The sequence below is a fragment of the Anguilla rostrata genome, chromosome 6, assembly GCF_018555375.3.
Source record: "Anguilla rostrata isolate EN2019 chromosome 6, ASM1855537v3, whole genome shotgun sequence".
Lineage (NCBI taxonomy): Eukaryota > Metazoa > Chordata > Actinopteri > Anguilliformes > Anguillidae > Anguilla > Anguilla rostrata.
In genome coordinates, this window is record NC_057938.1 from 22,136,906 (window position 1) to 22,425,263 (window position 288,358).

Here is a 288,358-nt window from a genome sequence, read left to right on the forward strand (position 1 = left end):
GGTTATATTGGTTTATTCCTATACATTTACTCTATTATTGCCACCACTTGCCTGATAGGCTACTGTGAAATCTTCCATGTATATAGTAAAGCAATCGCCATATACCGTAGGTCTACCAGCCAGGTAAACTGCAGAGGTACAACGCTCAGTTTGATCACATATTATGAAAGAAATGTCATCAATGATCGAAAGTATTTTTTTAAATCACGTTTAACTGGTCGAAGACGTTTAACACGTTTAACGGGAGACAGTGGGAAGCTATATTATGAAATCCCGTATGCAACGAAAAGACAGCATGTTCCTGAATTACTTAATTAATTCATTAAGGCCAGACTAATTAGAGCCTAAGTATCCATCATCCATGCATTATGTATATTATCCAGGGCAGGTCGCGGGGGTGCTGGAGCCTATCCCAGGGTGCATTGGGAGAGGTATCATTTCAGTAGGCCTAAATAAAAAAGGACGTAAATTGACTTAAATTGACACTTTTAGTTTCAAGCAACACCCATTCCCGAACAATTCATATTATCTGAGTCATTCATGCTTTTGTAGTGCTATAAAAGCGTGGAGCTAGCAAGTGTATAAACCATCTTGGGGTTTGTGTTTAATACACTCATCAATATCAGTTGGTAGAGACACAACAATGCGTAGCAGTAAACGGTTTTTTAAAATAGTGTTACTACTTTAGTAGTAACTTTTACAGGTTACCCTCAAAGACGTGTAGGATCCACGATCCAGGCTCCTACAAAAGTGACAAAAAGGCTAATAAAAATTTAAATAAAACAAATAAAACAATAGGCAACTGTTGCAGTCGATGTACGAACTTCGGTATATTAAAGGACTCAACGTTTAAACAAGTTGATAAAATCTCTGCTTAAATACGGTAAACAGTGTTATTAGCTGTTCAATCAACGCTGATCAATTGTCCAAGGCTATATATATCTCTGATGAGCACGCGCGGTTATTTTTTGTGGCACACGTCACATTGCCCCGACGTGGTAAATGCAAAATGTTTACGGTTTTAAGGGCTTGGCAGAAGAACCATGAAGCACTTTTCTGTATTTTAATCACACTGTGGACGCTCGCTCATTGCCGTGTGGTGCCAGGAACGAGAAAGGCGGCTGCAACAATTCATTTCAAGTCAACTTTTCAAAAAAGCGGAATCGATAGGCCAATAAATTTCGGAATGCTCCTAATTGGAAATGCGCCGTTGAATACGAGTTTTAGAGCTGGTCAAACGAGAGAAGACCTCGACAGGAACGGAAGAAAACCTACGACGAAATCGCTTGACTACGAGTTTGACTACCAGTCTGATTCGGGTGAGTAGTCCGTTAACACCTGTTGATTTTACTCTTATATTAATCCAGGGGTGTCGGCCTTTGTGATCAGAGTACCAAAATACACTAACTCCTACTGGAAGGATCACTGACTAGGGAAGGTGGTGTACCCTCTAGGACTGGGGTGGGCAAGTAGAGCTGTATCAGTTTCATACTGACTTCTGTCTTATTTAATTAGCCCTGTCATTTATGCTTTCTGACATCTTGGCTACATTTCTGGATAAGTACAAGAATGACAGCCATAGAATGTGTCCCTATGTGTAGTTTTACTGTGGTCCAATCTATGAACCAGTGTTTGTGTAGGCTACAGCCAGTTTGCTCATTTAGCCAGAGTAACTGGTGGAAAAACACCTGCAGGACCAGAATTGCCTACCCCTGCTGTAGGACTACACTATATGACCCAAAGTATCTGCACACCCTTTGGTCTGGGGCTGTTAGTGGTTTGGGCTAGGCCCCTTAGTTCCATCCATCCATCCATTATCTATAGGCCTACCTGCTTATCCTGGGCAGGGTTGCGAGAGGTGCTGGAGCCTATCCCAGCGTGCATTGGGTGAGAGGCCGAAATACACCGTGGACAGGCTGCCAATCTATTGCAGGGCACACTGATCACTCGCCGTTCATTCACACACTCGTATCTATGGACAATTTAGTTTCCAATTAGCCTATTTGCACGTCTTTAGACTGTGGGAGGAAACCGGAGTACACTGAGGAAACCCACACGGACATGGGGAGAACATGCAAACTCCACACACGGGCCCAGTACGGGATTCAAACCCTGGTCCTTCTTGCTGTGGGGCAGCATTGCACCACTGTGCTGCCCCCCTTCGTTCCAGTGAAGGCAAATCGTAATGCTACAACACACAATCACATTCTAGATGATTCTGTGCTTTCCTACAGTTTGGGAAAGGCCCTTTCCGGTTTCAACATGACGATGCCCCCAGGCACACTGAGGTCCATAAAGAAATTGTAGAATGGTGTGGAAGAATTTGGACTGCACAGAGCACTGACCTCAGATCCACCTAACTCCTTTGGGATCTATTGGAAAGTTAACTATGAGCCAGGCCTAATTGCTCAATCAATGCTAGAAGGCTTATGCTCTTCTGGCTGAAAGGAAGCAAATTCCTGCTGCGACGCACCAACATCTAGCATAAAGCCTTTCCAGTAGAGTAGAGGTTGTTATAGCAGCAATGGGTGGACCAACTCTGTAATAATGCCCATAATTTTGGATGATGTTTAATGTCTGGGGTCCACGTACTTTTGGCCATGTAGCATAGCTTGTAATTTTGAATTGGTCTGGACACTGCTTGTACATTTTCAGCATTTCTTTGTGGAGCTAAATGTTGTACTTGCACCTAGCCTGGAATGAAAACGCACAATGGAAGCCCCATGGTCGTTCTGGAGAAAACCCTCAATCTATTCAAAACCTACAACGTCTCAACCCATTAGTGGAGTGTGGGACTGACTCAATGGCGCTCATAATGCGAGGTGGACTCCCTCATCACCCCTTGTATTTTACGGTCGACAGAGGAGGTAAGTGTACGGTCATACATGCGTTTGTCTGGTTGTAAGACTGCATTTGTGCAGTTACCTGTAGAAGTTGTCAATGTGGTCTTGACCCCTTTCTAAAAGTAAGCATGTGTTTAGCATTTATACAGCTGGATATATAGAAACAACACTGGTTAAGTACCTTGCTCAAGGCTCTGACTGTTGGGTTACAAGACCAGTTGCTTACCCATTATACTACATTGGAATGCATGCATGTTTTAATTGCACAATAATTGACCTTTTTGATGTAGATGAGAAATACACTTCTGGTTAGTGTGGTCCTATAAATTGGGACCCATTTACTTTGCACATTGTATCAATGACCTAGCAGTATACATGAGAATTTGATTTGGAAAAGCTTGGCAGTTCTCATTTGAAATGTGCATCACTTCCTGTTCCTTCCAGTGCTGGTTCTCAATGATATATTTTGAGGTATTAAAGTGGAGGCCTTGGATGCATGTCTGAAATGGTTCATTTTGACCCCTTGCCCCCCCCCTCCCAAACCACAAGCACATTGACAAATAGTGATGTGTGATTTCTTTTGGCAGAGAACGCTGCCCCTCTACCCCTGAAGCAGCTTCCACCTCAGTGTGGTTACACTCTGACAACATCTCGAAACATGATCTTCACAGCACCCTACCTTGGTTGCTATGGCATACAAGACGTAAGGACTCTCCTGCCAGTATATTTTTTTCAATTAATCTTTGACTTCTCCAAGAGGCTGACTGATTTCTCTTAGGGGGGCAGTTATGTGCTGCCGTTGCTTTGGTCAGGGACTCCTGTGAAAATGTCCTGCCCAGTTACACCTGCCCTACTTCCTACTCCCTCTGTGTCCTGCTACCCTTTTGGCATGGTTGTGAAAGTTCCCCAAAGACTGACTGTGTCTGAGGATCTCAGAGTGAAGGGTGAGTCCAGTTTGCATTTCCCTTTAACTCCCCTTAAAAAAATTCTATAGCTGTCACAAGATTAGTGTTGGGCTGTGTTTAGTCTTTAACTAATAGAAGGTAGGTACAGTATGCAGTCAGTAGTTTGGAGGAAACTACAATCTGTAACTAGGGATAACTAAATTGACATTTTACAGACCTATAAAGTAAATTAAAGTCTAATAGGTGATATTAGAGAGGTAGACTTCCATGTCAAGTTAAAATTAATAAATCAGTTGGCATGGAAGTGGGCATACGATTTACACATGTGCGTACGCAGGGGAGATGTTCTGTAGCAATGGAAAGATTCTGAGGAGGTTTAACTCGCCTGCTGTGACTGCAGTGATTCTTGGTGTCCAAATGCTTTGCTGAAGTTATCTTAATACAGTGTGCTGTACTGTTTCTTTTTTTAGTCTCGGATGAGTGGAAGCCATTTTCCACGGTGGCACATTGTGACTACAATGTCATGAACTATCCCAGAGGACTAGTAATCACTGCTCCGTATGCCCCCTGTGGGGCTTTCAAGGTATGCCTATTCTCAACTAATCTTGGGTTCTATAAAATTATACTGGATTTATGTATGCTTTATACCAGGGATCAGCAACTTGCAGTCCTCGAGGGCTGAGAACTGCTGATTTTCCACCCTCCCTTTGCCTGGGAGTCAGGTGTGAAGACAGTCTGGCCAATCAGTAGCACTAATTACCTGGGAGAAAAGAAAACCAGGGCTGGATTTGGATTTGAGGGCCAGAGCTGATCCCTGCTTTAGGCCATTTAAATATTGGGTATGATGTGATTGTTTGTAAAATGTAGCATATTTATGTTGCCATGCCTCATGGAAATGTTGCTGTACTAATGCTATATTGGTGTTAAATGGTGATTTCACGTTATGGAGTTTTAGAATTCACTTTTATTGGCTTAGGTGGTTTGCTATTGGCATTTGGAATTGAGTATTCGGTGGTTTCACTACCCACCTGCTTTATGATGGGCTTTGAAGTTCATTATATAAAGCTTCAGTTAACTAAAGCAATGTGTAGAAACATTCTTTACCAGAGTCAGTATGTTGCCCTGTTATGCAAAGTTTATTTTTTTTACTATAGCCTATGGTGCATGCAACCTGAGATGGTTGCATTCAAGGAAAGCATAGTGCAGCTTACTATATCAACATTGCTCCCATGTCCATGGGAATGAACAACTAAATTTTGGAATTGAACCGGAATGTTCCAGCACAATAGACATGCACATTTATTGTGAATAAATGCAATAGAATTAATGTAGTCCTATGTGCAACCTCAAAATATTGCTGGCCATGTTGTAATTTGCTGTTACTAGGAAACTGGGGGTGAGTTGCTTCATATTTGCCAAACAAGTTATTTTGACAGTCACTTTGCATCCAGTTGTCTCAACCAACAATTCATGGATAAAAGTATGTGGACCCCTTGATGGTCACCATCTCATCCAAAATTATGGGCATTAATGTGATTGGTTTGCCCTTTGCTGCTGTAATAACCTCCACTCTTCTGGGAAGGCTTTATACTAGATGCCTGGTGTATTGCTACAGGGATTCAGCCGGAAGAGCATAAGTGAGGTCAGGCGCTGATTGGCCGATTAGGCCTGTCTCGCAGGTTGGCTTTCCAATTGATCCCAAAGGTGTTGGATGGGGTTGTGGCCCCTTGGTGGTGGAATGGGCTTCCCGTTGTAGTTATGATGCAGAGTGAAGACTTCAGATTGCAAAATGGTCTCCCTGCCCCCTTATTGATAACTTTGGATTTCTATTTGAATGTTAGTTATAGCTATTTAGAGAATGTCCTCTGGTGTTTTAGTTATGTAATGAATTGTTAGATTCTTTTTTTACTGATTAATGGGCCTCTGCCTTCCTGGTGATGCTGCATTTTTCAGTTGCTGTCCTCTACTTCTGCATGTTGCTCTGGATGGGTGTCTGCCAAGTGATTGTAATGCATATTTTGATGCATTTATAAGCATATTGACATGAATTTATGCATCAATAGTACAGTACTAGCAGTAGTTTAAGGTAGAACTGTCTACACTTCAACTGTTTTCCTTTGTTCCCTCTTCATTTGTGGACTGCAAGGACCACTTTCACCACATTGTCTTTGAACTGGGTTCTCCCTATATCCTAGCACATGATTTAATGTTAACTTTGATCAGTGGTTCCCAAACCTCTCCTGGGTTACCCCCAGCCAGATTCAGGCATTTCTGTCATCAAGTTATCAAGCACATGTTATACAACTAATCAAGCCCTTGATTGAACCATCAGGGGTGCTTGAAATGGAATGCATCAGATACCTGGATCAGGCTTGCGGTGTACTGGAGTGGTTTGGGAACCTAGCTTGGATTGTAACAAATTGTTTTTGAAAATATAAGATTAGCCCCCCCCCCAAATGAAATGATTAAAAATGTGTATTTTTTAACTTTTTGGGGGGTTTAACAACCTTTTTTATAATTTAAACTAAACATCATTTTAGACCATAGAGCTCCTTGTCTGGAGCGTTACCCAGTTGTACGTGCCATAGGAAATGGTTACAACTGAAAATTTAGTGGAATGTTCTTGTATAGTCATTCAAGTCCTGTACTGGAAATCCTTAGCTTTACATTCCATAATTATTTTACATATTGTGATCATTATCAATCCAAAAAACTTTAAAATGTATTGCCTCCATACCCACTCTTGTGAAGCTAGTTTGTCACTTGTATGTATCTAATGATTTGTTTTCATGATGGCAAAATGTTTACAGGATGGAAATCATACCCTCAACATCCTTTCAAGACATGGAGAGCTGGAACTGTCTTGTCCATTTCTTCGCCCTTCAGCTGCAGCTCATTTAAGCCATTCTGCCCAGACTCCTGCCCCTGCAAGTCGCCCACACTATCCAGCCCAGACTCTTGCCCCTGTAACTCGCCCACACTATCCAGCCCAGACTCCTGCCCCTGTGACTCGCCCGCACTATCCGGCCCAGACTCCTGCCCCTGTAACTCGCCCACACTATCCGGCCCAGACTCCTGCCCCTGTGACTCGCCCACACTATCCGGCCCAGACTCCTGCCCCTGTGACTCGCCCACACTATCCGGCCCAGACTCCTGCCCCTGTGACTCGCCCGCACTATCCGGCCCAGACTCCTGCCCCTGTGACTCGCCCGCACTATCCGGCCCAGACTCCTGCCCCGTGACTCGCCCACATATCCGGCCCAGACTCCTGCCCCTGTGACTCGCCCACACTATCCGGCCCAGACTCCTGCCCCTGTGACTCGCCCACACTATCCGGCCCAGACTCTTGCCCCTGTGACTCACCCACACTATCCGGCCCAGACTCCTGCCCCTGTGACTCGCCCACACTATCCGGCCCAGACTCCTGCCCCTGTGACTCGCCCACACTATCCGGCCCAGACTCCTGCCCCTGTGACTCGCCCACATTATCCGGCCCAGACTCTTGCCCCTGTGACTCGCCCGCACTATCCGGCCCAGACTCCTGCCCCTGTGACTCGCCCGCACTATCCGGCCCAGACTCCTGCCCCGGTGACTCGCCCCACTATCCAGCCCAGACTCCTGCCCCTGTGACTCGCCCACACTATCCGGCCCAGACTCCTGCCCCTGTGACGCGCCCGCACTATCCGGCCCAGACTCCTGCCCCTGTGACGCGCCGCACATCCGGCCCAGACTCCTGCCCCTTGAGCGCCCGCACTATCCGGCCCAGACTCCTGCCCCTGTGACGCGCCCGCACTATCCGGCCCAGACTCCTGCCCCTGTGACGCGCCCGCACTATCCGGCCCAGACTCCTGCCCCTGTGACTCACCCACACTATCCGGCCCAGACTCCTGCCCCTGTAACTCACCCTCAGTATCCGACCCAGACTCCTGCCGCTGTAACCCGCCCACACCATTCAGCCCAGACTCCTGCCCATTTAACATGCCCACACTATCCAGCCCATTGCTCCTGCCCCCACTGTTCTTCCCAGACTCCTGCCCCTGTGACTCGCCCGCACTATCCGGCCCAGACTCCTGCCCCTGTGACTCGCCCGCACTATCCGGCCCAGACTCCTGCCCCTGTGACTCGCCCACACTATCCGGCCCAGACTCCTGCCCCTGTGACTCGCCCACACTATCCGGCCCAGACTCCTGCCCCTGTGACTCGCCCACACTATCCGGCCCAGACTCCTGCCCCTGTAAGTCGCCCACACTATCCGGCCCAGACTCCTGCCCCTGTAAGTCGCCCACACTATCCGGCCCAGACTCCTGCCCCTGTGACTCGCCCACACTATCCGGCCCAGACTCCTGCCCCTGTAAGTCGCCCACACCATTCAGCCCAGACTCCTGCCCATTTAACATGCCCACACTATCCAGCCCATTGCTCCTGCCCCCACTGTTCTTCCCAGACTCCTGCCCCTGTGACTCGCCCACACTATCCGGCCCAGACTCCTGCCCCTGTGACTCGCCCACACTATCCGGCCCAGACTCCTGCCCCTGTAAGTCGCCCACACTATCCGGCCCAGACTCCTGCCCCTGTAAGTCGCCCACACTATCCGGCCCAGACTCCTGCCCCTGTAAGTCGCCCACACTATCCGGCCCAGACTCCTGCCCCTGTGACTCGCCCACACTATCCGGCCCAGACTCCTGCCCCTGTAAGTCGCCCACACTATCCGGCCCAGACTCCTGCCCCTGTAAGTGCCCCACACTATCCGGCCCAGACTCCTGCCCCTGTGCCTCGCCCACACTATCCGGCCAGACTCCTGCCCCTGTGACTCGCCCACACTATCCGGTCCAGACTCCTGCCCCTGTGACTCGCCCACACTATCCGGCCCAGACTCCTGCCCCTGTAAGTCGCCCACACTATCCGGCCCAGACTCTTGCCCCTGTGACACGGCCACGCTATCCGGCCCAGACTCCTGCCCCTGTAACACACCCACGCTATCCGGCCCAGACTCCTGCCCCTGTAACACACCCACACTACCCACACTGTCCTTTCCAGACTCCTGCCCCTGTAACACGCCCACACCAACCTGCCCAGACGCCTGCCCCTGTAATGCGCCCACACTATCCGGCTCAGACTCCTGCCCCTGTAACTCATCCACACTATCCAACTAAGACTCCTGCACCTGTAACTTCAACTGCTTCTGAAACCAACCCAAACCACCCTTCTCCAGCTTTTGCCCATGCTACTCCCATTTCCCCAGAAAATCCCAGTTCCTATGGTTGTGATTCCACTTGCCTTCAGTGCTGCATATACATTTCTCATCACCATTATTCCCATAGTATTGCTGCTTCAGCTGAAACTCAAGCACCTAGTGGAATTCACCCTTTTTTTCCTTCTGAATATGCCCAACACCCCTGTTCTGCTTATTGCCATCGTGCTCCCACTAGCTGTAGCTGTTTACCTTCAAACTCTCCAACTAAGCCACAGTACCTGGTCCCTGAAACTCACCCACAGTACCCTCCAGCTCCTGCCCCAGAAACTCACCCACAGCACCCTTCAGCTCCAGTCCCAGAAACTCGCCCACAGTACCCGCAAGCTCCTGCTCCTGAAACTCGCCCACAGTACCCTCCAGCTCCTGCTCCTGAAACTCACCCACAGTATCCTCCTGCTCCTGAAACTCGCCCACTGTACCCGCAAGCTCCTGCCCCTGAAACTCGCCCACAGTACCCTCCAGCTCCTGAAACTCACCCACTGTACCCTCCAGCTCCTGCCCCAGAAACTCGCCCACAGTACCCTCCAGCTCCTGCCCCAGAAACTCGCCCACAGTACCCTCCAGCTCCTGCCCCAGAAACTCACCCACAGTACCCCGAAGCTCCTGCTCCTGAAACTCACCCACAGTACCCTCCAGCTCCTGCCCCAGAAACTCGCCCACTGTGCCCGCAAGCTCCTGCCCCTGAAACTCGCCCACAGTACCCCGAAGCTCCTGCTCCTGAAACTCGCCCACAGTACCCCGAAGCTCCTGCTCCTGAAACTCGCCCACAGTACCCCGAAGCTCCTGCCCCAGAAACTCGCCCACAGTACCCCGAAGCTCCTGCCCCAGAAACTCGCCCACAGTACCCCGAAGCTCCTGCCCCAGAAACTCGCCCACAGTACCCTCCAGCTCCTGCCCCAGAAACTCGCCCACAGTACCCTCCAGCTCCTGAAACTCGCCCACTGTACCCGCAAGCTCCTGCCCCTGAAACTCGCCCACTGTACCCTCCAGCTCCTGCCCCTGAAACTCGCCCACAGTACCCTCCAGCTCCTGCCCCAGAAACTCGCCCACAGTACCCTCCAGCTCCTGCCCCAGAAACTCACCCACAGTACCCCGAAGCTCCTGCTCCTGAAACTCACCCACAGTACCCTCAGCTCCTGCCCCAGAAACTCGCCCACTGTGCCCGCAAGCTCCTGCCCCTGAAACTCGCCCACAGTACCCGAAGCTCCTGCTCCTGAAACTCGCCCACAGTACCCCGAAGCTCCTGCTCCTGAAACTCGCCCACAGTACCCCGAAGCTCCTGCCCCAGAAACTCGCCCACAGTACCCCGAAGCTCCTGCCCCAGAAACTCGCCCACAGTACCCTCCAGCTCCTGCCCCAGAAACTCGCCCACAGTACCCTCCAGCTCCTGCCCCAGAAACTCGCCCACAGTACCCTCCAGCTCCTGCTCCTGAAACTCACCCACAGTACCCACAAGCTCCTGCTCCTGAAACTCACCCACAGTACCCTCCTGCTCCTGAAACTCGCCCACAGTACCCTCCAGCTCCTGCCCCAGAAACTCACCCACAGTATCCTCCTGCTCCTGAAACTCGCCCACAGTACCCGCAAGCTCCTGCTCCTGAAACTCGCCCACAGTACCCGCAAGCTCCTGCTCCTGAAACTCGCCCACAGTACCCACAAGCTCCTGCTCCTGAAACTCGCCCACAGTACCCGCAGGCTCCTGCTCCTGAAACTCACCCACAGTATCCTCCGGCTCCTGCTCCTGAAACTCACCTACAGTACCCTCCTGCTCCTGAAACTCGCCCACTGTACCCACAAGCTCCTGCTCCTGAAACTCACCTACAGTACCCTCCTGCTCCTGAAACTCGCCCACTGTACCCACAAGCTCCTGCTTCTGAAACTCACCCACAGTATCCTCCTGCCCCTGAAACTCGCCCACTGTACCCACAAGCTCCTGCTCCTGAAACTCGCCCACAGTACCCTCCTGCTTCTGAAACTCACCCACAGTATCCTCCTGCCCCTGAAACTCGCCCACAGTACCCTCCTGCTCCTGAAACTCGCCCACAGTACCCGCAAGCTCCTGCTCCTGAAACTCACCCACAGTACCCTCCTGCTCCAGAAACTCACCCACAGTATCCTCCTGCTCCTGAAACTCACCCACAGTATCCTCCTGCTCCTGAAACTCGCCCACAGTACCCTCCAGCTCCTGCTCCAGAAACTCACCCACAGTATCCTCCTGCTCCTGAAACTCGCCCACAGTACCCGCAGGCTCCTGCTCCTGAAACTCACCCACAGTATCCTCCGGCTCCTGCTCCTGAAACTCACCTACAGTACCCTCCTGCTCCTGAAACTCGCCCACTGTACCCACAAGCTCCTGCTCCTGAAACTCACCTACAGTACCTCCTGCCCTGAAACTCGCCCACTGTACCCACAAGCTCCTGCTCTGAAACTCACCCACAGTATCCTCCTGCCCCTGAAACTCGCCCACTGTACCCACAAGCTCCTGCTCCTGAAACTCGCCCACAGTACCCTCCTGCTTCTGAAACTCACCCACAGTATCCTCCTGCCCCTGAAACTCGCCCACAGTACCCTCCTGCTCCTGAAACTCGCCCACAGTACCCGCAAGCTCCTGCTCCTGAAACTCACCCAGAGTACCCTCCAGCTCCTGCTCCAGAAACTCACCCACAGTATCCTCCTGCTCCTGAAACTCACCCACAGTATCCTCCTGCTCCTGAAACTCGCCCACAGTACCCTCCAGCTCCTGCCCCAGAAACTCACCCACAGTATCCTCCTACTCCTGAAACTCGCCCACAGTACCCTCCAGCTCCTGCTCCTGAAACTCACCCACGGTATCCTCCTGCTCCTGAAACTCGCCCACAGTACCCTCCAGCTCCTGCCCCAGAAACTCACCCACAGTATCCTCCTACTCCTGAAACTCGCCCACAGTACCCTCCAGCTCCTGCTCCTGAAACTCACCCACAGTATCCTCCTGCTCCTGAAACTCGCCCACAGTATCCTCCTGCTCCTGAAACTCGCCCACAGTATCCTCCTGCTCCTGAAACTCGCCCACAGTATCCTCCTGCTCCTGAAACTCACCCACAGTACCCTCCAGCTCCTGCTCCTGAAACTCGCCCACAGTACCCTCCAGCTCCTGCTCCTGAAACTCACCCACAGTACCCAGCCCCAGAAATGCAGCCAGAGCATCGTCCAGCTCCAGCCACAGAAATTCCCCCACAGTACCATGCAGCTCCAGCCCCTGAAGCTCATGCACAGTATCCTTCAGCTTCAGCCCCAGAAATTCACCCAGAGTACATGACTCCAGAAACTGACCCACTGAACCCAACACCTGAAATTCCCCTGCGGTACTCTCCTTCACCTCTAGTCCCTGAATCTTACCCACAGTACCTTCCAGCTCCTGTTCCAGAAACCCATCCGCATTACCCAGTCCCTGAAACTCCCTTGCAGTACTCTCCTCCAACTCCCTTTCCAGATACTCGCCTACAGTATCCATCTCTAGTCCGAGAAACTCACCCCCAAAAACCTAAATGCATTTTTTACCAACCAGGAACACATACTTGCCTTCAATACTCAAAACACCCCAATAAACCTGCCAGTCCCCCTCAACATTCAAACCAATATAATGCAGCAACTAGCAGCCGGCCGTTTCACAATGGTGAGTTTCATTTATGCTGAATTTAAGTTTTTTTTTTTTTTTTTTTTCCCTTTGTTAAATGAAATGACAACTTTGTTCTCCATGCAAACTGATTTTCATAGGGAAATTGACTTCCATTCACTAAATGGTTATAACTTTGGATTTTTTGGGTCCAACTAATCTTGTCTATGCAGGGGGGAACAACTACATCCAGCAGCTGTTTCAGTCTAACCCTCTGGAAAGTGATGTGCCATGAGGTGAAGATGAGCCAATGGAGATACGGGACTGCTGTTCAAGATCTTCCTCTGCTTAATGTGCCCATTACTGAGGACCTACAATTGCAATTGTAGACCATTTAAACTGTCATTAGCTGGTTATAATCTGACCAACTAGTTTTAGTCCTGGGGTACATTGCTGGATTTGAGCAGTTACGATTTCAGTCTTTCGAATAATGGTTTGATCTGATTTTTTTCCCCCCAATACTGTCATGAAATTTTGATGGCTATGCTAATAAATAAGTATTTATATCATTTTGGCTGTGTGAATAATCATGTCCCAGTTCTGTGAATGGATTACTGTGGTAGTGTGTATTACTATAACTAGTAAAACCATAGCTTTAAACGAAATGCTTCCTAAAAGAATATACCAGTTATTTTAGCAAATTCCAAATAAATCCGTAACCTTAAATTCCCACCCTGAATCAATTGTGGATCGTAAAAGGTTGTTCATTTGTCAATCCTATTTATTATAGCCTGTATGTTAGAGCAGTGTTCAAACTTGGACCAGGGGACACTTATACAGGTATATGCTGGTTCAAATCATGATTGCAATCCCAGAATTTCTTGATTGAAAGTTTATTTTTGGGTTATATTGGGATTATTTTACATGCATAGCCATAAGTGATATGACAAATGGCTATGCATGTCATTGTGCTTAGTGTCATGTTAATTGTATTAACCACTCAAATTGGACAATTTCAATAGGCTTTTAATTGGTGAAAGGGTGGATGCCTGGCCACTATAACCATTTGGTAGATTACTGTAACTTAATGAAATGTGAGAATTTTACCCAGCCCTGAACGGTTTCAACAACCTGAAAATTGACTTCACTGTTAACCCACTCCTTGTGGAGGACTTGGCTATCCCTCAAGTCAAGGTTTTATCCTACATGTCATCTGGGGAGTTTTTCCCCATTGCCATTGTCACATGTTGGCCTTGAGGATTTAAGTCTGGGTAAACTGAAGAGTTCTGACAAATTACTGATTGTGAATATAATTTGGCTTTCAGTCAACTGCCTGTGAAATCCTGAACTGCAGCATCTGTTTCAGTGTTTAGACTGGCTGTTCACAGCAGTGCCTGGTGTTCTGTTCAGAGATAATGCCTTTATTGCTGCTCATCACTTGCATCAAAGTGTGATCATGTTCTCTTCGGTAGATTTGGATGCAAGACCCTGGCCCACATTTTCTGATGACAAAATGATCCATTGATTACATGCGACTTGTCATTCAGTGTGCTGTATTGAAATATTGTGAATAAGAACCAAGAGATTGTGTGGACAAGGGCACCAATAACTAATCCCTGTGGACCTCTGCTAAAAGGCTCCATGAGGTTGGACTTGAGTTCCCTATGCTTTTGGTATGATTATGGGCAGTGGCAGTTATATTTAAATCACCAGAGTTAACCGCACTGAAGATAGATAGAGGAGGATGAGGGCCAATGGGCTATGTTGCAGAGTGGAGAGTTGGAGAACTGGTTTGGGTGAATTGCATAAAGTGGAACAATTGGTTGAAAGCTACATATTCAAAAGCTTTTTGGGGGAACTGGTCTTGGGACTAAGTATGGATTGCATTTTACAGCAGTTTTCCAGAGTGGGTTTCTTAAGCAGGCCTGTTTGAAGGCAGTAAAAGGTGGACTATGTAGTGCAGCCCATCAGAGATGGATGCATAACTGGTATAAGCAGGTGCAGTGCAAGGGTTGTTGGTATTCCCACCAATTTAAGCGCAGATTTCCAGCACTGCTTGGCTAAAAAAAATTTCTTAAGACTTTATGTGCCATGCTGACTTCTAAAATAACAAATAACCTGTTCCTCTAGAACCTTCATTCTACCTCATACCATGCTCTATTAGTTGAGATCTGAGGACTGTGCAGGCCATTAGAATAACCTGAAGTCACTCATGTTTGTGAAACTGAAATGGTGCATGCTTTGTGACATGGTGAATTATCTTCCTGGAAATATTGATTTGAAAAACCTTTTTAAAAATGAGGTGCCTTTAATGTTTAGAGGGATTACTGTATTTACCCTCTTAAACCACATTATCAGAAATAGCAATGCAGGCCATAAATAATAAAATTCATGTGTTTGTATTGTGCTTATTGTGTTCTGTTGCAAACAACTGCATGAAAAGAGGCAAAACAAATTAAAAACTGGTGAATAAATAGGCTCCTAATTGGTGAAAGTGATGGCACCTGGCCGCTAAATTGAACCATCTGGAAGATCATGCAGAATTCAAAGATGAAGCAAATGAGTCAAACCTGAATTGTGTAAAGTTTAAGAAAAAATATTTAAGAAATGAAACGTGTGTTCAACAACCTAATAATGAACCCATTGATTTAGGTCTTTCATTTTATCGAAATAGTTACCTCTTTATGTAGTTCTTTGCAATGTAGCACAATAAGCACATTATAGCACAATGTCAACATGGAAATTTTATTCTTTGTGGCATTCAAAGCTATTTCAGACATAATATGGTTTAAGAGCCCAAATAAGCCCTCATAAACATGAAAATTTAGCAGCTTGTTAGAATTATGGGATTGCAATTGCGGTTGTAATGAAAATCAGCACAGGGGCTCCCCAGGACCCCAGTAATTTCACAGATTTGCAATGTGTGAAAATCCCAGGAGGGCTGCTGTTACTGAGATGCTGGAACCACAACATCTGGTCCCAACAATATCACAAGTTGCACATCCAGGTCACACATCTTGTCCATTCTAATGTTTCGTCAAACAACAACTATACCTTTTCACCATGTCTGTATGCTTTATATATTGAGTTGCAGCCATATGATTCACTGTTTGGGGGAGCAGGCCATTTTATTAATAAGTTGGTGTACTTCATAAAATGGCTGTAATGGAATGGCAGGTATGCCATCCTGCCAATTTACGCCTTGGTGGGGCATGTCGCCCCATACCTATGCAGCACCAAGAGTTTGGCACTTTCCAGGGTTTCCCACAGAAATAACCACAATGACCACTGACTCTCAGCCCTTAAAAACATTCATTTCTGTACTTTCTGACCAGGGCCACTGACACGGGGGGAACACCGGGTCAGTTGTCCCGGGCCTTGGGTCAAGGGGGGGCCCAAAAGGGCCCTCTAATCTTTAAATAATCTGCTGGAATAATCTGTGAAATCTAAATCCATGGACAACTTCAAAGTATTTGGGGCCTTTTGAGATCATCTTGTCCCGGGTACGAGCAAGACACACAGCGGGCCTGCTTCTGACAATGGACAGAATTTACAAACAACTTCACACGTCCACGCAATAAAGTGCCAGTCCTTATCTTTTTTCCCTGTCAATTACATAATCACTAATGCTCGAGGCCCAAAAAAATACATCTTCCCATTGGACTTTTAGATACATCTGCTAATAAAAACATGGGAAATTCAAGCAAAATGGACATGTATAGAAGTCCATACCAGGGGCGTTTTTACATTAGGGGCACGTGGGGGCAGTGCCCCACCAAAGGTGGCGCTGTGGTGCATGATTATTGTAACATCCGAACGTTGTGGCATAATGTATTTTCTATTTAATACAAAATAGTGATTCAGTGGTGAAATTGGCGTGTATAAATACAATACACTTGACTCACAATCCTTATAGTGCTGTTTTGGAGTCTTTTCCTTTGTGTGTATGTGTAAGTGACAGACTGAGGTTCAAATCCCTCCTCAGACTCAAGCAAATTTGTTACCCTGGCTTGTTTGCTGAATAATTGCCTAAATACTTTAAACTATTGCTTTTTAAATGGTATAATCTTTTCAGGAACTCTTATATTTCTGAAATGCATTTCACATATCGACCCCACACTTCCAAACATGCTTTTGCCTCATTCTTTTGCTGTTATCACTCTTGAACAACTTGTCCCATTCTTTTGCTTGCTGAAACCTGTACAATGACTTGGGAGTGGAGCAGTTGTCAGTAAATTCTGTATACAAAGGCAAGGTCCCCAGCATTAAAATAATGTTGCATTGTACTTACTGTAGGGAGTGTAGTGCAGAGCTTACGTAACTGTCCCATGTCTCAAATGATTCACTCAGATTGTAAGTGAATGTTTCCAAATCCTTTAATGTCAGTTGCAATTTCTAGATTCAATTGAGGTTTGCTGAGAATATTAAATGGGAGTGATCCAGGAAAGATGGTCTAACAGGTGAAATGGTTCCTTGGCTATTCTTGGCAGTTGGCATCAGCCAGGTACACATACCTATTAATCAAGTAAATTCTGATTCTGTCATTGAGCTCTTTCAATTCATTCTTAGTTGTATTTTTATTTTTATTTTTGTAATATGATGCATTATATGGTACCAAATACAGGTCATGAATCAAGGTAGTACTTTTGTGCTCTTCACAATTAATTTTTCCACTTTAATATGATTTTGATTTGATATTTTGAAAATCGTCACTCTTCAATTTTTGGATGAGCTTGAATGAATTCAGAATATTTTATTTTTTTAAAATAGAGTTATATATTTTTTGTAACATAAAACGTAATATATAAGCTACAGCTGCTCCATAAAAGGAGTTCTCAAAGATTTTATGTCAGGAATATTTGTCCTATTTTGATGGTCATCCTACACATGACAACTCCTTTACTCCCACCCTCTGCCATCACAATTCCTGCTTTTTAATGTTAAAAATTGACGTTTTCAAGTTGATCATAAATTATATATTGACCATGGTACATTGACAAATCATTACCACACAAACATGATTTATTAGCCTACTTAGAATTTACCTAGGTGTCTTGGGTTGATAATGTAATATTAAAACTAATGGAAGGTAATGCTATTTCAGTGATAGCATAATAAAATGGCCCATTGCAGTTACATTTGCTTTTAGGGCTATTTGTTGCAGACTCTGACTACTATGAATTAATATAGTGAACCAAATGGATTTATTTGATTTCAGGTTGCTGCTGCGATTGCCAACATTCTCAAATGAAGATATTGATTGTGGGATGGGCTGTGGGGTTGGGGGTAGGCAGTGATCGATTCTCAAAGATAGAGAACAAAATGTGTCTCATTTGAGTTAAATACAGAACACGTTTATTACTTTCTATTTACGGGACAATTAAATATATTATGGGATGGTTGACAACCCTAGATGTGTTCATGGAATCTGCTCAGTTGCTAGAAATTGTTGCGTCAGACAGTCATCCTGCTGCCATATCTTGCTGTGAAAAGCTAGAACAATTGTTTGATATAAGGCATCCCTGTATTCATTACAATTTAAGGTACAGAGCACACACAAAAACAAAGGCTTCAAGTGTAAACTTCAAAAATCCAATCAGACCCGTTTTTAAAGTCTCAACTTTGTGGGCAGAGTGTTCACAGAATGTAGGCAGATCTTTTACAAAATGGGGTTCACGCTACAAAAGATACAATGAAAGGAATCCAATGGACTAAAGGTCGGTGTGTGGTCTGTTTGGCTTCCCCACCCATAGGATTTGTCAGTGTCCTTCTCATATGCTGAATGCCATTCATTCCCAGAGAGATGAATCACTTCAAGATTCGTGTCCCTTTCTCCAGAAGGAGTGTTCTTATTTGCCCAAAGTGGAACTAGGTGCGTCACAACTGGAGCTATTTTCCGTTTAGTCAGTGAAGGAGTGCTGGCTGGGATAAAAGGCAGCGCCTGTCAGTGGCTTCTCGCCGTTCTTCTCCCCGAAGCAACACCAGCCAGACATGTGCTCCAGCAGCTGTGCCAAGTGCCTTGGGGCCACCCTCATCCCTCTGGCTCTCTGCTCCATCGTGGCCAACATTTTGCTTTATTTCCCCAACGGCGAGACCAAATATGCTCAGGAAGACAGCCTCACTTTGTATGTGTGGTTTTTCACTGGGATAGCTGGAGGGGGAATAGTCGTAAGTAACTACTCTCGCTTTTTTGATTCAGTCCATTGTGTAGTGAACGTTTCCAGTTGACATCATGAGGCTTTTTAGGACAAATATTTTGCATAGGGGAACGGTTTTTAAAGACGTGGCATGTTTTCAGACTATTTGATGTCTTTGAATTATTGATCATCTCAGGATAGCCACAGTGAACGTGATGCTGATATGTGGCATACATGACCTTGTGCTTTAATTCTTGATCTTATTATCTGTGACCACAGTCAGTGATGTTGACTAGATTGAGCTCTTATTACTGCCAATATATTAAAGAGCATTGCATGACTATTACATGACTAGTCCAAAATGTTTTTGCTTTATTATTGAATGTACATCATAATTTCTGAGTAACATTGTCCTTCAAACAGCCTTCGCTTTCAGAAATAGAACATTTAAAAAATGTCCCCTGTGCTTACTTATGCATTCATTTAAAAAATCTTGGGGGTGCGTGATTTAGTGGGGAAACGGTACTGCTTTTAATTGAAAACCAAAAGAAAATGTATTTTAAGACATTGCTATTGGAACCTATTATAAATGGAAACATTACTTTCTAGTGGTGAATGCCAAACGCCAAAAAGCGTAAAATTGTAAAAATTTGAATTCTGTGTTTCCATTTTATCATTACTTTGAAAACCTGGTCAAAGGAACGTGCCGTACTTACAGTGGGAAATCTGAAATCTAAGTATAATTTTACAACGTTGAACTGCCAACAAATTCTCAGCTGGGAGAGGAGAGTACCAGTCCAAATTTATCCTGTTATAAGTCCGATATGACCAGGAAGTTCAAGAACCTTCTGTCTCTTCATGGTTGCAAAGTTACTGCCATAATTGGGCTCTCAAACATTTTTTTTGTGTTCTCTTTCTGTAGATGTTCCTGCCAGCAACTGTATTCATGACAGTTGGGGACTGTGACAAAGATGGCTGTGGGAGGAGCTGTGTGGTGAGGCCTGTTTTGTGGGGGTCTTGCCCCAAACTGGGAGGAAGTTGATGGGATAAGGGGGTGGGATGGGGGGAGGGTGGGAGCGGGGGATATTCAACAGCAGACGAGTAGGCTTGGGCACCAATGGCATGGAACCAGTTAGCAGATAATACCAGTTAGCTCAACAAAATGAAATATAATTCAAGAACCTTCCTGTAGGTATCTAAGTATTTGCAGAAATATATTTTGTATGTTAAATTATATTAAAGTAGAATTATGTTTCATTTGATGAAAAAATATTGAAAGTAGTTAGGTGGGTAATCTGTTGTCTTTATGACCAGTTGGCTTTGTGCACTTGAAAAGGCGGCTGTTTTGAGAAAGCATTATTATGTTATTGGGAATATTTGATCTGTTTGAGCTCAGTTTGGGAAGGCTTAGAGGAACTGGATACAGAAATGTAGCATCTTGTCCTGGTCCTTTCAGTCTCAATTTGAAACTTGTTTGACAATATTCAACTTAATTGGTGAAAAAAAGCTTCTGATGAGTAAAACATGTTTCTATAAAATTTCTGACACAGCTATCAAAAGTGTTTTGCTTTTGGCTCACTGTTGTTACTCTTGGTTCAATGTGTTTTATGTGACCCAAGTCTGCTCCAAGTACCTAAAAATGATAGCAGGCATCTAATGTAAGGAGTCTTGCAATTTAGACTGATTATACTTCACCCCAACTGGTTTATGGATTTATTCTTTATCTGCTTCATAGATACCTTTTTAATTTCATGATCAACCCATTCATACAATCTGAATATAAGCTAATAATTAGTCAATTAGAGCAAATACCTGACTGTAGCTGTTCAAGCCTATTTGCTTAGCTAGTACTTCCACATTCACTATCTATATATATTAACAGGTATTGGCATATTATTAAAGATATTGGGTGCTTTTGTGTTTAGATGTTTGGCTCAGTCCTGGCTGCTCTGATTGGTGTAGCTGGTTCTGGGTACTGCTTCATTGTCTCTGCACTGGCCTTGGCTAAAGGACCCTACTGCCTCACACTACTGGGCTGGATGTACCCTTTCCAAGATGGAAATGGAAGGTGTGTGCCCCTTTTGACCAGACAGTAAGGTACCAGACTGACAGGGCTGTCCTTATCGTAGAAGCATGTCTGTATGTACAAATGCTTTGATCTTCAAGAACTTTCTTTAGGTTTTTTTTGCTCCAAATTTTTTTCATTTTAAGCAACACAAACATGAAACATTTGAAATCCATCATCCAACATTGATGAAAGGGAGGGGGAGGGAATGGGAGAAGAATATTTTCCTTATATAAATAAGGTTAAAAAACAGAATCGTTGGGACACGTTGGGAATTAAATTTAGGGACAAAAATAATACTCAAATAATACACCATATGAATCTCGTGGGAAACAAAATGTAATGGTTCAGTGGGGCTATATGTACTCAGGTACCTGACAGACCCCGACTCCTGGTCCATCTGCCTGTCACCAGCCCATGTGGTGGAGTGGAACGTCACCCTCTTCTCCATCCTGCTGATCCTCAGTGGCCTGGAGGTCATCATCTGCGTCATCCAGGCCATCAATGGGCTTCTGAGCTGCTTGTGTGGGTCGTGCTGCAGCATGGAGAATTACAGCTTGAACGCCTGAGAGCCTCACCTGATGCACAACCTCTTCCGCAATGCGCTCCTCCTCAGCTCTGCGCAATCTACATGAACTCTGTAAGGGGTGGAGCTACAATGAGCAATTAAAAACTGACCTGTCTGTACCAGTCGCAAAGGTTGGCTGTCCGCAGCAAAATTGCATGTTTAAGTCAGGGAGTCATTAGTATATGATGGCTCCAGCCATTTGAGTATTCATGTAGCCTCACTCTCCCATGATTCCTGAGGTTTTCAGGGAAGGCTGCATATAAAGCATTTCATATTTGGACGTGAAAAGGTGTCACTTTAACAAAGCTTAGAGGGTCCTACATTTCCTAAGATATTTGTTTTGATCTTTACAATTTGCTAATATCTGTGTCTTAACATAATTAAGGTATGTCCTTTTAGGGAGGAAGTATTGTGTATATGATCCATGTCTGAAACTGTTTTTAATCTTTGTTTGAGGAAATGTCTTCTAAAATGTTTTATTTTTACAATGAGTATGCTACCTTTAATGAAGAACTCTTTTTATATCTACTCTTTTTATAACATCTGACATCAGCTCTGACTTTTTTGCACTTGGTTGGTTTGGCTTATGACAAAAATAACATCTCTTAACCTCCTTCAACTGGATATCTGTTGTGGTTTAAATACAATTCACATTTCTGGTACGATCTTTGAGCACAGCAAGAGGAACTGCGCCATCTTGCCATCAATCTATTGTCAAACCTTATATTCCTGCCAGACCTTTCTTCTATGCAACCTCTGGCCACCTCTCCATCCCTTCACGAAAGAGTCACATCTTTTCTCTACTCTTCAATTAGAGCCTAGCAACCTTACCTGCAACCTAGTCAGGTACTTTAAAGGAATGCAAATTAAATAATCTAAAATACAAACAGTAACATAAGTGTCCAAGTAACATTGTGAAACTGGCAATCCTTGTTGATGCAGTACAACCAGCAGAGGGTGCTGTAGCAGTCTCAGCACTCCCTCTTTCCACATCAGTGGATTCAACTAAGCAAGGTCGCCTAAGAGTTCATATCATATGTCCAAAACCATTTCCACTTGGACAGCCTTATGTTGAGCTGATTATGATATACTAAACACACAAATCTTTTCCAGTCTAAACAAAACTTCACTTTTAAAGAAAATTGTATTAGTAGTAGGTGGGGGGTGTAGATGTGGGTTAAAGTAAAACAGACAAAATTTACACAGGGAGCCTTAAAGCTGTCATCTACAAACCTAATACGCATATCCCTGTGCATAATGCATCAAGCAGGGCAGCCGGAGCCCCACTCTTGACTCTCATGCTGTATCTGGTGGTAGTTGCTCAAGATGGTGCAGGTTAAAGACACAGCCCTGCGTGCAGTCTTCATTGATATTGGTTAGCGCGTCCTTACAGAGCCTGCTCACACAAGCCAGGTTTCATTGAATCAGGGGGAATGCCTTCATGATGAAGCTCCAATTGCTTCTATCCTCATGCAGTTATGTTTGTTGAATAGTCCCTGCCTGCAGCTGTCCCATTCTATTGATCACTATTCCCTGCCACCAGGAATCAATAAAAGCTGACTCTCCCAGCCCATGACTGAACCTCTGATCTCTGCTGGTAGTACTAGTATCTCTGCTAGGTGCTTGCCAACAGTGGGAAATGTAAAAAAGACTTTGGCATTTGTTCTTTGGCATTTGACATTGGTGACAGTTTTTCTTCCTTATGCCATCCTTATTCAGATCCACCACAGCTTGTCCTCACAGAAAGCTAGCCTGTTGGGGATACCTTAAGAAATAAGTGCTTTGTTACAATGGACGTTGTAAAAATCAAGTGATTCATTTTGCAGGCATCAGAACTGTTTGTATGAAGAGTGATGAATGTGTGACCTACAAATACCACAATGTCACTCTTATCAGGCACATTCCTCGCAGAACAAAACAGGGAAGAATGAAGGAATTTAAGGTACAGTCAAAGTATTAATGTCTACTGTGGTTTGCTGTGCTTTTCACTGATCTGACCTTGTGATCCCTGAGACATTGTTCCTTAACTGCTTGTGAATTTTTTTGTTGTGTAGCACACATCAGTCAGCAGTTTTAATGTTTTTTTTTTCAATTTAACGTAATGTTTAAAGAGTTCATACTCACTTAATGTTTAAATGTAATCTCTCATTTCTCATTCTCAAAGCCATCAACTCCTCTTGTATGAGAGGTAATAAATGCACTTATAAATGCACTTATAAAAATCTAGCAGAATTACTTCATTCAAAGTATTTTTGCAGTATGCTTTGAGTTAAAGTATGCTGTTCCTCAGCTGCTACCCCCATAACAATACACACAAACTACACAACAGCATTAATGTATACACAAAACAGTTTTATTCCTGATTTCAGAGTGTGACATTTTGTATTTGCCTGGATACTGACTTGGGGCTGGTTCAGTGAGGGCAGTGATCAACGTTCGTTTTCAGATGTAGTTATTTCCATTTGTGTAGTGGTTGGAAAAAAGCAGCAGATTACTGCCAACAGTTTGCTTTTGTGGAAATGATTAAGCATTTATTAATGATTAACTTGTCCTTGAAAAGGGGCAGAGGATAGACGACTATGTATGTAAAATGAGGAAAAAATCCATGTCCCAGTTCAGCTACATCCCTTACTCTGTCCAAATGGGCAACCTTTTCCTCCCAACTTCTATCTCGCAGTTCCTGCAGGGTTGGAAGACTCCTTTACTGAAGCTTTACCTTGACATGACTGTGCTAGGGCCCTGAATGCCACAATCTGCCAAGTCATGAGGAATGCCGTGAAAACATTCAGAAAGTGGCATGGCTACAATTTCGTTTATCTTAACAGGCATTACAAGGTTGGGTTATTCACTTGGCCACTGTTTTCCACTTTTCTATAATGTGGCATTACGTATTACTGAAAAAACAGTGCATAGTTTATTAGTGGCAGCCACTTAACACAGTTACGCAGTAGATGGACTCAAATGTACACTACAGGCAAGATACAAATAAATGATTACCCAGGTGCTTATAAACACATAGAACAGAGCAGAAAAAAACACATTTAGATTGCCGCAGGACTACAGAAATTCTGCTGGAACTTCCAGTGAGGATGCTCCACACATTATGCTAGGAAAAGACCTGCAATGCTCAAAAAGTTGCCTCTATTCTGTTTTCATTTATTTATTATTTCTATTTAAATGCTTCTGCCCATTATTTCTTAGTTTTTTTGTGCTCATTTGCTGTGTAATTCCGTTACACATAAACACATTAACACTTGGCACTACTAATAAACTCCTCATTATTGCTTTCTGATATAGAAAAGATTACTTTTAATCAAAGATAGCAGGTAACTAAAAAGGAGATATGGTTTGTAAAGATGTTTAAAAGCATTTTTATTGAGAGCCCATTTAAAAATAAAGGAATAGTAATGTCAATGACAGTTGTTTATACTGTGATTTAATTCTAATGAAACAATTTCAATTACCACAGAAAACACAGTTTTTTGTTCTGAACAGTCTTGATTCCCTATGTTTTTATGTTTTGTAGGTTCTACTGTACATATGCTTATTTACTTATCTTGCACAATTTGGCTTGCACAGTGATGGTTGCTCTCTCTCAGCATCCAACCAGTTCTGTAATTGCTTTGGTTCATATGCAGGTTCCGCCTTCATATGCGCGCATTGGTAAAGCACAGCACAAAATAATTTTATTGACACACCCCCTATTTTGCCACCTAGCTCATGTTGATGTGAACACCTTTATGACCACAAAATTACCAAACCTGGCGGAGGCAAAAAATATATATATATTGTGCAAGACAAACTGAGCACTTTCACTCATGCCCAGACACATTTGCCTGACCACAGTAGGACCCTATATGTTCAAATTCCCTTCTGTTACAACACTATTCTGAAAAAAAGGCATATAATTTAGGGTGAACTGCTTTTGGAATAAGAATATTTGCACTGAGCAATGCCACTGTTAAATCACAAATAAAGTCATATCGCCTCTCACTGCCCTCTGTTCATTTATGCTTCTTGATTGCTGTTGCTGATTTGCCCTTTTCTGCCTGTCTCAGACCATTGTATTGTGTCATTTTGCAATGTACCAGTCGGACAGTGTTTTACATGCATCGGTCTTGATATTGCTTGGGCCTTTCACTTCCACCACACTTATCAATAACAGCATACCATTTTATTCAGTGCTGATAAGCACCTCATATTTAATACCTAATTGTGATTGGTTTCTGATGGTAATGTGCTCCAGATTATCTCCAGACCTTAATAATAAATGTGTGTTGTTATTACATAATTATTTAGTTCCGTAGTGTCTAGTCATATTTGTATTTATATTCTCCAAAATCACAAAACAAATGAGAAAAGAAACAGGTGTTGTGCAATTCTTTAATTTCCTAAAGTAGATATTATTTCTTGTAAAGAATACACACACTTACAGACACACTACTTGAATGTGAATAAATGCCACCATAGCACCATGCATCAAGTCATTTGTTGTCTTCCAATCACAACTGAATCCTGCATCTTCCAGAATCTGGCTAAACACATATTCAGTTCAGTCTTCAGTACATAAGTGAAATGGACTGAGAAAAGATGACGAATGCCAAGCACCCCATGAAAGAACCTGACACTGTGAGTTATCAAATGAAATTTTGTACACCCCATTCTGATGTCATCATAAAGGCATCAAACGTGACCTGGTCGAAAAATGTCACATTTAGAAGTATGTGGCTTAGAAGTGCCTGATTCTTCCAGGACAGATTTGCAAATGTGGCACAACGGGCATTTCTGCAACTGCTGGTATTTCTGGAGCAGCCGGCACCTCTGGCAGTTCAAGCAGCGTGTCCATTGGCGCTTGCCTCTTCACGACCGGCACTTCTTCTGACTCATTCGACTCAGACAGAAGGCCAGCAGTTGCCGGATCGCTGACGATACTGAGCTTGTGATGGTGCTTGAGGCCGTGGATGGTATGGAGTTTTGGGACAACAGGGGGCGCTACTGACCCTGTAAGATTTGCTGTTGGGTCCACTGGGGACTGCTAGATCACAAGAGAGACAACAAACAGCTTGAAAGTAAATGGAGGATCTATGAAAGACATACATCTCTACTAATAACAGGATTTCTTTTTGTTTTTATTATTTTTTTGCTAACATATCAATTCAGGATAAATTAATATACGCTATTACAATATGTATGGTATCTCATAAAATTTTAATTTCATATTATCCAATAGAGGTTTACCTATACAGTGAATCCAGTAGCTGAAGAAATGTATTTATATCATTTGGGACAGTTCTCACTAATTGCATTCATTCAGAATGTCCTCCCCATTACCCATCTCATAGATTAAAAAACAGGCTAAAATATTTATGATTGGTTCTTTTAAGGCATCTGTCGCAGCCTGTTGATTTGATTGTCAAAGACTAATGTTCAGCCTATCACTGAGTTCAAACCAAAAGGACAGAAATATTGTAGTTACAAATTGTGATTCAGAACATTCTAAAATAAATATGAATGTTAAAATGTTTCAGGTTATTTTGTTTAAGATAAGTTTTATCATTTACAATATGCATTTCTCAGATTGATTACCTGCACTAATGTAGCTAATTGTTGATGCAAGATATGGATAAGAACTTGGTAGAGCTAGGTCCTTAGCTCGCTAATTAAATAAAGTTAATATCAGTATACACAATTATTTTATTTTTGACATTAAGATCAGCATTATCACTGCAAAGATTTTTAATCATCTTAACAAACACATGAACTTTGGTAGGACACTAAGAAGGCATGATCTTTCCTAATGAACATATTATTAACTAATAGTTATTAGTCCTTCCCCACCCCCTCTTTTGACGAAGGAGGCTTTCAAATCTGCAGTGCACTTATCATTCCCCCTTCCCCAAAGCATTCAAAAATAAAAATACATTTAGTACAGACATAGCATTGAGAAATGGATAGAAGTTCTTTCTAATTTTGACATGACTGAATGACTCCACATGGCTCTGTTACATGTGTTTAATAACCATTTTCCACAGAATCTTTCTTCAGTGAAAATTGATGACTTAGTGATTTTAATGCATTCATAAGAAATAAGAATAAAGACTTACCACAGCGGGAAAGAGTGTGCAGTCTACAGTAATCGCAGAAAGGACACCTTTAGCCACACAGAAGCCTTTTCGCTTTAAGGGATGATATCAGATGAACTTTTGTTATGTAACACAGTGGTCTCTTTGGGCACAGATTCGTTATGAGAAACTTGAGAAGCCTCTGTGTTCCTTCTGTCCTCTCTGTGCCTTAATTACAGGGGGTTTTGCTGGTAACAGGAGATTCTGGTGCTATTTTCCATTGCCACATTCTACTTGTTCTGTCAATTGTACAAGATCCTTCAAATTGATGTTTTTGCTTCAATGATAGTGTGACAGAATTTGCAATGTTACAAATACAGAGCTGAGTATCAGTTATTTCAAAACAGAGATGGTTGTCTGACATGGCATTTGTCTTCTGTGTGGATAGTCACTTTAAGTTAACTTATTTAAGGCATCTTTAACAGACTGATATTTTCACTGTAGTTTGTGCCAAGCTTACAGTCAAATTGCCCAAACCTTGTCACCTGGGCTCAGCTAAATATGAAGTACTTACTGCTGGAGGCTGCAGCAGTGGAACACATGCATCATGGTCATCGACTGTGCAGTTCGTTTCTACAATGGCATATTCCACAAAATACTGGGGACCGCCAGTCACAACCTGCAAATATTAATCAAGCTATTTGAAAATGAACGGAACACATCAGAACAATGAGGCCTCCATTCTGTCGGATTGCCATTTTGTCATGTTAGGGGGAAAATGTACTGTAGTTGAATCTGGACATATTTTTAAGACTGGACCAAAAAAAAGGACCATTTTTAATTCAAATCACGTGCTTGTCTTTTAGTTAACAAATATTGTTTCCATTCCAATTTAGAAGCATAAATTTAACTGACTAGTTCTAGCTCTTTACATGGAGTTCTAATATTGCAAAAGGCTTGAAGTAATTACACAGATGACCAGCAACCCAGACCCAATTATGTTAAAGAGGATACATGAATATTCACCCACCTGTGATGACAACCTGCCAACCTCCAACATTGCAAATTGTGCAGTGTCGTTATTCAGTTTGCTGTTGAAGATGCCCAGAGAAGCATCGACGACCTGCAGCGCATCGGTGTGGGTCAGAGCTACAAGCTGAGGACACCCAAGGCACACATCCTCAGCGGAATCTGCGCAGGAAGCAGGGGAGATGGCTCTTTAGAAGCCAGCGGACTCATTCATAGAGTCTGTGTGCATTTCATACTGAATGTAACTGCATTACCAGTTCTTAAATTGCGCAAAAGCATGATATATGAAATGTGCATACAAAGGTATAAAAAACATCATGTTTCATTGTAAGCATCCCAACATGTGAATGAACTGTGCATATCTGCTTGATTAATGCCCTCGTGAAGCTTTACATGGTGGACAATTATTCTCTCACTCTGTAGTTCACTCAGGCATGATCAGTATTGTCTGTCTCATTGACATGAAATGAATGGCTTTCGCAAGGTCACCCAACAGTGCTAGCGTAGCCATATTCCCTCTCAACTTCATACATTTAAGCATTTAGACCACTCAAACAAGAGTGGCCATTAATTACAGTGTGTAAATGTAAATTGATTTGAAAATAACAGTAGTGTTTCTGTTCTCATGTCAGAGTGTAGGATAATACAGGATTTGTACAGAGAAATCCACTTTTATAATTCTTAATATTTGAAAATATATACATATACCAGGTTTAGATTTGCACTTGTAGGCCACCACAGACAGAACGCCTCCAGTCTTGGACAATACCACATCACAGTCTGCTTCAACTTTCTGAAAATGATGCAAAAGGTATACAAAGATATATTCCAATTAATTTTATTTTAATTAAGCCTTTCAGTATATGAAGCAATGCAATTGAGTTGTTATGTCAAAGGTACAGCAGTGACAATATAAAAAGGATTCAAGCCAGCAACTCTGTAACCTCAACTCCATACTGTTTATTCACCCATCAATCCTAGCATACGCAACAGACAGCATGTTTTTTAATCCAAGAATTATCAAGAATCCCCACGCTATTATGAATGCTATTTCAGGCATTAAAAACACATTGCCCCTAAATCCATTGTGATTTGAATTAATGTAACCATAACTAAAAAAAATAAAAAAATATGCAACTTCAAGCTGCATTTCAAAAGTCGACTCGGAATTATGTTGTTCAGTTTATCAAACCACATTGCCTAATCACCAGAGAGTCATGAATGACCGCTCAGAAAGAGCTGTTCTTTTTACACCAATGGAATGTATCAGAGTGGAGGGGTGGTGTGGTTAGGGTGCCACCTGCAGGCGGAGATGGAGCGGTTTAGCTGGTCTGCAACCACAGCTGTTGACAATTTCAGTAACTCTTTATCTGTTTCTGTCAGCAGTGAGACCGGGCGCTGGAATGAGATGTAGGCGGGAACTATATATCGTGTTCCCTTCGCCTATGGTGGGCGGTTTGTTTGTTTGTTTATTTGTACCTTTATCTGCATGCACAATAAAGCCTGTGTGTGTCGGAAACAGACTGTGTGGTTTGTGGGGAGAGGAACAACAGAACCTGTTATAATCAGCTTCAATAATTTCGGTTCTTAGGGGTAATGAGAGCTGTTCTCAGTATGAAACAATTATGAAAGATACTGAGCCTTTGCAGTAAACTGAGAGTAGCTTTACCGTTTCCTGAAGAGGTCTGACTGTGCAGTTGGCAACAGGTGTTGGATCCAGGACATGACACTTGGTCTGAAGCAGTTCCAGTTCCACAATATAGGTCTCTCCACCATCTGGCTACGGTGGAATACGGTTTGGGGGGCATGAGATGTGGTTAGTAGATGGTTACTAGGCTTCTCTTTCTGTTTTTAACCATAAGAACACAAAGAACTTAAGAGTTTATTGAAAGTTAATGAAGAAAAAAGGCCATTCCGTTTGTCAACAGGCTTGCTCATTTACTCATTTTTTGGTTAGAGAGCATCTGGAAATGTATTGTAAGACTGGTCTTGAACACCCCAAGGCTCTGCTTTAAAAACCTAAATCAGATCTCCCTTAGATCCCTTTTGCTGACCCTACTCATAATATGTGGACTTGTGAAATTTTAGTTGGAGGGGGTCTTGAACATTTTCTGTCTATGATATATGTCAAATATATCATAGACATCAGTCTATTCTGTGGTATTCTGTGGTAATGTAAATTCTACATTTCAATTCATGTCAATGCTTCTGATTTTGCACAATACACCTTGCATAAATATAAATGGCAGGTAGTAATTCTGAAACGCAAACTGTGCACTAGAAAAGTATATTCCATATATAAGCTTACACCTTTTCTTAGAATTGAAAATTGTATCCATTATTCATGCAAATGTAATAAGAAAGGAAAAAGCTTTGACATTTTTGTCTACATATTTTAAACTCCAAGGAAGAAAATGCATTTTTAAAATCTAGTGTGTTTGTCGAAAGCTCACCTTTGTAATTATCTTTATTTCTTCAATCTGGTTGAGGGCAAACTTGTAGCCATGACTGAACTGGGCATTAATGTACTCCTGGGCTACTAAAGCAGCTTCTTCTGCTTCCGGCGAATCACAGTTCGGCTTGAAAATACTTTGGAGCCCCTGTGCCCAGGCCCCTGCCAGCAGCCCCAAAATCACCACAGTGCCTACAGGTCTCATTTGAATGACTGAACCTTCCCAGTGGCAGACTGAAGCAATAGAACACAGAGAAGTGGTGACCAGACCGACCACCGCTGTTTTATTTATACTGTGAGCCTCTCTGACTGTTGTTCAGCCATTGCAAACACTGCATTAACGCTGGCTGAATGCCAAAGTAAATGATTAAATGCCAAAGTCAGCCGGTGATCAAGGATGACACATCTATACCCTCGTGGGGCATGGAGGAGATTCAGTTTAGTTTTAGGCTTTTGAGAAAATGAAAAACAGACAATTTAGCAATTTATTTGCAGAGACTAGCAAACTATTAGAAATAGGGAGGGAAACAAAATGATCTCACACATGAAGTATGTGAAGCTATATACAGTCCCCTCTACAGTATTAGAACAGCAAGGCCAATTCCTTTGTTTTTGCAATACACTGAATACATTTGGGGTTGAGATAAAAAGATGAACATGAGACAAGAGTTCAGAATTTCATCTTTTATTTCCTGGTATTTACACCTAGATGTGTTAAACTACTTAGAACATGGCACCTTTGGTATCAGACCACCCAATTATTAGGTGAGCAAAGGTATTGGAACAGAGAGTATTTAAGAAAATGAAAGCAAATAACACTTAATATTTGGTAGCATATCTCTTGCTTGCAATAACTGCATCAAGCCTACAACCCATTGACATCACCAAACTGTTGCATTCTTCTTTTGTGATGCTTTTCCAGGCTTTTACTGCAGCCTCTTTCAGTTGTTGTTTGTTTCGGGGGGGTTTTCCCTTCAATCTCCTCTTCAGGAGGTGAAATGCATGCTCAATTGGGTTAAGGTCTGGTGATTGACTTGGCCAGTCTAAAACCTTCCACTTTTTCTCCCTAATGAAATCCTTTGTTGTGTTGGCAGTGTGTTTTGGGTCATTGTCTTGCTGCATGATGAAGTTCCTCCAAATTAGTTTGGACGCATTTCTCCGCATTTTTCTGGGCTCACTAATAAAGATTAGTGAGCCCACTCCAGAAGCAGCCATGCAAGCCCAAGCCATGACACTTCCTCCACCATGCTTCACAGCTGAGCTTATATGTTTTGGATCATGAGCAGATCCCTTCTTTCTCTACACTTTGGCCTTTCCATCACTTAGAGGTAGAGGTTGATCTTGGTCTCATCAGTCCATAAAACTTTGTTCCAGAACTTTTGTGGCTCATCTCTGTACTTCTTTGCAAATTGTAATCTCGTCTTCCGATTCTTACTACTGATGAGTGGTTTGCATCTTGTGGTATAGCCTCTATATTGCTGCTCTCTAAGTCTTCTTCGAACAGTTGATTGAGATACCTTCACCCCTGTCCTGTGGAGATTGTTTGTGATGTCACTGACTGATGTTTTGAGGTTTTTCTTCACAGCTTTCACAATGTTTCATCAACTGCTGTTGTTTTTCTTGGTCGACCTGTTCGATATCTGTTGCTCAGTACGCCAGCGGTTTCTTTCTTTTTCAGGACATTCCAGGTTGTCGTACAAGCTATCCCTAATGCTTGTGCAATGGCTCTGATCGATTTCCCCTCTTTTCTAAGCTTGCTTTTCTCCCAAAGACAGCTCTCTGGTCTTCATGTTAGTTTATTTTTATAACACAAATGCAGTTTTCACAGGCAAAACCCAAGGCTAAAACCAAGAGTAGACATTCAGAACTATTTATTGTTTAACCAATCAATCTAACAGGACACATCTGGGCAACAAGAAACACCTGTCAGTCACATGTTCCAATACTTTTGCTCACCTAAAAATTGGGTTGTCTGGTACAAAAGGTGATATGTTCTAAGTTGTTTAACAAATCTAGATAAAAATACCAGGAAATAAAAGCTGAAATTCGGATCTGTCATCTCATGTACATCTTTTGACCTCAAACTCAATTGTCTTCAGTGTATAGCAAAAACAAAGGAATTGACCTTGCTGTTCCAATACTTTTGGAGGGGACTGTATATGATGTAAAATGAGGGGGAAAATGTGACCATACTAGGCTCATTTGAGTGTTTTGTTAGATATTTGCACTTTTATTATTATTATTAGTAGTAGTAGTAGTAGTAGTAGTAGCAGTAGTAGTAGCAGCAGCAGCAGCAGTAGTAGTAGTAGTAGTAGTAGTAGTAGTAGCAGCAGCAGTCGCAGCAGTACTAGCATTGAGTCAGTCAAAGTAAATCAGTTTGTGTTATTGATTATAAAGTTTAAATTGTGATCTTGCTGATAGCCTTTGTGTGAGTTTTGCATTCTAATGAAGCCACAGGCAGGTCTTCGTGGTTAATTTCAGATAAATGCATTCATCACTTGGCAGATCACTGTGATGGATGCCAGAGGATTCAACCAAATATAATGACACATAAACATTAATAGAACATAGATCAGAGATGTCTGCTGTACTATACAAATGAACCATTGCCTTCCCAGACCTGTATGAGTCCAGTATCTGACAGCTTAATAGATCTATTTAATGTGTCATTATTTAACACAGCTGTCCTATATCAGTTAGAAATCCTACATACAGACAGTGTGCCCCATGGCCAGGGTGGGCAATCATAGGCTGTATAGGACTCTCTGTTCAGAGTAAGAAATTATGTAACATGCTCAACTCATTGCCATGAACTCAAACCCATTTGTCACCCCATAGCACCCACCAAGTAGCACACACTGTCAGAAAATTTTCCTTTCCCTCTTTAACAACTCTTTGACAACTACCGTCATTTTAGACATTTGGACTGTAAATATTGACCATGTGAATATTTACCTTACTTTTTTGTGGAAGGAGATTCTCATTCCTGCGAACATCCACAATTTCCCCTCTGACCTGCTGAAGGGGACACAGATATTTTCCCGGAAATGTTTTCCGTATGTCTTGCCTTAAATGTGTGTTGTCAAAGAACGGATGTATATGTGACACATGGGGTCAGAACCTTTTAACGGCTTTCTCAATTCCCCTGCCGGGAACTGAGTTGAATATTGATTTTGTCAAAAAGTATTTTTGGGGGCTTCTAGGTAGCCCATTCTGTTAAGGTGCTGTTCGAGTGCATGGACAGTCCCAAACTCTGGAATGATCCAGTGCTGACTGTGGCCACTTGCAGTATTACGAGGGCATGCTTTTCAAAGAGGCATGACACTATATTGTCACTTAAAATTTTTTTTGCTGTCCTGCTGACTTATTTATAAAACATTTGACCAACCACAAAAATTAGACCAGCTTCCAAAGCAGGCTATGGCATGATATACTACTCATGGATATTCTGTAGTTTCATAAATTTTAGTTAAAATTCCATGCAGCCTACTTCCTCCCATTTCTTTATGTTGCAGGACTAATCTAGACTAATCGAGAAAATTCGTAAATAATATTTCAAATGTATTTTATTGAGCAAAACGTTAATCACATTTGTTTAATCGTGGAAGAAGACATTTAATAGCATTTCGCAGTTTTTATTGGTGCACTCATTATATACCGTTCATTGTATGTTAGCAAGTCAGTTCAAAAGAAATACCAGGGCTCATTTCACTCACAACCAGTAGTAGGAGACAAAGTTCCTTTTAATTTCAATGGAGCTTGACATTGGTTTTAAACCGGTAGTGGATGTATGACGTATTTAATGCCCGACAGATACATGTGTAGTTGTGTGTGAGCCGGGTTGTTAGGAGTAGGATTACTGAAAGCACTTTACTGTCCAGTGATGGCTGGATTTTGGTAACGTTTTGTGTGGTTATTGGTATGTCACTTGGTTGTAGACGGGAGAGGAATATACTCGCTTGACGCATAGGCTATTGTCATTTGTTGTTGTGTGCTGAAGGTTTTTTTTATTCAGTAAGGAAATGATGTATGTGATGCAGTAGTTTTCTAATGTTTTTTTTTTTTAGATAACATAAGCTAGCTAACATACCTTCCCGATTTACTTTTATGCACGAAACTAATCCTTGATTCTTTTATACCAGATGTGATTTTGAAGTGGTAACGGTAGCTATAGGCTACATTAGCTTGACAGATACGCTTTTGAATGTGATCAGAAACGCGTAGCTTGCTCTATTTTTACAGATCTGGGGTCGTGACGGGCCAATCTAATGTAAAATGGCTGCAAAAATCTTCGGCAATGAGGACCAATAGTTTCGCCAGGCTTCACCGCAACCGTTTTTGGTTGCAGGCACGTGGAATGTTATTCTCTAAATACCGGTCTTTGAGTCATATCAGACGAAAAGGAATCCTCTCTCACGTACATAAGACACGGCGGACTAATTTTCGGCTAAAGAAATTGTCTAGAACTAGAGTCAAGCCTCAGGGGTCTGCTCAAGTCGCAGGCCACCTGGGTGCTGAGGTGGTTAAGCATGACATAACGGAAGGACAATCACCCGGCTGCCCACTAAAGACAGACAACCCAGAGGAGGTTCATTCAGCAGATATGTCTGCAGCCATCTCAGGCTGTCCAGTTGTATTATCCGAGGAGTCTGCAGTACATGCTCCACCCCTGGAGCTGTCCAGCATCCACCTTTCCTTGAATGTCATTGGCCAGACTGTGGACAATGTTCACCCAAGCTGTGCTTCACCAGAGGAGGCAGGTCAGAGGACCAAGCAGACAGCAGACTGCAGAAGTGTAAAACGGTCTCTGTCAAAGAAGAGCTCAAGGCTATCCAGGAATGGCAGAAGAAGAGGTCTGCCTCTGTTGAAGTGGCACAGGAGATTGTCAAGGTTTGACTTCCAGTTCTGTCGGTACGGAGTCGAGAGCTCTTGGTTTGGCCACTGCAGGAAGGGTAGAAAATCCAGAAACATTCCCCACATTTCAAACCTTAGAGACAACTCCCAAAAAGCAAAGGTGCTTCCCTACTTGTCCAGCCCAAACACAGAGCCCAAGGACTTAATCAGGGAAGGCAGTGGCAATGATCTAAAGAAACTTGGGAAGATCGAGCGTGTGCCAGAAGAGGGTGGGTCAGAGCCAGCAGAGGGAACTCTGGCGCAAAACCAGTCTGCCCTCAGCGTGTGGTCGTCAGGGCTGGAGGCTGTCTGTGGGCCTGCCGGAGGAAATAAGCACACGTCCATGTCCTGTGACAGCAGTGGCCCAAAAACTCAACCACAGCTGGACAAACCTGAGGGGCCCGAAATATCCAGGGTGGACCATAGTCACAGTTCTGGAATTAGTGGTCTAGAAATAGACAAACAGACTCTACCTGCCAGCAGCCCTCCAGCTGGTGATGGTGAGGACAAGGAGGCAGCATTACCCCCACCTTGCCTGGTACAGGGCAGCGGGCCCCTTCGGGACCACCGCTACTGCAGGACCACAGTAGGGGCCCCCAACTCTGTTACACACAGCAAGAACCTACGCACTAAGGAGGTGGCGGGCACTAGCAGCCAGCTGTTATCCAAACAGGTCACCAATGAAGCGATAAAAGAACTCATTCACGGTAGATGTTTTCTGCAAAACATTTTCCCAGAGCAGTAGTAGCTGTATAGTTCTTGAAAATTATTGAATACTGGAAATCTGCATCCAGCAAAGTCATAAAAGTGATCATATAGGTCACTGTCCCTGGAAAAATCATATAAATTGGGCCAATATGCCACATTTTTGCTAACTAGGCTGATTACTATCTATTCTTGCAATATCTGTGTGTTGATAATACTAGCAAATCTGACAGCTCACTGAAGAGTGAAGTGTATGTCTTTGTGGACACAAAATACTTTAAAATATTTATACAAAAAATTCTTAAAACTTACTTTTAGCCTTATATTGTAATTGCGAGGTAATGGAATATTTTTAAAATGTTATACAAGTCCCTGATAAGCATATACATTTAAGAAAAGAGAGTTATTGGTAATCTTTTGTCTATCTGTCCTGTCTTCACAGAGTATCTTAAGCACTTTTATGGGAAGCATGGCAGCTTCATACCTTTGAGTAAGAGTGATGTACTGAAGCACCTTAACAATAAGCTCAACACAGACCTCAAGGACAGGTAACTTGGTCTTTTGGGCTGGTGTAACTGTGTGATGATTCTCTCTAGATCTAAAGTGGCCTAGGTGTTGAAATTATATACTTTATTCACAAGTGTTAGACTAGTTCCTGATATTGTACGTTGATAAACTGCCTACACCATGTACTCATACTTTCTTTTTCCTGTTCTTCTTTCCTTTTCTGCATCAGAAAGTCTTTAATCTATACAGAACTGACTAAATACCAAGCTGTTTTAGCCAGCTCTCCAATGCGCTGTTTCAAAGTGGTCTACAACAAGCACATGCTGACCCTGGAGGACCTTTCTACACTGGACAACCAGAACTGGGTCAATGATCAGGTTGACCTTCAAGAGCCATCTTCATACCTTAATAAAATAAAATAAAAAAATAGTCTCAGGATCTGATAACTAAATTCTTGTCTGTCTTTATGATGCTTAAAGATATATATATATACATATATAAATTCCAGTTTAATATTTTGTTTTTATTTGCACCAACACAAGTTAACTACACTAACTAAGAAACCTTAAAATACAAAGGAGATGTGAATGGTATAATAGCAGTTTTTTATTGGTTTATTTTATGAGGTCCTAATTAATTTATGTTTTATGACTCTTTAGGTTATAAACATGTATGGGGAATTAATCGAGGAGGCTGTCAATCACAAGGTCTGTTGACCATACAGTTCTGCATGCCTTTTCAAACTGCCATCGCCATCTGAACCCGTACTGTGAGAAAGAAAAGTGATAGTCGTTGATGCAGTCTTCAGCCGTCAGAGGCAGCTACTGAGGCATTTTTTTTGGCTAGTTGGCATTGATTATGCCAACTCATGCAACTCTTCATATAATGCTTGGCAGTGGAGGTTTGAGAAATAGCATCTGAGTGTGTCTCTGCTTTCTTTTATAGGTCCATTTCTTCAACAGTTTCTTTCACAGACAGCTGGTAACCAAGGGGTACGAAGGGGTCAAGAGGTGGACCAAAAAGGTAATGTCATTAAAGGTCATCTCTTGCATTGCTGAACAAAGAGCCAGATTGATGGATTTGGTGAGGTGAGGTGCAGACCAGTTATATACTTGAAATACTTTGCAAATGCTGGTGAAATTGTAATTTTTTGTAAGACAATGTTGAAGAGTAATGAGAATCTCTAAGAATTCTGAAACAGAAGAATGTTCAGCAAAACGTGTAACTAAAACATACACTTGTATGAAAAATACTTTTTCTCTAAATATTGTGTAAGTTATATGCTGGAACGTTTCTAGTATTTGAAGGGTGTAGGTATTTAAAATAATTATATAACACAGGTCTGTTGAAGTGTTCATAAAGATGGAATACAGTTTCAGAAATCCAAAAAAATCACAATAGACAGAGTATTGATGAGTTGATAAAGATGGTACATAGTTTCAGAAATCCAAAAAATCACAATAGACAGAGTATTGGTGCCAAGTCCTGTGTAGAGATATAAAGTGCGGTGTCTTGCTAATAGAGTCTGCATGGGAACATTTTCATGGGCTTTTTTATTTTGGGTCCTGTCTATTGCATGTTTGAATAATTTTGGATTTGCAGGTGGATCTCTTCACCAAAAAACTGCTGCTGATTCCCATTCACCTAGAGATCCACTGGTCTCTGATCACTGTGGACATTGCCACCCGGAACGTCTATTTCTACGACTCTCAAGGCATTGTGTTCAGGCATGCTATTGAGGTAACTGACAAGCCTACAGCCTAGCCCGTCCCAAACCACAGAAACATATTATATTTCTTTAGAACACTTCTTCACATCATTTAGGTTTAAATTAATCATTAAAGACTGTTATCATGCTACTGTGGTGTCAGAATAGTTACTTTGATGCGAACATGTAATGGCACTGGCCTCTCTCACCTTCAAGGAATTCTGGACTGTTCCAGTTATATATATATATATATATATATATATATATATATATAGATCCTATAATGTAAAAAGTACAATACTGTAACTGCTTTCACGTTGCCGTGTCCTAGTAAGCTTAAAAGGTGGTTTACACGTTTTTCTCTCACCCTTTTACCACAGAACATCTTAAAGTACATTATGGCTGAAGCGAAAGAAAAGGAGCAGATGGTTTATCAGAAAGGCTGGAAGATGATCATTAACAAGGTAAAGTAAGGTCGACTGTAATGCGCTAAAAACTCACTGCACATGAACTGACTTAATTAAAAGTAAATGGCTTGAATGCGGAGCAGACTTCACAGGTGGCCAGTTCGACCATTAACCATTTCAAAAATGCTATGAATCTTCCATTTTCATTCCCTCATACCTTGATTAAAAGTAGATGCATTTAGAGTTGTGCTGTGCGGCACATTCCCAAGTTGCTTATCTGTTTTTGCATGGCTCAGGTAGCAGTCTTATGCATACATCCTTCTTGAGCATATCCAACTCATTGATGCATATTTGATTTTCTTTCTTGGACAATGTTATAGCACTTTTACCACATGCTTTTTAAATAGCATCCATGCGGGATTCCTTTTTTCCACTGCCATATTTCCATTGACCAATAGCTGTATTAATGGCTTCATTACATTATACTTGAAATCATGCCGAACATTTTTTCAAACGCTAGTTTTTATCTTCGCTAACAGTTTGGCAAGTTCATCAACCACCATTAGTGACTTGATAAAAACATGTTTAATTTAAAGGATCCAGGCCATCATGTTTTCATGTTTTCCTGTTTTCCTCCAACAGAGGATACCACAGCAGAGGAACGACAATGACTGTGGGGTCTTTGTTTTGGAGGTAAAATCCATCAGTACCTTTGTGTTGATTCTGCAGATTAGTCAGTCGGTTGGGCTTCCTCAGTTTAGCAATTGAAGCTTCTGCATGCTATCAATCATTGAAAAAGTGGACTGCCAAACAAAATCTTTAGTTTAAATGAAAAATGCAGGCAGAGTGAAGCTTTGTGAGCCTTGTAATGAGTACAGCACTATGTATTTGTCAGTTGCTGAATTGTTTATTTCATCTGTCAGATTAAAAGGCTTAAATCCTTTTTGTTATTTCGTTTCAACAAGAAGCTTGTGTGCACTTTTGTTTCCTCCTTGCTTGACTACTACAATATGCTTTTAATCAGTGCTCCTACTAGGGTTTTTAATTAGCTTCAGTATGTACAGAACTCTTCATTGCTTTTGTTCTTAGTTTTACTATTGGCTGAAGTGTTCGCCCAAGTGCGGAGTTTGAAAATCAGACCCCTATATAAATGCACAGTTTGCATTTGTATGCAATGTATGCATTATTATTGACTCTATGATTGAGAGACTTCACTTGTTGCAAAACACTGTGTTTTGAACCAGTGAATCACTGATAATACATAATGGCTCCAGCCATTTTGTTTCATGAAGCCTCACTGTGCCATTGCTGCTGTGCACGGCTCATCCTGACATCAGCTGTTTCCTCTTGCTCCCTCAGTACTGTAAGTGCCTGGCACTGGGCAGACCGCTGCAGTTCTCTCAGGCAGACATGCCGAAGATCCGGAAGCGCATTTACAAGGAGCTCTGCGACTGCAAGCTCGCAGAGTGACGTAGAAACCTGCCGTTGTCTTGCCCTGGCCCAGAGAAGGCCGCAGTCACTGCAGAGTGCACACCTGATTTCAAAACGAACATACGGAGTGGAAACTGGCCCCTCCCTGCTTGGATAATGTGCTCCCTAACATGAGTTTAGAAAGGTGCGCTGTTCACAAGTCAGAGGAGACTGGTCCCTACAAGCCTTTGTGTTTAAGACTGGGGTTGAAGCAAATGAATGCCATCAGTGTCAGTGTTTCAGGTACTCTTCTGAGTTGCCTCCACTTCTTCTGTTGGTTCACCTATAATCCCTTTGAAAGGGTTTTGTTTAAGAAGACAAATTAAACTGCACTTGCAACTTTTGTTCTGCTCGGTTCTGTGTTGCTTGATTGTAGAAGGCAGATTGTAACTGGAAGAAGGCAAATTTCTTGTTACTGCCTTAAAGCTGGCTTTTCAAAGCATAAAAACTTTTTTTAACTTCGTAATTATTTTACTAATTATCATGTGATTTTAGTCGCCCCCATAGATTTTCACTGAATGATGTACTTGACTGATAAACATTAAACAGTATGTCCATTGTCTTGACATTTGTCTACTGGTAGATGATATGAACATTTACTGGAATTATTGTTGCACTAGTTGTTTGGCGACTGTTTTCACAAGGAGTTAATATTGTTTAAGAAATACATGTCTATTGTTATGTTTGCTTCCATTTACTTTTGGTTCTTCTATTTGTGCGGAAAGCAGTTAGTGTGAAGGCATGTGATGTGATTTTCATTTCATAATGGGCTACACTAGCAAAAAAGGAGGAACACGTTATTGCATAGTGTGATTAAGCAAATAGTGTGCTTTAATCCAGCACAGATTGATAAAAACGGCTACCGTCAGATTCATTTTGTGAATTATCACATGGAGTTCTGGGTTAAATCCTTAAACCAATGTATATGTATATAAGCAAACATTTGAAAATGTATGCATAACTGCAGAAAGCCCCATATTTATTTATTGCTGCCAGAACTGTTCAATGTATGGATATGTGTAGTCTATGAGCGAGTACTGTACAAAAATAATTGAAACATTGTACATTGAAAAATGTTTAATAAACAGTGAAGTCCTATTATGGATGTGGATGCCACAGAATTGTGTATGATTTTGGACCGTGGAAGCATGAGAATTGCAAAAGTTTGCTTTGAAAGCTTATTGTGATTATAGAAATGTCAAAAAGAGTGGTTCCACACAGCATCCTTGCCTGAGTAACTTCAAAAACAATTAACCTGAAGAATAAGGAGAGCTGGAGAACACTGAGCTTTTGCACTGTTTAGCACATTTAATGAACAGGGCAAGACTCAACATCCAAGATGTCTTCCTCAGTCAAAAATATATAGGAGCTACAGCAGGAGACCTGACCCATGATTTGTAGCCACACAGTGACATGCAGCTTTGTAACTGATAATCGTATTAGAATTTTTCTGGTCTGCTTTTCTCTGTTAAAGGGCACTCTTGGTCTGACCAATTTACATTTCTGAGCAGGAACATTTTAGCATGCAGTGTACATTGGTGTTCCTAAAACTGATTTTTTCCATATTCCTTTTCTGAGTGTGAATGGCTGTTAATGCACAGAACATTGGCCACAGTGGTAGAAATCTTTAGGTGACGCTGGTAGCCAGAAGGGTTCTGTCAGAGGACTTCACAAAACATGCAAGCACACCAGGGGTTGTCTGGAAGTGAACTCTTTGAGAAGGGACAAACATACTGTAATTGCTAGAACTCTTTGTTTTCTGCTCATTATCACAAAACATTACTCTGACACAAGACAAACTGCTTTTATTTATTGCCCATTCTGAAATTTGAATAATAAGGTGTAAATAACAAAGCCATAACCAATGCCAATGTTTTAACCTGCAACCTTCAGATAGTATTCACAATTCCTTAATCACTTTACAGCGTAGTTTCATGTACTGTTCAGGAGCAATAAGTGATGTAATGCGTTTATGAGTAAATGCTTTTCCTTGGCTCAGTTTTGACCCTGGGTCTTGAAATGGGTTTCTGTATTATAGGGGCCCAAGCCGCAAGAAACCCTATTGTTTATTTTAATATTGTTACTATTCAGTAGACTTTTGAAGACATAGCAAATAAATCCTCAGGAACATAAAAGTTTAAATGTGTTCTAAGAACACAGCAGGTGAATTACTACACTGGTGGACAAAGAGCCTGATAACAGTTTCTGCAATAGACAAAAGATAATGGTACAGTTTGGTAAACGTTTAGATTTAAGACAACCCAGGTGATCTCGCAGTCCTTAACCCTAATAGTGTAATTAAGTTGTAACCAGTCCTGTTCCTGGAGATCTACCATCCTGTTGGTTTTCACTCCAACCCTAACAAAGCACACCTCATGTAATAGCTAGAGATCTTGCTCAGCTACTAGTTAGTAGAGTCAGGTGTGGTTGAAATAAAAACCTACCAGATGGTAGATCTCCATGAACAGGGTAGGTTACCACAGGTGTAAGTGCTTTAAAAGAAGAACAACTGAGTGGTAAGTCCACATGCATTCACAGTAGAATGCCATCAAATCAGGTAACATTACACCGTATTCCCAACATACAACAAGAACAAATAAAAGTATAGAATTTAACAGGCAAGAGTTTGAGTTCTCTTGGAAGATGAACTTGAGAACTTTAACCTTTAACAGAACATAAAATACACACAAGACAGTCATTTTAAAAACATGGTTTATTAAAAAAAAAAGTGTGGTTCAATGAACTGAATACTATAGGCTAAGTAATGTGGAGACAAAACAAAATGTCACATCTCTGAACCTAACATAAGCAAACCCAGCTGGCCTGCTTCTAGATGACCGAAGCTTTCCAAAAATGGTCAGAGGTAAAATTGTAAGGATACATTTATTCCAGACTAAATACAATGGTCAATTCCAATCTAAAAAGACAGTCAAAAATAAACAGTCTATCATCTCACATGCAAGTTCACTCACATCTTGTTAAATTATATATCCTCAACTAAAACTTCTGTCGGACGTCAGGTGTTCTCTGAAGTTGAGTTAATTTTCCATATCCTCCTCGGGCAGGGTCATAATCCTGTCTGTATTCATCCCTCACCTGACAAAGGCACACACACCACAGAAAAGGCCCGTGTGAATAACTATAGATTTCTCTCAGTACCCTCTCGGCCTACCCATAGGTAGGATAGAAATGGAACTATTCATCCATGGCCTCAAGAGAAAGAGCTTTTTGTTCGTTCATATAGCCTATATACCAATTGCATCAATATCAGGTTCTGAAGGGCATATATAAGGAGAAGCAAAGAATAATTTAAGGATTTTTCACGAGGTAAAGCTTTGTTTATGTGAACTTACCTGGCCTCCTGATTTTCCCCGTCCATATTGCCTTCCTTCTTTGAAGCCAGCGTCCCAGTCCGTCCTGATAATTCGGTCATCCAATCTTGTCCCATTAATGAACCTCATAGCATTCTCGGCGTCTGCGCGAGTATAGTACCTTACAACAGCGTCAAGGCATTTCGTGTAGAAAGCAATCAAGACTAATTATGAGGTTACAAAACATGATGTTTAACAGCAGCACAAGCTACAAAACTACATTTCAAAAATCACAAATCAAAACTTTCCCTACACAAAAGACAAACATAATTTAGTACACGAAAAAATACACTTTCACAAACACTGGAAGATGGCGAAACATCAGTTAATTAGTAATGCAAATGTATAAAGCACATTAACATTTAATTAAGGATACTCCACAAAGCAGAATCCGCACGCTGTTTTCTTCACTTTGTCCAGACCTATGACGATCCTTTTCACATCTCCACTTTTGGAGAACAGCTCGTATACCTGCTCTTCTGTTGTGTAGAAGGACAAGTTTCCGACGTACAACGTGCCGCTCTGCTTCAGCAGTTTCTCCTGTTCGTATCGATTGCCCTAGTACGAATAGGAAAGTTGGTAAATAATTGTGATTTTACCTCGCCAATGATTCTGATTTAACACCCATCGTCAACCCTGTCTATCCAAACCAATGAACACACATGCTTCGTTTTGGACATTCTAGAACGTTCGCTAGGTAGCATTAGCCAAATCAACTAAGTTCCTTACCTTAAAGTGTTGATCTCTGTATTGACTTATATCCACGTAAGAATCACTAAAAAGGGCATTTAGCTGAATAGCCATGATGCGAAATAAGTAAAACTTTAAGAAATCAAATAAACACAGGACCACAATATCAACAAATGAATGGAGCTAGCAAGCATGAGCCATAAAGCCACAATAACCCGCAGTAAGACAACTACTTCCGGTACAACTGGGCGGGATATTTCAATGTAGAAGTTACTATACAAGTAACTTGTATTGAACCAAAATGAATAGTACCTGACTATATCCAGGAATTGTGGTATTATTTGTTTATTGGCCATGTCTGCAAGCCATCACAAATAATTATTATTGTTTTGTTAGCCATATTTGTTACTACCATATTTGTCTACAATCTGAATATGCAAATACAGTTGTATGTGCAGTAGTTAAACTCCAGGCACAATTCCTATAGGATGAATTTATTAACTTGAATGCATCTCATTTAGACAGTAGACATTCTGAGCAAAATTCCACCCTGTTTTTAGTTAGAGTTCTTTGCTCTTGCAACAGAGCAATACTTCTTATCCCTAATATCAGGGGTGCACAACAAGGGCCAATCCATTTCAGGATTTTGTGCGAACACTGGCCAACATTTATTTAATTGGCCCAATCATATCTTGATCTGACGTGTATAAGCACCAGCTACAGCCACAGACTGCAAGTGTGTCCTAGAGATTGTACTGTGCTCAAGTACAGGAATGAAGCAGTGTAGTTTATAGAGCTGTAAGAAATGGTAATCGGTTGGAACAAAAACCAGCACACAGATCGGCCCTCCAGGACTGGAGTTGTGCACCCCTGCCTAATATGCAAACAAGCATGGACATGCAGAGGTTAAACTCCAGCCACTATTTCTAGTGCAGTGTATTAACCCAAACTCATCTGAATTACCTAGAACCCCATTTATTTAATGAGAATCCTTTGCTTTGCAGGAGAGTAAGATTTGTACAGTGAATCCATAGCAAAATACAGCAGTAACCAATATGGCTGACAAAGAAGATGGGATTTATTTATGAAGGCCACATACTTCAATAACCAAATAATATTATAGTGCATGATGACATACCTTTAATTCTGGCTCAGCAGGAAGTATAAATCTGTCTTTTATTTTGAAAGTTCCGGCACCTGTGGGTTATCTAAGGTCATTTCCTTATGTTCGCAAGTGTTTTTGTAATCAGTTTCGTAGTTCTGTGATGTCGTCAGCTCCCATAACAAAACATAATGTTGGGGAAAATGATGATGCTGCTGGGGCAAAATAAGCAATAGTAGAGTATTTAGCTCTACTGACGCCTCGAAATTTATTCATTTATTTTTGCGAATTTGATTGTAGGTTGTAGGTTTGGCATATCGGTCAACTCAATCAACTGGAACGTTGCAAAATATAGTTCTGTTTTTCGGCGAACTATAATTCAAGGTGAACCCCTTAGGTTGAAGGTTCTCAAGCTTCAGACTACACTGAAATGACATCTGTGCCAGTAAACTGAGTAAGTGAATGCAATGTATTTCTGTGTTCATGTGTGGGGAAAACCCCGATAATTTGATGGCTAATGTGTTTTGTTGTTGTTCTCGTTGCTGTCTTTCACAGTTAGAAGAAACATGGTTCTAAAGCGTCTTTTGTTCAGCTTGCTTAATAACGCGCAAGTGATCGAGAAACTTTCGGAGTCTCGCCCGATCAGACGAGCGGCACAAATCACAGCTTTCGCCCTAATCAAGGCACGAATCGCTGGCAAGGATGCAACGACCAGACTACTGAAGTCGGACACCGTTCGCCAAATTCGCCAGGAAACTTCCGGGGTGTCAAAGGACATTGGAGAGATGGGAAGGAAAGCCGAAAGAGTTCGGCAGACATTTGTTAAAGAGGTTAAAGAAGGTGTGAGAGACGCTTCGCGACAGATAAAAAACAAGGACAAATGAAACCATCCAGTTTAGTTGTGTGAATTATGAAACCACCAAGAGTTCTATGAAATCTCACACTAGGCCTATTCAGAGTTGATCGCCATACGTTTGCTGATTAATCTGCCACCATGTGATGTCTACAACGTAGTGTTGTTTTTGTAATTGACAGCGAAATGAAATGGAATCTAATACTTCAAAATTCAATGTATTGACTCCACCAAGAATGGCCCTTTCTGTTTGAATGTAAGAATAAATGTATCTGTCGACGCACCAAGAGCCTTAAATTTGTTCACTTGCACAATATAGTCAAAAATGGGAGAATTATCGATTGAGAAATATTGCTGAACGCAACACATTGTAACTAGCTATCATGCCAAAACACTGGTTATTGGATATAAACATTCGAATCGGTAAATCTTGTCTTTCTGAAGCATATTTCTGTGGCTTGCCAAAAAAGACCAAAGTGTTTTGCGCACTTTTAATGAAGATTCAACCGCATCTGTGCTCTGTTGGTTAAGTACCACACTAAGAGAGGGCACACTGAAGTTGGACATTGTAAGACACTCTTACGAAGCACTTACATACAACATAACTCAGAAATGTACGCCCATTACAGTTTATCTCCTTTGTATTTATCAAGTGTGTAGCTGTTTTCCTGTAGAGAAATGGCAGAAATAATGTTGGTGGTCCAAGTTAAACCATTTGGGGCATCACCTTGAATTCAGACCATATATGTGATTATACTGCACGCTGCACATTTTGCATGATACCTATACCTGTGCTAAATATAAAACTCTACACCCTACTGATTTGCTTCCTAATAGTACTACACTCTATTTCCATCTTGCACCTACTATGGCATCCAATTATGTATTAACTACAGCTATATGTTGTGACCCTGATCACTTTGCATCGGCCCTGCACATTACCCAAATCTGTATGTAGGCACTCGTAGAATTTGTTCATGACAAAGAGCATCTACTGAATGTGTATGTATAGATCTATTTGGCAGTTAATAATTCACAATGAACTCTCAGGTGCTGTTAGAAAAATTCTACAAACATGGTGAGAATTCCACCAGAGGAGATTGCCACCTAACATAAAATAAGAGATACAAGAAAGCCATTTCTTCATTCCCAAAGGTTGTGGTTCTTTAATAACACTGAATGCTATGGGTGGTAATATAGCATAATGGGTAGGCACTGGACTTGCAGGTCCAAAGTTGAAAGTTTCAGACCAAGGTGGGGCACTGCCATTTAATCCTTGAGCAAGGTAATTAACCTGAATTGCTTCTGTAAATGTCCAGCTGTACTGCATGGATTGGATATTAAAATAATACATCTTGTGTGAGCTGGCCTGGGTAACAGCTTCTGATAAATTCCTAAAATGTAAAAATGTTTGGGAAATTATTTCAGTGCGTGCACAAGCATTAATGTGCTTTATACTTATTAGTTTAGGTCATTTCATTCAGTTAAATCATGGCTTTACTTTGCTGTGATGTGACGATATAGCACAATTATTATTTCCCACACTATGCATCTCAATTAGAAATTTGACACAGAAGTTGCAAGAATGATTAGTGTAATATCAAAATGACCCCATAAATACATAAGAACAATTGTTATACAACAGAACAATTAAGCTGTGACATCATTTGAGCTATATGGAAGGGATGAGATCTCCACATGTAGTGGTATTTTTATCTTATTGTTTTTCATAGGAAGTGAGCATGGTTTCACTGTGAGAGAGCTCAGAATTCCTAAATTTTATAAATTACTTATAGCTAGATTTGTTGGAATGCAGATTAGTTTGTGAAATGTAAACTGAAGATTAGATTATCCAACAAACAAGTTCTTTGCAAAAATTAATATTTTGTTGACACACTTTCCCCTAGCTATTGTACAATTAAGAGTAAATCACTTTCAGAAAAAGAAAACGACATTTTTGGAGGATGTGCATCAAGACCATCTTTACCACTGAAGGTCAACAATGCATGAGAGACAATGGGTTTCTACAGTGAACCATCAATTGAGTCTTCTGAAGGAAGATTGACAATGTACCCAGTTGTATGAGAAAGTTTTTTTTTATTAGCTGTTCTCCTCTTTTGACAAATGGAATGAATCAGATTGGTAAGTTATTTACATTTTCCAGTCCCGAAGTGAGTTATAAATCCTCCGTGAAGTGGTGAAGAGTAAGTCTTGCGGGAAACAATCATCTCCGAGAAACATGAGAACGTTATGGGGGAAACCAGGCAGGGCTTCCTTTGGTTCCTTACGGTTTAAAGGCTTGATTTGGAGAGCGGTTGTGGATCTTCTGGTCGAAAGGAGCCGTCATCTTCTGCGCGAGCAAAGCCTGTACAATCCCTCGTGGAGCCATGTTTCAAGCCAGGACATTTTACAAAGCCATGTGAAAACACAGATAAGTCAGTTCTCTCTCGTTAAATAAAAGATTTAGGCTTAAAAACCATGCATGTCACATGAAAGGACAAACAGGGATTCACACAGAGGGTGGGGATAAAGAGGAGAACTAGCTGCCATGGTTACTCAATTTCTGACTGCTTTGTACCAAATAATGTTACCCTACCACCAGGCCCCACTAGCCCTCTGAGGACTGTTCATTCCCCCATTTAAATGTGTTTGCATAAAAAGGAAAAGAAATGATGGAGGAGGTGGTGGCAACGTAAAGGAAATATATTCATATTTATAGGTTTATATTTGTTCATATTTATATGCTTTAGCAATGTAAAGAAAATAATTTCCATAGTTGTAGTGCTTAAGTAAAGCTCAATATAGACTTTATTATAACAAAATAGGAAGAGGGTTAAACATCTGTTAAAATCTCAGTGTACAATAAATCCTTAAGAGTTTTTGCATTGGCATTTTCCTCCCTACAAACATTTGGACATCTTTTCAGAAATGGCCATTTGTTTTTCTCATGGGCGTTAAGAGCTCTCCAAAGCACCTAAACTTAAAACTATCAAAGATTGTGGTCGTGAATGAAGTTCAACGATAAAAGGACAGACAACACTTTCAGAAACCCAACTTGCCAACACCCCAACACGTACCGCGTGAACACGTTTCTGTGTAGTTCAAAGTGATGAAAAAGAATGGCCGTTTTAACATGTACTCAATGACAAGGTTACAAGTAAAAAATAAACATGAATACAATATGCTGAAAAACAAGACTACGCCTAACTCGCTACAGGAACAAGACTATGAAAAAACTGGGAACAGTATAAATGAGAGAAATAAAGCTGCAAACAAAGAAATGTTGAAAACATGCTGTTAAAGCTATAACGTGCAAAGTTTTGCTTTCATTTTAGAATGACCCAAATGCGTGAGAATGCATTTCCTATTTCATGAAAAAAATCTAGAGAAGTTATAAATATACACAATGCATCTAAAATTTTTATTTTTTTGCAGAAAGTCACCTCCCTTAAACATTAAGGAATTGTACCGTCAAAACCCTATTTTTTTTTGTCGCTGGTTAGGTATTACCTCTTTCCTTGATCAGTGGTGATCCAACATCACTCCTGAAGAGACTGCTAATGTTAAATGTGGGAGAGTGTGTGGGGGCCTGGTGGAGGTTATGACCTCTGAACCCTGACCCCAGTCATGACAAAGGGAAGAGGGGCAATTTGACTCCAGACCTTTTGGTAGTGAAGCCAAATGCAGCAGGCTAAGTTGGCTAAAAGAAAATAAATTAAGTTGAAGAAAATCTTCAGCCTCCTTCATAATTTATCCTTGGCTGGTACCCATACACAGGGCCCAGACTGTTCCTCGATGATCTGTTTAACCTGTTCGTAGATCTCTTCCAAGGTGTCCCCTTGAACAATAGCTGAAAAAGCAGACCAAACAAATCCATCAGTTTGTTTTCCACATCAACCGTCATGCCCTGGCACGAGATTGGACGATGAACAGTTGAGATAGCAGAGCTCGTACTGGCAACAATAGTGTCCTGGGGATTAGTGTTACACTCCAGTACCAGAACATACTGCAGTACAGCAACATACACACAACATACATGACAGCATGTAAAGCGGGGCCAGTTTAGTACACAGTGTTTGTAAAATGTAGTTTAACATGTAGTCTGCATAATATGAGGCAGGTATAATATGCAGCGTTTATTATATGCAGCCTGCACAACACTGACTCTGAATTAGGCCACATTGACACTTGTCTTTTTGTTGCACTGATCTACAGCATGTGTAATATGCATTGTGTAATATGGAGGGTGTGGTACGGTATGTGAGTAAGAAGTATTCACCAGTGAAGTTCTCTGTGAACTCCTGCTCCAGCTTCATAGCTCTGTCGAAGGTCTTCCTGGCCTGCTCCTCCGTCAGCCTCTTGTTCATTTCCCTGGATGGAGGGGACACAGAAGACTCAGGCCCTGTTCAAAATAATATCCTGTTCCCAACACAGCACCGAATGCCAATGGTCAGGTGAAATTAGTGGCACTAATAAATATCAGGAAAAAAGGTGTGGGGGGAAAAAAGGCTTTTGATCCGATAGTATGAAATAATATAACCCAACCTGCGCTTCAATTAACCCAATCTGCCTGTCTTTGGACAGAGGAGGAAACCAGAGGAAACTCATGCAGACACGGAGATAACGTGCAAACTTCACACAGAAGTTTTTTAAATGGTTTCTTTGTAGTTTTAAATCGGAACATTCAAGGAATATTGTTAGTGTCTCCAACGATGCTAATCAAAAAGCAAATGCGAGTAAATTTGATGGACTGTATGTAAGGACGTTTTTATTTTGAAACTTTTTCCATACTTGTGTAATTCATTTACACTTTCACCAAAACATTTGTTTTTCAAATGTTTGGTAATATTTGCATTTCACGTTTTGTTTTTGAAAAAAATAATAAAAAATGTCATTTGCACTGAGCAACTCTGCTATGCGTCCTGACCATTTCCTTATTCAGACTTGACCACATCGGTAATGGATGCAATTCAGAACTCATTAGAAACCCAGTATTTTAGCTCCCAAGTGGCCTCACCAACTTTTGGGATTATCGAGAGAAGAGGGTGATGGGAGGCACTTCAGAATGTATAATTCCCCGATACAGAACTGTATGTCTGGTAAAATGTGCCTTTTGTTGTATCTGCACATAGATGTGTGCAATGTGGGTACAAAATACACACAATATATACAGTATGAAACTGAAAGACATCTCTTGAATGCTAATGCAATGCATTTATTTATGTACTAGATATGGAAGTTGGATTCTTTGAGGTAATGAATAGTGACAAAAAATGTGTTTCACTTACATTATATTTTCCACAGTTTTTGGTTTAATGAAAACTGCAATTGGATACAACTGTGCGATTTGGAGTCTCTTAATGGCGTTGCCTGACACATCCAGGATGCAGTGTTTCCCCTGAGGAGAGAAGACACGGGTTCAGATACAGTACAGAGCGGTGACAAATCCTTTCAGACGTACTGGTGCCATTCACACGGATGACGGTGACAGCTCCAGTGTGGATCCAAGCCTGGCGACAATCCTTCAACAGCAATCGACATTTGTGCTTAGCCTTGAATTACAAACAGATGCAAGTGTCAGTAGTTTTCCTCGCAAAGATTCGTTTTGGTTGACTGCTGAACTTTCCAAACTGCATTAGCGAAGAAAACAGTAGCACTCACATTTCATCATGAGTCTGCATTTAATTACGACTACGAAGAGTTGTTGAGACGACATGTTTGTAAACGGTGCAGCGAAGAACTACGACTGACTGACTGGTTGACAGAAACATCTCCGTGACAGAAGATGGCGGCTCTCACCTTCTCGGCCACCTCGCGCACGGACTGGACGCTCGTCCCGTACAGGTGGTTGTTGTACTGGCCGGCCTCGATGAACTTGTGGTCCTGGATGTCCTTCTCCATCTGCTCCCGCGACACCACAAAGTGGTAATCCCTGGAGTCCACCTCGTATTCTCGCTTCGGTCTGGTCGTGTCTGAAACACGAAGGTGCGCCGTGTCACCGGGCCGCTACGTTCACTAAAACCCCAAAAGCTGCGGCCCGCTCCGCGCCTCCCAGACGGGGCTGGCAAGAGGCAAGGCCAGGATTGGATAGTGGAGCACGGAGCACACTGCACACTGAAATGTAGCCATGTGTGACATGCTCCATTGTGCGATTGGGGACATGCTATTAGTGGCTGGAACCTGAATGGATGTCCATAGAGGTGTTACTCCGCTTAGGAGCAACAAATCGGCGAAGTGACCCAAAAAATACAATTTCACTCACGGGGTACGCAAGATCCAAATTTGTCAGGGAATTCCGAAATCAGATCGTCGTTTACTCGGTCTTTCATGGGTCCCAGGATGATTACTGGACGGCTGTAGCTCACTGGGAAAAATAATCAGACAAAAACTATGTAATTATAGCATCATTCCCACTTCCTGTGAGCGCTAGTTTCTACTCACGACTCATCAATACAGTACTCTACAGCAAAAAGACCAGACACAGGCTTCACTACCAGGAAAATAAACATCACACAATTTAAGTAGAACCAATCAAAAAGTAAAAAAAAAAAAAAATAAAAAGTTTTTATTAAAACTTTTAGTATAATTACTATGCTCTAGTCACTCCTTTGCATGAGCTCACTTCTCAAAGCGTGGACTGAAAGGTCTGCTGAAACGTACCTTCCTGCTGACTCACTGGCTCATAAGACAGCACATATTCCTCCTGGCCACCTGAATGCAAACAGGACACAGTGTGTGTTCAGGGAACAAGCATTAATATTAACATTAATATAATCTTCAGTGAATGGTCCAGGCTGATGGCGTATAGTTTGTGTGTCAACGTGTTGAACTGTGAGAAATGTGATGCTGGTACAACAATACCCCTGTGATACATACAGTCTGAATAGTGTGTAAACTGCAAGCAGTAATTTTTCTGTAGTTCACCTGCAGTACCCTAGCTACTATGTATTAACAGAGTGGGAACTGCTCACTAGACAGTCTGGATATTTCCTTTGCTTTAGCAGTTTTAACAATCTTATCACGTAAATGGAATGGAAATGTTTTTCCATACACACATGCACAAGCGCATAAGCAAAATTTTGTAGGAGTGCATCGGATTCATTTTTTAAAACATGCAGATTCAGGAACGCACAACCTCCCCGAAATTGCAGATACCTTTTCTGGAATAAGATCATGCACTAGTTAAGATTATTCACTGGTAGTCTTAGTCTTCAGAACTGTGCTGTACCAACAGGTTTGAAAGTTTTTTTAATAAGCCGATTAATAGGTTAACACGCAAAGAGCTACAGCCATGAAGCCAATGTAGACGGCTCTATTTTCAGCCTGTCATAACTGATAAATGCTAGCTCACACTAAAGCGTGTGCTGTACACACTACATGAGTTTTGAAAATCGGCACCAAGTGAGTGAAGGGGATGCTGCAATGGACTGGACAACAGCAGAATCGTAGGTGTTGCCATGACACACCCTACTAGTTTTCAATCAGGGAGTTGTGTCAGCACTGCAGGACTCAGCCATATCTGAGAAATACAATGGCAAACGCCGGAGGGCAATTAACGTAATTAAATTATGGCTAATATTATGTAGTGTGTACCTTGGATGACTGAGCAATATAAAAAAACTAATAATGCTAACATCTGAGTCATTACTCCATTCTTGGGCAGTGACTATCGCATTTCTCCTGGAAGCAAAGGCTTGAAAACGAATACTCAAATGACACAGCTGTGAAATGATGTGTATCATAAACTGCATTATATACTAATATTGTTTGGGGGCTTGGTGTAGCCAGGTTTAAAGTTTATGAAATAAAGGGCCAGTTTCATGGGTGCAGATTAAGCTTTGTCCTTCATGAAATTCAGTTTTGTATGGAGAATCTCCATTCAAAATTGAATTTTAGTCTACGGTTAATCTTTGCCTGCCGAACTGACCCACAGGCTACTTAATTCACCAGTAATACGAATGGTTCGTTCATATTCAGTAAAGAGGGAAATGGGAATACTCCACTGCAGCGAAGGGACGCATATGGGGAGTGTTGTCATTGAGACGTGCGCAACGATCAGTCCCAATGTTCTCAGTTTAACAAGACAAAAAATAGAATGATTTTTTTTTTTCCAGAAACAAATTTTCCCGAGCCAGCAGGAGTCACGTGCAGTTGTTTAGGAATGTATCCAAAAACAGCCGGAGAGCATCAAAGAGCCAACGGATGAATATGCTTCCGGCGCCGCACAGAGAAACGGAGCTGGAGAGGGCCTGCAAATGGCCGACCACGCGTCCGTGGCAACCGCTCGAATGTTAGTGCTGTCCGTACTGTGCAGAACGGTGAGAAAAGCAGGAGGCGGGAGCCCAGGCAGCGAAGAAAAGCAGGAGAGAGATGAAGAGACTGATGGAAGGAAACACAGACTTACGGTAGCTACTTTCACTATCGCTGGCATTAGAGGTTACATGCTCTGAAATCATAACAAAGGGGAACGTAAGCACCAACACAGAGACATCCACGAATCACAGCACAGGTGGTGACATCAACCAAGGGAAAAAAAATCAATTTGTCCCAACAAAGACCAGGAAATGGCAGGAGGTGGGGCCCTGATTTAAACAGCTGAAAGGCTTTTAGTTTACTGTGAGCAAAGACCAGGCCATCACATGGGCACAAATATCACAGTACAATTTCAACAGTGTGGTTCACGATGGAAGTTACGTGAAACACACATAAGGCAAAGCTGTTCAAAATACAATAACAATATGCATTGCCCTTTTGGGGGGTTTATTTTTAAAAAGTGAATAAAGTTCACATTAGGTGAAACATAAGTGTTATGCACACCCTGAAATGTGACTTGCTGAATGGACAGTTTATCACAGTTAACCAATTTGTTTCCCTCAACCTTTTCTTTGCCCACAAGCAACTTATTACACCCACAGAATAAACAGCAGTTACAGGACTTAGAGGCAAGGCTTCGAGGCACAGTTATCAAAGGACAGTGTAACCGCTGGAGGACACAATGTGGCCCCGTAACAGCTCCTCATTCCCCACACAGGCCAGAGCGCATTAAACATGACCCCAGAGGTTCTGCCCCGGCGCAGAGCGGATCTTTCCGGATGACAGCTGACACCATCTTCCTTCTGCAGCGTCAGGCGCGGAATACATTTCCGTATCGAGCGGCGCAACGCGAGAGAACACCGCGTTTATGCCGCAGCGCTGTGCTTCTCCGTCAGAAACGACAGATCTGTTTCGTCAACATAACACAGAAACCCAATGTCGCCAAGACAGAACAGCTACTAGTTACGTTGCCGCCCGTTTTCTAGATGCATATCCGGATATATTCAAGAACAAAATGTGCCTAGGGATTTCTACTGCTAGTACTCAGTCAATCAATTCATCTGTACTTTGTATAGGGCCATTTACGATCAATGCTGTAATACATGCTTCAGAACTTCACAGGGGACAATTTCCAAAGGGATAAAAACTCTGTGTGGGGAGAAAAAAACACACTAACAAAATAAATACAAACAGATAGTCAAAGCAAAGTGCACACACACACATGCTGCCTGTGTAATCTAATCTGGTTGTTGGTTCAGCAAGTGCTAGATCCCCTTCAGCAGAACATAGGGAAGCAGTAGCACATTCTCATGAGCTCCTGCATGTGGGGAGTGCGGCGTGTGTGGCACTTCCTTTCTGGAGCCTGTGAGTGCGCTACGCAGGTAGGATCTCTGGATCTCAGAGAAGGAGAGAGGACGATGACTGGACAGGTTCCTGAGGCTGATTGGATCTCAGAGGAAGAGAGGGACAGTGATTGGATGGAATCTGGAGGTTGGTTGGATTTCAACGAGAGAGGGGGACAGTGATTGGATGGAATCTGAAGATTGGTTGAATTTCAATGAGAGAGAGGGACAGTGATTGGACGGAATCTGGAGGTTCACTGGATTTCAGTGAGAGAGGGGGACAGTGATTGGATGGAATCTGAAGGTTGGTTGGATTTCAAAGATAGAGGAGGACAACGATTGGATGGAATCTGGAGGCCCAATGAGGTCGGAAGGTTGGAATGGAGAGCAGAGGGCGGGGGCCGAGGACAAATTGGGGAGGGGCTGAAGGACTTACTCAGGCCTTTCGATCCCATGTCGTCTGGGATCTCCTGTTGGGGGAGGGGAGCAGTCGGCAGAGAGAGCACAAGCAGGAGAAACAACCACAAAAGAACAACTGTTACTGGAATATAATGAGGGGTCCAACCAGACAGACACAAGGCCCCAAGCTGCAACAGACCTGGGGTTCTGACTCGGCCCGTCAACCTGAACAGAGCTCAACACGGAGGAGGGAGCGCCCTGAACACCTCCGGTCCTCCTATGGCCAAGGCAAGAGACCACCGGCCGCACCCTGTGTCCGTGTTACAGCGTCGGGCGGTCCTGCCTGGCGGCGCCAAGCTAACTCTGCCCTGACCTGCCGGCGACCGCTAGCGGTTCTGTCCGAGTCTACTTACGCTCGGCATCGCTCGTTTCCTGCTCGCTCTGGTCCTTGTTCTTGTGGAAAGAGAACTTTCGGGAAAAGAGGCTCTTTTTACGCTTGTCATTGAATGACTGTTGAGGAAGAAAAGGGGGGGGGGTAAAAGATAAAAGGGGAGAAGAAGGGGTGGGGGGGAAGTTCTAATGATGTGATTTCATGGAAACCAAAGGTATTCTACTGAACTGACTCTGTTGCCATGCACACTTGACTGCTCCTCTCACATGCAAAGGACCATCTATGGTAAAACCATATTTAAAACATTTTTTAATGAAGTGACTATAGGACAAAAATGTTTCAAAATGGCACATATGGCACCACTGAAGGTTTACATACAGGAGAGGTATCAATAAAGGGCCTCATTTATCTCATGAATGAGGGTCTGTGCACATGAAACTGTCATAAGGCCAATCAAACAGAAAGAAGGAGCCCAAAAAGCCACATTTATTAAGGTTGCCCAAATAACTTTGAACGAATTCCAAAATAAACTACAGATTATATTTGGTGCAGATATTTGGCATTTCACGCCAAAATTACCAAAGCTTCCTTTTGTAGGCTATTTGCAAAAAAGCAATCTTTGCTTTTCGGCTAAAAAAAAACACGTACATCGTTTAAAAAATGTACCGAATGTAATGCAGCTTTATCCATATACATATTGTGGCTTATCATTGAATGGGGAGCCATTTCACACTGTGAAATATTTTGACAACACTTATTAGTCTTATTAATAAATAAAGAAATAATACTTGGGTTTAGAAATGAATTACAGTATGATAATGTTGCGATTAGCCTGGGGATTTTTGAGGGAAAAAAAGTGTGTGTTGTCTGACTGATAGTTTCCTCAAAATAGCCAAGACATGGCAAGATTATTGAGAATCTTTTTTAATTTATTCTTGTTTTGACATTATTGCGTGTTCTGACTGTTCAAGTTTTCTACCACAACGAAAAGTGTGTATGCAAGGTCAACATCTTAGCTACAATCACGTTCATGCTGGTATATTCCTTACTCATCTGATAAATGAGGCCCACGTTTTCAGAACTTCACTCAAAAGGTCCCTTTCTTTTTTTGTCATGAATGGCAGCAAAATCAGTTCAGTGTGAGAACTTATGGAATGGATTCCAATTAAGAACAAAGAATCTCTTTAGCCATCTTGCCAAAGAAATGACAAACAGAAAACAAACACGCATAAGCCAGTGCAAAAGGAATGGGAAGAGGTACCATATCAGGCAGAGATGGAAAAGTCAAAGCCCTGAGCTTGTTACGAAGGTCAGAAAAGCCCCAGATAAAACAGTGGTACCCCATGCACTGCCAGAAATCAAAATTATTCGCATGCAGTGCAAGTTTAGGTTGTGGAATGTATGGATGGGGGAGGTGTGGGTGTAGTGCAATCATGCTTGAAATGTATCATGCAATGAAAAGTTTAATTCTAGTCATTTTAACCTGAGCCTACGCTGTGTCCAAGAGAACTGCAATCCTGTGGTTATTTTAATTTTGCAGTGTCTGTGCCTATTTAAAATGGCATGATGGGAAGGAAGCCTGGTTCAAGAGACCGGGATTCCCATAGCTTTTGACTGCAATAAGTCACAATACAGTCTGTGCATTTAATAATACTACATTTGGAAATAGATAGTTCCGTAATCAATTTCAGTCAAAGATAAAACGTCCTAAATATTCACATTCTAAACTGACATAGAAGCCAACAAGCCTTTTTCTGTATGCGTTACGGCATGATGATTTCTTATGTCTTAACAAATGAACCTGTAGCAAACGCAGCCAACCAATCTCATCAAGACCATCTACTGTGGTGTGTGCCTGGTATAGTGCACACCAAGCCTGGGTTTTACTTCAAATATGTGTTCACATTATTGTATAAATACTGCATGATGAATATATAGAATTTCTTTCACTGAATAAAATGACCGTGAGGTACGAAGATCTATATAATTTCATTAGTGGCAACCCAAGGACTGAGAGTGTGTCGTTGTTGCATGTTATAAAGAAAGCACAGGGAGCGGGTGAGGGAAGAAAGACTGGATTGGCAGAAATGCACCGGTTAGCGCCGAGGAGGGGGGGGGGGGGGTGAGCGTAGACGGCAGTCTCGCGTCAATGGCAAGCGTATTTGTCCTTCGCTTTCCACTCAACGTTTCATGCATACTTTTAGCGCCGTGTTAAGACACACTGGGCGGTGTGCACAGCTCAGGTTCCGGGTCGGTGTGCAGTTAATGGAGAAACGTTTGACGGACAGGAGCGTCTAGTCTTCAACACATGCTGTTACCTCGCCTTTCACAAGCAGATCTTTAGTCAGCGTAATAGATTAGTACATTAATTGTGGTCGAGGGTGCAACAACACATTTACTATGGTAACCATCAGAATAAAACACAACCACAACAAACATTTCACACACTTAATTACACGTTAACAGAATGAACAGTCTATACATTTATAATCTATTCATTTATTTATATTATAATGCAATGCACTTTTCACACTATAATTCAAATTCCCTTAAGAAATTTGCAATATCCATGGAGAAGATCAAAAAAGGAGCGAAAAGAACCTTTGTTCAAGGGAAGCAATGTTTGAACCAGTCAAATACTCCTATTTAGCCAGAACAGATTGTACTGCAGGTCTACGTTTTAATCTTTTACATGTATTTTAATTCATTCAAATGGGAAAAGGACTGGACAGTATTTTACATTCAAATGTCACACACTATAGTACTGCTCCCTCAATAAACTTATTAAGATTAATGTATATATCTGCCTTAAGCATACATAGCAGTGCTACCCCTCTACTACAGCACACATTTAAAATTCAGTCCATGTTATTAGAGATGGAGGCAGAACTACTTAACTGACAGGCAAATCAGGTCTAAGACCATGTTCCCAACGCCTTATTTTCTGTCAGTGCCCTTTCTGTATTTGCCCTTCCATCACAAGTACGAAAGAGAACGGTCTTTTTTGGTGCTTACCCCCTTCTCTCTGGACTTGGGGTTGAATTTGACCGTTTTTAACCTGGCTCTCTCTTTCTTCTCCACCCTGCAAGCGAGAAACAGGAGGTCAGTGATGTAGTATTCGCAATAAGCACATCTTAAAAGTAATTAGCCAGTCTGGGGTAACATTAATGGAGGTTGACTCCGGTTTCCACTCCAGGTAGGCAAAGCATTAAGACACCTACGCTGTTGCGAGTGCCTGCAGAATAACAAACTAAAAAAAAAATGTTTTTAATCAATTTAATACGTCATGACGTGATGTTCTCTTGATACAATTTCACATCTGGATTCAAATGCGCATAATCGCTGTGCTTTTTGCGATGGACGCAAAGAGAAAGTAGCCTCACTGCATTTATCCCCAGGCAAAATTTAATCACTGTATTCTTCTGCAAAATGTAAATTTACTAAATGAAAAGAAAGCAGCTTTAAGAGAACCGCACGAGGCATCCATGTTTAGGCTAAGGGCGCAGGCTTGTTTAGGGGCGTAAGGCAGTAGTTTCGGAGGGGCGAGCCGCTATCGAACGCGTTCGGACGGCACTGTAACAGAGCCCCGGCGCTGCGCGGAGAGCCACGGCTCACATTCCGATCGACAGCACAAAAACAGTAACACGAGGCGCCCCGTTAAATATTTCAGTACCGTCGGGGAGTAAGGTTCCTCTTCCTGGCAGAAGCCAAACCAATGGGTCTCGTGGGGAAATCTAATGCTAGCTATGCTCCCCGCCCACACCATGCATAAAAACGTCTTTGAATCTAATTTTCTGTCTCCAAATGCTCCTCCACTTTTCATCAGGGTATGCATGAAATTTGTTGTCTGAACATTCCAGTCTTGAGGGAGTAAGGGAAGGACTTTACAAAGTCATAGCACAGCAGCCATGTTCAGTAAGGTGCTGCAGTAATAACAACATCAACAAATGTATCAAGCATTTTTTATCAAGCACCTGTCATACAAATCTTTCAAAAAAAGAGTATTTTCCAAAGAGCAGCACAGATCTCAGTATGAGGAAGTTGGGAAATGTAGTTTTATCGAAATCGACTGAGGTCTATGAGGGAGGGTTCGGAAGGAAGAGGACTCGCCTCCGTTTGCTGGGAATGACGCCGACCTCCTCCACCTCCCCGTCCGCCGTGACCTGTCTCGCCTGCCACCACTCATCGTCCGAGGCGTTCACCACGTGCAGGACGTCCCCGAATTTGAAGTTCAGGCCCTGGCTGGGTAGCCCGGAGTCCTTCGCCTTGTCATAGTCAAACAGAGCTCTGAGACCAACCACAAAACACAGGCAGGTTAGTTCAATGCAGTCAATCAATCAATCAATCAGTCAATAAATTGAATTTTGATATAGTACTCAACATAATTATCAAGACAGCTTACATAGCACATTTCATATGAAAAATTCAAATATTACTGGATCAACCAACGGAATGAGACCAAACGACCAACAGGATGTCCAAATGAAGAGCCTTTAACTGTACATATTTAATGGAGGGACAATATGATCACAGTCCAAGGCCTTTGCTATCTTGTAATAATTGGTTCTCCACTATGTCCAAGTACAGTTACTGTTGTGAACAAATAAATGAGAACACCACAGTGAAGGGTTTGGGTGGTTCCATAATGCTGTGTGGAACACTTTCCTATGATTTGGATGTTTGGATCCATACCTTTAAAAATCAAACTCAATGTCAAACATTAACATGATGCTCGAGAGAAAACAGCATGCACATTTCTCACACAAGACGAAGAATAAACGTTTACTCTGGGCATAGAAACATAATGTTTCTGCATTATAGCCTATCGGGGTAAAAAAGGAAGGACAGTTGCTGCCACATCACACCACATCACTATATAGTATTATATCTTTATTAATATGATTTTGAGTCAGTGATTAAAGCCATAATCCATTTCCATGCAACAATTATATTTCCCTTTATTCTGGATCTACCTATTTCCTCTTGATCTTTACAGATTAAGTTTTATTTTAATTTAATCAGTCTGTTGTCACCAGTAAACACGGCAGAAATAAAAAACAACATTGCTAGTACAAACACACTGACAGTCATAGAAAGATGCCAAGCCTCATAGGATGTACTGGTAGCTACCTTCATTCAGCAGAACCTAGCCAAATGATGTCATGAGCATAATGAGTTATATAAAGTTTTCCAGGAAATACTCCTGAAAATATTTTATTTTTAATATGCATATTTATGAGATGAACATGGTAACCTAATTATATACAGAAGAGTCTGGGAAGGTTTTAAAGTGGTTCTTGTCCGTTTTAAAAATGTCACGAAAAACCAGAACATATTTGTGTATTCCTCCTGCAAATTCAACTGACCGTTTATGTATTCTTATGACAGATCAGATAACGGTCTCCTTGCCATTATAACTCCAATAACGGAAGGAGAAGCTCAATTATTTAAATCAAAGCTATTACTGCTTGACGTGCCCTGTCTGTAATAAGAGCATATTTAGTAGGCGGCGTGGCCCTTGAAGTTCACCAACACGGCGTAATGAAAAACTCATGGATAGTTCCCTCAACAGAACAACGGAAGATTTAGAGTATGCTTTACTGACGTGGTAGGACCCACCTGAGGAAATGATACCAGCCGAGGGAAGGCAAAATAATTTCCAACGGTGAGTTGGACCACAACATCAGCTCACACTGCTAAGTAGAGTCACACATAAAATGCTAAAGGTGTCGTGTTGTGTGAGGTGAAGACGGGATGATAACTCCAGGGTAATCCACAGAGATGGACACGGCCCACCTTAATTAAACAAAAGAGCCCTTAGAGGACTTTGGAGCCCTGGGGGGTAGCATGCTAGTCCAGAAAAGCACCTTTCATTTCTGTAAAGGTTAGGATGGCTTAATCTGAACCTTGGATTCATGATGGGGTGTCTTCTCTCTTTATCCACAGCTGAAGTGGATTTAGGATTCACAGTATTACTGCAGCCCTCCCATGAGTAATGTTCTTCTTTAAAAAGATTTAAAAAAAAAAAATATATGACTTTTAACTTTTCAACCAGGGTTAAAAATACCCCCCCTGTGTCTGCCAAATCGTGTGAAGCGCTCTGTGTAAACTGCATGGCAGCCGCTCATTTGAAAAGACAACATTCAACGAGCTATCGCCACCCACAGCGTACATCGCTGGCCGTGACCTCTCGCTGCCTGCCGTCCCTGTAATTCAAATTTGGGCACGGGTTCTCAAGTTGTCATTTAAAATGTAAATGTAGGAAGGGCAGGCCAGTAACGATCAGTCTCCGCAGAGCTGAGAGGAGTCAGTCAACTGTTTCGGGGGAACTGGAGCCATGGGAGGTGGCGAAGACGGTCAAGAGCATCCGCCGTTGATCCGTTTCATCTCTGAGAAATGACGAAGGCTAAAGAGGGGTTCAAACGTGACGGCGGGTAGATAGTGGAGGTTCGTGAACGATAAAACTGTGGTGGCGAGAGCTACACTTTCACTGCAGAATGCGATAATGTGCAGAGGCGTGCACTAGGACTGTCGACAAACTCCACGGGTTAAAACAGATTGTGAAGAGAGCGTATTCATGGGGAAAATGGTTGTTTGAACTGGGTGAGCGCAGAAAGGGGGAAAGTATTAGCTACGGGCAAAGCTATCCCTGAAAGGGGGGGGGGATAGTGATCCCGACATCAGCTGACAAAACTGGAGGATCGCTACAAAAAGGGCAAAGGTAGAGAGAAGAAGAAGGCGAGGCACTATTGAAAGCAGGGATTAATAGGGAAACAGAGGAGAGGAAAAAAGATCACAGAAGGAAGAGAAGAGTAGGTTTAAGGCGGGTGCTAAGGAGAAGACACACAGTTTTCCACTACCTCCGCAATCCAAATGACCCTTACCACCCTCCTCCGCAGGGAATGCCCAATAGACTGAAGATCAAAGTCAATGATATGGTAAAGCATATCATTCTCATGCATATCATGCATTCTCCTTTGAGAAACATCTTTAATCATCTACTGTACACACTGGCAGACAACATAAATGTCACAGTAAGGACTTATGGATGTGCCATCCTGCTAATATGGAATTATATCAAGAGATAATGAGTGTGATAGCATACCCAAAAGTTAAAAGGGATCTTTCCCGATGTATGGGTACCTCTGTAAAAAGGGAATCTTGCCGGATGTATGGATCTCAGATAGCGAGGCTCTTACCTGACATACAGAGATCTCTTCTGGTTGGTCCGCAGAGAGCCGGACCCAGAACTGATGCTGCTGTTCATCATTTGCTCCCGTAGGTCATGGATTTTGGCTTCGAATCGGCTGTATTCTGACAACACAGAGGAGAACAGCCACGCGTAACCACACACGAATAAGACAGTGGGACAGTGGGAAGAAAGAGCGGAAGAAAAGGACCCATAAGCACTCCCATAAAAGCAGCCCCCCCCCTCAAAGAGGACCGCTGCTCCACATGGAGGCCCCCCAAAAACGGATGTCTCGCCGACCTGAGCTTCTGTTCCTGTTCACATGGAAACGGTTAACCTAGCCGCACGCGCCCAGCCCCCAGCCCTCCAGAGGAACCCGATACACCTTCTAGAGAGGTACGAATGAACCCCAGACCACACAAAACCGGAACGGCACGCTCGTATTTTTATAAGTACCGCCGGGCAGAGCCCAAAGCCCAAAGACAGATCCGGAGGACCGATCCCGTTCTCTGGCTCGCGGCAAATTCGGATGTGGGGACCCGCACTCTACCGAAAACCAGACGAACGGAAGTACGGTAAACAAAAGAGGCTATCGAAAGACAAAAGCGGCGGTGGGGGGGAAAAGGCACTCAATTAATTATTAAAATGTTTCGACCTACATTGCGGAAATGGCCAATCCCTTTTAAGGCCACTGTGAAAGAAACCTTTACAAACGAGACAGCGGTAGCCGGCCGGAAAGCACCATCGTTAGTAATGCCGCCACAGTTTTCCCCGAGTCTGGAAACCTCCCTCAAGCCTGCACCGCGGTGGCACATTCATTACGGAACTCGTGTGCCAGACTCCTCTCTGTCCGCTCTGGCATGAAAAGGGCCTTTTGCTCCTAATGACCAAGATCAAATCGACAGGAAGACAGTACCGACGACAGCGTAGCCACACTAAAGGCATACATGATTACAAGTCCTTCAGTCATTCCTTCATTCAATATATAGAGTACTGATACACTCACATACCATTACCTAAAGAAATGTTGATAAAATTGTGATAATTAACATATTCAATTTGTTGTACAATAATAACAAGATTACAAATTACAACAAAAACAACTATTTGGCAAGTGAAACAGTGCTGAGTTTAAATACTCCATATATAGCAGTCAGCAACAAAGCAGTCCGGAAAAATATTTTCTGGACGTACAAATGAATGAAACTCCACATCTCCGTACTCACTTAGGACTTGAGCAACACACCGAGCAGCGTGGATTTTCACTGAACGGCGGCTAGGTTAACCCTTATCAGCACACGGACTGTATCTCTTCTTTCTCCGCACCACAGTTGTCAGTCCTGACAGCGTGTTCCTGTTCCCGTTGTGATCAGCGGCAGCTAGAGTTACTATGGCTGGGTTGCGTTAAGAGCATCTGCTCCTCTCTGAAGCGCGCGTGTGTGTGTGTGTGTGTGTGTGTGCGTGTGTGTGCGCGCATCCATCCGCTGAGCGGCTGGTCTCTCCACGGCCGCGGTAGGAGCGTCTGGCTCCTCAGTAATGCGCGCGCCTGTGGTTGGGTCCGCGCTGGCTGCCGCTCCGCGTGATTGGCTCGCGGGGTGACTGGGGAAGGGCAGTGAGTGTGTATGTGTGTGTGCGCGCGTGTGTGTGTGTGTGTGTGTAGCCCTTATCGGAGCACGCTTCCAGCAGAGCTGCACAGTGGAGGCAAATGCTCTCCACGATACACACAGCCTCTCTCCCGTCCTCTCCCCTCTACTGCCCTCCATTCGAACAAGTGCACCACAGGTCAACTGCCTCAACACAGCTGTCTGTCCTCACTCACTCACACGCCTGACTAGATGTCCCTTCCATTCTGTATCATACATTTAACTCCTTTTAAAGTAAAGGAATACACCAAATTACATAAATATACTAAATGTATAAGCTTTAATCTGGGCAAGAAGCTTTGAATCAACACTGAAAAAGTTCTCATTGTAAAATTGAAGATTTTAGAATTCAACATGCACACCACGTTTTCGCTCGTATTTAAACCACATTTTCATCTGCTTTGAAAGGTTCGAATGTAGAGTAGCGGCTCCCCCGCCGTCTTTTTGTTTGACGGGGGCGTGGCCGAAACCCGTGATGTTAGCAGGCGCGCAGCCGTTCCTCTGTAACCACGGCGGCGAGCACAGACCCGTCACTTTCCGTAGCGCGACGACGAGCTCGCTAAAGACTAAAGGCTGCCCACAGCGTAGACCGAGCCCCGAAACGCAGCTTAATGTTCAGATCCGACCTGCGGCCACGTACAGGGAACTCAACCGGCTGGAAGCCGCAAGCTTTCGCTTTGGCAGTGTGCGGAGCTACCCTCGAGGGAGTTATTTCCTGTGTCCCCACAGGAGAGCGCGCTCTGATGAAGACAGGCTTGTAAAAGCCCGTGACCATGGGACGAGGACAGACACCCAACCCTCCGACCCCCCCTTTCAGGAGAACCACAATGGTTGAAAAGAAACAGGGTGCGATGAAGGTGAGCTGTGATAAAACACACCAGTGCACTCGAAGGCTTTTGAACATTTTTCATTAAAAGAAGTTGGCTCTTTTTCTTAAGCGAATAATTGATTTTTTCAAATTTCAATGACCGCTGCGATCTCTTTTCGGCAAGCGTTTTTTCCTACTTTCCTACTTTTCCTGCGTTTTTCGAAAAGAGCGAAGAAACGTTACGGCAGTTCTTCCGGCTCACCCAGAGCCAGACCGCGACCTGGGTTTTCACACGAACGAGGACAAAGTGTGGAAAGACGCGGTGTGTCCCGAGAACGAATCGGCCGGCGACAGGCCCCCGGGCCGGGGGGAATTAAATAAACGGGGCGACTGTCTCGGAGGGAGAAAAACAAACTGATTTACCGTTTTTTTTTTTTCCCCAGGAAGGGAAGCGGCACACACGCCAGGGGCAGTCCAGACACGGTAATCACCGCACATTACACACTAAAGGATAGTGACCCGTGACAGACCGCACCGCCCGAGGAAACAGTGCAGCGGTAAGAACACAGAGTGCCGATGAGCACAGCGAATCCGGAAAGGGGAGGGAAAATGGCCGCCGTCGTCATCGGATGGTGTCACCAAGCTTGCAAATAATCAATTCGTTTTAGCGAGCAAGAGCTGCAAACCGTGCAAAATTTCTTTCATTATTCATGAATGAACATAGGGCCTTCGAAGAAGAAACCATGTCTTCCTTAAGTAAGTTTCAATATTCGTTTAACCAAATCAACACAGTGTATGCCGCATAAAAACACGATACAATAAAAATATCAATCAATATACGAGGACAGCTCAGTTTATAGATTTTGAATTAAACTGCCTGGAGACTGATCCACCCGCACAAAACACAACACAATCCCGAGGGGCAGGACTGATTATTAAGTGTGGGGTTTTATTGACACTTTGAAGATCGATACACTAAAACATGCGTGAGATATGCAATTCTGTCAAGCCATCGGACTCATCTGTCCTTGCAAATCAAGCAGGGATGGAGACTTAATCTTACAAACATGATGATGGTAAGAGTAGACAGTGCACATCAATAACGCCCCACCAGCATCATGGCCCCACCAGCATGGGCAGGAGCACACTTTGGGCACCTCACTGAATTCTGTGATGAAGCTGAAGATACTGGCGCTCCCGGGTGAAGTGGCAGCTCTCACACGGATTACACTTTGAGGAAGAGGAAGATGACGAAGAAAGTATACTGAAGCACCACCGAGAGAGCTCAAGTTTTTGAGTTCCGTTTCTCGCAGCACAAAAAGGAAGTAAACCGCCACTGAAAAGGTGGAGGAGCTGGTCAGCTGAAAAGCTGGCCAGGTATGAGCAGCGAGCTAAAAAGCAACCGCTCAGTTTTGCTTTCTTTTGCGTCTTTGTTATTTTAGTTTGTTCTAGTTCATTGGTTTTTTCCAGAACCCGTGAGGGGGGAAAGTGCAGGTGTTCGATTATTTATTTTTCGTGCTGGTGGGGTGCGCTCTCTCTCTCTCCAAGCGGCAACCAACGGTGTTTCCCGGAGCTGCCGCATCTCCCTCCCAGGGTTGTTACACTGGCGTGTGACATCCTCCCTCCCCAGGGTGGCGCTAGAACCAGTTGTGCTTGGAAATCGGCACTGGCAAGGTCCAGATTCAGCCCATCAACGCACTACAGATTCATAGCCAGAATGTGGGGCCCACTGAAGCACTACAACAGGGTCTTAACAAGATGAGCCACCCGGCAACCCCAGTGTTTCTCCATCTTAACTGGACCCGACTAGCATTTACATCACTGTTCTGTGGCACTTTCTCAAAAATATTGAAATGCGTGACCTGCACCTGACCTATCAGACTAATAGACATTTACAGAATTTGGGAACAGAGATGAACTGTACACTCATCTAAAAGTTCATACATTCAGTAGATTCCAGGGTGACAGGGTTATGTCTCAGCTGTGAGCCCTTGATGAAGTAGGATGGATGAAGGATGGAGTTCGCTCAGTCCTAGCCTTTGCCACAACTCAGCGCTGTCTTCAACCTGTTGCTATGAAACCCAGACAGACTAATCCACCTTTCCATCCCCTCTCACACAGCTGGTGATCTTCAGTACAACACAAAATGGACGGGCGAAATAAACAACACTACTACATTGCTTGCAGTATGAAATAAGTATTTAAAAAAATGTATAATGCTTCTGGATTGTTCAATTATTTATTTAAACCGTATTCTTTAATCTCCACACTCAAACTTTCGTATCTTTTTGATATTTAATGCTAATGCTAGGCTCTCTGATTGGCTCACATCTCATTAAAGTCTGTCCCTATATTTCAGGCTGCTGCAGTCACAGCTCTCTGCTGACCCTGAGATGTAGAATCCATTGTAAACACACAAATGAGGACCACTGCATAATACCCAGAAGATTATCAGAGCTCACAAAACGCACTCCTATGTACATCCACAATTAAAAATGAGTTCAAAACCTGGGTTAACAAATAATTAGGGGTGTAAGTGTTCTGCAAATCTCCGGTTCAAATTATACTTGAATCACTGAGTCATGGTTCAGTTCATATCTTGTTTTTCTTTTTTTTTCCGGAACAGCAACACAGTTCTTTATGAATGCGCTTCATTTAATCAATTATTACCTAGAACATGAAGAGCATTTAGTGGCTTTATTTAAATCTGATTAAAATACCTGGCTTCACCTCTGTTTTCATTACTCCAAGAAAAATAGTAATTAAATGGTAATGAAGAAAAACAAAAGGAACCGTTTTGTTTGTATGTTCAGTTTCTAAGCACACATTTGTGTCAATTAAGTTTGACGTCGTTTCTGAGGAAAGGTAGTCGCTGAACTTTATGTGACATCACTCAAAAGGTCAATTTGCATTATGAGTGATGTCACAAAAACTAAAAAAAAGACAACAGATATAGCAGTACAGTTGGAAAAACCGACCCAAGCCCATTGGTTCTTGTTCAGTAGCTTTAAACTGTGTTAGCCCCCCACCGACAGCGCCCACTCACCCTCCGGCCTGTACTGCGCCACGATGGTGACCGTCTGTCCCGCGTTCTTCAGCGCCGCCGCCGCCTGCTCGTGCGTGGAACTGTGGAGGTCCACCCCGTTCACCTGCGAAAGGACGCGTTAGCGCACAGGTGACGCACTTAATCACCACGACCGCTCAAGTTAAAACGCACAAACGACCATGACCGCTCATGTTCAAATGCACAAACGACCACGACCGCTCATGTTCAAATGCACAAATGACCACGACCACCCATGTTCAAATGCACAAACGACCACGACCGCTCATGTTCAAATGCACACACGACCACGACCGCTCATGTTCAAATGCACACACAACCGCTCATGTTCAAATGCACACACGACCGCTCATGTTCAAATGCACACACGACCACGACCACTCATGTTCAAATGCACAAACGACCACGACCGCTCATGTTCAAATGCACACACGACCGCTCATGTTCAAATGCACACACGACCGCTCATGTTCAAAGGCACACATGACCACGACCGCTCATGTTCAAATGCACGTTCAACATGGGGGCCACATACTTCCTCATCCCATTCACAACAGGAAAAACGTATGCAGCTGACCGCCCTGTTCACCCTCGAACACGCAGTCACACAGGCTACACGCTTAATCAAGTGAGAGTTGCGCTACCATTCTGATTTAGATAAATGTTGCAGCACAACTGTGATTTAGATAAATGAGAACAAATTCTATACACGGTAAAATTTCAAATGGCTGTAAACAGGCTCATTGTGTGTTTTTCTGTAGCATGTACGGAATTTGTTCACATTTATCTAAATCAGAGTTGTAGTACAAGTGGTTATAAAACCCAGTGCTGCAGAAGAACTGTCACACTCTCACTCAAACAAATGCTGAATGACACGCCACCTGACAAATAATCCTTAGCAGCATGAATCTATTAAACTTGAGGAAAAACATAATGCAGTACAGTATGACAACAGATTAGCTGGAACAGTGACAGTATCTCCAGACTGCACAAGTAATCATGATCTAGAATGAAGGGCCAATTTAAAAAAATTGTCCTGATGTTCCTCATCCACTGTGTTAGTAAATCCCATTATTGTCAGGGCTCTATAGTGCTCCCATTTTAGGAGCATTTGCACCTGAACATTGATGTTTGCTAACTGGAAAAAGGAGAACATCTACTAATTGGGATGCATTAGTGTGCACTTAATTTTTTCAACATAAGAGCGAAGAATATAAGAGCAAATATGCTTCTTGGAATGTTTTTTTTGCATAGAGCCCTGATTGTTATCATGGGTGGTATACTCATTTGTATATTGACTACAAAAAGAGGAACAAGGGATAATATCACAAAGCAAACTTTGTAAACTTTTGATGAGCAGTCGATATGAAACGAGACTGGCTGCCAGTGGTGTTGGACAGGAGTGAACATGTTTCTTACAGAGACGGCGGTATGAGACTGGGTTAGCATGTTTCTTACAGAGACCAGGCGGTATGAGACTGGGTTAACATGTTTCTTATAGAGGCGGTATGAGACTGGGTTAGCATGTTTCTTACAGAGACAGCGGTATGAGACTGGGTTAGCATGTTTCTTATAGAGGCGGTATGAGACTGGGTTAGCATGTTTCTTACAGAGGCGGTATGAGACTGGGTTAGCATGTTTCTTACAGAGAGGTGGTATGAGACTGGGTTAGCATGTTTCTTATAGAGACAGCGGTATGAGACTGGGTTAGCATGTTTCTTACAGAGACGGTGTGAGACTGGGTTAACATGTTTCTTATAGAGAGGCGGTGTGAGACTGGGTTAACATGTTTCTTATAGAGAGACGGTATGAGACTGGGTTAGCATGTTTCTTATAGAGACGGTATGAGACTGGGTTAGCATGTTTCTTATAGAGACAGCAGTATGAGACTGGGTTAGCATGTTTCTTATAGAGACGGTGTGAGACTGGGTTAACATGTTTCTTATAGAGGCGGTATGAGACTGGGTTAGCATGTTTCTTATAGAGACGGTGTGAGACTGGGTTAGCATGTTTCTTATAGAGACGGTATGAGACTGGGTTAGCATGTTTCTTATAGAGACGGTATGAGACTGGGTTAGCATGTTTCTTACAGAGACAGCAGTATGAGACTGGGTTAACATGTTTCTTATAGAGACGGTATGAGACTGGGTTAGCATGTTTCTTATAGAGACGGTGTGAGACTGGGTTAGCATGTTTCTTATAGAGACGGTATGAGACTGGGTTAACATGTTTCTTATAGAGAGGCGGTATGAGACTGGGTTAACATGTTTCTTATAGAGACAGCGGTATGAGACTGGGTTAACATGTTTCTTACAGAGACAGCGGTATGAGACTGGGTTAGCATGTTTCTTATAGAGGCGGTATGAGACTGGGTTAACATGTTTCTTATAGAGAAGCGGTATGAGACTGGGTTAGCATGTTTCTTATAGAGGCGGTATGAGACTGGGTTAACATGTTTCTTATAGAGACGGTATGAGACTGGGTTAACATGTTTCTTATAGAGAGACGGTATGAGACTGGGTTAGCATGTTTCTTATAGAGACAGCGGTATGAGACTGGGTTAGCATGTTTCTTATAGAGACGGTGTGAGACTGGGTTAGCATGTTTCTTATAGAGACAGCGGTATGAGACTGGGTTAGCATGTTTCTTATAGAGACAGCGGTATGAGACTGGGTTAACATGTTTCTTATAGAGACAGCGGTATGAGACTGGGTTAACATGTTTCTTATAGAGACGGTATGAGACTGGGTTAGCATGTTTCTTATAGAGACAGCGGTATGAGACTGGGTTAACATGTTTCTTATAGAGGCGGTATGAGACTGGGTTAACATGTTTCTTATAGAGACGGTATGAGACTGGGTTAACATGTTTCTTATAGAGACGGTATGAGACTGGGTTAACATGTTTCTTATAGAGGCGGTATGAGACTGGGTTAACATGTTTCTTATAGAGACGCGGTATGAGACTGGGTTAGCATGTTTCTTATAGAGAGCGGTATGAGACTGGGTTACATGTTTCTTACAGAGACAGCGGTATGAGACTGGGTTAGCATGTTTCTTACAGAGACGGTATGACACTGGGTTAGCATGTTTCTTACAGAGACGGTATGAGACTGGGTTAGCATGTTTCTTACAGAGACGGTATGAGACTGGGTTAACATGTTTCTTACAGAGACGGTATGAGACTGGGTTAGCATGTTTCTTATAGAGGCGGTATGAGACTGGGTTAGCATGTTTCTTATAGAGGCGGTATGAGACTGGGTTAACATGTTTCTTATAGTGAATGCGATTTTCTTTTAAAACGAGTGTGACGTCCGATTATTCGCCATGACAACGCCATAAAACCTTTCCATTAAAAGAGGATTTAATGCAGTGAGGCGCTTGGAAACATGTGTGCCACCCAGGACCACGCTCCCTCTCCCCAGACAAAATACGCCCTTCGCCAGACAGTTGCCATCTGCCCTCTGAGCCAATGCCCCACAAGCCGGCGGCATCGACAGGCCACCCTTAAGGGAATGAAAACGGAATCCATTAATCGCTGCAAGCCGCCATCTTGGCAAATTTGGCAAAGACAGCAGTGATTTTTTCCCCCTCCCCATTTACTTTTTTTTCCACAGCGATGGCTATCGGCATTGACCCACATTAACACGAGACACATTAAACCGATGGGAAAACTGGGGGGGGAGGGATAGCGTCCCCATTATGACTGTGGTGAGCGACTGAACATTATAGGAATTAAATAAATGTGATTAGGGGCATCAGCCAGGGAGGCTGGTTGTAGGGTCAGGGTTAAAGACTCCACTCCTTGCCCTGTGCCCCTGCTTTGCCCCTTAAATACCCCACTGCGCGCCCGGGGTGCGTGAAACACTGCGTTTAGTGCCACGCGTCCTCCGTCTGTCTCGTTTAACAGCGTAAGGGGGGGCTCACAAAAGCGTGAAATTACAAGGGAGATTAAAAAAGCCTGAATGGTTTTTGAAAAAGCGCAGGGATGAATAATAATGTTTCCCTTGCTTTAAACGTCCTGGGCGGAAATATACTGCGCGTTTCGTTTCCAGAATAATGATGCGTATTTTCCGGTTCTCTTAAAACAACCCACAGGTCATGTCAAACCGTGTATTTCGCAATGAGAGCGTGAACAGGGTCGAACGGTTTTTAGGGCCAGCAAGGGGTATGTCGCGGTTCCTCATGTCGGCCACTAGAGGCCGCCTGTTACCTTTCTTGTTTCCCAGTGCTTCAGTCTTCCCGTGCTCATTTACGTTGTTGTTATATTAGTAGTTCTGGTTTAGCCTGCACGTGTCCAGCTCGTTTATGTCATTGGTTTCAGGTGTGCACTGTGTATTTAAGTGCCTGGTTTCCCTCATGCCTCCGCTTGTGTTAACATCCCCAGTTAATAGCCAGCCCTGTGTGTCTTAAGATCTCCAGTCCCCTGTGCATTCTCTAGTGCGTAGTTTCGTTTCTCTTGTTTGTTAGTTTCTCCTATATTGCCTCCTGGATATTGTTTTGTACGCTTTACAGAGAAACAGAAGGGAAACTGGGCAGAAACCAAGCCTGAACCCCCAAAAAGCAAGCGAGGTAAAAAATAAAAATAAAATTAAAAAAAAACTCCCCTGTGGGGAGAAAAACACTCAAACACCGGGGAGAATAAACTCTCAGGAGAAACCGTGCTACACGGGGAGCCCATCTCCAGTGGCTGGCCCGGTGTAAAGCACAGGGAGAATGGCTGGTAAAAAAAATGTAATGAGGCATCTATCACAGTAAATAATGAAATGGGTTGAGCAGGTTACAGTCTGCAGAGGCAATGAACTAGCTGGTAGTAGGAAGTCCGAATGAAGATATATAATACGCAACATGTGAAATGAGATATTAATTGTGTAATAAAACAGGTGTGCATTTACCTGGTGATATCTTCATCACCCAGCATGGCTTTGGGGGTGGGGGAGTAGCGTCCTGTGGGTGAGGGGGCAGGTGGCTGGCCCAGGAAGGTAGGGGGGCTGAGGGGGCTGATATGATTCTCCGTGTGCTGGGAATAAGCTGGAAGAAAAACAGAATTCAGAGAATTGAGCACACGTAGCCAATGAACCTGTTTCGCTCCCAAATGTGTTTTTTCACAGGTAAGCTAAAGAGCTAACAAAAAAAGAGGAAGAAAACAAAATGATTTTACTGGCTATCATCGTTCATATTTATCATCACCATTCTTTCTTTGGGAGGGCCTGACTGATTTCCTTTCCCATGACACCTGGAACCCGCCTCCAATCCGACACAGCCAATGAGATCAAGAACTGAAAACTGATTGGCCAAACCTTGTACAGTTTTTGATTCCCTAAAAGCTAAAGCCAAAAATGTCACTGCAGGAGCCAAACAAAATGATCTCAATTGAAATTCACAAAGTATCACAGTATTGAGTTAACAATAATTAGCTGAACTGCTGTGTGACAACCCCAGTAGGAAGCTGCTCAATCAAGCCAGAAGCTTCTAAAAGGTTCTATGGTTTACCGTGTAATTAATGTTCTTTGACACACCCCAGGGATATATGTGAGAAGCAAAGCTTTATTCTGACTGTGTGTATCTTTAGTCATGTGCGTATGGTACTGTACCTCCTGAGGTTAATAAAGCTGTGCATATGGAACCTTGCCCTGCGTGGGTCCTGTTTGTTGAGCCAGTACAATTTTAGATTACCTCGACAGGCGCAAAGCTTAACATACCCCATACCAACCAAACCTGATGCTCGTTTCAGTTTAGTCATGTCGGAAACCCCAGATCCTGGTACTCTGGGGGTTTATCCAGACCCCTAATCCATGCAACACTGGAATAACTGTACATGACCAACATGTCTTTCCCTTGAAAAGAATCTGGTACCTACTCCCCCCAGGCCGGGTAAAACTCTGGGGTATGGGTATGGGTATAGGACAGGCCTTTGTCATCTAGCATACCCAAAAGTCACACCCTGCCACAGGCAACGACGAGCCATTCAACACAGGAGCAAAGCTCATGACATTCAAGGTCAATGGTATCTACCATAAGAGGTCGTTCCCAGAGCATGTGGTGTTACAGAGGACAAAGAGGAGGGACACTAAATCGTACTCCCTACCAATATCGCCCAAAGCCTTGTGCCTCTCAAGGTCCTCTCAGACCACTTCAATAACGGGAGCCACACGGTACGAGGTTCTAAATGCACAGCGTTATTAACCTTGACAGATACCTTCACGCATGAGACAGCAGATCACAGTAAAACAGTGCTGCACATATCCAGGGGGCGTGTCAAAGAACTTTCTTTAATTACATCATAAAACCGGAGAACTCTCGCAAAGCTTCTGGCATGATTGGACAGCTTTTCTTACGAGGGATGGGACATTCCCCGCTGCTGGCAACAATACGTTTGTTCTGTAGTATCTCACTGCTGACACCAATACAGCTATAGTAGGTAAACTGAGAACTGCTGCGTGAGAACAAAACAAACATCGTTATTTTTTCTCGGATTAACTGTGATACTTGTCATATATACTGTGCACGGTCTGGGGTTTGTGAACACATGGTGCAAATGTTATGCGTTTCCTTTTTTTGCAATGCACAGTTCTAGCTTAACAAGTTTAGGAGTGCTATGATTACGGATTCCATAACACTGCGCAACCTAAGAATTACTTTATAAAACATCTTTATAAAAAAGTTTCAGTCCAGCTGACTCAAGCAACACTACATCTGTTCAGCAATTCACACAGACAGATGTTTGCTAACACTAATTCTAATTAATTCTAATTAATTCTAACACTAATTCTAATTCAAGTTAAGTAACCATTTCTCATTTCTTAAAAACTATTTTTTTCAAAACTATTGGGAAAAGAACTTCTGCTGATTTTTTTACTTCCGAAACAAAGATTTATTCCAAACGTTATGATATATAAAGCTTATTTTTTATGCAGAATGTGATGCACAGTACTTAATGAACCAAGTGTCTTGCAGATGCAACAAAACTGTCATTATCAAAAAATATCGCCCCCCAACAGGAGGTGTGCTCTCCCAAAACTTCATATCAGACCCAGCAAGCCTCTATGAAAATAAATATCCAATCTATTTTTGCCATTTAGACCTTAAATTACAGACACCCGCGAGAAAAAAAATCACTCCATTCATGGGTTGGGACAAAGATTAACAAAAGGTGTGTGCCTGCAAAAAATATATCTCAAGTTCATATCAGGCACCATAACTAACCAACATTAATATATTTCATAAAATTTATAAATTACTCAACGAATCTCAACGAACCTTCACAAGTGTTCAGAAAGAACAAGGCCAATTGTTTGTAAATACGACATTTTACTACACAGCTTCACTCAAAATAAAAATAAAAACAATCAAAGTAAACCTTTTATTTTTTCTAGGGTTTAGGATAGGGTTTACAAAAGAAGATATCTATACTCCTGTCAGCTATTCACAGTATAGAACAGTAACTGGAGACACTTCTAGTGTTACTGTCAATATCATGATGAGTAATGCCCTAGATGACAAGATGAAGGGAGGAGAGCAAATTATACGAATAACAAATATGAGCATTTCTGCTCTTGAAATCAGACAGAGTCCTTTTTCAACTTAACAAAACTATCTTTTATTCACGAAGCGTTCGGCACTAGTCTGCACCCCGGTTCACTCTGCAGGGACGGCGGCTCGATCGGCCTTCGGGCCCCGGCGGCGGCGGCGTCCTCGCCCGGGACGCGCGGTGATATCGGGCGTTCGGAGAGAGCGTCCGACGCACCGCCGCTGCTGCTGCTGCTGCTGCTGCGCTACATCATCGACGGCTGTCGCTCCGGGGCGAGCGATCAATCGGCGCTCGCCGGAGAGAGGAGCGCGGCGGGCTGCTGACAGGCTGTTGCATCACACCACAAGCCTGATTTACTAAAGACCTTTTAGCACGTGCTAAACCTTTTAGCGCACGCATAACCAATAACGAGACCAATGATTGGTCATTGTATTTGTTTTGCTCCAATCACTGGTTGCGTTATTAGTTCCGCGTGCGCTAAAAGGTTCTGCACGTGCTAAAGGCCTTAGTAAAATCAGGCTCTATGCGTTCAGATGTCATTAGCGCACCTGGGTGTTGTCAGGAGTAGTTTTACACGGGCGCGTGGCTTCTACAACCGCTCTCAGGGTCAGGCGAGGATTTACTCAGCCAATAACTCCGTCTTATGCAAATATTGCGCGTGCTCATTAGAGCTGATATTCTATTAATTTTTCTTTCTACGGCCGCCCTATCACGGGAAGATAAAAGCTGAATTCGTGATTCGTTTTTAAAGTGCCCGCCGAGGGATCGGTGGAGCGCCGTCCTGGCTTTGACTTTGAAAGGCCGTAATCGGGGCTGGCTGGGGCTACGCGGCTTTTGAAGATTAAAATGAGCGACTTCTGTGTGAACCGCGGAGGCAAGGTCAACTGGAGAGCCGCAGAGGTGCTTTGTTTCCATTGACAGGTCTCCTGGTGATGGGTCCTGACATTTTATGAGCATTTCTCAAAGTGAGAACCAAGGGCGTCCCGGTCAAGGGTAATCCACATCACCCAAAATCAGACAGAGGCCTCCAGGTGTCAGTCACGCTTATTTAAATACCTGGTTCATCGCTAACAACTATTTACCCTTTCTTCCAATTACGTCGAAAGCCACTGACCTTTGTCACAGTGTTTCTCTCTTCTTTTTTTTTGCTCTCCTCATTACACCAGTACAACCACTACCAGGGAAACATGGGAAATTGCCCAGAAAACAGCTTGTATCCTGAAATTATTGAGCCAAGACTGTCAATGTTCAACTTCAAACAGAAGAGAGGTTCTGAGGGACAGTATAGTATGGTACACTACAGATATATATGGTATACATAATCTCCACTACAGATCTCTTTAATCATTTCATTTATAATTTATAATAGTGATGGTCAGAACAGCCCATGATTTAATGAGACAGCTTTGCCAAATTCTCTGAATGTAGGAAATGGCAGTGTGTGTGTCAATGTAAAGTATGCAAAGACCCGAGAGAGAGAGAGAGAGAGGGAGGGAGGGAAGGAGGGAGAGACAGGGAGAGAGTGAGAGAGAGTGGGGGGCAGGGGGGTTGGGGTTGTTGTCTAAACACTTTCCAATGGCCAGCAGTTGGCCAATGGCTGGTGACCCAGAGGGACGCGCAGCGCAGCTCGGCTCTGTCTCTAATGAGCGTTAATGGCCTCGCGCGCACCGAGGAGGGACGCATAATCATTAGAGCCCGAGACCTCTGATCTGTGCGCCATTAGCCGTCCTGCTAAAATGCCTGCCAGCCACTGCGGCTCAATACAGCTGAAGCCTCTCATCCGGCTCTCTGCTCACACAGGGCTCCCACACCGCGGGGCTGACACACATTCCCAATACCCGCTCTACACAGCCGTTTTCCACATTTCACTGCCTTTTCCTCCCTTTCATTTTGGGATGCGTCTTCATTCTGGTTCACATTGGTGCTGTGTCTCACACTAAAAACTGGGTACAGTGTGTCTGTTTTCATCAGCGCCCCAAGGCAAAATAACAGCTCCATCAAATATTCAACAAACTCCAAGTGAAGCAGGTTTTTACTAAGCACCAGGAATATATTGGGCCAGCACTTAAGTCTAATTGAACCACACTGTTTATCACAGCACTGCCATTTAAATGGCTGGAAATGGAGAGTTTCCCTAAAGCCGTTCAATGGCGGCGATGCCTTTGCAGCAGCAGCAGCATTGGAGCAGGTAGCACACAGTAGCGATATTGGAGCAGCTAGCACACAGTATCGATATTGGAGCAGGTAGCACACAGTATCGATACTGGAGCAGGCAGCACACAGTAGCGATACTGGAGCAGGCAGCACACAGTAGCGATATTGGAGCAGGTAGCACACAGTATCGATATTGGAGCAGGTAACACACAGTATCGATACTGGAGCAGGTAGCACACAGTATCGATATTGGAGCAGCTAGCACACAGTATCGATATTGGAGCAGGTAGCACACAGTAGCGATATTGGAGCAGGTAGCACACAGTATCGATATTGGAGCAGGTAGCACACAGTATCGATATTGGAGCAGGTAGCACACAGTAGCACTGGAGCAGGTAGCACACAGTAGCGATAGTGGAGCAGGTAGCACACAGTATCGATATTGGAGCAGGTAGCACACAGTAGCGATATGCGAGCAGGTAGCACACAGCAGCGATATTGGACAGGTAGCCACACAGATGAGAGTCAACGTATTGGGTAGCCCAGGTGGGTAAAAAACAAAGCACACATATTAGTAGCCACGTGTGAGCAGGTAGCACACAGTAGCGATATGGAGCAGGTAGCACACAGTACGATACTGGAGCAGGTAGCACCAGTACGATATGGAGCAGGTAGCACACAGTAGCGATATTGGAGCAGGTAGCACACAGTAGCGATATGGGCAGGTAGCACACAGTAGCGATATGGAGCAGGTAGCACAAGTAGCGATATTGGAGCAGGTAGCACACAGGGATATTGGAGCAGGTACACACAGTAGCGATATGAGCAGGTAGCACACAGAGCGAATTGAGCAGGTAGCACACAGTAGCGATATGGAGCAGTAGCACACAGTAGCGATATTGGAGCAGTAGCACACAGTAGCGATATTGGAGCAGGTAGCACACAGTAGCGATACTGGAGCAGGTAGCACACAGTAGCGATATTGGAGCAGACGTGTTGGAGCTAGCACACAGTAGCGATACTGGCGGTAGTCAATGGTAGCATACACACAGTAGCGATATTGGAGCAGGTAGCACACAGTAGCGATATTGGACAGGTAGCACACAGTACGATATGAGCAGTAGCACACAGTAGCGATATTGGAGCAGGTAGCACACAGTAGCGAATTGGGCAGTGACAGTACGTATGACAGGTAGCACACAGTAGCGATATTGGAGCAGGTAGCACACAGTAGCGATATTGGAGCAGGTAGCACACAGTACGATTGAGCAGGTAGCCACTATGGAGCAGGTAGCACACAGTAGCGATATTGGAGCAGGTAGCACACAGTAGCGATACTGGAGCAGGTAGCACACAGTAGCGATATTGGAGCAGGTAGCACACAGTAGCGATATTGGAGCAGGTAGCACACAGGGTATGCGAAATATTGGGCAGGTAGCACACTTGCAGCACGTGGAGCAGGTAGCACACAGTATGAAGAGCAATATTGGAGCAGGTAGCACACAGTAGCATTGGAGCAGGTAGCACACAGTGCGATATTGGAGCAGGGAGCACACAGTAGCGATACTGGAGCAGAGGTATAGCACACAGTAGCGATACTGGAGCAGGTAGCACACAGTAGCGATATTGGCAGCCCCGACAGGTAGCACACAGTAGCGATATTGGAGCAGGTAGCACACAGTAGCGATACTGGAGCAGGTAGCACACAGTAGCGATATTGGAGCAGGTAGCACACAGTAGCGATATTGGAGCAGGTAGCACACAGTAGCGATATTGGAGCAGGTAGCACACAGTAGCGATATTGGAGCAGGTAGCACACAGTAGCGATACTGGAGCAGGTAGCACACAGTAGCGATATTGGAGCAGGTAGCACACAGTAGCGATACTGGAGCAGGTAGCACACAGCAGCACTGGAGCAGGTAGCACACAGTAGCACTGGAGCAGGTAGCACACAGTAGCACTGGAGCAGGTAGCACACAGTAGCGATACTGGAGCAGGTAGCACACAGCAGATGGCTCATGCGCAGACACTCCCGGGCGGGGCGAGCGGGCCACTCACAGTTGGTGATATCGGGGGGAGCGAAGCTGTCGTTCATGAAGACACTGGTGGGTTTAGCCACTTTCAGGTACACCACGTCGGGGGTGTTTTTCAAGGCTGTCACGGCGTCCTCGTGACTCACCTCCTCAAGGCAAACACTGTTCACCTGCAAGAGACGCAGAGTAAGATATGTACACACACACACACACACGCACACGCACAGACACACACACACAAACACACGCGCACACTCACACGCACACGCACAGACACACATTGCATTGCATTTCAACATTATAATCGCTAGGCAGATGCTGTTATCCAGATTGTTGTACAGTAGCGTTACACCAGGGGCGTTACACCAGTGTTACTCTCAGGAGTACGAAGCTGTGCCAGTACATCTTTCATACATTTTCACAATTCAAAATCAAAAAACTTTGTTGCCATATCAGGAAACACTGAGAGGGATTTGTTGCAGTGCAGCTCAAAAGACAAGACAAATACAATCACACAATTCACATACAATACACATCACATAATAAAGTATCGTAAAGAATCAATGTAATACCAGGATTATCCCAAAAAATAAAAAAATAACTCATAGAAATGACATTGAACTTGCATATGAAATGCAAAACGCATATGGACATATGGAGTCATAACAGAGTAAAATATTAGCCACGCCAAAGAGTTTTTGTCCTCTACTTTCTTATAAAGAGAACATGTGCGTATCATTATCGTAGACCAAGCTCAACAGGACTGATCCCAACTGATACCTCTCCCTGGACAGGAAAGCTGAATGTGATTATATCATTGACCATATAATATGTAATCTCAGGTCCACAGTACAACCAATGTGCACTGGAGAGATTTGATTGAAGGTTTGAGGCAGAAGTAGCAACAGGTGAAATTCTCTAAAGAAAGAACACCAGCTTCTTCATGGCTTTTCCCTCAGTATCTCCACATCATGTGACCCCAGTAACTGCAGAGACCGTGTGGTAGACAACTCCCTGTTCTGTTGCGATAAAAAAACATTCTTTAATATAACTAGCAGTAGAAAAATACAATTCTGCACTCCATATTCCCAGAGAGTCCACTGGCTCTAAAGGGAGTCATTCTTGTGTACCAGTCAGCGTCTACAACCTGCCGAGACCCATTTATGAACACATTTATTTACCAGCGGATTAAGCCCTTTCCAGAGCCCAGAAAAGGACACCAGGTTTTATAGCAAGTTAATGGCAGATTCAGAGGACTTAATGACGGAGCCTCGTTAATCAGGAATTCAACAGATGGCCGCCTACCGCCAAAAGCTTGTCCCCTATTTGTAGCTTCCCGTCTTTGTGCGCCGCCCCGCCCTCGATGACTTTTGTGACGTAGATGCTGTTGTCGCCGGGGATGTGCTGATTTCCCACTCCCCCGGCTATGCTGAAACCAAGACCTGGGAACAGAGAGAAAGAAAACTTAGCCCGAAAAACACAGGGGTGACCTTAACTTGAGGACACAGAGAAGGAAAACTGGCCTTATAAACCCCTTACAGAGATAACCGAGACTGGGAGACAAAGGGAGAAAGACAGCTTTAAAAGCCTTAGAGATAACCAAGACTCAGCGGCACAGATAGATAGAACTTAGTCTTAAAACCCTTATAAAGATAACTAAGACCCCATCACCATAACCATTCACTGTAATTGTACGCTGCAAAGTGAAATATAGATACACTCCACAAACATGTATATGTAAATATGAGCTATGAGCTACTGACCTGACAACAGTACATGAGTAATTACATATGAGAACGTGTACATTGTCCAATGGCATTTATAGATGCAAAGGACATGTGACTGTACTGTCATGGGATTGGATAATACTCACTGATAGCCAGACACTCCCTAATGAACTGCGAGAAAAAAACAACTAATTTTAACTTTTATTTCAATAGCATAGTGTTCGCTCTATGTGACCTGCAAAATCTTATGTCCCAGCGTACATTAGGGTCAAGTCTGAAACCAGCTTTTCTATAATCCATAAAAATGTGGTTTTATCTTAATTGCTTCCTTTTCCATATTGAATTCTGGATTAATAGCATAGGACAAAAATATGTACAACTTTCATTTAGGAGAAGAACATGTGCTCTGCCAAAATAACTGTAGCTATCCAAAGCTGGTGAATACAATTTCTCAATTCCAAATTCAGAAAGGGTTAAGAGCATAGAAAAAAATATTAATAATACATATCATACATACACATATGTGATCAGTGAGTACTATTAAGTAACAGCACAATCAAAATATGCTAAATTACAGAACCACCAGGACCCTTAACTGTGGGAACTATTGCTGGGGGCAGCATGGTGATGATCTCACAGTGACCGCAGCACAGTGATGATGTCACAGCAACCCACCTTTGGGACCCTTGACAAGCTTGATTTCCATGATCTTCTCCGTCATGGGTTTTCTTCTTCTGACGTAGAGTCTGACGATGGAGCCGGCTTCTTTCAGGGCCTCCACAGCCTTGCTGTGGGTGACGTCTCTCACGTCAACATCGTTCACCCTCAGGATGCTGTCATTGACCCTACGGAGGCAAAGATTCATCTTTGTTTTACCTTCATGTATGCTAGTAGGCCAACTGAAAACTCAATGTTAATTTTCAGTAATGACCTGGGGCATCTCAGTGGCAAAGGAATGCAAGGGAATGTGTAGCCGATCTTATGTAGAGGATGATAAAACAGACAGCCGCAAGAGGCATTTTTTTACATTTTGAGTTCAAAGTTAACATAGTCAACGCCTAGGTTAAAGGAATGCACACGGTGCTCAGCAAGCACACTGAGCATACTGAGATACGCAACATTAACATCATTACGCAATCTGCGGAATCAGTAGCTATATACAATATATATACAAACCATATACAATATTTTCAACAGTCTCTGTGATGTAGTGTGAAGGTTTAAGAACACCCACTCTTCAATTTTGAAGCATCACAGTAAATTTGAAGCCAAGAGCACAAGTGCGAATTAACATATGCAAGTTATCCAGGGGGGATGTGTGCTATCAAAGTGCGTATTTTCTCACTTTTGCTAAAGAATGTAAGGTGGGAAAGTCAACAGGGTTTGTTATAAAGAAGGGTCAGGAGCGGTCAGAGAGGGCCACCACAGGCGTCCGGGCGCGCCGGAGACCTGGTGATGAGATGCTGGGTCCTCGCCATGGGGGTATCCGGCCCCCGCGATGCTGAACCCAGACAGTTTCTGGCGGCGACGCAGGGAGACAGCGTTACGTGCCGGCACGCACAGGTGCGTCACGCCAACATCCACATCATCCAACTGAGAGGCGACAGCGGAAATGACACAGCGGTTACGGTAAGCCGAGCACACTAGCTCAGAGCACAACTGCACATAAATAAACAATCCAAATGATATTAATATTGTAGGCCGTCTGCATTCAGCTAAAGGAAGAAATTAATTCAGGCAAGGAGAACAATCTCTTAAATCAATGCATTCCACCCCAGAAGTTACATATCATTCAGATTTTTTGTGGAAGTGCATATATTGAGTGCTCTTATATGACTGACTCTAAGATCCAAAGAGAACTTGACCTTTATTGCTTATGCCAAACTCTCTGGAAGAGGGCAGACTCTTAAAGTCAACAGACTGCAGCCACGCACCTGACCATGAGTCTACGGTTCAATCAGAAGTGTTTACCCACTCTGAAAATCAACTCAATCAACTACTCAGGCTTCTTTTGCAACGAGCTCAAGGCAATCGCTCTAGAGTCAAGTGCGTCTTAACAGGACCGGTCAATCTTGCACAGATAAAGACAGGACTGCTGCTTTAAAACCCAATGTGTCCCATGTACAGCTTGCTCTAAAAGTGGGCACACGCAAACAGTTTGCAATGGCATTTGAACTCAGGGGCTAAGCTGGAGGTTGACTCCACTGCAGTTAGCATCAGGCCATTGTTTATCAATGCACACTGTTAGCAATGCACACTGGGGAACGCTCAGCTGAATGAGGTCCCCACACACAAGTGGAAGAAACCCCCCTTAACAGGCACGTGCATGATGCAAGATGTGCATTTAAAACAACACATTATTTTTATCTTATTCTTGGATCGCACGGGGGTGTATTGATACATGTGTCCACTGTACATTATCAAAGAAAGCCAGCAGTCATTTGAATTAGCCTCTGATTGATTTGAATGCATAAGGTTTTTTATCACAGATGTGAAAGTAATTAATTTCATTATCACTGGTACTGAAAGGACACTGTGGTCTCACTCAGTATCTGCACAATAACAGCACAAATTTGATTGTTAGAATTTGTCTGGCATTATCACAAAGGTGTATTTGTATCTAATACAATGTTTTACATTCCTAATGAATCAGAGTTGGGGAAAAGCTCAAGATAGAACAGCTGTACAGCAGTTTAGATCATACAAGTAAAAAGCTCCCAATAATAATAGCAATGGGCTGAATTAACTCAAATAACAAGATTGTGACTAAGCACCTTCTGAAAATGAAGGGTAAGTGTTTGACTGGATGCACTGTAGATACTAAGCTCATTGCAAGAATATGGTTTCCACTTTCTTCACAATCTTTGGTCCTACAGTTGCAAAACAATGCTTTGGTGGCCTTGAACCTTGGAGACAATCAGCCGCTTCACTCAGAAGAGATGCAGTGACTAACTTCTCCACTGAAAGAGGAATCACACACGTAAGGCCTCACTGTTCACTGTTGTGGTGCCCTAACCAATGACCCAGGGGGACTGGATGGTCAACGTCTATGGCTTGAGCAGTACTTGGAATTCTATGGTGCCTGTCCTTACAAACACGGTATCAAAACGAAACGGTGACCTTACCCGTTCAAGTGTGATTTCCTCATATTCAAAATCGGCTTCTGTTCCGTTCACCTGAAAAGGCATGAAAATAGGACATTAGCAACCAGCAACTCCGAGCACTCTGCAAGAACATCGGCCCATCCCGCAAATGAACCATGCCGCAACTCAAGTTTTCTGACAAACCACCAGGAGGTTAAAAAGTGGGACATTAATCTTTTCATCCCTACAAGCATTCTTCTGCTGATAAAGCATGACCCGAAAAAAAAGCAGGACGGGTCTGTCCACTGTCCTTTAAAAGAAATGTAAAAAAACAACAAGCTGGATACGGTACATTGACTTGCAACACAAGCAGGTATTTTGGGCCTATTCTTAATTCTAATAGGACAACTGGAAAACCTAACCTTCATGGCATAGGCTTCTTGTAATCAGACTGGTGGTAGCAGATGTCTGATAATTGATTTGATTGGCTGGGTTGGCTTTTCACTTCGTACGCCCACCTGAGACTTTTCCCCCTGAGGTTTACTAGTGTTTACCTTTGGAACATCCTCCCCACTTTGCGCAGCTAGCATCAGCGGCTAATAATAACCTTGTGCTTCATTAATATGGAGATTTCAGAAGATGTTTCCAAGCCTACAGATTCAATGGTCTGCAATGTGTTGCATCCACTGCTGATGCCGCTGCATCATCTTTGTTGAAAAATGGTCTGTGTCCAATCAAGACATTCTGACCGCCTGTTCTGGGTTATGGGAAAAGGTCGCTTACGTAATATGATCCGCTGTGTACATTCACTGAAAATGGCATTCCTGCGACCAAAAAATTCCCATCTCCTTATTGCAATCCCTGTTCCTTGACTGGACTGCCTACACTAAAGCCTAGGAAAGAGGTTCTCAATCCTGTGCCTGAAGGTCTACTATCCTGGAGGTTTTCACTCAAAGCCTAACAAAGCACACCTCACTCAACAGCTAGTGATCTTGTCCAGGTGCTAATCAATAGAATCGGGAGTGTCAAATTAGGGTTGAAATGAAAACCTACAGGAGGTTAGATCTACAAGAACAGGGTTGGGAACCACTGGCCTATTGCTATTAACTGCAGGGGTTGACTGGACTTGTGGATTCTCGTGTGGCTCTAACACATTAAGGCCCTTCCTTGCATGTTTTCCCATTGCACAGTAAAGGCCTTTCTTCAGTGTAGTAGCAGGGCCAAAAGTAGTCCACCCTGGCCCCTGGCCCCTGGCCCCTGGGCTGAAGTGGCCTCCATCGCCCAGGCACACCCACCACCCGGATCCAGAAGCACATACCAGCGCACAACCGCTCCACAACACCTTTAGCCCGCGATGGATAAAAATCCCCCGAGTGATCACAGCGGCGCAAAAAATGTTAAGAACGCGTCTCTCTCAGGCAAAGCGTGATGCGTGGAGAGGACCGGCGCCACACAGCGACGGCATTTCGAGGACGAGCGTCTGATCGTTCCCAGACGCGACGCAGGCGCAGCTCGACGAGACGGTCCTCTTACGTTCCTAACGACCGCTTCACGCTCCTGCCCACCTGCTGAGGTTCTCTGGGGAGAACGGAAGGAACGCAGAGGGGGGAAAAACAGATTGGGAGCGCGACTCCGTTCAGCGGCCAGTCGGAAAGAGAGAGGGGGGACGTAAATCATCTGACGAAGCCCTCGTTTTCCGTTCGGAGGGTCGCGACCGCGCCTCGACGGGGCTGCCCGCGAGCTCGCTCCCGCCGACTCAGCACATGGCGGGAAGCGTTCCCGTCTCGGCGTAGCAGCAGGCCGTCTGCTCTCCGCCCAAACCGGGCCGTGACAACGGGGGGAGGGGCTCAGCAACCTGACAGTTATGAAACCCAATGACCTTTTCCCAGCGGGAGATATACAGCCAATCAGTCGTTTCTTACAGTCCTTTTCCCCCCAGTGCAAAGATTGTAGATTGTTATAAAAGAAAAGATAAATCACACGCATACTTTTGTGCGGCATACATAAAAGTGCCTTCATTAAACCATTACCACATTCAAGGCAGAGGCGTACATAATACTCAAGACACTTAATACGTCAATGAACACCCAAACCAATTACTCAATTCAGGGTGTCTGCAGTAAAACGACTGCAAAGCATGGAATGGCACTGTGTTATATACAAACGACGACAACCAGATTTTTCATCATTTGAATCTGGTCTCTAGGCTCTCAGACACACCGGAAATGCATGTGAATGCGGTTTACCACTGCTTCGGCAACGTAAAAATATCCGACCGTGCATAAGATTCTTCGAAGCAGCTAGTGAAAACAACAGCGTAATTTCAAGAAATTTATTAATTAATTAATAAACAGACGCTTCCTTGAAAATCCTGGAGGACGGGTGAAGATAAAACAGGCTTTTCTAATTTGCAGTCTTCCTGGAGACCGGGGCCATCGTCTCCGCGCGCTGCGGGGACGAGGCCGCGACGGCGACGCGGGGCGCGCTGCAGGGTGACGGCGGGAGTTCATTCGGGCTCTCCGCGCCCCCGCCACGGCCTCAGCCCTCGCAGCCGATTAAGCTTCCTTCCCCCCGCTGCTTCAGTGTCCTCAAGCGCACCCGCTGCTCTCTCGCGCTGCTCGAACCGCAAATGAGCAGCGCCTTAAGCGCTCGTGGTCTTACACACAGAGGAACGCGAGACCCCAAATTCAGCCCGACCGCTTTCTTTCTGAGAGGTCGCTGCATCTAAATTTCTAATGCTTAAGAGTGGGCAAAATTAGATAAAAACTGGATGTAAATCAATGGCAGTCAGACTATTGTAGTAATATGAAATGGACACAGGTGAGAAAAGTGAGCTGGTGGCAGCGATGTACCATAAGAGAGCCATTATCAGTCCTCCAAATCCACTTTAATCACATTTTATTCCTAGCCACTCCATTTGCGTTTGAATTTCCAGGAAACCTAACCTGAAGACGCAAGACACTGGACAGAACAATAACTCTTATGAGTGGCCAGCAGGGGGCGTGCTGGAGGGGACCGACAGAGTGCTGACTGAAGGGCCGTGTAAACAAACAGAAAAATGCATTTCCGGCCTGAGAGCACAGCAGGGTACAACAGCTCAAGGCCGAGGAGATCGCAAATAAGTTTCTAAAGAATTCCACTGAAACTGCAGCTTGGTGTGGTAATGCAACCGACAGAGAGGTACAGATACAGTGCATCAAAGTAGCCTAAACATGCTTCAGTGAAACATTATTACCTGAATACAGTGTATTGTCACACCCAAGAGGCCAGAACCTTCATTAATGTTAGCATTAGCCTGAGTTGGGATTGAGGGAAAACAACAACAGCTGATTAGCTGAAGGAGGTTGGATGGTATGAACCGGACCGACTTTGGTTACCAAACAATCACCTTTGAACAGGCCAGAATCATATACTGCAAACACAATAATTGAGGTGAGATCAACTCGTGTTCCCAAAACAGACATTTTTGTATGAATTTACAGGCATTTTAAGGACAAATGTATGATTTAAAAAAATTATATTTATTGTACTATAGTCAAAGCTAGTCTGCAAATCTTTATGAAGCACATTCTTAAACATGCAACTTTTATAATACTTTGGGTCTACAAAAGGTACGTACTTCACCTTACAGTGAGTGAAGAATTTTGGTGGGGAATTAATATTCAATGTTAAATCAAGGTCACGCTATAAACGTTCTCTCCAATTTGGACTATTTTCCCCGACTTTTTGAGGACAGTAGAATATTTAAATTCACCCTCCCTTGTCCTCTGCTGTCTCTTTCAGCAGGACCCACAAACTCAAACTCAGGAGAGATGCAGTGTAATCTTTACATAAATAAATTTTAAAAAATCGGAATTTTGCAACCCGCACCCTCTGCACAACCAGACGCTAGCCTGACATCCAAACAGAAAGCCAAAAATCCCTGCTGTGCAGCTGTTTGGCTCATTTGTGGCCTGATCCTTCACTCCCCCAAATGTAAGCTGGAAGCGGGCTGTCTAATGCCTTTAAATATGACTTTTTAAGGCCCTGTACAAAAAAACGCAGGCAAGCAAACACAAAAACATCTTGTGACGTGGGAAGCGCGTATTTTGCAGGCAGAGAGGAGCAGAGGCCAAAACAACAATGGGGGGTGGGGGGTCAGCCTGGCCCCATCAATATCGTCTCTGTTCAATAGTGAGCTTTTAGCCAGCAGACTAATCCAGACCCACAGCGACTCATCTGATGTTTCTCTGCTCCCAGGTTGGATGCAGCACACAGGCTATTTCCTGGCTGCGGTTCCCTAGAGATCTCAGCTCACTACTGCACAGAAAAACACCGTAGTACTACAGCGACTCCGTGGCACAAGCCATGACCTATTTGCAGATCCATCTGGACCCGACACCCGCGCTCTCTCCTTCAGGGCTGATCCCAGATCAGCGCTCCCTAGACACCCCACATCCAATGAACATCGGGGCAAATGCAAACGCAAATGTGGGTTCTGCAGAGCGGGTGTTTGAATACATTCAGGCACGTTCAGATGAAAAAGGGTGATGCTCTACATGGGTAATGAGCTGCAGGGTCGGTGTCTTATTCCTGTATTTTCGCAGTCTTTAATCGCAACACACGCTCTCTCTGCCACGTACAATTGTCCATTATGGCCTCAGTACGATAAAGGACATCCAAAGTGCTTCTGCTAATGAATTCCTTATCACAGGAAAGCTCAAATTAAAAGGGAAGAAAGAACACCTGAGATTCTAAGGGATTCTTGATTGAAAATGAGCACTGGTGCTAATTTCTTTACGCAGTGATATATCGGGTAATTTATTTTAATGTTCGAATGTGCAATATGTCGAGTTTAATTAACAATGTAAGCATTTCATTTGGCTTATGTAAACGGTACCCTTCTGTCAATGTGAAGGGCAGGAGTGGAGTGTAGAACTCACTGAAGTCTTTGTAATGTGCCTTCTCTAGCCACAAGCAGGTGCATGTCTTTATAAAGTGAGAGCTGTATTTTACTGTATGACATCACCCCATGATATGCGTCTCAACATACAAAGTGAAAAATTAATTTAGCAACACGGCAACACAGAGCCAATAAAATAACAAAATGCAGTTCTCGAGCTGTGAGCACAATGCGTCGTGACAGAAGAACAGAGCAGAAAACTCAAGAACTTTGGATGGTGAGTAGGCAGAGGTACAGTTTAGTCAGGAATATGGTGAGCATTGTTGGGCTGAATGGCCTGTTCTCTTCAGCATGTTGTGTTACGTCATGTTACTATTTCAGCCCACCAACTGTCATATTCCATGCGAGTGCATTTGCTGTCCTGGAGAGGACACACAGCAGTCAAACAGGTGAACTGCTTTTAGAATTTTCATCCCAACATTAGAAACTAACAACAGTTCTGGCCAAGTTAAAGTTACATGACAAAGTACTTAGTGAAATTATAGATATTTTTTTAAAATAAGTGTATTGTAAATCTTTCCCCATTAATAAGCACTCGTTGGGAAATTGGAGGACATGGCAAAGCAATTTGTAGGCTTTAAATGCAAATGACTGGCAGCTCTGCGCATCTGTATTCCCTGCGTGCAGCAGATTAATCCCACGGAGACAAAGACAGGTTCTGCTGACAGCGGTTAATATTTCCCATGCCGATTTTCCAATCCAGATTGGGCAGCCATTCCATCTGCCTCGCAGATTTAATTAAGGCTGATAAGCCGTGTGCACTTCCACGCTGACACAGAAAAGCTGACAAAGAGCACAACGGAAAGGACGGTCTCCTCCACAGAGTGAAAAAATGTACATTTAAAATAAAAAAATTTAAAAAACCACTATATATTTTAAAACAAAACCAGATAATGCTGAAACCAAAACCAGGTCTTAGTGAGCTGACCAGTGGCAGGTCATGTGACTTGCGACTGGCGAATCGGAGCTCGTTAAAACCTGACAATCGTGACGGTCAACACTAAAAAAAAAAAAAAAAAAAAAAAGGCATTTGAACGGATTCCTCTGTGACGACTGTGCGCTTACCCAAGGCTGACATCGGCAGCCCGGGGACCTGTTCTTTCTCGCGACTGGTTAATAGCCTGCGTTACCGGGGCAACCGTCCTCCGGGGAGGGCGGACGAAAGCGCTCACGGCGTGAAGCGGCACGCCGTTCGGTGGGGCGTGACGGCGGTGGCCTCTATAGGCCGGGCTTAGGGAGGGATAAAGGATTACTGGACGCTGCCGTGCCGTTTTAGGGATGGGGGGGAGGGAGGGAGGTGTCCCGAAACGCTATGCATTGACATTGCTCTAACGGAAGCAATGATTCGACAGAAGATGAAGACTCACTCGTAAGGAAGAGTCCCTTTGAAGAGAGGGAAGGAGTGGGCTGCACTAGCAGCTCAACATCTACAGCCAATCAGGAGCCAGGATTCCTGGCAACGTTGCCAACACAACGCCCCAGAGGAATTAACCCATACTGCACTGTGCTACTCTACTTGGTTGCACTGGTTCTTTTGCTTCTTGAAACATTTATTGGAGTAAGAACATATATATAAAATTAATTAAGTCAAATCCTAATTCCAGTCACCTTTAAACATATCTGATGTGCAGTTGTCTCTTGGGGCAGACAGTTATCAATACAATAAGAATATGCCTCCATATACTATCTCTATCACTTAAACCACATGAGTAACCAACAGCACAATTGCACTGGGCACTTGTCGTTTCATTCCGGATGTAATTCGCAGCTTGCCCTCGTATTATGTAAAGGGTCAACGAAGAAAGGCCAATCCAGTCATGACAGCATAATAACTGTTCACAGCAGGGACCAGATCAGTTTGACTTGAGCTTAAGACGTGCCAGTCAGTCACAATCCATCTCGCTGACCCCCTTGTCAGCCACGCCGCGGGTGACTTTCTCTGGGGACGGCTCTGAGAGACGGGCTGTGTTAAATTCAGGCGCATCGAGAGACAGGGGCTGACTGGCAAGGCCTTTGCTTTTCAGGACCGTGGACAGCGAAGGCCTCGTAACACAGTCTCGCCTGTGAAACCTTTGTGCACAGACACCCGTCCGACTGACACTCCTACCATTCAGCCTGGCTCCCACTCGCTGGAGCTGACATACAGGACCCCTCCCCCAAATCATCATCAGTGTGGGTCCAGATCCCAACAGAGCACTGCTGAAGTTGATTACTCTCCTGTAAACCTGGCCATCCTACTTCTACGCAATGGCTATATAAGTTTTTCTTGTGTTTTTCCGTGTCAACACGACATGGGACTCATTTAGATTCAGCCTTTCTCAAGGGCACCCTGCTTGCCTGACACGCATACACAGTCTGATTTCATTACGGACAGTTTTACTCATCATGAAGATGAGTGCATTTCATCTCGAAAGGATAAATCACCTTAGTAACATCCCAGCTTTGCGGTGCAAGCACAATAATGGCTAGTGGAAAAGTTCATTCACAAGATCGGTGCATTTTCATCAGCGATCAGAATCTGCTGTGCATATGACCTTACGTTGCACAAAAGCCCCTGTAGCAAACACTGAATTGACACGTCTCTGAAATCAAACAGGCTGGGAACATCAGTTTAAAGTTTCAGTTCAACTTCTTGTATTTCCAGCTCGCAATCCGCGGTGGCCTTTCTGTCTCTTTAACTTCTATGCTATGTCATCAGATCAGAATCTCTGCTATACATTTTCTAAATTATGCCCCCTTCACAAAATCTGAGCAACACCACCGGTTTAGAGACTCCCTTTTCCCTTGAATATTTCACTTTATATCCTGGCTAACTGTTTCAGGCTAACTGTACCTTATTAAAACATGTGCTGCTCTCCATTGGTACAAAAGGGAATGTGAGAAGGGACGCGAGTTGCAATGATATAACCAGTGCAATTTACATGAGAGCGCATTTATCCAGCATTTCACAGCAAATGCGTGTGTAAACACTTCTCCGTGCCTCGCGGCGAGCCGAGAACACGGAAGAGGCGCGAACCGCTAAGCGGCGTCCCAGCACGGAACGCGGTAAGCACGCGCACAGCTGGCCGCGCTGGCGCGGCGACGCGACCGCGTCTGGTGCAGCTTCACTGAGGGACATATGCTACGCTACGCTATGCTATGCTACGTGTGTGGCACGGACGAGCCTTCGTAATCACTCTCATGGCTAACCTACGGTACCAATGATCTTCTTGAACATAAAAAGTAAATCTTTGTTTGACCTGAAAAGCAATCTGGACATTGTGGCCAGATTCAAGATGCTTTACATGGCAAAGTGGTGGCTTCTAAGGAAGTACAGTTGTGAAAAATTAAAAGTGCAATCACTTGGACAAGCACATTACAAGCGACAAAAAAATATTAAGAAATAAGTGAACTTACATATGGAGGTGCATCCAGATTATCTGTATTCACCACTACGGGAGGAGGGTTTGCCTTGAAAAGAAAGGGTACAAGAAAACTTCCGTTAGGATGGACCTGTTTAACGCAGAATGCAGAGAAATCCCACAGTCGCAAAGCCTGCCGACGAACAGCGCAGTTCAACGAGCTCAAATCAGCGCTAGGGAAAAGCGCTAGGGCTCTTCTAAAATCTACGCGAGACAAAAATTTCCACTTACTCTATGCATGTTTCAAAAGACAAGAACTACACTCGCATTGGCTAGAGATTACCCGGGCGGAATGCCTACATACGTGGCATTTTACACTGCAGAACATGCAGTGCTGAAGCATGAAGGCTATCAGGCGTCCCAGCAAAGGAGAGCGATTTCGTCGGGCTCGCCTTTGGAATCCAGGCTCCTCTTGCCTTCGCGCGCAGACTTTCAGCAATGGACACAGCCTGGCATCCCCCCCCCCCCCTGTAATCTCTAACCCCATCAAAACAGCAATGCAATGGGAGGGGCTTAAACAACAACAACAACAACAAAAAAGCAAAAGGAAAGGAAAAAAAAAAAAAAGACCTGTGAGGCGGGTGGAGGGATGATGGGGGTGATGGGGGTCTCGGCTGGGACCGGCGAGATGGGAATCACGGGGATTATGGGAGCGGCATCTGTCTGCTTAAACAATAGCATGGGGGGGGGGGGGGGGGTCAGAGGTCAGGACACAAAACACAAACACCACAAACACAGAGAAGCATCGTGGACAGTTGCGTATGAAGCGGTGGGGGAGGGGGAGGGGGAGGGGGAGGGGGAGGTGGGGGAAGGGGGCGATGGCGTGCAGGATGTCGTCTTAGCGGTGAGGTACCGCCGGTCGCTAGGGTGCGCACATGTGCATGTCTGTGTGCGCACGCGTGGGTGCGTGTGTGTCCGCGCGCGGGTGCATGTGTGTACATGTGTTCCCGTGCATGCGTGTCCATGCTTGTGTGTGTGTGTGTGTGCCCTCCGTGCCGATGTCTGTGAGTGAGTGTGCGAACATATGCGCGTGTGCCTCTGCATGTGCGGTGATTATTAAACAGCGTGAATTAGACTGATCCTGGTAGAGCTGCGCGGGTACTGCACAGCTGAGAGGATAGAAGAGGAAAAGAAACCAAAACCACTGCCCTTCACCCCACTGATCCTGGATCAGTTCAGGATGAGGGAGCAGTAATTTTGGATACAGGCCTCCTGAGATATCCTAGGTGTGGAAAAAGAATGATTACAGTCTCACTCCAATGAAAAAATTTTTTTTTAAACCCACAAAAAACCACAAAAGCACAAAACATGCATAGCATACAAACGCGTTTTTGAAGAAAATACACTTTTTTTTCGTTCTAAACTAAACTCAGAACAGAAAAATTTTTCCGAGGGCAGAAGCACGACGTCCGCTGGGGTGGCGTGACGGCGCCCCGCCGGGCGGCAGCTTGTCGCCGAGTGGGCGGGGACGATTTCACCTCGCGCCAGCACGCGCCCACGCTCAACACGGAGGAGCGGCCCACACGGGTGCTCAGTCTCATCTCCGCTGCCGCTCGCCGCGCCTACACACGCCTGGGTACGTTCCGCACGCGTGCTACCGGTTTCATTTGTGTGTGGGGGGGGGGGGAGGAAGAAACGATGGGGTAGATGTTCTGCCGGAGTGTCTTCTTCACGTTGCTGGGAGAACACGTTTCACCATTCGCTACCTTAAGAGAGAGTTTTAAAGCAGACTGATTCGGTTTTTCATCCAGATAACCTTGTTTTTTTTTCGTTGTTATGTCTTTTTCACATGACATGAGCTTCCCGTTAAATGTCTTGCGTTTCCACATCAAAATGACCGCCTAGACAAACAAAAATTCTTTACAAACGCAATCGAGGACAACTGAAAAGGCGATGTTAAACCTTCGCGTGAGATTACTAGCCACGGACCCAGAATACTACGGTGTGCGTAAATGCTAATTGCAGAGCGCCGTGAGAAAGGAAAATTAGTAACACGCTGCACACGTCGCCTGAACTGAAACAATTATGAGACTGTGTCTATTTTGTCCCTCGATAGCAATCTCTTCCCACGTGTGAATGTGCTAAATGTGATCTAACAGTCATTCGACAGCGTGAGAGGTTATGCAGAAACATTGAAATGGCTCTGGCGCTATGTGACTAGCATCTCCAAATGACCGAATGATACAGCCACAGGCAGGGGGGTCCGGCGCGCTAATATGCAAGACTCTGCGCGCGGCTAAGTCTCTGTAAAACTGGAGAGCCTGCAGACGTCACCCCGCCTCTTCTGCAGCGTAGGCCGGGGGGGGAGGGGGGTGTGGGAACTGAGCACCCCGTACGGCGACGGAGTTATCGCTCCTGGGCTGTATTAAAGAGCCAAACCTCTCACCACCCAATGAAACGATCGTGAATACCAAACTTTAGGCCAATGAAAGACTGAACCTTGCGGACAGCAGCAGAGTTAGGCAGCCCAACTGTTACCCACTGGTGCTACATACAGCCTCTTGACCTGCCGTTTGTTTGCCTTTGTGAGTGTACGTTTATCCATCTACATTCAAACAAAACCCAGCAAGAGTTAAATCCGGACCAAACACGTTCAGCTGGACTACCACCCAAACCAAATACACCTAAATAGTTACAGCCACAACTAGCACACCCAGCTAGAGTTACACTCAGAACAAACACACCCAGCAAGAGTTACACCCAGAACAAACACACCCAGCTAGAGTTACACCCAGAACAAACACACCCAGCCAGTCACACCCAGAACAAACACACCCAGCTAGAGTTACACCCAGAACAAGCACACCCAGCTAGTTACAAACACACCCAGCTAGAGTTACACCTAGAACAAACACACCCAGCTAGAGCTACAAAAGCACTGAGTTGAAGTTACACCCAGACTGTACACGTCCAGGCCACCCAGATAAAACATTTCCATCTCCTCACAGACAGCTACTCATAAACTTTGAGACTGGGATCTACAGTTCTGCGATAGCGGCTTCAGTGAAGCCACACTCCATGTTGGGGCAAACTTGCATAAATGCAGCTGCGCTTTGAAGCTTTGCCGAGAGCCACTGGATGGGAGAGCTAAAATTAGCCCAGATCTATAGCATCGATCAGAGTCCCAGTTTCAGGCTGCTGTTTGAATCCTGCATAACAGCAGAATTAATCACTAATGAAAACTACTCAGTTCAAAAAAGCCCATTGTATCAGGAAGTCAGCACATTCTAATGAGATTTGAAAAAAGATTTGATCCCAAGATTTGACATTCCAGCTGACAGAATTTCTTCTTCGTCTGTGAACTCTAAAACATACAGAGCAAATATATATTGCATGACAACGGCTACAGAAATACTCAGATACACGTGTTTGTAAGTATGAGTCCAACAAAGTCCAACATTGCTATTATTGCTATCCAATTATACACTCACATTCATTAAAATCCTAAAGCAGACTTCAGCTAATCACACAAAGATGGTCACCAAAATGCCAAAATGTTGTCTAAACCACTGAGTATGGCTGTAATACTTGGCGCTCAATCTTAATTCAATTCCATACGATTCAAGTTTATTTGTACTGTACTGACAGAGAACTGTCACAAAGATGCTTTACAGAGCGGCAAGGCAAGAAACGTAAAAAATAAAGTAAAGCAAAAAGTAAACGGAGCAAACACCAGGCCTGAACCTCCAAAAAGCAAGCACATGAGGTGAAGAATCCCAGTGGGGAGAAAACCCTCAAACGGTGGCAAGAAAAAAAACCGGAAATCTGGACAGGAACCCGGCTATCTTAGCGCTAGCGATATTCTTTAAACCGCGACCCGCAAAACCCTGGCGAAGCAGCCGGCCTCCACGGTGGGGCCCGACCGTGGGAACGCACCTCATCCAGGGCCAGAGCGGCCCAGGAGCCCCAGTGGCGGACGCCGGTGGCGGTGGCGGTGGCCTTGGCCACGCTCTTGGTGGGGCTCTTCTTGACGCTGTCGCGGAGGTTGACGAACTTGCCGCGGGCCTTGGAGGAGGGGGCGGGGAGGGCGCAGGGGCAGCGGGGGGTCGGGGCCTGGGGCGGGAGCCTCGGCTCGGTCCCGGGGCCGACGGCGCTCTCCCCCGCGCCCCCGCAGCGGTGCTCGCGCCTCGGCTGGTACGCCGCCATTCGGGACCGACGCGGGCGGGGGCGGCTGCCGCCTTCCTCTCTTCTCCTTGTTTAAATTTTCAGGTGGCTTTTTCCCACGCGACGCGTCGCCAAAGTGGCCGGAGTGACGAGTCCGGTCCGATCCTCTGGCCCAAAGCCCCTCCCCTCTCACCTCCTCCTCTCTCTCTCTTTCTATCTCCCTCCCCGGGTTTCGAGCTGGTTCTCTCTCTCTCGCTGCCCTCTCTCGTCTCTCCTGTGTTCTCTTCCCAACTAATGAGTTTCACTGGGCACCGCACATGACAGCACGCAGCCCCTTTTCCCAGGCATGAATAATCAATGCGCTGCACCGAATACGGGCTAGCCAGCCCGGTGCGGACGCTCCTTTTTCTCTTCGGGTGGACGGGTGGGATTCGTGAAGAAGACCGGGTCCGGGTTCATCGGCACGATTTTGTCTGAACAGACTGGTCCAAACGCGCTTCTGGCAGCCGGCCCGAGACCAAGGAGCCGATGCCAGTTCAGACGGCGAGGCCGGGCGTCACAGCGGCTGTGACGGAAGGCTCCGGAAGAGGGGCGGGGACGTCATAACGGGAGGGGAAGTGGAGCGAAAGGGCCGTCTGCCGTGAGCCGCCGTCGAGGCGGTCCCCTTTTTTCCGCCGGGGCGCCTAGCATCGCGCGCTAAACCGCCGGATCCCGCTCCGGACTTCGGGCCTGCGTCCCGGCAGCGGGTCGGGTGACGGTCGGCGACCAGCGCCACCTCGAACGCGGCGTCGCACAGAGCGCCCGCGGGAACGCCGCGCGCGAAACCGATCCGAAGGGCGACGCCCCTCGGGTGTTGAAGCCGGGGGCTGCGATGTTTGCACTTTTACAACTACGTGAATTCCCATTTCCCCACTTACAGTCTGATAATCCCCAATCTCCCACCGTGTTACAGACTGGCAAACCTAAAAGCTTATCCATATGCAAAACAGGAGTCATTCACATTATATTGCGTTGAGAAGTTCTTATCATATGTATATGTCACTATACTAAATTAATGTATGTAATGAGATAAAGAGCAAATTACTTACTACAAGATTTAATTAGCATAGACTGTGTCAGCAAATGTTTAACACAAAGCAACACACTTGGGTCCCTGAGCAGAGGGTCGAGTAACTGCAGGAACTAAACTGAGGGAGCCCTTCCAACATTTTCCAGGAAGGTAAAAGTGAAGCGGTGCATACCGAGAAACGTTGAGAAACGGAATCCTTCTTTTCAGCATAAAGGATAAGCATTCCGACACAACAGATGACCACATTAACAATACAGCTCACTGCAGATCCCATTTCACAGATAACATATGTGGTACCACATTTTATACATACACACACACACACACACACACACGCACACACTTGCTTGGGAGTACAATGACAGTCACCCGTACTAAGCATTGACCCTTTCTGGACCAATCACAACATGTCAATAACCCACTAGCTCATAGTTTTGGTATGACCTTCAACAACACTTACATAGTAGTTTTGCAACAAAAATATAATTTTTCCCTTAATCAATAAACATGTAAGTTTTCAATGAGACATTTATGTGAAAATGCATTATCAGATGTAGGCTAAATATTTTAATGTGTATTTACTCATATAATATGGAACAAAAACTACTACTACTTATGATCAAAAACCTACTTCTATAGGATGTTTTTCATGATTGAGTATTTACCTCAAACTAACGCATGCACTGTTGGACATAATGTGAAATCCACAGCATCATCTTAGGATATCTGATATTAATAAGAGATCTATATTTGATCTTAGATGACAGAAACTAACATCATTTCTGTCATGGATGATAAGCAGAAGGCTTTCGTATTCCACATTGCATATGAACACTGCCATCTACAGGCTGCATGCAAGAACAACCATTATTGACTGAGTAAACTGTGTACTCAACAGAGCACTTTCTGAGTACACCAACCAGCTGGGGATGCACACAACAAACAGCATAAAAGAAACAGGCCCCACTATAGCCATAGCAACCTGACACAAAGTACTAATCTATAAAAATGCACAGTATTCCACAGGTCATCGTGCCAACTGGTGACTGGGTAAGAAGTACACAAATGAAGACAGAAATTAGCCACGTGTCTCACAGTAATCGAACTTAGGGTTAGGGAAGAGACTCAAGCACCATAAAACCATCGCTGTCCATGGAAGTATTTTCCCCCAAAGGCATGGGGCAGCACACCACGCCTTTGTAAAAGGACTGATGAGGCCAACACGCAACTCCGGGGATGATTTAGGGCTCAGCTGTGTCCGTGCCGGCCGTAGGCGAAGCTGTGCGAGGTCCTGAAGCGCTGCCAGGGCCTTGGGCGAGAGCAGGGAGCGCTAACAGAAGCTGAAGCGCAGATACAGCCCTCTCGGTTTCTCCCACACCCTCCCCGTATCACAGGCTATTTTAATAATGGAAAAACAATTCTGCCAACGTTCAAAGAATGACTTGGACTCCCGCTGGCCGGACGTAATTAAGACGGATTAACCGTGGGAGCTATTTTGTGGTCTGCTGTAAGTACAGGGGTCACAATATTTGAGCAACTCACACCACTTATTTGTATTCTGAGACATACTGAAGACATAGGATTTGTTGTTGTTATTATTATTACTATTATTATCATTGATTATAATTAAGAAGTAACAGCAGTGACGGTATGGGTCACAGGACACGGCTTATGATTTAAGCGCAGGCGGCCGTCGTGTTAGATTCCCTGCTCGTGTGGAGAGCTGCGCAGGCTTCTGCGGTGATTCATCCAGGGAGCCGAGGCTCCATCCCACACAGCAGATAGCTCTCTCTCCGGCCCCGCCCCCCCATCAGCGGAGAGAGAGAGAGAGAGAGTGATGCAATACTACGGATGCTCGCCAAAGGAAGGAATCTTAATCCGCTTCGACGCAGCGGGGGCCCACGAGAGCGGCGAACGACGCCGCGCGCGAACGCCTCGCTTCCGCCGTCGTTTTCGGCCGCTTCGTCAACGGGTTCGAGGGCTTCGCGAGGGCTCGGTGACGGACGACACGCAACCCGCCCCCCCCAGGTATTCCTTCTCCAACGAGACGCTAAAGCTTGCGGGTAAGGGGAACGCGAACAAGCCGACGGCGTAATGCGACCACGGCGCCTTTGCCGTTACTATTGCCATGGCAACGGCGTCTTACCGTTCACAGGAGCTGCGGGAGCTCGCGGCGTTCTCGGCTCCCACAGGGGAGCGCGGCCGGGCTGTGGGAATATGAACGATGAATCCCCCCCCCAGGTTTAAACCCTTCTCATCGATCGGCCACTCTGCTGTGTGATCCAGGAGACGGTCAGCTCAATCAATGAATGTATCACAAACAGAAAACACCTTTTCCCCGAATGTGTCACCCGCCTGATGGATTGGTAGGGCATACAGCATCCTGAGTTTTCTTAGAGAAACGACTACAATGGCCACAGACGCACGGTTCCCAAATATTAACTTCTGTGCAATATGACTTTATGCGACTAAACAGAATTAAAATACAACTTCACACAGACACACAAGAAAGCTCCAAAATTGGGGTAGTTACCAAATTACATACTCATCAAATTTACATTCTTAATCATCAGATTCTTCTGCTTCGCCTCATTTTCCTGCTGATAACATCAGAAACGCTCGCATAATATTTGCCATTGGCCAATATCCCCTTAAACCAAAGAAAATTTTTGTTCACTACTTTATAATCTACTTCACTCAATCACGACATCTATTCTATAAAGACAACATCTGTTTTAAATAGAAATGAATCACACTGCTATTTTAAGCCTTTGGGAGGTTCAGAAAACTTGTTAACTACGAGAAATTTGTTAACTACGTTCAGAAATGATCAGCATTCAAAATGTTTAGCACAGTTGAGATTTAAAAATTCAAATGTTCTGACATATTGCCTTCATTAATGAAATGTCGTATGCTGATAGCAATATCATAAGCGTAACTACAGTGTCATCATTGGTGTGGGACCAATAAGAGCTTCACCTCTATTTTAAGGTAAAATCCAAATCCCACCCTGTTGGATTGTATTTTTGTACACCACTGAAACTGTCCAAACACTGATGTCAGTATACCACTGCATTGCTGATATAACAAAACTCTTACAGGACAAATGGGACATTCCATGTGAATTTAAACAGAAAATTCCACTGACATCTCAAATGCAGACCCTTTAACAACAGGAAGAGTACACTCTATGTCAAAGGAAGACATGGAGAAAGCCTTAGCTGCCTTGCTCAATAACAAAACTTAAAAGGGACGCCTCGTTTCCCACCTAATACCCTTTAGGAAGAACTTGTAGCAAAATGAGATAAAGTAAGAGAAATCTCTTTTTCACTCTGTTATTTGCAAAAGAATAATAATTTTGTCTGTTACATTTAAAAAAGATTTTGTTGTTTGCATTACCCCTACCCACATAAAATGGGCTATAGCTGAAGTTCCACAGATCCAACTTGATTTTGCTGTGATTAATGAAGTTTATAGAGCAACATATTAAAAGATGAGAAATCAAAAATGGTACTTCTGAAATATTCATATTTTTCAAAATGTATAAATTGCTGCACAAAAATCTTCAAAAAATCTTAACTGCATTTACCCTCATTTGATGCTCTATAAGGATTAGGCTACATTGATCCCATATATGTACCATGCATGGTAAAAAAAAATATTAAACTAAATGATGCACCTATAGGGACAAATTCCACAAATGGGCACTTAAATTGCAATTTTCACACAAGATATTTGAGACACAATATGTGCATGCAGTACATGAAAAAAAAAAAATCCTTCCTCCATATTATTTCTTTGTGGAAATGAAAATCTGAGACCTCAAGGGAATATTTGTGTGCAAATGCCTCCTTGACTTACTCAGTAAATCCATTTTCCCATAATTGCCCTCATCAATTACACTGGTATTATTGGCACGCAACTGCATTTGCTCAAAGATCCGGTTTCTAGCTGTGGATTGTTCAGGTCGTTTAAATTTGTTAGAATGCCATTGCATTATGCCAACCATGCCCCCAAACAACTGATCCCGCCCCCTTACCCCAAACCAACGAGAGCACTGGGAAAAACAGAGATGCACACTCATCTCTGGGGAAATGCAATTTTATGTCCGTGCACTGCTCCGAAATACCAATATGAGCTTGCTAAAGCTGTACGGTATATGCCAGGCTTAATAAACTCCCAGATATTTAATATTTTGCATTTGCAATATGTGTGACACTGGCACATAATAAAGCTTGACAGTTCCCTATGATGTGACCAAGGAATTTCAGTAGGACTCTTCCCTTTATTACTATAGAAAGGAGCTTTCAGTCTGTTCTCTGAGTCCCTTCACTGTTAGGGGCAGAGGAATGGAGATTCAGATTCCTCCAAAATTGTACTTGTAAGCCAGTCCTGTCCCTGAAACATCTCCTGTTGGTAGGAAGGAGTACACAGAAGTGCACGGTGTCTCTTCAATTTCACTCGCACAGTGACAGAGAAGGACATTTGCAGCTAGAGCAGACCATATAACGTACAAAGGAACAGGAGAGGGAGGAGGGACCAGACTCCAGAGCGTACATAGGCACAGGAAAAGCTAGGAGGGGCCAGACCATAGAGTATACAAACAAACTGGAGAAGGTAGGAGAGGCCAGACAAACGAACTGGAGAGGGTAGGAGGGGCAAGAACATAGAGCGTACAAACAAACTGGAGAAGGTAGGAGAGGCCAGATCATAGAGTATACAAACAAACTGGAGAAGGTAGGAGAGGCCAGACCATACACCGTACAAACAAACTGGAGAGGGTAGGAGGGGCAAGACCATGGAGCGTACAAACGAACTGGAAAGGGTAGGAGGGGCAAGGAGTGGTGCCCTATCTAGTTAAATATGCATGTCTATAGTGCCCAAATGGCCAGAGCATCGTCCAACACAAAAACAATTCCACTGACCGAAAACCCTCCCTCCCCAGGTGGCACTACAGCAAATTAGATACTGTCTGGCGAGGCTGTCAAAGTACCAGCAGGGTCTGGTTGTGCATCCACAAGTTACAACAGAATCTTAATAGCATGAGCCACCCTTGTAGCCTGTAGAATTAGAAGAAATCCCAGTATTCAAGGTCACGGAAAGTCACACTGTGGCCATCCAATCTGCTTGGGAGGAGGGAAGAGCCATGGAAACAAAGCCATGGAAACAAAGCATTTCCTTTGAGATAAGCTCCTAGAGGGGACAGCCTTAGCTCATTGAGTAAGCCTGACCTATTTCCATCTTAAGTGCCAATCCAAAAAACCCTAGAGTGGAGAGAGGCAGACACAAAGCCTAGACTCGGAGACCTATCTCATCTCACGGTGAATTAGGCTATTTTCTCTCGGGCACATAAACGGGATACTTAATCACAGAGACTTTGGCTGAGCACACTTTAGTAATACATTTACATTCAGGCATTTGGTAGACACCCTTATCCACAGCAACCAATATTATTATTAATCATCATCATTATTATTGTCACAAACAATAGTAACAGCCATTACATCAAACTGCAATACAACTGACATATGATGTCAGCTGTCATATTAAGCACAAGCGGAGATTGTGGACATAGAGTTGTAAGTAGCCAAGTAATTAAACTGAGGTTTTGAAGTGAGGGTAGTGTTTAATGAACAATGTATAGTAGTGTAATAATGCTACATCCCTTTAAAAATAATGAATATTGTTGTATGCCCTTATAAGCATGCTTTGTTGACTGGTACCTCACTCCAAAGGAACTGTTACCACAGCAACACTTATCATAAGCTGATCGTTTTGTTACATACAATTACAATACAATACAATCTTTATGTCCGGCCCAGCTTGGAAAATTGTCTTCAGCCTCAATAAGAACACACAATAGCAACAGAATCACCATCCATTTAGGCATATAACACATAGGCATACATATATCATAATAGGTACATAGTACAAATACGTTTCATACAATTCACCTAGCTTTGATGAGGAGGTTGATATCGCTTCAGATAAAGGGTCTCTTATATAGGTTTCTTGAAGGCATGGGAATTCTAAAATGTCTGCCAGAGGGAAGTGGCTTGACAGTAATTTGGAGAGGAGAGGGTGACCGGGGTCATGGACCATGGCCAGATCCCTCCTGCGTACAGCCAAATCATAAGGGATATCCAGCTGCTTCTGCTGTCGACCTATCATATTGCCAGCTGTGCTAAGGATCCTGGCCAATTTAGTTTGCAGATGTCCAAACCGCATATTAAATGCTAGGATGCTCTCATCGAGACTGATGTAGACCCCTCTAAAATATCCTGGTTGACACCAAATGCCTTCAACTTCCCAATTAAAAACAACCTCCGGCCATTCTTTTCAGAAATGCAGTCAGTGTTAGCGCTGAAGCTCAGCTTGTCATCGATGTCTCCTGAGATACATAAAAAATTCCACAATTTCAACAGGTTGGTGACATAGAAAGAGAGGGAGAAAGGAGTTGGCACTATGAAGAATACATTCCTTGGTTTAGTTGGCATTAATTAATAAATCACGAGTGTTACACCACTGCTGAATTGTGGAAGCACACAAGCCTGTTTCACACTACAGGACTCAGGAACATCACCATGGAGTTTTCTGGGAGCGAATATGACACATCACAGCGGGCTACAGCAGATGTAAGAGAGTCGGGGTGACACCTCAGTTGGTGAATGTGGGGAATTGTACCACAAGGTGCTGCCTACTAATTACAAATGTTATATATGGTTATAAACAAGCTTAGAAATAGTCACACTTAGGTAAACATGGATAAATTAGGTCTCCAAGAACTCCAAGAAAAATAGCAAAATATCAGAGCCGATACTTCTTCGATTTCCTCACTTAAAGCGTATCCAGAGTTAGCATGGCAAAATACACTTTTCACTTTTACAGAAAGTACTTTTTTTTTTGTCGGGGACTACATTTTATTGAACCATCATTAGAAATTCACTAATGGAAAGTCCCTAATTGCTGGTGAAACCCTACCGGTGGCAATAATTGAAAAAAACACTACTGGCTTTTTATTGGATGATCATTCGTACATCCTGGCCCCTGAAATGTAAAAAAACAGAGGAAGGATTTCAAAATGGCTTGAACTCTACGAGCCACTTGAAAGCTGCTCATCCGACCAACCGTCATCGCAAATCTTTGCTTGAAGGATCAGACGCAACATGAGCTGACGTTACGTGCTTCAGAGGAGAGCACACGCTCATCTTCGCTCGCATGCGATAATGGATGCTGATGAGAGTTGCAGCATGAGCACAATGATTTGCTGTTTCAAACTGGAGAGAAAGGATAGGAAAGGCTTTCAAAATATATACAGTGGATGGTTTTACCCAGACAGCTTTATCAAAGTAATTTGATCTAAGATTCCTATTTGTACATTTTGGAGACCACTGAAGACCATCTGATGTTTGAGCATTTTGTTAGCGACAGCTTTCATTTTGGACTTCTTTAACATTACATTAGATTAGATTCAACTTTATTGTCATTGCACAGAGTACACGTACCGAGACAACGAAATGCAGTTAGCATCTAACCAGAAGTGCAAAAGAAGCAGTAAAGTGCAGTAAGGTGTATGTACATATGTATAATATAAACATGTAGTAACATGTAGTACCCACTGAAACCAAGCATTGCTGGTGTACTGTGGCTCTGCCTAAACTCACTGAAGGGAGGACCACTGCTGTATGCATGACCTGTCATGCTGAGAAACCCGGCTTGTTCATTTTGAGAACCATCCTCCCAGACCAAAGTGGACATGTTGCTTCATCTTAATTACAAACCTCAAACTCGTCTCAATTTTACATGAGAAAGGCCGTCAGCCAGTAATAACTTAAATCTTACTTACGCTTACTGTGGTTGTTTCAAATAAGCTAAATTGGATTTCTGACATCCCGCAGATTAATTTTACTGCTCAACATCAACATGGCAAGTCATGTAAGCGTGTGGTATTCATCTATTTCAGCTGGCATGTGACTTGCGTCAGTACGCCTAGATTGGATTTTGAGCAACCGAGGGTACTTTTCAACATCACTTTTCTTTGTCAGGAATATTACAGCACGGAAATTACATAATCAGCAGTATGAAGTATGTGGGGGGGATACTTCTGTACAGGCAAAATTATTACAAAGTTACCAAATCAAATTTATCTTTGAAACTTTTTGATGTACAGTCTTACTGCCATCTTGGCCAGGTCTCTCTCTAAGATTTAATTTAATTTTTTTAATCTCAACGAGACTGCCAGGTATACGAAAAGAACATATGAAAAATAAATTAATAAATTCGAGGACCTCCCCACCGGTATGATGGAGTGCGGTTATCTGAGGTCTTTCATCCAGCGGCAGAAAATAATTAAAAACCGGAAGGCCAAGTTAAAATGCTCGAGGTTCGTTTGTCATCGTCTGTTCTCGGCCTGTTGACAAATAGCACAGGTGTGCCCACTTGCGTCCTGTCAGAATGCAGCCCCACTCAAAATGGAATATGGGTCACATGAGAAAATGAGTGCAGACAGCAGATAAAATGGTAAATAGCTGCAGTCTAAACACAGCATCAGTTCCATTCCTTCTGTGCCTCAGTGTTCTCCCTTCCTACCAAATGTTGCTGATAAGAAGCAGTTTAGTTTGCATTTGCAAATGAGTTTCCTTAAAAGGCTCCCAGGCTAATAAATTATTCCAGACTCAAGCTAGAAGTAAGCGAGCAAAACATTACAGTGAGCAAACTTGCAGGTTGCCTCGGGAAAAGAGAAGTCGCAGAAATGCACGATTATTTGGTCGTAATGCTGTTCCAGTTTGTCCCTTTTTTCTTCCCAATCGGATATATGCATACGTGTATGTATATGTGCCTGTGTGTGTATGTGTATGGATGCATGTATGTGTATGTAAGTGCGTGCATGTGTGTGTGTGTGTGTGTGTGTACGGATGAGTGCATGTGTGTGTATGTGTATGGATGTACAGTATGTGTGCGCACGTGTGTGTGTGTATGGATGTATGTATGTGTATGTATGTGTGCATGTGTGTGTATGTGTATGTATGTGTGCGCACGTGTATGTGTGTATGCGTTTGTCCGCAATCATCATTGCAGCTTCCGCCACTGATCAAGGAGCGACCAGCAATGTCGATCATCGCATCTAAATGCGCTGCAGTACCCAACAAGAGCTTGGACAGACACTAAAAGTAAAGTTCAATGGGCGGACCTGTGACTGCCCCGATTGACCAGCAAGGGTCACTCGTTCGTGATGAGATGCGATCAACCCCAGCTAAATTACCCCCTCCCTTGTTTGGACAACACTAGAGCCAGTTGTGCATAGCCCTTCTTGCATACCAGCCAGTCGACAGTGACACAGTCTGGATTCGATACCAGGCTATGGGGCCCATCCATGGACCAGAAGAATGCCTTAAATGGACAGTTCATTGTCTGGAATTTCTTTATTTTTTCAATATAATTTCAGCTTTAGCTTGTTTTTGACTGGCCCAGATATATTTTTTGTTGTGTGATGAAGGATACTTTAGACACAGAAGTTTCTGCTGACCTGCTGACTTTAGAAACAATGGCTAGTACAGGGGCATCAAAGTATTTGCGGAGTAGAGCAAGAAAATGCACTTCGGCTAACTCCATAGCAGCTCGTACGGCAAAGTCGATCACCCCTTTAACAGGATGAGCGATGCGGCACCCTCGTGGCATTCGCGCATGCATCAGACGCCGCACTACAGTAGCTGTTCCTACTTCTGCCAAGTTCGATAAATTTTATAAATAAATACACGCTTTCGAACGGCTGAGGATTGCGATGATGATCCATGGTACAGATGGCCTAAGAGGCTCTTAAGTCTCCCATCAATTACACTATAATGCAGATAATGTAATGCAAGCTTTGGGCTTCAGCTAGCCGCCTTCTCAATCCATCATCAATCGATACCTTATTGTTCCTGTGGGTCATCCGTCGTGGAGCAGGAAATTGACTACGTCTCCTCCAAAAATATCAACTGCAGCATGCGTAGCTATCCTTCTGCATAGAGAATCTGGTTGGTAGACAAATCTAACACCTTCTATAGTAAGGCAGAATAGAATAGATATACTGGCACTTATATGTGAATACATCATTGTACGTAAGTCCAAATAGTCAGACAGGTGATTTTCTCAGGGTAGTTGGTGACGGGCTGCAATTTTCATTGCAGGTTTGAATTTCCCTCATGGATTTGGATTGGGTCATTAGCTCATTTTATGAGCAACGGTGAGACTTGTCACTGGATCAGCCTGGTAATACACTGATTTGAGTGAGGTTTCATTTCATCTGGAATACTGCCATCGCTGTCATATATATTCAAAAAGAAAATTCTGGTTTATTCCCAAATGTGACATAATAAAAATGGCCCCTCGTGCAAAAGAACAAACTAAATGTCCTTCATCATGTATAAAACAAAATCATCTAATCTTTTGTATCAATATTACCGGTTTCCTACATTGCCAGTCATTCTGGATGAGAGCATATATTAATTGACTGTAGCATAATGCAGTATTAGTGGTTTCAGCCTCTGACTTCAGGTCCAGGGTAAAGTGCAGCTGCAGAACATAACAGAATAGCACAGTACACTATCACTTCACAAGCAGCACTCCTGCCTCATATATACACTATACACAAATACACATCTGCATGCACTATAATATTATCGGTCTCTTCCAATCTTCATATTTTTGTCAATGTACGAAGTTCATCCTCTCCCTGTCGATACACAAGGGAATACCAAATTAGATTTTGCTTGATTTCACATGGCAACACTTGCAAATGAAGAGATCAAAATTCAATGACAACCATGTTCAGAAAGTCCCAATCATAACCACACAGAGCTCTAACATTATAAATAGTTTAAAAAATGCAATGAGTCATAGTTCTGCTCAAAACGTTCTGAAAAACATTCCAACAACAGCATAACAATTGCGCATCACAAGTCTTTCTAAAACGTTTTTTTAGGTCACTCCTTCCAGGCTGCATGGGAAAATCTGAGAGCTCATACAGTATCATCTACAGACATCCCTTGGGTTTGGTCCTCTGTCCAATCCTCCTCACTCTATACCAGGTCTCTTAGACGCGTCATTTCCACCCATGGCCAATTCCAGTGCTATTAAGCCGAAGGCATGCAACTTTTTCCCTCCTTCCCTCCCGCCGATACACTGATTAACACTGATTAACACTAAGCTTAACTTCGGCAAAACTGAGATGCTACACTTCCCAGTAAAGTCTAAGGCCTTCTTCACCTTTCATCACTCAGAATAGCACCACAGTGTTGACGTCCTCATCTGCCAGAGTGGTGCTGGACGACAAGCTGTCCCTCTCTGTGAACAGCCGTGATGTGTTGGGCGTGTAGGTTCTTCCTACGCACCATCCGGAGAACCCGCCTCTTCCTCACCACCTACTCCACCCAGCTCTTACAGGCGCTGGGTTACCGCCCATCCGGACGGCTGCAACCCTCTCCTTGCTGGCCTCTGTCTGCCATTAGACCTCTGCCGCTCGTTCAGATCGCCGCTCCCTGCCTGTTTTATCTCCAGAAGATCATCAGGCCAAACACACCAGCCAGCCCGATGGTGGAATGAGCTTCCCAGTGCAGTCAGGACAGCAGAAACCCTGTCCACCTTCAGGCCCAGACTAACAGTAAGACCCACCCCTTCTGACTGCACCATAGTTCCCCTGACCTCTTTTAAATATCCTCTTATTATTTTTGCATTATGTGCTGGAATAGTACCATTATGATACTATAATACTAACTGTTGGGTTGTTCTGCTAATACTTCACTTATCAATTAAAAATGGACTTCTTGTCGATATTGTTCTTTTGTAATCCTGAGACTGTAACACTGAAGTTTGTATAATGTCTTGACATGTAAATGCACATAAACTGCCACATATGATATATCAAGGTCAAATGTAATTCCAGATAATTTTACCACCTGGGGAAAGCAAGCCTTAACTCACATATAACACCACACTGGCATGACAGCTCAAGCTGTCCCTAAAAGCAGATTTCGAAGGCCTCCGAGATGACAAACTTTAATGGCACATATAGAGCTGAAGGCCAGGAACCATAAACCAGAACATTCTTTGGTGTTCAAAAGAACGGCACGACAAACCACGATTTCCGCATGATAAATATAATTTACAAATCAGATATCTTCCACCTGTGACATAACACGAACAAGCCAACGCAATTGCTGTGCATTTCAAAATGAGTTTTCTTCCACAAGCTGCCCCCTCAGTCCACGGTTTCTAGGATACCTCCCAACTTCATGCACGACCAGAGAGAACAATGAAAATGGCTAAGGTTGAAAAATTAAGCGTGCCAGTTATGAGTGGAATGCACACACAGGCAATAGCTACACAGCTGGGGAAAGCAATCTTATGTCTCCAAACAACTACACTAACAAAGAATAATATGTTTGTATTTTGGGCCCACAAAATCACATTAAAACTCCTGTCTGAGTTAAGTCTATACTTGCAAGGGGAGTGAAATCTTCTCAGTGCTCACAGTAATCTACAACAGTCACCAAATTTACCCATCTGCAAGGGGCTGTACAGATTTTCACAAATGTGTACATTTTTTATATAAGACTACCTTATAACACTCATACCTGAAAAAGATAATCACAGCACAAATCAAGATCTGGAGAATGACAGTGGAGACAAGACGTTGATTTGAGTCGACCATTTTAAAGCTCACAAAACATTAAAATACAGAATTTCTAACCGATCTGGAGGAAGAGAAGGTGGGCGTATGCCTGGGGCAGTTGACCAACACAGTCATACTGTATGCGCAACTAGCTTTTCTCTCTTTAAACATGCAGCATACTAATAAAACTGAGTTCCCACGGAGTTCCTACTGCTGCTGGTTCTATTTCAGCTGAGAAGGGTGGGGGGGGGGGGGGGGCATGTGCCTAGAGGCTTGCAAAAGACTGAATATGTAACATCCAGGTTTGGGAATATTTCTTATCTTTTCAGTCCCTGAGTTTACAGATTCGAGCATTCTGGCATAGGGCCAATGACATTAGTTTTCAGCGTTAGGAGAGAGTAAGGCGATGTTCGTCCCAGGTCAGGAGTCTAAACAAGCAAATAAATTAAAGAGCATAAAGCTATACTTTCATCCACGGAGGAGAGGCTTCACTGAGCCTTTTATTTTGAAGTTTTATGATTTCATTTCATCAGACATTGTTGCAGGCAACTGCCTCTTTAATCTTCAGTGTAATGGAGGCCACTAATCACTGGGGAACGTTCCGGTCAAACGTGCAGCTCGGCTATGGGTGATCTCATAAAGCGCAAGGACGTAACGCGTCCTGACCTTACTGAGGTAACTACTTCTGGCGCGGCGAGATCACAAAGGATATCAACTTTGACATTCTGTTAATGCATCCTCAAGCACAAGCACAAATGCCCAAAGTTTCTCATGTATATTATGAATACAATTTTCATGCACATCAAATGTTTTTCCAATGAAAGCAGCAATTGCTAACATTGCCGTATACACCAAGTCACCCCCTGCAACGCTACGGTAAACAGCTTCAAGGTTAAAGGCATGCTATCAAGCTATCAAATGACAAAGCTCCCGGAAAACTATTATCCTTAAAAAAAAACACACACAGCAGTCTGCTTCAGACGTCCACAAAACCCCTGAAATCACAAATCCAAAAATCACAATTAGTAAAACTCACTTCTGAGACTGAAAGAGGAAGGGGGGGGGGGGGAGCGGTTCACACTGCTGCTGCCTCTTAGCACAGGTGTGCAGGGCCGGGTCAAATACAGTTCAACTCAGTCAACTGAAGCGAAACTCAGCAACTGAAAAATACTCACGATGTGTCACAACTCACGAGTACGAGTTTGAACCGATTTCAGGAGCGACTGAGCGTAACGGGGAACGCGGACCCCAGGCCCGCAGGTGCGTGCGGGCGTGGGGGGGGGAGGGTTGGGGAGGAGGACGGTACCTGGCCGGCCCCGGCCGTGATGCAGTCGGTGAAGGCGTTGCGGCGGGTGAAGAACATGAGCAGCTGCTGCCAGCGGGAGGGCGGCTCCTCGGTGGAGCTGCGCTTGGGCCAGTGCTTGAGCTTGGGCCCCGCCGAGGTCAGGCCCTGCTGGCCCGAGCCCGCGTTCCCCCGGCTCCTGGGGTACAGGGTGCTGTTGCCGAAAATGTAGTTCATCTTCCCTCTTCCCTCTGGGGCTGCGGCGGCGGCGCTACGGCGTCCTGTCGAGCGGCGGAGGGGCTACGGGATGATGGGACGGGGGGGGGCGGAGGGGGGGTAGGGGGGCGCGTCACGCCATCTTCGCGCCGGTTCCACGTCTCCGGAAGACAGAAGGCAAATCCCAAAACCGAGGTGGTGGAGGTGGGGGGTAGGTGTGGGGGGGGGGTGGGTGGGTTGACACGGCCCCTTCTCCTCAGTGCGGAAGACACGCCGCCAGCGCCATTGGCTTCCGAAAGCGCTCTGCGGAGACCTCGTCTGTGCTTTCCTCTGCAAACCCTCCGCTCCTCGGCACCGCGATGAGAAGGAAAAACAGCGACTCGGGAGCTCGAGAGACAGGAAGTGATCTTAAATTATCTCCGAGGACGCCTCAGCCATTGGGCGGGCGGGCGGGCGGGAGTCTCCAGGGCTCGCTAATCTAATGGGGGAAGTCAACTAAGAATGCAAATCGCTGGGCTTCAATCACTGCTCCTCCTTAAAAACCGGAAGGAAGATCATCGCAAAGCATTAAATATGAATGTCCGGTCGAGGCTGGGGGAGCTTCTCTACAGGGACCTGCGCTATCTCGCGTTACCCTCCACCACGGCTCTCCTCTTGCAGACCACTGCCAGTCCCTCTTTCCTCCCAGCTTCAGTAGAAAACAACTTAGCCTTGCTTTAAATGAGATGATTGCAGGCACTGTTCAGGCCCTCTCTACCCCTCTCTAAAAAGGAGGGCTCCGAAACTTGATCCCCCGGCCTCACTGATACATGGAATCCATCAGCCAAAAAATGGCAAAGCAGCTCCTCGCGATGGGAAGAAGAGGTGATCCAGACAGCGGGGCTTTAAATCCAGGTGAAAGACGGCCCCGTCTCTCCGCAGCGAATTCTCCCGCTATGCGTTCGCTCTTTCAGACACTGCAGCATTTCCATCACCCACACACTGCCAATGCAGAGTGGGAAAACAACAGGCTGTGCCGTTTGGGTTTAAAAAAAAAGAAAAAGAGAGAGAGAGAGAGAAAGAGAGAGGGAGAGAGCGAGAGAAACATAAAAATATCTCCGCACATGCCTGCGAAAAATCGTTACGCGTTATGCCTTTCCGTTTCCATGGTGCGCCTGATGCTCGGGAGTCAAATCGGCGGCAGAGACGCGCCCCCCCTCTTTCTGGATGAACGCCGCGCGCACAGGTGTGCCACAGGTGTCAAATGAGTTGGCAGATATCGTCACAGCCTATCCCTGCCGACTCCCCCAGGGCCAAATCCATGGCAACTGCTCTCACATCAAATAACGCGGAGCAGGATTCCCTACCAAGTTCCCTACCCCCCCCCACCCCCCACGCACTAAATATAATCTGCGCATAAAAATAGGATTGACAGCTTAACTGCCACCCTGGTTTTTATATTAAAAAACACCTGCCTGAAATTACACAAAGAACCCCGAGGTGGGTTTGGATTAACGCAACGATAACGTTCGAGTAATTACTACGGCCGTAATAATTTACATAAATGTACAGAAAAAAGAACCCGTTTGTTGATGCAAACAGCGATAATTTTCTTTCGGTCGATAGCCAGGATGGGCTCACGCGATTCCAAATTCAATTGCGTGAAAAAAACACGAATCCCAAGGATTTACAATCTGCCGGGGGGAGCGATCTGCCGGAACAGATGCCGCTAACGCATCCCAATGAGATTTCCCTCAACCCTGATTCTCCACCAAGACAAAGGAAAGAGAGCCTGCTCTGGAGACCCTCTCCACCTAACGTCAAATATACCGAATAATGAGACACCTTATATTTCCCCCCCCAAAATCAACGCTATTTGGCTGTAATTATTCAGCCAAATTGTTGAATTTATTGGCCAGCGTTCTGGGCAAAAGCCCCAACTCTGCAGACGACGGTGGGCCTCATTTTGAAAAAAAAAACTGTGCTAATACATTCAACTGAATTCACATTACCAACTTGAGAATGCCATTTTATGGAATTTGGACATACCTGAAATGCTTTCCCGGTAACTGGCATGTACACTTTTTGGTTATTCCATAATGAAAATATTATGAAACACATGCACACGTCTGTATTAACTGTGCAATACCACCATCAAAAGAAAAGACCATATGTGCTTAATAGCATTATCATAATCACAGAGCTACAATAACAACCAAGAATTAGCCTAGTATAAGAGAGCAGGAACAAAATTGAAAATTGACAGATAATGCACTGCATTTTTTTCCCTTGAGTAAACCAATAATAGTCCGAATATTTCTTATCTTCTCACTCATTGGTAGGTTGAGGAAATCCCAGAGAATTACTTGTGATATGCACAAACAATTTGGAAATAACCTGAAACAAGCCACACTTTACAATGATAAAAAAACTGGAATGCATGTCTAGCTCTATAAATGTTGGGCCACAAGCAAAATATAAGCATATAAAAACACAAATTCAAATTTAGTTTCATTTTTTTTAAATAAAAAAATGGTTGACTTTCAAAAGCATGAAATATCCAGTGGTTAGTGTAGTGGTTAAGTATTGCAATGTTATCCCAACAGCTAGGGCTTAGGAAACCTTTGGACACCAGCTAAACCAAGTAATACCAATAATAACTATGAACTATTGCATCAAATGAAGGTTCTGTTTCATTTCTGCAATCTTACTGCTTATTACAATAAATGCAAGGCCAAAATATACAAACGTACAAGTGCTTTGACAAGCATAAAGATCATTAAATTCTAAACCGTTAAGTTCTAATTACATGCATTACATGCACATAAAATTCACAGCAACAATATTTCTCACGGCATCTGCACTGTCACAGATAGAAATGTGTATTTTAGACATATGATTGTTGATATTATTTGTTTGCAGATTTTGTGCAAATCTTTCCAACAGAAATGAGAGCTCGGATATCAATGTAATTGATTATCTTATGCCGGTAATGTTTTTTGAAGCAGCTGTTTTCTCTTCAGTTGGACTGTTCTACAGTATATGTGATGGAAAAAAGTGTTCACAGGAAAATGTGATTTTAAGCACTGCATGTACTAAAACGGTTTTAACCATTAACTAAATGGTTCCAGGTTCAATTAGCTCTAGTAGCATTTTTTAAAACACTGAACCATTCAAGTTTTGTCTTGCTTAGGAAGAGGGCCCCACCAATTTTCAGTATGGTTCAAGCCTACTGGCACCGATATAGGTTGATCTGACTGGCTCCAAATTGAGCCAACCTTCATTCGAGATATTTTCAGAGAAAATTCTGAGGTTTATGCTGAAAAAGCACAACTCCATCAGATCTACAGTTCATGATGAGTTGTTTTTTTTTTCAATGGTGAGAAATCACATAGGTTGCACTTTATGGGTCCTTGAAGCAAATGTGTTCATTATACACCAAGTTTCAAGGTTGTAGTCCAAATGAATTCCATAATCAAAGTACACATTTTCAATTGTTTGTTCTGTCTCCAAAAATTCGGCCAATTAAGGTCAGGGCATGTGCTTGACATAGTCGTCTAAAAACATGCCAAATTTGGGGGGTTTATTTCTCTGCATTCAATGTGAATTTTATAAACATAGAAAAAAAAACAAGCTTACAGCTTCTTGTATCACTAATGAAGCCTTTATTAAAAGCACAAAAAACTCTTCTTCGATAAAAATAGTAAGACAATTGCTACTGAAAAACAGTATTGAGAAAACAAAATTGCCTTGTTTTTTTGTAGTTATGCAGTAAATATGATTTTCAGTTGCGCAGGTCGCATTGTCCCAGCCTTTACAAGCGTAACTGAGGATGTGAGTCACGCCACTACCCGCAAAAGGACTGGCCTATTTATTTGTGTTTATTGAGCTTCTCTTTTCTGCGTCCTACAATTTTCTCAGCTGGATCCGTTAAAGAGCTGGGAAATAACATTCCTGCTTGACACTGGCACAGCTGCATTTTTTTCCCCCCCCTGGCAGTTCATTGTGAAGGAGTGTGTCAAACCAGTTTGTCAATGGTGGTATACCAACATTAAAAGACTTAATGATTCATTGATTCGTTCGTTGATCCGTAATAAATAAATATTTAAAAAATACCTGACCATCTAAAAATAAGTCCTAGAAAAGAGCGGGGCCTCAAAAACCAGGACAAGCACACCTTTCACGCACAGTAAAATGTCCAGTGTTAATTCAGCTCTGACATATATGTGTCCACTCTGGCCAAGAGTTGATTTAACTCTGAACATTATACCGTGTGACAGCTTGGTTCCCTACCAGTGAGTGTCCAATCACGGCTCTCCACAGCACCACAAGCCTCTAGCAAATCTCCCAACGAGCTGACACTCCTGTCCATACATAACCGATGGTGCACGGGTTCTTGAATCTATGATGCTATGCTGCCAAGAAAGGACTCATACATTCTGATCGAATGCACACGACTAGCACCCAATCTGCAGTTCACGCAGTAGACTGCGGAACGGGCTGATGTGGTTTTTATTCAACGTGCGTTCCAGTGCCGGAAGCACTGGGGTCACAGGAGCATACGGAGCCCTGCAACAATCTTTATTCCCACAGCCCATTATAAAGACAGGTCAGGCAACGGAGTCACAGCACAGACCTGAATGGATTTCGAAAGAATAAATCATGCATGTTCTCATGAGGGACGCCGTGGTCCATAAATCCCAGTCTACTTCAAATGTATTCAAAATCTGCTTCAGAGGACTGCTGGCTATCTCTTGTATGGAACAGCTCTAGTACATGGAAGGGCCCTACCAGACAGACAACTGGCAGGCTGGCAGGCCGTAGGGCAACGCACAGTTAGCGTTTCCCAGGGAAGAGAGGATTTCACTTGGCCAGGATTACTGCGTCTCACTGCACAACAGCGACCCCTGCTGGTCCATCTGCGCCGATGTCTGTCTGTTAAGCTGTGAATGAAGCACATTCCTCTGACTCATGTCTGTGCGAGCCTGACTTACAAACTGCGGTGCGACAACAAGCAGTGGCTGACATCACAGGCGCATGCTTTTCGGTGCCCTTCCGAATGTATGGCAGAGGCTGCGACAATGGCCCTGTTCACACTTGGTTTTAAAATGCGTTTCGGTGATCCGAACACAAGTGGACAGCCGAGACACATCGCCGTTCACACCCGTGTCTGTCATGCGTCTCCACGGTGTCCAGCTGACCACTTGTGTTCAGAGTTCGTTACTGCCTACGTTACCTCCGCCAGAAGGTCAAAAGTCTGTCGCCAGACAAGCGCCAGATTTGTTTCTCACGGGCTAGCTAAGAGAACAAAAATGTTTAAAGAACTAATATACATGTACGGGCTATTCCAACTGTTGAGACTGGCAGGACAAAGTCATTTGTGACTTGCAAAAGACGAAAGATTGCATCGATGGCGTTTTTTCCTGTTACGTCCTTGTCGGGGACGCATCAGGACGCGTTAGCGTTTACACTACAAAAGATACGTGGTCAAATGCGTCACAGACCACCTTGGCAAGTAGTTTGAGTCATCGGGTCACAATGCGTCTTGGTGGTCGTTTACACTTGTATTTAGCGCTGTCCACTTGTGATCCGATCACCCAAGACGCATTTTAAAACCAAGTGTAAACAGGGTCAATGAGAGCTGATACATACGAATGGGTATTCTACAATTGGGGAGGGAAAAAAAAAACCATAAAAAGGTACTTCCATCTGCACAATTTGTATGAGTATCCCGCAAATTTTAGACAAAGAACACAACCTTATTTCTGACATTTTTTCCAACAGCTGTGAAGTCATAAAGCAGTATAAATGCATTTATTACACAGCTTTGTTTAATTCTCGATTCTGATTGGCCACTTCAGGCATTTGGTGCTCAGATATTTCTGTATAATGACCGCTGCTATGGGTAACGGATCCTTTAACTTAGGACTATCAATCTGCAGAAAGAAAAGCCACAGCTGCCAATTTGACTGTTGTCGCTTTTACTTATAAAACCAATAAATCTGCTGTCATACGCACATGTTCTCGCTTAGTAAATCTAATCGGTAACACACTTATTACTGCATGACTTATGCTAGCTAGCTATACAGCATATTCAGTCAGATTTACAACGACAAAGCTAAAATGTACTTATTGTTAGCCACGTTACAAGAGATGTGAGTCTGAATTATGCGTCGAGGAGGAAATGAATGTCGATGACACTGGCAGCGTTGGGAGAGAGCGTGAGCCAGAGGCAGAGCAAAACATAAAAGTCGTCTTTCGGCTGTCGATGCAGCGGTTCTGTGTGCAGCCGCTCCAGTTAGTGTTATGCCATCGACGTCAGGAGGGAGCTCGTTATTAAATTTTATACGAACATGTATTACGGAGAGACCGTCAACTAAAGCAAGCTTCGGCATTTTTTCTATATTTGGATGCTCAATATAAAAAAGATTAAGAATTGGTCCAAATCACATTTTAATAGCAACCTAAATGTGGCAATATTATCACAGCTTAAGAAGTATGATCTCAATTTGAACGGCTGAGCCGTTATAGAATAAAGGCTTGAACTGGTCATCTCGAAAAAAAGGGCAAAAATCCGATACGGACACATCGCAAATTCACGAGCTTCCTGTTCAGTAAGGACAAGAGACACGACGGCACTGGGCACAGCATTACATCAGCGCTGTACAGGACGGATGAATCAGACGTTCAGATAGCTGCTCAATAAGCCAGATAGCTGCTCAATAAGCCAGTCGCCCTTCCTCCCACTCCAGCCGAGCACCATGTAAAGGCAGCGCATCCTGTGACTGCATCTCCGAGCCCAGTGAGCATGTCAGCAGTACCGCGTGTGCCGAGCCTCGCTCCTGGGCAGCTTCCTACAGACAGACGGGCTGGAGCGGGCACAACCGGCCGAGAGAACCACGCTTCTAATTAGCCCTTCGGTAGCCGCACTGCTCGCTACGTCGCTCTGCCTCCTACTCTTCCACGCGGAGCGACGCGAGGTAGAATCTCTCTTTCTCCGGCAGAATGAGTCAGGGACATTACCCCCCCCCCCCCTCTGCAGAGCGGGAAGCCGGCGCGGTACGCGGCGGCGACGACGCGGGAAAAAGGAACGCGCGCGACCGCGGAGGCTGCGGTTTTTAACGACGGCGGGGACGCCATGGAGAGAAGCGGCGCCACGTACCGCGGGCGCTAGCGTCGCCGACGGGGCTGCGTCTCTCCGGCTCCTCGACGCGAGCGCTCGGGTAACGCTCCTCCTCCCTCCCTCACCCCCCTCCCCCCCCCCCCCACCACCACCCCCCCTCCCAACACAGAGCTGCTTTCCCCGTCGATCACCTACCAACAAGTGCAGCCACAGTCTCTTGGTGCTCCGGATGGTCCTCATGAAGCGCCGGCCCATGTTTTTGGTGCGCCGCGCCGAGGCCAGCATGTCTCGCCGCCGGGGTACGTTCCGGCACTTTCCCCGGTTGTGGTGGGGAAGGTGGGGGGCAGGGGGGGCGTGCAGGTGAGGGCTGAAGCGCGACGGAGACGGACGCGTATCCGAGGGTCGAAACTTTTACCCGCTCTTCCCTCGCCCCCCCCGAGCGATTCGCCTCTTTGATCGCAGCCTGGCGGGCGAGCGCGGGTTTTTTCGGGGAGCCGACGGACCGGAGATGTGAGTGCGTCGTCGTCTGATTCACCGATACAGCTGGAGTGAGGGGGGGGGGGTGCACTGGGTCCCTGGGAGTCTGCTTTTATTCTCCCTCTGTTTTCTTCCCCCCCCCCCAACTCACTCGCTCGCTACCTCATATCCCCTCCTACCTCCCTCCCTCTCACCCACTCCCTCTCTCCCCGCCTCCTCTCTCTACCTCTCTCCCCCTCTCTCTCTCATCCCTGGTCTCTCTCTGGCTGTCTCTCTCCCTCTCTTTTTCGCCCCCCTCCCTCCCTCTCTCTCTCTTTCTCTCCCCCTCGCTCACCCCCTCTCCCCATTTCTCTTTCCCTCTCTCTCTCTCACCCCGTTTCTCTCTCTTTCTCTCTCTCCCCTCTCCCCATTTCTCTTCCTCTCTTTCTCTCTCTCTCTCCCCATTCTCTCACTCTCTTTCTCTCCCTCGCTCCCCATTTCTCTCCCTCTCTCCCTCTCTCTCTCTATCTCTCTCCGTTTTATGAGTCTGCAGGAGTGCTGGTGCCACAGCCCTCAGCAGGATGAACAGCTGGGGGGAGACCGTAAGGAGGGAGCAGCGGTGCGGGGGTGTCCGTACCCCTCTCCCCCGAACACTAAACCCCACCGCGCAGGGGCGTGGGGCGTGGGGCGTGGTCCGGCCCAACCCACAGGGGGAGAGAATTAGCGAGGAGGGCCCAGCGTGAGACCAGCCACCCCAAGGCCCACCTCCTCCTTTTAGCCTCTCCTCTCTAATTCCACAGCACATTCAGCACCTTTATGTCCTCCTTAGAAACCCCGTCCTTGAGCCCTGCTGGGGTTTTTTTTATGCGTGTCGCTACTCATCTCCCGTGGAGATGGAAGAGTGCGTGACAGAGATTGGAACAGAAAGAGAGAGCAAAAAAGAAATGACCTCCTCTATTCCTGCTCCTCCTTCCATTTGTCTTCTGTTAGCCTCTCTGTTCTTCCCAGTTCAGTGGCTGCCCCAGAGGGCACAAACTAGCCAAGCCACAGGTGACACTCATCCTCCAGCAGACTTCTGCATCTGCAGTGATAACAGCACTCCTCCCTTTCCAGGTTTAATTCATTTCTAATACAGGCCCACAGATGAGAGTCCTTGGAAGCTGTATAATAGATCATCTTGCAATGAAATGCTATTTCAGTACCTGTTAAATTAATTCGTAAATTAGAATTGCTGTCATAATCAAAAATGACTAAGGTGATTTGAGGGGAAAGGGCTGCAAAGAATGCAGGTGAAAGACAGGAAATGTACTACTCCCTAATGTACTGTTTCAGGAGCTGGGAATAATTCTAAAGGACCAGCGCTGTCATCAACACCAAAAATGACAACAGCAGTGATGAGCATCAAAACAAAAAAAAAAACAAAAGGGTCCAAAAATAAAACCATAAAAAAAGTTATTTCTGTTTTATTCCTGGCGTCTGTCATGTGTCAGCAGCTGTTTCCTTCCAAATAATCAGACGGATTCATTTATCCTACCACTGGAGAGTTTGAGGAGGACAGAATCTTTCAAACCTATGGAATGTGTGCATTCCAACAGAGAACGTGGTTACAACCGACACTACTCTTCCCTCCCAAAACACATGGGGAGAACAAATCCGACAGCATATCTTAGCAGCTTTTCCACAAAATTTATGAATGATCAAAAATAAGTTCCTAACATTCCAGGAACTACAGACTGTTTCTCTTCATCTGTAGCCAAAACTGTCTACCTCAGCGTCTCTCAAAGACAACCCAGAAGCAGCTTATTAACAACGTGACAAGATGCACAAAGATTAATAGATCTGCCATGTCTTCCAAAATGAAGATTACTGCAGGTGACCCCTTACACATCTTTCCAGCTTACTCACTGAAAGCTGCTGCACTTGCAACACTACAGTACGTCTGAGATACGCAATCGTAATGTCTTCTATGGTATCAGGCAATGAAACTACAATTAGAAAATGCAGACTACAAGTCCCAGAAAAAAGGCAGGATTCACGCTAATAAAAATGTTCAAAGTGCACTATGATGATAGGAAATGGCCCCAAACGTCATCACATGCACATGACTTCCCCGCTATTGTTTCTATGCTTATTCTACACTCCATACTAACACGTCTGTGGAACAATTTATTGTTACCGAGACAATTTTTGGTTTAAACAGCTTAACAAAATGGAGCAAAATAATAATGCTATTGAGAGCATGGTGCAGGTAGGTACACTTATCCATCCGTATCTGAGTAAAGCAGGTATAATCCTGTATGCATTAACACCTGTAAAAAAGAATATATTAAAATGCCACGGTATTACGATTACAATTACATTGTTTTTCATTAGTCTATTCTAATTGTTCATTAGTAATTAATGACCAGGTTAGTTAATTATACATCAGCTGTGTAGCAGTCATTTGTTACTACATTATCTCATTAACAAAATCGTTTGTTTGACTTGCCAATTCCAACTGAAAAAACCCTTTAGGTAAAAGTTTGTTTTTATAGACTGTGCAAACGTGGGGCGAAACCATTCCACTATCAGTAGATAGGATCAGTCCATCCAGAAATACCAGCCGGAGGAGATGGCAGAAGAGGAAATGAACAGATAACAGGCAAGGAAGTATGGGAAATCATCAGAGTAGCAAATGCATGGCTAGATGACGCATCATATCTTGTCGCATCATTAAAAATTCAGAGGCCATCCCAAAACATAATTTAGTTGCCTTGTGTCAAATCTGTATCCCTTGAACAAACTATAATATCGCGATTTCTTTTGCTGGATAACTTGACTGCAATATGACTTGCTATAAAAACAAACACTGGTTTGAACAATTGCCATTTCCTTGTTACGTACTTCAAAATATACATTCAACAGGCTTACTTCAAAGATAAAGCACAGGGAAGAATATGCCTGTTGCATATTAACTGGATACAAACTGTAACAAATTATTTCAAACAATATTCCACTGAACTGATTGGACAGTAGAAAGCTATCCTTAGAGCTGGACAATGCAGTCATCACAACATCTGTCGTTATCTACGTGGGCTAAATCATTCACAATAAATAACACCTTAAATAAAAGCTCCTTAGCCACAGAATTACCCGAAATAAAAATAATTTCAATAAAACTGTCTTAACTAAAAAACTTTCGATCAATTTTGATCATAGAGGCAACTGCAGTCTGCAACATTAGCTGGCAAATTTAGCAAGCACGGCAACACTGAAACAGTGAAAATGTTTTCCTACCACCAGAGCAAAAAAGGACCAATTCCTCAAACTAAAGACCCCAACTCCTCCTTCTGACTTATCCTATCACCCTCCCACAGCAGCAGTGAAGGACAGTGCGGGGGATGGTGATCAAGTAAACCACAACGAGGCTCCAAAAAACACGTAAGTCACCCAACTAAAAAATATCCCTTGCTTGTTAAACAAGGGCTAAGATATTCTCACTTGTCGGAAAGATCAAGCTAAAAACGGTCACAAAATGATAAGGGGGCATATGCAGTAACAACATCTGAGAATGTATTTGAGGCTAGCTATCGAGCAGCTGAAATTACACATTACATTACAGGCATTTAGCAGACTAGCTCTTATCCAGAGCGACTTACACAACTTTTTACATAGCATTTGTATCCATTTATACAGCTGGATATATACTGAAGCAATTCCGGTTAAGTACCTTGCTCAAGGGTACAACGGCAGTGTCCTTACCCGGGAATCGAACCTGCTACCTTTCGGTTACAGGCCCAGTTCCTTACCCACTGTGCTACACTCCGTCCCTAAACTTGGGCCCAGGACAGAAAATAAGCTACACGTGATCACAGATTCTGCGATATTACTGGCAGGCAAAGACATCGAAAGTAAGTTACAACCTGAGGTCCACGTGCAGCGAAGGAAACCACCTGTCTGACAAAACGGGCAGCAGTATTCGCCAGCAATCACACTCGACTCAAGTATTTACTGCTGTCAGCCATATCGAACTGCCATCAGAAATAGCAAATGGTTTGAAACTCGGTGGCTGAAAAAGTTGTTTTGTTGGCACCGAGTCATCGCATCCATTCACCGTCTCCCCTTCAACAGCGCTTTGATTGGATTGACGTCTCTCGTCCGGCGTCTTTTGCTTTTCCCGCTCTCTGCTACCCAGTCAAAATGGACGCTTCTGATCAGAAGTGCGTGCGGAGTGCACGACTAGCCTTGACTAGACCATAAAAGTCAAGCGTAGCTCTCCAACACACATAAACATCTCCATCCTTCTGCCTTTTTTTATCATGTGTTTTATTGACTGAGTGTAAAAAAATAAATAAATAAAAAAAAACCGCCAAAATTGAATTGCTTTGCCGCTGTGAAATCAGATCAATTGTTCAGTCCTATATTGCATCATGGTTTAACCAGAGATTTCAACCCCTATTAGTTACAATGTAGTATTTATACATTTGTGAGAATATATGATCTCCAACTCTATGCATTCATCGAACATTAGCTAGAAGCATTTCCAGATGAAGGCATTTTAATAGGCAACTAATGAAAATATTAGCAGCTTGACGGACTGTCTCTATATTCTTAATAGAACACCATAATCAAAATAAAAAATTTCACATTTTTATACCACATCATAGAGTGTGCATGCACATTCCAAAGCCATAAGACCTTTACCATTATCGAGAGTAGGAGCCATTCGTCATGCCACGGTTTGCACAAGTCGCTACAGTTGGGCTACAGTCACGTACTGTATCCAATCCAATCAGGCCAACCTGGGCTAGTACACTGCGCTTTTGATAAGGCAGACTAAGATGCTAACAGTCTGGGTTCCCACAATCACTCACGATCCACAACTTGAAAATGTGAACCACACATTAAGAAACTCATTTATTCACCACATTACATGAACCAGTCAGAGACGCAATAATTGTAGCCATGTTCCTTACCCTTGCATACAGACCTATATCAAGGCTTTGGACAGGGAGAGAAAGAAGTGAAACCATTCGACAAGTTTTATCGCACGATGACAGAACACATGAGGTGCATTCAGAATGCTCAGCCTGAGCACTTTGTGTTAGGCATAGCTCTAAAAACATCATGTCTTGCATGAAGTGTTTATCACCACCTCTTACAGGCATGTTACTAGAACGTTCCGGAACACTTGGGACAGCCACAGGTCAAACATGCACCTTGAAGGCGAGGGCGACGCCTGTGCAAGCCCGCATGCTATGCAGCAATGTTCAAATTGCCTCAGACTCTCCATGGGTGCGCTGCATTTGAACATTCAATACATTCGCCAAACGAAAAAAAAAGCAGAACGTCAACTGCCTGCGCATTCAAATGAGCTCGTTTTCAAACCAGACCACACAGGAGATTCCTTACGCACATCACAACTTAAAACAACATTCATAACGTAAAGGGGGGGTAACTGGCAATGAAACGGCCCGCAAGCTTTCATGCACGCTGGCAACACTGCCATCTGGTGCTTGCTTGGCGTACTGCAAGGCAAAAAGAAAGAAAAAAAAATCACAAAGCTCCCCCGGGAAATAATGGATGGCGCAGTCAGACGGCGATCTGCAGACCAGGGGAGCCGTGGCAGCGCGAGGCGGCAGCCGTCGACCATCAGGCAGGGCGAGGACAGGCGTTACCTGCAGCAGCGCGCTGCTCTGAGGGTACAGGGTGGAGAAGGCGGGGGCGGGGACCTCTTCGTGGCCCATAGGGGGCGGCCCGTCGAAGATGCATTCCAGGGACTCTACCTACAGAGGGGGGGCACGGAACTAAAGCAGTCACAGCACTGCCAGAGCGGTGGACACACACAGGAACAGTGCAGACACTAAAGAGCTAAAGAGACAGAGGGAAGGAGACAGAGAGAGGCAAGAGGACAGGATGGTAAAACACAAAGGGGGGAGGAGAAAGACCGAGAGAAATAGGGAGAAAAAGTGTCCTGACAGCTGAAGTACTATTCATATTGGAATAACGTCACCAGTGGATGTCTGGAAATATAATTGTACATCAGTGTTAGTTTGTTGTTGTATTTTTGTATACCAGTATAGCAACCATTTAAATGTACGGTTGGTTTGGGATTAGGTTTTTCATAATGTAATGTGCACAAATGGGCAATAAACTAAGTATACATGACCAATAGAGTTAACAATAGGGATACACGATCTAGGAATTTTTGGGGCGATATCAACAACCGATATTTGACTGGCCATATTGGGCAATGCTGATATCTCCTTGTCTCACATTATAGCACAAAAACTGCAATCAAGATTCCACGTTCACAGAAGAAGCAGAGGAGCACAGATGTCAACTTCTGAAGGCAAGATCGAACTTAAACTGTATTTGTAAGAAAATCACTGAAGTGACTATATGGCTTTGCTTGTGAGTTTGACTGGTAAATAATAAGGCTCAGATGACCGACAAGGCTACTTTTTCAGCATGACATTGTCTTTTAATTCACAATATCAGCGGTGCATCCAATGTGTCACTTCTCATGTAGATGTGTGTTGTGTAATCATAGCTGATGATTATCATGGCCATAATCTTATCTCATGGGCCAAATCTGTTTAGTTTATTTAGTATCTCCACTTAACAATATCTGATTTACTGCATCTATTTTTTTTGGCAAGAAAATACGCCATCTGACACTATATGTGCATAATATATGTGCATAACTCTAAAGCTAATATTGACAGTTGATGCAAACAAGTACAACTTCCAATGTCATTACAAGGTCGGCTGACATGAACAGTAGTTAGTGCAAGGCGATGTAAACGTGTAATTTCCTAAACTGCTGTTTTTTGTCACAGGATTCTATTGTTTTTGCCAGGTCTGATCTCACGGTATATTTTCATGTTTTTGTTTGGCTTATTTCATTATTTCAATTCAACTTGAAGTACGGATGTTAATAAGAACTTACGAGTAAACAAGGTTTGAGTAAACATTGTAATAAATTTCACCAAAAAAACTAACAAACAAACAAAAAAAAAGATTAGTTTTCTGGCCTGGAATTACATTTAAAAAGAACCTCATATTAGACACGGCTGATTCCCACTGGACTGAAATTACAGATGACCTTGGGTAACTGTTACATTTGCCAGACACTCTCTGGTGATACTAGTCCATTCCAAGCAGTACCTCTGATGTTCTTGCAGACTGTACCGACAAGGAGAAAGCAAGTTTGCTGCTCATGTTGGAACATGTGACCTCAAAAATTAACAGAGAGAACAAGGAGGAGCTGCAAGCCCCTGACGATGGCAGATACCAAAGCAACATTTAAAGAAACTCCCATTGTGTGCCTTGATGCTTGTGTGTTCAAACAGACAAAGAACAGAGTGATCATTTCCAGCATCTTACAAACTGAAGAATGTTGTGTTGGGCCTTATTTGTCTTGACTGCAGACACATCTACATTCTACAATGCTCCATGCTCTTCAAGGCTCCCTAGAGAATCTGGAAAAAGATGTTACATTTTTTCTAGATTGGCTTCCATTAATCTGATTGTTTCCTGAAAGCTTTAGCCAACACTGTGTTACAGGCCAATGACTGTGTTGCCTGAAAACGGCACCTTGGACTGGAGCTGGAGCCCAAATACACAAGACCATGATTGGTCAGAAGAAATAGAAATGGACCATTGGTCCATTAGCAAACCATATCCCAGGAAGGTGGATTACCCCATATCCCTCTCAACCTGGTGAGGCTCAGAGTAGCATGAGGCCGTGTGCCTGACAAATTAGTCTATATCTAATTAAACTGGCCATACGTGCAGGAAAATCCACCCTGCTCTGATTGGCAGCAAACATGCAAATGACCATGCCTGAACAAGTGCAAGACATAAGCTCTAAGCAGGTAAAGCTTCTCATTAGGTGAGCCCTCCAGTCTTCAGTTTGCACGCAGCTTCAGTGAAGACACTAATTTCACAGGCCCGGTGGTAACCACTGAGGACAGGTCACCATGCAGCCACCCATGTGATGTTCTCGACCAATCGGAGGCAGCCACCGCACTGACGTCGGTCTGTGAACATCTCGGCTAGTTCAGCCAGCATGCAGCGGTGGCCGAAGTCAACACAGAGTTTTGTTATCTCAAATCAATAATTTGTACTACAAACTAGCCGAAACTAGCCAAAGTGTTTCCGCAGCAAATTTACTACCCATTTTAAATTGCCCGCACGCAAAGACCGCAAGATACGTATTTAATGGCGGCAAGAGAGGAAAGGTTGAATACTTCTCTTTACAGTATATGCCTGGGCACTGCCAGTACAACATTCACAAAGGAAGCAATGCTTCAGTACAACAGGAGGCGGTGAAGAGTTTTTTTTTATTCTTCACTTACTACAGATGGTTTAAACCATAGGCTCTGTGCCAAATGGGGGAAATATTCGTGTTGTGCTGAATTGCCCAGAATCCTCATCACCAGTAGTTAGCACAGCTGTACCAAATTGCAACGCTGGGACCCTCGCTGAACTGAGGCAATCGTCAAATACAATATGATTTTGGCATGAACGCTCGTTTTAAAAGCCACGATAGTTTACGTATTTCAATGAGCTCAGGCACTAAAATGCCTGCTGGACCCTGGCAGGGAGAGTATTATGACGCCAACCCCTTTCACTGGCAATCAAAGCCGGGTCAGTTGTGAGGGGATCAAGGAGAAATGCAAGCCAAAGATGTAAATCCATGTAATATTTCTGTCAGATCTTAGAAGTAAAAGTAAGATGGAAGATTGAATTTCAGTGGCCTTCCAAAGTACTTTACAGGTGAGTTAACTCGCTTCAGCCATCAGCAATGTGTAGCACCCACCTGGGAGATATAATGCACAGCTTTTCATTTTTTATTTAACTTTCCTTTTAAATTACGACACAAATTTCCAGCATACCCACCCATAGCTCAAAGTTACATCAGTCATTCTGCCTGCAGAATATATCTGCGCTGACATCTTTTAGCCACTGGGTGGCGAAAGTGATCTACCTTCAAATGATGGCTGAGCTGCTCAGCTTATTCAAAAAAGCGTTAGACTTGCTCAAACAGTCTTACTACTGTTTGGCTGTTAAATGAAGTAAAATTAGCTTGTTGGTTAATTCCAGGAGTACAAATTTCCAAACTCAACAGTAGCTGGCACAAGCCACTGCCAATTGTTGAGGTTAGGTTGGTTTGGAGACCAACAGGGTATTGAGTCCGTGTGGATCATAACTCCCGAGATTCAGTGAGCGACAGCCTGCGCTCCCGAAGGTGTAAGAAAGCAGAGATGCTAAAAGACAGGCAGCCAACCCCGTCCCTGCCGGCCAGAATCCAGAAAGAGGCGGCAGAACTAAGTCTGGGCTGATTTAAGGAAACTAAAGCACAGCGACAGCCTACAGCACAGGGTTTGGGAGAGGGCTAACTATCTGTATTGCAGGTCATGTGCAACGACAGGCGTGATTTGTCAAACACCGTTCTGTTGCCGGGCAGCAGACGCTAACGAGGGTGTAAATCTCAGGTGGGCAGCGGGGGGGCAGGGGGTGGGGGGAGCTTTGCAGGTATTACCATGGCTGCAGTCTTACGCCTCCGCCTGCCGGGGCCCATGCGTGTAAATACTGCGGCTGTTGCTCTCGCTGCGATCCCGCAGAGACCTGCTGGTGGACTGAAAGTGAAACGCTCTCTTCTTCTAGTCTTTTGTGAAAGGGACCTTTTTCTCCTAAGAAGATGAGGCACCGCATCATTGAAGTATCACTGTATCTGTATAAGGGACATTCTCCTAAGCTGTGCATAGGCTAATTCTCCTTGGAACACTGGCTGCTGGATGGCTTGTTTGGTTAAGACACCACACCGCGGTGCACGGATTGGCCCGCAGGGACTCAGATCTAACCCGGACCCGGCCCATTCCCACTGTGGCCGCTAGCTCCACAGGACGAGGCTGCAATTGCCGACTGCATCGCCCAGGGAATGGGAGGGTTCAGAGTCAGTCCGGGGACCGTGTTCATCGCACCGTAGTGACCCCCGTTGGTCGAGCGGGCGCACGTAGACCGCACGCAAAAGCCGCATATAAAAGGCCTTCCTCCGACTCCGCCACATGTGAGATTAGCCGCAGTCCGCTTTCGGTTTTGGGAAAGCGCCAGACAACAGAAGGAATGCCACAGTGAGGACCAGAAATGTTGAGAAACAAGTGACAGTGGGGACACCGACACGGGTTAGGGGCGACCTCCAACGCGGCTCCAGTCACTGTTAAACGCACTGGGCTTTCTAACTCTACACATCAGCTACACTGCAGAGAGGACACACACTGCCATTCTACATCAAACACTCCTCTGCATCTTCACCTGTAAAGCACAAACTAATGCAGGGGTTCGATGAGCTCTTACATATCATAAGCTCTATTTTCTTAAGAGACAAAATCGCCTATTTGTACAATCTTTAGTTGCAAACATTGATGTTTATAAACAGAACACAAGGGTCAGGAAACTGTTCTTTCAAGAAGGAAGGTGTTTTTGTTGCTCTGATGAACAGTGTGGATCCTAGCATAGCCTCATCCGCGTTTCCATTTATATCAACACGCTGTGTGAGATTTCCGTCTGTGTGCGGGTATGTGCGAGTGCATGTGAGAATGAGGGTGTCTGTGTGTGTGTGTGTGTGTGTGTGTGTGTGTGTGTTTGAGCGCGCGTGTGCACGTACTCACACCATCCGGCATCATTTCACAGGAGGAAAACACTGGAGACGGGATGCACATTTGGCCTACGGCACGGGGCGACGGGGGGGGGAGGGGCGTACCTTCATGGGGGAGATGTGGGAGCGCGAGACGAAGCCGTGCACGTTCTCGATCTGGGACAGGCTCTTCTCCGAAACCTGCACCAGCTCCGGGCCCTGTGGGGCCTCGCCGGCGAGCTGCGGGGAGCTGTTCTCCGGGGGTGACGCGTCCTCATCTTGCTGTCTGTATTTCTGAGAGAGGAGAGAGAGGGAGACCAGGTGAATAAGAAAGGAGACGCGTCATTCTTGTTCTAACATAAAATGCTCTCTGTGCCTTCGAGCGGTTAAAAAAGATTTCTCTGCTCAAAATGCACACCCCTTGACCAAAACGGAACAGATATGAAAGGAGTTAGGAGAGTGGACAAGCAGCATGAACTCCAGAATGTCAGCGTACGCCAGCATGTAGGATGCCAACCAGCATACGCCTGTAATGTAATGTAATGCATATGGGACGTGAGTATTTGCCAGCATTAGCAGTACCAGCATATGTAACTTTGTTCAATACCCACGAATCCCAGCACATGGAAGGTTTATGGACTCCAGCATGGAATGTCAGTGAATACCAGCATGTGGAATGTCAGTGAATACCAGCATGTGGGATGTCAGTGAATACCAGCATGTGGAATGTCAGTGCGTACTTTCTGTAGCCTAGTCAGACATATCCCACGAGCATTTTGAAAAGGAAATACGAGCGTCCGATTGCTGGGAGAGATTTCCAGGTGATGAAGAAGCCCAGTTCCACTGGTCAGCCTTTAATTACACACAGCACTTCATTACAATGGACCAGCTCTCTTTAGCAGCAAGCCGGGAAATAAAAAAGAAGGTTCAATTGTACGTCTTGAAAAGCAATTAATCACCGGGTCTATAAAAGGCATGAAGTTGGAAGGTGAAGATTCAAATCTATGCCTTACAAAAGGCCACTTCCAGGAACGTGACTGTCCTCGTTCAGCGGGAGCAGGCTAAACAGACCACACAACACACCATCAAGGAAATGCAGTCACCGCTGGCCAGTACAGACTACTTGTGAAGAAATCAAAATGGAAATTCTCTTCCGCATCACAGTGTACACTGGTGTACCACATTCCGTGTTTGTCTAAGGAGCATAGGCACACAGACTATTTCCTCCTCAGAACCAGGTAGAAAAAAAAGTTCAAGTTTTTTGACAGTGATTTGGAGGACAAACATGTTGCAGTGAAAACATTATTTATTTTCATCGAACATCAGCTTAGTAGAAAATATGGTTCTTAAATTAAGAACAGGGGCAGGGTCACTGACAATGGACAAAAATGAATTGCCGGTTCTTGTGACACTTCTCTTTCCCGCCGCAGCTGGCCTTGCGCAGAGCTAGCAGTGCCAGCGGCCTGATCCAACCCACTCCGCTGGCCCAGGCGAACAGGCTATTGGCCCACATCCTTCACCTTGAATTCCTCCAGCCGCCAATGAGAGAGTGACATAGCTGGATAACTTTCACCTCGCTTTGCCACTAAATCTGTCAAGATGAATGACCCGCACTAAAACCCCTACTCGCAAGCAGGCTTGTCGTCAGGATGCCGCGTACTGAGATTGCATACTGATTAGCCTACATACAGCAGAGTACAGAAAAAGTACAGTTTTTTTGAAGTACAGAAGTGTATGATTATATATTTAGGTGCGTGTACCAAAGTGTCATAATGCATTAAGTCATTTGTTTCTATTCTAACCTTTATAATGGGGCTCTGGAGAAAAAAGGAAATCGTTTTATTGGACACCAAGCATTTTCATATTTGGAGAGGTTTTGGACAGGCTTTTGGACCACTAGAAATCCACCCCCCTATGCTGATGAAATAGTAATCCCCACTTGACAATGATGCAAAAGTCAAAACAATTGATTTGTATTGAAATCTATGATTATTTCATGATTTACAGAAATGCACAATTTATCCATTTTGGATAGATTTTGAGGCACTAACAACACTCTACGATCTCAAGTAATCTGATCACATTTCATTATGCTTCTTATGACCAACATGGCATGTTCTCTATAGTCACTACTTTGTGGGATGACCGAAGCAACTCCTCGGTCCCACGGCTGATTTGAGAATAATAAAACCGTTAATGGGAGAACCAGCATTCATATCTTATACTAAATTATGGCAAGGTATAAAAATCGGAAGCGTTCATCTTCTTTTCATAATAAAACGGAGCAGAATAAAGAATGGCATGGCCTTATTTCACTTAGCGAAACAGTCCTTCAGTCACTACACACCATGATGAACTCCAGGTTTGGTTCATATGAACAAAGTGCAGGCGAGAGGTCCTGAACTCCTTTCTGCATAGAACATCCATGAGATGTGTCACAGCTGCCAACAAACACACACGCACAAACACACAGACATACACACAGACATATACATACACACACACGCACAAACACACAGACATACACACAGACATGTACATACACACACACGCACAAACACACAGACATATCCACAGACATATACATACACATGTGCAAACCACACATGCAAGAAGGTTAAGAGACAAGACAAGACATCATACCGGTTACAAAGAACATTCTTTCCACTGATGAAGACAACTTTTAGTTTGTTTCTGGATATGTTGAATTTATTCATTAACACTGAAGCAGCTAAAGGAGAGAGAGAGAAGAGTGAACATTGGTCCTTTGGAGATAACATGCGTTTCCGCACACTCCCCATTAGACGGACCAGCCCATAAATAAACAGCCAGCCGCCGCTCCGGATAAGAAAACAACAACGCCGAGACATTAAAGCCAGTTAGCTGCCTAGCCGGTGACTAATGGAATACCAATAACGACCGCTGCTACACAACAAAGCGGACGATGCCAATCAAATTCAGCCAGCAACAACTGCCAAAAACAGGTGCGCAGGGAAAGCCATGCACTGAAGGTTAAAGCCTATGAGGGGTGCACTTGTGGTGTCTGGCCCGACTTTCGGAGTCTCGTCACAAGTTCTCTTCACCAGTGCAGCGGAGTCACGCCAGGGTTAGACAGAGAGTAGGACACAGGAGATAAAATGGGGTACTAGAGTGCCCTCGGGGACTAAACAGACACGCGCAGGAAGCCTCTTCTCTTTGCTGTACGACCGTATTGTGTGTTTACAGCCTCGCGTGATCCGGAAGGTTCTGCTACTGCTACTGCTACTGCTACTGCTACTGCTACTGCTACTGCTACTGCTACTCCCCCTCCCCCCTCCCCCCTCCCCCCTCCCCCCCGCCCATGCAGACTTCACAATATGACAAAGCGCCGCTGGCTCGCTCGCAACAGGCGCGGAGGGGTTGGCCGAATCGATGCTAAAGCGCTTCGCGCGGTCCATCCGCTGCAGACATAATTAATGAATGAGGCTGGACGCAAAACGATCGCGGCTGTCATTGAGGGAAAGGGCAGAGAAGCGAGGCGCTTCCAGACTGCCGGACGCAGATATTTAACATCGCGAAACCGTCGGCGTCCTCCATTTTCTGCACGAAGAGACGCGTCCTCGCAATTCCTTAACCTTTAACCTACGGCTAATAACGCATCGCTCCGCGAACAAGCCGCTGTCCTATCGCCCGCAGTTGACCGTGCTTAAAACTTACATTTAGAAAGACTGATGGGTCTCGTGTGTTGTCAGCTTGTTGTTCTACATCCCAAATACCAACAAATACAGGTGCAAGCTGCAAGAACAGAAATGAGACTCTCTGTTTGTTTGATTAACGAGCTCCCCTCAGGCAGAACACAACACAAAACGGATTGCGAACGCGCCGGAAAATAAATTAGCCCGAAATCCCGACGTCAAATGGGACCCAGCAGTTGATGAAACCCGGGCTGCAGTCGTCTGTAATTCTGCACTGCTACCATTGGAAGCACCGCTCGACAACACAGCCGGCGACTCCACTTTCAGATAATATTTATTTGCAAAGAGGGCCGACAAATAAATAAAATAAAAAAAGAGATCCGAGCCTCGGTGGCAGGGTGAGTAAACACAGAGCTAACACGGAGCTCAAAGACACAGCGAGCTTCAGACTCGCGTGAATCACCCACTTCCCCTGGAACGCATCTCTGCTGCGACAATAATGAATAACTGGTGTGATTAAGCAAAGACAAGCAACTGGGCCCCACTGGAAGTCTCGCGTTTCCTCTCCGTTCATTCATGCTGACCTCAGATGAGCCGGGGGACCGTCCCATACAACCTCACACCCAGCTCCGCAACTGATCCCAGATCAGCCACAGCGGGCCTTGAGGAGGACCAGCCTTCGATGACGGAACATTAAGGTTCAGGAGCACTGGAATGAGATTAGCCCCTTCAGTCTAAAATGCTTTGAGATAATGGGATGAAAGACAATGAACAGAATCCTGCCTCGTACCCTCAGGTGGAAAGGAAGAGGTTTTTTAATATGCCAGGGCACCTCATTCGTCTCACTTTAAGCTCTACCCCCCCCCCTTTCCACGCTCTCCCACTTTCAACAGACAGTGCTGCTGGAGGAAGAGGTGCCCTTAAAGAACATCCGTTTCAGATTTAATTGGCGCAGATTCATGCAGCTTTACCATTCCGCATTCACTTCGTTAGCCTATTACAAACAGAAATCTGACAACCTAAACGGTGCAAAATCTGCTAATCAGACTTATTCTGGCGGCTGCCGATTTTTATTCTTACAATGCAGGATTTATTAACGATTCTCTGAACCTGAAACGGGTTATTCAGTCATGTTACATGGAAACACTCATTGTAGACGACCGAACGTCTTCAGCGTAAATGGCATGCGCTTGCATTCAAGGTATGCAGAAGGGCATCTCTGAACGCACAACACGTCGAACCCTGAAGCAGATGGGCTACAGCAACAGAAGACAACCCGGTACTAGCAACGTGTACCTAACAAAGTGGCCGGTGAGTGTGTGTGTATATATATATATATAGTTGTGTTGTATAAACTCCACAACAAACAACATTTAATGCGTCCTGCCAGCTGTACACACCAAAATTTTGCTCAAGCTGTTAGAGAACAGTACGATGTGTCGACAATTCTTAAATTCACTCAGCGAAGGAAGTTTCCTTATCGACGCCGTCGACAAACCATCAAGCCCTGTGTGCCGAGCCCTGGCCAGACGCCAGCCCGTATCCGTGTAGGCAGGGAGGGCCTCTCAGACTCGCAGTCAATTTGTCATGCAACCGACGCGGTGGGCGCACTGCTAAGATGTAGTTAAATAAAAAGAATGAAGGATTTGTAGGGCGGAGCCGAACTGAATTACTCAGGGAATTATAGCCTCTTCACTCCATCTTTTAAATGTTACATTCATCTCAGTGCTAATCCTTGCAAGGTGCATGCACAGGAAACTAGTCACAATCTGTCATGAAGGAGAACATTTAAAGGGGAACCGCAGCTAAAAATTATATGACGGTCTTTACCTGTAATACAATACAAAAGTTGCATGGTCTTTCTATCCGAGGTATTGTGAACTTGTCTCATTGGTACTGCTTTGTAAAGAGTTAAAAAGTAACGAAGCAAAGCAAAACAATAGAAGGGATAGCTTCCGGAAAAGGTGCGCTGCCCCCAATGGTCAGTTTTGGAAATTCTCATTTTCTATAAATCCTTATTTTCATATATGATCTTGAAAAATGATAATATTTACATATGGTGTCCAGTTCTGGGCACAACACAAAAAGATAAGTCAGGCAAAAAAGACGTGGCACACATCTCTCCAGGCTCAGAAAGGAGGCAGCAAAAAAAGCACACGCTTTCACACCGATGTCCGGCCGTACTGTTTTCACACAGAGCTGTCAATGCACGGACTAACTCGTCAAGCCAGAAGCCTGTCGGGGGAATTAAAGGCCAGACTTGACGCTCAGACCCCCGCTCTGAAAATGCAAAGCGTTTGAAGTCGGAAACGGGCGCCACGCTCGAGAGCGTAAATCAGGACGCGGCGTTCGGGGGGTCCGCGCCGTAACTCACGGCACCCGCGACACGCAGCCTCAGCGCGCCGCGCCACCGAGTGAAATACGTTAGCGCTCGCGGGCCATCGAGTCGACGCGTTCGCCGCGCGCGCTCTCACAGTAAGAGTGGGGCTCGGGTCCGCGCTCGCTCCCGCTCCGGCCGACCGCTCGCCCACGGTGGCGCGTCCGGCCGGCGGAGGCGACACGCGCGGGGGCACGTGAGCGCTGCACGCGTGGGTGGTGCTCGTGGCTGGGGGGTGGGGGGTGGGTGTTGGGGGAGTGCACCCTGCAGCATTCGTACAGCGGAGTCACCTCCATGCGCGCACGCAGACACGCAACCGGGCGGCACGCTGTCAAACGAGGGAGGGAACGGCGACCAGGAACAAGAGACCGACGGGCCTGCGGAGTGAGCAGCACTTACATTTACACGCGAGTAAATAGTGTTTCTTCATAGGAAAAACTTTTAGGTGAAAAAAATGTAAGCCTTTATATAACAAAGTGTCACGTGAGAAACCTCAGCAGGCAGTGTGTTCTATGCCTGTGGCCTGCCGCTGCATTCTGACTATAAACACCGGTTATGAACGCTGTATGCAGTCCTACTGAACACGCTTATGTTCATCCAGTGGCTTCACGGCTGCGGACAGGAGTTTAAACACAGGTCAAGACCAAAAGGAGCAGATTACATTCTTCGTGCCCACTACTGGGCTGGTTCTTCAACATGGGGTCTGCTTTTAAGAGACCACAACTAAATTGCAACACATTTTACACTACTGGTGCCATGGCGTCTACAGATGCTAGGGGATTTCACGACGGTAACTTAGCCAATTCTAACAGACGCTGTTGCATTAAGTGTGGTTTCCCCAGAAACACATAAGTAATCTGCTGGAAGGTTTATGACGGAGGGTCATCAATCAGTACTGCATTCACCAGTCAAATAACTAAAATCTAAAGCAAGAACTCTGTTATGATCTACCCAGGAGGTGGAACATCAATCCATCGACTCGCCTTCACCGGTTTTACCTTGTAGTCCATTGGGAAACCGAGGCGGGTTTCATTGGCTTGCATGTGTCCCAGGAATGCACCTCTTCGCACTGTGACTGTACCCAGGTGCGCCTGGCGGGAGGTTGCTCGGTCAGCCTCGGGACACTGTAGAGGAACTTTCAGCGAGAGCTCAGACTGCATCGGGGGCAGACTTCAGCAGCGGGGGGCGGGCGCTCTCCAGCATCGAGGGGTTACAGAGACAGAGGGGGCAGGAGGTGGGCGCAGAGAACGAAGGCTTCCGGGGAGGTGTTGATGACATGGCTTTGCTGCCCTACTGTGATTGCTGTGGCAAATCCACTAATCTCCCTGTGCAGGAGTTTGTGTGGGCAGATTAACTTAAACAGATGGAGAACCGAGAGATCAGAGAAACAGCGCGGCCTTAGGTCGCAATGACAGACCTTGGACGTGAGGGTTCCAGGTCGTAGGGACCTTGGGACATGACAGTACAGGCTCTAGAGCGGAGGACACAGGGCCTTAGAGAAAACCATAGCCTGGCTACTTTTGGCTGATACTCGTGGCCGCGTTAATCGACAGCTGGAGCAACAGCTTCACTTGGATTCTAAGATTCTGTCTGGATTGTGAGCCTCAGAACCTCAAGCTAAACAAACAGGGGGACTCTGTTCGATGGCGTTGCGCAATCGATGACGATTTAAACAGTCCACGGTGACTTGCAGCGGACGAAAGCTAATAAGCTCAATTTTCTCAATGTTTGTTTGGAAAGCACCAGGAGAGTCTACTCCAGGCCACCATTTGCAGGAGGGCAGGAGCAGGTAGTAACCATATTGCACTGTGTAACTAATTGGCGAATGTTACCGATGCAAAAGATGCTTGCAAAAATTTGAAGCTTTTAAAAATGTGAATATTTAAAAATGAACTAAGAAATGAAAAGTGCTTCATAAAATTATTTTATGCACAAAAAATATATATTATAGCAATCTATAACCCTAACCCTAGCAATCTCCATCTCATTTCAGCAGTCGAACAAAGACTGATGCATTTCCTCATGGATCTGCCGGGTTATCAAGAAAGAGTGGGGGTTTTGGGGGGGGGCAGAGTAAAGTAAATGAGTTTGCCCTAGGCAGAGCTGGGATACACGGCCATTGTCTTCCCTGGTTTCTTTTTATCCAGCGCAGCTTGTTTACTGCAGGCCTCCCCTCCCCCCACCACAGCTTCTAGTTGGGAAAATTGATTAAATGGCAGATGTAAAATGGGGGGGGCACATTTGGCGCTCTTGGAATTTTAATGCATCGCAAAGACCGTATCGGTTATGTAAAGGAAATCTGCTGAGGAAGGAGCGCGCCCCTGTCAAATGAAGAGCGAGGCAGAGGACTCTGGGTAATGCCGTGGCACGCGCCGCTCAGGGTATGACCTCTGTTTCACATCAGCCTGCCGCACTTCTTCCTGCCATTATTAAATCAGTGTATCATCGCTGCAGAGCAGCGGGCTTTCCGGGGTGATTGTCAGCCTGGCAGCGTTCCTTTATTTTAACTGAGAAGATGCTATTATCAACAAGGATGACAACGCGCACACATGCACGCACGCACACACGCATACACACACACACATACACACAATCACACACATACACGCACACACACACACACACACCTATACACACACATACACGCACACACACAATCTCACACATACACACACACACACAATCACACACATACACGCACACCTATACACACATACACACAATCACACACAATCACACACATACACTCACACATACACACATACACACACACACAAACACACACACACATATACACACACACACGCACACACGCACGCACACACACAAACACACACACACATACACACAATCACACACATACACGCACACACAATCACATGCACACACACACACAATCATGCACATATATAGAGCAGACACTTTAGAATTCATTCTGCAGTTACTGTACATAATCAGTGAAGAAAAGTGAGCCAGTACCTGTGGCAGCCATACACAGCCAAACCATAACACCTCAACCTTTTCACAGATGATGGGGGGGGGGGGGTGCTTTGGATCTTGGGCAATTCCTTTTGGCCTCTACACTTTGCTCCTGCCATCACTCTGAAGCAAGTGAATCTTGGTCTCAGCTATCCAGAAGACCTTTGTCCAGCTCTGCAGGCTCTTTTAGGGAGTACTTAGCAAACTGTAACCTGGCCATCTTGTATTCGAGGCAAACCTAGTGGTTTGCATCTTGCAATGTCCCTGACTGTTTTTGTTTTCTTATTTCATAATGGCTTCCCTGTCTTTCACTGGCACAATTCTGGTCCTCATGCTGGCAAACACCAATAAGACTCCAACGGCAATCAAAAGCTTCAAATCAAGACTAGAAACTGAATGCTCTCTTATACCTGCACTACAGAAGCAAATGAACACACCTGACCAAACAGAAACACCTGTGAAGCCATCTGGCCCAAACATTTGTTGCCCTGAAATAGGGGGACTACGTATAAAAAGTTTTGAAAATGTCATTTCTAAATGGTGAAATTAAAATATATAAAAGTTTACCCACATGTGAACCGTTAATTACAAATCAGAAATTGTGGATTACAAAGCCAATTCGTTTTTATGTCTTTGTCCCAAGCATTATGGATCTCACTGTAACTACTGTTACTACAATTCACTTGTTCCATTTGATTCAACTGCTATTGGGCATGCTTAGTTTTTCACTTAATTCATTTGAGGTCATTAATCAACAAGAATGTAAGTGAAATTTACCTTTAACGCAAAAAAACACACCTCCGGCTGTTCTTTGAAAAAGATAACGGTTTATAACTGTGCTGGGTGCAATGGGAAGTGGAGTCTACCAGGGATTGTTGTTTTGAGCTCTGTCTTCCTTACTTAAATAAATTATGTTTTACAAAGTAGTTACATTTGCAAAGAACACTTGGGTTTACAAAACACTTTAGGAGCTACTAAAACAATTCAAGAAGAATTTGACAGAATCCAGAATTGGAGAGAAAAAACCTGGTCAATGAAGTTTACCAAGCCAAGTTCTGCACATGGGAAATAATATTTAATACAGGTAAATTTATTGGAATAGAAAAATGAGAATGTGCTTCATTTGAAAAGGACTCGGGTGTAATAGTTGACCCAAATCCATCTACATCTAGCCACTGCACTGAACAGAACACATCAAACAGGATGCTGGGATATAGCCTACAGCAAAGGCCAATGGGTATAAATCAGAGGAAGCTATAAAATGAACGGTAATCTAAAGCTTTCATCAGACCACATTTAGTGGAGTACGGTTCTGGTCAGTACATAATATATAGAAAGTGAGAACTTTCATATTGTACGTCTGAGACCAATTTGGTTTCCCTTCTATGTAAGTTTTCAAGGGCTACCACATCGTATACATTCAATTTTTTTTTTTTTTTTTTTGCTTGAATCTATGAACAAAAATGGCTTGAATCCAAGAGCAAAAATAGAAGGACCTGATTCTCAATAAATCTTGGGACTACTGGTAGACTCTACTTCCCATTCACAAACCCTATTCAACATTTCTTTTCATGCAAGATGAAAACTAGCACAGTGTCTGATGCTGGCACAAATCCTGTCATGGTTTCACACTGCAAACAGCATGTTTAACGGCAATAGTAGGGAAGTCAAAGTGGTGTTGGAGCTTTTCCTCATTCAGGTGAAATCAGTTTAATGCTTTAATTTCATGTCCTTTCTATAACAATTATTAAAGGCTAACAAACCAGGCTAACATCTGCTAACACTTCTATTAGAACGTGTATAATATACTTTCTGCAAATTTGTTTTGGTAGATTTTCAGTTATTGACATTTGATTCTTGCCAGCTTGAATTCTTCATCCAGCACCATTTCCTGCTCTCATTTCACGCATTCACAGTGTGATTCACACAGTGACAAATTCACACATGCACACCAGGAAGCAATATGAGCAGGAGTCTCACACATAGACACACATAAACATAAACATAAACACACACAAACACACACACACACACACACTCTTTCTGACCATGGTTGAAGCAAAGTTTCTACTGGTCAAACGGATTAACATGCACCGTCACAGCATGATTAATTGCTGTAACCAAAGACACAATCTCTGATGCGCTTGGTGTTAAGACGTTCTTTAAATCCCACTGAATTAAGCACACAGCACATGCACAAACACATGTAGAAACAAATGTCAGTGGACTGTTAAAGCATCAACCCGTTAACTTAAGAAATGCTACTGCTAAATCAGAAATTCAGTCCTCAACCTGCTTTGATAAAGCAATTTTAATGTCAGTCCAGAATAGGTAAAAACCAAGTATCTGTCCCTATCAAATAAACATTGCATAGATAAATGAAATTAACAGTAGTAATAATAATAATAATCATTAACAGAGAAATACAATTGAGGAATCCGACAATGAGAGTACAGGTGCTGTGATACCTGTCTGGGCTTTTAATTCACTAGGCTCAAAGCTCAATATGTGGTCCTATCAATCTCACATACTGATCACTGAGTGCTGACTCAGCTATAGACCCAGTCAAAGCTACCACACACTTTGCCAACACTTGTGAGTTTTGAACAGTGTGGCCCAATCCTGGCCTAATGTGCATGTACATAACTCAGAACTATGCAACTTCAGCACTTTTATCCCCTATGTGCATCTTGTGTTCCTTATGAAGGGAACTATCAGAGGCACACCAGGGGGTGGAGTTACAGGGAACAGAATGTGTGCCCTGTTGTATTAAAAGTTACATGAATCCTGGACACTTGGGCTGTTTTTCCTATTTCTATCTGCACATCATCTGATCATACAAAATGCTGGTATAAACACGGCAAACTATATCAGCCAGAATTAGGAGTTAGAGCTCAATGCATTTCAGTTTCTAAGTGGAAGACAACAGATTTACATAGCATACTAAAATTAAATTGACTCAATGTATTTTTATGACAATTTTTATGGCAACTCATGTCAAATTGAGTTAAACTGATATAAATGGTAAAATATTTTAACATAACCACTTTTGGCTGCCTTTTACTAAGGAATTATCATCATCATTAAAACAGAATCCAATCAGTGCATTCCTGGAATTTTTTTTTTTTGCTTTTTGGACATGGCCACCCTTATGCAAGCCAGCCCAAAGAGTTCAGTGTCTACATAAGCAACCCTTTGCGCAAACACTTCCAGCATTTCTAAACCTGTCTGTTGCCAATGTGTTGCTCACTACAGAACTGAACAGACGCCGGTTTTTTATACAGACAAAGCAACTGAATCAAGGTCGTGTTTATTGTTTAATTTTACCAACGTATAAAGAGGAGTCAACAACAGCTGTGCGCAGTAACATATTCTATAATTGTGACCACTACCGGCTTTGTGAGACAAACTGGTTCCTCAAATAATGTGCACAACATCCAAAATCAACACTGGCATTTCAGAAACTGAAATATGATTGGATGCAAGGATGCTGCTTGGTCATGCCAACCTCATTGGATATCAATTGGATGTTTTACCAACATCCATTTCCACCACTTTTTTGTGAATGCTCTTGCTCTTTAGAGCAGCTCAACATACTGTACCTATATTAATTAAAATACTCATGGTTTCCTGGCATTGAAATGTCTTCGGTTGGCCACCTGAGTGTTTTTTTTAACAGGAGGAATAATGCAAAAAAACCCCTGTAAAACAATTAAAATAGGTCCGTGCATTTTTTGGCACAATTTGGTCATGAATGATACTGTATTTCATAACCTATTAGTGTTGACTGCTTTCAACATTACATGCAACCTTAGACACACTATATAAACTGCAGATTCTGTTTTAATTGCATAAAAGAATGATACAGTAGACAGAGTGCTGCCAACCGCGTGTGCCAATCAGGCATCTGCTATAGACATGATTTCCTTCAATTAGGAATATTTTAAAATACATGAGATGAATATAAACATTAATAGCTGAGGCTGAATTTTGCCGTTTTTTTTCCTCGATTGACGAATATCAAAATGTTCTCCCATCAGTGGTGACCACTGTAATTTGTTAATTGTGTCTCACACAATAGTGTTTTCATTGTTCAAGTTGCATAATTAATTTTAAACAAAAGTGAGTAATATTAGTGTAATCGCTGCTTTGGCAGCACAGAAAAGAGAATCTTAACTGCATGATTAGCCACACTGACGTGTGGCTGGAAGAAATTCTAGATTTTCCTTTTCCAGCTAATGCTGCTCATTTTAGCTCACTTACCACAGCACAAATACCAAAATTAAATGTGTCTCCTAAGACGAATGTGTCAGGAAAATCCTATAACTGACAAACACGTCATTCAATTATATTACAAGGAGTCACAAGTCATTCATCTCTTCTCTCAGATTCACTTACTAGAGCAAGAAACCTCCTAGACATGCCCCTTACTTGCATTATTCTATTCACACAAGACATATGCAAACACATTAATGCAATTCAGCAACTGTTAACACTATACCCTGAACACAGAGAACAGTCAAAACCCCTTCAGAAAATTAAATAGAAGAGGCAGAAATCCCACAAGTTCAGTGTTCTATTGTGTTTGCAAAAGCCTCAGCTTTTCAAATGAACATTTAAAAAAATTATGCAATTTTGAACTGGGCACAAAATGAGAGACACACTTCATTCACCACTCTTTGCATTTTCAGGTTTTTTTCTCGTGGAAATCCCGTTAAATTTGTCAACAGCGTGTAGCACTGAATAATGCATTTTGAAAGGGGAAAAAAAAGCAACGGAATAAGAACTGCAGTAAAATTCACATTTTCCAGCGGTAGGACAGAGTGAATTTAATCTGTTGCGGGTGCAGTGAATTCAATCACAGTCAGCGCAACTCAAAACGGACCACCTTTCCCAGAGTTACGCGTCTGTATCTGAAGACAGAACAGGTGCGTTTCTGCCGGGCTCAAACCCTGACAGTGCCCGAGAAGCACTCTTCCTGAAGTCGGGGGTCAGGCCCTTTGTCTGAAGTACGAATTTCAATTTACCGTCCGCGGAAGTGATTCGCAACAGGGCCGTCAACCAAACGGGACCGCAACGCCGGTGACATGATCCCTACGGCACCCGGAGCTGGGGCGCATCGTCCTCGGTTAACGAACGAAATCTTCCGCCTTTCCTCAGGATGTGTTCGTGATCGGCACCGATTAACACCACGGCAGGACTCAATTTTTAGCCCACCGGATTTTATTTAACGGGGCTAGCCTACATTGAACAAAGTTCACAGATGGCTAAGGTTACATAAGCTGCCGTTTAGCGTCGGCTAATTGTTTAAATGACGCAAAATGTACGACGCAAAAAAAGAGAAGAAAAAAAAAGACTGGACTCCCTTCTGACCCTATTCACGTCCACACAACACCAGTCTGTATAGTAATGAGGATACCACCCCCACCCTCTGTTACATAACAACTTACTAAACAACTACTTGCCATCCTTTTCTTTACGCTCACTTACACACATTTGCTACTCAATTAAATCGAGACTCTCACAGACAAGTAGAATCAGGGATTAAAACCAGGATGCTGTCAAACTTTGATGACAAAATGGATCAGCTGGAATGACTTGCTTTTCCTGGCACCTTAAGCCTGAAGCCAATAGCTGCACAACAGACAGAGCCATATTTCAAAAGATTAATGGCAATATATACGTAGAAAAAGAACAATAATGCAGAAACCCAGGATTAAAGTTGAAGTGACAGATTAAATTTACACTGCAGATGCTCAAATTTCACAAACAGGCACAAAACTACAGTGGCTGAGGCTACCGGCTGCCAGAAAGTGCTGTAAATACCACCAATATGTCAGGATTTCAACCTCGCGTTTCAACAGAAACTTCTCAGCCGAACGAGCCAGCCGCACATCTCAAACATTCATTAATTAAGGACGGCGGCCCTTTAAATCTTAACGCGAATCAAACGCGTCCTCCGGAGTTATCTCGCATCGCTCAAACACGACAGAGGTCTTACACAAACGCGCGCTGGCACCGACACATCTCTCAGCCAATAATTAGCCACCTTCAGCGGAGAAAAAGTTCTGATGTCAGCAACACAGACCTGTCCCGTTTCTCCGGAACGAAAGGCGAACGCGAGCCAGCCCCCCCTGCGTCCGTGGCTTCGGTTTAACGGACCGCTCCAGGCGGGAGGAGGGCGGCGGGTACAAAAAAAAAAAAAACGCGCTCTCACCCACCTTGCATCCGAACATGAGCGAGATGGTGCTGTTGGTGCAGGCTACTTTGCAGTGGCACAGCATGGGCGAAAAGCAGTCCGAGTCCTTGAGGCCGGGAGACATGGTCTCGGAGCGCGAGCGCCGGGGACGCCCGGCGAGCGAGCCCCCGGACGAGCGGCTGCGGTCGCGGCTGCCGCCTGCTCGCGGCATCCGGCCCTCATTCCCCGGCTCGGAGCGCGGCGGCGGCGGCGGCGGGGGGCGGGGGAGGGCGGGCGGGGGGGGTCGGCGACGGAGCGCGCGCTGCCTTCATCCGGCGCGCCGGTCCCTGCTCCCGCTGGAGGAGACCTCCCGCGCCTCCTCCTCCTCCTCCTCTGCTGCTCTCCTCTGAAACACGGCGGGGCGAGGGGGGGGGGGGGGGCGGGGATCAGCGGCGGCCGGAGAGGCGTCTCCAGGGGAGCCCGGCGCTGCCATGCCGGCGGACGCGGGGGGGGGGGGGGACAGAGCGGCCCTGGCGTCAGAGGAGGGGGGGGGGGGTGGGGGGATAGAGGGTGCAGAGATGGCGCCTCTGGCCGTACGCGGGAGCGCCCGATCCGTCGCTGCTTCTCCGGTCTGAGGCGGACGCGCAGCCGTAGCATCCGTGGAGGGGAAGGCTCTGCGACGGCCGGCGAGCGCGCAAGCCTGCGACTGGGAAGGGGGGGGGCGGGGGCGGGGGCTAGGGGAGCCGAGGGGGAGGAGCCAGCGCGCCTCAGCGTGGGGCTTATCGCATGGAACCGCGAGAGACGAAGCGAATGCTTTCCCTGCGAGGGAACTCCACATCGCTGGGGACAGAAAAAAAAAAAAAGAAAAAAGGAGGAGGAACTACAGAGCCCCGGGGGAGGGGGGGAGGGGGATGCAGGATAGCGAATCAGAGGCAGGATTAGGAGGAATACAGAGAAGGCAGGGGATCATTTGAGGAGGATAGAGAAGCGGTAGAATACAAGACAGCAGAAAAGTAGGATCAGAGAGATGGTGAGATAATGACAGAGATGGGGAATAATGAGGGTGAATACAGAGATGGGGGAGATAATGAGGTGGAATACAGAGGCAGGAGGAATAACGATGCAGGATGGAATACAGAGGTGCAGGATGGAATACACAGATGCAGGATGGAATACAGAGATGCAGGATGAAAATGTAGGGTAGAATACAGATATGCTGAGTGGACTACAAAGATGGAAGATGAAATGGAGTGTTTTCCCCTGAACTCTGCAGCATGTCTACAAAGGAAGAGTAAGGGGGAGTGAGTGTGTGTGCGTATGTGTGTGTGTGGGGGGGGGGGGGGATCAGAGAAGGGAGGACAGAGAATGTCCAATCGACTAATGTGGCATCATATGGGGATCAGGTAGCCGCACTGGCTCGGAGAGAACGAACACGAGAGGTCCTTCACCACTTCATTAGCCGAGCGATGACGAGGGATCTGAAGGGACGGCTCGTCTCCGCACGGCGCTCAGGACCCAAACGAGCTCCTGAAAGGGCTCCGGCAGAGGAAACCGCCGAAAACGTTAGCGTGGCGCGCAGCGGTAACGCGAACCGACCAAGCTCGGCTGCGGGGCCTAGAGCCTGCCGTTTCTCGCCCGCTTAGAAGCGCCAGCGGGCAAGCAGAGCGGCGCGCGCGAGGTCAGAGAGAGGGTGGGCGGGAGCGGAACGTCCCATGTGACTCTTTGCTCAGCGGCCTTTCGCGCAAGACAACACGGCAAAAACCTAACCTACCGGTGGAGCTTCAGTCTGAACCATTCAGGACCAGAAAAAGCCCACTTCTCCATTACACGTCAGCGTTGCTGAAAAATCGACGAGAAAGAACTACAAACCCCACACTGATCTCAAAGACCCACAGAGTGGCTTTTTCTCCCCCCACGGATGGAATGTTCCGGATTCGTGGCTTTTTGAAGGTTTCGTGAACAAATCCCCAAAGCGGATCCCTGACCCTGGGGGAGGAGCCACGCGGAGGCGTAGAGACGAGGGTGAAACAGTTCGGCTGTCCCAGCTCCCCCCCCCCACCCCCCTCCCTCCCCCCTTCCTGCCACTGTAAATCACCCAAACGAGATCAGAGCGATTACGTCATCGGCGCGCTCTCCGCTCGGGCCGCCTGAGCGCAGAGGGACACGGACTCCTGCGGGGACGGCACGCGTGGGCGGGCTGTCGCCCCAGCGACGGCCCCCCCCCCACCCCACCCCAGCCACCCCTGCGTCCCCCGCATGCCAGGCTCGCGCCACTACGGCCCGCCCCCTCCGTTTGCCTCGGTCGCGTTCCCAAAAAAAAAAAAAAAAGAACAGTCCTGACCCGATTTACCCTCCTCCGTTCCACAGCACATATTCATTACCATAATGTGAACAGTCAGCGAGGGGAAACCCTGGCAGAGTGCAGAGCACACGCTCTAGCAGACTGCGTAGAGCCTTCGCCCCAGACGTTCGTCCCGGTAATTATCTAACCGAGACAGTGTTTTAGCGTCGCGTCATCGTGTGCAAACGCAGGTCTTCTATGCTAATAGCGCTGTGGTCTCAATGTTAAATCGCCTTTACCAAAGGTGCGGTGCTAAAGGGGATGAGAACCTGCTAATCTTCTACGCTGAGCTGTGTTCTTTTGCGCTCTCTCTTTCAAGGATGGCAGGATCTGCCGGCCTCTCCGGACCGGCATGTCGCAGCCTTGGTGGACTGCATTAGCCACTAGCCCCGACTGACTGAACTCACCAGACACCACTGGGGCGACATAGCTCAGGAGGTAAGACCAATTGTCTGGCAGTCGGCGGGTTGCTGGTTCAAACCCTGCCCTGGGCATGTCGAAGTGTCCTTGAGCAAGACACTTAACCCCTAACTGCTCTGGCGAATGAGAGGCATCAATTGTAAAGCGCTTTGGATAAAAGCGCTATATAAATGCAGTCCATTTACCATTTACCAAACGTGCTGTCCGCCACCTCTGACTGATGGTGTTAACCAGCAGTATCGACCAGCCTGACCGAGTTAACCTTTTGCGCTGACCGGTAGTCCGTCCCTGAACTTCCTGTGAGCGTCGAGACCAGGATGTGAGCCGTTTTGGCTGCAAGACTGAGCTTGGCGTAACTTTTTTTTATTTTATTTTAAACCGGTTACCGCTGTCGTCTTTGATTAAAAGAGCTCAGCAGGTGTCGCGTTCCTCGCAGCCTCCAATTAACAGACAGGAACAGAACGAGTCTGGGGTAACGAGTACGTGCGAGAGCGAGCTGACTTGACAGCGCTTCAGAGCCTGTCTGCAAAGGACAGGACGGAAGCAGCCCGAACATCGATCGCTCAAAACGAATCGGGCAGGCCCAGGACGAGGAGCGCCACAGAAACCCGAACCACGGACGTTTTTCCTCCGAGGCTAACTGGGAAAACAGGAACGCGCTGAAGTCACCTTTACATTCGGCGTGTTGCTTGCGGTGAGACGGGCCTGAGCGGTCAGCCAGTCCCTGTACCCGCAGTGCCGCTTCGAATCCACACGCAAAATGACATCAGTATCCGTCATGTTTTATTTATTAGTCTGGGAACAATGCGAGCACTTCTGCAAATTGCCACCTCTCCGCACAGAGTGCCCACTATAAAATGATTTACTCTCTCACTAAATATGAACAAAAAATACCGCATCAACGACATCGTGTTTTCCTATTTAAATGTGGAAAATATCCTACTTAAACAATTAATATTAAATAATACTTTTCAAAAAATATAAATTATTTCCAAATAAAATGTGCATCACAATAAATGTTACTTTCGTTAATTTCCCACAGTAATGGCTTTTTTTCTGGCATCCCTTCCAAAAAGCCAATTAGCATGAAAGTGGCATCTGATGCCAGATTTAGAGACGTGTGTCCCTAAGTTGCAACCAAGTGCTGTAGATATCCAAGGCCACTGGCCTTAAATTATTCATTTGCCTCCCAAACCATCCGCCTCACTGTGTGTGTGGGCAAAATGTATTTGCGTCCTCTACCAGGCAGGTTTAGGCTACATCTGTCCCACTGGTTCTAATGACCTATCAGTGGAAAGTGATACTGTATCTTCAGTTTTACTTATTCACCAACAACCTTATTCGCCAACAAACTTTTGTCTTGCTTCTTCTCAGAGTTTGATTTTACATGCGTGTTAAATCTTTTGTACACCCATTTTCATACCACTGGCACATCTTTTTGGAGAAAAATACTTGTAAAACTTCTACTTTCAGCAATTGTATTAGTATAAAAGCACTGAATTTTAGATAGAGAGACATATAGCCTAGCTAGCTAGTCAGCCAAGAATGTTTGCGTAACCCAGGTGACCAGCTGAACTTCTTCTTCGCGGCCACCAGCTGGTCCTGCAAGTTCTCCCTTCCAAACATCAGCAGACTTCTCCTTCTTCACACAAGGCAACAGATTTTTTTCTTTTGACCGCTGTAACAACTTCAACGGTTCATCTGCCAAAATTCACGCGCCACGACCCTTTTGAATGCCCTACACTAGCATCCGATGGCTTCCTGCACTCATTTAAATCTCTCACATTGGCAGACCACGCTGTGAACGGTAGCACCCCCTCCCGTTTTTGGGCATCCTCTCGCCAGCTGGCCGTCCCATCTCTTCCAGCAGCCAGCATCGGCTCCTCGTGGCCCCGCCTCTTCTCCGCCCTCATCCCCCAATGGTGGAACATCCTTCCCCCAATCAGTCAGGAAGGCAGGTGCACTGGCTATTATCAACAATTCAGTCTGAACCTTTTCAGACTGATTCAGACTGGTTCTATTTTTTTTTTTTTTAATCCCTCATTTTCTGTGAATAACCTCCAAGATTCACTACAGTTCCAATATCAACCCGGGAAAAAACTGTGACAGACAAACAAATCATCAAAATCAAACTGCTGCCAAGACGCATAATCCAGGTTCCTGTTCTCAGACTCCTGCTCTGAATGATGTCTCCTCTTCCTTGAGGTTAGGTCACACCTTTGTCCCTTTTTGAAAAGAACTGCCTGACTATTGCATCATTACCAAAACAAATGCCAAAAATAAAAAAGAAATAATTAAAAATCCCTAACCTGTCACAACCAAAAATAACCTCTAGCTGAATAACTGAATTTTTTTAAGCAATTGTACCTTTTTGTGGATATTAATGTCATCTACGGTGCAGTTAAATTCAACTACAAAGTAGCTGCAGAAGGTGTTGTTTTTTGTTTTGTTTTTGCTTATAAAAATGTAGGCTATTTGAATTGCAGCTTAGAAAAAATGATAAAGAACATGAAAAATGCTGTGTAACATATGAAGCCATATATACTCCACACTAAGCAGTAGCTATGCACTGAATCAGTGACACTGACATGGTGGTCATAGTGAGAATTTTATACCAGACTGTGGGGCACATCAGTTCACTTGACCCCAGTGTCTTAACAGGCCTCCCCCCCCAGTTATTAAAGGGCCAGGCTCCACAATAAGCTGGCCATAGGCCAGATGAAAAATGTCAGGAAGCGGTGTCCTTCAAACAGCAGCGCTCAAGGTCACATGCTGCATTAGCCCACATGCAAACAGCAATAATAAGGCCATGGAGCCAGTGCATCCATGACTACCCTCTGTCAGAAGAGCTAGCGTCCACCGTGCCTGGCGCTGTTCGGCTCGCTGCGCTCACCTCTCTGGCGATTCGCCCAGAGTGGAGCGATCCTTTTCATCTGCTGGAATACTGACCCCCCCTGCCCCCCCCGACCCAACCACAAACACACACACAGTCTCTCTCACACCCTCTCCCTATCCCCTCTCTCTCTATCTCTCTCTCTCACACACCCTCTCCCTATCCCCTCTACTCTATTTTCTCTCTCTCTCTCTCACACACCCTCCTCTCCTATCCCTCCTCTCTCTCTCTCTCTCCCCTCACACACACACTCCCTATCCCCTCTCTCTATCTCTCCCTCCCCATATCTCCTATCCTCTCTTCCTCTCTCTCTCCTCACACTCCCTATCCCCCCCTCTCGTGCTCTCTCTCCCCCAAGCGCTTTCATTCCAGCATCCGCTGCTACACGCCACCCGCACACCATCGCCTTTGAACCGGCAGCTAACGACCAGGCTACAAAAAAAAAAAACAGTCAGTGATTTTCTGATTCCCCGCGATCCAGGTCCAGGCACTGAACACCATGTGCCGTGCGCAGAAGCTTCAGGGAGCCCTCCTACAACCACAATCTAAAAAATATCACGGGGTCTGATAAACCGACAGCGAGTCTGAGGAACGACGTACATCGATGAATCTATGCACGGGCCTTCGTTCTGGCCTCTTAATCCCCGAAGAAGTAATTAATCTCACACGCCAAAGCTATCTGCACCCTCCCCCCTCTTTCTTATTCATCACCGTGGGGCATGCTGGGAAGGACACCTGAGCAAATGGAGGAAATAGCTGCGTGACATGTGATCAAGTCTCTTGGTGAGATGTTGTGAAACGCGCCCCTGAGATAATTGGTTGGGGGGGGGGGGGGGGGGGGGGATGCATCGCCGTATTTCTCCAATGTGAGTGACAGCAGAAGGAATCTCCTCGCTGGCAGCTGAGCTGAAGGGGCCTCTATAGGCCAGCTTCCAATTCTGGAGCACGTGGAGCTACGCTACTTTGTACAGATCACATTGCTCTTTACTACCATGGTGCATCTGAACCACACAAATTCAACATCGAAATCCTAGCAAGAGATGCCTCATTAAATTTCTGACAAACGTATAAAATAGACGATGGCATATTACAAGCGATTGGCATTGCTGGTTAAGCTGCCCAACAAAGGTAACCCAGGCTAGATCCAGAGCGTTCCAGAAGGTTCCATGTAAAAGTGGAGCCAGGCTCATTTAATCCCTGAGCACACACTTTATTTGTAGCAGGCTCTCCAAGCGGTCAGCACTTGGACATGTACGCTACAGGCCTTGTCCTCGTCCTCTTCCCCCATCACCAGTGGCTAGCAGGGAGGAGCCGAACATGGAGGTGCGCGCTATAGCACGTGGATGCTGACCTCACTGCTGCCACAACGGCCCCGTAGCTGAGCTGTGCTGGAGAGTCACATGTCCACTACGACCCAATTAAACTGCTCTGTCTTTGTCTCGTAGGAAACGTGTCTGCGGTATAAAAATGGGCAAAGCAGGGACGCCACCCCGTGGATCGGGCAGGTTCTGCCTCATACAGCACAGAGTGAGGTCATCATGCGCGGAGTTCCAAATTTCAGTTTCATCAGGCAAATGTTCAAAGTGAAGGAGAAGTGTAGCCATGTTTAGCTTTCTGTACTTTGTCCTTTGTGCTTATCATATTTCAAGTATCCACAGAACTATTTTCGTAGAAATGAGAATTAACAGAAAGAATTCCCCGCAACTTCCCGTTTACTGAAACTATAATCTTCCAGACTGCAATTTCTTTCTCCAGCCCACAAAAATGTAAGAAAACACATCTGAAACTGGTGCAACAAAATCAAGCTGTGGGTAAATTAAAACAATGATCACTCTCGATTAGGGTAAAACTGAACTATCAATGTCATTGAGATGAAAGCAGTTTAATATCTCCAGTCATGCATGACAAAACAAATGAACCGCCTCTCTATGATGACATATTTCTTCTTTAAACAAGGTGCCAAAGTTTGGGGTCATTTCCAATTAAATTCAGAAAATTCAGAAAATCAATTGTAATCCAACACATTTATTGCAAATTCCTCATATAAACATTATGGGCATTTGTAATTTAATTGAACTTAATTCCATTCCTTGCGCTGACTGAAAAGAAATGTACTCGAGCCCAAGCCTGGATACAACAGATAGAAAAGCACCGTATGTATGTTTTATATCTTTATAAAAGCGTTCCTTTGATTTTAAATCAGTTTTGCTGATAAGAAAAAAAAGGGACAAGAAAAACAAAAACTGGCAGATGTGTCTCCAGTGTCCCTTGAGCCCTGCTACAGAATCCATTCCACTTCCAGGAAATTTGATCTGTGATCAGGAATCATCTCTCTCATAAAATTATTTTTATGACAGGGCCAGATCAGTGGTCACTGCTGCTAACAGAGTAGGATATGAAGAAGCAGTGCAATGCAAAACCCTGGCATTGGACATGTAATCCTGGGAGAAGGTTTTCCTCATACTGATGCTGCAGGGAAGACGGAAACAGTCTTCCGCTTTGGAGAGAATTCAGATGCACTCTCCATACACAAGTTCCACAGTAGAGGGCAGTATTCCATTTCTAAAATGCGGCTCATAGAAACCCTGGATAAATACCATATGATATTAAGTTTAAAAAGAATCTTTTTAACCAAGTCACAATATGTAAAGATAACTACTAGATTAATTGTACAGCCGTTATAGATAACGTTTCAGAAAGTTTCCAATTTAAGAATCGACTCAGGACCTCAGGATGCATAAAACGGAGAAAGATTCTCATACTTAACACTGAAAGTTCAGCTCTGCTACTGTTAAACTGAAACACTCAAACCGGGAACTGAAAGCTCCTATAGATAGAAAGTGTAAAGGACAACAGGAAAGGGAGATGATCCTCTGGCTGCTGTAGAGTTTCCACTTCAGAAAATGGAGAGTGGGAAACTCTGATGATTCTGACCGCTCGGTCGGTAAGTATTAAAGTAGTGCTGAAACAGATTCATTTTCTGAAAACGTATCAAGGGGCCTCATATTACATACCGTAAGCCATTGTCCCTTTCCTAACAAGACCTAAAAATTAAACTGAATTCAAAAGTAGTGAATCCCTTTAGTGAAGTGCTTTAGAAATGCCGTTAAATCTCTCATTTAACAGCCTGTGACTGAATGTCACTACTCACTACTTTCCCATTGTAACCACAGCCAAATTGAAACAGTGGAATTCAAGGCTTTAATATGCTTTTAATTATATTCCACATCTTATAATATCTCAACCTCCACTAGAACGAAGAGAAAACATTAAATTACATTTTCCCTTGGATTCAAACTACTCATGAAGGAACGACTGACTCATTTTCTAACCATTTAAAAAGACAGCGCCTCGCATTTAAAACCATTACATTACATTACATTACAGGCATTTAGCAGACGCTCTTATCCAGAGCGACTTACAACTTTTACGTAGCATTTTTACATTGTATCCATTTCAACAGCTGGATATATACTGAAGCAATTTTGGTTAAGTACCTTGCTCAAGGGTACAACGGCAGTGTCCTACCCGGGAATCAAACCTGCAACCTTTCGGTTACAAGCCCAGTTCCTTACCCACTGTGCTACACTCCGTCCCCAAACCATTCAGAGAGACAGGCGTACGGTCCCCACAGATTTAATGTAGACAGGAACATTTGTTCTCTCCCCCAGACAGGAGAGAAGCAAGAAAGAAAAGCAACGTATGCCACAGTTGCCCTTTTTCCACACACGCAGCCCCGTTAGGGTGGGCGGGCGTCCATTACACGATTTTCTCACGGGTTACCACTCACACTAAACAAGGTTCAGATTGTCACAACCGGTTGGATAACAGCATAGACCATAAGAGCTCCTGACTAGATCAGATGACGTTACACAGAGGGCAAAACGAGATACGCAGAGCCACCTCCTGATTGGTCAGAACACAAACCATTCTGAAACACAGAATTGGCTTGCGTGACCTCTCTCACCTCACAAATTCAAGACGACTGTGCCAAAAAAAATTGACATGTCAAAAAACAATCGGGAACCCATAAACCAGTCGGATCAGTTCAGAATGGTATCTCGTACCTTGCAAGTCGCGATGAGAAGACCTAACATTTTTCCCGATCGGAAAAAAACAACTCGGAACTCGTATAATGCATGCCCGTCCTTGGACCTTGGAGACAAGTTCTGGAAAAGTCGCTCCATCAGTTTTCCTGCTCAAAACCTAGCAATAATTCTGGAAATGTTCCTTTCGGGTCAATCACTCAGCTTGTTTCACCATCAAGACATCCATCCAGCTACATTGTTTCTTACTAGCTGCACTACTTTTTGCACCCTGCCTAATTTTAAAGCCAGTTAAAATAGCCAGGCCATTTTCACTTGCCACTTAGCACAGCTACTTCCTCTGCTGTAGAGGAAGTGGAAGAGACTGTATAAGTCAGCAAGCACAGTGGCCTGTGTACAAAAGGCAACGAAAGGTAATTCCAGTATTAAGGCCCCCACAACTGCACACTCCTCATTGCGTTAAAGCAGGCAAATTTCCAGAGGTCAAAAACAGATGCCTGCTATTGGGCTTTGGTACATACGACCCCTGAAGAAAAAAAAAAAAAGCATATCTATCGAGTCATTATTTGCAACATGCTGGATGCCTTTCAAAGCCATGCCTTGATAAAAACCAGAACTGTCCACCAATCACGCGCTACACTGATCAATCTGATCCAAATCCAGAGCATCCGAGCAGCTGTCCAGATTGGCACCGGCACCTACAATCCATCACGGAGTTCAGTGCGAACGACAAGACGCCGGATGCAGCGGCCAGGCTTGCATTCGCAGGCGGATTCCTGGAGTCCAACGCAACGGCCATGTCGCAGGGACAGGAAATCGATGAAGCTAAAGAGTCATCGCCGTCTCGATCTCGCTCGTTTCACGGCCAAACAAATTAAGCGGGCTTGCGTCTCATCAAACCGCCCTTTGTTCGGAGGTTCCCGTTGGGGAGGTGCCTGGGAGGTTCACTTTAAGCCTGGTTTTAGGGGACCGCTGCGCCGTGCCGCGGTGGAGAGGAGCAGCCAGACGCCTCGCGTCAGGTGAGGGGAGCCGCGGGCGCCATGCCCATCCACCGCAGCTGCCCTGACGGGCGCTAACAGAAGCACGGACCTACGGGGCCTTTACCGGTGGGTGGGTGGGGCTGCTGCCCGTGGAGGGGGATGGTGGGGGGAGGGTGGATGTGAGGGCTACCCCGGTCCACCGCTGAGCTAACTGTGGGTGCTCAGCTTTGGCAGAGTCAGCACTAGGTCCCGAGCTGCTCAAAAGGGCCAAAATTAAGCGCGAACTACTGCTCCCTGGGGAACAGTAATGTTAACGTTACAGAGGGATTTGGAGAAAATGGCGTCACGTGAGGAAGTTCATGATAGTAAAAATTGTACATATACCCAAAATCCCCGTGACTCAAGTTAACAGAGAGATGCTGTAACCTAGTGGCCCAGGAATAACAGGTATTCCCATTTTGTTCAGTGTTTCCACCGAAGAACACAAACACAGAGGCGCACAGTTTCTTGAATGTTAAATAACATCACTAGCTACATGCAGCACAAATCATTTGGAAGAAAACCAAGTATATGTATTTTTAAAAAACTGAAAAGGAGTATACTATATATCTATAGCTGGCTAAGTTGGCTAAGTTGCCAAGTAAAAATAAAACTTGCAAATCTCCAATGATTCACACCAACGCGTTGGAATGGGCCCACACGAGCATGTTCATGTTCTCCACACGCATGACAGGCAAACACAGGCTACACGTGCTCACACAGACGCAACATGATTTTTAAAAATCCTATGAGCAAGCTCCACAGTGCGCAGGATATTGGGAAGGAACAGATATGCATTGCTTTAAATAACATGCTCAGTACCGTCGTGATGCCCTCAACAACGGCATAATCCACACCGGGCAAAAATACATTGCAATGATTATCGTCATAGAGCCCAGCCCGGCGTGAATGTATCAATCAGTATGAATGAGCATGCTGCGGCAGATATGACAGCTCCACGTTAAATATGCAGGAGTCCAGACACCCCATCAGCATGAATAAAAACATGAAGGGAAAGCATGAACCATGGAAGCGGCTGTGACACGTACTGAGCTTCAATACACAAACGCACTTCCACAGAACGCCCGCAATCCGTTTCCCCTGAGGACGTAGCTCACACGTGAACGGGCAAATTAAAAACGTGCAGATTCTAAATGCTACGAATACCGCTATCTAAACGTTCGCCTGGCTTGTTTTTTTTCTTCTATTTTTTATTGCGCAGACTGCTTCTGGAAACCTTCAGGCAATACAGATAATGTTATCCAGTTCACAGGAATGGTCTGAAGATGAGCACTCCAAATCCCACTCCCAAGGGGCCATACAACCCTACTGCATGGGGTAGGCCGGGGCTCAGTCTCAAAACACGGGAAAACACAGGGCGTTACCAAACCTGGGACAAATGCATTTTTAAATATCTAATATGCAAATATTAATATATAAATGCGTTAAAATAGCATTTGCTTTTCAGATTTGTTGTGAATAGAGATTTGAATATCTAATAATATTCTTTTAGTGTGATTAATAGTGGAAAATGAAAGCACACATTTTTCTCCAGTTGTGCAAATTTATTTTAATATTTCAATTACCGGGAAGAGCTGGTACTCATAAATAAAATAACACAGGCAATTACATTTGGCACAGAACCGAGTGTTAAATTTCTCACGGTTCTGTCAGCAATACTGTAAATTTTGTGGATGCAGTTCTCTCAAAATGTCATCATAAAAAGTATGAGAGAGACTGGATAGGCCAGAACCAACTCACCTGCTCTCCATTTCTGACAACTCACTAAAATGTTGAACCTTCAAGACTGTTATGCAAGGCTAAGCCACAAATCAACACTGCCAGGGACTGTGCTTCCCTACCGGTGAAACGTGCGTTCAACTAAATTATATATAAGCCATCTTTTACGGTAACAGAATTATGAATGTCTTTTTCAATGACAGGCTGGACCGAGGTACATTTTCATTAGGGGGCACTCAACCGGGCATTAAGAGTTCAGTGAGCCTTGACATGCAGGAGCCTCAAGGGCTTCCACATTAACAGCATCCCAGGGCCACCAAACAGGACCAAAGGAAAGGTCTCGGCTGCGACACATTGTGTTCTTGTTGCTCAGTAGAGCCACCGTGAGGCCAATACATCAGTACACAATACACAAAATATGTTGCCAGAGAACTACTCACCCGCTGTTACCTGAAACAACACAGCACATAGCCAATCCACCAGGGGTGTATTCCATGAAGCAGGATTACAGAGTTAGCTGGATAACTGCACTGAGTAAAACCCGGAACTCTCCCAAATCTGGAACATGGACTGAAGCAAAAAGTGCTGTTCCGGGTTTTACTCTGCGCAGTTATCCAGCTAACTCTGTAATCCTGCTTCATGGAATACCCCCCAGGTCAGGGCACAGAGTAAATAAATATGAGGAAAAACAAAAATTGTATGAACACATCTTAATTTTTAACAGGTACAGGGAATATGAATAAAACTGATGAGCCATAACATTTGCGATATTGGGTTTCTTTGAATGTTTTTCAAAACAATTAAAGGAGAACTTTCACATATAATCAGCTTTTATCAGACCAAACATTATTTTGGAGGATGTTCTGAGTTCCATGAAAGGTATAATTTATTTAAAGATGCTTGTAAAATCCATAGTGAACAGATTTTTTGGGGAAATTGACCTCTCACAGAACTTCTTCACTTCAGCATTATCTTACTTATTGTGATGGAAGGTATGCCATCTGCCCATTTACTAACTGGCAGTACACTTTAGTGACTTGGTTAATAGGGTGCTTGGAAGAGACTCAAACTGTCACACACCCTGAAGAACTTCCTTGTAGTAGCCAAATAAGTGTGCCACTTGCTTTTACGTAGCTTACCATAATTCATTTCTGGCAAAATGATTAATTTTCATTTGTACATTAGCCATTATCACCAGGTCCACGAATAAACAAGTAGAAATACGAGTAGAAATATCCACATTTCAGGATAAAAACCCGGAGTACTCGTCCAGGAGTCGAACAAAAAAGGCGCAAAAAGTGATAATTAAATAGTGCCGTTCTGTTTAAACTTCTCTCTCATTTAAATTATAATAAACACAAGTTATGATGTTTCTTGTCTTTCGACAAATTACTCCATTCTTAACATATATCTATTTTTAAAGTATGTTTCTCTTTTGAACAATAAAAAGACTGAAAATACCGTAACCTGCAAGAAAACATGCTAATATTTAAATGAAATACTATTGCTGAGCTGCAGTAAAAAGCAATGCTTCCCGTTTAACAGACAGGAGCTTCATAATTTAGGCGGTATTATAAGGCTTACCTTTGTACTAATAATGCATAGACAGTCCATTTTTTCGAGCAAGGCAGCACCCCGTGATTCTCAGCATCTCATTTTACAAATTTTCTTAGAGGCTCAGAAGAGCAAAGGTGTCCACCAAAAATGCGCTGACAAGCAAACTCCCTCACACTCTGCGGTTAAATGCCGGTCCTTCAGAAATAAACTCGAAAGATATATATATTTTTTTAATCCACATCTTTCACTTTCTCCGTTCCTTGCATCCACGAATAGGCGGTATCTTTGCGGATTCCGGTTTTTAACGCGCAGCTTGGGTTTGAAACAAGCTCGGGATCCAGTCGCTCAGGACCATGCCAGTTTCGATGTTCAGTGACATGTGCAGCCGTGTTTATGCGGATTCATTAACCCTCTGAACACTGGTTAGTAGAAGAAAATCTGCTTTCACCTTGGTTTATTATCAGCCGCAATAGGTTTAAATCAAAAAAAGCAATTTGTCCGTCCCATCCACTACAGATGTCAGTTTGTATCTGAAGTGCAGTTGCAAGGGTTAAGATATTACGCCGTTCAATGTTTGCAATCCACCCTGCAACCGACTTTTTCCTTCGGATATTGACGAAATTTTCCATCTCAGGGCTGCTGGTCTTGGCGTTTGTTTTGAATGCCACTGGGAGCACTCTGTTATGTCTCTGTATTAGGTTTATAAAGTTCAATTTATGCTTCCATAAAAATAAAAAAACGTAAATCGTCTCAATTTTCTACACGCGTGTCAACAACACTTGTGCTATTTTCAACATACTGATGCGTGTACTTATAGGGACAAAATAGATTAATTGTTCAAACGAATTTTCAGATTGTAATTTCCCTTTTTTCCTTTAAAAATAATTACCTATTTACATTTCTGCTATTTTTTTTATTCTTTGAATTTGGCAGGCGGCATTCGAAAAGTGAAACCTGAAGTGTTGACGCGAGTTGGGGAATGCTGCTACCCTACAGAACAGCAGGCGAGTTCTTGGCATCGGTACTTGGCTACTACTACCGCAAGGGAGGCCAAATAAACTACTAATTCCTATTGGTTGAAAAGAGGATGTGCCAGAATCCTAATTTTTAACGGTTAAATAATATAACCAAATATAATAAATACTATGATACGAAACACTTATTACTCTGTTGAGAATCTGAATTCGTATATTCTGATTTACACTGAAAGAAGATATTATGCAGCCCAGAGCTGGAGGATTTTGCATTGGTCGTTGAATGACTTGTTTATGACGTCACCAGTCTCCAATCCCGTTAATTATGGCTGTTGAAAACATGAAACTTCCGTCCATACTTTTCCCTTGAACTCAATTCTCCGCAAATAGCTCAGTTTTAGTGACTAGGTGTCTTTCTCCACTTTCGGCAATTATGATACCACCTGATTTTATTAATTCCTTTGGAAAATTTGTCTAGCCTTACAGGGGACATCACACAACAACATACTTTAATTTGAATAATCCCAGATGCTGCAGTAGTTATTAGCCACACTGGGTGTCTTTAGACCTTGAAAAACTCTTTTGTGGAACTTAGATTCAACAAAAGGCATATTTCACAAAATACGTAATTATTATATAAAGAGAAACATCACTCATTGTACAAGTATTTGACAGAGTATTTACACAGCACATTTGGAGGTAGTGTACAAGAGACCTGGAGCACATCTTAAGAGGGTGGTCTTCAACAAAAGTGTAAAGAAACAACTCTCTTCTAGTCATATGACTGCATCACAGACCAGAAGGTAACATATCTCTGCTAACATTTACTAGTGCCTTCTAGTAAATGTTAGCATAATTCTCCTTTATAAATTCAATTATACACAGAATTCTCTTGTATTCACAAGTTTAGTTGACTTTGCAGATGAATGTACTCCCAGTTCACCATGCCCAAATGACATATTCACGAGAAAGCATGTTCACGTTCATGTTCTGCCTATCATGAAAAAACACTTTTTTGGCAAGCTTTAGGCACAACGTGATTAAACTGATTTGACCTATGTGAACATCAATCTATATTTTCTAATTGGAGGAGAACAAAGAGAACGTGATCAAGTGACAATTCAGAGAAAATGTAATAGTACTTGCCAATATATTATCCATTATTCATGCACAAGCAATCAAAAAAAATACAAGCATCCTAACAGAAATGCAAGGAATTCATATTTGCTGTCAATAATATCCATTTTGTTTCACAACTGAATCCTAGAGTAATAGTTCCAATGCAACTGCATATGTTCACCACACTTTGTAAAGTGCTGATGCACAATCTCTTTCATAGATTTCGGACACTTTAGTCAATACTATATGCCTCCTCAGGTACAAACGCCAGGAAGTTGATATTCCGTTAATAATGTTCCACACAACTGAATTGTACACGGACTGAATAATATCATTACGTCTACTGGCCACGCTCTCTTTTCTGCACCTTCACTCTTGTCTAATGTGCTTCATACACTACTCAAATCTTCAACGCTGAAAAACACTTGACTTTCACTGTGCATGCAATGTAGGTGATTGGCTGTCTAATTATGAAGGGACCCAGGTTTACGTAGTTTAGTTGCATTGCACAGATTGCGCCAGCCCTTTTTAAATTAGAGTCTAGCAGTACTAAAATTTGCCTGCTATGCCATTTTCTGGTCCCTCACAAATAATATTCACACATTATACATGAAGAGGTTATTTATAGGTTTATTATACATTGAGCTCCATTAGATTCGATTTATTACTGTCTTTCTTGAAGAAATCTGTTACCAGTACCATAATGTTTTGACCAAAGGTTTTTTTTTCTTGACTTGCCGCTGCACTCCCAAAAATTTGTATTTTTAATCAATTATTTTTATGTAGCTACATTGGTCTCCCGGTGTAAGGATAGCAGCACTTACATGCAGATGATGCTACACTTGTTGAAAGGCCTTTTCACTATCTTTCTCCAACACTACTCACATGTTGAGTATGTGCACTTCGTACATCAATTCAAATAACGCTCACTTGAGCACCACATAGCAAATGAATAAGTATCCGAGTGAAAGCCCCTTATTATCTGTACCTTATATAATACCCCACTGTCGCAGGACTGATCCAATTACATTCATACTGGCAAGAATACACAATTTTTTTGTTATTCATATCCAGTCGCTCAGGACCATGCCAGTTTCGATGTTCAGTGACATGTGCAGCCGTGTTTATGCGGATTCATTAACCCTCTGAACACTGGTTAGTAGAAGAAAATCTGCTTTCACCTTGGTTTATTATCAGCCGCAATAGGTTTAAAACAAAAAAAGCAATTTGTCCGTGCCATCCACTACAGATGTCAATTTGAATCTGAAGTGCAGTTGCAAGGGTTAAGATATTACGCCGTTCAATGTTTGCAATCCACCCTGCAACCGACTTTTTCCTTCGGATATTGACGAAATTTTCCATCTCAGGGCTGCTGGTCTTGGCGTTTGATTTGAATGCCACTGGGAGCACTCTGTTATGTCTCTGTATTAGGTTTATAAAGTTCAATTTATGCTTCCATAAAAATAAAAAACGTAAATGGTCTCAATTTTCTGCACGCGTGTCAACAACACTTGTGCTATTTTCAACATACTGATGCGTGCACTTATAGGGACAAAATAGATTAATTGTTCAAACGAATTTTCAGATTGTAATTTCCCTTTTTTCCTTGAAAAATAATTACCTATTTACATTTCTGCTATTTTTTTTATTCTTTGAATTTGGCAGGCGGCATTCGAAAAGTGAAACCTGAAGTGTTGACGCGAGTTGGGGAATGCTGCTACCCTACAGAACAGCAGGCGAGTTCTTGGCATCGGTACTTGGCTACTACTACCGTAAGGGAGGCCAAATAAGCTACTAATTCCTATTGGTTGAAAAGGGGATGTGCCAGAATCATAATTTTTAACGGTTAAATAATATAACCAAATATAATAAATACTATGATACGAAACACTTATTACTCTGTTGAGAATCTGAATTCGTATATTCTGATTTACACTGAAAGAAGATATTATGCAGCCCAGAGCTGGACGATTTTGCATTGGTCGTTGAATGACTTGTTTATGACGTCACCAGTCTCCAATCCCGTTAATTATGGCTGTTGAAAACATTAAACTTCCGTTCATACTTTTCCCTTGAACTCAATTCTCCGCAAATAGCTCAGTTTTAGTGACTAGGTGTCTCCACTTTCGGCAATTATGATACCACCTGATAGTAAAATTTTATTAATTCCTTTGGAAAAGTTGTCTAGCCTTACAGGGGCCATCACACAACAACATACTTTAATTTGAATCTCAGATGCTGCAGTAGTTATTAGCCACACTGGGTGTCTCTAGACCTTGAACAACTCTTTTGTGGAACTTAGATTCAACAAAAGGCATATTTCACAAAATACGTAATTATTATATAAAGAGAAACATCACTCATTGTACAAGTATTTACACAGCACATTTGGAGGTAGTGTACAAGAGACCTGGAGCACATCTTAAGAGGGTGGTCTTCAACAAAAGTGTAAAGAAACATATCTAGTCATATGACTGCATAACAGACCAGAAGGTAAAATATCTCTGTAAAATATATTTACTAGTGCCTTCTAATAAATGTTAGCATAATTCTCCTTTATAAATTCAATTATACACAGAATTCTCTTGTATTCACAAGTTTAGTTGAATTTGCAGATGAATGTACTCTCAGTTCACCATGCCCAAATGACATATTCACGAGAAAGCATGTTCACGTTCATGTTCTGCCTATCATGAAAAAACACTTTTTTGGCAAGCTTTAGGCACAATGTGATTAAACTGATTTGACCTATGTGAACATCAATCTATACTTTCTAATTGGAGGAGAACAAAGAGAACGTGATCAAGTGAAAATTCAGAGAAAATGTAATAGTACTTGCCAATATATTATCCATTATTCATGCACAAGCAATCAAGAAAAATAAATTAATTTTGAATGAACACATTTTGCAATAATTCACAAGCATCCTAACAGAAATGCAAGGAATTCATATTTGCTGTCAATAATATCCATTTTGTTTCACAACTGAATCCTAGAGTAATAGTTCCAATGCAACTGCATATGGCCACCACACTTTGTAAAGTGCTGATGTACAATCGCTTTCATAGATTTCGGACACTTTAGTCAATACTATATGCCTCCTCAGGTACAAACGCCAGGAAGTTGATATTCCATTAATAATGTTTCACACATAATGCTACAACTAAATTGTACACGGACTGAATAATATCATTATGTCTACTACCCACACTCTCTTTTCTGCACCTTCACTCTGGTCTAATGTGCTTCATACACTACTCAAATCTTCAATGCTGAAAAACACTTGACTTTCACTGTGCATGCAATGTAGGTGATTGGCTGTCTAATTATGAAGGGAGCCAGGTTTACGTAGTTTAGTTGCATTGCACAGATTGCGCCAGCCCTTTTTAAATTAGAGTCTAGCAGTACTAAAATTTGCCTGCTATGCCATTTTCTGGTCCCTCACAAATAATATTCACACATCATACATGAAGAGGTTATTTATAGGTTCATTATACATTGAGCTCCATTAGATTAGATTTATTACTGTCCTTCTCGAAGAAATCTGTTACCAGTACCATAATGTTTTGACCAAAGGTTTTTTTTTCTTGACTTGCCGCTGCACTCCAAAAAATTTGTATTTTTAATCAATTATTTTTATGTTCATTGGTCTCCCCGTGTAAGGATAGCAGCACTTACATGCAGATGATGCTACACTTCTTGAAAGGCCTTTTCACTATCTTTCTCCAACACTACTCACATCTTGAGTATGTGCACTTCGTGCATCAATTCAAATGACACTCACTTAAGCACCACATAGCAAATGAACAAGTATCCGAGTGAAAGCCCCTTATTATCTGTACCTTACATAATCCCCCACTGTCGCAGGACTGATCCAATTACATTCATACTGGCAAGAAAACACAATTCTTTTGTCATTCATATCACAGGACAAGTCAACTTTAGCATGCGTTCAGTCATGAAGCCCAAGGAGGGCGCTCACACCTCTTTTCTTCCTCAACACATCTCATTAAATCTCAGAGGGATGAGATTAAATTTGGGGAATGAGCAACAGTGAAAAGAAACGTGAAGTTAGTCAAATACGAATTCATTTCAGAGCCGAAAACTCATTTCCAAGATGCAATTATCCTGTGTAACAAGCCAGTGTAGAAAGCCATTCCAAACACCACCTTTCACACTCTCTCCAAGTAAAACCAAGAAAACTATTAAGGGACAGTTTAATCATTTCCTAATTAAAATGGCAAAGCCATTTTACAGAAGCAGAATTAAAAAAAGACACTCCTTTCAGGTAAATGTGACAATATTGGAGCAACACCAGTATGTGCTATTGGATAGCGCAGCTGCGTGTACTAGTTTACGTGCAACATTGTAACTATATCGTGATGTGGAAAATTGTCCAATGTCCAAAACGGTGTCTATTTCAAGCAACGGGATTTGCTGCAGATACCCAGTATTCATTGCCACTTTCTCATTAACACAATTGTAATCTCCTGGATCAACACTTTTAACATTCTCAGGTTCTCAGGTCCAGACCAATTCTGCCCTTTTTGCTGTGGGAAGTTTGTTGTGCCAAAAACCATAGTGTGTCGACACTTTCAAAGGTCCCTTTGGTAGAGCTAAGCCTAGGGCAGTGCCAACACATGACAAAATTCCTTAGCTCAGCATTCTGCTGCCAACTTCCATCAAAATGAAATAGTGAAACGCCGTCACATTGAAACAAAGTATTAAAGCTATAAGCTATTTTTATAAAAGCTATAAAATCTAGTAAAAAACAAACACATAAGGAAACGTCACAACAGCCATAGGATGCTACTGCACTCACCGAACAGAAGGAAATTGCAAAGAACAGTGTTGACAGCCAGACAGAAAAAAGGATAGGAAAACTGATTTTAAAATGGCCTCATCTACAATTTATATACAGCATAAATATTGCATATTTATTTTATGGCTACACTCAAATCCTGAAGTTGGCATTGTTCCCATTACCAAGTTTCACAAAAACAATATTTTTTCTGAGCATGTACTGCAATAAGGAGAGAATGCTACAACTGGCCTTAACAGCGATTTACACCAAACACAGCGGACATAGTAAACCTCCAAAAGGAAACAAGGAGGAACTCATAGATGCTTATCAGCTTTTATGTTTTACAAGCATACATACATTTCAGCGCCAAAATGACAAGTTTTTACCCATTTTTTAGGACCTGAAACCTGGCGGTCAAGTGATGCAGTCCATTTAAAAGCCATGGAATGTGTAAATCTATCAATGACCAAGTCCGCTGTGACAAGTTGCAAGATAAAGATGTCGGTAACGTATTAGTTGTGCCTGAGTGCATCACAATTTTTTGTCATAACAAACATACTAGAGTTGCTTGATTGACAATCACAAGAATTGCTTGATGACAGACATTTATCCTGCCCTGTAATTTATTTTTTGCTATAATTAAGTTGGCGATATCACTGTACAGAGACAAATATTTACTCAACTCCAAAAACCATGTAACTTTAATAAAAACAATTCATGCAAAATGTTTCTGATTCCGATTGCATGAATTGAGTATAGTAAGTTGCTCCGAGAAATATTGAAAAGGTCCATTTCCTGGCCATTCAACCAACCTAGTCTGTGGCTCACCATTATTTGTGCATCAAATAAAAATTGATCTCCAGCAAAATTACAGCCAATTTTCCAATTAATGTTGCTGAATGAGTGCTTGCTCAACTTCAAGAAACACAAGTCAGAAAAACAAGTCTAATGCTTTATGTTCGGAGATGGCTTGCTGCCAAGACCCGTTTACTCAAGTTTAAAAAATAACCACGATTAGACAAGTGAGACATGGCACAGGCTGAAATGTAAAGTAACGAAACCTGACGTGACCCTTCCCCAAAAAAAATATCTTATGAAGGCTGATCTGATGGCCGAAACATCAGGTTTCACAACTTACACAACACGGGTTTCACAACAAGACGTACTGTATCATTGTGCTTGCAAAATGTGTGGGCGTGATTGTGCAATTATTTGGTATGCTTCAACGCCCTAGGGAAACGGGCATTAATATGACACAGACGGCATTGCCAGCTTTTGCGCGACCAGCAGAGCCCTGTGTCACGTATTTGTTCTTAGTGGACCCTCTAAATAAATCTCTTGGGGAATCCTGAAGTCTACCCAGGTTGAGCTCACAGTTAAATCGGTCTTTATTTTCAATGCATGGACTTTTTAAATTAGCGTTCAATTGGATCATTAGCATTTTAATTATCCAGAGTCAGACTTGGAAAAAACAACTTTAAAAAAAAATGTACCGTATTACATTTAAGAATCCATATGGAAAGCAATAAATATGCTAATTACAGAGAAAAGCCTTAAGCCTGTGTAGTGTTACTGTATGTTAAAGATGTGGGACAGATGTTCTGCCAGCCTGTTTCATACCCACTCTGATCTGATGCAGTCTTGTCAAAGCTGCTGGAGAGTCAGAGGGTTCTGTATGTACCGATACCCTACTGTGTGTGCTGAGCCCCCAGGACTTCTCTCTGACGAGCCCGTGCTGAGTCACATTATCATAACAACCAATTCATCCTTTTCATTATGCATAATCTATACTCAGTATTCTGGCCAAAAACTTGACCAATTAAAGTGTATAGGTTCTTTTCTTAACTGTATTTTAACCAGATTCCGGTGTGACGGTTAAGGTCCCACATACTTCACCAGTCAATCTACTATTTAACACATTTTAAAAAATGTTGCCACCTTCATCAGGAATCCTTCACCGTGCAGCACATTACCGATAATGAAAACATTAGTTCAACTGACCGAAGTTCTGGGATGTGAATATGGGACATTTTTCACGGCTTTCACAGCGATCAGCGACACACTGTGGCGTGAATCATGGGGCTGCTGGGTGGCTCGTCCCGTTAAAACACCCGTTACAGCGCGTGGATGAGCCCCACGATCTGGTAACAAATCCCCGCACGACTAGCACCAGCTTTGCACAGGGAGGGAGGATGATGATGGTGATGATGATGACGTCTCATCACAGACAATGACCGGGGGCTGGTCCATCAAGGTGCTCTTCCAACTCATGTCTGTGCAACCGCGACGTGAAATGAAAGCGACGGCGACATCGCACGCTTCACGAGGTGCTAGCCACTCGAAGATTCCAAGTATATCTAAAATTGCAACGGGAGGTATAGAGCCTTCTGTCACAGAGCTCCTGTCTCACAGAAACATCTCCCTTTGCATGAGGGGGTTTCAGACACACTCTCTGTCACGTCTTTAGTCAGTCCGCTAGTTAAAAATGTCTGGGGAGGGGATATCGAGAACACAGAGCTGTTACGTGAGCTGAGAAGACAGTGCGGTTGCCCTGTCACTGCATGAAAATGCTCAGGTTTGATGTGCTTTTCCGCCTGAGATTTCTTCCCTTTGGCGAGTTTTAAAAATATTTTTCTTTCCACTGGGGAGTTTTTATTTTCATTTGGCTCATTTTTTGGGGGTTCGGGCCTGGTTTTGGGCATTTGCCCAGTTTTCCTATTTCAGTTTTCGCAGTGAAGCATTTGTGACAGTGACTCTGCAAAAAGTCCTAGACAAATAAAATTAAACTGAATGCATCAGAGGAGAGGACAGATTCCACAGAGAACCACAGCAGAGGTTGCGATGAGGATTTCAGCGTAAATATAAATGGGCATTCCAGATTTAGGAGAAAAAAGGTGGTAAAAGTATTCAAAAAATAGTGTAAATCATGTAGACATTAAAAGTAGTCCATGAACATTTAACAGCTCATTACAACTCAGGGCAACTGTGGTTGAAACAAAAAGCAGCTTACACAGGGTCTGAAAACCCCTGGCCTAGGGTAATTCTAATTATATTTTTCACTCACTCAGGGCAAAAATAGGAAGACATGAAGTTGCAGGTTTTATTAGTAATGACATCAGTAAATTCAACATTCTGAATGGTTTGTATTGGTGACCTCGGAAAAGTATTGTTCAAATGTTCTTGGGCAAAAAAAAAAAAAAGAAACAAAGGCTTTTCTCAACTGTGAAAATGCCCCAAATTTATCATCCCCTCAGGCAGACATAAAAAAAAAACCTCATTACATCGGTTTTACCGTAAGACTGCATAGCAGCAAACCGTAAGAGTTGGAGCAGACCGTTTAGAAGCCTCAGCCAGGGAAAAGATCACGTGACCCCCCGAGTGCGGCACAAACTACGGCGATAAATATTTTATGTGCCCAGGGTTCTGTGACTAATCTTCCTCTTCAAAAGGGAGACTCCCTTTGCCTTCTGCCTCTGTGTATCTTGCAGATGAAATTTGAATGAATGTTACTCAAGACGTTAAGCGTAGGCATTTTAAAACCAGAAAAATCTTTTAAAAAGACGATGCCTTTTCTAGGATTCGGCTTGTTCAAACTACGCATCCGCAGGAGCGGGATCTTTCGGTCGGTTGCGGCGCGTTCCTGGAAACCAGGGGAAACCCACCGTCTCTAAGACCAGTCGCTCAACAGACGAAGCAGTTGTGCATGTGGACTCAGGAGCATATGCATAGAGCCGGGAGCAATATGTAAACGTAGCAACAATAGCAGTATAAACAGCTCGTTTTTAACCCAAAGTCCTTCAGGACACTTGAGACAAAGCCTACATGCACGACTGCTTCATAACATCTACCACCACCAACCCTTTATAAAGCAACCCTTCACAAGCTGTCAATGACATCCACCACCCTTTCAGATCAGAGAAGCACAACTGCAGTCTACACGTATGCCGGCTAACGCCCTTAAAGAACTTCTGTGAAGCTGGGACTATCGGAGGGGCTTTTGGGAAGTGTAGTCCGTAAGAGTGCCTGGACATTTCAGCAGCCTGCACTGAAGTGGTTGGCCCCAGGACTGGATTTTTGATTGGATGTCTGACCCTACGCTGAGCAGCTAGACGGGAGATGTGCGACCCTGAGCAGAACCCAGCATCCGCAGATGAATGGACCCAAATCATGACACGTGATCCACCTTTGACGGACTCCGACAGAGGCGGCGGGCCTGGAGGAGGGGCCCCGTAATGGCACACCAATGACGACGCGGAGGAAGATGACATCACCAGGCATGCGACAATGGGAGATGCCCCGCCCACTGAGCGCAGTACTTACTTGTCCGTCCGCGGCAGAAAACGATTTTCCTAGCACATGTAGTATTTCGTTTAGGAGGGGAGACTCCTGAAGAGGCAATGTAATAGAGGAGGAAGAGAAAAAGACATTCAATTCTGTGGGATTAGCACAACAGGTTCCATCATATACCCACACTCACCATTCACCCCTGCTGATTCACAAATAAACACTTCTACATGAAATTGATAGTTATACCATCGACTGATAAAATCATACAGTAGTAGTTCCGTTTGGATGATAGTGAAGATGAATATTGCAAACTGCAGTGTAAAAACCAAACAATTATGAAACCTGACTTCAACTAAAAAAAAAACTTAAAATGGAGAAAGTCAAAAAGAAAATGATCATATTCAATGAATCACTTACTTAACCCATGGCACTCAAGAGCATGATTCTGAAAGAGTTGACAGTCACAGAACCATACATCCACAAGAGCACTGTGTTAAAATGTCATGCATGGTCCCCCCTGCCTGAACGTACTCCTGGCCTTCATTCAGAGCATTCTTCAGCGGATTTGCAGCTGATCGAGCTCCAGGGGAGGCAACACAAAGAAGGGCAGCGCCGACGGAACATGGCGACGCATTCAAACGAGCCCCTGGGAAAGCACCGGGTACTTTAACGCATAGGAGTGCGCTTTCAAACGGACGGGTAACGGGCGCGCTCGTGGAGAAAACAGATTCATTCGCTGGGCGCTCGACGGCGCTTTGCGGGGACGCTAGCTGCTAGCTGACGGGGAGGACCGTAAACCCAAAGAGACCCGTGAGCGACAGCGTGGCCCCCTGTCATGAGCCAACAGAATATAAATAGTTCCCTCTCTCATTTGTTTACCTGTCAGCGGTCGCTCTTCAGCTAAACATGACCAAGGACAGAGACTGTCAGCACGCTTAAGGAAATAAAGCAATTTCATCACGTCGGCAGGGATAATTCAACTCCTGAAAAACACAGATTGCACAAAATGATTTTAAATTTTTTTCAGGATGGCTTACGCTTCAATCAGAATGCACTCACCCACTGATAGGAATATTAAACATTAACCAAGTTAGCCAAAATGCTTTTTCTCAAAGTAGAAAAAAAAAAGTGCAATGTAATTCCATCACATGCAATGGAGAACTGTGGACCACTCTGACAGGAGACAGGCATGTCCCAAGACTTGACAGGGAAGCACTTCTGGGAAGCATTCAGGAACACTCTGTAACTGAACCGAACGCTGTCTAAAACTCAGTACACATCCCACCATTGACAAAATACTAATCAAACTGTGCACCTTTCAAAGCATCCATTTTGTTTAAACGCATGCACAACAGATGTTATTCACAGAACATAACCTCAGAGACACAAACGCATTAGGAACCATTCAGAAACAACTGTAAATTTGAAAGTGACATCAACTTACAACAATATTAAGAAGCATGCCTATTTATTAATGGGAATTGTAACTCTCAATACCGTAGCCTTGTTTTAAGGGGCTAGTTTGATTAGGCCTATATAAATACTGCTGTCATTTTATGATGCAAAATATCAGCATATGAAGACAGTTTAAACAGCGTATTAATGTGAATATGCACAGCACTTCAAAACTAGTGGAGCTGAAAAATAGACTCAATAGACAAGCTGATAAAGAATGACGAGCATGGACAGTATCCTACACTGAACTCTGTGTGTAATGAAAATGATTCTATGCATTCAGCAGCTGGTCACAACAAACCTTAAACCACTTCTCCTGATCTAATGCTCATATGAACATTAAAATAGAAAACTTTAAAGGATCAAAAGTAATGGTAGAGAGTCACATGGTGCAGTCCGTAGGGCAGCAGGCTCTTCAGCTGTATGTGAATTCCCTGTGCTTCTCCCTGGGCTTTCCAGAAAATTCCGCAATCCAAAGTTGTATTGACACAGCATTACTTGCTGACTTTCTTAGTTTACTTAAGTTCCTTTTTTTTTTTTTTTAAATAAAACCCTCAGTCATTCATTTTTTATTTCAGGCAGAACAGACTTATTTATTTTGAACTTGGTTTATTTCTGTGGAGAAGAGGGGAAAATTTATTGTGTAATGGAAAAAAGCAGAAATGTCAGTCCAGTAAATGAAAATGTTTCTCTGTAGATATTTATTTTCCAATGCATTTCTGTTCTAAACAAAAAAAGTAGAAAATCTTGCCAATAAAGTTGATACTTTTTCAAAGTTTTTCATCATTTTGTGGATTGACAATGCAGGCCTATTGAACTATAAAAATAGTTATTTGTTGCAGCCCTTCTCAATTGAAAATTGTAATCCACACAAGGATGGATTAATAACAATCGATTGTTAATGATCATCAGATTAACCGATTATCAAAATTATTGTTTGTTGCAGCCCAAACTCTATTATTAGTTTGTTTCATTACTATTATAACCACAATGCAGTTCCTTAGAGGTGCTGGTGTGCTTGTGCAAGATGACTGGTTTGTGGGCGGAGCCTGCCGGTTGCTACGCATTTGACATATGACTGGTGAGAGAGAGAAGAGAGCTTCCGGAAGAGAACTGTGGGAATTTTGAGGAGCTGGTTTTTGCAGATTCAACATGGAGGAAGACGGTGGTACGCTCGGACAGCTAGCGTTTTGTGAAGTTTTTCTGTGAGACCAAAAAACAAAACATGAGCGTACAGCGAGAACCGACAGAGCAAAGGCCGCTGCAGGAGGCAAGCGCCTGCCTGCATCTCATGACTGCGCAACCCCACCATTTGTAGTTTATTGTACCCATCAGACTCATCTCACATTGATGTCACAGGCATACTCAATATCTGCAGATTTCCCTAGACAAGGGACAAATAATATTCTCTCCGTGCAGGATTGAGGGTGGTGTGTGACATGGTAAATAGTTCCTACGTGATGTAATTCTTTAGAAAACTCAAACTTATAATTTACTCCGCAAAGCACGATAAGCGCAAACGTTTCAGCCATAACGTTCTTCAGTGTGTTAAACGTGCAAAAACAAACAGGCGGCAATGATTATTGCATCACAAACGATACATAAGGTCTAACAGATAATGAAGTATAAAAAGAAGAAAACTACGGCCAAAGCGTTTGTGCTTATTGTGGTTTGTATATATGTACGGAATAAATTATGAGGTTGAGTTTCTAGAGAGCGCTGTCTGTATTTTTCTCAACTGTTTTTTGGGATTCGACACCCAATTACTAACAAATAGGCTTGAGTTGAGCACGTTTTATTCCATTTTAAAATGCATAATTAGCATGTGTGGAGACAAACAAGCTTATTATTATGGGTGCACATGGCCTGGAAGACAATGAAGCTGCCAACTGACCTCTCTAGTAGTTTGATTTCCATTCTGCTTTGGGGAGCGATAAAGCCAGCAAAGTGTGGTATATTACGTTATTCTTTATGATAACCTGATGAGGAAAGCCAATAAAAAAGGCAATCTAATCTGTCCATCTCTCAAAGTCTGAATTCCGCCACTAATTAAATGGGACGGTAAAACACTCGGCCACATTTAGCAGATCAGTTCATTGGAAGCCTCTGGTTGGAATTGAACAAACAATAAAAATCTCAAGCTCCAGTAATATCAATGTTTGTAAATAACTTCTGGCTTTTCAGAAAGCCTTCCAGTTCTCATAAAACGAAGAGCATGTTTTCAGTGCCAAGACCAATTTTTCCTGCGGCCATTACAAGGCACCGTTTCCGATACGCCATTGAAACGGGCCGTATAGCGGTGAAATAGCATTCTGTCAGCAGCGCGCTTAAATCTTCCAACAACTCAGCGGCATAATTCAATTTTTTCCATTTGCAGGAGAACCGCATTTCATCAAAGCGTTTCCGTAAGCCGCCTGACGATTCGAGTCAGCAGTTTCGGGTTCGAGAACGAGGGAGGGGCGAGGGTAAAAAGAAGCCGGGTTTCATCGCGTTTCGTCGAATAATTCATTTTCCATCTAGGAGTGAAAGCGTGAGTGTGGCCTCGCTGCCACGTTTGTGCGGGACCACGAGCACCATGCCTCTCACAAATGGGTCCGTTGGTCGACAGAGAATTAATCCTGTGCAATGCTCCGACAAATCACACCGTTAATCTGTCCCAACTCCTCAATGGCCAGCGCTTACACACAGATTACTGTGAGGAAGACAGAATGACGTTTTCTCAATGGGACACACAGGCAGAGATTATGCAATGGTCTCAGGAGGCCAAGCAAGCGCGTAGCAGTCAGGGACAGTTTAGAAAAAAATCACTTCAGGACTCCTCAGTGTTTCTTATTGAGAAATTATGCAACAATTGTTTTCTTACAGGCAGTCTCTCAACCAAAAAAGGCATACAATAAAACCATAAAACGAACAAATAAAATATGACACAGCTCCTTTTTCTGATACTAGACTTTTCTGTAGTTTGAAACCTCTTCACCCCTGGCCCCCTAATTTCCTCTCCAATCTGGACTGCCCAAATGCACTGCCGCAAAGCGCTCCACCCAGCTTGTGCATCCTACAAAAACATTACCGAGCTGCACAGGTACTGCACTGGATGACTGAGCAACTGCCACAGCTGGCACAGACGGATTCCAGGCAACTGATTGGCCAGAGTCACAGAATGCTGTGTCTCCAAAACATATGCAAACAAAAAACACAAAACGCAGTAAACTGTACATTACGCTGATGCCACACAACTTGACAATAAAGCAAACATTAAAGTGAAGTAAATTCACGAGTCAATCACAGGACTCATTTGCAAGCCATATGCACTTCAAAGCCTCGCCAAGCTTTCTTCATTTAAAAAAAACCACTGTAGTCTAGTTACTGGTGAAAGTTCATACTGGCTGTAGATGTGTGATTTGGGTCAGATGTGATCATCCCTTCCTTGTGTTTCTGTTGTCAACGCTTGTCCCTCAAACTCTTTCTTTGTTACCCTTACGTTTTCCCTCTTAAACAAACTTCGGCTTCCACTGGTAAGTGGAGCCAACCCAGGCAGCCATGTTAAAAAACATGACAGATTCAACCTGTGGTTACATTGTGCTGAAAACACTGAGACCGAATTACCCTGCCAAATAACAGCCCCTTAGCATGTATAAAGCTTGGCCAATAACTCATTGCCTCATAGGTCTTCAAGCCACAGTAGCACTGGCATAGCCTGGACTTGATCCTGCAACTTTATACAGACCAGGGACAGTGAGCGCTCAATAATTACTGGTTTGTTTAGCCTTAGCATAGATAGACATGCAGAACAAAAGCATGTATTTCAGCACCATAAAATGACATATTCATGGTACATAAATACAATGTGGTACATTTCCAAAATTGATAGGTACGGCCCTTTCGAAGAGCGGTAACGCGCTTCTATTTACTACAACAACAGCTGTCGGTGTCTGGGTTATTCTTAGAACGCATCGTTTTAAAATAAGGTTTCGTCAGTGCCGACCGCGGCTGGCAAACCGACAGAGCCGGCCTGCGACCAGCCGTTAGCCATAACTGTCTGGGGGAGGGGGGAATCTGAGTCGGGGGCCGCGTCTCTTCCCACAGCGACGCCCCCCTCTGGCCAATCAGGCGCCCGGTGTCTGACCGCACCGGCTGCGCGTGAACGGTCCTAGTCCTGCCCTGGCCTCTACGTGGTCTTACCCGGCAAACTGAAGGGGTTAAAGGAAGTGGTGCCCGTTTTACCGACGACAGACCGAGAAGCGCAGCGTCGGCAAACTAGGAATTCCACATTCAGAGAACATAGGGTTAAATTAGGACATATTGCCAAGAACCCGCTATCCGCTACGACAAGCCAAAGCCTTCTTACCTCTACGCTGGTGTTAAGGCTGCTCGGCAGGGTTTGTGAAGTCACAGTTGTGCTTGGGAGGCTGGACAGATCCCACAGGTTGACTGGGGGCAAGGGTCCTGGCGGCTCTGGAGACTCTGCACATTTCCCACTGTCCAATAAGGTCACTTCGTAAAATTCCTGGATATCTAGAGAGCAGATGGAGAAGATTGCTTGAGGATCAGATGCATGTACATATTTACTTTACTGACCAAAACAGTCACTGCTGCACCCGATATTCAGAACACTCGGGTCCCACTGGTATTTTAAACAAACTTCTTAAAATTCAATGGGACAATAGGGAAATGTTACCTGGATTATAACTTTAAAAAAGGCAGGAAAATAGCATTTTCATTTCAGTATATAAAACATCAAATACAAAAGTACAGTTAAATAAGGCACAATATAGACCTACAGAGATTATTGTTTTATATACATTTTCTGTACATATTATACACGTCCTTGTGCTTTAATGTACAAGTTGTTTTATTGGAGACATTGAACAATCTCATCTATAAAGAACTGAAATGTGTGTCTTGTGTAAGTACCAATGCTGTGGGAGGTCCAGGGGTCTTTGAAGGTCATTTTTAGCTGGGAGAAGTTCATCAGGTTACAATCACTCAAGTATCATATGTTTACACTTGACCAAACACGCAACGCTGTGCTATATATGAACCTTTGCTGATATAAAAGGATCTTCACACTCAAAAATAAACATTCAGTACATGAAATGCACATAATGTTCAGCAGGTCAATGCCCCTGTATCCTGTAATGATGGCGTACTAACTGACTGCAAACTAGAATAACCCTGACTCACTAACCCCCTCACAATTTTCAATGACAGACAACAGACCACAATTCAGCAATCCTATTTAAGATATTAGCCTAAGCAGTGTGTTTTGTGCATAGAGATTTTTAAGGCAGCTGTCCTACAGATTTCCCAGGCCAACTTAACATGAAAGATAAAAGACTGGGCAAGCAAAAGGCCATTAGAAGCATTTTATTCCTGTGTTATTGAAGACTTCACCAATATGGCAGTCTTTTAATCAGGGCGGCAACGTAGGCAACGCCTTCTTGGCAGCAGGAGAGCATAGAACAGTGGTAACAAACCCTGGTCCTGGAGATCTATCATCCTGTAGGTTTTCATTTCAACCCTAGTTTGGCACATCTGACTCTACAAATTAGCAGCACAACAAGATCTCTAGCACTTGAATGAGGTGTGCTTTGTTAGGGTGGGAATGAAAACCTACAGGATGGTAAATCTCCAGGAACAGCGTTACCACTGGCGTAGTGGTATGGGCTGTGCTATTTCTGCACACTTGGCTAAGTGCGCTTAGATACTTACACACTTTGGTGGCGTATTGTGATGGGAAACGTAAATTAGCACAAAACGTGCAAGTATGTATTAAGTTCCCCAGTGTGCAGGGATTTTTAAAACAATTGGGACATACTTTTTGTTCTATGGTCCCTATTTTGAATAACTTATTGTAGTCACACCGCTATTAATAGCTAGTAATAGCTGCGCAAAGTTTGTTGTGAGCTTGCTAACTACCAACAGAATAAACCAAGTTTGCTAATGTTATATTCACATTAACAATACAATCATGATGCTACAATATTAATAAACTATAAGGTTACTACATTCCCATCTTTCTAAACATCTTTCTTGCATTGATATTTCTTTTGTGCCATTTTCTTCCAGAAAACACACAAGCCAGCAACCTCGTGTCTAGCGTCAACAATGAACTTCCACCAACTTGGTGCATTGTGGGTCTGTGTACTTGGCCAAATACTACTCTGGAGTGGTCTCAGCATAAATCAGGGTAAAGCGCACATCAAGCACACTGCATTTCTGATTATTTGAGAAATGGGACATAGCCTACTTGCACCTATGCTAAAACAGTAGAATAGCAGATAAAGCTAAAGACAAATTCTTTCTGTGTGCTAAGCGTGTATAAAGATTCAACAAAAAAGCTGTCATACCAGGCTATGATGGTTAAAAGTAGTCATTTGAGTTACAAATTTGCTAATGATAACTGCTGGTTCTGTGGTTACAGCTTGATGTTGATCTAGCATTTTAAGGAAAGATAACCACTTTCTTTAGCAAGAGAAGAAGAGAAGATGATGATGATGAGGAGGAGGAGGAGTAGGCTAACAATAGTTAATTAGAGTATAACATCTTTCTTTCATTTCTTTCAGGTTGAATATTCATTAGCATTGTCATGCCTAAAATAATATCTTTCCTTAATTTCTTAAGACAAACAGGTGCGGCACTTTCAGCAGAAATCTTTCAGCACATTTTTAAAATACGCACTTCCATTTCTCAACCGAACTTCAGCAGTGAATCAACGCATAAATGGGTGTATTAAAGTTCATGGTAGAGGAAATTGAAAAGCAGAACACTTCTACTGCATAACAAAGAGGATCTACTCAAAAGAACAGGTTTTCCATTCTTCTACACAGCGGTGTCTCTACGCTTTGATATTGGCTACAGAAGGAGAAACTAATTCTTCCTTGTATGACACGGGTCAGGTTGCAGAACTCAAAATAGGACTTGGACCGCACGGAGGCATGACTGTAATCAGAGTAAATATTTTTATAACACAAATTGGGCGGGGGGATTCCCTCTGCTCAGGTTTCTGTACGAGGCAGGAACTGCCGTACTCACATCTCCTAATATGGTACCTGACAAACCGGGCTACCATTCTAAACGGAATCTAAATTCAGACCTGGATGATACGCTTTGCACCATGAGTCCAGTGAATATCTTTATGCTACCAAATGAAGTAACACCCCCGGATGCGCATTAAGCTGACATTTAGGAGGAACTGTAAGAAAAAATTTTACTTCTTTGATAAGGAACAAGTGTCATTTTATTAAAAAGACTGGGGGGGGGGCACTCCCAGATGCAATTGTCACGCTAGCCCATGGAATGCTGCATCTTTGGAATGTGGGACATTTCAAAATCTGCATTTTGAACAAATTCACTTGCATTATGATATTAAAAAAGAACAATTTTGACATAACTATGCCAACTCACAAGAACAGCACAACAAATGTACACTACATTTCCAGCACAGCAAGTATGTGGACAACCCTTCTAATTATTGGTTTTGGCTAATTCAGCCACACCCACAGTTAACAGGTTGACAAATAGCGGCAGTAGCATGGGTCTTACTGAAGAGCTCAGTGACTTTCAATGTGGCGCTGTCATAGGATGCCACCTTTCCAACAAGTCAGTTCTGTCAACTTTCTGCCCTACTAGAGCTGCCCCAGTCAACAGTAAGTGCTGTTATAGTGAAGTGAAAACGTATAGGAGCAACAACAGCAAAGTGCAAAGTGGTAGGCGACAGAAGCTCACAGAACGGGACCACCGAGTGCTGAAGCGTGTAGTGTGTAAAAATCCTTCGTCCTTGGTTGCAACATTCACTGCAGAGTTCTAAACTACCTCTGGAAACAACGTCAGCACAAGAAATGTTGGTCAAGAGCGTCATGAAATGGGTTGCCATGGCCAAGCAGCCGTACACATGCCTAAGACCACCATGTGCAATGTCAAGTGTTAGTTGGAGTGGAGTAAATCACACCACCATTGAACTCTGGAGCAGTGGAAACATGTTCTCTGGAGTGATGAGTCATGCTTCACTATCTGGCTGTCTGGCCGTCTGGGTTTGGCAGAATGCATAGTGCCAACTGCACTGGCCTGAATAGTGCCAACTGTAAAGTCTAGTTGAGGAGGTCTGGCTGTTTTTCCTGGTTTGGTCTAGGCCCCTTAGTTCCAGTGAAGGGAAATCTTAATGCTACAGCATACAATAAGATTCTAGAGAACTGTGCGTGTGTGTTCCAACTTTGGGGAAGGCCCTTTCCTGTTTCAGCATGACAATGCCCCCGTGCACAAAGCAAGGTCCATAAAGAGATGGTTTGCTGAGGTTGGTGGGGAAGAACCTGACTGGCCTGTACAGAGTCCTGACCTCTACCCCATCAATCACCTTTGGGATGAATTTGAATGCGGACTGCGAGCCAGACCTTATTGCCCAACACCAGTGCCCAACCTCACTAATGTTCTTGTGACTGGATGGAAGCGAAACCCCACAGCCATGTTCCAAAATCTACTGGAAAGCCTTCCCAGAGAGTGGGAAAGAGTGGAGGCTGTTACAGCAGGAAAGAGCGATCCAACTCCATATTAATGCCCATGGTTTTGGAATGAGATGTTCAACAAGTACACATGGGTGTGATGTTCAGGAGTACAAATACTTTTAGAAATGCAGTGTATGCCATTAATAATTTTATTATGACACTTGTAACAGAAGCAGGATGAAATAAGCTAATGTTCTGGCATTCTGATCAAAACTAATTTTTTCCACACAGGCTAATCATAAGAAAAACCCTAGGAGGGATTTATGTTTTATTCACTCATGTTGTGCAAGCTACAGGTGTATATGCAGAAAATAATTTTTTGGCCAGGCCTGTGAAAAAGTAGGTTGCTGTCTCGGTAGGTTATTTCAGAATACATTTCACACACGCGCTATGCCCCACTCCAGTGCTCCTTTGCGCTAAGCCTATGACCCTACTGTATTGCTAATGGCAATGCAGTCATTATCCTAACTATTCCTGAATCTTGCAGCGCTACCAACTGCTGTGTAAATATTATGATCAATAAACAACACAAACGTCAGACACCGGAGACAACTGACAACAGAGAGTTATGTTGTTGTGGTTCAAGTCTGGGTCATCACCCATTGAAAAACAAGCACGTAACCGTCCAGACCCACGGCGCAACTCACTTCCGCAGACACATTTTAGCCGGCACCACCTGCGCATGCGTCCCACAAAACGTCCCTCAAAGGTTGTCTGTGAGTGAGTGAGTGAGTGAATGACCACAATTTGCCATGCACAGCCCACGGCGGCAGTTCCTGCGCGCTGCGGGAAAAAGACCTTGGATTATCTGCGTTTATAGAATTCAGTACATTTTTTCAGTGCTTTTGGCTTTCTTCTGCATATAAAACACAGAATCGTGCAACCTCATCAGCTGTTACACCCAGTAAAGGCACCACAAGATTTTGCAGTGCACTGAAGTGGTCCAGATCAAGTCCTGACTGTGTCAGTGCCGACTACAGCCAAAAGCCCAGAGGAGTTGCTCAGGGAGGACAGCTTTCATTTAGAAAAACATTACGCTTTAGACTGGTGGTGAAATATGGCATAACATACAAAAATTTGATAGTAAACATTGAAAACCCCAATGAGCAACATATAAATGTATATATAGAAAATATTCAAGCAAACTTTTTTTAAAATCCAAGCTTCTAAATTTGGAATTAAATAGGCTAACCAGACATCCTCTTTTTGGGACCGAAAATATTCGCCCTAGCAGGACTTCAAAATTCATTAAAAAAAGTCTGGTGAAGTTTTGCCTGGTCCATAGACCATACATAAACACCACTCATCCCCTTGTTTTAAAATCTAATATAAGGTTACCCTAAATAATTAAATGAAAACTTATACCAGCTGTTCCTTTATAATTTAAAAGTGCAGCCACCTGCAATATAGGCTGGGAGGTTACACAATTTGTGTCACTTGGCACTGGCATTTCTGTTACTTGGAATTTCTGTTAGCCAGTAAATACCAGTAATTGACTTCTGAAAATTCAAATGTCAGACAAAGGAAAACTAAGTAAGTGACAGACTAAACAAATCCTTCACAAAAAACAACTTTATAAGTGACCATAAAGCATTCAAAATTAGCAAATAAATAGATTCAGGTATGACGTAAAAATTATAAGTAAAGGTATGAATAGCTGATAAATCTTTCAAAAGGTATTGCAGAAACTAACATGTCAAGTTCCATCACTTCCTTCAGGCCAGCCAAGAGATTCACATTTAAATTGAGTGTTCCAATTTCACCTTCTCTGCAGCAAGTTTGCACAGCTCAATTGCTATACAGTTTCATGACACATGCCTATGGTCCTGTCCCGTCAAGCCATTTAAATCATAATGACAACATCAAAGTTTAATTAACTTTTACACAACAGTCTGTCATACAACATTTTATTTTCATTACTACCTCATTTTCCCACACTGCAATGCATGATTAAAAGGAATAAAAGAAAAACAAATTAATTGTGGCATGAGAGAAAGAGACCATAGTTTCAATCTATAGTTGAGTAGAAGTAGCAGGGACTCCAAAAAAACAATTTTATGCAACTGCATCTGAAAAAAATCAATTGATCATACCATTTCTTTAGCCAGATGGTTCAGAGTGTACGTAAAAACCTAAACTATTCAATCTTAGAATAACACCTGCTCCCTCTGTCACATTTATTAATAATGCTTTTCCCTTTCTTTATCCAGAACATTTTTGGATACGCTTCAAATGGAAACCTGTGTGTGCTGGAGAATGTAATAACTGAGTGAAGCAGCTTTGGATTTGTAATCTCGTCTCCAGAGAAAATCTGCCCGGTATCAGATGAGGTCATGACTGAATCAAACAGTAGGCTATGTTGTAAAGAGGGCTTAAGTGAGTATTATGCTACATTACCACAGCTTCTCATATTCCTTTCCTATACATGGCAAAAAAAAATAAAAAAATCTTGTCAGAGACGGTAGCCTTGCCATGTCTTTCTCAAAGCCACTATATGTATTCCTAAATATTAATTGTATGACTCATTTCAATGGGTTTAACCTGATTTGGACTGTCTAAAATGCATTTTACTGGTCACCAGGAAGGTTCCCTATTCATTTGGTTCCATTTTTATGCCAAAAAGATATAGTTCCTCTTTCAACCCAGTAGTGCCCTCTAATTGGCTAAATGAACTGCTGCAAGCCAACAGGGCACCCTCTCTGCAGGCCAGCAACAGCACAGATAAAAGGCTGAGTTGCTGTCACTAGCCTCCTGCAGAGTCTCTCTCATAAGCAGACTGGAGCCTGCAGGAGGCCCTGAGTGGGCTTCTCAAAGGAGTGCCAGGCAGTCCCCAGGAGGGGCACCCTTGTTAAGGGAGCAGATTGTTCAACTGTCGCTACCAATCCACCAGAAAACAAATGGTTGCAAGTGGGCTTGTGGACTGGCTGTGTGTGTGTGTGTGTGTGTGTGTGTGTGTGTGTGTGTGCGTGCACGCGCTTAAAGTGCAGTATAATATGGAAAGAGATTAGCATCAATATTATAGACAAATCTGTGTATCATGATCCATAAATGAGATGTCACAAATGTTTCACTACCCAAAAATACCGCTCAGCTTGTGTCTTTTTTGTCATTTGAAAAAACTGTCATTTAAATAAATGTGCACTGATATGCATACATTTGTATACATATTTTCCCTTTTGTGCAAATACTTGTAAAAAAAAAAAATTAAAAAAAACTTTGTATAAAAAATAAAAATATATTTCCAATTTTAATTTTACATTCTCAAATGTAAAATTGACTTGTGGAGAGTTTTCTTTTTTATTATTATTTTTTTTAGACTTTCCTTTCCCTGTTCCTGCACCGTGATTCACACACAAATAGCTGGCTGTCCTCTTCTTCTGTGGTGGTAGTGGCGGTGGTGGCGCTCAGCTGAAAAAAAAAACAATAACTGCCTCTTGTTGTTTGAGTAAAAAGTAAAAAGGCCTGATTCATGGTAATGATGAATTATGCAGACCAAAGCAACAGTATGGGTCTTAGACTTGTTTTAATAGTTTTTTGGACAACAATGGAGTTCTGTGACTAAGGGGATATTGGCTAGGCTGTGTCTGGCATTGGCTAGATGTACAATACTTTTTGGTAGGATAATTTAATTGTAGCCTAGATTTCACAGGATATTGATTATAAGAAAAATATAAAATTACTCGAGCCTTATCTTGCACAGGGTTCCTCCGCATCCTGGAATTGCGTGGTCCACTCATGGCAAATGATTAAATTGTCAAAATGTCCTTGGACATCAATAGTAGGACGGAGTGTAGCACAGTGGGTAAGGAACTGGGCTTGTAACCGAAAGGTCGCAGGTTCGATTCCCAGGTAGGACACTGCCGTTGTACCCTTGAGCAAGGTACTTAACCGAAATTGCTTCAGTATATATCCAGCTGCATAAATGGATACAATGTAAAAAAATAAAAAATAAAAAAAATGCCATGTAAAAGTATGTAATGTAATGTTATGCGTTTGCCTATAATAGTGAGACTAATCTCTCATAGTATAATTACTGTAGATCTTTGTGAATTAGTCAGAATGCTCAATGGACCATATTTCCACAAGCTCCTCCTTATAATTAAATTGTTAACATCCCACAAATACATAAACAAACAGCAAATTCCACATATATCAGATACAGGGCACAATGTAGGCCTATCTCTGTTAGCAGAATAGCTGTCCATTTAGACTTCACCTATTGTGAATGGTTTATGCGTTCCAAAGTGATTCATAACATAGCCTATGTGGCCACTGTTAGTCACAAAGCAAGCACAATACTTAAATGACTGCACTCCCTGAAAATCAAACTTCCCATTTCTCACACAGAACTGCTGGCTTTATTTTGTCGCTGACACAATGAAACTTACGGTCTCAGCATTAGGGTTGCAAAGGGAGAGAAACTTCCGGTAAATTTTTCCATGGAAATTTACCACAGGAATTTTGTCTTGACAGCTTTTGGAATTAGTCTCTTTTTTAATCCTGCAAACGCGAGCACACTGTATTCTCAGTTTGGATCGGGACCACCTTTAAAATTTATAATAGAGGGTGACCACTGAACCCTTATTGCTGTATCTTTAAAAATGTTAGCTTACAACCTTTCCTGCTGTTCCCTCCATAATGTGGCAGATTGCATCAACATCAGCTGCCTCTGAACAAAATTGGTACAGAAACAGGCTACCCAGGCAAACTTGAAACTGTTCAGGTTTAGGGTTCAGCGCACAGCCGAGACGACGGCACAACTAAGACTGGAATAGGGATTATGAATAAACTGCAGCTGCCAAGACTGAACATTACTTCATTTATGATGGTTTTTTTTTGTTTTGTTTTACCTTAGTTTGATGTCAAACATTTTCATCTTTTTGTGAATAATTTACATAATATAGCCTATTACCTAATAACAAATGTAAAAGAGGCAAAAATATGATTTTTGACAAGTGAAATGTCAAAAACTGTTCAATTTAACTTATTAAAATTCTCTGGAGGCATACTGTTGAGGTTTAAGCCACTTCGGAGTTACTTGAAGTGCATATTCTTGCTTTAGACCAGAAACCATGAATGCCCCAATACTAGCCACTGTAAAGCCAGAAGGTCATCAGAAATTTCTGTTAAATATTTAAAATATCCTTCATTACATACAAAAAATGTTTGAGGCAATCAAACTTATATAAAGTATACTATCATTTAGATTGATGACTTTGCACTGAAAGATGTACAGGTCCAAAATAGATCTGAAAAATTTGTTAGCTGGCTGCACCAATAACCTCTCAGAAATATGCAGACTGTGGACCATCTTGACCTCAAAATACATATCATGAATGGAATATATAGGGAGCTTGCAAAAACAAGAAAACATGTTTATAGTACAACCAGAATAAAATAAAATGGTAACATGCATGATCAAAAGCACCATCAATCATGTCAAAGGTCAAGCCTGTCATGTCACTCAAACTTAGATACCCTGAAATTGTCTAGAATTTAAATGGTTTTTCATACTGTAACTTAAATATTTGTGAAAAATACAAAAGTAAACAAAAGCCAAGCTTAATAAACTGATTACAAATGGAGGACATTGTATATTATAAAATTATTTCAAATCACTGTTGTATTCAATAGGTAGGCTAGATGAGAGACATGGGCGATTTGTTCTTGTTACATGCGAGTCATAAAGAATAAAAATATTTTCTACAAATACAAAAATAGCATTTTTTTTATTTAGTTCTTCAAGGACTTCATATGGCCACTGCAATTTCATATTTAATGAATAGCTACGGCTGCATTACTCTACAGAATAATGACATAGCTGGCCTGCCAATTACTGGAAACTCTGAGCCTCACAACTGCAGCGAGTGTGTCTCTGGGAAACAACACGACAGTATAATGGCAGGACATTTTCCCCTCCATCAATGGGACTTGAGCTAAATGTATAAAACAAGATAATAGCAGACCGAGTAGCATTTTTAATGTCTTACTGAATAGTAGCAATAATTTTGCGTACGTTTGATCAAACATATCAAACTTGGGTTAATCAAGGCTGTGAAAGATTTTGAAGGGGCACTGCACATTTCATTTAATGAGAAAGAGAATGACATGACTAGAGATTTAAAAAATAATAAAAAAATAAGCATCATTGTGAAGAAAAAGAACAAAATTCCCACAGAAATATTCCCATTTTGAAAATTCCCAGGATTTTGAAAATGAGGTAATCATGTTTGTGTATTCAACAGCTTTTGAACAAAAATATACCATATTGTGGCAAAATCCACATATTCTCTGATGCATTGTATCATTGTTTAAGAACAATGTTGTATTTGACCCTTCCATATCTGACGTTCCCTGATATCACACCTACTGTATAGTACAATGATCATCAAAAAGACATCTTTATGTCTAAAAACTATCCCGTCAATTTTAACCTTTTGTCCTTTTGGGCACCAAACACTTGTCAAGACCTATGCTTTATGGTTACAAGTGTTCTTTCCCTATTAAAGGGGCACAGTTGAGACTGCCCTGACCTCTATATAGTACTTGGGAACTATTTTCACCTTGCACCATCCAAGATTTCCTATATATAGCTGAGCTGATATTAAGAAGGAAGTAGAGCAAAGAGCAGAGGCTGAAGAATCATTCTACCTAAAAGAAAGCAACAGTGAATGAGGTACACAGGTGGGCTTCTTGGCCACTCACACTGAAATTGATGCGGCAACTATTTTCTGATACCAATTTTTATCCCCTATTTACTTATTTATTCTACATTTCCTAGCAGAGTGAAATGCCATTTGTAGGCATACCCCCTTCTCCCTCAACATCCCCCACCAACTGGCAAGAGCACAGACAAGCACATGCATCTTCTGAAGCCTGTACCACCAGCCAATGCTTCTTTTCATCCTGCTGGCTGGGTAGTATCCTGGGTGGGATCCCACTGTCATACTGTCTCTCCAATACATACAATATGCCATTTTTATTACAGAAATGAACAAATAAATGAATACTGTGTGTGCAGCACAGGGGGCAGGATTGCACTTAAAATTATTTGCATTTTGACTAGTCTGCCTATTTCACTCATAGGGAGAATTAATGTCATAAAGATGAATGCTATGCCCAGGCTCATGTACCTGTTTCAGTCCATACCAGTTGGACTCCCCAAACCCTTTTTTAGAAAATACAACTCTTTGGTTGGTAAATTTCTATGGAATAGTAAGGTCCCGAGAATAAAAAGAAGCACCTTGGCATTGCCTTTTGAAAGGGGTGGGCTCGGTCTACCAGACCCGGAACTAAATATCCGGGCTGCCCAGATTAGGCCCCTGTGTTATTGGTTTAATAAGGAACACTGTCCCGCATGGACCCAAATTGAAGGGCATATTCTCAAGATACAAGACTTGTCCTATATCCCTTATTGTTTCACGTCAAAAAATATTCAGACATTCGCAGCTAATCCCATTCTTAGTCATTCAGTAAAGATTTGGGAGGATGTTCATAAATATATGAGACAATCAATTTCCCTCTCCCCCAAGACACCCATCACGCTCAATAGCACTCTGCCGCTAGCCTTAAGAGACGATTCCTTTGGGGTGTGGCCGCAGAAGGGCATAAAAAAGATAGAAGACCTATACCAAGAGGACACACTGATGTCTTCTGGGGACTTGAGAGATGGTTATCAAATCCCAGCCACACACTTCTTCAGATATTTACAGGTACGACATTTCATACAATCCAAGCAGGGAGGCTCCCAGGATAGGCCCAAGTACTACTCATCGGAGTCTTTATTGCTCAAAGATAATTTGAACAGATATATCACAAATATACGATTTACCATCTGAATATTCTAAGGCTAATACAATAGCACTAAAAAAGAAATGGGAAAAGGACCTTGAGATCCAGATCACAGATGGAGCGAGATTAACGAGCAATCACAGAGAAGTTTCATTAATACCAGGTATAAGCTCTGCAATTACAAATTTATACATAGAGCATATCTTACGCCTGAGAGACTGAACCGTTTTAAAAACCGATTCATCCCCTCTCTGTCCCCGCTGCAAACTGGAGAATGGTACATTTGTACATATGGTGTGGTCCTGTTCTAAGCTTAGACAGTGGTGGCTGGAGATTGAAAATATTCTTGAAGAAGTTTCATCAAGGGAAATATCTTTATCTTCTGTGATTACAATATTGGTGGACTTGACCGATCTGAATCTTCCCTCCCAAAGGATAAAGGGTTTTGTTAGCATAGCTATTATGGCTGCCAAAAGGTGCATCAACACCTAATATTACTCAGTGGATTAATGAGGTAAATTAATGTGCTCCTTTGGAGAAAATAACCTATGCCATGAGCGGTAGCCCACAGCTGTTCCATAGGACTTGGGACCCATGGATGACTTACATGGAATCTATTTAATTTACTATTTTAATTTTTTTGTTTATCTCTGTATCTTTACTTTGTAAGGTGAGTGTGATGTTGGAGAACATATCTCTGTGTGGGAGGGAGAAGTGGTGTGTATGTAAAGTATGTGTTAAATGTAAGATGTAATATTTCTAATTATGGCACTGGTTTTATGTTACGTTATGTTTTGTTATGCTGTGAATATGGAAAATGAATAAACAGAATTTTCAAAAAAATAAAATAATTATTTGCATTTCATTTCTGGCACTAAATTATTAAAAGCCTGTCCACCTTATGAGGCAAACAGACAGCTGACTTGCCAGATTGCTAAGAGAGAAGATAATGGGACACACACAAAAAAATAAAGAAATTTAACTTACAGAATAAGCAGATAATGTCTAGCTTAGCAGCTTAGATACCCAACTAGATATGGAGATTTGTAAATAAGATTGGGGGACTTCCTGTTAATTATTTTGGTCTTGGGTAAATCTTTGGCAGTTTACAAAGAAAAAAGAAAATCCAATAAACTGATTTAACGAGTCATTCCTGTTGGGTGATCTTCAGTTGTATTCCTCCTGACTATTCATTTACTTTTTTGTTTATTCTTTTGGGATGAAGCAATTTAATATTGTTACAAGTTAAAACAAGAAGAAAGAGATGCACAGGATCTAAGGCTTATATCCAATGCCGATTTCTAACTCCTGCCCTACAGTTTGGAAAGCATAGTCTGCATATGAATGTCTTCCAAATTTACTCAGTTTTTAGGTCAAACAATATGGCTGCCAAAAGCTAATGTAAATGCAACTTTGCTTTTCAGTTTTACAACCTACAGTCCAACATCAGCATTATGGTTGTGGGACTGATTTGCCACGTTTGGGTACTGTAGCGGCTGGATGTATACCTTGCTGTGGTGCATTGCTCCATGCAACGATATCTGTACTTGTGCAAATTGACCAGATTTCACCAGACACTGTCCGCAAACAATGTACAGAGGCTAAGCTAACACACTACTTACTGTGACCAATGAATTTGACATTGCAGCTTCTATTGCAGGGACATTCATAGTGGCTCACTAATTTTACTGTTTTCAAATAAGTGCCTTTCTACTTCTCTACTTCTACTTGCAACTTACTGCTATCAGCACATTCAGAAAATATTCCCTCACAAGGCTTATGCTTCATAACAATTCACTCTCTTTCTGTTTCAGTATCTGTTTCAGTAGATTAGATTTTATATTTTAGCTCAAGTAACACGTGTTCTTCTTCCCTTATCAAAGGCGTTGGCTTTTTTAATGATAGACATTGTGAAAGTATTTAATGTGTAGCTATATCACAGAAACAATTATACAGGGCTTACCTCCAAATGAAAAGTATCATCTACGCAGATGTTATTTCACAATATGTTTAGTTTGCTAATGTTATTTACTTTTTCATGAAGATGGAATAGTCAAATCAATGACTGGTTTCCCCATACTGGTGTAATATTCATAAATTCATACAAGAAATAGTCCAAGAAAAGCTTTCAAATGTGCTCGTTATGTGAATTCTGTCACAAACTAATCTACTACCGCACTGAATATTTCAAGAAGAGTCTTTTGTTCCTGCAAATAAATAACTGAATTCAGTTTATTTCCATCTTTCATCTTGAGGAATATTAATTTTTCGGTTGACAGGAAAATTAGACATTACCTTCATTTAATCCAGCGCACCGTTTTACTCTTTGAACAAGAGTAATGATGCACTTTTTCAATCTGCCACTGCATAAAGAAGCTTAGCTTGCATTTCACGGTCAATGAAAATCTAAATATGCCAGCTACAGTGAAGTTTTATTTGTTTTATTTTCCAAAACATTCACAATAAACTTTAAAGCCACAACTTTCAATCAGCCAGACATTTCTCTACAATGAGCATCTCCGCAGGCCAGATTAGAGATGGAAAATGTGACGCTCATTTATTCAGGAGATGGTTCTGTTTTCTGATTAAAAGGCTCTTTACAGGCTGATATGCTGTTCTGAATTAAAGGGCCCATTCAGTCCTACTCTGACAAAACCAGCACAGAATGCAGACTTGGTACAAAGCCTGGCATAAAATAACATTTACGGCAAGCATTGTATTTTAAAAGCTTTGTCCATTTTTTTAGTTTTATTTTTTACATAAACCTTATGCTTATTCCTACAGCAAAGAGCAGGATGCACCTTCAGTGAAACATTAATGAACAACCTGTATTTATAATGAGCGGTTAATTTAATACTAAGGGCACGCTGCACAGTCAATGTGGCGACTGCTGGAGACTGCATCAGAGAGCTTGCACCCCAGCTCTATTTTCACATTTCAGATTTATTCAATTCAAAATTGAATTAGTCATACACAAAGTTATACTCGCACAGAAGTGCAGTGGAACGCTTTGTGGCAAACTCCAAAGACTTGAGCGAGTCATAATAAAAGAAAAAAGACAAAGAGACTTAATGAGATGAAGATGCAATCCACCAAGAAATCAGGAACAACCACAACACATAAAAATGTCAATTATGTAGGCTACATGTACAATGTAATAAATGCCAGTGTGCAAGTAGGTCACTAGAATGTCATTAACCAAAAGTCCAGTGATGAGATGCATATGTACAAATGTGCAAGGAGACCAATAATACGTCTTTCAATTGCAAAAAGCGGATGGATTGCACAATGACAGACTAATGTTAAGTTACTGAAGTAAACATATATGCTGCAGTGATATAACATCAACAATATAATATCCACAGGAAAATGTTTATTGATTGGCAATGGCAAATGGACGTTTTATACCCATGTTATTATCAGTCTACCGCAACAGATTAGACCACAAGAATTACATCCATTTTACTGAACTCAATATTTCCTGACATAACTAATAAAATGGGATGGTAGTGCAGTCAGGCCTATAACTAGTAAATGCAGGCAAACAACAACAGAAATTATTGCATAGGCTACATTTTCAATTTTTCCATATGCTACAAATTTTCTTAAATGGGTTTATGATATAGAAAAGACTATTTATTGTGTGAATTCCGCCAGAATTCTAAAAAAGGAGGTTGTTGTTGAGGAGCAAAGTTCTGAGGTAAAATACAGGTTGTCACTCGTGAGGGTGTACTGGTCACACGAGTGTGCAGGACACGGCCATGGTTTTTCATTTTAAAATGACGTAAACCTGTGCCTTATCCATTAAGCACCAAGACATATTCTGCTCAGCTTGCATTATGGTCTTGTTCAATGAAAGCTGAGAATCTACCTGTAAATCTTTACATTACAGAGAGAGAAGGAGAGGGAGAGAGGAGGAGGAGAGAGAGGGAGACAAGTACGGCAGGCTGTCCCGTTATAGGAAAATAATATACGACGGGGGAGGTGATGCTGGCAAGCCAGCCAGCTACCAAATTATATTCATAACGGCGGTTAAACCATAAAAGCAGTCATTCGCAGAGATATGGAACAAAATGAGTTAAATATGGAATGCCTTCTAATTTCCAAATGCGGGATGATTCCGTATTTTACGGGATGGTTGGCAACCCATAGTAACTGGACTTGCTTACTTTCTACAGTCCTTTGGGGACAAGCCGACCATGCTCAAGTTGGCAGTGGCTGGCCACACCTCGTAACACTGCTGCAAGTATGACAAGCTATTTGAAACGGTTGGCTTTTTAGCAATTTACGGCAAAAAAATGATCATTGTCCATGTTTATTTTAACAAAGCCAGACCGTTGATGCACATGTAGTCAGGAAAATGGCGGGCATTGTTGGGCTGAATGGCCTGTTCTCATCGTTGTGTTGTGTGTTGTGTTGAGTTTTTAGAATCGCAATTAGGCTTTTGCCTGCACTACTTCATAGCCACACGTTTATTGAAAATTTATGTACCCCCTTGGAATGGAAAGAACAGAGTATTCGGCCAAGCTCTTGTATAATAATCAATACTGATTCTGATTATACTTCTGTAAGGCGGTTTACAGAAGTGTACCCCAAAGGAAAAGACTATTTCCTGTGAGAGTCAGCAGGGTCTGATAAAGACACAGTTGCTCAGTTGCAAAACATCCTACTGGATCAGCATTATGTTAAACGGAGGTTCTCCATAATAAAGTGTAATCACGTTTTGTATTGTTGGAAAGCCGAGGTCATGGGGAACAAGTGAGTGTCTCAGCTGCAAAGATTAACCCAGTGTGACATGCTTACAGGATAGCGCGGGCAGAATCATTGATCTGTACCCCTTCTCTCTAGGGGTTTCGTCATACTTGTTCCTGGTTATGGTTATACACTTTGTTGTACGTCGCTCTGGATAAGAGCGTCTGCCAAATGCCTGTAATGTAATGTAATGTACAGTTTTGTTATGATCGTGTCCTCATTTGATGACTTGGTGTTTTGCTTTGATCATACGTAAATTTCAGTAGTTTTCATTTTCAAGGGGAAAGGAGCAATGGTTCAGGGAGACTCGTCAATAAGACCTCCTACGCACCATTCCCGTAAAGTAATTTCACTATACACACTCTTTTGCATCTGTACATTACCATCAATGCACATGCTGTAAAATAAACTGCAATCACTTTAACTTGGCATTGCTTTTTGACTGCCACCGCTGCACACCTAGTGGGTTCAGGGTCCTAACATAAGCATAGAGCTCAGGATATCTGCCCCCCGTAGTCACTCACCTATAAACTAGTAATACACAATTATATCTATGCAGGCTACACACGCCAGAGGCATGTTTGACTCTACCAAGACAGATAGCGATCCGTATGGAGCCACACTACTGGAGGATCACTTGCAGTCTCCTTCTATGCACAACTGTTAGCACAGAGGAAAGGTTAATACGCTATTCTGGAGTCAGATATAACCAATATACCAATATAACATTAATTTAATCCCATTCCAGTAGCACCAGGTAAGACAACACCGGTTCCTTCGCCACACATACTTCCGCTGTTTGACCAGAAGGTCAGAGAAGCATTTTTCCTTCAACATAGGTGTTTTTCAGAGGTAAGAAGAGCATGCTGTAGTTGCAAAACTCACTCGGTAGTTGGCAAAAACAGCATAGCAACTGAAGTTACAAAACTCACTCAGTAATATAATTTCTCTTTCAGGTGATCGCAGTTGTCAGCACACTTTATACCAGTGGAATGGAACTTTATACCTATTCATTTATTTCACAAAATGGACTGCCGGGTTAGCAAAGCGCTCTTGATTTTTGCCAGACAAAAAAAACAACTTGGCAAAAATAATGAAGCATATAAACAAGCAAAGCAACACAAGATGCTTTGATGCAAGCTAAATACAGGTTCTTATCACAATTCTCACCTTGCAGCCAAACCAAATCTTGCGTTCGTATATTTATGTGCTCGATTATTTTTGCATTACAGGCTTGAGACCAATAAATACTTATTTTTGTAATTAGTTTGGGTTTGGGCAGCCTTTTGTAAGTCCAGCCCCTGCTGTTTCCAAGTTGACATCTATAAAAAAACATCTTTATGTTGGTTTAAAAATGCTGTTGACAAATTTATGAATTTTCACAGTTGACATCACTGTTCTGAAAGGCAACAGATAACAGAGCTCTTTTCTAACATAGCCTAATGTTCAAATGTGCTATGTTTCTCCTGAGTATTTAATTAAACATATGTTCATTTAAATTAAGCTTTTTTTTGGAGCTTGAGCTACTGTAAATTTATGCACTTTTAAATTTTCATATTTATTCATTACTGCAAATGAATATTGGCCCCAAATATCAGTCACCGTTCTCCTTAATTTCTAATAATCGGCATCGTCATCAGGCATGGAAAAAACCATAATGATCAATTCCTACTCTGGAGCGAAAAAATGAGCAACTTTACCAAAGAGGGGGATTAAGACTGGGTAGTCATGTAAAATGCAGGGTACACTTACTCCCTTACCAGGCAAATCTTGGTGAGACAGAACTGCAAACAGTCACAGAAATCTAGCTTTCACAAGCCACACTTAAGAGAAAGAAACATTTGCCAAGGGAGGGATTAATTCAGTTACGCGATGCATGAGTCGGTCTAAAGGCAAGCAAGGTCAAATTCTCAGATTGACTTATAAAAGCTCAGCCAATGAGCACAGAGAAAGGTTACCTCACTCCACAGTGACTGTATAACAGGGAGACATAAGCACTTGAGAAGTACTTGTGCTTTATTATATTACAGTAGGTTTGAGATCATGCATTTCAGCATCTTGAGAAAGTCTGCTTGAGAGGCCATATACAAGAACCATTTTTGACTTCTTATTCAGGGAAGAACCGCTGTACCAGCCAATTGCACTTCTCACAAAATCTCAGAGATACTAAACCTTTGAGACCAGAGGTGCTTTGAAAGGTTCATAACCTTAAAAGTGAAATAAAAACGTAATTGTAACTAATTGTAACTTTAGCTATTTATTGGCTGGATCTCAGACCATAATTTTATTTGATTTTTTTTTTCCGAAAGACAAAGCATAATACGACACGAAATGAAAATAACTTGTTTGAAGTTGACAACTGTTAGGAAAAAACGCTTGCTGTCATGCATTCTTAAAAAAAATACAATCGGCTAGTTTTTAATGGTTTTTTTCCACAATTTTTCATCAATTTGGAATGTCTAATCGGATACAGCAGTGCTCAAGCTGCAATCTGCACACAGCTGATGCAGGAGACGAGCATGCACTCTGTTCCAGAGAAGGCTATGTGGCCAACCGCTTCTTTTCACACCACAGCCCACGAGTCAAGCCTGCACAGATAAGAGTCAGAGGAAGACATCTGACATGCAGCATTAGCAAGCAGACCGCAGGTGTCCGCCTGACTGGCAGGGGTCACTGGAGAGCGATGAGACATGGACTCTGGCCGAATGAACCCTCCCTAACCCTGAGCAATGCTACTGCCAATTATGTGTCGCCCTGAGGGGCTACAGGCCACAGCCAGCACTGGCATGGTCAGAATTCAATCCAGGACCATGGGGCCCATCGATGCATGAAATCTCATAAAGAATGCATTTGTGTCGATTACAGAGAAACTATAAAGTATTGACAAAAAGAACTAGGTTAAAGGATAACTCGTACTGAGCTAATACAGGCTGTGAGAAGCCAAGGGATAATTCTAGCCATATCTTAAAATACACACTATTGAATCAACAATCTGCTGATGAGAAGGTGATGTTACACCCAGTTTAACTTAAACTACTTCAAGCACAGTTCATTAATGCAAGCATTTGTCTATGAGGCAATACATTAAAATGCATTTTACAGAAGGTACCACTGTTTTTGTTTTGTTATGTGTCCCTGTTGGAAACTTCCAACTCACCAAGTTTAGAGGGACCCAACAAGCAGTTAGATGTACTGTGGTTTCTCCAGTTTTCATCAATGGAAAGTGTGACTCATTTGCATTAAATGCTCACCTTTTTGCATCAATCATAAAAAAAGAATCTATGTATTTCTTCAAATGAAGCTTGAAAATGTGGCATTGCAAATACCTACCCAGCTCTGTTGACTAGTTAGTCTAAGTTTCTCTGAGGTTCTACTGTATTTGTGGGCATGTTTTAGCCTTGGCAAATGTAAGTTTTTCTTAGAAGTTTTGTTCTTAACTTAGAACACGAGAACATTTACAGCCAAGAGGAGACCATTCAGCCTTTCTAGGATTGCTTTTAAGCTACAGAAATTACAGACTGTGATCTAGAGGCAGCAGCACAAATTAATGCGCTATCACATAGCCAGGCTTCCTGGTACCTCCAGCGTGAAGAGAGCTGGACAAGAGATTTCTATGCACAAATGCCTGATGTTCATTGGTTTACTTTTTCACATTTTTTGAAGAGTCGGGATAAAGCACAAGAAGCAGAGGCAGTCAGTCTATTGGGGCTGCACCACAGAGTTCCGCATAAAGACATAAAGTCTCAATACAATATTTTGGAAATGCTGAGAATCAGTGTGCCCTCGGGATGGTGCTGGCTGACATCCCACCCATAAAATCAGAGAAGAGCGCCGTTAACAAAAATAAAAAAGGATTCATCTTAAAGCGATAGTTCAGATTACGGGGTTTTAGTGAATGCAGTTGATTGGCTCAGGCCATTTTATATGTAACACTAAGGATAAATGGTAAATGGTAAATGGACTGCATTTATATAGCGCTTTTATCCAAAGCGCTTTACAATTGATGCCTCTCATTCGCCAGAGCAGTTAGGAGTTAGGGGTTAGGTGTCTTGCTCAAGGACACTTCGACACCTCCAGGGCGGGGTTTGAACCGGCAACCCTCCGACTGCCAGACAATCGGTCTTACCTCCTGAGCTATGTCGCCCCTAGTTTACCCCTAGGATAGTTTACATATTTGCAGAGTTGGAGACATTCCTGAAGACTTGACGGCATTACTATGGCTGGTATTGGGGCATTAGGGAATTTGTCCATCCATCCATCCATTATCTATACCCGCTTATCATCGGCAGGGTCACGGGGGGTGCTGGAGCCTATCCCAGCATGCATTGGGCAAGAGGCAGGAATACTTCCTGGACAGGCCGCCAATCTAATTAGGGAGTTTGTGGAAAATACAATTCAAGTAACCCTAAAGTAGCTTGTACACAATGCTGGCTCGTGCTGGACTACATTCGGTCCCTGTGCATTTCAGAATCGATTGCAAGACTCTTTTATATAAGCACTCAATGGTTGAGCACCATCATACATTTCTGACTAGTTATCAGCACATAAAAAATTTAAGATCATCCCATGTCAACTTCAGAAAAATGTAGTACCTAGACTGTGGAATACATTGCCTCAAGAAATCAGTGGCACCAGCAGTTTTTTTTAAAAAAAAGTCATCTAAAAGCACATATTTAAAAATGCATTTGGCCCATTCACATGTTTATATGGATTTTCTAATGTTGTTTTTACTCATATCTTTACTTGTGTTCTATTTTTTCCATTCCACTTATTTTTATCTTGAAATTACCATGTCTATCTTCTTTTAAATATCCTTTTTAAGTTATATCACACACTTATTTTTATAGTGAGGCACTCCGGACTACAATTCACTGTGAACATTTGATGCATTAATTATTGTTATTGCTATTGTTATTATTATTATTATTATTATTATTATTCACTGTTGGCGCTGTGTCACAGTGAAATTTGACAGTGGAGTTTGCAACGGAGACTTTCAAAGACTAGACCAAACTGTCTTTATCACCAACCATCGCTATTACTTTAAATCAAACTGCTGGTTCAGGCTGGCAGTTGATCAATGTGTACATTGTAGTAATTGGTTTTATTATCTGTATACAGCCATTACTGCATGTCTTGTTCTGATATGTTTTTAATATTGTAAGTTTGTTTGACTAAGCACTTTACGTTCCGGCTTCACATGACTGATAAATAAATACATAAATACTGTAGATTGAAACACAGGATCCTCCAAAATTGACTTTCACATACCCCTTAACAGGTATTTCTCATTTCAGGTGGGTCGCTGCTCATCCTTCAGTCTTCCATATGAACTGCTGGGCCACATATTACCAAGGAGCCTGAACAAAATGAACAGAAGTCTTTCCCGTCTCATACGTACACCTGAAAATCATCAATTATACCAACTGAAATATATTTACAGGCAGCCTCATGGTTTCCCGCAGGTATTAACAGAGAGGGTGCTGTGCTTCTGCTTAATTCATGAGCAGCTCTGCAAACACTAGAGAAAAATTAATAAAACCTCACATCTCCACGTGTGCATATAGTCATACATAAGCTTATGTTGAACCATTCAATAAGCGCATGCTGTGTAACAGAACTGGCATTATGCAGTCATGTTTTCACCAGGTCAGGTGTAGGCTATACCATGTGATTACCACGGCTCACCTCTTCACCCTGAGGCACTTCCCCCTCCACCTATCCAACTATCTTCCAGGGGGAAACTCCGCCACAACTCTATTGTCTTTCATTACCAGAGAATGCAGACATATGGTTTAAGCTGTAACCATGATTAAGAAAAAGCAGAGATGTAGAAAGCAGGTCTGCCTGCTTTGAAAATACGTTAGAAAACATCTGATGGAAATAAATGTCACCACTGGCTGAACAAAATAAGGACCACTTTTCACTGTCAAAACACAGGTGTATCCCAGTCTTGGATGGGCGGCAGGTTTCACCTACGCATAGGACCATTTATTCAGGCCTGTTCGTTTGCAGACTTGCGAAAAACCCGCACGAAACACATGGCCTAAACTGAACTAAACACACAAAAATCACCTTAATCAACCTATCTCTAAATGATTCCATTTTACAGGTGTGAAATCATCCACTCTTTCACATGAACCTAAAAAATCCCTGTTATCCCCATGTAAAGTGCCATAAGTAACCACTGTGTATGAGATCATTTCATCAGATTTGTAAACTGCAGCAGTTTTCCACCCAATATCAGAGATTACAAGATTATGTTTCATACATCCATTTATATCAGCTTATTCATTACCCGTTTGGAGCTCAGGTTCTATCCCATCACTGAGAACAAGTAGTAACCACGACATCAGATTAACTAAGCTTAAAGGAGGAAAAACAATCCGCACGCTGTATAATTCACCACTACTGGTCATCCACTACTACTTTTATACTCTCTTCATAACCGATTGTTTTTTCACTAAAGTACAATACATATGAACAGGGTAGAGGGCCAGGAAAGCACGACACAATTACCCTCCAGTGTTTGCTATGTTTCTTAAATCTGATCCAAAACATTGTGAAATGGAAAAAAATTGCATTCCACAGGTCACCCCACATTTTTTAGAACATTTGAAGCAACCTGCAAAACACCTAATCTGAAGAGAAAAGTAAACTGAGGGAGGCTGAAAATTCTTCGATTCTGAGATGGAAAGTCCCCCCCCCCCATTTACACTGTTCTATGGGAAATGGGAGTTGAGGCGGAGGTTCCATATTTCAAACTTGTGTGGTGTCACTGCCGCCAACAATTGTACAGCATTACATGTCATTACATGTCACCAGGGCCAATTTTCAAAAGTTTTGCAGTGCGTACCAGACTCAAGGCACACTGATAAAAAAATCACCAACATTTTATGAGGTAAAGACTCAAGCCCATAATACAAGACAATTATAGGATTAGACGTCTTGTTTTTCTTCCTAAATGCCACGTTGGCCGCAAGTTGGACCAAGTGCAACCATCAAACACCAAAAATATACATATGATTGAAAAATATGAACTTGTTGGTACTGGAACATAACACTGGATAAAAACCGTTTTTGGAATTTCTTTTTTTAATTAAGCACAGTTGTGGTTCAAGAAACTACCAAATTCAGACAGTGAGAGACACCTGCACAAAAAGCAACCAAGTTTTGTGGATACAAAAACGAGATGTTCCACATTCCTACTGCTCCGATTCCCATGACTAGCATGTCAAGTTGGCTCCTGCCTTGTGGGGTGGACACTCCTAAGCTACCAGATTAAAAAATTCTTTTCTTGAACAACTAAAGCACCCAAACTCATGATCTAGATAGTGGAAGTACCTTAGTCGTAGAGCAACAGAGCACTTAAGGACATTTAATTTTATTACACTGCCACAGGCTTTCCAAATGACACTCAGAGACTAAATAAGGGCAGATATTTTGAAAATAGAGATAGCAATGGCAGACTTCTGAGTGCCGCCCAAACCTTGGAAAGCAACTGCTGAGGAGTTCATAGGGAACAGTTAAAAAAAGAGAAATCTGGGGAATATCATAATATGTGTCATTCCAGCAGTTCACTTGACCCAACTGAACAGAGGACTCACAAAAGGCATGAAAAGGCAGGCATCACCCTGTCGAATGAGACCCTTCATCCCTGAGACACGCAACGGCACGTGTCATGCATCACGCCACAGGACGCCCACACACAGTTGGGATACAGTCCCAGGCCATGGACCGCATGACTGCACAACAGGCTAGCGCTTTAGCTGGACATGCCTATAACGTCCGCGGCTAAAGGGCTGAGAAACGTAGCTTCGGTCTCCAAATAGCAAAAAGGGAAACAGAGCCACAAAGGGGCCCGCAGAGTATTTTAAAACTCCCAGCGGGCGCACCTCCTGAGCATCAGCCTGCCTCTTTCATCGCTGACTGAAAGACAGGCAGTTCTTTATTCAAGACTCCTCTTAAATGAACTATGAAGAGACGTGTAGATTTACTCTTTATCTCATCACAGCTCCTTTGGCTCATTACCTACTTCACCCCTGAAACAGTGAATGAGCCAACACACTGAGGCAAGAACAAAACCTCAGGTGAAAACTGGGTCAGAATTAATTAGCTGACCTAGTTCTCAATGACAAAGTTGACTGACCATTTGATTATTTAAAGCTTAGCAAAGATACAAGTACAGCGTCTCTAGGGCCAAAGAGAGACTTTCCCAGAGACTTTCACCATTACCTGAACAATGTGTAAATACACCAAAGCATTATCTGGATACATGTTCAAAAGCCAACTAAACAAATGCTCATTCCTCCACAGGTGAGAGGAGAAGTAGAAAGCAAAACTCTCAATTATAAAGTTAAGTGAAACAGTGTATGATACCACCAGAAACCTTTTTTTTGGATATAATACTGATTATGTACACAAAATGATGCTCAAATATCTCTTCTAGTTCAAATGACCATGAAGTTAAAGCCCACACAAGGGAAACGTCTGATATTAAAACACACATGAGATACTATTAACTGTCAAACTCTGCTAATTGGAAAATAGGAATAGGTTGTAAATAACCCAGAGCGAGTTGTACACTGAGATTGCATACATGCCTAATCACTGGAAGTTATGATCTGGACAATTCTGCTCTGGAAGTGGCAGCTGTTTAACCCAAGCTCTTGCCAACCTTTGGAACTGTAATGAGAAAAGCTAGAGGCTGCATCGGAAAAATACTATACCTATGAGTGCCTGGAAGAGGTCGCTCTGGAAGATGTCGATGACCCTCTCAATCGAATGTCTGAGTTGTCCATCCTCTGTTTGTCCGAGTTTCGTTCGATATTCCTCCAGGATAATCAGTGCCCGCTGAGCATCTAAGATACATTAAGTAAGTTATCACATGCCAACCCATAAGATCCAGTCATACAACAAATTATAAAGCATTTTTTTAACTATATATATATATATATATATATATATATATGTACATACATACACACACATAATAATATATATATACACATATATGCATATATACACATATATATATATATACACGCATAAAGTATGTACATGTGTGTGTGATTTCAGACTGCAGTTAGCTCCAATAAAAACCTGAGCTTGTAATTGTCTACGATAGCCATACAGCATAGTACCTTATTCCTGTATTATGATACCTAGCTATAGTTAACTGTACTTCATTATTCAGATATGCACGCATGTAGTCATATGCACTTTATCAAAGATCGTTTAGCTGAGGTTAACAAGATGCCCCGCCACCCATTTATTGATCAGTAAATTGTCCGATCTGAGAATATCCTGTTAAATATAGCTTGCTAGCGAGATAATGTAGTTGCAACAGCCACTGAACAAGCTGGACAGGGTAACGTTATTAACTTAGATGGCCAACTACTGATCCACTTTAACCTCACGTTAGCCTACGTGCAAACTAACGTTCGTTAAACCAAAACCTATTACGACAAATAAGCGTGAACACGGCACTCACCTTTCTTCCTTACTGGCATGTTTAGGCTAGCTCTCCAGGTGTAGCTAGCTGACAAGTAACGTTAAGCAAACAGTTGTTTGTCACTACCTTATTAGCTGAATTGGTAGTGAAGTTAAATAGGAAAAATCCTCCCCTTGGTTTTCAGACGTCCTTTAAGGCAGTTTCTGTTACCTTCTATATGCAGGTCGGATATTGCTTTCTCTTGACTACGGATCACGTCCGTTACATAGATGTGAAGAAAACACTGACCTGAATCCCGGCGTCCAGCTCGCCCCTACTACAACACCACCACCCTTTCACAAGCAGCCAGTATCAGCACTGCATAGACCTGACAGCGGCAAACAGGACACGCCGCTACAACAGACACATGCGATATTCGATTTTGCAACCAAAGGAGACACGTAGTTAGTGTTTGGACACCTCAAATTCCATACGAAACTGTTGCAAACTATATGTTCAACCAGCACGAATCACGGCTGAGTACTGCATGACTAGAAACCAGCATATGCCAGCACATAGGTCTGGAAACTGCCCTTAACTCTAGCGGTGCAAATGTAAAGACCACCAAAAAAGCAAATCCCGTTTGAGGTAAATAATACAAAATTCAATCTGTGCATTCGTGCTGTATTCCGTTACTTCCGCCAAGAGTTTTCCCTCGTAGTTCCCCTTTCTGACTGATTGTTTTTCCTAGAGTCAAACTTCTCATGCGCTCGCCCCCTCCTTTTCCCATGTATCAGAAATTCCAAACTTTCCACCAAAATGGCGTCCTGGCGCTGGAAACACAGTCACGTGACCACGGTCTCTGCCCTGTGTTATCCAATCAGGAGTAGGACACCGTACTAAACTACCTTTGATTAAGCGAGAAAGAAAGGTGAGATTTGTGTGAGTTCCTGGAGCAAACCGTGAAGGTGCACTGAACTGATCCTTTCCTGGGGGTTGGTAAATTGGTAAAAACTTTTTGTGCACGCAATGTTACGAAATGTGTATGTGCAACAGTCAATACTTTATTACACTAAATATCGCGAAATGATAACTTGCTAAGCATTTTTCCACATTTGGTTAAACAACAGCAAAAACGGTCAAAAGGTCTAGTATTCCCGAGGGATGGAAGAGATTTTCAGTGGTGTAATCGCAGTCTTTTGCAAGATTAAGGTCTGCATGGCGAGCAATGAATGGAAAGATTATGTGAATGACTGATAATCTCACCTGATTACAGCATGGTGATGGTAATGAAAATTTAAACTGTTGTACCCAGCAGTAGTCTTCATATATGTCTGCGTGGAAAACATTGTTTTTCTGGAAGGATTACACAGTTTATAATATTTACGTAATCCGTGTACAAAGCTGGCTATTTTACAGATGCAATGCATGTATATTAGTAATGCACCACTCAGGACTCAGGTCTATATGTTTATCAGGTACGGTTACTCGTTTATGATGATAATGTAGTAAACATTTAGAATTTCCCGAAACTGTTGAATGTTAATTTGACATTGGCTATTATCTTTTATAACTGTTTGTGCAACTATTTTAAACTCACTGGAATACCACCTACAAGAGTCATACTTTTTTTTTTTTTTTACTTTTCCAAACTCAATCTCCCATAAGCCCCCTTGCTCCTGTGGCCTTTGCCTGTCTTCCTCGAGATGTCACTATAGGCATTCAAATTCAACTGGAAGCAGTCAAAAGAGTTCATACAGGTTAGGGCCAGTTGAAGAGCTTGTTGGCCCAATGGTGCAAGTCTCTAAATCTGTAATGTCAGAATCTGGATACCTTCTGGTTTTTGTTGTGTTTCAGCATTTTAGTCATTCATTTAAAACACTGACTGGCTATATAGAGTTCACATACGTTGTTTCAAGCTTTCATCACATTTGAAGTATCACTTAAATCCTTTGTGAAATATTCGTACAGCATTTAATTTGGTCAAGAATGGCTTCTTCCCTGTAATTTACATATTGGCCAGCTTTGCAGAGATGGATGTTGTTGATTTATTGGCATTGCTAGCCATTGAACAGGAAGTTCAACCTCCAGCCAGTGCAAAGAGCTGATCTAAGAACAGCCTTGTATAACTAATAAAAAAATTGGCCATTTTACATTTACATTTTATTGGATCAGGAGTGGCAGGATTTAAATAAGAAATTAAAATTCATGATGGATGCTCACAGGCATTTAGCAGACGCTCTTATCCAGAGCGACTTACACAACTTTTTAACATAGCACTTTACATTGTATCCATTTATACAGCTGGATATATACTGAAGCAATGCAGGTTAAGTACCTTGCTCAAGGGTACAACGGCAGTGTCCTTACCCGGGAATCGAACCTGCGACCTTTCGGTTACAAGCGCAGTTCCTTACCCACTGTGCCACACTCCGTCCTTTTCCTGGTCTTCTAGTGTTTCTCTAGCATAGGGGTGTCCAGTAATTATCTGAACAGCATCAATGCTGGTGTACCCTTTTGTTCCAGCTCAACAATAAAACACCTGATAAGCACGCATCTAACCATTTTCTTCGAGTCACCTTGAATAATTGAATCGTCTGCGTTAGTGCTAGGATAGGGGGTGAAAGTGCACCTGGTTTTAGTTTGAGAACAATTATTGTGATGGTGGTAGAAGTACAGAAATATACAACTGGTGTGGTTCCCAAGAGGGAAGGTTGAGCTCTGTGTTTGTATGTGAATAAATGTTCAGCACTTAAGAAAAGTTTTTCCTTTTGTGTTGATATTATCAACCAAGTAAAACCTAAAAATGGATGAATGATGTATCTTCACTTATATCATAAACGTTTTTATTATTTCGAAGTCTAAACGATTAAGTTAATCATAGATGAAATCCACAAAGCAAGATTTTGATGTACATGACCACTCCTGGAGGGCTGGAGTGCTTCAGTGACCCACTTTGTTACATACTTTGATTAAAAATACATAAGTATTGTGTACTCAAGGAAGTAAACATTTGTTTGGATTTTTGGTCTTTATTTTAACAATATTATAGCCCCCATATCAACAAAGATAATATTTATTGGAGTAATTATTCAACTAATGATTTAAACCAGGGGTGCACAACTCTGGTCCTGGAGGGCCGGTCTGCATGTTGGTTTTTCTTTCAACCATCTACCTTTGTTTTAGTTTTGACAGCTCTATATACACTTCTGCACAATTAAATCTTTGAGGATACACTTGCAGTCAGTGGCTGTAGCCGGTGCTTATACAACTGATACAAGATATGGTTGAACTGATTTAATAATTAAGAGCAGTTGGAAAAAAATCCTTCAATGGATCAGCTCTTGTTGTGCACCCCTGATTTAAACAGATGGATAGATCAACCAATTATTAAACAATGATTGTAATTATTTTAATCATTTTTATGTAATAAATGTATTGTGTATTCAGAATAGAGCAATCTAGACAAAGATGAATGAAATTATTTAAAATAAGAAATCCAGAGAAAATAAAATTCTCAGTGAAATAAACCACTGCTGTGATTTTCCCCCCTCCCCCCATAAAATCTTGTTTCCTTGTAGGGTGCTCTCTAAAAGTCAAGATTTTGTTGGATTGGAGTGCTTGTTTACATACTCTTGATCTAAAAGGCACTGATTTTGTCAGCAGGCAGTCTTTTGTCAAATTTAAATAAACATTCTGAATCACAGCGTCTACGTGATTCTATATATTCAATGCTGTTGTGTTTGGAATTTAAACATTTTATAAGATCAAACGCCAGATTAAGAAACACGCAAAAAAGAACAGTCCAATTAATATAACAATGCAATGAATTGGAGAAAAAAAACGGACACATTTTGTAATCAACTGACAGCCCTATACGCTCCTCTCAGGCAGCAGGTGGAAAGAAACGTAGACGAGACTAGTCTGAGCTCGGTGGGTCAGATGCTGTAGCTCTGATCCCTAGGCCAGTGATACTCATACAGCCTTCCACTGTATACTCCCCTAATGAACTGAACAGGGAATCTGGGCCCTGCTTCCTACTCCTCCTGTGCCCCTTGCTGTCTTTCCCTGGAAGCCAAGCTGCCCCTGGCTCCTCAGGGTCTCTTCAGCTCACTGCCCCCTGGGGGTCAGACCCCGTACACACCCGTAGTATCTGACTCTGAGACGGAAATGTCAAATGTGTGGCACACCAGCCACATTGTTGTGGCCTGCTGAGCATTTGACAAAATTTCAATGGACAGACTAACATTTGCTTGCTTTCTGATAGTCGTGTGCTTTTTCACTTTTTTGTCCTAGGTTTTTTTTTTTCATAGAAGGGCATGAATTAAACCGACTGTTCAAAAACAAATGTATCTCAAGGCCTGTCATCACCCTCCAAGTGAGGACGCCACCCAAACCTGCCTCCTGCCCACCTCAATAAGTTATCCAACACCAACTACTTTACACTTATTTCTCTTATTTGGTTTTGTACCCTTATGCAAGCATTTTCATTATACATGCAAATATATTAGAGTTAGAGTTAACTTTATTAGTCATGTTTTAAAAACATGAAATTTGTCTTGGTGCACAGACAGGGTAAAAGACAGAAACAACATCATTCAACAGCAACAACATCATATATAACATTGAAACATTGTACAATTATATGACTTGCACATCCTGTGAAATCATGTTGTTTGCATTTTGAATATTGCATGCAATTACATGAGTTTCTGAAAAACTAGTGCCATCTTGTGGTAAGCTGCAAGTGGAGAGAGGGGTTTATGCTTATTGTTAGATTTTTTCATGTTATCCTTATTTTCCTCACTTATTTTCATTCTCTTGCACTTATTCCCTACCACAGCATGTGGCATAGTGGATATTTGACACACTTTCAGGTTTTGGAAAAACATTTACATCTGTCAAATGAAGCAAATTTAAAGGACAGACATACTCGGTTTGGAAAGAAATCCTCCAAGCAAACCAAGTTTGAAAGCATAGTCTCAGTCTTAAAGCTCAGATCCTGATCTTGCTAACCTAGCCACCTGTAACAGGCTCCAGTCTGCTTTCCTGCAAAATTTGTCGACTGCTTGCAGCACAGACTAATGCCAAAGATGCAGAAAGTGCACATTTTGCATTTTGGATCTAACTGATCATCTCAAAGGACAAATACTGTAGGCAACATCAAGCATTCCAAGGTAACATGACCGCTTGGGGTGCTTTATATGAAATGAGGTTTGATTGATTTATACATTGCAGTTCCAGAATCACCAGCTTGGACCAAATCTTAACTGTCTGCCTTCATATTCCTGTCTGAAATGCAGTTTGAGAAATTCCTTGGGCTGGTCCATTCACTGCAATTTTATGGCTTGCCCAGGACAGCTCAGATTTGCAGATAAATCACAAAGTGTACTAAACCTGTCTCGTCTAACAGTGCCACAGAGATGTGATCCAGTGTAAGGGTTTCTGAAGGGCATTTCAAACTCTCCATTTTTGTCAGGGAAGCCATGATGACAGGAAAGATAACGCAGCAACAATTCTCGGTATGCTGTCTGCTGAGTACCAGCATACAGGTTAATTAAATATAATGACATTAACAAGATCTCGTTTTCATGGCTTGTCGTTCCCCTTTATTAGACACTGACTCAGCTGCATTGACGGGACCATGACCCAGCATTCCTTGTTTTGAAGTTCCACTGCTCGTAAATAACAGCATGAATAAAAAAAATATCCTAAGATTGGAGACTCCCTAAAAGCACTAAACACGTAAATGTGCTTACACGCACAGGTTACTGTCCCTTATAATGACACTTACACCAGTAAAGGTTACCACATTTGTATGTATAATTGTGTACATTAAGTCTAATGTACACATGAGATGTACAGGGACTATAAATAAAAAGGGCTGTAATTCCTACAAAGATCACCTTACACGGAGGGGACGGTAACGACCCTCAAATTAAAGCTGACTCTCTGGACTTTAACCTCATATTCATTGTTTCATCTCAAATCTGAAGTGCAGGAGTACAGAGCCAAAACAACAAGAAATTGTGTCACTGTTCAAATACAGATTACACTGTATGGTATCTAGAGTCATTTGTCTAACTTTGAGGAGCGCGACTTCATAAAGAAAGGCATTACACATATATTGTTGTCTGCAAATGGTAAAATAGAATTCATTTGTTTTTGTGTGAATTTTCCTTTAACTGATATAAGCATCCATGGCAAGTGTAACTAACAATTAAAAGTTTTTTTTAAAAATTTCATTTCATGTGTTGCCCCACAATCCTTTAAATCTCCTCAGATAACCCACCAGGGGAGCCTAGACCAACAGTTTTGGAACCACCGCTCTAACCCATACATATAGCATGGTCGGTTCTATTGTTAGTAGTTCAAATAACCTTTTTTTCCTGTCCTAGATCTTGCTCCAAAAAAGTATTTTAAATGACCAGTGTTTGTTGTTTTCCTGTTCATTATTACATTAAATGTATTTTCTACAAAAAATAGATACCACACACATACTGGAGACAACAAATGTACACAAATACATTAGTTAATTGCTTTATCTGTAAAACACTGAATAAAGTAAGTAAAATGATATTCTTAGTATTTCTTTCAGTTAAAAAAATTTTTTTTTTAAATAAATGGATTGCCAGAGATTCTTTGGATGGACGCTCACTTGCCTGGGTACCACAGAGTTCAGGCTCACCTACTGTTCCGTGGATTTTAAATCCATTTGTGTATGAGGTGGATCCTTATGAGCAGTAGATTGACTTCACTTGATTTAAAAAACAAATTGCATTACACATACCTTTACTGGTATAAGTGCATTTAATTGAATCTAGTGGTGAGTGTGTGTGTGTGTGTGTGTGTGTGTGTGCGTGCGTGCGCATGTGTGCGCGTGCGTGTGTGTGTGTTTTACAAGGGATGGAGGAGACTGGTGGGAACAGAGTTTGATGGGTTGTGATAACATTTCCCCCTCCCTCCCTCATCCCCCTCCCACCCTCATCATCCCATCTCATTGACAGGAACACCCGCACATCCATCATGTTCAGTGCAGTTACTGATGCCACATGCATAAGCCCTGGAGCAGTGCTTATGATATGGGGTCAAGGCCTGGCTGATATCCTCCTACATAACCAGATTCCCTATGATGGAACCTGAATCACCAACATGATGTTGAATGTTGACTAAAAATGTTTTTTTTAATATATAGTGTGCACAATACTCATTCCTACATAATTAAAATGGCCCTAGTAGGCTAATCAACAGTGTGTCGGTGACCAAAACTTTCCTAAGCCCTCTCTATTGTCCATCCTTTGTAAAGGATCTGAGCCACTGGGGCATGTAAGGCCATGTTGGCTCTGCATTTTCCTCTCAAAATAATGGGGTACTGAGCCATTGGTACTCTTTGTGTCAGCTCTGACTCAAGTGTCTCTTGGGATTGCCCTTTCACTGTTGTTAATTCCCTATTATCAGAGAGACATGAGCCAACATGGCTAAAAAGTGTCACAGTGGACACAGTGTCACAGTCACTATGCGCAAAAACATGGCAATTCCGCCCTCCTGTGGTCATAAATTTGAAATACAATAAAGCAAATGTTCTTTTTGCTAGTATTTCAAGATAACCTGAGACAACCTAGTTCATGTTGACAGAGTGCACAATAGAAAGCGTGGACTCGTGATAGAAGGGGGGAGGGGCTGTATATTTTTGATTGGTTCAGTGCAGACACGTCAGCAAAACACAGATTTTTTTTATTATCCTGAAAATATTCTAGATTTTTATTTTAAAAACTAGGAATAGAACACAAAGGCCAAACACAGCTTGTCATGTTCATTTTGGTTTTATAACTGAGATAAATGTTATAAAATTAGTTTTAGATAGCTAATGGCAGTGTGATGCTTTTTTTTTTGTTTAATTCCAGACAAAAACTATATTTTAAGTGACAGTCAGACAAGTCAGAAGTGTGTTTCCTGCTATGGTTATCAGTCTTGCCAATTAGCAGTAGGCTGCCGCTGTCAGTAGCAGATGTTACTAGGAATCAGGTGTAGACCTTTGCGCCCATTTTACAGAATAATTGAATGTTAAGGAGACACAGTGATCAAAATTGCTACTTAGCTAGTTCAAATTGTGAGGAAAAAGCCAAAAAGGAATGGCAGTCAATGGGCTCATGGGAGATCTGTCTTGCATCCAAGTTTCAAGTACAAGTTACACAAGACTTTATTTCAGCCTACTTGCTGAAATAAACAGGTTTCTATGTAATATATCTTTTATTGCTTTTTTAAACCCAGGAAGGTGCAAAGATGCACCACAGATATTCATATCTTCCAAATACATAAATCTGCACTGTTTTTATTTTTTTATTATTATGATGATAAATGCTACTTTGAATGTTCCATCATTTATTCATAAACAATTAGTGGGGCTTCTTAAATTACTTGACAGAAGCGCACAGCAGAGTGTCAGTTCAGCAAACGGTGTTTCCAATGGCTCCTGTGTGCGGCATTGCCCAGAGAGACAGTCGTCGCCGGGGGAAACACCATTGTCTTTTTTGCAGCAGTGGGCTGTCGTTAAGCATCTGTGATGTCCCGTTTGGGGGTTGTTGTGCTGAAGTGCTACCTGCCCCCTTCGTCGCAACTCACTGGAGAATCCTGTTAACCCCAGAGGGAAATTGGGGGAAGGGAAAAGAGACTACATCTATTCAATGATTTGATTCAGGCAATTGCCACCTGCAAGTTTAGTGTTCCAGGAAATAGCCGCAGGAAGTCTACTGCACAAAAGACATTGTGTCTGAGTCTGACAGTAATTATCATGACATAGCAAACTATTGTGAAGGCAATACAGTAGAAACATGTACAAGTGAAATAAAAACCATTGTGGTTCCTTAATGTGTCTTTCCCATAGTGAAAATTTGAAAAGAAGTAAGTCTGAGACATTTAGATACAGCTTAAGTGCAGAGTGAGCACTGCCAAACTTGAGTATATTACCATGAAGAATGAAGAACTTGACAGACCTGTTACAGATGGGAATGCAGCTTATATAGGATAGGGTAACTGAATACCCACAAGAGATGGAAGGCACCTCAGAAAATTTGTGCCCACTAGGTCCAATGTTTTCTTTTTCATGGGTAATTAACATTGCTCTCCCTTCCATCCCATCCCATCTGTGCAGACAGGCCTGCCATTATTGCAGGTTTGTCTATGGACACACTTCAGCAATTGTTCTATACAAAATCTGTATCATGATCGCAGGCAGCTGATTGGTATCACTTTATACAAAAGAACACGTTGACCACTAGATTACTGAAGCAGACTGATTTTCACGCATGGTAAATCTGCACATCAAAATGTAAATCCATTGAAAACCGTCTTGGCCATTGCAGTGCGTCAGTCTCAACAATTATCAAAATCATCTTGAAATACTACTTTTTGCCACTAGGGGACATAATAGTTTAGGAAAAACGGCTGGCCACATTCTGCTTCCTGGAAGATTTGTTGAAGTTAGCTGAGTATTAAAACTGGCCTGCAGATACTGACAGTCTGCATTCTACTGAATTGAGACCACACGGGCTGATACCCACAAAAGGGAAGCTGAAAGACAAAGATGGGTAGAGTCTGAGAGAGAAATAGCAAGAGGGAAGGGGACATTGGTGCAATGTCACCATTTTACATATTTTTCTGTATGACAGTGAATCCAGGAGAGTCAGACAGAATGTTTCTCTTTTTTTTCTTATATTTAATATTTGGTTTTCATGACTGATGTCTAAATGGTTTTTCAGGACACAGCAACACAGAAGATTCCTGTACAGAAGGAACTGGGGACAATTGCTAGAGGTTTGAATTGCTTTACATGGATACAGACATGGGTCATGGACCATGGGAATCTTGACATCAAGGGGCTACAACATAAATAAATAAATCGATGAAGTAAAAAAGGGGGGAAAATAACCCAGGCAGTGGGGAAGCATCACTGCAGCTGAGCTGGTCAGAGGAAACTGCTGCTGTATTCAACACCAGCAAGTTTAAAAATCCATTTGGATAGCATTAAATCGGATACTTCACTACAGGGTCTGGACCTGGACAAATGAGGCTGGGTAAGAGGTAGTGAATCAGGCAGAGCTGGAGACAGAACATAGGAAGACTGGAAAACAAACATGACACACGTGGGTCTATGTGATCCACCCGGAGAGAAATCAGCAGCATTTTAAATAAGTGATCATGCTATATCTTATGCGTACATACTAAAACACGACAAGTAGGAACACCTGTTACTTTCTGATTAAATGGTGGAGAGACATGATAGAGTTGCCTTGCTAGAATGCATCATCCATTTTACAGTCCCATTCCAGCAGACACAGCAACACAGGAAGTCATTCGTTATGTAAATATTTACAAGTAGGCAGAAATGTGTGTGCGTGTGTGTGTGTGTGTGTGAGCAATGCAAGTTGCAGTAAATTATAAAGTATTCATCAGCACGTCTACATTGTTTTATTTGTGCACTCTGGATTGGTTTAAGGATCCTCAATCTGGCTAGTTTCATGGCACAGAATATATGTTTATGTTTATATGTTTCAGGACCAATCTTTTTTCAAAAGCCCCTACCCACTTGACCGGAAACAATGTCATAGGCTCATAGTTACTTGATAATCATTCTGTGATACACATACCAGAATATTTAAATGCATTATTTAGTACAATTTTGAAGGAATGGCTTATCACTCATTACCATTTCTTTTGTATATTTTAAAGTATTGATTAATTCATCTTGAAACCAGACTTTTTTCTGAAGGTGTAAAAGCTGGCAAATCGTGACAAATAGAATTCTTTAGATCTGCTTGAAAGTACCATCTGCGTACAATGCAATTTGGTATTCAAAAGATGCCTGTAATTGAGGGATGTGCTAATGAATTATGAAGATAAACATATAGAGGGTGTATGTACTGTACTAGGAGGGCACGAGAAAGCATAAAGACATGCAGGTAGGCCGATTGGAGACGCTAAATTGCCCCTAGGTATGAGTGTGTGAGTGAATGGTGTGTGTGCCCTGCGATAGATTGGTGACCTGTCCAGGGTGTATTCCTGCCTCTCACCCAATGCACGCTGGGATAGGCTCCAGCACCCCCCGTGACCCTGCTCAGAATAAGCGGGTATACATAATGGATGGATGGATAGTATAGTATAGGTTTCCTTGCAGTTATTCTCAACATGTGCACCTAATTGGAGCTAATAATTTAGTAATTGATAAATGCTTGGTTTCTGCCCAAAATTAATTGATTCTTATGTTGAACCACCTTTTGAAATCCAACCTTTTAAACTGACTCTTTTCACAAACTTTCTGTTTTATTGTGAACCAGTTGTTGGTTGACACTCATCCCTGCTGTATTCGGCTTAGCCACCACACGCAGAAATACATCCTGAAAGGTCATAACTATTCTGCTATAACTCAAAGGATACAGGGTTCAGGCCAGTTACCTCTCTCCAAGTGTCTGCTGTCCATTTACCCTCCTAAGCCCTGATATGGATTTCTAACCCTAAAGGGTGAGGAAAACATTGTCTACAGGTACTGCACAGCTGTCAATGGGGCCCCTCTCCATTCTGAGATGGCAGCTAGAAAACTGAAAAATACAGAAACAACAGCTTATGCAGGAATCTGCTGACCGCTCCGAGGAATGTTTCCATCTTTGAGGCGATAAGAAAAAGGAAAATCTGTAACGAAAGTTGCATTTGTAACAGCATCAACGAAACTCCCAGGAGGCTTCTAATGTTAGATTTGAGGCTCATCTGCGAACATGAAGATGCTAATTTCTTAAAGCAGCAGTACAAGACTGCAGATTCTGGACATTTGGAATCCTTTAAAATTTCCTGTGGCAGTTGGTTGCTTAAATATTTAATTTGTGAAACTTTCATTTGAATGTTACATAGTGTGCAGATTTATGGGAAAAAAATACCCCTTCAAAACGTGTACTTATAACTTATTTTAACATTTAGTTGACAGACAGGAAACAATAATCAGCATATTTGTTTTACAGTCACTGTATGTAAATGTATGGTCCCTGGGCAGGTTTAAGGGACCATACAAAAAGCCCAAATAAATCACCAAAAAAAGATTTTAGTTTCTTTTTTTTTTTTACTAGATTTTTAGTTGTAAAAGACCCATGCTGCATGTAAAATGAATACAATGAAGACTAAATATCATGGAATGTGAGAATGCAGAATGAAGAATACATGATATATTTATATTCACATGTTGACATGCAAATGTGTAGGTGTGTGTGACTGGAGCAATTCCTTACGTACGCAGGAAATATGTTTCAAAAGAGAAAAGCTTGGACTGAAAAGGCTACCAGGGTGAATCTGTGATCTGTTTTTTTTTTTTTTCGGTGGAGAAGAAGCCAAACCATGCAACATTTTAAAGGCAAGACAAGTCTATAACAATGCTGTAAATCATGAAGAAGCAAAACATAATATTCTATGTTACAGTACTGGTGACTATTTGGTTTTCAGCCTAAAATAGAATTACCTCTGATGCTGAGGTGATCTCTTGCACTGAGCTGAAATAAGCCTTTTTGAGTTCTTCCAGCAACAGCATTGTTATTTTTTTTGGACAGTGCTGTATGAAAAATCAAATACCACCTTAACACAATGACGGTCATAGAAAATCTGGAATATGGGTGTGAAACCAAATGCAGATCATTGTTGTAGCAAGTCCACTTATGTGAAGTATGCATTTCTGAATGTCATCTGAGGCAAAACAGTGCCATTAACACTAGAATATTTCATTTAGCTGGCCACATTTTCAGAATGAGAAAATCATGGAAGGGCAGTTTAGTCTACATTTATGAGCAATCAGTCATGTAGTACTCCGCATATTTATGTAGCCTCCAGTATTTCAAATGTTAATATTTTCCAGTGCTGTGCGTGTTACTAGGGCAGTATTCATTTTATTTAAAAAAGTAAACAATATGAACAGTTACTGAAAGTAACAATGTGTTTTTCCGTTTCTCAACCCCCCCCCCCCCCCCCATATCTGAGTTTGGGAACCACTCAGTATTATATCAACAAATTATTAACTGAACCAATTGGTCATATAGCTGAAGACATGGCCAACCAGTAAGAGTTGGATTAAACCAAGAATGATAACTGCCCAAGAGAGGCTAAATTTAAAGTGAATATGTAAATAAACTCAAATTGGTTTCCAAGGGTTGGAAAGCAGAACTGTTGCATCTCCTCTTGCTTTTCAAATGCCAGAGAATCTTGCCAAACTTAGTTTTTACATATCCATTTATTCTGGGTATTAAATGAAGCAACCCTGATTAGATAAGTGCCTTAAGGATTTACACCTTTATCCTTCCAATGCTGTTGCCTGTTCCTCCACCATCTGTGTATCACTTCTATTTACAGAACAAATTCCCATACTCCAGTATCGTTAGTACTGTGAAATACCTTTTTATTGCTCAGTATTCCTTCTTGGCAGGAGTTCAGAAGTGTATGTGTATTGTAGCGTAGCTCTGTGATTCCATGGTTCTTGTCTTTAAAACATAACAAAACCCCTCTCATCCTGCTACCACAAAGAAAAAGTAATCTCCACAGTCAATAGGGTCAATAAAAAGATGAAAATGTCTTCCTTGATTCCAGATGGTGCTGAAAAAGATCTCAATTACATGCTTCTTTGCCCATCGAATGTGCTAGTCCCAACAACAGAAAATCCTGTGCAATGGGCATACATAACTTCAAATTGTACCCTTAAGATTTACTCTGGTGAAATTATTCAATCCAAGCAGATTATAGTATTCATGCAATATTCTAATAATTAAGAAAAGGACATTTCACAGTTGCAGACATATATTTCATTATAGGTTTTTTGGCCCCTGCTGAAATATATTTGACTTCTTTTAAAGCATGAAATCATCATTTATATCTTCTACCACCAATGATTCCCAATATATACCCAAAGAGTTACAGAAAAGGCCATTTCAGGAATTTCTATCGGAGTGCTTTTTCTGAGTTTGTATTATATTAAAATGTATGAACAAGAAAATGGAACTCACAAAATAAAATTCCGGTTTATTGTTGGACAACAAACTTCACATATAAACAGGCCACAAACAATTTTGTAGACAAAAACAAACCCTTTTCTTTGGCCTTGCCATCCCATACAAACCAACAACATATGGTACAACTAAAGTACATAAACCAATTTACTGGAATGCTCTGAATTAAACTAGATTTTATACAAGGTTGCTGTTGAAATAATGTGACATGGTCAAAGAAGTAAATCTATTTTATAGAGAAGCATCAACTCCAAAGCACCGTTTGATCAACAGAGATCACTGTCAAAAACAGTTGACCTCCTAACAATATATACAAAAATATAAAATGTAAATAAAAATACGAACAAATTCTCCTTTTAAAGTATTTTGTTGAGAAGGTATAGCCTTGAAGTCTTGTTTGAGTCTTTAAAAATTTGCAGTTGGGTGTGTGAACACGGACGTTGAACTCTACTGATGATGACCACGCATCCCTCCACTGCTGAAAGAGGATTTGGACAGGGGAAAGGTTTAAAAGGGGCTCCGCAAGACGAAAGCGCCTTAATCGTCGTCGTTGGTTTTCTGTTTCTTCGTTTCAACGTCATCCTAAAGAAAAACAAAAATGAAGATGAATCAGCATCACTGTTGTGCAACTGGCTGAGAGCTCTCTAAAGCAACAGTTTTGACCGTACCTCATCTTCGTCGTCGTCATCATCCTCAGCAGCCCTTTTTGTGCCACCCTCAGTTTCGTCTTCGTCATCGTCATCATCGCCTGCAAAGTGAAAATCGTGCTCAAAAGAATTCTGCGAGATGTGAAGTTTGTTCACAGCCTGACACACGAGCGGTAACACCGAAGCTTTTTTGTCATCATACAGCACTGAATGGGAAAATCAGATTTGTTTGCACAACATAAACATTCAAATAAAAACGGAGACCCGTGTCTTCCACCAACCTTCTCCATCGTCATCATCATCATCCTCTTCCACTTCATCATCATCTTCATCTTCTATTTCTGGCTCCCCGTTCTCCTCATTCTCCTATGAGTAACAAAGAAAACTTAATACAGGTCCAGGCAACAAAACTTGACTGACCACTCAGCCCACCAAGTATTCATAACAATAATGATGCAATTCCTCCAATTTTCTATGAGAGGAATTAAAGAAATGTGAATAAGACCTAATTATTTCTATGGCCCATTTTATTCCAACAGTGCATACTTACTGCTTTTCCATTAGCAGGGGCATCCTTTCCATTCTCCGTCTCCTCTGCAAGCTTCTTTTTGAGGTCCTAAGCAGGAAATTATTATAAATTACTAAAAACGCATTCAGAGTTCCCTCGGTGTTATAGTACCTTAAACTTCATAGAAATAGCATCTTGTTGATAGACTTGCTGAGAACGTACAACTGCTGGACATAATTATCAGATGCTTTGAAAATGGCAGTACACAAACAATTTGGCAAGGAAAATATTTTTTCGTTCATCAGTCCATGTAAATGCAGACCTACACACCGCCTGATGTGAAAAAACATTGCTTCAAATGCAAGATTTTAGTTGTGAGCATCCCATTGGCTGTAGTTCTACCCTGATTCCCGCCTATTTGATGTGCTGTAATGTGATACTTTAATGTTGTGGAGACGTGGCGGGCATTGTAGTTCATCAATGGCGTAAGAACCACATGCGTGGTCGTAGATACGCCCGGAAAAACACTTTAACTCCCAGAGTGCATTGCCCGAATATTTAAACATGACAAATAAGTACCTACCGACGCAGACAATGAAAAAGAGGCTGGCTAAATTTGCTACAGTGAAAGGGGACAATAGCGACATTGGGTGAATCATTTCCCGCGAAATCGATCCTTCTATAAATCTCGGAATGTCGAAAACCACAGCTTTGCAGACACCATTAACTCAAAACGGCAAGTGATGTTCTCCAATCTCACCTGGATATTTAGGTAGCACCCAGCGCTTTTGCAGTCCTTTGAAGGCGCTACCTTCAAAGCTGGATGCACAAGTGCCCTTTCCTCAGGACGCAAACAATGATGCGTATCCGTACCTCTACAAATGCAACCTAATTTAAAATTACCAGCTACATTGTATGCATTTTCGCGTATTACGTATTACGACGAGGAAAATCGTTTCTACTAATTCGTTTACCTAATCGTTAGCCTTTAAGCCGTTTACCGGCGACATCACGCCATTACCGCCTCCTCAAGTTACACCAACGCCACAACCTTCGTATTTTATCTAGCCTGGCTACACGTTGCTACTTAAACTAGCTGTATTCTACGGACTAGGTTAGCCTACATTCAGGGAAGACAACTGTATGCGTAAAACTAACCATCTACGAAGGAAATCATCGACGACTAGTCAATAACGATACATCTACGATTTAGTCGTAACTTGAAGAATTAATCACCCAACAATTATCATAATTGGAATATTCTATAAAAGCACTCCTGCAAAAATAGCAATAAAATGATAACGTTAGATGAGCGCGAGAGGTTTGGCTAGCCTACAGTCTGCGTCCTTGATGAGGAGCCCACCCCCTCCGAAAAAGTAGGCTACGGATGTGCAAGGCACCAACGACAGATAAGGACAATGACCGGCAACTAGTGCAAATTTTAGGATTAAATGTACCGTTTTGTTGTAAATTTTGTTTTGAAAATTAATTACGATTTGAAACACTAACCTATTCGCCATTAACACGACCTAACAAGGTACCTCAGAAAAGTGCAGAAATCAGCGCAGTAGCTAACGCTATGCCGCAATTTCGCCCGGAGCAGAATTCCGATTACCACCGAGTGACAAGGCTATCATCAATTAAAGCAAAAGCCTCCATTGTGGACCGCTTGGAAAGGGGAGGGAAAAGTCAGAGGCGAATTGAGCAGCTGGAAATGTTCTCTAAAACCTAGCTTCCAACACAAATGGGCGGAATCGAGCTTCATTCCATAATTTCGCCCGCTAGCTACCTACTGTAGATAAGGTTACAGACAGGGTCCGACTGTGACCAACACAAAACCAACACGGTCGGTAGAGGTCACGAGTAGGCTACCGTACCGGCCAGTACAAGACGATAATATAGCTAGTACATTTGTAGCCTAAATATTTAGTGTAAATAACACAAATCACCTCTACTCAGAAATTGTAAAATTAAACAACCCCAAAAAGTAATGGGAAAAAATTGTGGTATTAAAACCTGTACAGAAATCTCAGAACAGCTTAAATTGATTACTTAGGAGGTTAAATTATTTTAATCTACTGCCTTTGCAATTTTCATAACTAACGAATTACTGTATTTAACTCCTTAAACTGCTATGGTCCAAATCAGACTATTTATAAACATTCGAGGCACAAACTTCTTTAAACTATCGATGCGAACCCTCAGTTCATTTCTGGCTTTAAAGTGTCGTTGATTATAGGCTGGCCATCAGTTCTCCCAGCAATTAAAGACGAATGTTCGAGTTGTGGTAAATTTTAATTGCTTCCTATAATTTAAATCAGATTAGAACACCATAAACAAAAACTTAAAACAATTTACGGTCTGGCTATGATGTAGCAATCGCAGTTCCGGCTCACGCAGCTTGTGTTCAAAGAGGAACCTATGCGCGCTATAAACAAAGAACCCGCGCAGACTGTTACTCTCCTAACAATAAGGCTAAGCTCGGTAATAGCCTACATTCCTATTAAGAGCAAAAGTAAAAACGCTGTTTACATAGAATTTAATACAGCCGATCCACCAAGTTGCCGAGGACGACGGATTTAATTACTAAATTTAAAAATCTATATAAATCATATTCTCCGTCGGTCTGCAAACCACATTTCTTAAAATAACAGCCTATTCATGTCAATAATACAACATATGCCTTGAAAAAATGTACCAGCAAACAGAAACTTAATATTTTTCATAAATGCGTCCTCTTACCTTGGCCGAGATCTCAGAACCGGCGTCTACTTTTGCGTCTGCCATATTTTGTTTTATCGTTTGTGTTTAGTGCAAGATACAGAAATATTATTCCGAGCAGTCCGCTTGTTGCTGTATCATAGACACAGCTTTCAATGCCAGTGACAAATTTACGCGGCGAGTGCTTCTAATATACAGTTATGGGCGGAGACAAGGGACGGTCAGTACTAGATGGTTGGCCAGTGATTCCAGAAATATGTTTGCGATTCGTTGGAGTGGAACAATGGCTAGTATTTCTAAAGCAAGATGACACACCCCTCCGCTAACCTCGGCTAGCGAGGCAGCTGCTGTCCGTTGTAAGTGCTATGGCGGATTGGCAGCCACCACTCCCCCCCTTCCTCACCCACGCACGAACTGATGCTGTCTTTACTCACAGGGAAGAAAAGTGACTTACTTTTCGGAACATCGCACAACATCAGATTAATCAACCAGATTAACTAGCTCTTAATTTTTGTGAAATTCAAACATATAGGTAAGCAATACGTCACTTGAGTAACTTTAAAGGCAATATGAAGATAGATTTACATGTTAACTGCAAATTAGCTGCGCTAGGATTCGAGTAGCGGAGCCTACCATTAGCTAACGTCAAACTAATTTGCGTACCAGCTAAAATTGCACACGAACGTTCATTCCACATAATTATTGCTAGCGAAATAAGCACCTCCTACCACTAACTGAGATAGGTGGCGAAGGTGATTTAAAGTCGGCTCCACAAAAAAGGGAAAAACGAGAAAAGGCAAAGCGTAACACGATGTTTTTGCGTTTTATTGTGCCGTTTTATCCACCTTACACATTCGGTGTATTTTACGTAGCCATGGAATTTCCCCTGTTAATATATTAAAACGTAGCCTACTTTGGCTATGAAACACGAGTCTACATGAAACGTTAATTTAAAGCAGCCATTTTCCTTGCTCAATGAATGTGTTCTTAGCCAATGGATTTGAAATATATTGGAGCTTCAAATGCTAGTGGAGAAGGCAAGCTATGTGACTTACCCTAAGTTACCAACACAGCTAATAAGACAGCCAGTTCATTTTTGGTGACTAGAAGGCGTTCTCGCCGTCTTTGACTTAAGTCATTGGCTTGAAGAACTAAGTTTACGGTTAGTTGACGTTTTACGGTCAACGATTGGTTGGAACCAAAGTCCATCATTTCCTTACCTTTATCCTGGCCACACCGAAAAACTGGAAAGTGGATCATTGTATGACTCTAATTTTTTGGGCTGCTTGTAACTGAAGTATTGCCTTGTGAAAAAATATTGTTGTAGGTAGCGCTCGGATTGTAGACGCATAGTTTATTGAAACGAAGCAAATGTTTACTATTGGTCAAATGCTTACTGCCATTATACAGTATCTACATTTTTCACCCGCGTTTACTATGTAGGCCTAGTTGTCAAAGACTGTTACAACATTATTGAACTTATTGTTGCAATGTTTGACAACTAGCCTATAATTTTGTACTTGCTACTCGTAGATGTTTGAATGCTGTTAAAGTCTGATGCCAGTCAAATAACTGTAAATTAAGTTAATTAGAGAGAAACTGCCAATTAGACCCTCTATTTTGGGTAAACTATTAATGATGCAACATGTAACACCAGGTAGCGATTCTAAAAACGAATAATTTTACATGGAAACTTACACACCTTTGTTGACACTTTATGATTTAGCATAGGCGGCCTACATAAGACTTTCTATTTAAAATGTATATTAATTTTGAATTTGCTTCCATGATTTAAGTCCTCGTTAATAGACTGCAGGACAAGACTGACTTGTACTGTCTCAAGAAATAATGTAACAGCAATGGGTATGTTCTGGGTTTTGAACCATGGCCTGGTACCACATAATGATATGATTCATCCATTCAGATAGACCAAGACCAAGGTCCCCAGCCAAGGGAACTAATCATGCTCTTATTTTTCCAGGGGCAAGACTTGGAGACAGATCTTAATATAATTGACAAATGCATGTATCATGATCCATAAAATAGAGACAAGTCACAAATGTATCGCTATAACAAATACCTCTCAACTTATGTCTTGTAAATTGTCATTTCAACAAATGTTTACTGATTTTTACAAATGTACAAAATATTTGTGAATACATATTTTCCATTTTCCACAAATTCCTCATACTTTGTACATGAAAACCAAAAATATGTTTCCAATTTCCACGTTTTTTAAATTAATTAATTTATTAATTAATTAATTGTTATTTGTTGTTTGTTTTATGCAATGAGACATACTCAAATGTAAAATTGGCTTGTGAAGTGTTGAATCTGCTTTTGCGAATTAAGTGACACGTGGGCAGTCAGTGACATAAGTTTCCTTTTAAATTTTTTTGACTTTCCTCTCGCTGTTTGTGCACCGTGATCCAAACACAAATATCTACCAATCCACACCAAACCACCTATCTACCGATAGCCAGACCATTGGTGACTTTGCCCATGAGAAGGAGAATAGGTTTGCCTGCTGGCGTGCTGCACAAGGATTTAAGACATTTTAACAACTCTGTGACTTAATCATTATGTAGGAGTACAAAAACGGTGTACCTGAGCATGTCACCTATTTGAATGAACAGAAAGTAAGAAGTGTGTTTAGGGAGAAATCCTCAACACATCATTGTGACATCACTCTCCAGAGGGAGTTCCCTAAAGGCATAGTTGGTTCATCAAAAACCACTACCTCCTGTTTCTGGTGGAAAGCAGCAGTATTTGGGAGCCAAAAGGACAGTGTGTTGCTGTTGTAAGCAGCTTGGTAATGTCATGACTGATTGTTGGATTCTGAAGAGAAAGAAGGAATCCTTAAAAGGGGTTACTCTTGTGAAAAAGTCCATGCTTTAAAAGGATGATGCTCTCCAGGATTACACGCCATTCCTTATGGGATGGTTTTGTGGCCGCATGTTTGGGCACTACTTTTGCCATGATTTGTGGTATGATGGTGAAAGAATGCTAGCACATCACGTCAGCCCATTACCACAAATTAAAGCTGGTAATTACAGTGGTAGTACTTGGACACAATAAATTGCGCCTCTACTTATTTTACAGATCGACTGATCACAACCCTCTTTTGTTTTTCTTCATCGCATGCCTAACAACAATCATTGGGTGAAGTTTATTTTCTTTTCTATCAGCCTTTGATTTTAGACATTTGAAACGTCCTGGGACGTGTTAAAGTTCTTGCTGATACGTTATCCAGATTGTGCAAGTTTAACAATAAATAAATTGTTGCTGGTTCATGTGCAAATATTTATTTATTGTTTTAAGGGCGGTGGTGTTTTGTCCCAGTGTTTTTTGTGCTTTGTGTTTTGTTATTGCCATATTTGTTTCTGTCTCTCTTACAGGTGGAGATAATGACATGAACGGGTTGTGGTGAAGAGCTCAGTGACTTTCAACAGGGCGCTGTCATAGGATGCCACCTTTCCAACAAGTCAGTCAGTCAAATTTCTGTCCAGCTAGAGCTGCCCCAGTCAACTGTAAATGCAACAACAGCTCAGCCGTGAAGCAGTAGGCCACACAAGCTCACAGAACGGGACCACCAAGTGCTGAAGCGTGAGGGGGGGGGGGGGGGTGAGGTTGCAATATAACACGTGCATAATATGACTCCAATTTCATAAACGTTCCCCTGAAGTTCTCGCCTTTACTTTCTGTTACTAATTCCTGTCAGTCTGTCCAAAGTTAGTCATTGCAATTAAGGAAGTGCACATGTTTAATTCAGCACATCTGAATTATTGTATGGGGTTTAATGCAATTCAATGTTCTTGCAGAACAGAGCAGAAAACTTCAGTTGAATAATTTGTCAGTGGACACTACACACATGCGCTTTTGAGACTGATGCTCCCCCCACCACCACGTACCCACACCACCCCACCCACTCGTAATTTAAATAACAAAGAAGGATTGGTATGCATCATCAATTTTTCAACATTTCAAACAACATTTTTGTAATATTGGTATTTATTGACTTGATATTCAAATTCTCAGAATTTCTCATTCTTTCTCCTCATTACTTTCCATGTTCAGTACATAGGAGGGGTAGAACTGATTCACGTCCTGTGAAAACATCAGCTGGCTACCCATATGGAATGTCTCCTGGTGAAGAAGGAACTTCACTTTATCGAGAGCAGCTGCATTAGGTATTCAACAATGTGAAGCCTGGTTGGTCAGGAGATCACAGCTCTTAGAGCTCCTGCTTCTTGAATCGGCTGCATAAATAACTCCTACCCTGCCCGCAATTCCCAAATAGGAAGATCATGATAGCCCCGCATCTGCAGGAACTCACCAGCCCACGCTGAGCAGGATATGCCCACCCTCTTCTGAACTCACATTATCCTCAGCATTTAGGGCTTTACCATCTGTTGTTGAGATGAGGCCATGCTGTTTTATACCAGTCTGTTCTCATGCCATTTTCTTGTCTTAATATGACCCTTCGATGAAAAATATATTGATTTATGTCATAAAAAGTGTTTTTGAATCACATTACTTATTTTAACAGGTACTATAAATAGTTTAAATGGTTTTTATTTTATGTTATTTTATGTTGGCTGGTTTGTATAGTATATTATGGGATGTACTACATCTAGAAGACACTGACTGGTAGTGTCTAGCAGATGATTAGACACTCATTTTAGACAATGGTGGTCCACAATACAGTGTGACAGATTTCTGTTGACACTAGTCCACATACTGAACTCTGCTTTGTTCATCAGTAGAATAAAAACCGACAGAATGAAGATATTTTTTAACTTCCATAATTTCGCACAAACCATCATGTGGGAATCACCATTGTGCAGGACATTTCAGGAAGACACCTCAAGTGTGAGCGTTATGGCCCATAAGTAGTGACCATGGTTTATCACTGCTCTGAAAACCCAGATAAGGGGGCTGCGTTCAGTTTTGCTCATTTCTTGACCTTGCTTCTTCTTCTTGATTTCCCTCTGAACACAGAAGATGGAACTAAGAAAGGCGAGGTGGAGAAGAGGAAACGAGAACAGAGGAATGCACTTGTGAGTGAGTCACCCTTGTTTGCTTCAGTATCATTCTGAGGTGATGTTGTTCAGTGCACATGCACTAAAAACCCATTATGTTTTGAACTTGACCTCATTACAAATAGCAATATGCAATAATTCCACTGTACAAGTTTTTCACATTATACGTCAAGTGTATCTATACAAGCAGTCAAGCACACAGATCCACTGGAAGTTGATATTTTGGACAGCATCTACAGTTGAAACATGATTTTGTGGGACAACCAAATTTGAAGCATTTGTCCTAGACCTAGTTTCTGGTGGTGAATTGTTCAGATCCGTTAAATCTGATAAAATACAAATTCTCCGTGCATTTATGAAATCTCTATTCTTAAATGACTGATCTAGCCACCCAGCCAGCACAATTAGTAAAACTAAACTATAGGGATGAAAATACTAGCCTTCTGTTCCAAAATACCAAAGACATTATTTTGCACCAACATCAGTATTTGCATCTTCATAAATAACGCCCAAAATATGAATTGACTTGACGCGGTTCCCCAGAGCATTTAAATACTGGGGGAGAGGTTTTCATTGGGAGTGCTGATTACATTACATTATAGGCATTGAGCAGACGCTCTTATCCAGAGCGACTTAAATTGTATCCAGTTATACAGCTGGATATATACTGGAGCAATACAGGTTAAGTACCTTGCTCAAGGGTACAACAGCAGTGTCCTACCGGGGAATCGAACCTGTGGCCTTTAGGTTACAAGACCAACTCCATTATACTACACTGCCACCCAGATCAACCTGCGGCCCAGGTCAGTTGTCATCCTGAATTCATACTGAAGCCCTGACAGTGTGCACTCTTGGGCATTATAGACCAAAGAGCATAGTGCTCGCAGACTGTAGTGTCCATTTTCCAGTCTCAGTATGACAGATTATGCTGAAATATGGATCGAAGGGTCATAGAATGTCCCACTGTCTGGCTAGTCCTACTGCTGACTGTGATAATAGAAAACTAAAGAGTTCACGACTCATTGTTGGTTAGACATTTCCCATTTCCAACAAATACTTTCAACTAAGTAGACACAAGCCTGGCTAATCACGTGTTTCAACGGTGCATTATGTTTTGACTCTGTTCAATCTTTTGGATTAAAAACTGGTTTTACATAAACATTCTTCTATTCTTGATTAGAAAAGGGACATTAAGGCCTAAGTTGAAAATTTTCTCTGGAGCCAATTGTGCTTGATGACAACCCTCCGGAAGCGTATCCTGTTGAGGAACAGTCATGTCAGACTCCAGTCCTGGAGAGCAGCAGAGCTTGCTGGTTTTGTAGAACGTTTCAGCACTTACAGTAAGTGCTAGATTGAAGTCACGGATCAGCTCAATGTTCCACACACCTTGCTTCCAAAGCTTAAGTTATCTCCTGATTGAAAGGAAACCACAAAGACCTGCATACACGCATCTCGCCAGGACTGTTGGTTGAAATCCCTCTTTGGGATTTGCGTGCACTTTACCCAGTATAAACAATGCTGACATAATTTCCCAGTATCAGGTAGTATCATTACCTTCACTGCTAATAAGAAGATCCAGGCTAACATTAACATAGTATCAGCTTCCATAAAATGTGTAATACACACAAACAAAACAAAATCAGTGATCTTTAAGTGCCAGTAAGTCCCGTAATTGGTTAGATAACTGTTTTGTAGAACTGTAAGGTGAAAAAACTGTTATTTATCAAGTTTTGGCAATATAATTGTATTTTCACAAATTATTTGTAAAGTGCAATTTGTAGATACATTATCATTTGATTTGACTACTGCCTCCAATCCAAACTTGAACTAAGCCCAAGGTTAATAATTTATCTCCGTAACTGTGCCAAAGCGCAATTAATTTAGTTTTTATTTACTGTGAACTATTTTAAAATTGCATTGTATTTTATATTTGCAAGGAAATGCATATTATATATCCAGACTCATTGAGTCGGGGGTGGATATCTAGCCTTTACTGCACATGATACAATGCAGTACATTGTCTTATAATAAATACCAAAGCTAACCCAACAAATAAGACAAACCCGTTACTTACTATACAGTTTCAAAAATTAAGAGTATGTTACATTTCATAAAAATCATCTATTTTTTTCCACAACAGCCTGTAATCAAATTACAAAAAAATGCAGCATCACTTGAAAAGTGTGCCATCACTTTGACTTTGATGAGGCTTATTGTTCACTGTTTGGCACATACAGTTAGGACTACTGTAAAATAATACCAGAAATATACTATTATGCACTTAAAATGCTGAACATAATCAATTGTTTACCCACCAATAGTATCACCTAAAGGCACATTATTAATAGCCATAACTCCATGAATTGAAGCATAAGTGTACTGTATGTATCTCACCTCAGACTTGACACATGTAGTGCATCACCAGCAGTGCACAGCAACAGTTTGCTCTCTTCTCAAGCCATATACTGTAGATACTTTTGGTAATGCACAAAGCTACATTTTGTTTACTTTTGTAGTTGTAAATAATGGATTGAGAAATTATCATTTACCTCCATGCAAGCAAGAGTTTTTGTATATTTGATCATTCCTGCACTCTGTCACCATCAAAATGACATACCTCCTCCCTCTAGTGGGACAATGTGAATATAACATTTTGCTCTCTGGAACGCTTGTAACGGCTCTATCACTTGAATTGTTTGACTATGCCAATATACGTAAACCAGTTGCATTTGAATTTTACACTATATACAGTGCCTTCGGAAAGTATTCAGACCCCTTCACTATTTCCACATTTTGTTACGTTACAGCCTTATTATAGGCTACATTTTTTTATTCTCATCAATCTACACACAATACCCCATAATGACAAAGTGAAAACAGGTTTTTAGATTGTTTTGCAAATTTATTAAAAATAAAAAACTGCATGCTTTTACTTAGCATTACACAAAAAATGGTAATAAATTTTGTATTTTGAATTAGTATGACATATCAAATGCATTACAGAGTAAATTACTGGCATTGAAAGGAAGATTTAACATTTTATTTTTTTTTCACCTAAAATAAACATTTATGGGATGAAGTAATCACCCTTTTTCTAGAAAGAAAATAAAATATTTTACATTTTATGCAAAACTTTTAATTATTTAGTCTAACCCACTATCTCTAACTATCCAGAATTAATAATATATTAATCCATTGTCAGTTTACTGACTAAAGCAAAAAATGGTCTATATAACTGAGGCACAAGGAAAAATAAATGGATTATATTATATTTAAAAGAATGCCTTTATGCCTGTTTTTTTTGTGTAATTAGACAGGGTACATTAAACTATTCATATTCTCACAGATGGAATGCACCATATGAGCACTCTGTTGAAAAAAAAAGTTTTATTCTTTGTCTTCCCACTAAACTGACTGTAGAAGAATTCAAAGTTTTGCATTTGTGGTACTTTCAGTGAGCCAGGCAATGATTAGCCATGGGTCAAAAAATGTATGTTTCTGATATGCTACATAAATATCAAATGGGGACCAATCATACTTTGACAAGAGGCAGACTGATTTAATTCACTGAAACTCTGGCGTGACTGCTTGGATGATGCTGTATGTAGTTTCAGTGAAAATATTCCCCGCCCTGGGCGTGTCGAAGTGTCCTTGAGCAAGACACCTAACCCCTAACTGCTCTGGCGAATGAGAGGCATCAATTGTAAAGCGCTTTGGATAAAAGCGCTATATAAATGCAGTCCATTTACCATTTACCATATTCCAGGCTGAAGCACTAGGCAACCTCTCTTTATATTTAGAAGCATTGTTTGTCAATTAGACTAGAGCGCTCATTTTGAATGCATTGTTCTCATATTGCTGATTCAAAGCCTACTTTCTCTACAACATTATGCACTTTGTTTACTACTGTAATTAGAAACAATTGAGTAATGTTTCTGATGGGGAACACAACATATAATCTGTATCATGGCCCTCCTACACATGGTTTCCCTAGATGAATTAAGTACAGAACTTTGCACAGAAACATATTCAAGCTAGATGGTCTATCCAGGCTGCTTGAATGAAATCTGCTTTGGTGTTTCTTCACAGAGAATACCACATCACTGGGTCAGACATGGAGAGGCTGCAAAAGGGAGGGGCAAGGAAGGAGGGGGCAAGATCAATGGATTAACAAAAGTGAGGTAGGGAAAGAAGACTATAAGAATAATTCACTGTGTTGCTCTGTCCTTTCAAGATTAAGATCCATTTAATCGACGTTGTCATATTTCTCAATGAGGCATGCTATGATTTCTTTCCTGCAGTTCCCATTAATGCTTTGTCCTACTAATAGGAGAATGAACATGAGAATGAACATGGTGTTCCTCCCAAGAACAGTACAGAGATAAGGATTTGATACATTATGTATTGACAGATGTTGTAATGTGCATACAAGTTTTCAAAGCCTTGATAAAAATTCTTGAGAGGAGTCAGGGAAAGGACCTTAGTCTTTCAACTAGTGAGTTGGTGCAACATAAATTCCACTTCATTCTCTCAACTGCTTGTACAGGTTAGCCCAGAAGAGGCCCTTCCTCTACCAATCACACTACCCTTCTGTGACCACCAACCCCCCTCCCCCTACACACACACCACCGACCAAACCCACACTCTCAATGGGAGAAACCTGTGGAAGTCCACCAACACTAAAATTGAACTATGTTAAATGTTGATGGCTTAACGCTTAATATCAATGTCGTCCAAACACCAGTTTAATTTTTGAAAACTGCAAATGACAGAATCAATTATGATTACATACAAGTGGACCACTTGTATGTAAAATAAGAGGAAATAAGAGCTTCGACCTGACTGCGAATGAGGAAAGGTAGGTAAGAGGGATTTACGGTCATATTTAACCATATATATTAATTAAAAAACGATTCCAGATGTAGCGTAGCTGCGCCTAATCACGTGACTTTTTCAGGATTTGTGCCTCTAGAAATGCAATGGCAAAGAAAATGAAGCCACAGGCAGAGGTGGGTAACCCGGCTTCAAAGAGTAAAAAGACTGACTATGTATTTTCTCCACCACCATGCGCTAAACCAGCTGATTCTAATTAGCATGACTCTTCAGCATGATAGGAGAACTAATTCTTGTAATCAGCTGTAATAGTGTATATTGTAATAGTGCATGTTGATGGAGAAAATACATGGTCAGTCTTTTTACTCTTTGAAGCCGGGTTACCCACCTCTGGTCACAGGTGGAGTCGTGTGCCCCCGTTTTGAAATGTGACTTACTGGCCATCAAAATCGATTACTGAATTTATACATTTTCTTTGTGTTTTTCACTTGAACAGTCTTTGGTCTCAATCTCGCTATTCCGTGAGCCAAAACTCGTGCAAACTCGGGTTAATTAATCAAACTAAATTGTGACGTTTTTCACCGCAAAAAGAAAAAAGTTTGAACTATTATGAATTATTACCTGTACAAAATGACCTGTGACCTGTTATAATTATAGGCTATTTTGGTGTTTTTATGCGGAACTATTTGAGGGATGGGTAAACTTACTTGAACGAACGTTGATTAACATTAAGATTGCGTGATCTTGAGATTTACACAGCTCATAACATCTTATGAGTTAGCTAAATCAATCACCATGACATTCACAGATTGAAAGTTTAATGTTTCCTGTTTAAAAAGAGCTTAGGTTTTTGAATGGTGTCCTATTACTTAGAGAAGAGGGGCTTGCTGTCTCCATATCACATGGGTTTAGGAAGGGAAGGGGAACAGTGGACCCTTTACTTTGCCTGGTGTCTGAGGTGAAGAAAGCTCAGGTGAATAAAGAGGTGGTTGCAGCTGTGTTTTTTGTTTGTGTGGAGAAGGCCTATGACATATGATGTAGAATAAACCTTTGGGGGAGGGAGGTATAACTTGTTTTTCTGTTCAGTAGATCTATACAGGTGAGGGTGGGTTGTACATTCTCTGAACAGTTTTTTATTATTAAGCCACAAGGGTACAGTCATTACCCCTTTGTGAGACGGCTAGGTAGCGTCCAGGCTCATGCGCTGCAGGTGAAGATGGGGGAGATGCCTCTCTGGCTTACATGCACTTCTTGTGGGTGGGCCTGACATTGCATACAACCCTGTGCAACCAAGGCATGGACTGTCACCATTTTAGTGGTTGCCATTGTTAAGGGCACAACTGTGCAGAGAAGGCTGTTGATGCTCAAAAGGTTCAAATCCTGCATAGTGTACCTTTAAGGGAGAATCATGTAAATAAAGGGTGGCGATATAAATGTGGCTAATTATGTATTCAGTTGAATTTACAAAATTCATAGAATTAATAAGGCTCTTTTTTGAATTAAATGAAATCTCTAAAGAGCTGGGGTAAATAAAGGCAGAAGCAAGATGGAGACACAGGTATAGGCATCTAAGATGCACTGAGATAATCTTTACAACAAGAACCATGCTTTTTCAACTCCCCGAGCAGGTAATCATGAAACATCAGGCTAGGTGTTCGTCACAGAAAAAATTGGCAAAAGTCACAGAGCAGTCACGGCAAAGTTGTTCAAAATCACTGAAAACTGAAAAGAGAGGCAGAAATGACATAAAATGTTCAAAAATGTATTTATTAAATGAACAATTTGGTCTCATGCACAACAGTGGGAAATGAAATAATGTGTGCAAGCGACAGTGACAAATGTTGAAGTTTGAAGTGGTTGAAATCAGTGGGCAGCTGCCAGTAGTAAAAAATACAAGTAAATACATTGTTAGGCTGGGGAATTTAATTGCTTTTGTCCATCATGGACGGGCATGCTTTTTGCCTTTAACAGAACATTGTTATAAACAGAACATGCTCAAATTGTTTGAGGCTGCTTTAGTTGCCATCCAAAACTGCCTAAAAATCATAGAAAGCAATAAAAATGGACAAGAAACTGCCAAAAAAGAGGCAAAAAGCATGGAATCAGTGACACCTGTGACTTCTGTGACAAACACCCAGCCATAGAAATAATTACTCATATGGAAGAAATAAAAGATTACCTAGAACCTATAACCATACAATGTTCCCATTCCATCCTGGCAATAGTACATAATAGTACGTGCAATATGTATGTAAACCTGGCCCTAAATACGGAACATATTCTACATACATCTATACATCTATCAGTTTGCTTATGTTAATAGTATAACATAAATAAAGCACTTTTTCACAATTTCATTTTTAAATTAACTGAAGGGAAGGCTGGCAGCCAGTAGCTTGTAATTTCAAGCTACCTACCCTGCTGAAAATTCCATCTTAAACCAGCCTATGCGGGTCAAGCTTTATTTTCAACACTTAAAACTGGTCAACCAGCTGTTCACCAGCTGACCAGCCTGTATAGTCAGCCAGTCCCCAGCTTAACCAACTTTGTCCAGCTAGAGACCAGCTTTGACCAGCCACAAACCAGCTCTAGTCTAAAGCATCAAAGTGTTGCTGTATTGTTTTCAATCTAGTCTCCAGCACCAAAGTGATCCGACAGGTGTTTTACTTGGGATATTGTTATACACAGCTAATTACACTACACCAGTGGTACCCAAACTTTTCAGACCCAAGGCACCCCTGTAAATAATTTCCATTTTGACTGCACCCTAAAATGACATGCAGTTTGCAACACATATTTCTAAGTGATAAATAGCTGCTCGCACTATGAATCGGCGGATCTTGTAAATCACCTCGATGCAGAGCTGATGATGGCTCAGCGCATTGATTAGCAGCATCAGGAAGTGGAGGAGAAAGAGGACGAGGATGACAAGATGGACCCACACCCTATTTCTCAATTAGGGACAACATCAGCGGAGTAAGTTTCTGTACTGTATGTGTGAGCATTGATATTTCATTTACACAATAATACTGTTTTTATACTTACAATTTTCCATACGTCTGTCATTCGCATCAGTACTAACTTAGTGTAAGCTTTTTTCTGGCTCCTTTTCCTCTTCTTATGTTGACACGGATGCTCAGACACCTTAGCCTCTCCCCTTTACACCCCGTCGTACATTCGGTATAGACTTGAGTAATGTGCGCAGAACACTGTGGTCAACTACAAATTAAATGTTGCGCGAAATGGATTTCTCCATGCTGTTTTTCACACAGGCTTTAGTTGCGGAGATTTGTGGCTTTACTAACCGTCAGGGGTGGGAACCTGTGCTGAACTGCCCGTCTTATGCTAACAGCAAAGAGGCATGGACTGAGGTGACTCCGGATGACTTGTATAGATTCATGGGGCTTCTCATGGGATTCTCATGTCTTCCAGACACTGCAGGGTTCCTGGGCGAGAGCTTTCATGTCGCGTGGGTGTTACAGCCTTAGTCCTAGCCAGACCTTACTTGGGTAAACTACGGGGAATGTGGAAGGTTTGGATAGGACAGCATTTGGGGAGAATCTGCTCAACGGTTCTCCTGGTACCATAGTCATTTCGTATGAACATTTGGGCATGCATCAAAAATCTCTTTGTTCTTTTGTCTTAATCTGTTAGATGATCTGTCTCGTCTTTTCATATAGCATATGGTTCTTTGATTCTCTTGTAAATCAAATTTTTGCCTTTTAACATAATTGAAACTGCTTATCTATTATTATTACCCACAGTCATTGTGTCATAAAAATAGTTCTCCTTTTTTTAGTGCATACATAGTATTTGGCTTACGTATACATTGATCAAGGTGAACATGTCTGTGAGAGCCAATCACTGTATTGGTCTCATATGTGGTGTTGTGGTAACACTATTACCCTTTGAGTATATTGATAATTTCACTAGCTGGATGTGCAGTTGCTCTGGGATAGCTGTTAAGAGTCAGTGTCCAGACGGGCCCTAGTGCTATTTCATGAAATAATAGAGGGGCCATATTCAGGGTTATTTAAATAGTCTCACTAACCAGATGGAGTAAACCTTATTTAGGGCTCCCTGGAATATCTGTTAGTTTCGCTACCCAGATATATGTATTTTTCAGGTTAAAGTCTCTTGTTCTTATACAGATCAAAGAACTTACAGTAAATTAATTGGTAATTATCAGTTATTTGCCATGATGGGGAAATGATTGTAAGCAAGCCTATTATGGTCTATATTATCTGAGAGTACAAATTATCCTCTGTAACATGACATATAAACCTCTAATATGTCAGATAGTATGATCACATAACAAACGTTCGTTCTTGTTACTGCCTCCTGTTGGTCAACTTTTGGAACTTTCACTCAGACTGGAAAGGGATAAAAGACCATAGACTGTTAAAAATATGGACAAAGTGCCTGTGATGCCACCCACTGACTATCCATGGGCCTGCGAAAAGTGTTTTAAAGCTGCGAAAGTGCAGTTTTTGTACTGTAAACGGGGGACCCTTATACGGTCATAAAGTTCGAGCCAGTCCTGGTCATCCACTAAGCATGTGAGATACGCTGTGACTAGGTAGTAATATTAAAATATTTTCCAAATGACACAGTAACTTAACAAGTGGGTACATGTGGAGATAATAGACAGAAAAGGCACCTATTGCGACTACATGTTCTTGCGGGGAAAAAACTGACTTTGTATTTTGGCCGTATTGGTACTGCTGACTTATTCTGAAACGGGTGGGTGCAGAACCTAAACTGAAGCCAAACGCGCTGGGGCCAGAAAGCGTCTCTCAACAAGACCAGGAAGTTAGCTTCAAAAACAAAGCTCGGCCTTGGCCCCTTGGTTAAAAAACATTATAAATAAAAATACTCATTTAATTAGTCTGACATCTACATTTTGAGGCACACGTTTGTATTTTTATGCATTCTCCAGGAGAGACCACATGTCTGCCTGCAGTGTGGGGCAGCCATCACTGAGCTTGAGTCGTTGTTCTTGTTATTGTTCAAAAGCAGAATCTTACTTTTTCCAGCCCTTCCCTGCACACTGTAGCCTCTTCCCCTCATTTTTCATCTCTATTTAAATATAGCTCTCCCCATGTAGCAGTCTCAGCTATTTTCCCACAGCCCTAGAAGAAGGCCATTGTGAAAGGGGTTTTCCAGCTGCACAAAAAAATAAAACCCCCGCAACAATGAGCAGCCTCTACCAGTCGCTCAGTTACACTGCAATAACTGTTCTTCTTTATGTGGAGCTGTGGACAGAGTTTAACGTACAGAAGGAAAGATGGGGGGACTTCATAAAAAGTGTTTTTATTTCTACATAGTGAAACCAAAATACCTAAGAATACACTTGAATGAAAGCTGTGAATCTTTGTGAATCTGAAAATTAGCCACATGTGAATTGTTTGATCACATATCTAAAATTTAACAGAGCCAAATCAAGAAAAAAAAAGTTTTTGTCCCAAACATTAAGGAGCTCAATGTTGGTATTACTACTGACCATTGGTTTATTAGAAGTTTGGTAGACTCACCTCATATCAGTGTGCCAATATAATACCATACGTTCAAGTCTATTTGTAAGGAATAGAACTGAAAGGATAATTTGAAAGGGTGGATTTGATGGACGTGACATTTGTAGAGAATCAAGACCCATACTGTCTTCTGTGGGCTCATGTCCTGTCACGACATGACATCAATTAGACATTCTGACCTTTGTAAGTGACTGATGGATGATTAAAATGATGCTGATGTACACATGAAGCTCCTGTGCATGCATTTGTGTTTGTGCGCATGCCTGTTTCAACAGTGGAGGCTAAACTCGCTAAACTCTACTTACTGTATTGTGGTTGTTCTTAAATATTAAACACAGTTACACATGTTAAAGAATATCAGGTTAACACCACTGCATTGTATTAGTTTTGTGAAGGCCCTACAGGCCTAAGGACTAAGGGTATTTTTAAGCTAGGGACAATGACCTGGATTAGGGTTTGAAGCTCACGTCATGATCTAGTTGAGAGACGTTGCTTTATCGTGCCAGAGCGCTTGGCTCCAGTCCAGTTTTTCAGTCACCCACTTCATTTTAAGTCAGTGGTACAATGCAGTCGAAATACAAAGTTAATAACTTTTTACCAAAAGAACACGTAGTCACATTAAGTATTTTGTATTTTGCCTCCTTATCTGCCAGTTTGTTAAGTTATTCTGTAATCGTGACAATATTTGAATATTTTGTGGACAGTTCAGGGACAGTCTGCGTTACTGTCAATCACACTGGCCCAGACATCATGACCATACAAGGGTCCCCCTGTTTCCCTACTGTGCAGTCTCTGGATCGAATTCGTACAACATGGTGGCAGCAAAACTGCACTCAAAAACTCTTTTCTTAAGCCCGTGGAAAGTTTATGGTTAATGTTACAGTCACATTGTTCATTTTTTACAGTCTATGCTTTCAAAAGAATGTTTTTGAGAACACAAGGGAAAAACAGGCTCTCAGGGCACAGTCTAGCAGGTCACAACTAGACTGTGGTACAGCAGGTATTGTGAGTTCAAATAGCTTGAGGTGCATTTGAAGAACCTAAAGCAACTGTTGTTTAGGAGAGAGAGCAGAGTTCTTGCTAGTCCCTAACCACCAGTTTGTCAGCAGCTACATAATTCAGGTTTAAAAACACTTTTCAGCTCCATGGAACCTTTGCAGTCAGAGCAGTGACATTCCTGAGTGAGGCAGTGGTTTCCTGGCTGTAGGTTGTCAACAGGAGATGGCCCGCACTACTCTGGCCATTAGAGAACTTTAAAGTTGAAATTTCCAGGGCTTGAATACATATGAATGACAAAGAACCCCACTACAGCTTTTGTAACAGCAAATTTCCCAGTAAAAGATATGGCCCCTGACATTGTTTGTGTTAAGAACCCTAAAGGTATTGAAACTCGTGTTCATTTCCCTCTTAAAACAGTGTGCTTCCCATATTACTGCACTATGGCTCGATTACCTCGTGTCAAGTCACCTTTAAGCTGACAAAGCTGATAAGAACTACAACATTATTCACAAACCTCAAAAGATGTGCATATTGCTACTTCTTTTTTTAAAAGCCTTTCAACACCCTTGATGTATTAACCATGAGAAAAAAATTGACAGGAAATTACTTTCATTGTATGAACACATATGCAAGTTATACTAAAAAAAAACCCCAAAAAACATAAGTGAATATGAAACTAATTTAAGCCAAGAAATGAGATGCTACATTGCTCCGCCTAGGTGGCACTACCGTGCAGTGTGTGTGTGTGTGCTCTTTTCACAAACCCTGTGCCGCAGAACAGAGTGAAATGCCGGCACACAGAAATCCAGGCTCACTCAGATGGCTGCACAGGTAAGCAGACTACTCAAGCCAAAAAATGCGAGCGACATCGTGAAATGGAAGGACTATTTATCTGCCAAAAGACCAGGCCTAAGGTTAGACTGTATGGCAAAACCAGGTAAGCCATTTGATTTTGCAATGTTTTGTGCGTCCTCTCCATAGCTGAAAGAAGACATTCGGTTTTTGGGAGACTGTGTAAATTGTGCAGAGCGAGGCTTCTCAGACTGGTTCCTGGGGTCCCTGTGTGTGCTGGTTTTACTTACAGCCAATCTCTTGGTCAGTTTATACTGTTAGAAATGTGGTAGCATTCTTGCATAATGTTTCCCCTAAGTATATTAACAGGAGGCAGGTTTGGCTCATTGTTATTAGCTTTACTTTCATACTCTTTAATGTCCCAATAACGGTTTAGTTTCACTGACCAGGTGTCCATAGCCATTAGAATTCCACAGATTTCCCTGTCAATCTATAACTTAGATTAAAATATGTGGCCTTTCTAAAAGAATGATTTGCCACATTGCAGAAATGGAAAGCCTTAGCTGATGTGATAGATCAGAATCAATCTTGGGATTGTGGGATGTGAATATGGGATGCTTATTCTTCATGGTCATGCAAAATGATTTCGGGCATAATGCAGCCTCAAGTGCGTAAATCACCCCATAATAGACAGACATTAAAAAAGACAAGTCATTAAGGACAATGAACCACTTGTTACCATTCAGGGCTTGCAATTGTGGCTGTAATTAAAACCAGGAAACACAGGCAACGCCAGGACCAAGTTTAATAACCCCTGGTCAAGAGTATAAATACTGTTGATAAAATTTTCAGACCGATGTTTTCTTTATATTTAAAAACAATTGATTTAAGGGTTTAAATGTGCCACTATATTAGTACAACAGTTTCTAATGTCATATTTGGCATAATTAGTTCTCATTGCCTCTCCAATGAATCAACATTTCAAGAAGTGTTTATATGCATATACCACAAGCAAAGAACTGATATAACGGCCACACTGAACGTATCACATCTCAGAAAAATATTTATCAAAATGTTGCAGTCTTCATTATTTGTAGAACTTATTGTAAAAAAAAGCCCACACCGTACAATGTTAATATCATATAAGAAAGCATACTGCATATTTTCTCATTTGACCATCATAAATAAAACTATTTTTGATTTTCCTTGAATATGGCTGCATTTAATGGCATGTGTCCACATCCAATAATGCTGTTTCTCACCATATTTTGAATAATAAAAGCCATGCTTTTTGTTTCTTGTCTTTGACATTTTCTTGAAGTACATCTGAGGGGAAATTGAAACCCATATCAGTGCATATAATCTTCAGCATCTTAAAAATGTCTTCTGTCAGTGCTGTCGTGATGAAACTGTTTCACAGGTGACTGCCAGAAAGACCTTTACATAATAATGTGAACACGATAAGTATAAAATAGGCTATGGGAGAAACCCAGAGCTGCAATGGTATAAAACCCTAGAAGCACAGACTGGTTCATTAATAGTCACTATTGTCAGTATTCAGACTACAGTAGGTTCAGGAAGCATTTAATTTGTAGTTAAATTCAAAGTCATGTGAATATCCATGAACAAATGGGGATATAATGGTAAATAACTGTTTTTAACTGTCCGTTGCTTACTGTGCATTTGTCCACTACTCATAGCCTTTTGACTTGGGAGCAACTACTACAACATCAAAGAGTAGTGGCTGTCATATGGAGTTGCCATTTTTACATGCTCAGCCATGCTCATTTGCATATTAACTAGACTAAACATGTGGTTTCGCTGGCTGCTTTGAGAAGGGAAAACTACAGTAATTATTGCTCCTTTTCAGAGCTGTATTGTGTGAGAGCTTTAACAAAATTATTAACAAAAATGTGACTTGAAAAATGTGGTGAATGCAATTACAAATATTGACATTATTTTTATAGTGCAAATGGTACATTTTGCAAGAGCTGTAGTCATTTCCCTGTCATAAGGCTGTCATTTTCAGACAAATGCATTAATTTTTCTTGTCTAAGGATTGGACAATTGCTTTTCATTTCTGGATTGAGACTAGATGAAGAAACGATGCATGGTCATGTCTCTCACTCAAATACTGACTTCAGGAGTGACAAAATGTCACCACTAGAGGTCAGAAACACTGAAGAATGCCTTCGCAGTTCCCTGCAAAGTCAGCATGAATTTAGCCCTGATTTAATTATGGGAACTGCCCTTCAGAATTTGCCATGACCTGTTGTCAAAATCCATACATGCACACTAAAACAATCATAGTTTTAAACCTTAGTGCTTATAGTCTGTCATTTCCTACTAGAGAAGATAATTACTCTTGTGGATGTCATGTGGTTTTAAAATCCTCTTGATTTATACCCAATGAATTTCTATGAATTGAGTCTAAAGGAAAACAACTCTTAAATGATGTGTGTAAATAACACCCAATATTTTTATTGCAGAAAAACCTTCAAGAAATGTTGTGCATTATTCAAAACCAAGTATTTGAAGTGGTCCTTTCTGATATTTTTTAAATTCTAAAATGAATTTTTATTTGTTAGGGAAACCCACTTTTTATTTTTACTAATTGCTTGATCTGTAATAAAATCATGCAACATTTAATTGATAATAATCTTGATCATGATAATAATTGTGGGTGAGAAACAATTATTGTTTGGGTTATATGAACATTGCCAGTGTTGCCAGTGGAACAGGGGTGTTACTGTGTTATGTTGCAGGTTACAGTAGTGGTCTTGTTCAGGGTGGTGTTGGGTGAGGTGGTCTTGCAGTAGTTGCTGCCGGCAAGGCCCAAGTTAAAGAAGGGGTAAAGGTTATGCAGCAATGTTGAATTAGACAACCTGAGATTCCCCTATTTCTACTGGGCTTTGCCACATACATCACTCTTTTTCCCAGGTGCATGGTAAATGAGTAGCCTACATTTACTGCAATGCGGATGTCAATTCAGAGCCAGATCTACAGAGAAGTTAAGAAATCAGCACAAATGAGTAATGCTCAAGTTTGTTTTTTTTTTCTTACAGTTTTTCACAATTTGGCACATTTTTTTGCAAAAAAACCCTTCTGCTCTCCAAACACAGCCGTCTATTACTTTGCCAAACAGTCTTATACCACTGCAAAATTAATCATTCTTTTCATTTCAGATAATGTCTTTGTTAAAACCAGATATTTGCATCAAAACTATAGATATGTCATCTTTTAGCGTACTACCATAATGTCTATCACAATGAGATTGAAATATTGCGACAATGACTTAAAAATTTGTAAGTAATAGAAACAAACAGCATCAAACATTTCAATATTTACATTTATTAACATTTTACCACCAGTTTCAATTCATTTATTTGCATTTATATGTCTGTTCTTGTTTTGTCTAGGAATTTAACTCTAAATTTCATCATCCATTGTTTTGATCCACACATATTCTGTTCAGGGTTCTTAGCCACTACTGGAGTTCTAACATTACTCTCTAGAACTGAGACACATCTGACTTTTTCCCTGGGCTGCTGAATTCATTGTGAATGCACACAGGACCACCTTTTAAAAACCATGTTTTGTTGGGATTCTCTGCAACCAGCCAGACTCAAGTTGCAAGAAGTTGCTACAGTGAGGATAAGTTTTGTGTTCAGCTCAATATGAGGACAAGCATGCAGTGAATTGGCTGTGGGGACCCAACTTGTTCAGATGTATTTGCAGGGCAGTTCTGGTCAGTGCATGAGAAGAGAGTGGGCTGCCTTGGGGGGGGGGGGGGCTGCTTGTGACAATGGCCATTGTAAAAAGTGCCGTACAAATAAAACTGAATTGAATTGCCTGCTCTCAAAGGCATTTAAAGAACAGCACCAAGGAAACCAGCCAATGACTCACTGTTCTGCAGCTGTACACACACTGTAGCGCTCAATCAACAGCTTCCTACAAGGGGAGGAAGTTACCGTCCCATCCGTTTAAGAGGTAAGATTCAACAAAGTGCAGTGCGTTTCATTAGCATGAAATCAAACCTTAATTATATTCAATTCTCCAACAGAGGTAATGCATATCATGGCAGTTATGAAGTCTGAGGCTGAGTGAGAATTTACAGCTGCCTCGAATTTCCCCAATTTAGCCCTCCTCCAGCAATGCCTCCGCCCACCCACATTTCATTAGTCAAATCCCCAACCCCCTCCTTTGTTCCACCTCTCCCATTGCAAGTGAATGTCGGATGTAATGCGATTGGATACAAGTTTTTGAATTCTGGCCATCTGATTGGCTGCCTCTCTCAGTGGGAGAGTTTGGGTGTTGCCTTTAATGTAGTTCCCCCCTCTGATCCTTGGGGCATTCTCGACTCCGGCAAGAGTGCTGTGGATTTAAAAGTTGATTATTCACATAAGCAGCATCCTCAGTAATTCAAAGCCTTTAGAGTAAACCTGAAGTTCCCCGGAGGAAAAAAAAGAAGTTATTCCAGGCTAAACAGCATGAAAGGTGCAATTCATTACTGGCTCCATTGGAGAGCCATGCAAAAGTCACAAAATTCCCAGTTCTCATGACAGGGGCTTCGGGTGTGTGAGTGCTGTATATGACTGTCAGCTGAGAGAGGAGAGAAAGAGATATGTACTGTTCCAGTGCTGACCAATTCTTTTTTTATAGCATACACAAGTTGGGAAAGAATATTCCAGAATGCCATTGTTAATGCAACATTTTTTCACTGGAGCTCCCAGCCTCTATAAAGGGAATCAGTGTATGGGGAGTTCATCACAGCAGGACTTCACTGGCATTTAGCAGACACTCGTGTCTAGGGCGACTTAGAATGCAAACACAAGTGCAAGGGATCAGGAACTGAAGTGCAGAAATTTCCTAGTGTATTACCAAAAGATACAGCAAGTACAATACAGAAAGACTCGATTGACTCCTTGTCAGCTACTTTATTGAACATTAAACTAAGTTACACAAACAAGAATACAACTACTTTAATGAGCACCATGTTCAGCAAACAACAACAAAGCTCTGAAAACAAAACAAATAAGTTAAATCTGGGGCCTGTATCACAAAGCAGGACTACCAAGTTAGCTGGATAACCGCACTGGTAAAATCCAGAACGCACCCTGGAACATAAAACTGAAGTAAAAATAGCTGCTCTGACTTTTAACTCAATGCAGTTACCCAGCTAACATGGTAATCCTGCTTTGTGACACAGGCCCCAGATCAGCTGTTAAGGTTGGATTGAAGTGCTAGAGAGGGTGGAGGTGCTGACTAGTAGTCTGAAGAAGTGGGTCTTCAGTCTGCGTTGGAAGCTCACGAACGTCTCTACTGTTCTGACTGCTGTAGGAAGAAGCTCATTCCACCACCAAGGGACCAGTGCCCTGATATACCACGATGGACTCTTTAAATTAGAGAATAACTGGGCTTTTGAGTCACCCTCTCACATGCCACAGCCAGACAATGTGAACAAAGAGGACCCATATTTACACTGCTATCAGCACCTGGCTCCTTTTTAATGAATGCTACATTTGATATCTGGATCAAGGGTGTGACGTACATTTTGTGCCCAAGCGCAATATTTTCAGAATGAACAGTAAGCGCACAGTTACTAATTTTTTTAAACTGTGCTCCTTCTCCCTTTTTAACCCACTGGCATCTCTTTATAGGAAAAAGCATCAGTATGCATGTGAATCCACGTGTGTGTGTGTGTGTGTGTGTGTGTGTGCATCCGTGTGTGTGTGCTTGCTTGTGTGTTCACTCAAGGCTGTCTCATTTGGATTCTATCAGTATCAGATTTGAATGTAAATTTTCCATCTTGCATCTTCTCTGGTTATAACATTCTACTGACAAATAACATTCCATAATAGCGATTTGAGTATCATGACTCACCGTGCCACAGAGCAGGTCATCAGATCAGATGGAAAGTGAGATTAATCTACGTGCACCAGCTAGAAGAAATGTGATCTTAGCACATCTGAGCACATGGATTCTGATACACAGTATATATCACGAGTGAACCGCCAACACATCTCGGGTATAGATGAATCGTATTTGTAAGCAGCATTGGATTTGGCAGTAAATAAGGCCTAAAACAAATAAATCCCTTAGGGATCCCACAGCTTGACAAATCAAAGAATAGAGATTCAGAAAAAACTCTACTTCTGATAACTGGAGCCCTGGAAGTACTGTGATCAGCACTATGAACCTAATGTGGTCATCTTTAAACTAGAGGGGTGGGATCAACCAGTGATGGCATGGGTTTTGGTCTTGGTTATTTTAGGGGCAGTTAAGTCAGAATGTAAAACAACAAACTAATTTGGAATGGTGTTTTTAGCTGCTGTGCTTCTGGCATGACTGACTTGAAGGAAGTCAGAAGGAAAACCAAGATCAGAAGGAAAACCAAAACTCAATCATCAATTAACCTCATACAAAAGCTCCCATGAATGTACAATATCAGTAATGATAAGTGAGGCCTGCAATGTATAGTGATCTCATCTGGTCTTTTTTGATTTTTATTTGTCAAATTCTTACTTCTGGACCCTAATTCCCCACTAACTCTGTAGCTGAAGAAACACACAGGGAGGAGGGAGGAGGGTAATCTCACTTCAAAGCTTGCCCCAACATCCATGAAATAACCCAAAGGGGAAGTCAAAAGACAGGGGGTGTTAGAGAGGAATGCATTGTTGCCAATTGCACACAGTTTCCACTGAAATGGCCCCTATCTCCTCTGTGTGGCCCCACCCCTGTGGTTTGTAATAAAGTTTGTCTTGAGCAAACAGGAACAACAAAGGAAATCTTAACGCTAAGCCTAATAACTGGAATAAGGTACAACAGGCAACCCGACAAGACCCAAACAAGCGGCTGCATCATGCTGCTCCCCCAGATATTAGGTCAGGTGCACATGTACCAGTGACTAGATAATATCAGCCTTGCTACATGTGTGATCAGATCATAGCATAAGAATAAAAAATAAGGTATGTCTAAAATACATTTCTGTAAAGATGTTCAGATTTCTGTGCATATGTAGAACAAACTATTGAATTTCTCTGCATTTTAAAAATCTTTAAATGCAGAAGGAAAACCATAAATGTACACAAACATAAAAATGTTTTCAACATGAGTAATCAGATCATTGCAATTGCCAGACAAATAGAAAAGGATCCAAGTACACTTTGTAATGGCCTGAGATAATTCAGATGTGTAGAGGATCACAGTCTAACTGTTATAGTCTCAATTTATTATTCCAGCCCCACTGATACCATTGATTTCAGCAACAAAAATAATTGATAAATAATGGGTTTTAGGATTTATCTCCATATATCACCATACACTGACATTCAGACCAACTTTCAGACAGGGTTTGGGTACATCTAGCACTTACAGCATTCTGTTGAAATTGTATTCAAGTCTGTTAATGCATGTGAAAAATATTCTTTGTCATGTCAGGCTCTACAATGTTTATAGTTCACTGTCAAACATGTGAGCATGACTATAATCAAGCTGGCTTACATTCATGAACAACATTATTTACTTTTGTGTCTGCTGGTAAAGAACAAAAAAAGAGAAGACAACCATGTTTAAAAGGTGAAGCATTCTCTTTGTTCTACAGTGTAATGATTTTGGGTGCCCTCAGGAAAGGCTCATGTTAATTCCTACCTATTGGTACAAAATAATGATCTAAAACTAGAGCTAGAGAATTCCTGCAGGAGCTGCTGATGACATCAGAGATGTATCTGGCAGGACTGAATGCATCTCTGTACACGGAGAGGTGGTGTTTATGGTCTTCTGCACAAACAGTAAGCCCAGTCTTCTCGCATAGCCCTTCTAGTGGAGTGCTAAACCCGTTCCGTGGAATGGAGCTCAGGGGTGATCCGGGGGGAGATTAAACAGTGTGAATGAAACAGCTGTTTTTAAGTGGGCCAGCTAACTTATGGAGTCAAGCGGTATGGGGTTTTCAATGAGGTGACCAGCTCTTTAGGTGAAATGGGGGCATGCCCTAGATGAACCAGGCAGGCATGACCTTAGTGGGGTAAAGGGCACTGACATATTTAATGCTATGGAAAGAAATAAATAGGCCTATGGCCATTATTGTGCTGGCCTGAGTTGTAAAACTGCATGCTGAGTTACACTGATATCGATCATAGCATCAAAACCAGAAGGAAGTTTAGTTAAATGAGTCAACATGGATAAAAATATCACCAAGCAGCAACAAGGATGGTGAGCGTGCCAACACAACTTCTATTGCTACAGTATAATGTAAGTTGAGACAAAAGAAAACAGGGAAACAAATATAATTCATTGGGTGCACCCAATGTAATCACACTATTGCTATTTCATTGGAACATATAGTAAATGCTTTACCAGAAGAGGGGGGAAATCCGCCTAGTAATTTGTTAGGGATGTACTTTGGTCGACCCAGAAATTAGATTGGAATGACTGGTCTCAACAAATTTTGTCTCTGTAAACATGCAAGAAAACACACAGGAAAACGTCAGAAAATTATTTTAAACTAAAGGTGTCAGTCCTGTACATCCTTTAGCCTCTGGAGAGAAATTGTTTTTTTTGATTTCACTGAACAATTTATGCAGTTTTCCGGATTTTTCCTACAGGTCACAACATGTTTGGAATGGGGGAACAGAAAGGGACTTATTTAAAAAGACAACATTCAATTCCATGAAATCAATTCGGGTCAATTGAACAACTTTATAAATGCTGCAGCCTCCACAGTTTATTTTGACAGGGGAGTGAAAGCACTCCTTGTACCTGCAGTATTTTTTGTTTCTCGTAATCCAGGTTAAACTGCAGGCCTTTCTTAAGCCACTCCCTCTTTGCCTGAAGAGGTTTGCAGTACCTGTAGGTCATGGGTCATGCACAGGTATGGAAAAAAAAGAAACTCCTTCGCATGAGTCCCAGCTAAATGGAATCGATTGTGCATCACTGCCATACCTTGTTTTCCGCCAGGTTGGAGAGAAACGGTGACACTAAAGTTTCTAATCTGGGCCCCTTTCCTTTTCAGCTGGTAAAGTAAATAAATAAAAGGGGTGGTTAAGTGACCAGCAAATCAGAGGCCTACACCCTGGATGAAAACACTCTTTGAATGCCAGACCAAGCTAAATGGACTGATTTTCTCAATGGAGTCACAACACCAACCAGATCAAACTGGAACAGCCATGCCAATGTCGTGTCAACCATGTCCTTTCAGAACAGGTCACCACAGACATGCAGATGCAGTACACATAAGAGGAAGCTCTTTTTTAAAATATCATAAAAAGATATTTTTAATTACATAAGTGATGTTTTGTTCAGTTCAGCAAAACATGAATTGTTGGTAGGACTTCTGCCACTGCACTGCACTAATGTGCCTTGTTCTGCATCTTGACACCTGTGACAAACAAGCCTGCCACAGGCCACCAAAGTGGCTTTCCTAGGGGTCCTCCAGCACAGAGACACAGGGAGAAGATGTTCAAATAGTCCACATTTATTTACAAGGTTTGGCAAGATGGTACAGCCAAATGAGCAGATGTAAAACACTGTCATGACAGAGAGGCTCCCTCGTGTGAGTGGGGATGGCAGATTTAACCTGTGTGCACTGATTACCTCACTACGCACAGGTGCAGCCACTCCTGCTCCCGGGTCCAATTAGCCTGGCCAGTTATCTAATTCTTAACCAATTATCCAACTGGCCAGGTCTAATTAGCTTGACCCAGGGCAGGTGTGGCTGCTTAAACCAGCCATCCCCACACCACAACACCCTCTTCAAATGACCTGAGAACTGATGTACACTTTTCAATCCATGACTTGTAGTCTAACTTAGACTTGAACTAGATGACTAAAGAGATTTTCTTTCAGTGATTTGCCAATATTTATGTTAGGCCTTCTCTCTAATCACAGATTTGAATACTTGTAACTCCAATCACACACAAGCATCACTTATGACATTCACACCAATCACTGCAAAGTCAAGTACACAGAATTTTGTTTTTGTCTGTTTGCCTCTCCATCTTTTCCTATCTCCTGTGCTATACATTACTGTGGAACCTGCTCAAAGGAAGCCCAGCCATGGTCAGTGGTCTGTCTGACTCTAGCTCATGCTGGAGAATGCACTGCCATGCTGTTCTGCAGCTCACATACTCAACTCTCTGGCACCCCCTAGTGGCAGTACCATTATGCATGCAGGCCTGTATATGAAGAATTAAATGATTATGCACACAATTTTACAGACAAGAGGGAAAAAAAGAAATATTTTAGGCAAGAAAAACAAATGTTTGACATTGTCACGCTCAAAACAGTCATAACAAGAAGAGGGCAGATAATTCAGGAGAACATCACAGCTGGGGTTTGCCACTGATTGACCAGCCACACAGTATTTGTGCCTCCTGGACCACAGTTCAGGCCTAAAAATAGAAATGACTCAAATGTGTATTTTCAGCACTAGATGTACTGATACTGAAGTAGTACTGTTTGTACTGCAGGAAGATATTTTTGATTTGCTATTGTTTTTTTCTGAAAATCCCTACCATGCACAAACAGAGCTGACTGTACAGGAATATATCGCATCGGTGTTGAGAAAAAAATGCACTTGCTTTCTCTTTTTATATAACACATAGTGTATTAGGTGGATAAAATGATGATGATTTGTTGATAAGATAAACAAACAGTGTATAAAGAATCTTCATACATTTCCAAAAGTACTCCTTCAGGACTTAATCACATGGACTTCTCTTGACACAAACCAAAAGTACATACATTTTCCCACACGCAAAAACTACATTCTCTATAGAGACCAAGATGAAAAACATGGCCAAGTTACTTGAAGAAATGTAGGAAAATATGGGTAGCTCTTTGGTATATAGTGTTTCGTGGAAAATATTGGTAATGGTTGGTTAACTTACTAGGTTACTAAATTAGCATCATTTTGATATCAACAATCTGAAAGGCAGACAGATTTTTAAAATTCTGTACAAAGGCTTTTGATAAGATAACAAAATGATTTGTAGAGTAGTATGGTTCAGGGTAGAAAATATTAATAGGTTTATTAATTTCAGAAGTTTAAAGACAAGTGAGTCCTGGCATTACATTATCTCAAAACTAGTCAGACATCAACACTTAGCTTTCAACACATTATTAAAATAGCCCAAGTGCTGAATACTTTCCAGAGATCAAGCCTTGTTTGCTGAAGAGTTCAAGAATTTGCCTAACAGGTTTTTCAACAGTGATTTTGATGTAATTAGCGAATTACCACATAAGGAGGAGAGGCAGAAGAATAGCCCTAAAGTTGTGATTCCACATTGTTATTTAAAAGAAGTACGTCAGCAACAACCAGTCTGTTAAATGTTTTATTGTCATTACTAAATTGTCAAATAAACGGATTTGCAGAGGGCAGAAGAGAGTGCAGATTAGGGTGAAACTGCAGACAGGCTAACATATCAGTTGTGACAACATTGCACATAGTTATGTTTACTTGAGAAGAATGCAACTTTACCCATATTACTGTGTTGTGATCTTATTCTGTACAATGTTAATTCAAATAAGCATGCAAATTTTTAGAAAGCCTTACTTTTGGACTGTAATAGGAACAGCTATCTTTCCTGTTGTCCACTTGACTTAGCAACTCATGTTGCTAGGTAGCTACCCTCTGGTTTGGGAGAGATAACAGCTTGCAGTAGACAGTCAGCTAGCTACCTACACATATAGTCATCCCAATAGAAATCTACTGTGCAATTGGTTATGGAACACCTGAAAATGTATGAACAGATGTTATTGGTTGAAAAAATACGAGCAGATGTTGTTATTGGCTCTATGTATTTTAATTATTGTATTCCAGGAGGAGGGGCTTTTGTTACTTGAGCTGGGCACTCCAGGGATTCTTTTTGATGGTGAAGTGCCAGAGTGAGCATGCTAATTGCCACAGGGTCTGTAACAAGGACAAAGCCAGCTTGCACTTTAAATTTAGAGTTTTTTTTTTGGAGTCACCTTCATGTTTTTGTTTTGTTTACACACCCCGCTTGATACTTCCTGTAAATAAACCAGTCAGACCAGAGTATTTGATCATAGAATCATCAGGAAAATTAAAATGAAAAATGAAAGACAACAAAAACGGAAGAAGAAAGGAAGGCAGTTTTTGGAGTTTTATTGTGTGAAGTTGTACCATGCTACATAAATTGTATCTGTGGATAAATGAAGTCACACAGTAAAGAATTTAATATTGGTAAGGAGAGGTCATTGTAGTTATTACTGTGGATACATTTAGGAAAGATCTGCACTCGACAATTTTGGTGTTGTATGCTGATGGTGGTCTTAAATACATAACTCTGCAGAATCACCACAGATGTACAATTAGAAAGGAATTGCCAATAGGAGACTTATTTTAGGAAGGCTATTAAAGCGTACTTAACTCAAGGCACCAAATCTGAATATTTATGTGGGAAACCCTTGTAAGTGCCAATCTCTCCATACTGTATAGTTATGGGGTACGCCTCACTAGCCCATAACTCAGTAGCTGGCAAACCTGCAACCGTGAATTATGAGTAAAGGAGAAAAGGGAAGCGTGCTTTTTGTGCTGTTGCACATCATTGCCACACTAAAGTCTTGTATCGGGTATGATTTGTACCTCAGATGGAACAACAAAGTAAACAGTCAATTGTTATAATTAATATTCAGTGAAGTGCTCTAAATTAATATACATTCAGGCCAATGTGCTTGGTGTTTAACAGCTGAATGATCTTATACTCAACATGTCATTCACAAAAAGAGACATTCTGACACATTTTATCTCAGAAATAAGGGAAATAACCATAATTCTGCCATAATTCTACATGTGTCACTCTGCATAGATTATCAAATTACTAATGGGAAACTGTGTGCTGTGTGTGAGTAATGCTCTCTCCTTATTTTTAATGAACTTTTACTTAGCCTAGCAGTAACTACTTCAAACAGCTTTGTCATGGCAGTAGTTACTCAAGGTTACAATTACGTTCCTAACGTGATCGAGTGCAATTTAAACCAAAGTACAAGCAGTCCGATGTTACATTCATACAACCTAATCGGTATAATTGTAACAGAGGGGCGGAATAATTGTAACAGTAAATGAAAGCTCCCTATAATGCGCGTATGGAGGTTTTTTTCTGCACATACTAATGTTAATCAAGGAAAAGCTTTCCCAGTGGTAACGTGAGAGCAGCATCCTCAACCAAGAACCATGGGGCATTTATTTTCATTCGTTTATGAAAAAAAGACTGTGTGCAAACACTGATGTGCAGCTTTGTAATTTACATTGTTGTAACGTCCAAATCGATGAGGAAAGCAGCTTTTGTTTGCTTCTTATCACCCATGTAACCCTTATCAATTAAAGCTAATTAGCCTATACAGATCAACGTGGTGTGTTCTCATCATCTCACACATTTAACATGAAACACCGAACTAATTAAAATGTCATTAACATAACAGCAAAATAGCACTTTGTTATAGCAATTCAGAGGCGATAGCGACATCATATTTTGTTGGTCACCCAGCAAACAATTTCCGCTAAAGCTGACTCAGAAAACCACACTAACTTTTCCAAGGAAAGATGACTGCTTAAAATGATGTATGAATTGATTTAAGCTATTGTCAAGAAAAACAATGCCTTACTTCCGGTACAGATATTTACTTAGGCTACCTCGTTCAAAAACTGTTTTTTTTTATTCCCTCGAAGTTTGTCGAATTGCTCTTTTTGCACTCGGTAGAAGACTGAATTGCGCGTGTACAAATTTGAAATGGCAACTGTAGCACAAAGTGTTCAAAAAGTTATTGACCGTGTTATATTTATGATGCGTTACATTTATACCGTCTCCCCTAGTCGTGTTTTCATGATGAAAGGTTTAACATAAACAAAACCACACACCAATCAAAGCAACCGGAAGCTACGTTTAACCAAATTAAAAATAAATTTTATTGACACCATTGCACTATTTGACATAATACTGATAATGTCATACGTTAACCTACGGTTACAGTACATTAAGCCAACTTGACTATCATAAAGGCTTTAACCAAACATTTTTGACGATACACGTTTTGGATACTCAGATGCCAGTAGATCAAATATCTATGGTGTAATTTGAATTTTTCAGTTAGCCTACCACGTTTGCATAATATGCCTACCCACCTGTCATATTTTCAAATTCAGCAAATATGAAACGTTAGCTCTTCACGGTGCATCACGCCCCTGGGGATTTGGGGAAACGTGATGCGAACGGTGTATAGTGGATGCAGCGTTATTCCTCATATTTACGACTGTGTTGCAATGGAGATTTCGAAGAGGCAAAATGATAACCTTTAGGAATCTTCCAGAATCTTTTTGTGAATTTCAGAACACTTTGATCAACCCTGTATAATAATATTCTCAGCTGATACTCCGAGTTCTTCATACACAACATGGTAGATTTAGACTACTCAATATCTGTAGGCTACAAAGTCATAATTTGGATTGTATCAGTCCCCACAAGGTCAAATTTCCACCGTTTTCGCGAATATACATTTCACCACCACACATAAATTGTTTAAACTAGGAATGGAGATGATCCGTCACAGTTTGGCGCCGTCTGTGCTGGAATTCAAAATGCGTCTACAACAGACAGGGCTATCCCCAATGAACTAATAAGCGTTAGAATACATTAATACCACTATCTTCAATCGAACCACATGCATGTTTCTTAACACGTAGGTACATGCGAAATAAGGCGCAAATGTCAAGTAAAATGCCAGAGATATCCTACGAAAGTACGGTTTGCCAATAGCCATTACTTTATTTGTGGCGCCACTACCGGTTTACATCGCACGTAGTTTCCCATCATTGGTGCCTGCACACTATAAAACAATGGTCATTTACTGTTCCTCCATGACAAGGCTGGCTAATTTTTTGCGGCAGTGTGAAATGGCGGTCTTAATGGAGTAAGGTGGAGACAAGGACGGTGAAATCTGACACCACCACTTGGAGAGGAAGTTAAGACATGGAAAATACCCCAAGTAGGATCAGGATTGGTGTGCGCTAGACTCGTGCTCAGGCTCTGGACCAGTTTCAGGCGGTTCCCGAATGCACCGAAGCGTATTGCACGCCCATTTTTCCCTATTTCAAATAGTTTCAAAGCAAACAGAACCGTTTAACACGACATTCGGCCTAATATAGCTTGATTTCAAAGGAAAAAATGCACCTTAATCACATGTTTATTAAAAGGTACTTGATACAGCTATTATCTTACAAAAATGTTAAAACCGCAAGGGTGTTTTGACATAGCCTTTAGAATGTTTTCAACGAATTGGACTTTTAAAGTCCTTTTAAAGTGAACCAGGTGCAAATGAAGTCTTTTTGTGTTCACTTTGTAAGTGGACTCTTTTTGGTCCATTAAGCTGTGATGAAATCTCAGACCACTTTCTGTCCACAAGAAAGCTCCTTTAGAACTCAGACCCCACTGCTGTAACATTGGATTATGGGCAGGGGTTGACGTAAGTGGTACGCAAGTATGCATTAAATGCAAAAAGATTAAATCATTAGGGTTTAAGATAACAATTATGTGATTAGAATGTTCTTAACTGAGCATTCTAATGCTGATGTACCAATCACTACCGCCAAATGAAAGCAATGGAGTTCTAGAACACTGACTTAGAATATTGAAAAACATTACAAAAAATCTACACTTCAAAGGGTTAAATGCATCACAATTTTCTGTCCTAACAGAATGTGTAATTCTACTTAAAAATAGGTAGGCATTTGCTCTGTTATGACATAAAATTGCAGTGCATTAAATCTTGTTGCCATTAATGTGTACTTGCGTACCACTTATGTCAACCCCTGATTGTGGGTAATTTTCTTCAAGATGGTCTCTGCAGATGTGTTTATCATTTGGAGGCTGATGCAAGAAGGGAAGAAGGGCACAGGTTTCCTCTGATCAAACAATCCCCAAACACCACCAGCAGCCATTATGCTATTTCTTTTTAGCCACGTACGGTCAAAAGTCACTACAGCTGCGTAGAATCAATGTACAGTATGGCGAGTCTCTAGGTATTGAAGTGTACAATGAACAAATTAAGTGGACCTCCAAAAGAATGGCAAACTGTGGTTAACTTCAGAGGGGTCTGAGTTCATTTGGCGTGGTCAAATTATATGCACAATAAATTGTGAGTCATCAGTCTGAGTCCACTGGAGAGGCTGAAATGAACCAAGTGTGAAACCACCCTCAGACATCCAAAATCAAGTGTTGTGTTGATACCAAATATTTTGCAGTGAAAATGGGCTTTATAGGAGTGATACAGTACAATTTTTAACTGTTGAGAACACATTTTAGTTTAGAATTTTTAAGATGCAGTATAAAAAGTTTACATACACTTTCATTAGTGACAGAATTTAATGACCAAGTACAAAAACATTGAGAAAAAAACAAGCAAGAGGTTCTCTAATAATTAGCTTACCCTAGCCACTATACACAGCTGAGGGATCAAGATCAGATTTCATGACAAAGCTAATGTTTTCAAAAGATCTAGTTAATATTAACGCCTACCCAATATGAGAACCAGCACCTGTCATTAGGAAGGAAATAATATTTGTGGCTGTATTTAGGATTCAAAGGGCTGGCAGTGTATAAGGAAGTAAGAGACGGTGACACTACCGTTTAAATCCACCGCCGGAGTGGGAAGAAGAGGAATGTGGGTTGTATTCTCACATGTCCGTACTAGCCCCTGCAAAGAGAGACGACAACATTCCTCGCTTTCTTTGAAGGCAGCCTCTTTCAAATCAGCGCTGGGAAAGTTTAATCCAGTTGAAATTTACCCAGTTTCTTTGAAATAGCTATATATCATGTAACAGTTTAGCCAAATGAACAAAACAAAAGCACGCTGAATTCCAGTTTCACACACTCTGTGTCTTAAATAAGAAATATAATTGGAAAACTTAATTTAACACATGCATACTGATGTATACTGCATTTCATATAGTATGATGAGAGGCCTGTATAGCTGATGGACAATATAGCATATACTTAAATCCTAGCAAAGGAAATATTTTATTGCTATTATCAGGCTGCATTAAACCAATCTCATATACCACCGTTTAAGTGTGTACTATACTATAGCGAAGCCTACAGTCAGTGTTGCCTGAACAGGTTATGATTCTGTTTATGTTATTTTATTTTTTATAGAGTCAATGTTATGAACCAGAAAGGACTAGATTGTTCGAACGGGACAAAGAGACAACAGTACAGATTGAGTTAACTTTATTAAAACCATTGTACATCAGAAGAAAATGCTGTTTTTCTTTCTGTGGTCGCACATAAACCTTATGCCGCTAACAGAAGCACATATGTCTTGGAGTGGATCCAGGAAATACCCATGACTTCATCCAGTGCTGTAATTCTCCACAGCTACAGAGTCAAAATCCAGACCTCCCATCACCTGTGGTGTCATGCATTTGCTCTAGTTCACATGAGTCTCCTAAAAATATTATTATGGAACTGGATCGGGGCTGCATGGAGTGAGACATTAGAAAGTGTAGACATTAGAAAGCCATTTTCCGATGGCTGCATTCTTTATGGAGCCACTGGTCCCCTCCCTAGGGCAATTCTTAAGTTAATTTAATCAGCGGGACCATACGCCCATAAGGACCTCCTCCCCCACTTTTCCTCAGTGCCTTTCCATACATGGGCTTGGTGTAGGCGGGCAGGAAACCAATGGAGGCTGGCCCAGCAGCTCCACAAGCCGGAGGAAGAAGGAGAGATTATGGCTGACGTGAGATGGGAGGGTCCCTGCAGTATTTTTCTGCGCAGTCCAGTGGGTAAGGCCCTCCTTTTTACTCACTGCGACTTCTCAGGGTTCTAAAAAAATACATAAAATAACATTTCTGTGGCCCTCTGGAGAATATGGCCATGAACTGTATTATGATTCAGCAAAGAGGAGTTGGTTTCAGACCAAGTGAAATATTTAGAGCTCTCAGTAAAAAAGGACAAATAGCCTACCATTTCCTACAATATGATCTGTCGCACTGTGGATACACACCACACCAATTTTACTGCTAAGACCATGTGAAAACTGGATATGTGGCAATTGGTTTCTCACATTAAATTTGTTTTATAAGTGTTAAGCCACAATCAGTTTATGTATCTGCTTTCCGTACATGGTATGCTCTTTGTGAATTAGCCTACTAGGGTGACAGGTATACTATCCATAAGGCACAGGTTGCTTGGGCATAACTTATGCCTGCACAGCACAGAGAGAAATCAATGTATTTGGAGGTTTGCAATTTTTTTAAACATAGCAGATGAAATGTAAGCATCAATTTACGTTAAATTACCACAAAAACATCATGTTGCAGTTGTGTAGAATATCATGTTTTAAATATCACACCATGATACTGTTATTTTGAGAACTACAGATAACACTCATGAATGCATATTAAACTCATTGTAAAATGCATTCATTAGAACCATACAAAACATGTGTCAGAACCTGTGTGCAATGTGACCTGAGGATCACAGACCTTAGAATGAATTAATAATGGATTCATCAGCACTTCAAAAAGCCTACGTAATAGCAGCATTACATTTTTATTAACTGCTTAAAATAGTTCTTACATGATATAAGGCTGTGCAATTGTCAACAAAACACAATGGTGAGTGCGTTATGATCTATTCATCATTTATCCAAAGGTTCATACATACCAAAGTCTAACTTTTTTGAGAATGCTGTAAAAGACAACAGACATGTTGCCCCTTCAATAGTACAGCCCCATCTACAAGTGGACCATGTTATTAGTCAGATTTATTGTGAGACAGGAAATGCTATAAATACATCTACTTCTTTGATTTTTTGAAAAGATATAATATATTATGAGTATCAATGAATTAAAAACAGGCGGGTGACAAATTAATGGAAAAACCTGAATAAATGAGTGGAGAAACATAACGAATACAGTTGCTACAGGTGTACTGCATGATACAATTAAGCAATTAACATACTATCGTGCTCTGTGGCATGTATACAAATGCTGAGCAGGCCCAGTTGACTTTCATTTTGGATAAAGATGGCAAGGGGAAAAGATGTAAGTGACTTTTAAAGAGGGTTCATTATTGGGGCACGGATGGCAGGAGTTTCAATCACAATGACTGCTAGTGTTTCAATAGGAACAGTGACTAAAGTGACATCTGCATTTAGATCTATGGGAAAGACAGTAAACAGTAAATAGGGTTAGAAATTGTGGTCGAAAGCACAAATTCAATGATCGTGATGCTCGATAACTACATAGAAAGGGATATTATAGTTGGGTTGCTGTGAATAAACCCCTCTTTATAAAGACAAATGCACATTTGAGAGTTCAGTGGTGCAAAAACCATAGGCACTGATCTACAGGAAAGTAGAAAAAAGTGATATGGTCAGATGAGTCATCCTTCACCATATTCTTGACAAGTGGATGAGTGCATGTGTGGCATGCATCATGAAAATGGTACAGGCTTGAATGCTTGACCCCTACAGTGAGGGAGTCTGGTGGCTCTGTTATGCTGTGGGGGAGGGGGGCGGGGAGTATTTTCCTGGAATTGTTAGGGTACACTTGTCCCCTTAAAAGGAAGGGTCACTGCAAATCAATACAAAGTTATTCTGAGTGATCACCTATATCCTATGATGAAACATTTATATCCTGATGGAAGATATTAGCATCAGGTGACTGAGTCTGTAGCTGACTTGTGGCTTTGTGAATAGTGTTATTCCAGCTATTTTCAAAAAACTTGAAGGTGGCACACTGACCATCACAAGGAAATCATAATGGAAATGGTGTTAGACCTGGGAAAATAGTAAGGTCTGAAGCTGACTGCTAGCAGCTGTGCATGGGGTGTATACATTTTCTCTTTAATCACATGACCAGAATGGTTCCAGAATCTGCTCATTAGGTAGAAAAACATTCCAGTGAAGGAGTCAAGAGTGTGAAGGAGTCAGTGAAGGAGTCAAGAGTGTCCAGTGTTCAGCTAGCTCTCTGTAAACCAAGCTACACTGCTGAATATCTCTCTTGTGTCTCATAATATCTCACAGTTCTTCTTCATCAGTGACCTTGCATTACCCACAATGATAGATATTGAGTAGGGTTTATATTGCCTGGCCTTGCACCACTGTCTGCTTCCCCACCCAATCAGTCTCATCTCAGCCAGGAGATTACCCTGGGACTGGCTCACATTAGTAGATTGTACAGTTCTTTGATACTAGTAGTAGCCATTCTCTTGCCCTCAGTTTGTCCCTCAATAAAAGTGATAAATGCATCCATAAAATTGAATAATCAGTGTCACTGTACTTGACCATGACAACGTGGTTCGACCTACCGAAAACAAGTCTGTGAGGCAGAAAATAGACCAGATTGGAAATTCACTCTGAGAACATTAAACAGAAGAATCTGTCCCCTCAATGTCTTGGGAAGTGGAAATCCTTCTGCATTCATGAGCACTTTTTCCATGAGATGTTTGACCAGAAGGAAATGGGTCTGCTCTCTTTGGACTGTGGGATATTGCACCTTGCAGAACACCAAGGATTCATGGGGGGTGATCGGCAGGCTATACAGCTATGAAGTAAAAAAGCCCATACCTTTCAGCTGAATCTGAAACCTCTATCTTTACGGAAAGAGAATCAGCATTTACCGAGACTCGGGCACCGACCTGATAATGCAGAGTGCGACTTACAACAAGGTGAAATCCCTGCCGCAGAAAGCTGACGTGAAGTATGGAATTGCCTGGTCGATGAAACTCATTCTGACTTTCCGGAACATTAACTTTCAGTACTGCAGCAGACACAGACCATTTTTTTCAAAAATGAAAGCAGACAGAAGTCAATCATCGATGGCTTTGGCAAGACCGTTGTGTTTTTTCCCTCTCATTTTTACTGACATTATGCAATGGCTGAGAACCATGTTTTTTCCCTCATCTGTATGCATTTACTCTTGTGTTTTTACGAGAATCAGGACTGAATAAATGTATGCATTTCCTATTACCATTTCAGTTTTTTTTAAATGTTATGAATGTTTTGTACATTTAGTTCAGTACATCTTCAATGCATCACCTCATTTGATATGGAATATTTTGGATGCTCAAATGAAATTGGAATTGACGAATACACACTATTTTAAACAACATTACGGTTACTTATATAGTAATGAGAAATAAGAAATCTTTCAAAGTATTTTTCATATATAGTATAATAAAATAATAATAAAAACAACAGAAAATGAATCTTCACGTAATTACACACTGTTTTCATTCAGTGCAATATAGATCATATCCTCATTAAACTTTAAAATTTGGAGACAGGCAGAAGTATATTTGAGCCATAATTAATAAATTATGAATGACAAAAATGCAACTTATCTCTGCTGGAGTTTTTAATTATTTACTGCTTTTGAGAGTCCTTCTCTTCGCCATTTGAAAGTCAGAAATGATGTGTGATGTCTGATTAAAATTATTATTATTGATTTGATTAAAATAGAAAGATTTCCAGTCCAAAGGCTTTGCACAACACACTTGGACATAGATGCATTAAAATACATTTTTTGCCACATCTGAAATGAAACACAGTGCCGATTTTTTATTCATATTTTTAGTCACTGAAAGCTGCTGATCCATTTCTGTTCCTACTTTTAGTATTATAAAAACTTTGGCCATTTCCACATACTATATCCCAAATGTTTTACCCATAGAGATACTAATAAAACATATTTTGTCAGGCACCCCTTTATTTAGGCTGATAGTTGAAATGTTGTTTAAGTGAAAGAACAAAACATTATACACAACTGCAAACATTTTACTAGATCTTTCACCATGGCATTATACTGTTATGATGATGCTTTGCAGCAGAAACTGCTGATTCAGCCATTTGACCAAGATTTTCAACATCTAACCATTCTTCTTCAAGAATAAAACTTCTTCTTCTTCTTCTTCTTCTTCTTCTTCACCACCAGAGGCAGTGTTTGGAAGTCTTAGGCTTATGTTTGGTTTGACAGGGCACTCGTTTTCACAAAATAACAATGACCTGTTAACAGTGTTGGATCGCTTGTGTCCGTAATAGGTGTCCAGTATAGAAATCTAGACTGTCTGCAAATTTTACCAAAAGGGCTTACATATTGTGGTTAAAATATTAGTAAATTATTGTGAATGGATTATTAAAATGTGGTCATACGTAAGTTCATTAAACTGGACCATCGCACTTTCCCAACCTGTAGTTAAGAATAGTAGGTCAAGCTTACATGACTAAAAATGTGTGGTTCACACTCCAAGAAAGCATCTGTTTCACCTGTTGTGGAATAAAAAATCGAACGAAACTGAAAAAGGAATTTTAAAGATCTTTTCTTGGAGTGTGAACCACACATATTTTTGTCACTTAACCTCCTTAAACAAATATCAGAGAAAGTTCGTCAATCCCCTCCCTTTGGAAACTATCCATTTCTTAAGTCAAAGTGACAAATCTTATCCTGATACAGAATCCATAACATATGTGGCTGAAAGAGGTCTCTGGAGATTTCGCTTTTGATGAGGGACTTAATCACACGGTGACATCTTCACTAAATCTCAGCAAAGAGGTCTTGGGGGTACACTGAGCTTGGATTTACTCATAATGGTATTATTCTAAGCCGCCTGTAGGCACAATTCTTCCATCTCTGTATTTCAGAATGCAAATTGTGATCCACCATAGCCGCTGACCAGCATTCAGGGAGGGTCTGAGTGCTATGAGCGCTCTTTACTATTCTAGCGGTCTTTCCATGGATGAATAGAGAGTACCTTTTTTCTGAAGATGTCATTATAAAGGTTCTATCACCTCGGGCTTGTGTAAAGAAAACAGCATAATAATTTTTATCTGTCCCTTATTGTTGTGGTCAGCTCTTTTGGCTTTAAGAAGTAAGATTTTATTTTTGGCGGAGGCTAGAACCTACTGGAATACAGCTAGTGAATTCTGCAGAAGTAAAATTTGGATCCTCTGCCTCATCAAAATGGTTCTAATTTTAAGAGTCCCTGACTTTCATGTTAGAGGGTTCTATCCATGTTTTAAACTTTGTTAGTTATGTAACTGACACATCCATGCTGTCACTTTTTTTGTTTTTGGAATTCAGTGTGCCAGAATTGGGGATTGGAAAAAGTCTTATTAATTGATGCAGAAACACCTGTTTGTTGATGTGGAGTTGCTGGAGGTAGTTCGCCAGCTTCACTACTCAATGTCATATTTTATACCTCCGAGCTTTCCTGCTTTGTAGTCAGAAGCATTTTGTCCCGCCCTGGTGAAGATTTCACAGCCTTGTTGTCCTGACTATTCAGCATTGTGAATGTAAAGGACTGCTTTAATGATAAAATGTAATAAGTATGATGTAGATGATTTGCTGTGGTTGAGCAGAGCTTGTATTCAGTGCCCTCAAAAAGTATGGGAACAGTAAGAAATTTGTTATTTTTTCTATATACTTATAAGGCATTTGGATTTAAGATTAAAAACGAATATGAGTCAAAAATACAACCAGCTTTTTTTCATGGTATTTACATGCTTATATGCTTGACCATTTTACAGAAACAGTTGTTTTTTATGTTAAGTCTTTAAATCTGTGACCCCACAGACATCATCCAATGCTGGGTATCTTCCCTAGATACACTACTGGTCAAAAGTTTTAGAACACCCCCATTTATCCAGTTTTATTGAAATTTAAGCAGTTCAAGTCCAGTGAATGACCTGAAATGGTGCAAAGGTAAGTGGTAAACAGTCAGAGGTTTTTTAAAAAAAGTTTAGGTTACCAAAAACTGAAAAATTATGTACATTTCAGAATTATAAAGAAGGCCTTTTTCAGGAAACAAGTAATGGGTTAACAACTTACAGCTTTTCTGCAGCAATGGAAGTAAATTAAGCCTTGAAAGTTGATGCAAACGATTCCTACAGGTGTTGCAACCTTTGTTGATTACTTACAAACCCTCTCGCTGTATAAAATCAGTGTTGGAACAGACTGTATTACTACACCCTCCAAAGCATTATTTGGACAATACTGCACTGCAGAGAGTAGTATATTGCTATCATAATGTTGAGGAAAAAGCAATTAACATAGGAAGACAGACCAGACATTTTGAAAAATTTAAAAGCAAGCCGAGTACAGTTTCCTGCACCATCGAAAGGCACTTGGAAACTGGAGGAAACTCTGACAGAAAGAGGTCCGGCAGACCCAAACCCACGACAGAATCAAAAGTTTCTGAGAGTCAACAGCTTGCGTGATAGGCGGCTCACAGGCCAACAGCTTCAAGCACTGCTTAAGTTTCAACTGTGTAGAGAAGACTTCCAGCTGTAGGCTTGACAGGTCGAGTGGCAGTACGAAAGCCATTGCTAAAATGGCAAAATAGGAAAAAGAGGCTTGCCTGGACCATGAAGCACTGGCAGTGGACTACTGAAGGCTGGAAGAAGGTCTTATGGACCAAAATTTGAAAACTCCGGTTCATCACGCAGGGTTATTGTACATCATCGAGTAGGTGAAAGATGGTTCCTCAGCGTGTGACTCAAACAGTCAAACATGGAGGAGGAAGCGTGAATGTCTGGGGCTCTTTTGCTGGTTCCAGAGTTGGCGACTTGCACAGAGTGACTGGCACCCTGAACCTAAAGAGCTACCACAGCATTTTGCAGCGCCATGCAATATTTGATTTCCATTGCAGAACGAATGCCACGAGTATGTTCAGCTGTTATATCTGCAAAAGGTGGCTACTTTTGCTCATTTGCGCCAGTGCGGTTGGTCCAGTATAGCTGTTTCAGCCACCCATTTCAATGTAAGTTAATGATAACAAAATAGAATTTTTTTGCCGCAAGAAAGCGTTGGCTTTAGGCGTTTTCTTCGTCTAATGTCTCCCCATGTGCCAATTTTGTAAAGTTATTGTGTTATTTGGACAAGGCTGTAATATTTTCTGGAAGAATCTGGGACAGTTTGCAAGCCACTGTATCTCATACACTACTGCGCAGTATCTGGCCTCAAATTGTACAGCATAGCGGCGGCCAAAAACTGCACTTACTGGGCTTGAAAACACTTTTCACCAAGACCATGGAGAGTCAATAATAAATAAATGTCAATGGGTGATGTCAGAGTGACCATATTTTCTTATAGTCTATGGATCGGGCAAGAGACAGATTGGGAAGTGTGTGCATGCGCAGAGCTGGTGTGCATGCGTGGTACAAATCTGGCAGCAGGTACAGATCGGGGTACAACGCGAAGGACATCCTCCGCGAAGGTCACTATTTCCCAATAGCTGACCGCCTCGGAGGGGATTATCCAGCTTATTACATGGCTAATTACCTTAAACAACGGTTACCAACTATGATTTTATATATATATTAGTTACTTTTACCTTTATTGATATTTATCGACCTAATTTAAAATTTAAATATTCTTCCATGGCCCTTTGACCATGTTGTTTTGTTGTGCGAAACAGCAACTTTGAATCCTGGAATCGCAGATGAATTTCAGCTAATTAAGTTGTTAAAAACCAATACAAAAGTAACTAATATATAGTCGTTGTTGGTCACCGTTTTATTAGTGGAATAAACCACTCCCGTTATTAAAGAAAAATGTGCGTCACTACCGACGTCGTAGGCTACATTATTTTCCAATAACAGGGCAGCGTGATTTATTTCTTACATACACACACTTGCTCTCTCTCTCTATCTCTCTCTCTTTCTCACACACACACACACACACATACGCAATGTGTATTTCCCTCCAGAGAATCCACAGGAGTTGTGTTACCCACTGCCACACAGTAGCCGTGTCGTCCTGACATTCATGAAACATTAATAATGTGTATTAATAGAGTGCTCATTATCAATCACTGAAACTAGGTGGAAATTTGTCTGAGACAATACTTATATTCCCATTGATAGAAAGCCTATTTTTACACATTGTCAAATGTTGAAAACATTTAAAAGTGATTTGTTTTGGTTTAGCCATACACCCATTCTTGTGACTCCTTTGCTTTGTTTGATCTGAACCCATTGCAGTAACAAGCGTGCAGTAAAAGATAATTGCAGTATGCTCTTGCTGTTTCACCTTAATGCACCTTGCAGTCTAGCATTAGAAATGGAGCTTGTTTCACCAGCAACATTTCACAGGTATTCTGAGTTCCCGAGGGCACATATTTCACATACACTGACACTGCATAGATAGAACCCAATTCCTGCCGAACATTAAATATTTTCCTGTCATCGGTGCTGTCATCCCTTGGGCACTCTTGTAATGTGAAGAGTTCTTAATCAGAAGAAAAACTGAAGGGGCACTGAATCCCGGAAGGATCTGTTTATTATAACTCATACCTACCTCGCATCCACCACAACAAAACCGCAACTGCACCACAGTGCACTGTCATAGAGAATACTGCCCCCGCGACCCAAACCAAGTTGCTTGGACAGGATCCAAACTGAACCTACTACTGTGTAAAACTGTTAAAGTATGATTCGAATGAGATAATAATGTAGCACACATGGCGACCTTGTAAATAATGTTGACAATAGAAATACTTCCCATTGTGATAAAAAAAAAATGCTCCTCAACAATGCTTCTGAACAGTACAACAGTGCTTTTAATGTTGACCTTCCCATGTGTACATACAGCACAAAGGGAAATATTTAAAATAAACAATGCTGTCTATTAAATTAAAAAGAAAGAACAGAAGAAAAAAAGCTATATTTAAACATATCAATGGGTAAAAATAAATAATGACTTCTATTAAAGTGTAAGATAAATATGCAGTGATGCAGCAAAATCTTTAATGAACAAGGTAATCCATTTAATGTATTGACACTAAAAATAAATAACAATAGGTTGTGATGAGCTAATATTGCTGATGAAAAAACACAGACCTGTATTCAGGTGCTAGACCTACACTTTTCATTCACAAGTTCAGTTTGGCTAACTAGTTTTAGTGATTACTGAAAAATACTTTGAATTGTTAGGACAAATACTGATTGAATTCCAGCCTTAATATAGCCTTAATTCTTAAATTGCCCTGGAAAAAATATTTCATTGTGATTGCCCCTTCCTGGCGTCATAAGCAAATATTCGTCTACATTTTTTAGCAGAGTAACCTTCGATACAGTCTCTCTTCTTTTGGTTTTGTTAACAATAACATCAAAATGGCTCCAAATATCTGTACTCACAAATTACTGTCCAGGATGGGGAATTCACTGCCAAATATTTAATTTTGCTTTCTCCATGGTTATGTTTCTTTCTTTTTTGCACTTTTAAGAAACATATTATAACTGTCTTTGACATGGTTTCCATGCCAGCAAAATCCAATATTTAGCTATCCTACTTATTATTTATCTGCTCAGAATTTCCTGACAGAAGGAAAATGTCATTAGGCTTTGCATGACTAGAACTAAATTAGGTTAGTAGTTTTTAATTTATCAAACACCTTACCCTACCTACAATGGGCTTGATTTGGATGCCTGAACTACAAATTTAGAATACTCCTGCGGGTACTTGCAGGTATCGAACCAATACAATAATCTGTCTGGCACTGCTCAGCTACACTGGCCTTTTTGCTGTCTAACTCCCTCTTCTGAACAACAACTGTTACTGCGAGCACATCACCTATCATGCGACAATAACAATACTGGCACGTGTATGGGCCAGACAGATGTGAAAGTAAATTAGAACGAGAAATTTGTAAAGGTGTTGTACAGTATCTGTGACTCAGTTTGTGAACTTTCTGAAAACCACATTGAGCATTCTGGGCGGATTTCTGTTGGGTGTTTATGTAACTGTTTTTGAGTGCAAGAAGTACTTAGTGGCCACAGCTGCAGAATCATTTCATTTTTACTCTCAAAAAGGGGGCATCATGTTCTAGCAGGCCCGTGAAAATGTCACATGGCAGCCTATTTTCTTTGGAGGGTTGGTGATTTGCATTAACCTACTTTTTGTGGTAAGAATAGGGATTTTCAATAGCTTACTCCTGGCTGACTGTTATTATTCACAGCTACATATCCATAATCCATAGCATAGCCTACACTTTGTAAATAATGGTGGGTGCTACACATTGGTGGTGACTGAGGTGAGTTTCTCCTTCATCATAAAGTGTTTTGAGATCAAGCACTATATAGTAAATGTAAGGTCCCCTATTCAAAAGGGGAAGTAATGGGCAAAATTATGCTTTTTCTGAAAGGGGGAGAGGCAGTAGTGTAGACTGGCAGCGGTGTGGCTGGAATTGGCTTACCTGAGCTTGCCACACACAGCAGAAAGAAATGCACTGAAGCATTACAATATTCCACACAATGTTACGGGCAACATTTTAATATTTGAGTCTTATTTTTTACAGAGTGGGATAGCAGGGAGCTTATGACCTGGATATATCAGCATGAAGCAGTGTGAAGATTAAACTCTGATGTTACTTTATAATATTCTATTGACTTCTGTTGAGAGACTAAAGAGAGGCCTATTTTCACATCTGCAGGGTTGTACTGTAAGTTGTCCTTGCCACTGACATCACTTAGTGCTGCAATTTCAGGTGTGAAGTGCAATGGTCCCTGGGAAAGTAATAGCTGAGTAGACATAGGATTCGGTGATGGTGATTTCCTCTGGTCAAATGTGATATGTACCAGCCAATAAGAGATTGGCTTCATTACAAGCAAACCATAATGAAGTCGGCCAGTTATGGGTCCAAAAGGCAGAACTACACAGCTGACCAGCAGAAAACGGCCATGGGAGGTGGTAGCAATGGAGCAGATGGAAGCTCAGGCTGTGGGGCCGGTGACACAGATGGAGGGGGAAAAAAGGCCCAGGTCATGGGTATGGGAGAGCAGGAGGCCTGAACCTTGTGCCTGTGCAGACAGCATACATGGTGGGAGATCTGAGAGGAGGACTCTCACACAGGCTTTTTTGTCTCAGTGCATGAACGTTTTTGGGAGACGGGGTGCATGGAGGCCCCATGACTAATTACTACATTCAAAAGCAGCAATTCCGGAGACCTAGTGGAGGAAGAACATTAGAGAGGGAGGAAAAGGACAGATGCAGTAGATAGCCTTCAGAAGGGAGGAAGAGAGTAGGGGGATGATAAAGTGATAAACACTGACATATGAATGACTTGAGGCTAATTGTAAACCTTGGTTTAAAAAAAAAAGTTTTCTGAGTGTGTAGTGGTCAGATCATGCCCAACAGCTTATCATTATCAAGTTGACTGTTGTGTGGGAGAAAGTAGAAGGAGCAAACGAGAGAAAAAAGACTATCAGGAATAAGAGGAAAAAGTTAACCTATAGGAACTGACTGCAAGGGGGTACCCAGCAGGCTCATAATAGAAAATCTGGTGGTATCTGTCAGTCCAAGCTGAATACACTACATGTCCCATATATGGCAGCAAACCTTATTCATTATAAAAAAGGAATAGCCACATGCAGCTTTTAAAAAGGCAAGAAATATTAGAAATAAAGTGGTTAGAGCCTGTTCCACAACAGTGCGCAAATCAAATACTCTCACTGGTTACACTCCTCTAGGTAATTTTAAATGTGGTAATTGTGTTAATTGTCTATTTACAAGTACTGTACCACCAAATGGTTTAAATATCCAGTTAATGGAAAAAGAATGGCCATTAATAGTTTTATGACATGTAAAACTAAAAATGTTTTCCTTGTGGTAGCATGTACATTGAAAAGACCAAGCATCCTCCAAAAAAATGTATCACAGAACACAAGTGCAATTAAATGTGAGGATGAAAAAACCCAGTAGCCTGACATTTTAAAGAGGCCAAACATCTTTAAAAAAAGAAAATGGTGGTCAAATCTCACAGATAGGCTCAATGTGGTAACATCTGGGGATTCTTACACACCTAGATCATGACAAACAATGAGTCTGCCCTAAACCCTGGAAACCAGGGGCTAGATATAGACTCCCACACCTGACCCTCATCAGGGACAATTACCTCAAGGAGCCAATGCATGTGAGGTGCCACCCCCTCACAATAGGACTCACACACCTGCCCCTCATCAGGGACAATTAACCCACAGAAACCAATGATTGAGAGGTTCCACCGCCTCACAATGTAGAGAAGCTTTCTGCATCTTCCAATTTGAATGTCCCCACCACAAAGTATGAATGAAGAGTTTATTTTTAAAGATTTCTTATAAGGTTCACTTCTGTTTGTCACATTATTTTCATCCACTCTTTGCTTTCCTGTTGAGATTGTTATTAAGTCATAGTCTATTCTAATTGTTTCCTAATTGCATTACACTGAGCTACTTTACAGCTGAAAGTGGTTACTGTGCTTAATTGACACTTGCTACCCGATTGGTCGACTTTTTAAGTGAGTGCTCTCACAGGTGTGCATGGGAATCACTGTGTCTCTGGCAATACTGTCCTGAAGAAGGCTCCCAGTTGAAATGCGTTGGCATTTTAAAAATTAACTTCCATTGCTCTCCAAGAGTGGATGAAATTTTTACATTCAGTTTTTGTCATTTTTTCATGCACCTTGGCTGAGTTGTGAAGTTGTGTCGGAACAGCATTTAATCCTGAGCAAAATTTAGTCACCCAGTATTGATAAGTGGTCTTTGTGAATGGCTAGATATTTGGTGAGAAAAATAGTGCATAAAATTGCTTACAAATCTTAGGTGGGACTATTTTAAGAAAACAAAAAAGGGGAAATGTTTCATTGAAAATATCAAATATTTATAAATCAGGTTTGGAAGGGCCATTAACTTGGTGTGTGGTTTGTACATACAAATAAATGTTTGGGCTGAATTTTTTTAATGCTTGGCTGCTTGGGCTTGTTTTTGCAAGAAACTGTTTATCTCAACTTTAAGCAGGCACGTTGAATGATAATAATGTACTCTGTCATTCAATATTCTACTGAGGAGTTTACTGAGCACAGCCCTTGTTGCCGTTGAATGCATTAACTGTGTCTGTGGCATACAAATAGGCCTACTGCAAACACAATGCATTTGTTCATTTCAGATTCTCTCTGATGCTCTCCTATAGCGCTCTGCGTGATGATTGTATCCACGTCACTTCCCTGCTCTTCAATGTGTTGCTTTGGCCTCCAAGCTGTGCCTCCACCTAGCTGTCAGCCTGTGGCTTCAGCTCTGGGACAGACAAACCACCAAAGCAGGAGAAATTAACTTTTCAAAGTTACTCTTTGCGTAACCCTGATGCACTGGATCTGACGGACAACAGCTGCCATTTCGGCCTGTCTTTGCCACATTGCAGAGGAATTTGCTGGATGCACGAGGGTGTCTTTCTGCCACTGTTTTGAGGGCATGACAGTAAAGACTGGGCCCTGTCTGCACTGTCCGAACAGAGCTTCATCTAAAAACCTGAATCTGACTGACATTGATTCATTCAAAGAGAAACATGAGGCTGTAGGTGACAAATGCACTCTTATTGAGCCTTATCGTCTTTGTGAAATGAACGCATGTCATGAAACACTATATTATTTGGTGTTTCCCAGTTAGAGATTGTTTACTCTAATAGGAAATAATGGTGTCCTTCAGGCTAGTAGCTACATAAAACAAAGAACATTTGTTCTGTGACTTCTGTATGTGTGTATGCTCGTGTGCGTGTGTGCATGTTAACTGAGTGCAAAAGAACATTCTGGCTTTCCAGTACATACTTCATTACTGAGTGCAGCTGCACAGTCTGTCCAAAATATAAGTTAGTCAGCTTACACACATTGAAAATGAAGCACAGACTTCCATAGATTTGAAGCACAGAAAATGTGTTGGTGAAAACTCCCTATCTCACACACACTTGATTCATTGGAGTGCTTACACTACACCCAATATATCATTTTAACTTCGCCCTTCATTTCAATTGAAACTGTTGGCAGTTTAAACAAAACCTTTTACTTTAGTTCTCAGTGGTACTTAAATAGCATTTGACAGTAATTATTCATGATTATGTTCACTTCCCCAACAAAATGATTTTGCTTTACAACAAAGCCCAAAATGGAATTATGCATCATCCACACTTTCCTTCGGTAGTCTGCTTTGTTCATTATCTGCAAAGAATTACAAATATGCTTCAAGGTCATGGTAAATATACCGATTACATTATGGGAAAATCATTCTCATGATAGAAAAACATGCCTTGGAAATGAATGCTTCTATTTGTTCATTATGCATTGGGCAAGCGCTTAATTAATATACTGCAGCAAACCCATTGTGGTTATCCATCTGGTTTGTGCCCAGGCGTAGCTGGATAATGGTTATAATCCATGTGGTTATATTAAGACTTGCATTCTATTCAGTTCCTCTTACATAATTAGCTGGAACCTAATAAACATACACAATACCCCTTTTGATAGCAGTGTTGGGTTCTGTACAATGTAGGCTCCAATAGAAGAGGCAAGACATACAGCGAGTCGGTTGCGTACTTATTTGTATGTGCACACAGGAGATGCCTCATTCTCAATGGCTGATAAAACATAGGCTTTTGTTAGAAGTTTCTCATGAAGCAGTTTCACTACCTTCTGTATCAAAATGGGACCTTCACCCCCTTCCAACACAATGGTACAGAAAGAAACAGCACAAATGTACAAGCATGTAAATGAAACATAAAAACATGCAAATATTGTCTCAAGATGTATCAGCCTCGAGAAACATATGTAGGAGAATAAGTGCCCTGGAACCGCGGCCTTGGTCCAGTTCCATTAAGATACATTGGTCCGGTTCAGTTAAGAGACATTGGTCGGTTCCGAGAGACATTCATCTAAATACTGTCAGGTCAGTTAAAAACGATTCATTATGGAAGACATTGGTCCAGGTATAGAAAACATGGCCTTGAAGATGAATGCATTCTATTTGGTTCATTCAGCATTGGTCAAGTTCGTTAAGAATATACTGGCGCGAAAACATTGTTGGTATCCATCTGAGTTTGGCCAGTCGTAAGCTTTGGTAATGTGTTAAGACCATTGTGGTTCATTAAGACTTGGGCTTCTGATTCAGTTCCTTTACAAATTAGCTGGCCTAATAAACATGCCTGCCATTTGAAGCAGTGATGCTTATGTAAAGTGGCCCAAGTGAAGAGGCAAGAATTTCAAACAGATCGTGCATTATTGTATTTTTGAAAGAGTGCCTCATTCTCTGATATAAGGTGATAAATCATAGCGCTTTTGTTAAATGTCCCATTGAAGCAGTTTCACTACCTTCTGTATCAAAATGGGACCTTCACCCCCTTCCAACACAATGGTACAGAAAGAAACAGCACAAATGTACAAGCATGTAAATGAAACATAAAAACATGCAAATATTGTCTCAAGATGTATCAGCCTCGAGAAACATATGTAGGAGAATAAGTGCCCTGGAACCGCGGCCTTGGTCCAGTTCCATTAAGATACATTGGTCCGGTTCAGTTAAGAGACATTGGTCCGGTTCAGTTAAGAGACATTGGTCCGGTTCCGTTAAGAGACATTGGTCCAGTTCTGTTAAGAGACCTTGATCTGGTTCAGTTCAGAGACATTGGTCCAGTTCCGTTAAGAGACATTGGTCCGGTTCCGTTAAGAGACATTGGTCTGGTTCCGTTAAGAGACATTGGTCCAGTTCTGTTAAGAGACATTGGTCCGGTTCCGTTAAGAGACATTGGTCCGGTTCCGTTAAGAGACATTGGTCCGGTTCCGTTAAGAGACATTGGTCCAGTTCTGTTAAGAGACCTTGATCTGGCTCTATTAAGAGACATTGGCCTGGCCATGTCAACAGCGTGATGACCTTATGAAGAGTTGCACCCCTTAAGTGATGGGCTAAAAAGTTTCAACCAGACTGGACATTAAAATGTGGGTATTTTTTGGAAAGAGTGACCTCATTCTTAGATCATACAGGGAATTAAAGGTCTAGTCCCAGCTGAACTCAAAGGAGCCACTTGTGTAAATGCCCCTTAATGCTCAAAGGCACCCCCCCACCACTTCCCACACACATATACACACAGCACGTGTCCAAGGGCTGCTGTGTGTCTTGACAAATACAGTGCTTTTAATGTCTCATGCAGGGCTGTGGGTCCCTTTGCCATTAACACTGCGACATGACCTATAAAAACATAATAACGCACATGTAGTTTTTGCTTTGTTAAAAAAAAAAAAAAAACGTTTCTGCAGATTATCTGACAATCACCTCAATAATTCTAACTTCATTGCAGACTTGAGAAAGACGTACGTGAGGATGTGATCATTCTGGGGTTCAGTTCTCTCATAAACAAATATTTTTTCTGTTTTCCAAAATGATGGGCTTGTGTTTTTCCAAGACTACCGAATCTACATGGTCAGACATGGTCAGCTCGGTTCGTAGTCATCGAAACTTAATAGAAAACTCATCATTCATCAGCCTTCATTGTATCATGTCCTTAAACTAACATGACTTTTAACTCATTTGTCTGGCAGATTGCCACAAGTTCTCTAAGTAAAGGGTCTTATTTCTCAGTCGAAAAGGTAAAAGGTATCAGACAATGCAGCATCATTCTTCAGTCCACCACTAAGATTTTACACTGTACATTTCAGTTGTGGGCACAGGAGTGATGCCATTTTGTCCACACCTTTCGATGTCCACCATCTAATTCCACTACTAATTTTATAGATATAAATTGTATTTCAAAGGCCATAATGCAACTTTAGGGGAAAAATGTGTTTATGTGTAAATGCTATTCAAAACAAATAATTTTCATAACAGCTGCTCAACCAATAATAATAAAACAATACTTAGGCTGTTGACCATTTCTGACCTTGCAATAAACATTTTTGCTGCATTCTGCCCAAAATAAAGAAGTTGACCAAATATGCCATATTTCATCAGCTTAAAAAATAAAAATCCTTTTTCAAAAAATAAAATAATGTGTGTGCCTCTGAAGGGAATCACAAGAAAAGGGGTGTTTCGATACCAAGGTGTGTCTGGAAAGCCACATTGACCTTTTTTCTTGTAAAGATGATTACTGTTTATTTATGCCAGAACAATTCTGGCTTGCCTTTTTAACACATAGAGAGACAGGTCCTATCTGAATCAATTGACCTAAGCACAACCAGTGTGTGGAGAATATACTGAATGAAGCCAACAGCCTAACCAGGCCACAATTCTCAAATCTCATTTAACTTTTTAATGAATATGCCAAAAAAAGCAAGTTAATTAATCCACCCTGCAAATTCAAGAGCAGACCTTCCCAGGCTGCTGACGCAGTTCAACTGTTCTCTGGAGGCAGGAACTTAAAGAACCATAGAAGCTGCTGTAAGACCAACGATGATGCGACTAAGTGGAGGAATCGCTGCACTTAGTAAGAAACACAAAAGAAGATTAGAGTGCCTTTCAGATATGAATCTGCTATAAAGGAAAAGAGTTCCCAAACACTAGCAGGAGAAGCCTATATGTGTACACAGATGGTACACAGAGTAGATGCACAGGGCAGCATATGGGGGAGGGGAAGTGTGATTAGAGGGAAGCACAGTCCTTCTGCAGAGCGTCAGATACAGATTGTCCCTGTCAAAATTTCCCTTTTTTCTCTGTACGTTTTCCAACAAACAAGACTCTTTTCCTCTTGCTGTATGTGTGTATAGCTCAGTGCCATAACATCTGCACCTGAAATCCAAAATGGCTTATAATTTCATTTTTTTAAAAACCAAGGTGGTTGTATGCATGCTATTTAAACTGCACATCATTTTTACTGTTGGGACAGCATGCCTTCTATTTGTCACAGAAATCTATCATGTGGAGGCAATTCATTTATTAGAGCTGTGTGATAAACGTCAAGGAAGAGGAGACCGCCCCACAGTGCCCTCTCTGGCTTAAACACACTGCACCACTGCTCATAATCCTTCTGCTGTCCTTGGAGGGTCAAAGCAGTGAATTGTTTATTTGCTCTTTCTGACAGAGGCATTCACACACAAATACATGTATACACAAAGTCTCCCTCACTCACTCACTCTCTCACACACAGACACACACACTCACACACAAATAGACAAAAGGAGGACAAAGGGCTACAAATGCTTGCATACACGGAGTTGCATAAATACAAATATTTACAAAGACAGACACATAAATAAAACCCCATCCTCCTTCCCCCTCTCTCTCTCTGTTTCACTCACTTGCACTCCCACACAAACACACATACGCACACACACAGGCAGACGCGGACACACGCACACACACACACACACTCAATGACCTTCCCTGTCTCCTTTACCATTTTTAGCACAGGTTGCAATTTGTGACCAGTTTAAAAATTTAGACAGATGCTTGTGTGTCATCCTCAGTCTCCTGCTAGCAGACAGGTGCAAGGAAGCTTCATGTTCCAGATTGTTTAAAGCCTAATTGAAACAGTTACAATAAAAACATTCTAATTGCCATCAATACATATTTTACTGGAAAAAAAAAAACATACACTCACATGAAGGAGAGGACAAGAATCCTCAAATTTTGCTAAAAGGGCTATGCCGAAATACCTGCTAAGCCGGTAGGTGTGGTACCATGGCAACTGGGGCTCAGGTTTGATGTCATCACCATGGAAACCAACCCAGATTGCCTGTCACAGCATGAGATTGGTGTTTCCATGGCAACACACCAGCTGAGTTATAATCTTGTCTTGTTTATGCGCTGCGGTAGGGGGCATGAAAGGAGCACGTCAGAGAGCCTCTATATTTACAACTGCACCACACTTACCCTTTGAACCACGTTTAACTCCAATCAAAATGTCTGCTCACTAACTCCAACAGCCAGGTATGCACAAACATCAACAAAGTCATGAAACATTTTCTGAAATGCTTCGAGGTCCCCCGCCTCCCCCAAAAGAAGAGTTTGGAAAAACATCTGAATCCAAACGTATAGTATGTATTTATAATTCACATCCAACGGTAAGAAAGTGGTGTATTATGCATTACTAGAACCTTCCAAGATGAACAGTGTCCATTACTGAGACATACGAATCAGGTGCTCTGGTATACCTATGTATGGCTGTCATTTCAACCACAGTTGCAACCCCTGAATTGTAATAAAATACAAATTATCCTCACTTAAACTTTTAAATATATATTTACCTTCTGAAGGTCACATCATTTTTTAAAAATCAATGCAGACCTGAAGAATACATTTCTGTCATTCACATCATAGAACTTTAAACTTTTAAGTCTTCCAACCTGGCACTGTAATACAATTCCCACTAAACATTTCACCAACAGCTTCATTGAAATAATAGACAAAGACTTAAATGTAATGAACTACAGGACTTTCAGCAAGAGAAGCACTGAAATGGCTGTATACTTTCATTAATGATGAAACTGGAAAGATGTAAACACTGTATTGACACGCCAACTTGCTTGATTGTCCCACACATGACTATAGGATGGATTTTGGGGAGGACATTTACTATTTGTAGTGAGCATGTGTACTGTTTAACATGCTTATCATTTTAAAAAGGAATGTCATTTTTCTCAAAACATCATCATTAGCAATTTGTTAGCGTTTACAGTGCTATCTCACAAAGCAGGTTATTATATAGGCCGTACTCTGTTTGCATTATTGTTAAGATGGTAAAAAATAGCATTTAGTTTTATATTTGAGTTTTTCCTGCAAACACACATTTTCAAAAGCATCAATAGACAAGAATGCGGCTAAAAACTAGCAAACACTAGGGGTCCTTAGTACTGAGTCTGAAAACCCCTTTAACAGTCCATTCAAATTCCAATCTTCTCTCACACTCGTTTCAAAATGGAGCAGGGCTAAAAGGCTGCCCTTCAGCTATGAAGGTTTTAGACACACATGAAGATGCAGGGGGGAAGGATGGAACCATTGACCCTCATTTATTGTGAAAGCGCTCACAGCCAGGTTCCCCGCTCCCAGGTTCTCATGAATACCATGAAGCCATTAACTCCACCCACCGGAATGCTTATTCTGCGAGTGTGAGGTTGTTCGGTCTCAGTTACCACGCCAATGTGCGTTCACTCGACAGAGGATGACTGACCCAACGCACCTTGCTGAATTCACACATATCCACAGCATGTTAATGTACTTCCTATTTCCTCAAACGCACCTCCTACGCTCAGTTAACATATCGCGGTCATAGTCACTTTTGTGCTTCGGGAGCCAAAATGTGTGCTGCTTTATATTTTCACTTTAACCAATTCAGACCCAAGAAACCAGGCAAGGTGAGTTAAATGTGCAATCAGCTGTTTTAGTTAATCAGTGCTGAGTAAGAATGAAAACCTATACATCCTGTATGTATCTCTAAGGATTTAAGTAATGGCATCATTCTGCAGCCTCTCAGGCTTGTATTTGCTTCCATCTAGTGGATGAGACACAGAACACAATATTTATAGTATTTGCCTTCGTCAATTTACCAGATTCATTAGGCTAATCTTATTTATAATTAAACACTTTCAAATGATTAGTTTCTTTGAATTCTATTTAGAAAGCAAAAGGGTTATACACCGAATCATTTAATCCTATTAAACATTAGGATTATTGTAAATGTTTGTTGACATTGTTTTAAATCTGGGTTTGTTGGGTGTTAAGATGGGTGGATATTTGTATCTGGAATCACCTTAATAAATCCATTTTACTTGTGTGTATATTGTTGGTATAATTACAGTCATTTCGTCCCATGCAGTATATAGTTAATCGTGTAGTGCGCTGTGCACTGAACAGGCACTGACTAAGTTAATTGGTTAGCCCCAGCATCCAACTGAGCTGAATTGTCTGTAAGTGTTTTAAGATGTGGAAGAGTGGTGATACCAGAACGGACCAGGGTTGAGTATTTTTAATACTACTACCCATCTCTCCAGACCCAGTGCCTACCCTTGAACCCTCAACACAGAAAATCTAAGCATGAGTGCACTTTCGATTGTGCATCTCTAGATAATTTGTTCCAATTGCACTTAGGCACCAGGGATTATACATATAATGACATCATCACCTACGATGATAATCATCTACCCATGATTACGGAGATTAGGGAGAGAGTTTCCACAAGATTCCATATGACAGTGCTTTTAAATCTGCGAAGAGTGGATGATGAGAGGAGAGGTCAGCTGAGGGCACTGGGTAGAGAACTGCAACATAGTGTGATCGCTAGAAGCTGGACTGAAAAACTTAAAAAATATAAGAAGCATCATAGAAGCAAGGTTTCATACTTTATAAACCTGATATTTCCTCTCTAGTTCAGGAAAGGCTTAGAACAGGCTCAATGAGGTGAGGGCAGAAATGGAATTGTTAATGTTTCTTGGATATGTAATAGGCTTATCTTGAGTGGAACAGAGTAGTTTTGTGGTACAAGGTGAATTACAGATTTAATGCTGTTATTTGCTTCTTGCTTCTATTTTGAAATTCTTTCTCAAGTTGGGCAAGCAAAGAGGTGTGAGAGTGTAAGACTGTTAGTGTAAAAGCTGGAGCACAGGCTTGTTTTGATGTCTATATTGAAATGGTGTCAAACACATCAACCACATGATTTTTGCTGTTTCGTTGCCACTCTTTCCTCTCTAACAATTATAATGTGCCCAATCCTCTGACAGCTCCCATAGGACCTATATTTCCTTATGCAGTTTAGAGATGGCAAGGAGTCAGATTGCTTGGACTGGTGTACTGAGTGGACATTGGCATGCTGCCACTAACCATCTTTTTTCTCTCCATTGTCAAATGTTACATGAGGTCACCTCCTGTGGACAGCGATGTGCCTGGCTAGTGTCATCTGGATCTACACAGCCTTTTCCAGCCTGACCGCTCCTGTTCTCCCGACCGCTGAGGGTCTCCCAACCTTATCCAGCCCTTCCTCCAGATTCATTAACAAAACAGTTTACTCAGTCAGACTGTGTAATATCAACTGTATTAATGGTAAATGTAATGTAGATTGTTAAATGATGTGAAAGACCAAAATTATTATCATATACAACACATTTTTCAGAAAATGTTTCTATGTATAACCCTTAGAATATAAGATGGTTCTTTGTGGAACCCTTAGAAGATAAGAGGGTTTTGGGTAGGACCGTTGGGTATTAAAAGGGTTCTAGGCAAGGCCCTTAAAAAAGAAAGCACAGAACTCCACATAGGGGATTCTAGATGGAACCCTCTATTAAAAGGTACTTTTTAGAAACCTTCATTGCTTAATCAGTTTTTGGTAGAACCATTCCCGGCGAGCTCTAGGTAGAATCCTTAAGGCTGTTTTATATTTCTGTGGAGTACATGTATGTTACATTCCCTTGCTTTGTGGAGTCTCTGCATGTCTGTCCCAATCCTGCAGGTGAAGCTGATTGTGGACTTGATTGCCTGATGATGTGCGCCTGTGTACACCTGACAGCCAAGTGGATAAAGTCTGAAGCCAGTTTGAAACAGCTTTTAGAGACTCCTATTGAGACTTGTTTCTTTGTGTTTTTACCATTTGCAGCTACCATGTTTTGTTTTCAGTTTACGGAAAGCCCAGAAAATCCAACAAATGCATTATAAATGAAAAAACATTTCTCAGGTTTATTGTACCCAATAAAGATGTAGCTTTATGGAAAGTTCTATCTCATATGTCATATGAGTATTTTATGAGTAATGCTTTTTTTATGCTTGGACATTCACAATCCTGTTTAACCCTAGAGGCAAACTTATCTGTGTGGTGGGGTAATGGTCTTGGTTACTGACTTTTTATCACAAGGTGCTTGGTTTGACTTCCCCTCGAGGACGTGTTACATCAAAACTTTCCTCCTAGAGGGAGGGGCACAATTTGATTCTTCTATTATGGTGAACCTATCGAATAGGATACCATTTCCTGAAATCTCCTGTACCCATCTAGACACGACTGTGGTAGCATCATCATGGTCGTGACTGGAATACATTTGAGATAAATTCTTTTGAACAAGGAGTTGCTGAAGTTGTGCAAGTATATTGTCACCTTTAAGATCGATCATGCCAAGATTTAAAAAATGAAATATTCTCAAAATATTGGTTTCAATGATGCTAAGTTGCGTAAAGCAACTTGGAAAATTTTGCGGGACAAGTTTGTGAACACCCCAGCGGCGTGGAATGACACAAAACAAAGAAAATGGAGTTCGTATTGAGTATACTGACAACAGTGTTCGGCAACATGCTCACCAGTGGTTCTTTTTCGAAAAGTTTCTACGTCCTTTATATGCTACTGCCTACTTAAGCAGCAGACCAAACCGCTTCTGTGCCTGTGTACAGGAAGCCTCCTGCCAGCAGGGGGCAGAAATGTATGCCTGTGAGGTGCAGCAGCTGTGAGATTAACTGGTTTGTGGCTCTGGCTTTAGTTTATTACCTGGAATCTGGCATACGACCGTACCAGCAAAGATGATAAGATTGAGGAAGAAGCTGAAAATTCTCAAATTAAACTTTTTGTTCACAACCACAGACTGATCCCCACAGTCATGGGTCCAAGCCATCAGCTTCCTCGTACCATGGATAATATACATCTGACAGTGCAAATGATAAGATAGGGAAATAAGCAAGAGCTAATTAAGATGATATGAATTACTTAGTAACTATCTAATTAGATACTATTACTTGACTACTAACCATTTATTAGGGTATTTTCAGATAACTCCTTATTAATTGAAAATTATGTGGCAAATGTTTGGGACATGATTTTGAAGTTATAGAATACCAATTTACTTTATTTGCTTCTCACTAGTTTTTCAGTAACGCACCAATTTACTTTAGTTGTCTCGCAAATTTTTAAATAATGTATTGTGGATAGGCAGCCATTCACAAACAGTAGGTGCTTAAAGGTCTGGGCTTTTACAATATCATTTTGGTTTAGTGTATGTTTTAAATTCACCCAGGCAGTTTTCCTATGTGATGTTTCTGATAACCTGACAGATGTACACTGACTGGTATAGGGGCATTCTGCAGTCTGTAGTAAAAAGCAAGAAAATACACTTCAAGTAACTCAAAAGCAGCTCGTACAGTTATGCCTGCAGAGTCTGTACCCTTTTTTCTTCAAAAACTATTTGTAATCTTATTTATTGCATGAACATTTTCTGGGGGCACATGTAACCTCAGACAACTGTGCTGAAGGAAAGAAGTACCAGCATGAAATAAAAACTTTACAATTACAATTTACAATTATATTTAGAATTGGAAGTAAGGAAAGATCACTAACAATTAAACTTCTGTTTTTTATTCTAAAATGACCTTGAAAAAAGAATAATCATAATGCAGTTTTAAATCAGACTTAAAAACATTTCTTCTTTAAGTTGACTTTTGACACACCACTCACCCTAGTTAATACCAGTTAATTATTATTGTTATTTTGTATTATTATTATTATTATTATTATTGTTATTATTATTATCAGTTTAAGTAAAGTAAATTTAATTTCAGATCAAAATACAAACAGCTACATGCAGTACTGTCAGGAACCTCTTATTCACCATTTGGCCCATTCAGGCCATAGAAAACTTCAAAGGGCTGGCCCAGAATGGACTATAGATGGAACACAGAGAGCAGGAACTGGGGGGGGGGGGCATACACATAGAAACCAAGCATACACATAGAATGCAGTACCTTAAAAATGGGTTAATACACCTACAGGAACTATGTTGGATATTCTGTGTCAGGCCATACCAGAACTGGGTTTGTAACCTGGTTTAATTGTTGACTGATCTAATCTCTCCACAGATTCCCATAATAGCCAATGCTTTCCGTCCCAAAAAACCTTAATATTTAATGTCCCCATAATGTTCACAATGTTCCCTAGGGGGAGAATACTAATTTCCTGATAAAAGGTTGTGTGGATAGCAGATTGACCTGAATCAATAATAATAGATGAAATTTAAGAAATCCGTACTCATTGGATCCTCCCTGATCATTAATTAATTATGCATGTGCCAGGAGAATAAGGGCTGTCCCCTCTCTTTTGATGAGATAAAAAATGTACCTTTCTTTTAGCTGACCAATGATTTTTCTCCCTTGAAATTAATTCCAACACTGGGAGTGCAGTACAGTGCAGCATTATGACTGGAAAAGCAACTACACAGGGAGGGGATAGCCTCAGGTTTATGGAAGGTAGAGATCTGTCTGGGGTGCAGGGTTTGAAGACCGATTGAATGTATGGTAGGGCTGTTCCAGTAACTGCCATGTAGGCTAGTGCCAAAGTTTTGAGCATGGTACAAACAGGTTGCCAGTGAAATTAGACTATTATAAGTTCCCTTTGTTCACCAGATAATGGGTGACACAGAGTCTCTTCCACTTATCAGAGAGAACATCTCTATTGTAGCGGCTCAACCATAAAACTCATGTTTCAGAGCCTAGGTAAACTCTAAGGGGGGGGGGGGGGGGGGGGGGGGTTACATCTCAAATTAAAATATCAAGAGGATCAGCTCTACATACTGTATGAACCATATGTCCATCCAAACCAGCACATCCTAGCTTGTCTTCAATTTCATCAGGTAGAAAAATGCCATGAGACGCAGTGCATAATGTATAGGGAAAATATCACAACTAATAGCAATAATGCTGACCTTGATTTACTTCAGCCCTGACACTACGTTGGAGGATGAGGGCATCAGAGAGAGAAAGAGGGAGTTCTGCATCATCTGTAGAGGATGCAGCCATTTTATTGTTGCTGACACTTCCCTCATCTGGGCAGTCTGGTAGGTTTTAGTCTTTTTATTTCTTTCTGTTGGGACTGACACCACACTTTTTTACATTAATAAAAACATTGCCATTGTTACTTTATTAAGTTATTATGAATGCAGTGTCGTCCCCAGCACGTCTGTCATACAGTATCTGCCAAATGGGAACCGGCATGACCTGCATAAATATTTCAGCATCAGTTATTGAAAGCTTTATCATTTGATTAAGGTCTGTAATTAACATGTGGGCCTTTCTGCCGATGCTTGCGTAAGCATAAACAAGCATGCTAACATGATACATGGCAGAGGACAATACAAAGCCACAGCAAGGTCTGAAGGGCTGCCCTGAAATCAGACAAAGAGTCAGTGGACACGCATGGATCTCTTACCCCCCATTTTCTGTTCCTTTGGCTCATGTTTTTATCACACATTGTTCCCCGTTTGACGCTCGGGAACAGCGGCACGCATCAAGGGAGAAATGTGCCAGGAGTTTGGACATTGTCGGTGCGCTCCTGCTTTTGTGTCGACCAACAAGTGCCAGCTTTTCTGCCGAATAAAAGGTCCTTAACAGCCTCACTCTCTATGTACACTCAAATGCACAAAGGAGACCAGGTCAGGTTAATGTAAAGATTGGGGCGGAGCCAACTAAAAGCCGAAATACGGGGCCAAGTTGCCTGAATGAACGTAAGAAAAAAGGCAGTCGCTTTGCTTTGTAAAACGGCTTGTTTGGCATCTGTGACAAATACATCTGTGATGTATTGTAGTTTGTAAAGTAATTTTGATATTAATAATGTGGCATGTTCACAAATCTTTAGGAATGGGCTTTTTATGTAAAAATGAGATATTACATATCATATACAAGTAGGCCACAACAAACAACGTTCAAAATGGTGTTAATCTGTTGCTATTAGTTTCCAAGAAAATACATTTCCAATTAAAGTGAAACATGAAACATACTTAGCCTTGTTTTACAAGCACTTGTGTGTTCCAAAAGGATCATTTGCTGCACCTTAGAAATAAAAGTTAATACATTTTTGTTGTCAATGTGATCAACAATAGCTATGCATAATTTTGAATTATTTTTGCCCTTAACTTGCCCAGTTGTATTCCGGACTTGTGTTCAATGCTGCAGACCATACGCACATCATTTCTCTGAAAAGCATGATGTCATCCATTACTCATTTTGGCTCTGCAGTCCATCAGTTTAACTTGAACTGACATTGAGTTGAAGGAGGGAGCGTCATCTATAGCTTATGCAAGGCATGTGGACACACAGCAGATCAGAATGTTCTGATGCATCACTAGAAATGGATATCCCACCAACTGAAATAAAAGAAATCACCTATTTAAAAAACTGAGATAGATCAGTCAGTGTGGATTCAATTAAAAAGCGAACGTTTTCTGAAAAACAAAAATGTTTATTTATTTTTGATGGAAATGATGGAAAGCATGAATTCTGGGGGCTGTATCCCCACAACATCGAATATATATAAAAATACCTGAAAGGAGTTGATTTAATTTTTTAAAGAGAACCATAATTTAAAAAATGTTTTAGTTTGGTTCCTACAGGCAGCATATGTCATTCAAAGCAAGAAATTTGGTTGAGTTCCCCGCCTGCCTGATAACTCAAAGGAGTGAACCATTTAGCATCAGTGATTCAAAAAAATCGAATTAACTAAAAAATATACTCAGCATATCAGGTATTTCACAGTCAAGGCACAGTCAATCAAAGAGTTCAAGGCTAGGACTCGGGTAGACACATGCAATAGACAGTTAAAATTAATTAGGCTTGCTTGCCTAAATAGGTAGGCAGCTGCCAGTGATATAGATGACTTGATATCATTTCCATTTATCTCTAATGCCAGTGAGGAATCTATCCATGCACTGCATCGCTGTTTTTATTCTTCGAAATTGGATCTGAGTGCTCAGGAAGTCACATATGATAAGAACTGATTTGCCGTTATGGAACTGAATAGGCCGAAGATATCGTCTGATGGCATTATCTGAGGGACACAGGAACCAACACAGTTAGGGAATAATTTCTTTGACAGACTGCCTGTCGTATCTGTTCTAATATTTGATGTCTGTCTCATCTCATCTCATTGCCTGATTCTCACTCTGACCTAATGCTCAGAGAACTGAAGCATTCCAGACAGGTTCCATTGCTCATACTGTAAAAAGAGGAGGACTCTTCATTCTTAATTATTCCAGTAAGATGTTACTTTTTTATTTTTAAAGACAGTTTTCTCACTGAATAATAATAATAATAATAAAAAATAAAAAATTAATAATAACAACAACAATAATAATAATAACAATAACAATAATAATAATAATTATTATTATTCTTTTATTATTACATACACATGTAGACATTATTCTTACAAACAACTGGGCAGAGAAGTATTTGGGGAGAGCATAGATCTGTGTAGGGCTTATGATGGCGATATGCTATACTATTACTATACCCTGACTCGCTAACTCTGGGCTATGTCAGTGTAAGCCCTCATCAGAATGAGGATCAATACATGGGCAGTTCTTTCTCAGATAATAGCATTTCCAGTGCGCTCCGGCTTGCTGCTCTTCGGCGCAACAAATCTCATTGTCCGCGTAATTGTCTTCATCCCCATTATAATGATAATAACTTTTATTTATTTAGCATTTTTCCTAGCGCTCCTTTGCTTTACAACAAAATCAAATACAATGCTGGCTAACAGTCACTTCCATTCGGCTTTTTTTAGTTAACTGAAATATCGGTTAAACACCTGCTTACCTTGAATTTTCCAGAATTTATAGCACAATGATAGAATGACAGAATGATAATTAAATATACATTTCAATTCATAATTACACCTACCACTTATTGTGCTTGAGGTTGCATTGTACTAGAAATTAAAATAAATTCAAATTCTATTTAATTCAATTAAATCAGTATCTGAATGTGTTTATCTTGGTCTAACATGGGACACACCCTCACACTACCCACACAATCATCAAGCTTCCCTTCGATTGGTGCACCACAAAACCTTTTTATTTAACCTTTTTTATTTAACTAATGTATTTTACCATATTTAACCTTCAGTGTGTTCCACTATTCAAATTGATTTATGGGTAAGAAGAAATCATCAACATTGCCTAAGAGAGAACAGAATGGATGTAAATTGCAGCAGAATCTGAGCTGTGATAAGATCTCTCGATGGTGTGGCGACAGGGATGGAATTTTCATCTAAAGAAAGGATACATTTTTCCTGGGTGAAGAAGTCAAGCAGCTGTTGAAACTGAAGCCAGAGTGCTAATGACTACGACAAAGAGGCACAGGCCTCCGGTGCTCAGGTACGAGTTCTGTTGGGGTTATTGTGTGTTTAAAATGAGGTCAGCCTGCAATTATATCTCTAGATCTCCGCCACACAAATGTGCTGAAGGTCTGAACTATGCGTTGAGTTGCAAACTTTGAAGGCTTGTTCACTGCCATTCATACAAGAGGAGAGCCAGTGTGGTAAAGGTTTCTTGTTGATTTATATGAATAAACTTAACTTTAAAATGAAGAAAAACCCACATTTTTATAGGTCAAGTATTGCGGCCGCTGTATAAGATCTTCTGAGTTAAATGCGTATCTGTAAAGGCTAGTCAGTGTGAAGTGTATTGACTGTAATGGCGCTCCGTTTACAGAGCAGTACAACTCCAGTTTGAAATGAACGTGAGTTTATTATGGCAAGGGTAGTTATGGTTTAAATAGGCATGGGCATTGATAGGTCTGCATGGGCATTTTGAGGGGGATGGGTCACTGTCTGGCAACCAAGGACCTCCAGTCACAGTGGAGCTAACCTGAAGAGTTTATAACAGAGTAGTACAGGACTGAAAGGCAGCCTTGTGCCCCTGTGTCCCACTGAAGACACACATGAAATATGACTCCATCAATGTGACAAGGGCTAAACCGGTGGTACACACTGGCTGCTAGGAGCTCAACCGCTTCCCAGACTATCTGTGAAACTACCCACAGGGAAAAGACACTCTCCTGATTCAGTTCCATGTCTCCCCAAGCTCTTCTTGTCACCAGAGCCTCGTCAAAGTGGAAGTCGAAGGTTTCGGTTCATAGCAAACGTGTGAAAATAGAGTAAAAACAGTTCAATTGTAAAAATTACGAGCTGGAATAGGGACCGAAGTCAATGTCCCCTCAGACATAATCTCCTCCATGCCAGCTGCAGAACCAGGCTAATCTGACCATATGCCAGCATTACAAATGACACCATTGTGTATGCCATCTTAAGAGAGGACACCACTCCTCTTAATGGCAAGGCCACACAGAAGAGATGTAGACTGCCAGGGTTTTGGGATATTAATTCTGTTTTCAGTTTACCATATCAATCAGTCTGCTTGGTTTTGAAATGCTGCATTTCTTTCACAGCTGTTCATTCCAAAATTTTGAAATTCCCAATGTGACATATGATCAATTTGGAAGAGACCACACTAATAACGTATGCAGCTCCTGTTGGCAGACTGAAGGCACCCTATCAAGTAGAACTGTTGCTACTACAAGACAAGGCAGGGCAAATCCCCTTGAGTGAAACCTCACTTTCCTGGGTGATGCTATAGGTATTTACGCCCCATTATTGTCCTACAGGACTCCTGACTTGTGGTAGTGCTGAGCATGTGCAGGAGCCCTCTGGTATATTGTACTAGTGCTCATGAGTAAGCCTTATGCATGTAGTCTCTCATGGGCAATAGGTGGAGTTGACCCAAACTGACCCCACAGAGACAGATGTATCAATAATCAGCTTGGGTGACTGTTGACATCAGTGGTGCATTTATTTTGTGTTAGAGACGGTTTTAAAAAACATTACCATAATAAATAAGGAAAGGAATTTCCTTTTTGCTATCCTGGCATATGTTAAAAAGAAAGAGCCAACATGTCACTGATGCAATATATGTGGTTCACAAGTCAGTCTTGTTCCTTGGACCTGGAAACTGGTTTCCATCTGAAAATTGGATGCACAAGCTGCTGACTCACAGGAACAAAGGCTGCAATCTGGTGGCACAGGACCAGCATGCTACAGGTTTTGTTCATGGGTAAGGCACTTGTCCATTTTTACTAACCATTTATGGACTGGACAGTTATGTTAAAACAGAAGCCATTTACACCATGGATAAGGCTGCCTTCAACCTACCAAAATCTAATTGTAAGTCAAGCTATTTAACTACTAAGCAGGGTTTCTGCCTCACTGTGCTGATTTCACCATCAGGAACATGACTCCCA

The 288,358-nt window shown here is 42.2% G+C and overlaps 8 protein-coding genes and 2 long non-coding RNA genes across 13 annotated transcripts; 6 read left to right on the top strand and 4 right to left on the bottom strand.

Annotated features, from left to right (window-relative positions):
• Positions 1 to 9,131: 9,131 nt before the first annotated feature.
• On the top strand, positions 9,132 to 12,315 carry LOC135257955 (uncharacterized). Its single transcript, XM_064341167.1, has 6 exons — positions 9,132 to 10,130; positions 10,201 to 11,088; positions 11,143 to 11,319; positions 11,350 to 11,381; positions 11,475 to 11,511; positions 11,566 to 12,315. Exons 1-6 carry the CDS (start codon positions 9,132 to 9,134, stop codon positions 12,295 to 12,297), a joined length of 2,865 nt encoding a protein of 954 aa, XP_064197237.1. The 3' UTR covers positions 12,298 to 12,315.
• Positions 12,316 to 18,401: 6,086 nt separating this feature from the next.
• LOC135256828 (transmembrane 4 L6 family member 1-like) lies at positions 18,402 to 21,983 on the top strand. Its single transcript, XM_064339014.1, has 4 exons — positions 18,402 to 18,762; positions 19,654 to 19,725; positions 20,657 to 20,799; positions 21,167 to 21,983. Exons 1-4 carry the CDS (start codon positions 18,586 to 18,588, stop codon positions 21,363 to 21,365), a joined length of 591 nt encoding a protein of 196 aa, XP_064195084.1. The 5' UTR covers positions 18,402 to 18,585; the 3' UTR covers positions 21,366 to 21,983.
• A 3,750-nt stretch (positions 21,984 to 25,733) lies between these two features.
• Positions 25,734 to 31,182, bottom strand: LOC135256827 (alpha-2-HS-glycoprotein-like). 2 transcript variants are annotated; one of them, XM_064339012.1, is made up of 7 exons: positions 30,909 to 31,182; positions 30,125 to 30,235; positions 29,164 to 29,248; positions 28,457 to 28,617; positions 28,001 to 28,105; positions 27,469 to 27,540; positions 25,734 to 26,396 (listed from the first exon to the last, which is right to left on the bottom strand). In XM_064339012.1, the coding sequence occupies exons 1-7, from the start codon at positions 31,110 to 31,112 to the stop codon at positions 26,094 to 26,096; spliced, it is 1,041 nt and encodes a 346-aa protein (XP_064195082.1). In that variant the 5' UTR covers positions 31,113 to 31,182; the 3' UTR covers positions 25,734 to 26,093. The 2 variants fall into 2 exon arrangements, with proteins under 2 accessions (XP_064195082.1, XP_064195081.1); XM_064339011.1 differs by having other exon boundaries at positions 25,734 to 26,399.
• A 3,488-nt stretch (positions 31,183 to 34,670) lies between these two features.
• Positions 34,671 to 41,700, top strand: LOC135256829 (sentrin-specific protease 5-like). Of its 2 annotated transcripts, none has more exons than XM_064339015.1 (10): positions 34,671 to 34,826; positions 35,150 to 36,507; positions 36,948 to 37,053; positions 37,242 to 37,389; positions 37,672 to 37,719; positions 37,958 to 38,035; positions 38,615 to 38,752; positions 39,101 to 39,184; positions 39,770 to 39,820; positions 40,487 to 41,700. In XM_064339015.1, exons 2-10 carry the CDS (start codon positions 35,205 to 35,207, stop codon positions 40,595 to 40,597), a joined length of 2,067 nt encoding a protein of 688 aa, XP_064195085.1. In that variant the 5' UTR covers positions 34,671 to 34,826; positions 35,150 to 35,204; the 3' UTR covers positions 40,598 to 41,700. The 2 variants fall into 2 exon arrangements, with proteins under 2 accessions (XP_064195085.1, XP_064195086.1); XM_064339016.1 differs by having other exon boundaries at positions 34,700 to 34,804.
• A 1,591-nt stretch (positions 41,701 to 43,291) lies between these two features.
• Positions 43,292 to 44,886, bottom strand: ncbp2 (nuclear cap binding protein subunit 2). The gene is made up of 4 exons (XM_064339017.1): positions 44,698 to 44,886; positions 44,345 to 44,526; positions 43,951 to 44,089; positions 43,292 to 43,693 (listed from the first exon to the last, which is right to left on the bottom strand). Exons 1-4 carry the CDS (start codon positions 44,770 to 44,772, stop codon positions 43,595 to 43,597), a joined length of 495 nt encoding a protein of 164 aa, XP_064195087.1. The 5' UTR covers positions 44,773 to 44,886; the 3' UTR covers positions 43,292 to 43,594.
• Positions 44,887 to 45,892: 1,006 nt separating this feature from the next.
• Positions 45,893 to 46,896, top strand: ncbp2as2 (NCBP2 antisense 2 (head to head)). Its single transcript, XM_064339018.1, has 2 exons — positions 45,893 to 46,214; positions 46,316 to 46,896. The coding sequence occupies exon 2, from the start codon at positions 46,327 to 46,329 to the stop codon at positions 46,642 to 46,644; it is 318 nt and encodes a 105-aa protein (XP_064195088.1). The 5' UTR covers positions 45,893 to 46,214; positions 46,316 to 46,326; the 3' UTR covers positions 46,645 to 46,896.
• A 2,507-nt stretch (positions 46,897 to 49,403) lies between these two features.
• LOC135257956 (disks large homolog 1-like) lies at positions 49,404 to 205,311 on the bottom strand. The gene is made up of 25 exons (XM_064341168.1): positions 204,539 to 205,311; positions 203,775 to 203,906; positions 178,350 to 178,516; positions 132,265 to 132,432; positions 127,172 to 127,279; positions 95,204 to 95,296; positions 94,629 to 94,682; positions 86,258 to 86,383; positions 84,657 to 84,800; positions 83,883 to 84,114; positions 82,786 to 82,922; positions 81,506 to 81,650; positions 74,658 to 74,793; positions 69,746 to 69,864; positions 64,259 to 64,373; positions 61,170 to 61,346; positions 60,075 to 60,141; positions 57,082 to 57,178; positions 55,018 to 55,059; positions 53,274 to 53,324; positions 52,876 to 52,977; positions 52,413 to 52,585; positions 51,902 to 52,011; positions 50,893 to 50,984; positions 49,404 to 50,463 (listed from the first exon to the last, which is right to left on the bottom strand). Exons 1-25 carry the CDS (start codon positions 204,555 to 204,557, stop codon positions 50,357 to 50,359), a joined length of 2,913 nt encoding a protein of 970 aa, XP_064197238.1. The 5' UTR covers positions 204,558 to 205,311; the 3' UTR covers positions 49,404 to 50,356.
• A 13,190-nt stretch (positions 205,312 to 218,501) lies between these two features.
• On the bottom strand, positions 218,502 to 222,564 carry LOC135256832 (prothymosin alpha-A-like). Its single transcript, XM_064339019.1, has 5 exons — positions 222,406 to 222,564; positions 219,706 to 219,771; positions 219,437 to 219,521; positions 219,177 to 219,256; positions 218,502 to 219,090 (listed from the first exon to the last, which is right to left on the bottom strand). Exons 1-5 carry the CDS (start codon positions 222,448 to 222,450, stop codon positions 219,046 to 219,048), a joined length of 321 nt encoding a protein of 106 aa, XP_064195089.1. The 5' UTR covers positions 222,451 to 222,564; the 3' UTR covers positions 218,502 to 219,045.
• Positions 222,565 to 222,757: 193 nt separating this feature from the next.
• Positions 222,758 to 233,687, top strand: LOC135256833 (uncharacterized). Of its 2 annotated transcripts, none has more exons than XR_010330530.1 (5): positions 222,758 to 222,916; positions 225,783 to 225,868; positions 227,386 to 227,448; positions 231,516 to 231,607; positions 231,973 to 233,687. It is a non-coding gene; the product is annotated as an uncharacterized LOC135256833 (long non-coding RNA). The 2 variants fall into 2 exon arrangements; XR_010330529.1 differs by having other exon boundaries at positions 227,386 to 227,444.
• Positions 233,688 to 276,690: 43,003 nt separating this feature from the next.
• On the top strand, positions 276,691 to 280,010 carry LOC135256834 (uncharacterized). Its single transcript, XR_010330531.1, has 3 exons — positions 276,691 to 277,680; positions 279,179 to 279,361; positions 279,768 to 280,010. It is a non-coding gene; the product is annotated as an uncharacterized LOC135256834 (long non-coding RNA).
• The last annotated feature ends 8,348 nt before the right edge of the window (positions 280,011 to 288,358 follow it).

Coding starts and splice junctions, on each gene's coding strand:
- ncbp2as2 (XM_064339018.1), top strand. CDS start 46,327: ATGGTTCTAAAGCGTCTTTTGTTCAGCTTGCTTAATAACGCGCAAGTG.
- ncbp2 (XM_064339017.1), bottom strand. CDS start 44,772: ATGGCTATTCAGCTAAATGCCCTTTTTAGTGATTCTTACGTGGATATA. Junction 44,527..44,697: donor ACAGAGATCAACACTTTAAG/GTAAGGAACTTA, acceptor TATTCGTACTAG/GGCAATCGATACGAACAGGA. Junction 43,694..43,950: donor GGGGAAAATCAGGAGGCCAG/GTAAGTTCACAT, acceptor TGCCTTTGTCAG/GTGAGGGATGAATACAGACA.
- LOC135256829 (XM_064339015.1), top strand. CDS start 35,205: ATGAGGACCAATAGTTTCGCCAGGCTTCACCGCAACCGTTTTTGGTTG. Junction 37,390..37,671: donor AGAACTGGGTCAATGATCAG/GTTGACCTTCAA, acceptor ATGACTCTTTAG/GTTATAAACATGTATGGGGA. Junction 38,036..38,614: donor TCAAGAGGTGGACCAAAAAG/GTAATGTCATTA, acceptor TTGGATTTGCAG/GTGGATCTCTTCACCAAAAA.
- LOC135256828 (XM_064339014.1), top strand. CDS start 18,586: ATGTGCTCCAGCAGCTGTGCCAAGTGCCTTGGGGCCACCCTCATCCCT. Junction 18,763..19,653: donor TAGCTGGAGGGGGAATAGTC/GTAAGTAACTAC, acceptor CTCTTTCTGTAG/ATGTTCCTGCCAGCAACTGT. Junction 20,800..21,166: donor TTCCAAGATGGAAATGGAAG/GTGTGTGCCCCT, acceptor ATATGTACTCAG/GTACCTGACAGACCCCGACT.
- LOC135256832 (XM_064339019.1), bottom strand. CDS start 222,450: ATGGCAGACGCAAAAGTAGACGCCGGTTCTGAGATCTCGGCCAAG. Junction 219,257..219,436: donor TGATGATGACGATGGAGAAG/GTTGGTGGAAGA, acceptor TTCACTTTGCAG/GCGATGATGACGATGACGAA. Junction 219,091..219,176: donor ATGACGACGACGAAGATGAG/GTACGGTCAAAA, acceptor GTTTTTCTTTAG/GATGACGTTGAAACGAAGAA.
- LOC135257955 (XM_064341167.1), top strand. CDS start 9,132: ATGCCCAACACCCCTGTTCTGCTTATTGCCATCGTGCTCCCACTAGCT. Junction 11,089..11,142: donor TGAAACTCACCCACAGTACC/CTCCTGCTCCAG, acceptor AAACTCACCCAC/AGTATCCTCCTGCTCCTGAA. Junction 11,382..11,474: donor CTGAAACTCACCTACAGTAC/CTCCTGCCCTGA, acceptor CGCCCACTGTAC/CCACAAGCTCCTGCTCCTGA.
- LOC135256827 (XM_064339011.1), bottom strand. CDS start 31,112: ATGAGACCTGTAGGCACTGTGGTGATTTTGGGGCTGCTGGCAGGGGCC. Junction 27,541..28,000: donor CACTGCTGCAGCCTCCAGCA/GTAAGTACTTCA, acceptor CATCCCTTAAAG/CGAAAAGGCTTCTGTGTGGC. Junction 26,400..27,468: donor GCACACTCTTTCCCGCTGTG/GTAAGTCTTTAT, acceptor CTTGTGATCTAG/CAGTCCCCAGTGGACCCAAC.
- LOC135257956 (XM_064341168.1), bottom strand. Junction 94,683..95,203: donor TCCCTCCACCCGCCTCACAG/GTCTTTTTTTTT, acceptor TTTCTTTTCAAG/GCAAACCCTCCTCCCGTAGT. Junction 84,115..84,656: donor ACCCAGCATCTCATCACCAG/GTCTCCGGCGCG, acceptor AATTAACATTGA/GTTTTCAGTTGGCCTACTAG.